The following is a 284,212-nucleotide window of genomic DNA, read 5'->3' on the forward strand; positions in this document are numbered from 1 at the left end:
TTGGAATAAGAGACGAAAATAATAATTTAGGGGGGGCGAGGAAAGGGACTGAATCAGTCTAGGCTAAGGAAGTAAGAGACCACCAGAAAATGGACTATGTTATACACGAGATTCTGAATACAAACTTTAGGGTAGCTACTCAACTGAAAAACAGAACAGAGACACAAAACATAAATAAGGAAAAATCTAAGAAACCAAGCATAAGAAATTGCAGAAGTCAATGGGTAGGCTAAAACACACAGGACGAGAAACAAAGGAAACACAGGAAAACCAGAAAACAAGGAACAGAATGACAGCATTAAGCCCTCATGCATCAATACTCACCCTCAGTGGAAACGGATTGAACTCTCCAATAAAAAGACACAGAGTGGCAAAACAGATTAAAGAACAAGATCCAACAATTTGCTGCCTCCAGGAAACACACCTCAGCTCCAAGGACAAACACAGGCTCAGAGTGAAGGGGTGGAAGACAATACTCCGAGTTAATAGCAAAGAAAAGAAAGCAGGTGTTGCAATACTTATATCAGACAAAACATACTTCAAGATAAGGCAGGTAAAGAGGGACATAGAGGGCCAATATATAATGATCAAAGGGACACTTCATCAAGTAGAAATAATGCTTATAAATATCTATGCACCCACACAGGAGCACCAAAGTTCATAAAGCAACTATTAACAAACCTAAAAGAAGATATAAAAAATAACACAATAATAGTAGGGGACCTCAACACCCCATTCACGTCAATGGACAGATCATCCAGACAGAAAATCAACAAGGAAACAGTGGAGATAAACGAAAAGTTAAAACAGTTGGACTTAATAGACACATATAGAACACTTCATCCGAAAACAGCAGAATACATATTCTTCTCAAGTGCACATGGAACATTCTCAAGGATAGGCCATATGTTGGGAAACAAGGCAAGCCTCTACAAATTAAAAAAATTGAAATAATAACAAGCATTTCTCCAATCATAATGCTATAAAGGTAGAAACTAATTACAAGAAAAAAGCTGAGAAAGGCACAAGAATGTGGAGAGTAAACAATATGCTATTGAACAAGCAATGGATGATTGAAGAAATTAAAGAAGAAATAAAAAAATACCTGGAGACAAATGAAAATGGTAACATGCCATACCAACTCATATGGGATACAGCAAAAGCTGTATTAAGAGGAAAATTCATTGCAATACAGACATATCTTAACAAACAAGAAAAATCCCAAATCAGCAGTCTTAAAATACACCTAACTGAATTAGAGAAAGAAGAACAAACAAAGCTCAAAGTCAGCAGAAGGAGAGAAATAATAAAAATCAGAGAAATAAATGCTATTGAAAGAAAAAAGGCAGTAGAAAGGATCAATGAAACAAAGATCTGGTTCTTTGAGAAGATGAATAAAATTGACAAACCCCTAGCCAGACTTACAAAGAAAAAAAGGGAGAAAGCTCAAATAAACAAAATCAGAAATGAACGAGGAGAAATAACAACAGACTCTGCAGAAAGACAACGGATTATAAGAGAATACTACGAAAAACTATATGCCAACAAAATGGATAACCTAGAGGAAATGGATAAATTCTTGGACTCCTACAATCTCCCAAAGCTCACTCAAGAAGAAGCAGACAATTTGAACAGACCAATCACAAGGAAAGAGATTGAAACAGCAATCAAAAGCATCCCAAAGAATAAAACCCCAGGACCAGATGGCTTTCCTGGGGAATTCTACCAAACTTTCAGAGAGGATTTAATACCTATCCTTTTCAAGCTATTCCAAAAATTAGGGAGGATGGAACACTTCCTAACACATTGTACGAGGCCAACATCATGCTGATACCAAAGCCTGACAAGGACAGCACGAAAAAGGAGAACTACAGGCTAACATCGTTGATAAACATAGATGCAAAAATTCTCAACAAAATTTTGGCAACCTGAATTCAGCAATTTATCAAAAGGAACATACAGCATGATCAAGTGGGATTCATACCAGGGACACAGGGATGGTTCAACATCTGCAAATCAATCAACGTGATACACCACATCAACAAACTGAGGAATGAAAACCACATGATCATCTCAATAGATGCAGGGAAAGCATTTGACAAGATCCAACATCCATTTATGATAAAAAGTCTGAACAAAATGGGGCTAGAAGGGAACTACCTCAACATAATAAAGGCCATATCTGACAAACCCACAGCCAACATCATACTCAATGGGCAAAAACTGAGCACCATCGCCCTGAAAACAGGAACGAGACGAGGATGCCCTCTATCACCACTCTTATTTAACATAGTAGTGGAGGTCCTGGCCAGAGCAATCAGGCAAGAAAAAGGAATAAAAGGAATCCAAATAGGGAGGGAAGAAGTGAAACTCTCGCTGTTTACAGACGACATGATCTTATATATAGAAAACCCCAAAGAATCCATTGGAAAACTTTTAGGAGTAATCAACAACTACAGCAAAGTTGCAGGGTAAAGTCAATTTACATAAATCAGTAGCATTTCTATACTCTAATAATGAACTAACAGAAAAAGAACTCAAGAACACAATACCATTCACAATCTGAACAAAAAGAATAAAATACCTCGGGGTGAATTTAACTAAGGAAGTGAAAGACTTATACAATGAAAATTACAAGGCTTTTCTGAAAGAAATGGATGACGACATAAAGAGATGGAAAGACATTCCATGCACGTGGATTGGAAGAATAAACATAGTTAAAATGTCCATTCTACCTAAAGCAGTCTATAGATTCAACGCCATCTCAATCAGAATCCCAATGACATTCTTTACAGAAATAGAGCAAAGAATCCTAAAATTCATATGGGGCAACAAAAGACCTCGAATTGCTAAAGCAATCCTGAGAAAAAAGAACAAAGCTGGAGGCATCACAATCCCTGACTTCAAAACATACTACAAATCTACAGTAATCAAAACAGCATGGTACTGGTACAAAAACAGGTTCACAGATCAATGAAACAGAATTGAAAGCCCAGAAATAAAACCACACATCTATGGACAGCTAATCTTCAACAAAGGAGCTGAGAGCATACAATGGAGAAAAGAAAGTCTTTTCAACAAATGGTGCTGGGAAAACTGGACAGCCACAGGTAAAAGAATGAAAATTGACCATTCTTTTTCAGCATTCACCAAAATACACTCAAAATGGAACAAAGACCTAAAGGTGAGACCTGAAACCATAAGGCTTCTAGAAGAACATGTAGGCAGTACATTCTTTGACATCAGTATTAAAAGGATCTTTTCGGACACCATGTCTTCTCAGACAAGGGAAACAATAGAAAAAATAAACAAATGGGACTTTACCAGACTAAAGAGCTTCTTCAAGGCAAAGGAAAACAGGATTGAAACAAAAAAACAACCCACTAACTGGGAAAAAATATTTGCAAGTCATACATCTGACAAAGGGTTAATCTCCATAATATATAAAGAACTCACACAACTCAACAACAAAAAAATCAAAAAACCCGATCAGAAAATGGGCAGGAGACATGAACAGACATTTCTCCAAAGAAGATATACAGATGGCCAATAGGCACATGAAAAGATGTTCATCATCGCTGATCATCAGGGAAATGCAAATCAAAACTACACTAAGATATCACTTTACACCCATTAGAATGACAAAAATAACTAAAACAAATAGTAACAAATGTTGGAGAGGTTGTGGAGAAAAAGGAACTCTCATACACTGCTGATGGGAATGCAAACTGGTGCAGCCACTATGGAAAACAGTATGGAGATTCCTCAAAAAAATTAAAAATAGAACTACCATACGATCCAGCTATCCCACTATTGGGTATCTATCCAAAGAGATTGAAGTCAGCAATTGCAAAAGTCCCATGCACCCCAATGTTCACTGCAGCATTATTGACAATAGCCAAGACATGGAAGCAACCTAAGTGCCCATCAACAGATGATTGGATAAAGAAGATGTGATGTGTATATATATATATATATATATATATATATATATATATATATATACACACAATGGAATACTACTCAGCCATAAAAAAGAACAAAATCATCCCATTTGCAACAACATGGATGGACCTTGAGGGAACTATGTTAAGTGAAATAAGCCAGATAGAGAAGGACAATCTTTGTATGACTCCACTCATATGAGGAATTTAAACATGTAGACAAAGAGAACAGATTAGTGGCTACCAGGGGAAAGGTTGAGTGGGGAGTGGGCACAAAGGGTGAAGTGGTGCACCTACAACATGACTGACAAACAATAATGTACAACTGAAATTTCACAAGATTGTAACCTATCATTATCTCAATAAAAATTAATTTAACAAAATAACTATAATCACTTCATTTTCATCACAAACTCACAACACAAAATGGAATAGATTGTGACAACAATAACTCAGATGGGGAGAGTAAAGGGATGGAAACTACTTAGACTAAGGAAATAAGAGACTATTAGAAAATGGACTATCTCATCTATGAGATCTTTTATACAAACTTCACATTTAGTGGTTTATACATACCACTAAACCAAAAAAAATCAGAACAGAGGCACAAATGATAAATAAAAAGAAAACTGAGAAAACCGTCATAGAGAAAAACCAAACTGAACTGGCAGTAGGAAATACAAGGGATGAGAAACAAGGGAAATACAGAACAACCAGAAAACAAGTGATAAAAGGGCAGTATTAAGCCCTCATATATCAATAATCACCGTAAAAGTAAATGGATTGAATTCTCCAATCAAAAGACACAGTGGCTGAATGGATTAAAAAACAAGACCCAACAACATACTGCCTCCAGGAAACACATCTCAGCTCTAAAGACAAACACAGGCTCAGAGCTAAAGGATGGGAGACGATACTCCAAGCAAATGGCAAGCAAAAGAACGCAGGTGCTGCCATACTTATATCAGACAAAGCGGACGTCAAGATTAAAAAAGACAATGAGAGACAACGAGGGGCAGTATATAATGGTAAAAGGGATATTGCACCAAGAGAACATAACACTTATGAATATAAACACACCTAACACAGGAGCACTAAAGTATTTAAAGTGACTATTAGCAGACCTAAAGGGAGAAATTGACAGAATGCAATAATAGTAGGGGACCTCAACACTCCACTTACATCATGCAGACAGAAAGTCAACAAGGAAACAGTGGCCTGAAATGAAACACTTGGGCAGATGGACTTAATAGATATATAGAACATTCCATCCAAAACAGCAGAATACACATTCTTCTCAAATGCACATGGAACATTCTCAAAGATAGACAAGCTATTGGGAAACAAGGAAAGCCTGAAAAAATTTAAGAAGATTTAAATTATATCAAGCATTTTTCTGACCATAATGCTATGAAACTAGACATTAACTACAAGTAAAAAGCTGGGAAAGTGACAAATATGTGGAGACTAAACAACATGCTACTGAACAACTGATGGATCAATGAAGAAACTAAAGAAGAAATAAAAAAATATCTGGAGACAAATGAAAATGAAAAGACACCATATCACTCATATGGGATGCAGCAAAAGCAGTCCTAAGAGGGAAATTCATAGCAATACAGGCCCATCTTACAAGCAAAGAAAAATCTCATGTAAGTAATCTCAAACTACACCTAACAGAATTAGAAAAAGAAGAGCAAAGACCAAAGTCAGTAGAAGGAGGGAAATAATAAAAATTAGAGCAGAAATAAATGGATAGAAATAAAAAAGCAATAGAAAGGTTCAATCAAACTAAGAGCTGATCCTTTGAGAAGATAAACAAAATTGACAAACACTTAGCCAGACTCGCTAAGAAAAAAAGAGAGAAAGCTCAGATAAGTAAAATCAGAAATGAAACAGGAGAAATTGCAATGGATACCACAGAAAGACAAAGGAATATAAAAGAATACTATGAAAAGCTATATGCCAACAAATTGGACAATCTAGAAGAAATGGATAAATTCTTAGACTCATACAACCTCCCAAAACTGAATCAAGAAGAAATAGAGAATCTGAATAGACCAATCACAAGGAAAGAGATAGAAAGAGTAATCAAAACCTCCCCCAAAATAAAAGTCTAGGACCAGATGTCTTCTCAGGAGAATTCTACCAAACATTCAAAGGAGGTTTAATACCTATCCTTCTCAAAGGATTCCAAAAAATCAAAGAAGATGGAACACTTCCTAACTCATTCTATGAGGCCAACATCACCCTGATACCAAAGCCAGACAAGCACAACACAAAGAAGGAAAATTATAGGACAATATTGCTGATGATCACAAATGCAAAAATCCTCAACAAAATATTGGCAAACTGAATACAGAAGTACATTAAAAGGATCATACATCATGAGCAAGTGGGGTTTATACCAGGGACACAGGGATGGTTCAGTATCTGCAAATCAATCAACGTGATACACCACATTAACAAAATGAGGAGTAAAAACCACATGATCATCTCAATAGATGCAGAGAAAGCATTTGACAAGATCCAACATCCATTCATGATAAAAACTCTCAATAAAATGGATATAGAAGGAAAGCATCTCAATATAATAAAGGCCATATATGACAAACCCACAGCCAACATCATACTCACTGGGCAAAAACTGAGTGCCATCCCTCTGAGACAGGAACAGGACGAGGATGCCCTCTATCACCACTCTTATTTAACATAGTACTAGAGGTTTTGGTCAGAGCAATTAGGCAAGAAAAGGAAATAAAAGGTGTCCAAACTGGGAAGGAAGAAGTGAAACTTTTGCTATTTGCAGACAACATGATTCTATATAGAGAAAACCCTAAAGAATCCATCGGAAAACTATTGGAAATAATCAATAGCTACAGCAAAGTTGCAGGGTACAAAATCAACCTACAAAAATCAGTTGCATTTCTATACTCTAATAACGAACTAACAGAGAAAGAACTCAAGAATACAATCCCACTTACAATCGCAACAAAAAGAATAAAATATCTAGGAATAAATTTAACCAAGGATGTGAAAGACCTATACAAGGAAAACTATAACATTATTGAAAGAAATCGATGATGACGTAAAGAGATGGAAAGATATCCCATGCACGTGGATTGGAAGAATAAGCATAGTTAAAATGTCCATACTTCCTAAAGCAATCTACAGATTCAATGCAATTCCAATCAGAATCCCAATGACATTCCTTATGGAAATATAACAAAGAATCCTAAAATTCATATGGGGCAACAGAAGATTCCAAATAGCTAAATCAATCCTGAGAAAAAAGAACACAGCTGGAGGCATCACAATCCCTGACTTCAAAACATACTACAAAGCTATAGCAATCAAAACAGCATGGTACTGGCACAAAAACAGACACACAGATCAATGGAACAGAATTCAAAGCCCAGAAATAAAATGACACATCTATGGACAGCTGATCTTCAACAAAGGAGCCAAGAGCATACAATGGAGAAAGGAAAGTCTCTTCAATAAATGGCATCGGGAAAACTGACAGCCACATGCAAAAGAATGAAAGTAGGCCGTTATCTTACACCACACACAAAAGTGAACTCAAAATGGATTAAAGACTTGACGGTAAGACCTGAAACCGTAAAACTCCTAGAAGAAAATATAGGCAGTACACTCCTCGACATCGATCTTAGCAGCGTCTTTTCAAATACCATGTCTACTCAGACAAGGGAAACAAAAGGAAAACTAAACAAATGGGACTACATCGGACTAAAGAGCTTCTGCAAGGCAAACAAAACCATGAACAAAACAAAAAGACAACCCACCAACTGGGAGAAAATATTTGCAAATCATATATCTGACAAGGGGTTAATCTCCAAAATATATAAAGAACCCACACAATTCAACAACAACAACAGAAAACAACCCAATCAAAAATGGGCAGAGGATATGAACAGACATTTCTCCAAAGAAGATATACAGATGGCCAATAGGCTTATGAAAAGATGTCCAACATCACTAATTATCAGGGAAATGCAAATCAAAATTACAATGAGATATCACCTTACACCCGTTAGAATGACTATAATTAACAAGACGAAAAATAACAAATGTTGGAGAGGATGTGGAGAAAAGGGAACGCTCATACACTGCTGGTGGGAATGCAAACTGGTGCAGCCACTATGGAAAGCAGTATGGAGACTCCTCAAAAAACTAAAAATAGAAATACCATACGACCCAGCTATCCCGCTACTGGATATTTATCCAAAGAACATGAAATCAACAATTCAAAAAGACTTATGCACCCCTATGTTCATTGCAGCATTATTCACAATAGTCAAGACATGAAAGCAACCCAAGTGCCCATCGACCAATGACTGGATAAAGATGTGGTGTATATACAACGGAATACTACTCAGTCAGAAAAAAAGACAAAATCATCCCATTTGCAACAACATGGATGGACCTGGAGAGTATTGTGTTAAGCGAAATAAGCCAGACAGAGAAAGACAAACACCCCATGATTTCTCTCATATGTGGAAGATAAGCAAAGACATGCACAGAGAGAACAGGTTAGTGGTTACCAGAGGGGAAGGGTTGGGAGGTGGGCATAAAGGGTAAAGGGGCTCATACATATGGTGACAGATAAAAACTAGACTATTGGTGGTGAGCACAATATGGTCTGTACAGAAACTGATAAATAATACTGTACACCTGAAATCACACAATGTTGTAAACCATTATGACCTCAATAAAATAATTTTAAGAAATGAGAGAGTTGGTCACCAGCACCTCTGCTCTAAAAGAAATAATAAAGAGTGTCTTATAGACAGAAGGGAAATGACCCAAGTAGAAGCTTGGAACTAAATGAAGAACACTGAACATGGCAACTAGCCGGATAAACTTAATAAATATTGGCTGTATAATATAATAATAATAGTAATTCTTACTGGGTTTAAAAATACATATTATATTTAGATTTATGTTTAATTCTGTCATTATATTATATAATGTATGTATTGTGTATAAGCTATAAAACAGACTCTATATACTATAGTACAGAAGCTGGGAAAATGGAGTGAGTCAGTGCCCTCTTGTTCCTTTATGATTTGTAGCTATATCTAGTTATCTTGACTGAGGCAGTCACAGTAATCTTGAAGATCAGCTTAATTAACATCACTTAGCCCCCATTTTCAAAATGCGCCTTGGAAGATTATATGCTTGCATCCTTAGTTTGGGTTCTGGAGGAGGAGGGTGCATTATCAGTTGATCACAGTGAAGATGGAGTGGAAATAATCTGGATGGAAGGGGTTTGTACTTTGTGTGGGAATAAATTTGACTGGAATGACAAAACCCTCTCACAGTGAGAACAAGACGGTGTGGAGGCTGAGAGTCCAGAGATGGAAAGTCTAGGCTCAAAAATGGCCTCAGTCACCAGGTTCTCTCACCACATTTGTCTGCTGTCCTTAGGTTTAGTTGTTGTCCTCATGCTTGTTACCTCATAGTCACAGAGTAGCTGCTGTGCCTCCAGACATCATGCCTGCAATTAAGGAAAGAAGAGGGAAGAACAAATGCTTTTCCCATTGAGTCTGTTCTCTTTTTTTAAAAAAAATTTTCTTTTCTTTTCTTTTCTTTTTTTTTTTGAGGAAGATTAGCCCTGAGCTGACATCTGCTGCCAATCCTCATCTTTTTTGCGAATGAGGACTGGCCCTGAGCTAACATCCGTGCCCGCTTTCCTCTACTTTATATGTGGGACGCCTGCTACAGCATGGCTTGACAGGCAGTGAGTAGGTCCGCACCTGGGATCTGAACCGGCAAACCCTGGGCCACCAAAGAGGAGCGTGCAAACTTAACCGCTGCGCTACCAGGCTGGCCCCGAGTCTGTCCTTTTTAAAAAAATCAATATTATTTAGTTATAATTTACATATAGTAAAGTGTACCCATTTTAAGTGTTCTTTGAGTTTCAAAAAATGTTTAGACTCATAACTACTGTCTTACTCAAGATACAGAATATTTCCATCACTCAAAATTCCCTCACGCGCCTTTGCAGTCAACTCCCTCCCACCCTTGGCCCCAGGCAACCTCCGTCGTACTTCTTATCACCATAAATTAGTTTTGCCTGTTCTAGAATTTCGTATAAATGGAACCACGCAATATTTACTCTTTCATGTCTGTCTTCTGTCACTGAAGATAATATTCTCGATCTTCATCCACGTTGTGTGTATTGATAGTTCATTCCTTTCTATCGCTGAGTAGTATTCCATGTATGAATACACCATAACTTGTTTATCCATTCACCTGTTGATGGACATTTGGGTTGGTCTGTTTCCAGTTTGGGGCTACTGCAAGCATAGCTGCTCTAAATAAAGCTTTGTGTGGACAGATGCTTACGTTTTCATTGGGTAAATAGTTAGGAGTGGGATTTCTGGGTCATGTGATCGTCTCTCTCTCTTACACACACATACACACTCACTGTCCTGGTGCCTGGTTTCCTATTTTATTCACTCGGTTATAATCTGTTACCATTATTGTTTATTTTGATGCTCAATTCGCCCTTGATTTGGCCATTAGGAGCCCCAGGTTGCTTTCTGTGTCCTTTTGAAATCTCCCTCTCCTTCCGTGAGCATTGCCTTACTTTTTGGCCACATTACTGTTCCCAGGTGGCTATTTTATTAGTATAGCCTCATAACCATCAAATATCATCCACATTTTTGCACCCATTAAAACAATTAAAAGTTTTAAAATTCTAAGGAACTTCAAAAAAGTTGTTTCTTTTCACACCTGGAAAAGTGCAGGGGACTTTTCTCTCCCCCCTCATTCTGGCGTGAGACATACTTAGACCTCCGGCCGGAGCTTTGTGAGGACCGCTGCCAGATGCTCCGGCAGGCGCTGGGTTCTGGGCAAGGATTTGCCCCGTCCCTGCCCCCAGGGAGCTCCTCGTCTAGATGGGGAGACCAACCTGTACGGCACTTTGCCCCTTGTCAAATGCTTTCCCATATAGGATCTCATTTTAATTCAAGACTAAAAGGCAAGGGAGTCCATACCTGAAGTGGGTGTCAGGGACGAGGCAGGAACCATAAGGCTATGTAGTAGCTCCACTTCTCCTTTCTCTGTGAAAAGACGTGTGCGCAGAAACGGCTTTGCCTCTCTTAGCCTGCCCCGCTGTGTCAGGTCCAGAGCTGGCGCGTCCTCGGCCCTGGCATTTACTGCGTCACCCTGGGAACTGCTGACTCTCTTAACAGCCCGTGACCTCTATGAAGAGTCGCACTCGTGTTCGGGTCCACTGGTCCTAGTTCAAAGCCGGGTACACAGTAGGTCCTCGATAAATGTCAGTTTCTTCCCCCCTCTCCTGGTACATGCACACGCAGACAGACAGCCACATTGATTTACTCTGTAAATATTTAAGTTAATGAATGTTCCCTTCCATTTGCCTCGGGGCTTTAGTTTTTGTTTCCAGGTGAGAGAAATAAAAAATGTGAACTGCTTTACATTTCTCGGATATATGTGCTATATACATTTGGGATTATTACTGTAGATTATTGAAATACTTTGCTTTATGACTTTCATTTTAATTAGAAGAAGTTGACTTCAGACAACTTAATACCCGGCCTTTGGTTCTGAAGGGAGCAATACGACATTGGCAGTGACCAGGACTGCATGACCTCAGAGAAATTTTTCTCCTGATTCTGTGACTTGATGCCATAAAATCTCTCACTTGAAAAAAACCTAAAGAAATATGTTTGACATATTTCAAATCCTTTCTATAAATTGTTGAAAAGATTTAATATACCCGCCAGTCGTAAAATCTTTAATTTGAGTTGACCTTCCGTGGTCCCAATTCTTACACACGCAGTTTTTATTACCGAAGAATAAATGATGGATTTCCTGTTATTTGAGGGAATAAGAATGCCCTTCAATCACCTCTTCCTACAACAGAGATTTGAACGTGTTCAGTTCAGCTCTCATAGAAGGAACGATCTCAAAATGGTTTGTAGCGTGGAAATAGTTTGTCCTCTGTTAGTACAGGCATCCTCCCACTTTTTTCCTTTTTTTTTTTAGAAAAAAAGAGCTCTAGCCAGGGATGAGGTTCAGCAAGTTTGGTTTGGTTTAGGGCAAATCAATAAAGTAAAAATTATTTTTCATCAATTCCCATTAGAAAGTCTGAGCTATGCGCTCAATATATATAAAAAAAAAAAATTCCCAGCGGATTGAAGATAAAACTTTTGGCCAAAATATTGAGCCCGGGATGAGGCTCAAGCAGGACCTTTTGTCTCCATTTGGCAGTGTCCTGTTCGCAGGCTTTGGCGAGGCCACTGTGCAGAGCAAAGAGTGCTGGGTTTGGAGGAAGGCAGGATTTGAAATTAGCTGAGTGATCTTAAGAAAATTACTTAAATTCTTGGGTTCACTGGAAGACAGACTGCTGGTGTTCACGTTCTTGTGTAGTGCCCTCTCACACTGAATAGGGCGGACCTGTGTGACCATTAGGATATTAAGGGATGCATGATTCCTGAGGCTGGGTCATAAAAAGACATCGCAACTTCTGCCTTCCACTCTCTTCGATCGATCACTCTAGGACAAGCCAGCTGCCATGTCTCGAGGACACAAGCAGCCCTGTGCAGAGCTCCATGTGGTGAGAAACTGGGGTCTCCTGCCTACCACCTGGCACCAGCCAGCTGGCATGTGATCGAGCCATCCCTTGACTGGAAGTGGGTCCTCTGGTTCCGGTCGAGCCTTCAGATGACCACAGCCCCGGCCAACACCTTGACTTCAGCCTCGAGAGATCCTGAGCAGAACCACCCAGCTATGCCCAAATTCTTGACCTGTAGAAACTGCGTGAGATAATAAATGTTAATGTTGCTTTAGGTTGCTAAGTTTTGGGGGCATTTATCACTGACACAGAGCCTCAGCTTCCCACCCACTGAAATGGGGCTTCTAAGCCAATCCCATAGGGGTGTCAGGAGGATGAATGAGAGCAGACACACCAGCAGTCTAGCCCAATCCTGGTGCAGGAGGAGGGGGACCTGAGAGCATTGTCACTGTAGTGCTCTCAGGCCTTTATAATACTTCTGTGGTGCTGTGACCCATCACCTCTGCGCCCCTGATCATAGGAGTTTTCCCAATACAGCAAGTGTGCCTTTTGAGCACTAAAATTTTATAGTTTTTCTTTGCCTTTTTTTTTTTTTAAGGAAGGAGCACATAGACGTTTAACCAGTGACAAATAAGTTAAGGCCTCTGACTAACACATGGTGTTGACATCTCTTTATATATCATTACTTCATGATTGCCAAAGTTAGCTAATTTCCTGCTTTTGCGACTTAGTTTGCTCTGAATTCTGTATATTATATTTGCTTAAAATGAAGGCTACCGTACATGCCATGGGCAGCTGCAAATTCCAAGTGCACGCATTCCCTAAAGAAGTCTTCAGTTAGAGGCCTCGCATGCTGTGTTTATGTTCAAGAGTCAATTAGATCACGGAGGATGTGAAACCAGCGGACAACGCCTGGGAATGACCGTGATGCACCTGTGGGTTGCTTAGAAGACCTGCCCGGGGCACGTGCAGACTTGACTCATTCACGAACAGGCTCACGTTCCTAATGCAGTTGGTGCGTTGTCTCTTCTTGGGCCAGGCTTCAATCTGAAACTTAACCGAGATGATTCTAGAGCTTTCTTTTCTGAGTAAATGCCACCTTCACATAAAACTGCTTTAAAACGTAGGCTTTATGATTATTTAGGTATGGTGAGGCCACCAGATCAGGAGATGACTGCCTTTGAAAAGATAGCTCATTACTCTCCATTCCCAAGAGGAGGGGTGCACGTTGCCCCAGAGGGGGCCACATGGGGAAGCACCAGGTGGGTCACAGGCAGAGGTCACGGGAACATTGTGGGCAAGAGCCTTTATTGTGGTTTCTGCAGGAAGGAATGGGTAAAGCAGGGTGAGTAGGATTAGGATGGGCTAGTTTGAGTAATTTCAGCAGGCTCTGGGGCAGGGGGCTGTCCCTAGTTGTCTGATACCTGGCCCTGTAGGATGAGGATAGTGGGATAGTGGGAGAGCAGGGGGAAGTGGTCCCACATCCTGATAAAGGTACCAGTGCGAGAGCCCGATGAAGGAGGTGGTTGGATGTGGGCTCTGCATCCGTTGGTTTGCAAATGAAAGGCATGTTCAGCAGGAAAGAGGTTTACCACCTCTAGGAATTAGCCAGCCCTGGGAGGGGCAGGCTCTCCAGGGTCAGCGAGGCCCAGATGTCAAAGCATCAGAAATACATGATTAATACAAAAGCCCATCACTTAATATTAGTTAACTTATTATCAGATGTGCCTTTTGACTTTCAAGAAAGGTCACTATTTTTATAGACCTCCTTTTCACCACCAGGTATGGATTGGCGGTTTTGTTGTTTTAATACCACATATTCAAACCTTCTGCTAATAGGCTGGATCTGGAGATGTGATTATTGGGGGATGGAGCACAGGAAGGCCCTTCCGGCCCCTCTTTTGCACGTGGGAGAGCTAGGAGCAGGAAGGCCCTGGTCGGAGGGGTGCTGCCTGGGACCCTGCCCGGGGAAGAGGAGCTGTGAACAGTCGGTTCCTCGTGGGGGCACCTCCACCACAGGCCAGGCTCACGGAAGCATCAAAGGGGGGCCTAGCAGAGGGATGCGGGGTCCTCACTTCCCGAGAGACAGGAGGAACACCTTTTCCTCCTCTGAGCCTAGATCGCATCGTCTCCTAAAACCATTGCTCTTTGACGTGGGGAGATGTGCTTGCTTTGTACCTAATTAGGGAGGAAGTCAGGGGGAACGCCGGCTGGTGGAGAAACTGGAGCGGGCCCCCGTTGCCTTCCTTAGCCCGGGGACCAGAGCCCAGCCCTGCCCTCAGACTTGGCAGTGCTTCAGCAGCCTGAGGACAAGGCCTGGGGCTCTGGAGACTGCAAGACCCAAGAAGGGAGAGAAGGGCAAGGTCTCCCATCCCTGGGGGGAGCGGGGCATGGATGGAGGATTCCATAGCAGGGGTAGATGCTGGGCTGGAAGGCTGGATGATGGAGTGGGATTGAGCAGAGAAAGCTCAGGAGACCTGGGATTAAGTGGAATGAATACACTGACATCTGCTCACTAACTTTCTTCCGTAAAACTCAAGACTCAGTTTTGCTTTGTTTGTGTTTATTTGCGTGTGTGGGTTTAAACAGACAACAAATTCATCTGTCCGAAATAAGAATGTTGGAAAAAGATAAACCCTGAGGAAGTTTCTCTCCTACCTTGTTTCTGTCCACCACACTCGCCACCTCCTCCCCCAGATAGATAGCCACTTTCATTAGTTTCTTGTGTCTCCTTGTGTTGTTTTCCTTATAAAAGCAAACATTAATATATGGTCTTATTTCTTTATTGAACAAAAGGTATCATGTTTTAAATATCCCATTCAACACCTTCCTCTTCTTCACTTAGCAGTGTAGCCTGGAGGTCTTTCCATATCAGTACAGGGAGAGCTCGCGTCTCCTTTTTCACTGCTGCATAGTACTCCACTCTGTGGATGTACCACACTTGAATTAGCCAGATATGTTTTGATTTACACTTGGTGGTTTCTAGCCTGATTCTATGGCAAACCATGCTGCAGTGAATAACACTACATGCACCTCATTTCTGATGTGTGCTGGTGTATATGTAGGATAAATTCCCAGAAGTGGGATTGCTGGTGAAAGGATATATGTACTTTTGCCTTGAATAAATAGAGCCAATTTGCCCTCTATCTAGGCTGTGACATTTTGTCCTTCCCCCGGCAATGGATGACAGGCCCTGTTTCCCTACAGTGTCGTCAACAGAGTATATTATAAAATTAACTTTCAAAGTTTCCAAATGAATGAGGCCCATGGCTCGGGAATGGGATATTTATGTTGGAAACATCGGCTAACTTCTATGATGCGTTTCTTCTCTTACTTATCAGCTAGTAATTCACATACAACCTGCCTGGAGGGCACAGGTGTTCACACACAGGCTGGGGACCACTCGGCCTCAGCAGGAAGTAGTCTGGGAGGAGAGAAATAGACTTGACCATGGATAGGCTTGGGTTAAATGTCCTGGGATGTTCCTTCCATCCTGATTGTCTGATTTGATGATATGCCTCATCTATTCATCTCGGTTTTTCCTTCCTTCCTGATAAAACTTACCTGTGGGAGTCATGTTCTGAAACGTTTGGTGACTGTCTTTCACCGAAGGCAACCTTCGATGGCTAAGTGCACGTCAGCAGTTCCTGGGGCCATCTGTGGTTGAACTGACTGGGTAAGTGTCCTTTTCCTTGTGTGACAGCCAAGCTGAAGGAAGACGCACTCAGCTGTGGAGCAAAGCCAGGGGATTTCCGCAGCCCCTCAAGGAGCCATGTATGGGAAACAATTCCTTTCTCACACACAGCAGCCCAGCCACCTGAGCAGACCCATTCACTGGCCTTAATCTCATCCGACGTCCCCTGAGAATCAACCCAAACCCAAACACGGGGGGTTTCCTCCACTACTTCTCTTCAAAACACTTTGCCGCCATTATCTAATCAATCTTCAGAGCAGGTTTTGGAAGGGAAGATGGTTTTCCTTGTGTCATGGTGCCTGCAAGTGATGACGCACGTGGCAATGCGACAAGGAGCAGAAAGCAGATTTCCTGTGACTTTCCTCCCCTCGGCTGCCTCTGGGAGAGCCTGCTCTGCTGTGGCCCCCACCTTCTCTCCTGCAATCTCTTGGTGGACGTTTGGGGCCATAGTCATGTTTCCTGGTCTACAAGCAGAAGGTCCTTGACCATAGCCCTTGGCCACTCGGGCTTTCTGGATGATGTGTAAACACTAGCAGTCTGACTTTGGGTAAGAGTAAGCCTTGCCTGAGCCTCTGTAAAGTAGGAATAGTAACCTGTATGTTATGGGATTATTGGGAAGACAAAAAGAGATAATGGAGATGAAGATGCTTGACACATAACAGCCAGACAGTAATTCCTTTGAGCAAAACAATAACCAACCAACCAACCAACCAGAGCAGCAGCATCGTTATCATCATCATCAACGACAACGACAAAATGGTTTGATCCAATCAGTTCAGTGACTATCAGAAAACATCACAACAAATCAGACTGGAGCAGGCTGGCCCTGGCTGTCATTGGTGGGTGTCCGTGTGAGGCAGCGACACGCGTGTAAGGAGTATGGGCTCTGCAGCTGGACGGCCTGAGGTCAGCGCTTGGCTCCACCACTTCCCAGATGGGTGGCCTTGGGCCAGTTATTTAACTGCTTCGTGCTTTGCTTTTCTTACCTGTAAAATGGCCATAATAATCGAATTTGCTTTGTAGAACTGTTGTGAGGACAAATGGGCTGACTCGCCCAAGGAACTCAGCTTAGTTGCTGTCAGCTGGGCAGGGCTCCTTCACCGTCAGATTTTATAACTGTGCAAACCTGGCCCAACTCCAGGGTGGCGCTGTTTCACGGACCAGTCTTCCTCCACAGGCACGAGAAATGGCAAAGGCAGGCACTCCAGATCACTACAAATTAGAACAAGGGGAGGAGCCAGGAAGCGTCTTGATTGTGTTGTGTAGTGCCATCAAATGGAAACGAGGAGCTAAGTACCTGCCCTGCAGAGAGTGAGTGTGTTTGTAGGAGGATTAATATGCCAGGAAAAGATGCCTTTGAACGTCCCTCACAAGCTTTGGTCCATGGCGCAGAGGCTGGACAGGATGCTGGGCTGCAGCATGACAGAACAGATCATAAATCAGAGGCGTGCTCCCTCTCCACGGATGGCGGGAGAGCCCACCCAGCGCCGCAGGATGAGCAGACATGAGGCCCCGGGGAAATGAGGCATCGAGGATCCACATCCCATCGCTTCTGTCATCAGCTAGTTCTGAGGAAAGGCCAGAGAGGTGTGGCAACTGCTTATTTGAGAAGAGATCTCTTTGACCCAACCGAAGTCTCTCGAAATGGTGACGGGGATTAATCAAATTGTTTCTGACAAAGACCATGAAAACAAGAGAATTTAATTTGAAAATTAGGAGCATGTGAAAACAAAAAGGCACAGTTCTGGCCAAATGACTTGAGGCAATTCTTAGCATCCATATGGGATACGTTAGGAAGCCAAGGAGAGGCTGGGAAGCGGCGCACAGGAAGACCTTGGCCCCCACGATGTAGGGTTTGCGGGACGTGAGGCATCTCGCAGGAGAACACGGTCTGTATTAATGGAAGGAAACCAGCTAACATTTGTAGAGTCCTTCCTCTGTGCCACACTCAACTTTAAGCACTTTGCGCACATCAACTCATTTAAAATTCTCAACAACTAATAGGTAGGAACAATTATTAGTTTCATTCCGATTTTCTAGAAGGTAGAACCAAGGCACGGAGACTAACCTATTCGAGGTCATCCAGGATGTGAGTGAAGGCTGTCGGATGCACGATCCAACTCTCCGCCACATCCTGGACCACTACCTCGGCCATGGTGGTGGTGGGAAGTATATCACTTGGTGGCTTGGCAGTGAGTCTTGATCAGGGAAACAAAGAAGCTGGAGGCCAGACTGTCCCACCTCAGAAGGCAGCCTCTAAACCTGGTAACGGGGAAGGGAGTCCACAGGCTTCCTTCTCCTCTATCTTTTTTTTTTTTTTGAGGAAGATTAGCCCTGCGATAACATCTGCCAATCCTCCTCTTTTTGCTGAGGAAGACTGGCCCTGAGCTCACATCGTGCCCATCTTCCTCTACTTTATATGTGGGACGCCTGCCACAGCATGGCTTGACAAGCAGTGCCATGTCCGCACCCGGGATCCGACCCGGCGAACCCTGGGCCTCCAAAGTAGAATGTGCACACTTAACTGCTGTGCCACCGGGCCGGCCCCTCCTCTCTCTTCTCTTTCTCCTTCTTCTTCTTCCTCCTCCTTTTTGTCCCCCTCCTCCACCTCTCTTCCTTCTTCTTCTTAACTTGACAATTTAAAATACAAACCCATCACCTGCTTCAACAATTATCAACCATTTTCAATCTCATTTTACCTACCATCGTCACTTTTTTTCCTCTGGAGTATTTTAAGGCAAATCCTAGACATCGTGTCAATTCACCAGCACATACATGTGTTTAACAGACTGAGGCTTTTAAAAAACCATAACCACTAAGTCATCAACACACCTAATAAAACTAACAATGATTCCGTAATATCCTCCAATATCCAGTCCATATTCAAATTTCTCTGATTGTGTGAAAGATGTTTTTACAATAGGTTTGTTCAAACCAGGATTCAAACAAGCACCACCCATTGTATGTGGCTGTTATACTTTTTACGTCTCCCTCTCTTTAAAAAAAATAACCTTTTTATTGTGGAATAATTTTAGATTAAAAGAAAAGTTAGAATGCTAGCACAGAGTTCCTGTACACTCTTCATCCAGTTTTCCCTGATGTTAATGTCTTACACACGGTGATACATTTGTCAAGAGTAAGAAATTAACATTGATACATAACTACTAAGTTTGGATTTCATCAGTTTTTCTACTAATGTCCCTTTTCTGTTTCAGAATCCAAGCCCGACTACCACATTGCATTTGATGGGTCCCTTTTAATCTCTAACAGTCTACCTCCTTTTTTCCTTCATGCCATTGATGTTTGGAGAAACCAGATCAACTGCCCCAGGGAATGTCCTGCCTTTGCACTTGGCCGATTGCTTCCTTCTGGTGTTGGTTAACTTGTTCCTCTGTCTCTCGTATTTCCTATAAATTCCTGCTTAGATGGACAGGCCTCATCAGATTGAGGTTCCCTTTCCTTCTTAGACAGGAATTCCTCGTGGATGGTGCTGAGTACTTCCTATCGCATCACATTATGAGGCACATAATGTCTGGAGGGCCCACTTTCAATGAGTTTTGGAGGATCTTTCTGAACCCACATTACATATTTGTTCTATCTACTATTGCACTTTTTCAAAAATAAGGTCTCTCTCATTGGATTAGTATTTTTTTGGATTAGACAAATTTTTTTTGAGACATCTGGTTAAAATGTTTTTCTAATCAACTCTTACCGGGACAAAGTGTGGATGCTAGTCATTCTACCCTTAAAATAAACACACTCAGAGGTTCTCATCATTATCAATGGTAAGAAATTTGCAAACTTTGTCTTCCTCTTCAGAGAGACCCTGCAAATGGGGAAATGCCAGGAGTTGAGCTGTGCCTGGACTACGGGAGGAGAAATGGACTTCGCAGCTTCACTCAACTCATCTGGTGGGAGATATGGCAGAGTGGAGAGCCGGCCTGGGGTGGTGCAATAGCCGTGGAGCACGGATCAGGATCCTGCCTTGAGTTCCAGGATTTGGTCGACCTTGGGCATTCAAAGCTGTCGGGTTCAGCTATGCAGAATGTGTGCTGCATAACCCAGGACGAATCATTCCCACAGATTGCAAAGTGAATGGCAGCCCCTGTAAGTTGTGCAGTCTACAACCTATACAAACGTTATGTGGCCACCCTGGGAAGTTGCATAGCACTCTGTGGATCCCAGGTTTATCTTCTGTGAACTGGCTGCCCCAGACAGGTACCTGGCAGGCAACAGAATGGACCCCAGATGGTTCAAATGAAGAGGCTTCAGAGAGGGAGCCTGTTAGAGGTGTGGGCAGGGTTAAGGGAGCAAACAAGGGATAGTGTGGCACTTTGGGACTAATGCTCCCTCCGAGAGCTGGAGCGTGGAGGGGAGGCAGTTACTGCCAGATACTTGGGTGCTGATGCTGGAGGGAGCAGAAAGAAACACCCTAATCTTGCTCCCACTCCCCTCCTGGCCTCCTCTTTTGCCGATTCCTTCCATCAGCTGGGACCCAAGGCAGTCAGGTGATGTGGTCCATGGAGTTCAGCCTCCCAGGCTCAGAGTGGGGCAGAGAACGGCAGGTGGTGGATCTGGAGGGTGGGTGCCAGACAGAAAAGCCAGCACTTCAGGGACCTGGGACTGGATATTAGATCCAAGACCCCTTACAACTCACTATTCTTTCATTCTTTCATTCTTTTTAAATATCGGGCCTTCTTTTCCCCTAAACCATGTTGGACCCTGACAGAGGTAAATAAGGACAAGGATGCTGTGTGAAGGGCATGGAGGTAGCCAACAGTCATGGGACACGGGTCAGGACCCTGGGAAGAGACCCCTGAGTCCCCAGACCCCAATCAGAATGGGTCACCTGTCTTGGCCCTGTGGACCCAGAGAGAGACACTGTAGTCCAAGCCGCCGGCCCCCCTCCTAGTCTATAGCAGTACTCCCCTCACCCCCTACGCAGCTCCAGTTTCTACTCGTCCCTCCTCTGGCCTCCCATGACACTTAGAACCATCTGGGCCCCCCACTCCTCCCCCTCGCTTGCTCCATTCCAGCCACGCCAGCCTTCTTGTTCTTCCTTGAACGGGTCACATTCTAGAGTTTGCTCTTCCCTCCGCTTGGAGCGTCTGATGCTCACTCTTTCATAACACTAAAGTCTCTGCTCCAAGGTCACCTCTTCCTAGAGGCCTGCCCCCACCCCTCCATCGAAAGCAGCATCCTCCATCCCTCATAACACCTGCAATTTGAAAAGGGAATTCCGAGGTTGTTTTCTTGTTTATTACCGAACCCCCATGCAAAATGGAGGTGGGTAGCACCGAGAGCTGTGTGCTGGACTATGGGGCTGCCTCCCCATGGCAGGGTCCCTCCGGGCGGCTCTGGATGGGCACACAGACCAGACTGAATGTGACTTCAAGTGGAATCAGACAGTTTCACGGGGCAAAATGGGTTCCTTCCTTCGTCTCCCTCTTCTCCGTAAGATTTTGATTAAATTGACAGGGTCTTCAGGTCACCACCAACACCTTAGCTTCAACAGTGCCTCAGTTTTAAAATCCTTGAAATAATTTTTGGCTCCCCTTAAGCATGCAAAGATTTTCCCTCAAAGCCTTTAATTCTGCAGTCATCTATTTTTCCAATCAGAGGAAACGCCACGGGACCTTCACAGTCTGGATTAACGGCTCTATAATCAGAGTTCCGCTCTGACTGCTCTATCTCCCTCCTCCCCTTTTTTCTGGTCTCTCAGTGAAGGGCTTATCTAGAACTTGTTTCGACTTCAAACAGACACTTCATAATGGTGAACTGTGGTAAGGTTTTATCAAGTGGAACAACCTTTTCCTTCTCTTTCTTCTGGGTCTTAGTATCAATGCAAAGCCACCCTTAGGGAACATGTCTGCATTCCTCTCTGGTTTTCAGGAAAACATGCCTTCCGAGAAGCACAGCGAGGGTATTTGGATTGTGGACAACAGAGACCTCCACGGTCAATCCTTATGAGATGATGGTGGCCTGATATTTACAAGGCTATTGGGGCAGTTTTGGTTTGAAGATTGCACCTGACGATCCTTTCTTTTGCTAAAATTTTTAAATTTTATTGAGGTCATGTTGGTTTATAACATTGTGTTAATTTCAGGTGTACATGATTATGTATCAGTTTCTGTAGAGGCTGCATCGTGCTCACCACCAATAGTCTAGTTTTTGTCCGTCACCATGCATGGGAGCACCTCTACCCCTTTCACCCACTGCTCCCTCACCTCCTTCTCTGGTAACCACTAATCCATTCTTCTTATCCACGTGTTTGTTTATCTTTCACATATGAGTGAAATCATATGGTGTTTGTCTTTCTCTGTCTGGCTTATTTCGCTTAACATAATACCCTCAAGGTCCATCCATGTTGTTGCAAATGGGATGATTTTGTCTTTTTTATGGCTGAGTAGTATTCCATTATATATATATACCACATCTTTTCTATCATCAGTTGACGGGCACTTGGGTTGCTTCCATGTCTTGGCTATTGTGAATAATGCTGCAATGAACATAGGGGTACATAAGTCTCTTTGAATTGTTGATTTCAAGTTCTTTGGATAGATACCCAGTAGTGGGATAGCTGGGTTGTATGGCATTTCTATTTTCATTTATTTATTTGTTTTGAAGATTGGCACCTGAGCTAACATCTGTTGCCAATATTCTTCTTCTTTTTTTTTGCTTCTTCTTCTCCCCAAAGCCCCCCAGTACATAGTTGTACATTCTAGTTGTGAGTGCCTCTGGTTGTGCTGTGTGGGATGCCACCTCAGCACGGCCTGATAAGCAGTGCCATGTCCGTGCCCAGGATCCAAACCAGCGAAACCCTGGGCCGCAGAAGCAGAGTGTGGGAACTTAACGACCCCTCAGCTGTGGGGCCAGCCCCCTATTTTTAACTTTTTGAGGAATCTCCAAACTGTTTTCCATAGTGGCTGCACCAGTTTGCATTCCCACCAGCAGTGTACGAGGGTTCCCTTTTCTCCACATCCTCTCCAACACTTTTTATTTCTCTTCTTGTCAATGATAGCCATTCTGACAGGTGTCAGATGATGTCTCATTGTAGCTTTGATTTGCATTTCCCTAATAATTAGTGATATCGAACATCTTTTCATGTATCTATTGGCCATCTGTATATCTTCTTTGGAAAAATGTCTTTTCATATCCTCTGCCCGTTTTTTTGATTGGGTTGTTTGCCTTTTTCTTGTTCAGTTGTGTGAGTTCTTTATATATTTTGGAAATTAACTTCTTGTTGGATATATGATTTTAAAATATTTTCTCCCAGTTGGTGGTTGCCTTTTTATTTGGTTCCTGCTTTCCTTTGCCTTACAGAATATTTTTAGTCTGATAAAGTCCCTTTTATTTATTTTTTCTTTTGTTTCCTTTGCCTGAGTGGACATGGTATTCAAAAAGATGCGGCTAAGACTGATGTCAAAGAGTGTACTGCCTACATTTTCTTGTAGGAGTTTTACGGTTTCAGGTCTTACCTTCAAGCCTTTAACCATTTTGAGTTAATTTTTGTGTGTGGTGTGGCTGTCCAGTTTTCCCAACGACATTTATTGAAGAGACTTTCCTTTCTCCATTGTATGTTCTTGGCTCCTCAGTCGAAGATCAGCTGTCTGTAGATGTGTGGTTTTATTTCTGGGCTTTCAGTTCTGTTCCATTGATCTGTGGGTCCGTTTTTATACCAGTCCCGTGCTGTTTTGATTACTGTAGCTTTGTAGTACGTTTTGAAGTCAGGGATTGTGATGCCTCCAGCTTCTTCTTTTTTCTCAGGATTGCTTTGGCTATTCAGGGTCTTTTGTCATTCCATATATATTTTTATGATTCTTTGTTCTGTTTCCGTGAAGAATGTCATTAGGGTTCTGATTGGGATTGCATTCAATCTGTAGATTGCTTTGGGTAGTATGGACATTTTAACTAGGTTTAGTCTTCCAATCCATGAGCATAGAATATCTTTCCATTTCTTCATGTCTTCTTCTATTTCTTTCAATAATGTCCTATAGTTTTCAGTGTATAGGTCTTTCACCTCTTTGGTTAAGTTTATTCCTAGGTATTTTATTCTTCTTGTTGTGGTTGCAAATGGGATTGTATTCTTAACTTCTCTTTCTGCTGGTTCGTTATTAGAGTATAGAAATGCAACTGATTTTTGTAAGCTGATTTTGTACCCTGCAACTTTGCTGTAGTTGATTATTTCTAACGGCTTTCTGGTGGGTTCTTTAGGGGTTTCCTATATATAGAATCACGTCCTCCACAAACAGTGAGAGTTTCACTTCTTCCTTTCCAATTTGGTGACAATCCTTTCTTACGTACTAAACTCAATAATTTTGGACCGACATGTGAGTGGGGCAGGCATCAGTGCCTCTTGGCATGAATGGCAAGTTCCTTCTCTGGTCTAGTCATCTGCAGGACCAACCTGGTGTTTTCATTTGTGGTTCTCTCTTTTTTTTGGTCACATACAAAGAAACAAGAAGACAGAGTAAACAACTTTGTTGCTCAGGGCCCAAACTTTAATGAACGTCCTCCAGAAGCCACGTCCTGGAAGGCAGCTTCGCCCTGAGCATGAACTGAATGCTTCATTGATTTACTCAGATATCCAGCTAATAGTTATTAAGCTCTGACCGAGTGTGATGCTGGTAGGCCCAGGGAGACAGAGATGAATGGGAAATTATTCTTGGTCTTAGAATGTGCAATGTGTTGTAGGAAAGATGACAAACGTGTTAAGAAGGAAGCATGGGGCCACCCTGGTGCCATAGTGGTTACATTCCCACACTCTGCTTTGGTGGCCTGGGGTTTGTGGGTTTGGATCCCAGGCGCAGACCTAGACATCATTTGTCAAGCCATGCTGTGGTGTCGTCCCACATACAAAATAGAGGAAGATTGGCAAAGATGTTAGCTCAGGGCCAATCTTCTTCACACACACACAAAAAGGAAGAAGAAGTAAACATGGCAAGGGGAAGTAGATGTGGACATAGAAAGCTGTGGAAACATCTCTGGGAGGACAGAGTGGGCATCAATGCTAGCTGGAGGGGCTGAGGAGCTGCATCCTGAGGAAGGCTCACCAGGAGGAGGCAGAGCAGGGTGGAAGAGTGTCTTGGTTCAGGCTGCTACAAAATACCATAGACGGGGGGCTTATAAACAACAGACATTTATTTCTCACAGTTCTGGAGGCTGGAAGTCCAGGATCAAGGTGCTGACAGATTTGGTGTGTGGCGAGAGCCCGTTTCCTGGTTCGCAGACATCCATCTCCTTGTGTCGTCACGTGGCCGAAGGGAGGGGGGAGCTCTCTGGGGTGTCTTTTATAAGGGCATTAATCCCATTCATGAGGGTTCCACCCTCACCACTTAATCACCTCCCAAAGGCCCCACCTCCTAATACTATCACACTAGGGGTTAGGATGTCAACATAGGAATTTGGCGGGGGGCGGGGGGGGGGGGCTGCATAAACATTCAGTCTACAGCAAAGAGCATTCCAGACGGAGGGAGCAGTCTGTGCGAAGTCACGGCAAAGGGAGCGATCTCGGCCCATTGAGGGGGCGCAAGTGTTGCTCTGTGGCTGGAGCCTGGGGAGGGGGTGTGTTGGGGGCTGATGGAGGAGTGGGGGGAGGGGAGGCAGGGGAGGAACAAGTAGCAGAAGACTTGAGTGCCCAGTCAAGGAGGATACAATGGAGAGCCGGCAGAGGTCTGTTTCAACAGGAGTCGAGGGATCCCACCATGTTTTGGAAGGAGCTTTCTGAAAGCCATGCAGAAGAAAGGGCAGAGGGAGGGAAGACAGGAGGCCAGGGGACCTCTTGGGGACTTATTCCAGAAGCCCACAGAGGACCTGACAAAGGCTGGGCAGAAGAAGGGCTCTGGCAGCAGCTGTGAGCTGTGAGCGTTGGCAGTGCGGGAGCGTGCAGGGAGGGGAGTGAAGAGTTAAATGTGGAGACCCCTTCAGATACGGGGCAGGGGGACCGGATTCCAGTCTGGGCGGGGGGCGGGGGTGCACGGTGGAAGAAACCAGCTGGAAGAAACCCACAGGGCTGTAGGTGTCTCTGCAAATGGGCGAGTCGGGGCTGGCATCCAGCCTGGCTCTTGGGGCCCAGCCTGACGGGGGCTGTGTCCACCTGGAAAGAAAGGAGGCATCTTTCTCTGATTTGCACAAGTGTGGCTGGCAGTGGCCCTAGAGAGCTGAGGTGAGCTCAGCTTTTAACCTGCTGAGTTTGAGGGCCTCTGGGAGGATGCAGATGTCTGAGAGGCAGTGGGTGGCAGCAGCCTCAGGGTGCTTAGAGGACTTGGGGACGCTCAGAATGACAGGATGGCGTGGCGGCAGCACCACCACCCTTCCTGCTTTTGCACACCTTTGGTTTCTCTCCCCGTATCTGCAATGCCCACCCCATGCAGCACTCTGACTTTAGATCTGCTCGTAAGAAGAACCTGGTCCCTACTGCCACCTCCAGCCTGAGCCTGGTCCCCAACGTCCCACAAACAACTCCTCCTGGGGGCTTTTCTCATGAGCCCTGGGCTTCCAAGGTGGCGCTGGAGGTGAGGATGACATCTTAGAGCTGGGGGTGGAGGGAGAAGGAAGGTGCATCGCAGTGCAGAGCCCTCGCTCACCTGGACGGCTGCCTCGGGGAGACGGCCAATCTCCAGCCCTCGGAGGGGTTTGTGCCTGCACACACATGCGTGCAGCTGGTGTGCACATGGGTGTGCTGAGCTGGGCGTGCACCTTCCACTCCATCCCGGTGCCCCAATCCTCAGCCCCTCCATCACAGCACACAGTCCTGCCTTTGACCCTCGGCCACGCTCCTGTCACAGTGCCAGCAGACCCCCAGCTTCCACTCTCTCCTCCGAGCTGCTAACTTTGGGTCGTACAGCACCAGGGATAATGTCTCTTAAGTGCATTCTTCCTAAGGAGCCTTAGGGCCAACCGAGGGTGAAGATGATGTCTAACCTGGCGGGGCACCGCCGGGGCCGAGCACGGAGCCTCACCCGTGCTTTGTCTCGGATGAAGGCTTGCTCAGTGAGCACGGACACAGCTGGGAAAGTGAAAGAGAGGGAGGTGGCCTTGGTCCTGCAAAAACGCAGGTGGACAGACATCAGAAGGTCCACCCTGGCTCGCATGAGGTCATTTTCTAACAGCTTCTGCAGGACAAAAGGCCCCTTTGCCCTGGCCACCAAACCACACGTCTGTCCTTAGTGTATCAGTCAGGAAGAGCCAGATGATGCCACAACAATAACTTAGCTCTGACATCTCAGTGGCCGAAAAAAACAAAGGACGACCAAAGCTACTGAGGAGGTGGAGGGGTGGAGGCATGCCTTCTGCACTCAGGGATCCAGGCTGACGAAGGCCCAGCCCAGGGAGCATTTGCTATGGCCAGAACAGAGACGGCTTGGAGAACTCAAACCCTCTCTTCTCTCTGGCCAAGAAATGGCACAGGTCCCTCCTCCTCATAGCCCCTTGGCCAGAACTAGTCACAGGGCCCTGCCTCGCTGCAAGGGAGGCTGCTGAGGGAGGTCCTTCTGTGCCCAGAGAGGACAGGAGAGCCAGACGTTGGTGAACACTGGTAAAGTCTACCATACTTACTCACGCCTGTTTCGGGAAAATTCTATGGTTGAGTGGATGCCTTTCTTGCCTCTACGTAGTGCTTTCCACTTAATTACAACACTTCTACCAGGTGTTACCCCACTCTCTGCTTGGATTCCTCTAGTGATGGGGAACTCACCCCTCATTTTCCACACAGATAAATCCAACTGTGGACAGCCTGACTCCTACAAAGTTCTTCCTGCTATTCAGCTGGCATCATCCACCTGTTGGCCCCCAGTTCATCCTTGGGGCTCAGAGAACAAACTGACTTCTTTTTCCTGCATTGCTTGGGTGCTCTGGATCGCTTCCTTCTAGACTTTCCTTCTCTAAGTCCAACAGCCCTGTAGCGGCCCAGCCCCCACCTGCCTGGTGGGTCTCCTCTTCACTCACCATCCTCTGTCACCCTAGGAGCCCCAAGTCCTGAACTGCAGACCTGGGCAGTGGAAGGGGTGTGGACAGCTGGGGTGGGGAGCCTTGGGCAGACCCCCTACTGCAGACCCTCAGCTTGGGGCACTTCTGGGAGGGGCAGGGTGACGTTGATTCATTGTGTCTAAACCCCCTACCACCTTCATGCCTGTGCTGGCGTAAAACTTATAACGCTGCCCTGGGTGTTATCTCTTCTTTCTTTTGTCATTTTAGCCCCCTGCAATGCATGGAATGTTTGCGTCCCCCCAAATTCATCTGTTGGGATCCTAACCCCCAATGTGATGGTACTGGGAGGTGGGGCCTTTGGGAGGTACTCAGGTTAAGAGGGTGGTGCCCTCCTGAATGAGATTAGTGCCTTACAAAAGCGGCCCCGAGAGTTCCCTGGCTCCTTCCGACATGTGAGGACACAGGGGAACACAGCCGCCTATGAACCAGGAAGGGGGCCCTCACCTGACACCACATCTGCCCGCACCTTCACCTTGGACTTCCAGCCTCCAGAACTGTGAGAAATAAATGTCTGTTGTTTACAAGGACCCCGGGCTGTGATACTCTGTTACAGCAGCCGAACAGACTAAGACAGCCTTTTTCTTCATTGATCACCAAGCAATGTCATTAAGCTCCTGGGAAGCATTATTTCTGGGGCTATGTTAGTGAACAAACTTCTTATCACCACCTTTGAGGTGGGCTTCAGCATTGGTGATTGGGCAGACTCCCTATTTTTGAGAGTTTTTAAGGTTTTTTCTTTCTTTTTTCTTTTTCTTTCTCTTTTGTTTTGTGAGGAAGATTGGCCTTGAGCTAACATCTGTTGCCAATCTTCCTCTATTAGTATGTGGGACGCCTCCACAGTGTGGCTTGATGAGCAGTGTGTAGGTCCTGACCAGGATCCAAACCCATGAACCCCAGGCTGCTGAAGCAGAGCTGGGGAACTTAACCACTACACCATCTGCCTGCCCCTAGGTTTTGTTTTCAACACTTTTTTTCCCTGCCAAACTTCTATTTGAGATCATGGGCTATTGTGGTCGCCATCTAATTTGCTGTCATCTGAACGTCCTTTTCACTGCCAATGTATGGGGAAATAGGTGGGTTTACATTGTAGGTAGGCTGAGCAAAGAAGTGTTCCTTTTTATGGGGCCTGGGTGGAATTTTGGGGGTGTCCAGGTCAAGAAGAAAATTCCGGTCGGCATCTTCCATAACGTCCCCGTTCTGCTTGCATTTTGCCCTGGCCGAGAGCAGAAAGCTTGCAGCAAAACAAAGAGGCCCTTTTGTGGCGACGTCCGCTACCTGGAGTCGACTGCACCCCGTTGCTGTGCGGTCCTGGATCCGGCGCAGCTGGGAGCCTGGTCTGCTAGAGAAATCAGGATGGAAAGGGCTCCGCCGCGCCTTCGCTCCCTGAACTTCGGGAGAACCGCAGAATCCGTGTCCTCCAGGCTGGTGGGGGAGGGGAGATCTCTGGTTTAGATTAACGGGAGGATCCATCATGCCAGAAGGTCAATATTTACCTTGGCTTCGGCTTGATGTGTATTTACTTCTCCGTTCGGTGGCTCTCTGCTGACTTCAGCAGAAGCGAAGCTCTGCTTTTTGTCTGCCGAAGAGGATGCTGACCGATATTTTCTTATCAGAAAGGTCTGGAAACAAAGTTGCGGAGGAGCCCGCTTCTCTGATGTAGCCTGGAGGGTGGGGGGAGCCCGGGTTGGGGGGGGCTGTCTTCTTCCACCAGGAAATCTAATCCCTCTTTGTACAAACCACCCCGTTTCTCAGGCGCTTTTGAACTTACAGAAGGGGGGGAGGGGCACGGGATCCCGGACACGTGGCTTCATCTCTCATCTCTGAAAAATGGGGCGATGACAGCTCTTGCGTATCCGTGTCAGAGTTGCGCTGGGCGGTGGAGGAGGGGGGCTCGGTGAAGCCCCCCGACCCTTATTTGTCCAGTTTCCGTTTTAGCCAGGTTCCAGGGGTGGTGAGATCGCCGAGGGTCCCCAAGGAAGCGAGGAGGAAGGAGCCGATGCCACAACCTGGGTCCCACCCCAAGCCTTTACCGCTCCATTTCTCAGGCCCCCGGGGACAGTGGCTTCTGCCTCAACTGAAGCCGAACACGTCCTGGGACAGCGGCAGGCGCAGTTTTCAAATACAGAGACGAGCGCTTGTGTGGAAAGCGGGTCAGAGGCCACGGGGCGCACCAGACCCCCCCCCAGGGCCCCGCCCGTCCTTTATTCCTGGGCTGCTCGAACTTTGCCACTTTCACCACCACAAGTATGTCTTGTCTTGAAAAATACCACCACGGCACATTCAACTCAATAATATTCCCAGGTTTGTTTTAAAATAAAGTTTTAATTGTTGACTGTGGAGTAAGATGTACCCCGTTTATCCTGGGGCTCCAAGTGTCATCTGAGAAAGCTCCCGGCACCCCCAGGTAGGAGCCTCCTGGCCGGGCCCACCCTGGGGGTTTGAGAAGGGCTATGTTCTTCAATTTTATCCCTCACCAAAGCCTTGCAAAGAGTAATAACGAAGCTTTGCTGAGCGTTATGTGTCAGGGGCACCATTCCAAACACTTTAGATGAGTGTGTCATTGAGTTCTTTAGCAAACCCGGACGTTAGGGGCCGTTATTATTCTTCTGATTTTACAGATGAGGATGCTCAGAGAGGTTAGGTAGTGTGTACCAGGTCACACAGCTATTATGCATTTGGAGGTGGACTATACTAACTGGTGCTCCCGTGGGGACTTTAGGTTGGGATGCTACAGAATCCTTCTCCCTTCTTCTTGGCTCCCACGACCCCACTGGTGTGTGCTGCAGCTGAAAATCTTGCCTACAAGAGTGATGGCTCCATAAGGTTGGGAACATCCTCAGCCACCTTGGAGACGGGAGTGGAGGATGAAGCGAAAAGTGAAGGGAAAGGCCAGAACTGGCAAGGGCTTCAGAGACAAGCCAATCCACTCTTCACTTTACAAATGAAGACACTGGGGAGGACCAGAGAGGGAAGAGGCTTTACTCCAGGTCACCCAGCAAGTCAGTGGGGCAGCTGGGAGCAGACCTGGGCTTCTGGGTCTGGGTGGTGTGAGTGAGATCATATTTCTCTTCCTGATTTTATGCATCTTGCTCTTTTTATCCCTCGCCGTCTAAATGGAACCTCTTGTTTGCAGAACGTTTATCCAGACTGCTTGCTTTCTTTTGAAGGCAAAAAGGCCATCATAACGCTTCCTAAAGAACAGCGTAAGGACCTTGAGGGTGACAACCATGTTATCTGCTTCTCTAACAGCCTTTGCAGCACCCAACATGGGGCTGGACACACAGAGGTTTCCCGGCGAACATTCAGGGGGCCAGAGGGACTTTATTGTCCCAGATGTGAAGAGGGGGACGCAACTCAAGACGGCTGCCTCAGTCCTGAAGTTTCTGGGATGGATTAATTGTCTTCCTAAAGCTTTTCATGCTAAAGAATCCTGCAGTCTCTGGGGCAGTGTTACCCCTTCCTCTCTTCCGCCCCTCTAGCTTGGGTGCAGCCCTTGGCACCAGAAACATGCATTTAAGATAAAAACTAAATTCTTGTTCCCTTACTGTAATGCCTGCCAGCAAAAAGCCAATTTCAAGCGACAAGGAATTTCTCTGGTCTTTAAGATCTCATTATGCAAGTAAAGGAGGGAGGGAGAAAGACAGAATGCTTACAGATTCCTGGGGGGGGGGGGGGTATGACCTCATCTTTTATTGGGTTTTGGCCGACTGCCCAAGGAGCACAGTTCAGATTCCTTTTGGGGGAGGCACTGAAAATCCCCTGATAACCCAAATTCTCCAAATCTTTTAGGCCTTGAGAAAGGGATGGAGGACGAGATGAAGGAAGTGGTCCTAGGTTGAAGTTACAGCGGACAGGGGGCTGTCTGTTGGAGATGAACTCTATCCATCCCGGTTCCTGGTGACCCAAGACTTTGGAAGTGTGCAAGTTCTGTTCAAAAGGCCCGTCAGGATCTGAGGGGTTTGATGGGTAAGGAAGGGTAGTTTGGGAAGAGGGTGAAGCAGGTTGGATGTGATATCTTGGGATATGATACATACTCAAAAGGGTCCAGATGGGAGATGTACACATGGGGACATGTTGAGATATATAAACAAGATGGCAAATGCCACAGGAGTGGGCCTTTCCCTCCACATTTTCAACAGCCTTCCACATTTCAACTGCCTTCCTCTAACAACAGTCCCGCAACTCTTTCACAAAATGTGTTGAAGCCCATTAACCACTTCCATATTCGATGGCTTCTCTCCAGTCCTATGGGCATTTTACAGACCGGGAGCGCCCCACTGTTAGCAGGGGCACAGACGGCCCCAGGGCGTCCGCCAGTCCCTAGGATGCTTTTGGGAGAATCAGAAAAAGACTCCCAACTTGGGGAGTAGAGCCCAGGCTGGAAGCAGGTCCCACCTGTCCCCTGTGCGGGGTACAGCCCTGTGGGGATCCCGCAGCCCAGAGAAGATCAATCTGGGGCCAGGCTGGCCGTCTGGCCGTGGGCCCAGTGTGTGATCTGGGACTCAGCTTTTCCATCCTAAGAGGTGGGTTCTTCCCCCAGCTCTTTTCCACATCCGATGCCTCACGAATCGGTGGGGACAACTTCTCACCCCACATCAGTGCTTCCCTCATCACAGGAGGCGAAGGGGAGAGGATTCTGGGGCAGGCTGACCATGCAATGGTTCGGTCCAAAGAGCCCTGGACAACGAGTGGGTATTTTTCTGGCTTAAATTTTTTGAGCCTCAGTTTCCACTTCTGAAAAATGGGAGTGGTACCTCCTAACACGCAGGGCCATGTTGCGGAGATTAAACAACTTGGCCCCGGCGAAACTGCCAGGCACAGGGCGGGGGCTCCACAAGCGTTTGTGGGCTCGAATCGCCTTTGCTTGCGAAAGTTCTAGAAAGCGTGCGTGCGGGATCCCAGGCGCAAGGTCTGCCTCTCCGGGCACGAGGGACCCCCTGCGGAGCTGGAACCCGGGCTCAGCGGCCACGGCGCCTCCTGGGCCCCGGACCGCCGAGGGTTAATGAGAAAGCCCCACGCCCCCTTTGACGGCGCAGAGCCCACCTCGCCGAATTTGAAAAGGCGGCCCCGGCGCGGCGTGGGCGCCCCCCGACTCCTCGGCTCGGCCCCGGCTCGCTCGCTCGCTCTGCGCCGGCGGGGGCGCGGGTTCGGGCCGGCCGCGCTGCGCTCTCGCCCGTCCTGCGCCCGGGCCTCCGGGGCCCCGCGGCGGCCGCGCAAGATGAAGCTGGCCCTGCTCCTGCCCTGGGCGTGCTGCTGCCTCTGCGGCTCGGCGCTGGCCACCGGCTTCCTCTACCCCTTCCCGGCCGCAGCCCTGCCGCAGCACGGCTACCCCGAGCCGGCCGCCGGCTCCCCGGGCAGCGGCTACGCGGGCCGCCGGTGAGCGCGAGGGGCGGTGGGGCCCGGGGGCGCGCGGGAGGGGGGCTTGGGGCAGTGGGACTGGGGGCCGGGGACGCGGGACGGCCGAGGACTGGGGGGCTGTGGACTCGGGGCGACGGGGCTGGGGGTCGGGGGCTGGGGATCGGGGTGGTCCGGGGCTGGGGGCGCCGGGCGGAGGGACTGAAGGTGCGGGGCTGGGACTGCGGTGGGCTTCGGCCGCGCCCGCCCTCTCTCTTCCTTTCCGTGCTCTCCCACCCTTCGCCCCTTCGGCTCCCGGCTCCGAGCGGAGGTGGCTCCAACCTGCGGCGGGGGCGCGCGGAGGGGGCGCGCGGCGGGGCGACCGCGGCTCGCCGGTGCTCGGTGGCTGCGTCCCGGGACGTTGCCCGGCTCACGTGGCTCCGCCAAGCTCACCTGCGCGGCCCGGCTTTGTGTTGGGAAGCAGGTCCCGGGGCTGCCAAGGCCGGGTGCCCCGTCGCTCCTGTCGGCCGCCCGGGGACACTGGAGGGGCGATTCCGTTCGGTCTTTGGGGCTGGGGCCACAGGGGCCTCGGCTGCGGCTCGCTAGCCACCTGGGGGCATGGAAGCCGCCGCGATCGATGCATCCGCGGTGGGGTCGGAGGAGCAGCGGGGTCACCGCGGGACCCACGACGGCCTCCGCCGCCGCCGGCAGGTGGCGCCCTGGCCACCCCGGGACGGTTAGGGGAGCGTGTCCTCGCCCCGCCGTTGCCTTCCCCCAGAAAACGCGAAAGCATGCGAATGAGAGCTGCCGAGCGCCTCGTTTGCCGCGATAGCCTTCTAGAACACACACCTGCGTTCGTACCCTCCGTCTCTTTGGATCCTGGAACCACTCCGGGGTTTGCTGTTGAGTATTATCTTTCCGCTAACCGAGGAGAGGTCCCCAAGTCGGTGGCAGCTCAGGACCCACCTCCTGTCTTGTTTCTCCAAATCCTGTGCTTTCCAGGGCACCCACTGCCATCTTTACGGAGGAAGGCCAGAGACAGGTCCCGGTTTTTTCTCCTCCTGGGTGTTTACCAAACGCGAGAGGGCTACGCCGATGAACACGGGCGATGTCTTGTGGCCGGGAGACGGGCATGCGTCGTGCTGGGAAGAACGAACACTTCATGGCCGGATAAGGCGAGACTCAGAAAAGCATAAAAGTGCTTCTGGAAGCTTTGCATGCAACTTTATGTCCCTCATTTTGTTTGGAAATACTCACCCAAGACTTCTGTTGGTGTTAATTCTCCCAACACCGACAGTAGTGTGGCCTCTGCTCGCTTCCATGTGAGAGTAGTCTATAAAATAGGGTTCTCAAGTTACAGAATGATATGGCTAACATCATCTCATTTATGGAAAAAAGTCTTATGTATACTTAGGTATATGAATGCCCAGGAAAACGTTTGTAGGACACCCTTTCCGACAGTTACCTATAGAGAGACCTGGAGCTGGACCAGGGGAGAGAGTAAAGAGGGCTCCTGTGTTTTTCCTGTCTCTGCTTGTGTCTGGTTTGCATGTTTGGCAAGGAGCATATGTTCCTGTATTACTTTTGTAATTAGAAAGTGTAGGAAGGGAAAAAAGGCTCCCGCAGCCTGGAATGTGCATGCCGCGGGGAGCCAGCCGTGAAGTCTGTGAAGGGAGGGAGTGACTGGGGACCAGGCTGCTGGCGTCCGGTGGACTGGAACTCAGGGACGTCCACAGAAACCTTGAAGGGATGGGTTTATCATAAATAGAAAGTGGCCCAAACAAATGTGGTTGTCTTCCAGAACTCTTCCCACCAGGATGGGAGCAGGGAGAAGGTGTAATTAGGTTCAGGAAGGATCCGGCTGAATCTGTGGGAAATGGATTCCCGAATAGGATACGAGAAGGTGTTAAGGGGGCTCGGAGAAGGTTCCAGATGCTTGAGACGGATGCTCCAGAGGGTAACTGAGCCCTTCCACGGAAAGCCCAGCGTGGGCAATGCAGGCTTGAGCTGGCCCGGGTGTCACATGTTCGTGTGTCTCATGAGCCATCAGTCACAGGTGGCCCATGTCCTTGAAATTCAAGAGCCCTGGGAGCAGAGGGCTTGGGGACAGCCCATGACACAGCGCTCTTCACAGCTTTAGCTGCATACATGTGTTTGCAGTGGCTTGGTCTCCGTTGATGGGCAAAGCAACAGAGCTGTTTCTTGATAAATAACCTTTGTTTATTCCGTGGTTGTTGTGCCCGTTGGCGTCTGAATTTTGGATGTGCTCTGTGTTCTCCTTTCTGTGTGTGTGTGTGTGTGTATGTTTGCATGTGTGCCTGCCTGCGCACACCCTCCTGGGCCGGGCGTCTGGGTGTGACGTGCTGGGGGCCTCTTGCCTTACCCTGGTCACCTGTGTCAGAAGCCCAGGGTGGACCCCTCTGTTTAAGCTATTTTTGCAAAGAAGAAGAGGACCCATATTCCTTAGAGGCCTGTTTCCAGTAGAATCTTGCAGCCCCACGTGTGGACCGCTAATGGTTTTTGTGAGCCACAGAGTTCAGATGCCAAATAAAAGTTGAAGGGAAATGCACTGGTGATTGCCTGGAGGGCTGCGCGAGGATGGAGCGCCCAGCTCCCCGCCCCAGTTCTTCCGTTCCACCCTAGTAAGGATAATGGGATAATGCGTTTGGGAAACTCTTCAAAGTATGCAAATCTCACTCATTTCCCTCCCGTCCTCCCTCCTTCCTGTCTCTTTCCCTCCCTGCCCCCCTCCCCTCCCCCCTCCCTTCCACAGATGTTTATTAGGGGTCTTGTCTGTTGTCTCCTCCTTTATACCTCTATGTCCCACCCTGAAGAGGCCAAAACGGCAGTGAGTGACAGGGCGCAAGGGGTGGGCCTGCCCCCATCCCATGTTGCACAGCCCCCAGCTCGAGGAGGAAGAAGTTTTAATTTGGATAAAAGAGAAATTTATAATATTAATTCTTGGACGGGAGTATTCTTCTGACTAAGAGAAACCACAAGGGGCCGGCCTGGTGGTGTAGTGGTTAAGTTCACATGCTTCAGGTTCACAGGTTCAGAACCCTGGGCGTGGACCTACCACTTCTCGTCAAGCCACACAATTCTAGAGGAGGATTGGCACAGATGTTAGCTCAGGGCCAATCTTCCTCACAAAAAAATAAAAAAGAGAGAGAGAGAGAAACCAGAAGAACTGTGGGACCTACCTGGATTTCAGCAGAGGAGGGAATGAATACACCCAGTGTGGGCAGGAGACACGGACAAAATTGGTTTTGCTTCCTTCCCCCTGAAGAACGGTGCTCATTCCATAAACCGCTCACTCCAGCCACGTGTCTGCAGGTTACGAATCAAGCTAGCCAACAGTTCAATAAGTAGGTTCTATCCTTCAAGTGTGACAAGTCCCCTTTCACAATGACCTGGAAAGCCAAAGCCAGGTGAGGAAGGCTTAGAATTCTGGTCTGGAAAGTGGTGGCCGGGGAGGGCCGGCCTGGGCCCTGGCCCACCCTGTACCCCGGATTATTCCCACACTGTGAGGGGCTTCATGCACAGGCTTCTGGACCCCTCAACCTGCACATGCGAGTTCAGTCCACACCCCTTGGCCTCAGAGTGGGCACACTGGCTCAGGGTCTGCCCTGGAAGAGGCACGTGTTCCAGGCGCTGAGAGCAGAAGGGGAGGCACGGATGCTGGGTCTGCAAAACGCAGATCTGCCCTCGTTCCTCCCAGCCTGCATCCTTCGGCCGTGCCCACTGTGGTCAGGAGACAGTTTGAGCTGCTTAACCCCGGATGCTGGTCCTTGTCCAGCTGACATGGACCCCTGTGCTGCAGGCCGTCCCTCAGGCTCCTGTGGGTCATCCAGGTGCCCTGGGTGCTCTGCTCCAGGCCGCACCTTTAATGATGCTGGTACTAATGAATGAGTGACAGTTTCTCTGGACCTCTCACCAGGGGAGGGCCTGTTCCATCCTTGTGCTTTACCTGCAGCAATGGGTCATCCTCACTTCCCCCCTCGAGGCCACCTGCTCACTCTCTACCCGGCCCCCATTTTGCCATTATCCTGGCACCTGGACGTCCAGTTATGTGGCTCCCCCATGGCCGGTGTCACTCTTCTCGGCCTCTCCGTCCACGTCAGCCACTCTCCTTGGCCATACCCCGCTCTCACTCCCCCGCAGGAATCTCATACAGGATCTCAATATCTTCAACTCAGGACTCGGGCCCTGCGCCCCCATCACTCACGCTGTCCCTCGCTGATCCCAGGCCTCTACCCACTCCATCTTCTCTCAGCCCGCGAGCCTGTCCGGTCTTCACGGCCTTCCAGTCCAGCCCGGATCTCACTAGCATCCTCAGCTTCCGGTCCCCTGGACCTTTCTCCCAGCTGCCTAGAAAGGCACCCCCCCCCCCCCACTACAAGGGGACCCTCCAGCTTTCTGTGGAGGGTCAGGAGGGCTGTTTCTGCAAAGCCGCTGCTCCCTGGCAGTGGAGATGGGGTCTGGCACTGGGGCTTCCTGCCTCTCTGCCCAGGATGTGGAGGTGCCTGGCCACAGGGTGCTGTAAGTGCCAGCCCTGTGATGGGAGGCCTTGTGGCACAGTCTGTGACCAGCCTAGCTGCTGTCTGGTGGGGCCCCGTTTATTTCCATAGCAGTGTGTCTTTCTGCTCTGTACTGCTGCCCAATGGACCCTTCTCAGCTGCAATGGAGACCCTCTCTCGCCAGCTTAAAACCCTGTGGTGTCCTATCGTCTCCTATGTCCTCTTGGCAGAGAGGTCAACGTTTAGGTCAACTTTCACCGACTGGCAGGAGCTGCCCAGGCCGGTGTGTTAAGAAGGATTCTGAGGTGGGGCCTAGGCTCTGAGAAGGAGTGCCGGGACAATCTACTGATCACCGTGAGTGGAGGACAGGAAAGTGGAGGCAAGTGTGATGTATTTGCAGCCCTGGCCTTCGTGATAAAATCCAGCCCCTCCGGCATTACGTATGAAGGCTGGCTTTTGAAAGCCCATCTTCCGTCTCTCTATACCAGCTACGTTGTATTCGTTATTTCTGTCGCGCCTCTGTTTCTTGGCGTGTGCTGCATCTTTTGTTTGGAATGCTTTCCCTGCTGCATTAGATGCCCTCCTTTGAGCACCTAGAACATTCTGCTTACATCTATCTCAAGATTTCTCAACCTTGGCACTCTTGACGTGTGGGGCTGGATGATCCTTTGCTATGGGGCCGTCCTGTGCATCGTAGGATATTTAGCAGCATCCCTGGCCTCTACACAGTAAATGCCAGCAGCACCCCCTATCCCCAACTGTGACAACCAAGAACGTCTGCAGGGCCTGCCCAGTGTCCCCTAGGGGACAAAACCGCACCCAGTGATAAGTCACTGTTGTTTCTGAAGATGAACATTTTGATCTGGGGGATATTTAAAAATATTGTATTTAAGGGGAGGGCCACCTGGTGGCATAGTGGTTCACACACTCCACTTCGGGGTCCATGGGTTGGTGGGTTTGGATCCTGGGTGTGGACCTACACACCGCTCATCAAGCCATGCTGTGGCGGGGTCCCACATACAAAATGGAGGAAGATGGGCGTGGATATTAGCTCAGGGCCAATCTTCCTCAGCAAAAAAAAAAAAAAAAAAGTAAAAATTTTTCAGTGGAAGTTTGCAAGTCTATGCACAAGTAGAGATTAAGATGAACCCTCAGGTACCCTCACTTGGCTTTGCCAACCATTCCATCACACTTATTTCAGCCCCCCTCATATTCTTTTTGTGTGTGTAGGGTATTTTAAAGCAAATCCCAGACTCATGCTCATTTCACTTGTAGCATTCAGTACGTGCCTGATTCCTCCCCACCATGCCATCCTCACGTCTAACAAACTTAAAATCAGTCCTTATTATTATTATTAGTAATGCTTATTGCTTATAATTGGATCTAAAATCCGATCCACATTCAGACTTCTCCAATTTTCCAAAGAGCCTTTCTTCATTTTCAGTTTGTTCAAATCTGGGTCTAGATAAAGTCCGTGTGTTGGTGGTTGAGCGTCTGTAGTCTCTCCCCTCGTAGGAGAGTCCTCTCTCCTTTCAGAGAGTGCCCTCAGCTTGTTGGAGGCCCGTCGTCCTGTAGGATGCCCACGTTCCAGGTTCAGCTGGTTGCTTCTCAGTGGAGTCATTAATTTCATCCTCTCCCCCCTGTATCTCTTCTCTGTTGGAGATCGGCTGTAATGTTTTGCTTAGATTTAGGATCTTTTTTTTAGGGGAGGCAAGGGTGCTTCCTGGTTGGCCCCGTTTACCATATCATCTCAGGAGGTCTTATGGGCTGAATGTTTGTGTCCCCCAAAATCCATACGTTGGAGCCCTAACCCCCACTGTGATGTGCTTGGGAGTGGGGCCTTTGTGAGGTCACTGGGTTTAGATGAGGTCATGAGGGTGGGGCCCCCATGGTGAGATTAGTGTCCTTTTAAGAAGAGACAGAGACCAGAGCTCTCTTTCCCTCTGGCCTGGGAAGACACAGAGGGAACGTGGCCGTCTGCAAGCCAGGATGAGGGTCCCCCCCAGGAACCGAATCTGCCAGCACCCTGATCTTGGGCTTCCAGCCTCTATGTCTGAGAAATAAATGTCTGTTGTGTCAGCCACCCAGTCTGTGGCATTTTGTGAGGGCAGCCCGAGCAGGCTGATAGAAGAGGATGTGATTTTTTTCTGGAGAGCTGGGAGTTGGAATTCTCGAGAACACCGTCTGTAGGTTTCTTCTCTCTCTTTTCCTTGCAATTTGTTTGTTGAAGCAGCTAGGGCTCTGCTGATGGACAGCAGATGTTGTTCTAACCTTTTGTGTCACATATGATGCCACACTCTATGTTGTCGTGCCTTATTCGTCTTATCTTTTTGTGAATGAATCTTTAGGATACATTTTTGAATGTGAGTTTTCTGAGTTAAAGCGTTAACACGTGCATCATTCTGCCAGATATGTCAAATTTCCCGCCACAGGCGTTATCCCATTTGCATTCAGCAGTTTTTTCGTGGGGTACATTTTAGAGCCCCGTTTGAATGATGCTGGGTCAAGTGGCCTTGCCGGGGTGACAGTGGACTTCCCTGGCCCACACCGCCTGTGAGCCTGGGCCACCCTAACATTTGCAGGGCCTGGGGCAAGGGGACGGATGGAGGCCCACCCACCATGTGTGTAAATATTTAACAGTTATAAATCAACCTTGCAAACTGTTAAATAAAATATTTTCTGTCATCGACCTTGACAGACACACCATCCTCATGACCTGGCGCCAGGCTCACGTTTAGAACTCTTGACTGCCTTGCATTTTGTGCTGGAACTCGGCGGTGCAGGGAGAGCCACACTCCACTTCCCTTCTCATCCCACCTGACGCCTCGTCCCTAGTGGGGTGTCATGAACACATTTGCAGACACTCTAGCCCAAGTCCTGGCCCCACTCCTCATCCTGGCAATGGCCACTTGGCCGTACCTTGTCCCCAGCTGTTTGGGGAGGAAATTCCAGGCCCCTGGGTACCTGTGCTTGGCCTCCAGTGGGGGCTGTGGGCTCTGGGGGTCATGTCCCCTGGGCCCCACAGTCTCCTCATCCTGTGGGTATGGCCAGAGGGGGCCAGAGTGGGCTCCTCAAAAGCACAACGCCAAGCTGGGGCTCCTCTTGCCCAGCTTTCAGGTCAGTTCTGTGTAAATGTCACCTCTGGGGGGATGTGGAGTGAGTCTCAGGGGTGGAACCAGGACACGTGTACCCCAGATCCTCAAAACTTAGATGGCTCTTCCCCAAACGACCCCACTCAAAAAGGCTGCATTACAGTGACTGAGTTAAACGGTCAGTGTCCCAGCGTCGCGTTCCCGTCTAGTACCCTTCTAGCAGGTCATCTCCCACTGGGCTGTGAGCACCAAGCGGGATGTCCCCTGCCTGTCGGGGACCCAGCCCGGGGCTCAGAATAGAGCTGGACTCCGCCGGTGGTGTTGAGTGAACTGGAGCGCCTCCATCAGGGACCCACCGAGGCTGTGAATCTCCAGAGGATGTGGGTCCTTCCCAGTTTCCTCTGCAGTGCCAGCAGCACCGGTCACACAGTCGCCCTGCGCCTGGACGCCTTTCAGAAATGACGAGGAGCGGCAGGGGGGGCAGGCTCCAGGGCTGCTTGTGGGGACTTGTTTCAGCTCTTTTAGGAACACAGCTGTATTCTGGCCGGATGCTCGGGGTTTTTACCCATTTTCACGCTATTCTACGAAGTGATGGAATGGAATTCAGAACTTGCGACTGCTTTTTGTTTTCCATTTAGAAACTCTGGCAGTCAGTTTTGGAAAGGGTCTGATCCTGATATGACAACGCTGCTGGATCTGGACTCTTCCTTCCCCCACCCTCCCCCTCATGTGTCCCCAGGCAGGGCCAGCGTCAGGGCCATGTGACCTGTGCAGATACCAGGGCCCGATGCTCAGAAGGGTCCCATGTTTGGGGTTTAATTCTTTGCATGCACCATCTCAAAATTCTCAATACTCTCATCTTTAAGTTTGTGCTTTAGGGGCTGGCCTGGTGGCTTAGTGGTTAAGTTCACACATTCCGCTTGGCGGCCTGGGGTTCACGGGTTCAGAGCCCGGGCGTGGACCTACACACCACTCATCAAGCCACGCTGTGGCAGCGTCCGACATACAAAATAGAGGAAGATGGGTGCAGATGTTAGCTCAGGGCCAATCTTCCTCACCAAAAACATAAATAAAGTAAAAATATGTGTTTTGTACGTGAAGTCTGATGGGACAATGGAGCATACCCTGGGGACTTGAGCCTCTTAGCTCATGCCATGTCCCACCTCTCACCTCCTACCGCCTCCCTGGGGTGGAGTCTCTGCTGCTCGCTCCCTACCCTCTGGCACCCCCTCTCCATCCCTGTCCAGTAGCCACTGTCACCTTCTGCCTCTGGCTCTGGCCTGGTGTGGGCTCAGGGAGGGGTGGGGCATGGTGGCTGCCGTCCCTGCCCTGGGCTGGCAGTGCCTGGTGTGGTCCGCAGGTGACTCAGCAGGGGAGAGCCTCTCACCACCCCGATCCTAGTGCATCCATGGCAGAGTCTGCACTGCCCTTGAAGGTTGCCTGTCCGCCTTAGGATGGTCGCCCTTGGGAAGGGGAGGTGCCTGCCTTGACTTCCCTGCTCCAGACCTGGAGATAGGTGTTTTAATGGCCTCCCCGGTCGTTTTCCTGGGCAGCCGGGTTTACAGAGCACAGCACAGAGAAAAGCTTTTTTTGAGATTCTTTCGCCATGACCCATAATAAGAAATACCTTTTATATGGTGACTGAGTGCACGTACATGTGCACACACGCACACACACATCTGAAACAAGTTTCACAAAATAATACTTACTGTTACCATATGTGGTACTCTCTTTTTTATGGTATTCTATCTAGTTCATAAAAAAGTACTTGCCAGACTAAGAAAATTGATTCCACAGCCCCTCTGGGTTCAGACCTGCCGTGGGAGACCCCTTGCCCTGGGCAAATGCAGGGGTCCCTTCGCCTCCTGTCTCTGTGATTGCTTGTGGTTTCGTCCTGAGAACTCACTTGTCACTCCCCCTCCCTGTTGATGGATTAATTTCTCCCGTTTACTCCCCAGCCTGGCCCTGAGCGGCCCGCCTGTGACAGGAGCATGTGCGCCCACGCTGCCCACCGCCCTCCCCGCCCCTTGGGAATGTGTCCTTGTCCGGGCCAGTCATTTAACCACCTGACCTTCACCCAGCCCACAGTAGGCAGGCAGGAGCTGGGGACTCAACCGTGAGGGTGGGGCACTCTCCCCGGAGGCCTGCTCGTGGATGGCTCTCTGCAAACTCGGGGAGCGAATGACCACGTCCAGGGGAGGCCTTGTCCCTGTGACTGGATTGTGGGTTCTCTGGTGCCTTACCTTCAAGAAGCTATAATTGAGCGCCTGCTGTGCGATTGGAGCTGGGGGAAGTGAGACCACTGAAGATGCAGAGCCAGCCTCTGCCCTTGAGGAGCTCAGAGACGGTTGGGGAAGACCCACGAGCAAGTGTGGAACTTCCCATGACGTGAATGTGTGTGGCGTGGGGTGGGCAGGCCAGGGCGTGTGCGCACTTACTCGTCCAGGGGAGTGTGGCTGTGTGGGAGCTGGGGCGTCTTTGTGTTTAGTTTTCGCCTCTGTAAAACGGCGGTGATCACGGAGCTAGCCTGGTGGCCCACTGGTTAAGTTCACACGTTCTGCTTTGGCTGCCTGGGATTCGCTGGTTCAGATCCTGGGTGTGGACCTACCCACTGCTTATCAAGCCGTGCTGTGGCAGGCTTCCCACATATAAAGTAGAGGAAGATGGGCACACGTGTTAGCTCAGGGCCAGTCTTACTCAAAAAAAAAAAAAAAAAAAGGCAATGATCATAGTATTTCCTTCACAAGGTGGTTCTAGGGCTTAAATGAACTAATATTAATAAAGTGCTTAGAAAAACAAGCAGTAAACACTCTGTTTGGGCTTGTAACCAAATGTGTTAACATGCCTTGCAAAGGTGATGAGGAGAGGGGGTCTCACAAACACGTGAGGCCGCAGAATCCTGCTCTGAGAATGGGGTCCCAGCTTCCATACTTCGGGAAATGCTGGCCTGGTGGACCAAGGCTACATGCCGAGGACGTCCTGGAGGAGTCAGTGTCTGCCGTGGGTCCTGCGAGATGAGCAGGCGTGTTCTCGGAAGTGACTGGGAGGGCGTTCAGGCCGACCAAGGGCTTGGACGCGGGGTGGGGCCTGACGTCCGTTGGTGCGGCTGACATCAGAATGGCTGGACGTGGCTGCGGGCAGGTGGGGGGCAGGCAGGGCCTTTGAGGCCTGGGCGCAAAGCCCCTTTTCTGCCACCCTAAGGAGCTTGGGCTTTATGTGGAGGCACGGTCACAGTGGGTCCCGTGGGGCTTTGCTGGTGCAGAGGAGACCAGCAGAGGCAGGAGAGCGGAGAAGGGGGGCCGGCTGGCAGAGAGGCTCAGGGGACCTGGAGTTGGGCGGAGGCCGTGGGGATGGTGCCGAGGGAGGAGGGACCTCTGAGGCTGTATAGCTGGCAGCACCTGGCCACCTGGTGGGCCGCGCACAGGCGAGGACAGGTTGTGGACTGGGCCTCCTGGCTGTCCCCACTGCTCTGGGGGATGCCGGGAGCCGGCTGCTTTGAGCCTGGGAGCATTGCAAAGACTCTGCCGTGTTTTCTCAGTGTTGAAAAGGCAGCAAAACGCAGAGCTCAAGCCCTCGCGTTTCTGTAAAATACTCATCTTTTTCCTCCATGGGGTTTTTGTAGCCGAATTTAAGCATCTAGCCCCGGACTTGCACACATGAGGTATTCAAGGGCTGTTTGTTGAGTGAATGAATGAACGAATGCCTTGACCTCTCTCCTCTAGGAAACTGAGGCAGGGGCCTCTGCCTCTGTGCAGGTCTGCTGTTCTGAGGGGGCCTGGAGTGAGGTCCTTGCCTGTGCTTTATCCCCACTGGGCCGGCTCTGGAAGCCACTTTCAGAGGAACCACCGCTTCAGGGGATCCTGCCTCTTCCTCTGAAGCAGGAGAGGGTGGAAAAGGGGGACCTTTCCTAAAAATCATGCGGAATGACCTCGATATAAATATCTGGTGGGGCCTTTCTCAAAGGCTCCAGGGCTTTCTGAGTCTCCTCTCCCCCATCCCAGCTTGTCTGTTATTTTAAAATCCTTTCCCAGAGACACAATTCCTAAGGCAGCGAGAACCCCGCTCCAGGCTTCCCTTGGCTTGAGCTGGGCCGACACTTCATTGCCGCTTCGACCGTGTATGAGCTGGACCCTGACCAACTCCGCCTGCGCCAGGGACCAGAGGAACAATAACGAACTGTGAGAGGATTTTCTGGAATCCCGCAGCCGATCCTGGGGATGTAGACACATGGCACACTGTTCTCCTCTCCCAGGAGTCCGGGGTCCTCAGCCTTTCCTGCCTCCCAGAAACCGGGGTCTCGGTGTTTCTTTGGTGGCCTGTACGAGACCACCTTGCGAGGAGCTGGGCCTGGGCCAGGTTGATGCTGTCACACTCGAGGAGGGAAGCAGGGCGCCCACCTTGTGCGCCTCTCTGTCTGCCCCACCCACAGCCGCCTCCAGAGGGATCTGCAAGAAGGTGGGAGCGGCCGTGCTGCCCCTGACCTTCGCCAGCTTCCCCTGCCCGGATATTTCCGGAACTTGTTGCGTCAGGTGTTAACAGAAGCTGCGAGGAGAAGCTTGGGAAGTGCTTAGAACCAAGCTCAAGTTTCCTGAATAAAGAGGGAGGGCCTAAAGAGCAGACTCTGGAGCCAGGTTGCCTGGGGCTGGATCCCAGCTCTGGGTGGCCCCGACTGAGTCAACTGACCTCTCTGTGCCTCAGGCTCCTCATCTGTAAAGTGGGGGTGATCTTAGTTTTCACTTCATCAGGTCGTTCTGGGGCTGCATGAGCTAATATTAATAAAATGCTTAGGACCATTTCAGGTGAACACTCTGTGCAGCCGTGGAAAAGGATAAAGGCTTTCACAGACAGGGTAGCGTGCCGACCGGCCTTGCCAAGCTTGGGAAATGGGGAGTTGCACAGACATCTGAGGCCTGGAATCCTTTTCTGGGGAGCGTTTCCTTAGGATGGTGTTCCAGACTCCAGACTTTGGGAAACGCTGGCCTACGGGTCAAGGTTAAAAGTCTCAGCACTTTGCCCTCACCCTCCGGGAGCTGGTCCTAAGCTCTCTCGCCGGCTGGGGTCGTTTCTAACCTCACCCTGCCGTCGCCCACCGTGGTGCTGCAGAGGAGCCAAGAAATACAGAATCAAGGGTCCTTTCAGTTTTTCTGAATCCCTGAGGACCCTACTCAGGTTTTGAAGGCCGCAGGTGAGGGCTGGGGACCTGTCTGTGCTCCCAGCCGAACCTCAGCCACTGGAGGGGGAAGCGTGAGCACAGAGGGCCGCCCCCAGAACGCAAGTGGGGAGGAGGTTGGAGAATCTGGGGGCCTGAGATGCCCACGGCAAGGTCGGTGGCCAAGGAGTTCAGATGAGCTTCGTGTCCCAGGGAACCCCGTGTGGCCCCGGAGTGAGGGAAGGGCTTCTCCGGCAGGTGTCTCCTGCAGCCGGCCTGTCGTGACCCTTCAGGAGCCACAGTCCAGCCAGCGCTTCCCTTCGTAGACTCACAAGTAACATGAAACTAATAGGATTGGGCCGAGATCAAGTGAGGAAATGTGTTTGTGAAATATGCAGACTAATTATTCCTGAGCGTGCTCCTGCTCCCTGGATGGGGCCCCGGGAGAGGGGGCGGGAGGCACCCACACGTGCATGAGGATGGTCGTTTGCTCTGTGTGTGTGTAAGTGGTTTGCATCTGGGACTGGCTGTGATTTGCAGCCCAAATATTTTATGTCTTTCTTTGAAAGTCCCCCACGCCCTTCCTCGTTCTGAAAGGACAGGGCCTGGGTGGCAGTGGCTGAGAAGCCCCCCAGGTCCTGGCACTCGGGGGGCCCGGCTGAGGGTCTGCCCTGCTGGGAGCTATTGTGGGAGCCTCGGGCTTCCCTCTTCCAGGGAGCAGCCTGTGGAATCAGGCCCCGCTGCGGGCTGCCTGCGGTCCCTGCCGGCCCCCGGAGGCGCCAGGGCCTGCCGGACACCGGTCTCACGTGGGCAGCCTTTGCCGAGAAGGTGGCGGTTTCCTTCTGGTTTGGCTCCGGCCGTCTGCGCCCCGGCCAGTTGCCTCTGGCATCTGACATTTTTGTCATTCCTGCTCCCCTGGAAGGGCTTCTCTGGGGAATCAGCACTTCTCTCTTCCTGTCCCTCTGTGATTGACTTGGCCACACGGCTGAGTCTCCGGATCTGAGAGGGCTCAGCCTGCTGGACACCCGCTGTTTCTGGGTGATGGGATCCTGGGCTTCTACAGGGTCTGCCAGGCTCTTCCTGTCTTTTGTCCTGTGGTTGATGCTGACAATTAGCTCAGACACTGAAACTCTTCGCACAAGAGCTCTGAATATCTGCCTTCCTGCAGAGGCAGCTGAGCAGGCGGGAGAGACCCCTACATCAGGGGCCCGGAGGGAGCTCATCCAGACCCCCCCCCCAACCTGTTCCTTGTCTCTCTGGGTGCTCTGCTCCCCACCAGCTGCCTTTTAATCTCAAACTGCTTCCTGCCTCAGGGCCTTTGCACTGCCTCGATCAGTCTTTGCTTTCTCTTGGCTTAGCTAACTCCTGCTCAAAGCTCAAAGATCAGCTTAAACATCAGGTCTTCAGGGAACCTTTAGCTATCCCCCAAGGTGAGGTCAGTCCCCTTGGTTAAATGCCCCCGAGCTTGCTCTTGGACGTAGAGGCTCATGATAACTATAAGTCAATCCTATAACTGATTGATAATTGGTCAATAGTTGTCTACCCTGAGACTGTAAGTTCTGTGAGGCCAGGGATCCCATCCATCTTGTTTGGTGCCATACCTCTAGGTTCTTGCAGAGTGCCTGGTCACAGAGGGGACTCAGGAAAGGACTAACCGCTTTGCCAGCTGTGTTAGTTTCCTCTTGACGCTGAAACAAATGATCATAAACTTCATGGCTTAAAAATCACAGATTTATTATCTTACAGTTCTCGAGGTCGGAAGTCCAGAATAAATCTCACTGGGCTGAAAGCTGTTCAAAGGGCTGGTCCTTCTGGAGGCTCCAGGGGAGAAGTCATTTGCTTGTTTTTTTCTGGCTTCTAGAGGCTGCCAGCATCCCTGGACTTAAAGCTCCTTCCTCCATCTCCAGAGACCATCCTCTAACCTCTCTTTCCAACCTTTCCTCTCTCTCTGACTCTCATCCTCCTGGCCCCCACCCCCATCTTATAAGGACCGGTGTGGTTAGGTTGGGTCCAGCCGGACAATCCAGGGTCACCTCCTCCCCTCAAGGTCCTTAATTTAATCACACCTGCAAAGTCCCTTTTACCGTGTGAGATAGCACAATTCCAGGGATGGGGTGAGGCCATCACTGGGGCGCCATTATTTAACCTACCACACAAACAGAAGCGAAAAGGGAAAGACACACCAGACTTTCGGGGCCCTGCAGGGTCGGATTGATCCTAGGTTTCCAACAGTATTAAGACCGACAGTGGCTTTGAGCATCAGAAGCCTGTTAAGACTCAGCCTTGTGTGAAGAGTCATGATAAGAGCATCATGGCCTTCCCACCCAAATTTTTTACGTCGGCTGTGAGGTAGGGATATAACTTTAGGGGTTTTTTTTTTCCCCAAAGACCTTTCCCTCTCTGATTTCTATTGAATAATCCATCCTTTTCCAATAATTTGAAGAGCCACTTGTATCCTATAGTAAACTGGTCCTTTTTCTCAAGCCTTAATCTGACCTGGGGCCAAAACCACACTTTTAATCATTCTTGTATGTTTTGTTAGCTGATGGAGCAGTTCCTGCTTGGCTGTTCATCTTTATCCAAATGTTCCTAGCTGTGCTACATTTTTTCTTTTGGGTGAATTTTAGAATCATCTCTTCCAGTTCTATAAAGCCTGCCGCTGAGATTTTGATCTAGGCTGTGTTGACTTAGTGGATTAATGGAATCACTGTTTATAATCTCGTGTGTTTTTCAGGCACGAGGTGTGCTGCTCCATTTATCCAGATCTTGTTGGATTTATTCATGGGCATTTTGTAGTCTTTATTGCTATTGTGAACGAGTTCTTTTTGTTCCTTGATGTTTCTAAGGGTTTCTGTCTGGCAAATAGACATGTTGGTCTTATATCCAGCTACGTGCATTTAAAAAAATTGTTTTAGAGACCCAGGCCCTGATGGCCTGGTGGTCAAAGTTCCATGCTCTCGCTGCTTCGGCGGCCTGGGTTTGACTTGCGGTGGCAGGATCACACAACCCGCCTGTCAGCTGCCGTGCTGTGTGGCAGGTCTCACAGAAGAACCAGAAGAACTTACAACTAGGATGTACAACCATGCACTGGGGCTGGGGGAGGAAAAAATAAATAAATAATAAAAAATAAAAATTATTTTAATGGTTTTTAGGTTGTTCTCTAAGATTTTTGAGGTAGAGGATCCTATTGGCTCCCAATGTGTGTGTGTGTGTGCGTGTGTGTGTGTGTGTGTTGATCATTGTGTAAGTCAAAATCTTGGTTGAGCTAGAAGGATGGAGCTTCGTTTTTCCTACAATGGTGACCCGGCAGAGGCATTTTAAGAGAGAGAAAGGGCGTCTGGAGAACAGATGATGGTTTGGTCTCACCCGGAGTCGTCCTCTCTGCTCCCTCTTTCCTTCTCCTTGTTCGCTCTGAAGAGAGGCAGAGGTATGTAGGACATGGTTAAAAGACGAAGATATCTTTGCCCCAATTCTTGGTTTATAGAAAGGATATTTTTTGGAATCAGAGGACCCAGGATTCATTCACCTTTCCCTCCCCTGCCTCCTGCCATGTATTACAGAAGGAACCTAATAATGGACTGTGGATTCTAGACTCCTTGTCATTCTGGGCCAGTCATTCTGAATTAAGGCTTCATTGTTTCTTCCATCATCACCCATGTGTCCCCACTCCTCCCAGCAGCAGCCACCTGCTCTTCCTGCAAACAGCGCTGGACGTAGACCGCGAGCTGTCAGCTTCTCTCTGGTCTTTCTCTTTCTCCCCAACAGAGGCCAGCATCTGTCTGAGGGGGTCCAAATGCTGGGGGTCGGGATGGGGAGCATGTGAGTTTCCTCCCTCACCCTGCCAGGTTTGTCCAGTTAAAATGAAAACCAAGGGCCATCTTGATTAGCAGAGCTAAGAACACAAGCTACATCCTTCCACACAGATGTCCTAGGCGGATGGCATCCCCTGAAAACCGCAGGTGGCCCAAAGCGTTCGTAAGGGTGAGAGAGCAGTGTTTCAGAGTGGCCTGACACGCTTTTAGAGACTGATGCGAGCTGTGTTTTAGTCCACGGGTTAGCTATCCAGTTGCCCCATACGGGCTGGGGCTGGCCGTGTGCACTGATTCTGGTCCTCCTGTGCCTGTCAGTGTGCCCGTGGGGGAATCATAGAGACGGCCAGGACTGAGTCACAGCTGTGTCCCAGAGAATGCAGAGGCCAAAATCGTGCATGCCTGGGATCTTGGGATGCCTTAGCAGGGAAGGTTTGGGGGTTCTGGGGTTGTCTGTCTGGGTTATCACTCTATCCCCGCCATCAATACAGAGCCAGAAAGAGGTGACAAAGCCAAGCAGGTTCATGCTGGGTGGGCACCTGCCAGCTGGGAGCAGGTGGGCGGGTCACTTTATAAAGGCGCAGCCAAGTTGGGCTGGTGGGCGGGCCCGAAAGCACAGAACTTTGGAGTCAGGCAAATTTCTGTCGGAATTTGGCTCCCCCTCCAGCTGTGGGCAAGTTACTGGTAACGTGCATCAGTTTACCCATCTGTGAGATGGGACTAATTGCAGCCAGTTCCTGTGGGAGCAGCAAAAGAGCCGTTTGAACGAGGGCTGTGTGTTGCACTTGGAGTCCGGCGAGAACAGTGGCCCCTGGAGTTGGTCGTGCCGCCATCTGGATTGTGTAGCATCTGGCCAAGTGGCCGCCATGAGCAGCTTCCCCCTGGGTCCTGTCCTGGCTTGCTTCATTCTTGTTTCATGTGCGTCTTCTGCAGCTGGGCTGCAAGCCCCTTGGGGTCAGGAGCCCAGCTGACCCCACGATGGCTTTGTCTGCCACAGCAGGTGACCCAAGACTGAGTGCAGAATGTGGGCTGAAACAATCCCTTATTGGTTCGACCACAGCAGGACCCACCGGGACCCCGCTGTGTGTGCCCTGCAGGCTGGGAAGTCCAGGTCGGTCCGGAGCTCATGGGTCTGGGTTGCCTTCTCACCTGGAGTGACCCGGGAGTGAACAGAGAGCCTGGTGGACCCTGATGCTGTGTGAGGGGCCAGGCAGTTGCATGAGCAAGAGATTTGGCAGGACAGCCCAGCTTTCTGCTTGACCGTTGGCAGGGAGGCGGCAGTGCTGGAAATCGTCTGCCTGCTGGCCTGGGGCAGCTGCACGTGGGGACAGCTGTCTCAGTTTTGGACACAGGATCTGCCCCAAGATTAATAACAGAGCCTGGCCGTGCCCGGGGGGAGCGGGGAGCGGTTTGGGTTACAGCGCACCAGGAAGTTCGCCTGCCCTGCTGACAGTGGGTGGGTAGCCTGCAGGATGGATGGGCTCTGGGGGCTGGGGGCGTCTGGGCAAAGCGGCTCACCACTGGCCGAGCCAAATCCACCCCCACGGGATGCAAGCTGACCCTCCCAAGGGCCGCTTTCTTTCCGCTGGACCCAAAACCGGCAGGCGCTGATCTCCAAGAATTATGTGAAGAGTTGGGAATGGAAACCAAATGTTGGTGTCAGGTAGAGAAGGCTGATGGGAACCGGTGGCCCAGCAGGCCTGTGAGCAGGGGATGGGGGCTTGGAGGTCGGTGGCCAGCACAGATGTTTAGGTGAAAGGGGCCTGACACGTTTTCTTTTAAAAAAAAAAAAGGTTTATTTTTTTCCTGATGATATTTATTATAGATCATTTGGAAACTATGCATAAGTGGAAAGAAAGCAATTATTTATAATTCTATGTTTTTCAGTTTTAGATTTTTTATTCTTTTTATTGTGGTAAAATACACATTACATAAAATTTACCATCTTAACCAGTTTTAAGTGTATAGTTCAGTGGCGTTAAATACATTCACGTTGTCGTGCAACCATCACCACCATCCTCTCCAGACCCTTTTCATCTTGCAAAACAGAAACTCTACACCTTTAGACGCTAACTTCCCCTCCCTCCTCCCCCGGTCCCCCGGTAACCGCCATTCTACTTTCTGTCTCTGTGAATCTGACTACTCTAGGGGCCTCATGTAAGTGAAATCATACAGTATTTGTCCTTTTGTGACTAGCTTATTTCACTCAGCATAATGTCCTCAAGTTTCATCTAGGTTGTACCATGTGTCAAAATTTCTTCCATTTGTAAGGCTGAATAATATTCCATTGTATACATACGTCGTTTTGTTTATTCATTCGTCGATGGACACTTGGATTTCTTCCACCTTCTGGCTGTTGTAAATAATGCTGCTATCACGTGGCTGCCTAATATCTCTCTGAGCCCTCGCTTTCAGTTCTTTTGGGTATATACCCAGAAGCTGAATTGCTGGAGCATATGGTAATTCTATTTTTAACTTTTTGACGAACCGCCATACTGTTTTCCACAGCGGCTGCACCTTTCTACATTCCTACCAACGGTGCAAAATGTTGCAGTTTCTCCACATCCTTGCCAACACATGTTTGGTTTTTTTTTGGATAGGAGCCATCCTAATGGGTGTAAAGGGGTGTCTCATTATGGTTTTGATTTGCATTTCCTTAATGATTAGTGATGTTGAGCATCTTTTCTGAGCTTATTGGCCATCTGTATGTCATCTTTGGACAAATGTCTGTTCAAGTCCCCTGTCTATTTTTATTTTAATTAAGTACTTTATTTATTTATTTCTCCCCAAAGCTCCAGTACATAGTTGTATATCCTAGTTGTAAGTCATTCCAGTTCTTCTACGTGGGACGCCGCCACAGCGTGGCTTGATGAGCAGTGCCATGTCTGCACCCGGGATCTGAACTGGCGAACCCTGGGCTGCTGAGGCGGAGCACACGAACTTAACCACTCGGCCACGCGGCCAGCCCTCCAGTTTTAAAATTAGATTGTTGTTGTTGCTGTTGTTGTGTTGTAAGTGTTCTTTGTATATTCTGGGTGTTAATTCCTCATCAGATATACGATTTGCAGTTTTTTCCCGCATTGCACGAGTTGCCTTTTCACTCTGTTGATTGTGTCCTTTGATGCGCAAAAGCTTTAAATTTTGATGCAGTCTAATTTATCTATATTTTCTTTTGTTGACAGTGCTTTTGGTGTCATATCCAAGAAATCATCGCCAAATCCAATTGCCCTATGTTTTCTTCCAAGAGTTTTATTCTTTTAGGTCTTACGTTTAGGTCTTTGATCCATTTTGAGTTAATATTTGTATGTGGTGTAAGATGAGAGTTTAACTTCATGCTTTTCCCAATGCCATTTGTTGGACTTTCCTTTCCCTGTAATTCCATTTTTTTCAGTTGTATTGAGAAAGAATTGGCATCCATCACTGGCTAAGTTGAAGGTGTACGGCATGGTGGTTTGGTTTACATATATTGTGAAACGGTGACCACAATAGGCTAGTTAGCACCCATCATCTTGTATCAATACAATAAAAAGGAAAGCGTTTTCTCCTTGTGTTGAGAACTCTTAGGATCTATTCTCTAAACAGCTTTCCTATATATCAATCAGCAGGGTCAGCTATAGTCATCATACTGTATGTGACATCCCTGGTACTTATTTATCTTATGACTGGGAGTTTACACCTTTTGATCACCTTCCTCCAATACCCCCTCCCCGCCCCCCATCTCTGGTAACCACAAATCTGACCGCTTTTTCTATGAGTTTGGTGGGTTTTTTTTTTTTTTTTAGATTCCACATATAAGTGCGATCATAGAGTATTTGTCCTTCTCTGTCTGACTTATTTCACTTAGCATAACGCCTTCAACGTCCATCTATGTTATTGCAAATGGTAGGATTTCCTTGTTTTTATTATGGCTGAATAATACTCCGTTGTATATGTATATACCCCATCTTCTTTATCCATCCATCTGTCGATGGACACTTAGGTTATTTCCACATCTTGGCTATTGTAGATAATGCTGCAGTGAACATGAGGTAGGATTTCCTTGTTTTTGTTATGGCTGAATAATACTCCGTTGTATATGTATATACCCCATCTTCTTTATCTATCCATCCGTCGATGGACACTTAGGTTATTTCCACATCTTGGCTATTGTAGATAATGTTGCAGTGAACATGAGGGTACATATATCTTTTCTAGCTAGTGTTTTCATTTCCTTTGGATATATTCCGAGAAGTGGAATTGTTGGCTCTTACGGTCATTCTATATAATTCCATTTTCAAGAGGCGTATTTCTTCTTGATCTTTGCCCTGAATGTGCTTGCTTATTTATTTCTTTACGTATTTATTATCCATACTTTGCAGAGTTGCGGTCACACAGGCTGTATTAAGGAAGAAGGTCAGTATATTTGGTTTTGGGTCCTGCCTTTTCTTTTAACGCATGTGCCCAGGAGCCTCAAAGAAGCCATCTTCATTCATTCCATAGATATTACAGATGCCCTGGTTTACCAGGGACTGTGTCAGTTGCCGAGTGTGCAGAAATGATCCAGAAAGGGTCACTGCCTTCAACGTCCCGATTAGGATAATAAATGAACAATGATCACAGCAGGGCCGGAGCCACACAGTTCTGGACAAAGGGACGCGAGGAGGCAGAGGTACCCCAGAGCACTCTGGAGGAAGAAGAGGCTGAGAGCGGGGAGTGAGCAAAGGCCCAGAGAGGGTGTGGGAGGGGGCCTAGCATGGCAAGGCCAGGGTTCTGAGAACAAGAGTGGGAAGCAAGGATGGAGAGCCTGCCTTGCCAGGCGTAGGAGCTGTGGATCATCCTGGGGGCCGCGCGGAGCCTCTGGAGGCCTGGAAGGAGGGGAGTGACATGGGCCACCAGATATGCTGCCCAGTCACAGGTGCAAAGAACTGGGTACAAAAACAAGGAATGAGAAACTGAGGCCCTCGCTCCTCCTCCATAGCAGGTCTGCGATTCCTGGAGTGAGGTCCTCATCTGTGCCTTGTTCCCGCCAGGCCAGCTTTCCAAAAGCCACTTTAAAGAAGCCAAGGAGGCCACCAGCTTTGGGGTCTTGCCTCTCCCTTTGAAGTGGGAGTGGGTGGAGAAGGGGGAGTTTTCCAGAAAATTCCTTGAGACAGCCTCAATGTAAATATCCGGTGAGGTCTCAGGGATTGGGAACCACTTCTCTGAGGCTGGGAAGCTGAGGGCCTGTTGCAGGGGGCTGTGTGTGTGTGTGGGCGGCTCCCACAGAACCCCCAGCTCTGTGCCCCTCTGTCCCCCGGCGTGGCTCAGGGCTCCCCCAGGAGAGCATTCCCCTCCTCAGGTCTCCTGCTTGGCCTATGGCCTTTGCCCCCGCCCTGCCCCTCTGGCCTGACCTGCTAACGAAAGCCTTCTGTGTGAGGCCAGCGCGGCCTGGCTGTGGGGGCAGAAGCCTCGTGGGGGACAAGGCCTCGGAAGGAAAGGGGGATGGGGAGGCCCAGCCCTCCGAGGTGGAGCAGATGGTGAAGGCAAACACGGGCCTCTGTGGGGTCTGGTTCTAGCACAAAATGGAGGTTTCTCTGGCCTTGGGGGCAGTTTGCTGACTCACAAGCGAATGTGGGAGTGTGTGGGGACGTGGGTCCCCCCCCTTTTTGCTGGAAGCACGGGGACCTGATGGGGTTTCCTGTTGTTGTTTACCTCCCTGAGGGCCTGACTTTGTCTGGGCTGCGAAGTCATCCCGGGCAACGGCCGAGACACACGCCCAGGCCCTGTGTGTCCTGCGGGGGGCGCCGTGTGTGTCAGCCAGGTCCCGTGGAGTGGTGGCTGGACCAGGAGATTTCGGGAGGAGAGGACAGTCTCCATGTTCCTCGTAGGTCTTCCCCGTGACTCTGCGGGCGGGAGCCACCTCTGCATTTGGACCCAATGTTTGAGGGCTTCCAAATTCTGAGGCTTTGGTTTGGGAATAAATGTTCACCTTTGTAGTTTTAGGCTGACCACGCGCGCCTGCATTTGTTCCTTATTTCACGGGCGGGTCTTGTTCCCCCTGAGCCCCCACCACCGGGAAACGGGGCGGGTAGACCAAGAGGGACTTGTCCAAAGACGCGACGCTGGGGAGTGGCCGGGCCGGGGCCCGAATCTGTGTGTTTTCTGGCTTTACATCCTGCGTATGCAGCTTAGGGTCTGTGTGTGGATTGATGGGGTGGTAGGTGTTCTAAAATAGAGTGTGCTCTTAGACTACGTGAGGTCTAGATGGCTGTTACTCTCAGTTCCCAAGAGGAGGGGGCACGCCGAGCCACACAGGGCTACTCAGGGGAGCACCAGCGTTGGTCAGGAGGCAGAGTGGGAGGAGTGGAGCAAGAGCCTTCTTGTGATTTTCGCTGCAAGGAACAGGTGAGGGAGGGTAAGCAGGCTTAGGATGGGCTCGTTTGGATAATGTCAACAGGCTCTGGGTGCAGGGGCTGCCCCTAGCCGGCTAGTGCCTGGCCCTGGGGAATTGAGACAGGCGGGCAGTGCCCCTGCGAGGGAGACACCCACAGAGGAGGTAGTTGGGGTGTGGACTCTGGATGGAGTATTTGAAATGCATGCCCGGGGGGCAGGACTTCAGGCAGGGCGGGCAATGAGGGAGCAGGAGGCCAAGGCGAGGTGCCTCAGGTGTGTCGTGGCATTGTCCAGAACAAGGCGTGTCTGGTGTGTGCCCAGAGGCAGATGTGAAAGCATGAAGTTCATAGAAGCTAGAAACACGGCTGATGCGCAGGGTCCTGTGGCAGCCCGTGTTGACTGTTGCTGACTCGGAAGCAAGTGTAGGTACGGCTGGTGCACGGCTGGGCAGGGGGCGGCCACTGTTTTAGCTGATGTGGATCCATGGGGGCCCCAGACAGGCAGGGGCGTGCAATCCCGCTGCCTGCTATTTTAACTCTGTAACTAAGTATTTGTTTAATATCCGTGTTCCTCTGTTGGACTATAAACTTCCTGAGCCTGGACACTACAGTGGCTGGAACATCCTAAATACCTAATTACAACGGCAGACACTTAATTAGTGCTTCTTATGTGCGGGGAGGTGTTCTACGCACGTTGGTACACTTGCTCACTTATCCCTCCCAGCAACCCCCACCAATGAGGAGCCATCATTAGACCTATTTTATGGGTAAGGAAACTGAGGCACAGGGAGGTTAAACGGCTTGCCCTGGGTCACACGTCTAATAAGGGGTAGCGAGGATTTGAACCCAGGCTGTCCTTAGTTCATGCCCTTAGCCGCTGTGCCACCTGCCCATTTGGTGCTTGAGAGTGGAGGGTGAGTGGAGAAGGATGCACAGACGAGGGTGACGCGGTCTGCTCAGTGCGGGGAGGGCCATGTGTACGTGTGTCTGCACCCATCATGGGCTGTGGGGTGCACTCCTGGAGTAACGCAGAGCAGGATGGGCGCAGGGAGGCGGGGGTGGGGAGGGCTGCGGGCCTGAGAGGCAGGAGGATGTAAGCGGCCGGGGAAAGAGGTCATTCTAGGCCGGGGGAGGGAGAAGTTGCTGTGGGTGTCACAGCAGAGCTGGGATGTGGGAGGTGGGTGCAGAGGCGGAGGGGCCCTCCAAGCTGGCGGGGACAGTGGGAGCAGAGGTGCCCTGAGGGCAGCGGGTCTGGCGCTTCTGAGCCATGTGCACCTCCCTCCTGCTTCCCATCTGTAGGTACCTTTGCACAGCTCCTTTTTGCATCAGTTATGTTGAACCACACGTTGTCTGTATTAACTAGGAAGCAAGTTTCCAAAAACCAGGCCTATGGTGACATCTAGGAACGCCAAAAGGGGGACAGGCGCTCCTGATCCAGTGCCCACTTGTCTGAACTGCACCTCCCTCCACAGGCCCAGTGTGGCCACCTCTTGCCCATGTGGTCTGGGGCCAACCATGCGTGGGAGGCAGAATAATGGCCCCCAAAGATGTCCATGTCCTGATCCCCAGAGCCTGTGCGTATGTTACCCTCTGTGATAAAAGGGACCTTGCAGATGTGATGAAATGAAGACTCTGACTTTAGAGATGATCCTGGTTTATCCTGGTGGACCCAACCTAATCCCGAGGGCCCTTATAGGAGGGAGGCAGGAGGGTCAGAGGGAATGGGAGATGTGATGACGGAAGCAAGAGTTCTGAGTGATGCGAGGAGGGGGCCTCGAGCCGAGGGATGCAGGAGGCCTCCAGAAGCTGGAAAAGACACGGAACAGATTCTCTCCTAGAGCCTCTGGAGGGAACCAGCTCTGCACAAACCTTGACTCGAGCTCAGGGAGACTGATTCTGGACTTCCGACCTCCAGTCCTGTAAGATATCAGTAGGCACCATTTTGCATCACTAAGTTGGTGGTAATTTGTTACAGGAGCAACAGGCAACAAGTACACTGTGTCCCCGATCTGAACCACAGCCTTTTCATCCATATCATGGTCACGACACCCGTGTCCTGACTCTGACTCTCCGGGGATCAGAAAGCAGGAGAACTTCCGGTCATCTGGGCTCTTGCCGGAACTTTCTGTCACCATTAAGCAGGTTTCCCTCCATCGAGGGACCAATAGATGATAAAGAAAATTTGGTATTTACATACAATGGAGTATTATTCCGGCTTAAAAACGCAGGAAATCCCTCCATTTGTGACAAGATGGATGAACCTGGAGGACAGTGTTCTAAGCCAGACACAGTAGGACAAATGCTACAAGATCCCCTTTATATGAGGAAACTAAAAGAGCCAAACTTATAGAAGCAGAGAGTGGAATGGTGGGTGCCAGAGGCTGGGGGCCGCTGGGGGAGACGGAGGAGGTCATCAAGGGTACAAAGGTTCAGTTATCCGAGATCAAATAAGCCCTAGAGATCTCCTGTGCAGCCAAGTGCCAACGGTTGACAACTCTATGCTGTGTACTTAAACATTGCTAAGAGGGTGGGTCTTGTGTTAAGTGTTCTTATCACAAAATAATAATAATAACAACAACAAGAGGGCAGGAGGAAACTTGTGGAGGTGACGGGTATATTTCCCGCGTAGATTCTGGTGATGGTTTCAGGAGAGTATGCCGGTCTCTGAATTCATCGAGTTGTACCCGTTAAATATGTATTGCTTTTTGTATGTCAACCGGACCTCAAGAAAGTGACTTAGAAAAACAAAGGTAGGTTTCCAGGCCTCCCTGTCGTATGGATGCAAATGTCCCATTGTGAGGTCTCCTCTGGAGGAGAGAAAACCTTTTCCCGAGGAATTCTAACCCCAAACTCCGCCATCCCACCGCAGGACTGATGAAAAGAAACCTTTCGAGCTGGAAAACTGCAAGTCATTAGTTTTCAGCTTTTCCATGTGTGACCGTGGGGTGGCCTGGTTCAGAGCATTCTGCAGCTCGGGATGGATTTAATTTTCTTTTTTGATCCCACGGCGAAACCCACAATCAAATAGAAGCACATTAGGCGGCCCGGCCCCGGCGGTGCTCCGGGGACCCGGTGAGGTGCGGAAGCCGCCGCTCCTCCTGGCTGCTCTGTGGGAACTGCCTGTCTGCGGGGGTTCCTGGGGGGGAGCCCTTTAATCAGCAGGGCCGCGGGGCAAACCAGGAACTTGAAACAGCATCTCTCCTCCGGATGCAAATTCTCTCTTTGGTGATTTTGCGCCTTTCTTGTGGCCAGCCCCGTAGTGCCTGGAGGACTTGGGGGAAGCAGCCAGATGAGAGGGGAAAGGTGAGGGGAAGGTGGGCTGCCCGACCAGAGGGCCATCTGCCTTCAATCACAGCTGAGAACAAAGCAGGCCGAGGGATTGCATTCGACCAGGCAGCTCAGGGCTCTCTGGAGGCTGCAGCCTCCTGGTTGGGGCTCAGCCCTGGGGTCGTGCCTGCAGGGGCTGCTGGAGAAAGCTTTCTGGAGCTGGGCTCTGTTCACATCCCGCCCTTGCTTGAAAACTGCTCTGATGGCTCCCCTGGCCTCAGCGTAGGTCTCTACCCCATGGGTGGCATGGAGGCCTTTAGTGGTCTGGCTCTTCCCAGCCCACTCTCCATTCTCAGCCTCCCTTCCAGCCCCGAGAGCTGTTCCTCTGGCAGTTTCAGAGCTTAGGCCCCTGTGAATGGCCATCCTCTTCACGAACGTTCCTCAGCCTTGACTCAGAGTCAGGCTGATGCTGGATGCTGGGGATACCACGTCGTGGAGCACGATCTGGTCTGATCTGTCCCTGCCCCCACCAGCGTGGGGGACCTGGAGAAAGTAGGATTTCGTGTGTCCTGGGAGGCACCTGTGAGGCCTGGACCAGGGGCGGCAGGAATGAGGGGGGAAGGCAGTGGCCAAGTGAGTGCTAAGGCAGCATGAAGCCACAGTGCAGGCAAGGGGGCCGAGAGGAGATGCCTGGAGAGTGGAGCTGCTCCCCAGAGAAGGGCCTCAGGAGGGAAGCCCTCTCGGTGTGTGGGATGCTGAGTTTGCGTTTGAGCTGGGACGTCCTGGTGAAGATGCCCCAGGCCTTCCCGGTAGAAGTCTGGAGTGGACGAGCTCCCTCAAGGAAGGCACAGACGGGAGGAGGAAGAGTTCATGGACCTGGGGTCCCAGGGAAAGCAGGAGCTGGTGGAGCTCAGAGAATCGGGATGGAGACACGGGAGGCAGGGCTTGAGAAGTCTATGTCACCAAGAGGCTGAGGAAGAGGAGGACAGAGAAGAGGCTCTGGCTGGACCGCGCAGGTGTGGCTGGTGGAAGGGAGGGGACGGGGGCCAGTAGGTGGGCAGTGAGTCTGTCTGGGGGTGTGGACTCCTCTTTTGAGGACAATGGTCCCCAAGAAGATGAGGAGAGAGAAGGACGTAATCCTGGGCTGTGGGGACCAGGGTTTGACGGGCGAGCCTGGAGCAGGCAGATGGATGGAGTAAGACCCCGTGGAGAATAGACGTGAAAGCATGGAAAACTGGGAGTTTGGACGTGGGGGGATTCCTGGCTTGGTCTCCTGCTCCAGGTGAGAGGCGGCGAGGGCACCTGCTTCCCTGAGGCTGGGGAGTGGGATGGGGAGGGCGAAGCCCCTTGGAGGGGCTGGGGAGGAGGTCGGGGGGTGCTGCCCTGTGGGCTCAGGCTTCCCAGTGGATTGGGGGGCGACACCGCCTGCACCTGGGAGGAAAGAAGGAGAGGGGTCGGGGAAGACAGAACTGCCATTGGCATGGAGGGCTCCGCCCAGGGGGTCATGGGTCTCTGGGGGGCTCCACAGTGTGGCTGAGGGATGTTCCATCAGCAGCCCAGGCTAGGGCCTTGCTGGGTAGGCAGAGCTGCAAGACCAGGAGGAGGGGGAGCAAGGAGTGAAGACAGACGGGAGCCCGTGGATGCCTGGGCTGGGCTTTGTGGGTCAGAGTCCCTGGGCCGTGAGTGGGGTTGACCTTCCTGTCCTTCCCGAGTGGAGCCAGGCGCCTCCTCCTCAGGGCTCCCAGCACTCCAGGTCTTTGCATTTTCTCATCACCTGCCTCATATCTCTGGAGTTCTTTGCATCGTCTGTGTCCTCTCCCCAAATCCAGCTCTGTTAGCCAGTGACCCCATTAGGGTCTGGCTGAGCCCACAAAGGGCTCAATGTTAATTGACCAAAAGGCTTAGAATTGCCCTTGCCTGTTATTTGTTTGTTTTTTTAACTTTTTTTTTCAAAGCATCCCTTAAATACAGTAACGTGCTTACAGCTTGACGAGTTTCTACGTACGTGCACAGTCACGTAATCACCGTTCAGGACCAGAGAGACAGCATCTCCAGCACCCCAAGGCCCCTGCCCAGGGAGCACCCCCAGGGGGGACCTCTGTTCTTATTTCTTCACCATAGATCAGCTCTGCCTGTTCTCGAACTCTGTGTAAACAGAACCACATGGTGTAGACTGTGTTGTCTTGTCTTCTTTCATCGACACTGTACGTGAGACTCACGCTGAGGCGGGTATTGGTTTTGTTCCCTTTCTGCTGTATTCCACTGTGTGGATTCGATACTTTATTCACTGTCCTCTTGCTGGCCATTTGGGAAGTTCGCTGCTGTCTCCGTTTTACAGCCTGTTGGTGACTGAGAGCTGGACAGCTTCAGCTTGAGCCTGTCATTTTCAAATGAAGAGATTGAGGCCTGGAGATTAGGGGTCACGCACCCAAGGTCACTCAAAGCATGAGACCCCTGTTTCCTGATTCACAGGCCAGTGATTTTCCCCCAAAGAGGCCAGATATATAGACTCCTGAGCTTCCGCAGCGGCCCAGCTCAGCTGGTGCCTCTTACTGGGTTCAGGGTGGCCATATTCCCACGTCACCTGATGCTCGACTGTCCGGGGCCCCGTGAAAGTCAGCGGGTCACAGAGGCCTGAGCCGTCTCCAGGGTGTCTGAGTTCTTGCCTCCTGACCCGAAACAGCAGTAGAATCAGCAGGAGCAGCAGCCTCTCTTCCTGCCTTTACTGTGAGCCAGACCCTGTAGGGGCTTCTGTGCATTATTTATCCTCTCGTCCCCTTCCTTGTTGGTGCCTTGGGAAGCGCATTCCCAATTCCCTGCCTAATTTTTGTCTCTCCCCAAAGCCTCGTGCAGAGTTCTCAGAGGGACTCCACGGGGGCGGGGGGTGTGGACTTCACTGATCTGAGGCCCTTCGTGGTCAGATCATAATTGGGTGACCACATCCTCATTGATCTGATGCGATCAGTTGCCTGGCTGGGGTGGACGGGCGAGGACAGGCCACTTCAGCAGTGGGGAAGGTGGTGAGGCTGCCTGCTGGGGGTGGGGGGGGGGCATGCCCCCAGGGTGTGGGCAGGGCTCTGAAATACTCATCGTGGGTTGGAACCTTCTGGATTAGAGATGACGATGTGTGTGTAGAGCTATCAGAATACGACGGACATCCAGGTGCGTCATCCATCGACACCGGATTATAATCCTGGGAGGCAAATAGCAAGTGTGAATAAAACGAGCCACTATTTCCTGAGAATTTAGCAAGTGCCGGCCGCTCCAGTACCCGCAGGACTGAATCAGCCGCTCCTCACAACGACCCTTTGTGGTATTGGTCTTATTCTAATTGTGTACCCAGGGTTAGGTCACCTTCCCAGATGCCTCGGGTTATACCTGGTTTACAGGTGAGGAGAGTGGGGCAAGGGAGAGGTAGGGACCCCTGGTGCATGTCCCCTTCGTGTTCGTTTGCAGTACCCCGGCTGCGGAGGGTGCCCTCAGGGCGGGGGCGCGGTCACATGGCAGTCAAAAAATGGGTGGGCCCTCCTGGTGCACCTGGCCGGTCAGAGCTGCAGTTTTTCTCGAACACATCTGTGCATTGCACTTTGTGGCTTTCCTCCCCTCGTATATTATGTAGAGTCTCTCAGTGTGGGCAAAGCACATATTTGTGTAAGGAATCCTGTTTCTAATGAGCGTTCATTCTAATTTCCAAAATGCTTTCCCATGGGAAGTAATCGGATCGGATGGTAAAGGATGTTGAAATTTGAATGTACGAAGCTTAAAGTTGTTTCTTCCAATACATTATTGATGTACATTTAATCCTCCCACTAGCTCGTTCATTCACAAGCGCCTTGCTCATCACCCACTCCATGCCAGACACCGCCGTGCAGAGACAAGTTGAGTGGCTTTCTGCTCTCAGGGACCAGAGAGAGAAAGGGACGGCGGTGTGAACCCACAGGTGCCTGGCGGGGTACAGTGGCTGTGAGTGGTGGGCAGAGTTGAGGGGACCAAGAAATTTGAGAGAAGAGGGGCCGGGTGAGGACGGAGGGGCATTCCTGGGAGAGGCTACTGGGGGCTGAAGGCCCAGAGAGGGCACCGGCACAGTTTAGCCTGGGTAGGGGGTGTCAGGGGCCCTGTGTTCCAGAGGGAGCCGGGAGAGGGCCACCGGAGGGCCAGACAGGGCTCAGTCAGGAGACCTCAGGAGATGGTGGCAGATGTGGGCTTTGTCCCTTCCAGACCTCCTCCACACCATCTCTGCACCTCCTTCTTCATTCCTTTGCTCATTCGGCACACATTTACTGCCATGCACCCCGTGCTAAACACGGGCCGGGGGAGGGGGAGATAGGAGCTCGGGGCGTCTGCCCTCCGGGAGCCGTGGTTACACGGGGCAGGTGGACATGCCCCATACAAGTGGCTCTGTTCTGCAGGGAATTCTCCCCGAGCCCCTGGCTTGGGGACGATTTTGCAGACCCAGGTGTTTGCAGAACTGCCTGCCTGGAGGGGCTGGCGCACAGGCTTGCCCTGACCTCCAGCCCCATGGGTAGCGGAAGCTTGGCCCTGCCTGGCTGGAGGACAGGAAGAGGCCGCTGGCTCGGCCAGTCTTCTTTCCCAACCATGTGTGACTTCTCGACCAGCGAGGGGCAGTGTTGCTGGGGCCCTGCTGCCCAGGCCAGCATGGTGGCCTCTGAAAGTACCCCAGTCCTACTGCTGCCTTGCCTGCTCCATCTGCTGACGAGGAGGAGCTGGGGGCCTAGAGAGGGTCGGGCCCGGTGCAAGGTCACACAGCCATTCCCGCAGCGGGACCCCCAACCCAGGGTTCTGGGAGCTCTTCTGAGGAAGACCTTTGCATGTCGGACGGAAAGTGCAGGATCCAGCGGTGTCTAACCAGTGTTTCCCCTACCTGCTGGGGGGTTTAATGAGCTGCCAACGATTAGTGCTGGTAGAGGAGAAGGCAGGTTTAAGAGAAGTGGCGATCCAAAAGAAAAGGCGGACTTCCTCACCAGCAGGACTTAATTCGGAATGCAGTGTTCATACCCCGGATTCCGAGTCGCCTTGAGTTCCCAGGGGCCTGCCCTTTGCAGGGGAACTGAGGAACTCCTTAGAGCCCCACAGACAGCTGCGGGCGGCAGGGGTGCCGCGGGCCACCCAGCAGGGCCCGGCGCCTAGACCCAGAGCTCGGTTCTTTTGGAAATGGACACAAGTCCAGAAGGTGTGCTGCTCCCCAGAGACTCGCTCGCCCGTAATTGTGTGTGATCCTCCAGCGGGTATCGAATGCCAAATTCCACAGTCCCTTTCAGCAGTCACATTCCTCAGATTCTTATCAGTTTTTTTTTTCTCAAGTGAACACTGGGAACCAGTCTCCCCGCTGATTGCAGGAGGATGGGAGAAAATTAAAAACAGGAGTCCTGGCTTTCCTCCCGACCCTGCCACCAGCCTGCCCTGCCGCCTTGGGTCCGTCGCTTTCCAGGCCTTGTTTTCTCACCTCTGAAGAGGGGATTGGAATGAGAGCATCTATGCAAGGCCCCTCGCAGTGCAAGACTCTCATAATTCTCCATGCAAGTCCCTAGCGGGTTGCTTTCTGGAAAATACACCTAAACAAAAGTGTGTCTGCTTCCCAGAGCGGACGCTGTTCCAGCACACTTGAGCAGTGGGAGCCTAGGAGGGGCAGCCTCTCTGTGTGTCCCCTCCCTCCCAGGGAAGCACTCCTCCCCCTGAGATGCTGCAGCTGAGACTGTCAGAGACTGGCATTCCACGTTCCAAGGGGCCGGGCCCTCAGGGGAATGCTCCAGTGAGTTTGGACCTCCCCGCCCAGCGGTACGGCCTTGGCTGTACCTATTTGCAGTAATACCCCCGAGAGTAATTGCCGCTGATGTTCTTGTCCAAGTTTCAGACTGCTTGCACATCCATTAATTTTTGTGGGTCCCAGGCTGCATCTCATTATTCCCATTTTACACATGAGGCAACTGAGGCTCGGGTGACATAAAGCCTGTTCAACTGGGCAGAACTGGAGCCTGGTTCACCTTAACCCCCCCGGTCCTGCCCCTTTTCCACCGTCCCAGAGCGTGGGAGGGCACGCAGTGGCCACACAGCTGGTCTGGGCCTTGCGTGAAGCAGGGGCTCCATGAACGTTTGTGGGAATCAGTGAGGGAGGTCGCCTTTGGCCCATAGCATCCAGAGCCAGCACCTCGGCTGGCAGTTGGCGGTGGGGGTCACAAGGCACATGCTACGCTGAAGTTTATGGAAGTGAAATGTTTACACCCCGAGGAGCCTAAACTCCCAAACCAAGGGGCTGGTCAAGCCAGAGCAGTCTGGCCCTCACTGACCCAGAAACGGCCTACGAGACTGGCCGTAGTCTAGTGGAGAAGAAAATGCAGAGACCATCTAGGTAAAGACTACAGTCTCCTTTTGTTCCAGAACAGTTTGAATGAGTTCAGGATCGTGGTTGCATTTCCATCATGAAATACAATCATTTACCACCTGCGTAGCTTTGGGCAAATCTCAACTTCAGAGCCTCAATTTCCTCATCTGTGAAATGGACACCGTCCTTCCAAAGGCTGCCAAAAGTCTCAAGATGTCAGGGGGAGATGTGTCGGGGGCTGGCCGCAGTGCCTGGCACCTCGTAAGTGCTCAGTAAATGCTGATTACTCTTCTTTCTGCTTTAGTTTCTGATTCCCTCAAGTTCCTAACTTTGGTGGGCATCGGTGGGCATCAGTGTCACCTGGGAAGCCTGTCATATGTGCCTATTCCTGGGCCTGAAGCCACAGAATCCGAGTCAGTAGGAGGTTTTGAGAGACGCTGCATTTGAGAAAGACCACCAAGGACCACCACTGCTGGGTCCTGTCCAGATCTTGGACACCCAGAAAGCTCTGGTTTCTGCGGAGGTCACTCGCTGGCCAAATGCATCATGGTCCATGCTGGACACGGAAGATCATAGGTGGGTCTGAACAAATGCCTAGCGCCCTCCCGGAGCCTGGTGGGCTCTCGGTGAGTGCCGGTTGGTCCCAGTAGTGGTGGTGGGTCCTGTGTAGCCAGGGCGTTTCTCAGCGCGTGGCCTCCCGAAGCGTGTGCGGGAACAATGGTTCCATGGAAGGCATCTCACCATCTTCCCACAGCTTGTCGACCCTGGCGCTCCTCTCACGGGAGTAGCTGTGGATTGCTGTCGAAAAGCTCAAACCGCACAGTCTGATCGGCCAAATCATATACTCCCTTAGCTGCCTGCATGTGAATGGGAAATTCAATCCATACGTGGCCGATGTTCCATGTGAGGCTCTTTCCAGCCTTCTCTCAGGTGGGGGAGGCCTCAGGAATCCCCTGCCGCTGTGGAAGGTGCTAGAGAGTGAGTGCAGATGATAATGAAGTGGGAGGAAGCCGAGAGGCTGCCTGCGGCACAGCTGTGCTCTCTGGGGGCGCGCCGGCTCCCCGTCTCCCACGGACACGAACCCACACGCCTCCTTCTCCCATCAGGCCTCAGTGCTGGGCCCCGGAGCCCCTGTCCTCGCTCTCCTGTTTTTACAGAAAGATTGGGTCAGCTGCCCCCGGGCATTCAGCTCAGCATCCTTCCCCTCCAAAAGTCAGCGGCCTGACATTTCCGTCAGTTCCTCCCCAGTATTGCCTCGAAATGGACACTTCCAATAAAAACTATCGTGAGAAAATGCAGGCAAATTTATCTGCTTATGCAAACACTCCTACTGGTTTGTGTGCCCTAAAAACTGATCAGGACTTAGCGTAACACACACTCAGTCATCCTTATATAAACAAACCGTGGCTCCGGATGGTGCTTCGGGTGGATGAGAGGGAGAGCAATATCGGCCACAGAGACACTCACTTTGTTGGGAGATTGTGTGGCCGTCCGTGTGCTGGCCCAGTTCAGCCCCAGTTTGCCTGAATAGGGGGCGGATGATGAAGAAGACCATCTTGGGGGGGCTGCCATGGAGCTACGGTCATGAGCACCTTCATGGATTGGGTCCATTTATGCTGACTGGGTCCCCCTCCAGCCTCTGCCGCTCCCCACCACTCGCCACCAGAAGGTCCTCCTGGATCTCACTGACCCAGTTCCCCACTCCTTGAAAAGCCTTCTGTGTTCTCACTGCCTCTTTTCCAATGGGGTGGGTCGTGGGCTGATCGTGGATCTTCATCCTCCCCCCACTGAGTGGGTATCCCGCCTCTGCTCACCCCTTTCCCGGATGGGCACCCTCTACAAGTGCCGTGGGCAGCTCTTGCACCCGTGGCCGGCTCTCCCGGGAGCAGGCACGTCCTGAGCCTGAGTGCAAGTCTGTCTCCTAGGAGCCTTCCTGTTCTGACCCGACCCGGGGCCCTCTGGGGCCACGTGGGCAAGTCCCGGCTGGCCCCCCTGCAGGTATCCCGGTGTGGACAGCTGGGCTCCCAGAGCTGCCTTCTCCTGCCACAGCGCTCAGCTTGTTTCTGCTCCACTTATCTGAGGGACCCGCTGCTGGCAGTCCTCACCTGCTGGAGGGGGCAGATGTGAATCCGAGGGGCCCGGGGCCTCCCTTCCTCCTGGCCAGATCTTGGGCTTCTGACCTGTCTTCTTCCACAGACGTTCACCACCCTGCCGGTCGGCCTCCCCTTCCCCGAGCCCTGTCATCTCCTGCGGGTGGCACGGTGGCCGCAGCCCTGTCCTCCCAACACACCAGATGTCAGTTTGTCTATTTCCCTGTTGGGGCTCAGTGCAGACACCGGGTTGAGTGCCCACGAAGCAGACTCTGCATGGGGTCCATCACGGAGGATGCGTATTGGGGATGGCTCTTAGGACTAATATCCGTGGAAGGGAGGGGACAGAAGCAGGTGTGTGCAGAAGGAGGAGCTGGGCTGTGATGCGGGCCCCATGACAGCTACTGTCGACCTCCCGGGGCCTCTGTGGCTGGACTAGCGCTTCACAGTCCTGATGACCTGGCACTGGATGGGGCCCACCTCGGGAAGAGCTGGGCCTTGGCAAGGTGACTCTGCGCAGCTGGGACAGTACCGGGAGGGGCTGACCACTGAACAATGCCTGCTGACAGGGTTTCTGCTGCTGGGGCTGAAGGCCCTTCATTGAGGGGGCTCTGGGTGGCACAGCCCAGTGTCCATGACACGTGGGACGGCGTGGAGGGGAGTAGGGGTGTTCGTGACATCACTTTGCTAGTAAGACAGCCTGAGATCCCCTTTGTGCCCTGGAGGCCGCAGCTCACCATTGCCTCACTGAACCTACTGTTGGCGAGAAGCGCTCCACCCCTCCTGGGGCTCGTCCGCTGGGTTTGGGGCTGCAGTGCTGGACTCCACAGTCGCCCGCTCATGTTTCATCTCGTTAGACTTGGCTCCTGGCTCCGGGCTGGGGAGATCTAGCTTGGATCCCGACTCTCTCCTAAGACCCAGGCCCCCGTGTTTGTGAGCTCCCGGTCTTCCGCACTTGCCATCAGCAGCCCGCTGCCTCCATCACGGTCTGCAAAGCAGCCTTCTCCTGGCCGTGTGGCCCCAAGGGAAGAGACCACAGCTGGTGAAGACCCAGATCCTCTGGGGTGAGCTTCAAGTCACCAGTGGTGTAGCCAAGTGGCTTAGGGCTGGGCTTCAATCTTGGTTGCCTGTTGACTTGTTGGGTGGCCTTGGATGTGTTATGTACCCTCTCCCAGTGCCTCACTTTCCTTACCTGTAAAGTGGAATAATCCAGTCCTTACTGCCCAGGGTCATGTGGGGATGAATGGGAGGTAGGCACAGTGAGGAGGAGGCCGGGCACAGCCCACCCCATCAGCCCCACTGTGGCCTCATCTGCCCTCCACTGTTGTCTCGATGGTTTCACACATGGGGTGGAGGCGGTGCCTCCTGCTTGCTGTTTTGCGTGTGGATGGCCCCCTGAGGGACATAGCTAATAAGGGCCTGCCAGGGGCCATTGTACATCTCAGTGGCAAGGTGGATGTGGCATGGGGTTTGGAATTCAAGACCTAAACTGACCACGTGCTCGTTGTACGCCCTTGAGTCTCCTCCGGAGTGTCAGGTCCCCTCTCTGCCAAGTCCCTACATGAGAATCGTTGAGAAGATTAAATGAGGTCACGTGTGTGCTGGTTTGCTAGGGATGTCATAACAAAGCTCCACAGACAGGGGGCCCTCCACAGCAGAAATGAACTTCCCCGCAGTTCCAGAGGCTGGAAGTCCAAGATCAAGGTGTCAGCAGACTCGCTTTCTCCTGGGGCCTCTCTCCTTGGCTTGCAGACAGATGCGCTCTCCCTGTGTATTCACATTGTCTGCCCTCTGTACAGACTTGCATCCAAATTTCCTCTTGTTATAAGGACGCTGGTCATAGTGGATTAGAACCCACCCTGATGACCTCATTTTAACTTTAGGGTCTCTTTAAAGACCCTGTCTCCAAATACAGTCGCGTTTTGAGGTCCTTGGGGCCAGGGCTTCCACATATGAGTTTCTGGGGGGGCACAGTTCAGCTCGTAATGCTATGTGGAACTGCTTTGCGAACTGAAAAATGGGTCTTGGGATGTTGGACCCTACCCTGCCTGTGGGAGAGAGTCTCTGTGTGGTCAGGGGCCAGGCTGGCTGACGCTGTTTGTGGCAGAGTTGGCCTTCCTCTCGCTGGTAGGGGCTGGAGGCTGGCTCCTCTGCCTGCATCTCTCTGGGGACCAGCCAAGGCCCGCGGGCGCTGCTTCATGGGTGTGACCTCAGAGTCATCCAGTTTCCATCTGTTTGGCCATCGTCTTCAGGCTGCAACCTCCTTTCTCACGGAGCTTCTTGAGCCCAGCTGGCAGGCACCTCCTGGAACTGGCCTCTCTGGGGATCAGGCAGGGTGTGGCCAGGCAATGAGAACAGTGAGGGGCAGGTGGAGAGGGACCAGAAACGGGATACCCCCGACCTCGAGCAGCCATGGAGCAGACCCCACTGGGGCTCAGGGCCTGGCACATAGGAGAACCCAAGAAGCAGTGTTTGGTGAGTGAGTGTGGACTGGAAAAGGTCCTTCTGGGATGTAGGGTTTGGGGTCGGAGCAGCACACTTTACGAGGCCTGCCCGGAGCCTGCTGTCCTCAGGAGCCTGTCTGTACCCGGATGATGAGGGTTAAGATAGAGGTGCAGGGGCCGCGTGAAGCAGGAGGCAGGAGTCCGTTCTTGGCCAGGGGCTGGGGGTGGGAGTGGGGGTGGGCCTTGCGGGAGGGGACGGAGCCCGAATGAAGAGGGGTAGAGTAAGAGTTGGCCGAATGACAGAAGGTGACATGGCATGCCAGGGAGGACAACGTAGCAGTGTAGATGGCAAGATGGAGGATGGTGGGAGGTGGCACCAGGGAGGTGAGCGGGAGCCTGGGGGGATGGGCAGCTAAGAAGGCGTTTCAGGGAAGGCCACAGGGCCAGATTTGTGTTTTAGGGAGCGCCCTCTGGTGGCATGTAGAGAAGACTGCAGGGAGATGCGGCGGGAGGCTGGGAGCCCGCGGGGCGGAGGCTGCCCTGATGAAAGATGAGCATGCCCAGAATGAGGATTGAGGGGAGGGGCGCCTAAGGTAGACTTTCCCGGCCTGTTGGCTAATTTGGACATGGAAGTGAGGGAGGGAGAAGGTGGAGTCAGGGGCGATTAGCTCCAGGAGGTTTCTGGGTAAGGGGACCTGGAGCTTAGTGGTGCCCGTCGCCAAGATGGAGCAAGTTGGGGTTAGCATAGTGATGGGTTCGGTATTGAACAGATGGAAATGGTGGGTTTTGGGGTGTCCCACGGGCTGTGATGATATGATGCTGTCCAGGCAAGTGGGGCCCAAATGTTGGGGTTGAGAGGAAGCACTGAGGTGACTCCACATGGGGGCGGAGCAGGACAAGAATTGGGGGCAGAGTAGGTGGTCCTCATGGAAGGATGGTCTCCTTGTGAGGGGGAGGGCACAGCAAAGCCCTGGGCCTCCGTTCAGAGCTCAGGGTCCTGGGGAAGGAGGGGTCGCAGTGGCATCTCCCCGGGTGGCAGGTGACATGGGAGATGGGGTCAGTTAGTAACGTTCAGGGTTGGGCCAGGCTTGTCCTGAAGGCCCCTCCGTTCCGTCTGACATGATTTCCTTAGCGCTTGTTTTCTCAAAGGATTTCACGGCTTGGCCAAGCCACGGACCCAAATGCTTAGCCAAGTCCGTCGCTGTTCCCCATCAGGGAGTGGGCCTCTTCTCATAAGGAAAGGGACCTGGAGGGGAGCAGATCCGTCCCCAAGGCTGGGAGAGTTTCCCCTCCTGGACTCCATGGGAGCTCAGCTGGGGAGGGGGAGGGAGGATGACGAAGAGCTGTTGCCGAGATGATGTTCAGAGATGATGCCGGTCCCTTCCCATCCTGATGAAGGCTGCTGAGGGCACCTTCACGTCCCAGGCCCTTTGAGGAGCACTCCCAAAGTCTGTGCTCCTGGGCCAGTCCTTCCAGGGTCGTAAAAGGGACGTACGTCTCCTGCCAGGCCAGCCTCTGGGTGGAGGGCTTCTGTGGCCCATACAGCCCTGTTCACCCACCACTACGCACCCACCAGGGATGGTCAGCGGTGGGGGGGGGGGGGGGAGGGTAGAAGACATGTACATAGTGCTCAGGACGTGGGGATCCTGACTCTCTGGGGAGCAAGATTCCCCCAGAACCTCAGGTGCCTGGAGACGAACGCGGTCTTGAATTCCATCTGGAAAGGCCTGGAGCCCTCTTTCCTCATCTCCGCCTGCCTTCTTTGTTGTTTTTGGCCAGGTTTTGATTTTGGGAAGCCATTTACAGCCCATTAAAAGATCAAATGTCTGGGGATGATAAATCGAGGCATTTGAAACTGTTTTCCAATTCAAAGCTCGCTCCCTATGGAAAGTGCTGAGCCAGTGTAGTTCTGAGACGGCCGCACAGTCTGTCTGCTCCGGACCCGCAGGGGCAGCTCTCAGGGTGGAGCATTGTCCTCAGATTGACGGTAGTTCATCCTGAAAAGAATCACACAGAACGCCTGAGATGGCGCGACGCTCCTGGTAGGGATGAAGGAGGGGCTGGGGGCTGCTGATGTCTCGCGCAGTTTCCAGTTTCCCTGAGTAACTGGCGGAGGCAGGAGCAGTGGTTGGTATTGGGTAGGTGCGACCCTGCTGGTCCCGTGGGCAGGAAGCCTGGATTGCTTTCCCATCTCTGCTTTGGACTTTGGGCCATGAAGTCGAAGCTCCCAGTGCTTCTTTTCCATCTGCAAAATAGGCAGGACCATCCTTAGCTCTTAGGAATATCGTGGGCTTTCAGTAGCCAGCCAAGCAGTAATACCTTGGATTATGGAGTGCCGCATGGTTTACACACCATTAACCTGGATGTGCTCACTGAGTCCTCACAATAACCTTCAGACGTAGAATTTTTTATTTAACTGAGGCTCAGAGAGGGGACATCACTTTGCTCAAGTCACACAGCAGGTTGGTGGCAGAACCGTGTTTTGAACTAGGTCTCCTGGTGCCTTTGGAGAGAGGGATCGACTTTTGACCACTTTTTCATTTTTTTCTATGGCATTTTTGACTGTGTCAATAGTGGTAATGTATATTTTCCTAGAAAATTGTCAAGATCTTGAAAAACTTTGCCTGGGTATAGAATTCTTGGTTCTAAATATTTCCCCTCAGAACTTGAAGCAATTGTTTCACTATATTCTTGAATCTGCTGCTGCCAGTAAGAAATCTGATTTCAGTTTATGATTGGGAATCTCTTACTCTTCTCTTTCTGGAGCATTTGGTAGTTTCTCTTCATCCAGAGTGTTCTGAAGTTTCACCACAATCTATCTGTTTGTTTTTCTTTATCTCCTTAGCACTCAGGGGGCCCTTTCAAATTAAGAACTCAGGTCTATCTTCAGCTCTCGGAAATTTTCTTTATTATTTCTTCAAGTATATACTTCCATTTGCTCTCTCCGATCTCCCCTTCCAGAGCTACTAACAGATCTATGTTGGAACTTGGTCTGTCTTCTAGGTCCCTCACGTTTTCTCCCTCATTTTCTATCTCTCTGTCCCTTTGCAGTGCACCCCTGGAAAGTTCATGGCTCAGAATTCCAGCTCATCCAAGGCTCACTCTTTAGCCATGTCCCTTCTGCTTTTCAACCCATCTGGTGAGCTTTTTATTTTCACAGTCATACATTTCATTTCTGAGATAACTAGTTTTTTCATTTCTTTCCTTTTTTTTTTTTTTTTGGGGGGGGGAGGCAGATTGGCCCTGAGCTAATATCTGTTGCCAATCTTCCTTTTTTTGCTGGAGGAAGATTGTCACTGAGCTAAGATCTGTACCAATCTTCCTCTATTTTATGTGGGACTCTGCCACAGCATGGCTTGACGAGCAGTGCTAGGTCCACACCTGGGATCCAAACCCACAAACCCCGGGCCACCAAAGCAGAGTGCACGAACTTAACCACTATGCCACTGGGCTGGCCCCTATTTCATACTTTTTTTTTTTTTAAGATTTTATTTTTTCCTTTTTCTCCCCAAAGCCCCCCGGTACATAGTTGTGTATTCTTCGTTGTGGGTTCTTCTAGTTGTGGCATGTGGGATGCTGCCTCAGCGTGGTCTGATGAGCAGTGCCATGTCCGCGCCCAGGATTCGAACTAATGAAACACTGGGCCGCCTACAGCGGAGCGCACGAACTTAACCACTCGGCCACGGGGCCAGCCCCTCATAATATTTTTTGAGTGGAAAATTCTCTTATCTCTTTGAGGACATTAATTATGCTTTAAGAATTGTCTCCATCTATTTGCTTTATTAATTGTTTTCTCTTGTCTGTTGAGTTGGTGCCTTGCTTTCATAGTCTTGGCCTTTTTTCTCAAATGAGCTGAAATTCTTGATATTTGGGGTTTTCCACGAGCTTGTCCCTCTTTCTCTGTTTCCTGCTGCGTTTCCTCTTTGAGGTGGGTGGAGGTGAAGGGCAGAGAAAGAGTGTGCGAGAATTCAGTTGTCTGAACTTGAGAGGGTCCCCTTTTCTTCTGGAGGTCATCAGCTTTGGAGGCACCCACTCTGACCCCACCCGCCTCAGAGCAGGCGGATCCCGTGCCTGATTCTTGACCCCAGCAGGAGGGGTCACTGGGTCCTTCCTGGCTGGCTCTCCCTGTGGTCTTCTGACAGTCACCCCCAACTCCCTCCCCGATCCCACCAGCCACATCTGCTGCTTCTAACTTGCTCCCACCCTTAGCTCTGGTCTCCTTCCCTGTGTGTTTTGGGCTGCGCCCTCCTCCTTCAATTGAGTCCCACCTACTTTCAGTCTCTCCAGGATTCCTCAAAATTTCCGGCCCAATTCCTTCCTGTTTTCCAATGCCATTAGGGACTTATTTTTATCTATTTATATTTTCTGCTTTATTGAGTTATGAATGACACATAAAAATGTATATATTTACGGCCCAGCCCAGTGGCACAGCGGTTAAGTACACACATTCTGCTTCGGCGGCCCGGGGTTCATCAGTTCGGATCCTGGGTGCAGACATGGTACCGCTTGGCAAGCCATTCTGTGGTAGGCATCCCACATATAAAGTAGAGGAAGATGGGCACGGATGTTAGCTCAGGGCCAGTCTTCCTCAGCAAAAAGAGAAGGATTGGGAGCAGATGTTAGCTCAGAGCTAATCTTCCTCAAAAAAGAAAAAGTATCTATTTAGGTTGTACAATGTGATTTTTTTAAAAGGTGTACAACATGATGATTTAATATATGTATATATTGTGAAGTGATTATCACAAATGGTTGACACATCCATCGCCTTGCATAGTTGGCGTCTTTTTTGTGTGTGTGCTAAGAACACCGAAGATCGACTCTTAGCAAATTTCAAGTCTACAATACAGTATTATTAACTGTAGTCACCATGCTGTCCGTTAGCGCCCCAGAACTTGTTCATCGTATAACCGGGAGTTCGTGCCCTTTGACCAATGTCCCCCCATCTCTCCCACCCTCAGCCCTTATCTGATATCTGGTTTGCAAAAATCCCACAGCTCTCACAAAGGCATTTTTGTCTGTGGCTGGCTGCCAAATTATTGTTACTGTGGGGAGATATGAGTGGGGAACCTTCCACCCCCCCATTTTGCTGATGTCACAGTAGGGACTTATTTTTAGATTTTAAATATCTGAGATCTGCGGCTGGGAGGGCCAGATAGGAGTGTGTGCTTATCTGCCATCTTGATCCAGTCACATATTGTCTGCATGTGTCCCCTCCTCCCCACTGCAGCGCCCCAGCTCAGGCCACCTCACCTCTTACATGTTGCACCAGTGAGGCATTTTCTAAAATCAGGCCCATCTGAGTCATCCCCCTGCTCAGGATCCCTCAGTGACTTCACGATAAGACCTCCATCGAGCCTGATGGGTGCCATGCCTCTTTCTCTCCCCGGGCTGTCCCCTTCCTCCAGCCATCTGGCCACGTCTCATTGCACACAGGTCCCCGGACCAGCCATGGCCTCTCTCGCCTCCGTGCCTTTGCTCACACTGCTCCCTCCTCCGCTAATGCCATCCCCTCTCATTGCCCCACTTTTGGTCGCTGACTCTGATCTTTCAGTACTCCACTGGTTGGCCTTTCTTAGGACCCGGGTTGGGTGCCCTGCTCCGTTCCCATAGCTCCCTGAGCTCATCGTGTGGTTGTACTCTTGACCCCGAGTTCCTGTGGGTCGTAATCCTCTCCTCGTCCGTCTTCTCCAGCAGAGTGGGATTCCCCGGGGCAGCGGTTCAGTCTTTTTCATTGACTCCATACAGCGTTCAATGACTGAAATGATGCCAGGGCTTGGTGGCCAAGGGATGTGGGTACTCGCGCTCCCTCTTAGGCCCCGACAGAGGGTCTCAGCGCCCCCCTTACCCAAGAGGACGAGCCCCCCGGCTTGTGGAGAGGCCCTTCTCTGCCAGCACGGCCTTTTGACCCGCAGTCCGTGTTTCAGCGTCAGATAGGGCTGATGAGATTGTTGCTCTCCCACAGGCACTGGTGCCATCACACGGTGACGCGGACGGTGTCCTGCCAGGTGCAGAACGGCTCGGAGACAGTGGTCCAGCGCGTCTACCAGAGCTGCCGGTGGCCCGGGCCCTGCGCCAACCTCGTGAGGTAACGGCCGCGGGGCTGGCCTGCTCTGCCCTTCCTTTCTGTTCCCTTGGGTGAATCCAGCCCCAGCACAGCTGTCCGGGGAGGCGGGTGGACGCTCCGAAACAAGAGCTGAGCATGCATTTATGGAGCACCTTCTGTGTATAGGGCATGGGGGTATGTGTGTGCAAAGATGAAAGGATGCGCTCCCCACGACAGAACCTCACCACCCAGCGGCTGATTGGTGGGGGAGAAGCCAGCAATGGTCAATGAGTGGAGCGAGGGGACAGAGCGGCTTGGGAAGGGCCAGAAGAGGATGAAGAAGGAACTAGCCAGCCTTGCTCCAGATGAGAATGTGGGCCTATGATGCCCTTGCAAATCCGGCGTGCCTCCAGCCTTGCCCCCGTTATAAACCCTTCCCCTCCCGCAGCCCCGTCCCTCCCGCAGCCACGCCCATCTCTCAGCCCCGCCCTCTCTCAGCCCTGCCCCTCACAGCTCTGCCCCGTCGCAGCCCCGCCCCTTCAATCCCCGCCCATCTCGTCAAACCCCACCCCCCAGCCCTCAGCAGGTCCTCAGCATTCACATGGAAAGATCTGAATATGTGGCCCAATGCAGGGTCTCTGAGACCCCGGCCTCGCCCACCTCCCCATCCTCTTCTCTTCCAGGCCCTACTCCAGCTCCAGGGCTGGCTTCCTTTACCCACTCTCGCCCCACACCCATCCAAAGACCCTTCGCCATCTTGGATTTGACTCTAGCCCATCCCCATCAGGCCCCGTTGGGACACCCTTGAGGTTTGAAGGCCCAGCTCCCTTCCTCCCGCAAATAAACATTTGTTGACCTCCTCCTGTATGCAGGAGGCGGGGGTGTTACTGAAATAAGAAAGGCTGAGGATTGTGTAGCCCCCTCCCAGTGTGCTTATTATGCTTCTTGGTGTAATTTATTTTTTAGCGTAATTTTAGCTTTTTTTGTAAAGAGTCTGGACGCTGCGGGAGTCTGTGCTGGGCTCATCTCCCTGAGCAGAGCCTCAGGGTGGGAGGAGCTTGCGGGGAGCGGGTTCCTGGGAGCACTTTGAGGCAGGGACTGTCTACGCGCCTGTTTCCTCGTGTGTCACAATGCCCCAGGCTGAAAGCGAGAGACGACAGCGCCTGTTTCCTCGTGTGTCACAATGCCCCAGGCTGAAAGCGAGAGACGACATCACCACAAGAGGCTTGGATAACGGAGCCTATTAATCTCACGATAAATCTGGGAGAGGCGCTATGTAAGAAGCTCTCTGGGGGGATGGGAGCAGAGGTGGGGCCATGGCTGAGCCGGGAAGCGGATCCCAGACAGGTATCTCCCGCGGCAGCTCCATGCTGGCGTTCAGGCCTGGGCATGCTCTGAGCTTGCCTTTCTCTCCTAGGTTAGGGTGGCAAACCCCAGCGGAACCCCCCCACCCCCGCCGTCACCTCCCGGTGGGTGCCGTATTCTGTTGCTTATAATCCTGGCTGCTCAGCGCGTCTTGCACATTGCAATCTCAGTATTTACATAGAAATTTGCAGGGTTCCGTATTTCTTGTCTGTTTCCCCTCAGCACTTTCTGAAGCTGTGTGTGGCCCTATTCTTGTTCCCTTCATCTTTTGAAACATTCTGGATGCTTTCAATTGTGTTCACACAGAACTTTTGCAGGGAAAATGAGAGGGAATATGATCATGGTGTGATTGTGAACTGCCACTTCCAGTTCTCTGCTGTTCTGAGTTTTCCCTGTTATGGGGGTTGGGGCTAGTACAGCTTTGGAATCCGAAAGACCAGCTGTGTTGCCTTGAGCAAGTTACCTACCCTCTCTGGCCCTTATCTCTAAAATGCAGACAACCCTTGTCTCATCGTGCCATTGTTAGGATTCCACGAGAGAAAGTGTTAGTTTAGTGCTGCACGTGGCGTATTTCGGGACATGGTAATGACCGTGATTAACTGCTCCTTCCCCTTGCCCAGTGAATTCCTTCTTCCCTTGAAGGTCCACCTGCAGCCTCCCCTTTTTGAAGCTGTCGCCTGCACCCTCCCAGGCAGAATCGATCAGTCCTTCAGTTACGTTCTCCCAGAGCCTTATCTGTCCTTCACAGAGCGCAGCCGGGCTGGTTTTAGTTAATTGTCTGCCTGTCCATCCCTCCCGCTGGAGTCTCTCCCTCCAGGCCAGGGGAAGTCTGACCTTCACGTTTAGATTCTCCCGCAGCTTTGCGAGTGCCTGGAGAAGATGATCATGAGCTTGGCAAAGTTTTGCCCACCTCCCCCCCCGCCCCGTTCTGCCTCCTGTCCCCACGCCCCCACTGTCCGGGTACTCACACTCTGCAAGGGAGGGACCCCCTCCGCTGGATCCCTTAGCCAGAGGTCCCCACACCTCAAGGGAAGTCATATCTAACTGAGGGCTCCTGGGCCAGGCCTCACCCGGTCATGTGTAGAATTGTGGGCAGTCCAACCAGAAGAAGAGAAACATGACAAGGCAGCTTGGAGAACCCTAAAGGGCATTTCTGTCTTCCTTCTTCTGGCTGGGTTTGGAAACGGGCTCTGTCCCAATTCCCTCATGTGGCTGTGACAGTGTGACCAGAAGGGACGTGGGGCCTTGGCCAGTGTCAGGAGAGAGTGAGTGAGTCCGGATGGAGAAGGGTTGGAGGAAGGATGAAGACTAAATGGCTGTTGAAGCAGAGTTGGAGTGGGCCCGGTAGAGGCCCCGACTCCAGGGCGGGGGTAGCTGTTGGGTGTGAGCCCCATGGGGACAGCCCCTGCAAGGAGGTGTCCCCTGGTCTGTCCCGGTTTAATCTGGCTGTGCTTAAGGGCAGAGCGCCCGCTGGTGGGGAAGGGCTGGTGGGGGGCGCGGGGCAGGAAGTGAGAGCCGAGGGGCACCGGGAGGGGCTGCTCTCTGACCAGTGTGCGTGGAGCCCTGTGGCCGAGTCAGAAGCGCTGCCCTCCTCCCTGGCTGTCTGCCGCCGTCCTCCTGCCTTCGCCCCAGCTTGGGTCTCTGAGTGGGCCCGGGACCCTAGCCCATCCCGCGCCCCCTGACTGGCTCACTCCCCATGAGCCCCAGCGAGGCAAGGGGCCTGGCGTGAAGTGGAGCTTAATGAACGGTTGTGGATGGGCCGGCCCAATCACCTGGACGCGGCTGTCCACGGGCGTCCCCTCCTTGGAGTCGTCGGGATATAGGGATATTCTCCTGGGGCACATGGGCTGTGCCATAATCCTGCCACTCGGAATGAGCAGTGCCTTCATCGTCACACCTCTTTCTCCTAGAGATGAGCTTAGCTTTGCCTAGAAATAGGTAACGTGATTTTGGGGTGCTAGGAAACCCCCAAGCCCCAGATATCCCCTCCCAGGGTGCCTGCAATGTTGTATTGGTTCACTCACTCACCATTCATTCATTCATCCATTCATTCATTCATTCATTCACATGTCCTGGAGGCTGGTTGCATGCCAGGTTCTGGCTGACAGCACTGCTGTCTGTCTGTCTGTCTGTCCTCAAGGAGGTGGCACTCCAGGGGCAAATAACTGTTTCCAAATGGTGGCTGGGGTCTAGGGTAAGCCAGGTTACTGTAGGAGGGCCACCCATCCTGACGGGGGGCCGGGGGAAGGCTCCTGATGGAGGTGGCATCTGAGCTGAGGCAGGGCCTGGCGGGCACAGGGAGGGAACAGCTGGAGCCCCGGCACAGAGGGGCTCATGGCAGGAGGGGCTCAGGAGCTCCAGACCCCTGAGTGGGGCTGGGCGATGGGGGACAGTGGGGGTGCATGAGGCAGGACGGCCACAGGGCCAGTGCACTCAGCTGAGGAGTTGGTGCTCAGCTGGTCATTCCCTTCGATTCGGCAGTGCCTTGTTCAGGAGCTTCCAGTTAAATATGATGATCTCCTCACCCCCTCCTGTAGAGGCAACTGGCTGAGGGACCCCCTACTGCCCCATGATGGGGGCACCTTGGGCAGTGAGGGCCCAAAGCAGAGGGTAGGAGGCAGAAAGGAGGGTGAGGGGGGTGAGAGCTCGTCCACCCATCACATTTGTGCCTGGGGGGGGTCTGCGTGCTCAGAGCTATGGGTTTCTGAGAGGAGCAGGACCGCCACGCTTTGCCACCTCCAGCCGTGGGAGATGGAGTCGGACTCGAGCGTGACCAGAAGCTGCCTGCCCCCTCGGGTTCCTGGGGCATATGGCCCTTCCCCCAGGCAAAGAGAACCCTTGTCCTGGACCCTGCCCATTGAGGAGGCCACTCTGGTCCTCCTCTAACCATGCCCATCTTCACAGGGTGAGGAGTCCATGAGGCCAGGTGGACGTGTCCATCCCAAGTCTGCGCCCATCTTCTAGACCATTCTCTGGATACCTGGCTAAACAGCCCTGAGTGGCTTCCAGGCCCGCCCTGGCCTCTCCCCTGAATCTGGGGGACTGTGCCTGTTGGAGGCACACTCTGAGCCTCAAGGGGTGGGTCAGGGGTGGCTATTTGTGAGAGTAGGGGGCGTGGATGGAGCTGGGATGTGTGGCCTGGGTCCACACACAGGGTGTGGGATGGAGCTGGGGGTCGGAGGAGAAGGGGTGGGGGTTGGGGTCTCACTTGTTTCATCTGCACAGATACCCATGCTGCGGTGCGTCCAGCCCAGTGTGTGGCTTTGATAAGCCCTTGGTGAGTGTTGGCTGCGGCCCTCTGAGAAGAGGTGTAAGTATCAAGTGAGCAAACAGTGGCCGGTGAGAGAACACGAGAACTGTTTGCTGGCTGAGAGCTGGGGACACCTGTCTCAGCGTCCTCCTGCCGCACACGCCTGCTCAGTGCGAGCTCTGGGCCAGGGCCATGCACGGGGAAGGGCCTTCTGCATCTCTGTGTAGCTGGATTCAGGGATCAGCCTGGCCGTCATCCTCGGTGGCGCCTCTCTCTGCAGGGCACTATGATGCCACACGTTATCGTGTTACATCCTGCATAGAAATGATGACCTTTCTACGACAAAAGTGTGCAGGTGGGGGAAGGGAGGTGTGGATGTGGAAACGTGAAGTGGGGCGCACTTAAGCCTATTTGGAATGCTCTAGGGGACTGGCATGTGCCCCCAGTCCCGCCTGTGCCCCCAGGAGCCCCATGGATGCCTCTTTCTTTCCATTTATTCATTCACTCAAGCTTTTCGACAAATACTTATTGAGGGCCCACTGTGCACCATGCGGGACTATGATGCCGAATACCGCCAAATCCTCTCTCTCATGGAGTTTATATTTATCTAAATAGGAAAACAAGAAAAAAATCTCCCCTCGTAATGATGGGGCCAGCCAGGTGGCATAGTAGTTAAGTTCATGCACTCCTCTTTGGTGGCCTGGGGTTTGGAGGTTTGGATCCCTGGCGTGGACCTACACACAGTTTGTCAAACATACTCTGGTGGTGTCCCACAGATGAAATAGAGGGTGAGTGGCACAGGTGTTAGCTCAGCAACAATCTTCCTCAAGCAATAAGAGGAAGACTGACAACGGATGTTAGCTCAGGGCCAATCTTTCTCACCAAAAAAATACCCCCAAAACCAAATCCCCTAATGAGTGTAGGAAATTAAAATAGGGTGATGTGACTGACTAATTAGGGTTACTTTAGAGGAGGTGGGAGAGAGATGCTTTGAAGAGATGACATTGATGCTGAGCAATGAGTCATGAGAAAGCCTCCATGTGAAGACTGGGTGAAGAGAGTTGGTGCAAAGACCCTGAGGCATGGAGGACCTGGATGAGGAGGTCAGTATCCAGAAGCAGACAGGAGAGGAGGAGAGTATAGGCAGAGCCTGATCTCAGTGGGTTTCAGTTTGGATTTTATTGTAAGCATATTGGGAAGCCATTGAGGGTTTTAAGTAGAGATGAGAAATGATCTGGTTTAGGGTTTTTTTAATTAAACTTTTTATTTTGAGATAATTTTAAATTCACATGTAGTTGTAAGAAACAATACAGAGAGATCCCGTGTCCTCTTTAGACTGTCCTCCCAATGGTAACATCTTGCAACACTGTAGGACGATGTCACAACCAGGGAATTGTGATATTGGCATTGATGCCATCAAGATACAGAACATTTCGGTCACCACAAGGACCCTCCCCCCCATGTTGCCACTTTATAGCTACATGCACTTTCTTCTCGCCCCCAACCTCTCCTTAACCCATGGTAACAACTAATCTGTTCTCCAGTTCTATAATTTTGTCATTTCAAAAATGACTCATACAGTATATAACCTTTTGGGAATGGATCTTTTCACTCGTCCTAATTCTGTGGAGATTCATCCAGGCTCTTGGGTGTATCAGTAGTTCATTCCTTTTTACTGCTGAGTAGTATTCCACGGCATGGACGTACCACAGTTAGTTTAACCATTTCTCTGTTGAAAAAACATCTGGGTAGTTTCCAGTTTGGGGCTATTATGAGAATAAGGCTGCTATAAACATTCACGTCCATTCAGGTTTTTGTGTGAACATAAGTTTTCGTTTCTCTGGGTGAATGCCCAGGAGTGCAATTGTTGGGTCATATGGTAATTACATGTTTAGTTTTTTTTAAGACACTGCCAAACTGTTTCCAGAGTGGCTGGACCATTTGACATTCCCACCAGCAGTGTCTGAGCGATCCACTCTCTCTGTATTCCTGCCAGCATTTGGTGTTGTCACTATATTTTATTTTAGCCTTTCTGAGCCGTCTGTTTCATTGCGGTTTTAGTTTGCATTTCTCTAATAGCTAGTAATGTTGAACATCTTTTTATGTGCTTATTTGCCAGCTGTGTATCTTCTTTGATGAAATGTTTGTTCCTGTCTTTTGCCCATTTTCTAATTGGATTATTTGTTTTCTTTTACTGTTGGGTTTGAGATTTCTGTATATGTTCTAGATACAGCCCATTGTCAGTTACGTGGTTTGCAAATATCTTCTCCCACGCTGTGGCTTGTCTTTTCATTCTTTTAACAGTCTTTTGCAGATCAAAAATTTGTAATTTCATGAAGTCCAATTTATTAGTTTTTCCTTTTATGGACTCTGCTTTTGGGGTCAAGTCTCAGAACACTGCCTAGCCTTAGATGTTGAAGATTTTCTCCTACGTTTTATTCTAAAAGTTGTATAGTTTTGTGTTTGACATTCAAGTCCATGATCCATTTTGAGTTAATTTTTGCAGAAGGTGTGATGTTTAGAGCGAGGTTCATTTTTTTGTTTATGGATGTCCCAGATGTTCCAGCACTGTTTATTGAAAAGGCCATCCTTCCGTCACTGAATTGCTTTTGCATCTTTATCAGAAGTTCTTTGGGCATACGTATTTGCATCGGTCTATTTCTAGGTTCTCTGTTCTGTTCCACTCATGTATGTGTCTAGCATTCTGCCAATACCACACAGTCTTGGAAGCTGTAGCCACATAATAAGTCTTGAAATTGGTGAGACAGATTCCTCCCACTTTATTCTTCTTTTTTGAGATTATTTTAGTTACTATAGTTCCTTTGTCTTTTCATATAAACTTTAGAGTAATCTTGTCTATATTTGCCAGAAATCTTGATGGGATCTTTATAGGAATTGCATTAAACCTGTATATCCACTTGGGGAAGAATTGACATCTGTACTTTATTGAGACTTCCAATCCAGGAACATGGGAGGTCTCTCCATTTATTTAGATCTTTTTTGATTTCCTTCATCTTTCTTCATTGATTTCTTTGATTTTCTGTAGTTTCAGCATATAAGGCTATTCATTTTTTTTTGAGTGATTGTAAATAGCTTTTTTTTTTTGGTAAAATTGTGTTTTTAATTTTGATGTCCATGTGTTTATTGCTGGTATATAGAAATTCAGTTGATTTTTGTATGTTTATCTTGTATCCTCTGACCTTGCTGAACTCATTTATTAGGTCTGGGAATTTTTTTGTAGATTTCTTGAGATTTTCTACAAAGACAATCATGTCATCTGTAAACAGAGGTAGTCTTGTTTTCTCCCTCCTGATCTGTGTGTCTGTTATTTCTTTTTCTTGCCTTTTCACTGGCTAGAACCTCCAGCACTAGTTGGAGTGGAGAGAATATTTTGTTCCCAATTGTAGGGGGAAAGCATTTCACTATCAAGTACAATGTTAATCATAAGGGTTTTGTAGCTGTTGCTGATCAAGTTGAGGAAGTTCCCTATGTTACTACTTTTCTGAGGGTGCTTATCTTGGGGGCTGAATTTTGTCAGATATATACATTTTTGCATTGATTGATGCAATCATGTGATTTTTCTTCTTTAGCCTGTTAATATGGTGATTACATTGATTGATTTTGGAATATTGAACCAGCCTTGCATTCCTGGAATAAACTCCACTTGGTCATGGTATATAATTTTTTTTCTATATTGCTGAACTCTAATTGCTAATATTTTGTTAAGGATTTTTGTGTCTATATTCAGGATGGATAATGGTCTGTAGTTTTCTTGTTTTGTACTGTCTTTGACTGACTTTGGTATCAAGGTCTCATGAAATGAGTTAAGAAGTGCTCCCTCTTCCTCCATTTTCTAGATGAGATTATATAGAATTGGTATTAATTCTTCTTAAAGAATTAATTTGTTAGAATTCTCCAGTGAAACCATTGGGATCTGGAGATTTCTTTTAAGCTACAAATTCAATTTCCTTAATAGTTATAGGGCTATTCCAATGATCAATTTCATGTTGAGTGAGTTGTACTAATTTGTGTTTTTCCATGAATTGGCTCATTTCCTCTAAGTTGTTAAATTTATGTGTATAGTGATACTCCCTATTTCACTCCTGCTATTGATAATCTGTGTCTTCTCTCCTTTTTTCTTTATCATCCTTGCTAGAGGTTTGTCATTTCATTGATCTTTTCAGAGAACCAGTTTTTGGTTTTATTGCTTTTTCTCTATTGTTTTTCTCTTTTCAACGTCATTGATTTCTGCTGTTATCTCTACTCTGTCTTTCTTTCTTCTTGCTTTGGGTTTATTTTTCTCTCCATTTTGGAAGTTCCTGAGATGGGCTGATTTAGATTTTGAAAAGATCCCTGGCTGCTGTGGGGAGAATGGACACGGGTGCAACACAATGGTGGCTCAAGCTAGGATGATAGCGGGGGAAGTGGGGAGACGTGGGCGGATTCAGGAGGTGTTCTGGAAGCTGAGGTGAGAGGAGTGTCTGATCACGTAAGGGCAGGGAGCGATCGGGGATAACCCTAGATTTTTGGTTTGGGTGGCTGGCTGGCTGGGCATGTCGTTCATTGAGTTGGGGCCACTGGCAGGAGGTCAGCCCTGGGAGGTGCAAACCAACAGCTTTGCTTTAGTCGAGAGAAGTTTGAGATGCCATCCAGCGGGAGGGGTGCAAGTCGGAGGTCGAAGACAAAGGTCTGGAGTGCCAGGAAGCCTCCGGGGCTGGGGCCATGTTGTGTTTTGTGGGTTCTAAGATGACTTTGGCAGGAAGAAGTACATTATCTTATCATCACTATGAACACTGCTAATTAAACTATATCACACCACCCACTGTCACACGAATGCCAACGTCAGAGATGTGAAAATGTCACAATCCGTGCCTTGCAGCCTTGAGGAAACGCGGAGTGACGGAGGATCAGGAGCGTGTAGACGGTGTTTAAAGCTGTGGGACTGGAGGTGAACTTCGGGATGAATAGATGGAGAAGGGAACAGTCGGGGCCCCCCAGCCTTAGAGGTGGGGCTATAGAGGAGGGGCGAGTGGTGGGGATGGAGGCCAAGATGGTATGGGCGGAGGAGAGAAATGAGAGGTGGTGAGAAAGTGAGAGGGGGACGACAGAAGAGTGTCTAGAGGTTCTGCTGGGAAGGGAGCGTGGAGCGGGGCTCAGAAGCGGGGGCAGCGTGGGGCCAAGGAGGTGCTCTGTTTGTTTTTAAGCTGGTTTCTAAACTCTAAACGGCCAGCAATGATCCGGGCGACAGGGGAGAAGATGGCGCAGGTGGCAAAGGGCAGCTGTTGGGGTGAGATGCTGAGAAGCCCAGAGGGGTGGGCTCGGAGCAGGGGGCAGTGGCCTCATCAGAGCAGCAATAGGAGGAAGGCCAAGAGTGGGAGCACCCGTCACCTGTGGGGGTCCATCCATGTGACACTCAGACCATCTGCCCTTGGGGCTCTTTCCACCAACCCATGAGCACCTGGAAGGCAGGACCATGATGTGCTCACCCCGCTGTTCCCAGGGCTCCGGCACATTAAGGTGCTTGACGATGGTCATTAAAGAAACACATCCATCCTCTTGTTAAGTGAACAAAAAATTGTAATACCACTGCGTCCCCTGTAGATTTGCCAATCCCATGATTTTTTTATATTGGATTCTTATGGTGTGTGTGTTGGAGGTGGGGGTGAGGGCGGCACCCACAACCAACACTCAGAGACATACATGAGCCCCAGAGGACTGGGCCAGGCGCCCAGGCAGTGACAGCTGGTGTGGAGAGATGCCAGTGGGGCCTGCGGGCCTGCTCCGGCCTGGGGAACTGCAGCCTCGCCCCCAGTTTCTCAGATCCTGCGTTTGGGCTGACGGAGCACCTGGATGCCAGGCACTAGTGCGCCCCTCCCTCCCTCCCTCATAGGGCTGCATGGAGAGAGGAGCGGCACGGGCCAGTCAGTGCTGGGAGCTGGTCCTGGGGTTTCCCTGGGGGAGGGACATTTGAGCTGAGACCTGGGGGATGGGGGACTGTCACTCGGGGAGGGCGTTTGAATGGGGGAGGGGGAACAGCCTGTGAGGGCGACGCGGGCGCCTCCCTGCTGGCTTCTGGGCAGCTCCATAGGGAGGGGGCTGGACCTGGAGACTTGCCTGTGAGGGACCCTCAGAACCAGCTCGCGACCCGGAGGAAGGCAGAGAGGACAAGCCACGCTTCCCCTGCCTGTGCCTTAGTTCCCCTTTCTGGGAAATGGGGACATCCCCCCCACCCACCCTCGTCTTGCTCCGGGGTGGAAATCACACCCCTGGCTCTGCCTTGTTCCTGGTGGCGGGATGTCAGGCGTTTCTGACGCTGTCCCCTGCCCTCCGGAGCCCCTCAGTCTGCTGCTGGAGGGGGTGGGCTGGGCCGCAGGGGGGACGAGCCCCAGGGACGAGGAGGAGGGGGGTTAAGTTTTCCTCGGCCTGGCTTCCCTGCCCTCGGCTGTCTCCTGGCTCCTCAGAGCTCTTTGATGGCATTAGAGCCAACCTTTTCCAGATGTGCCGAGTGGAGGGGTTTTCCGGAACTCTCCGGGGCTCCATCTGCCTCCTCCACGCCCCTCTGCCAGACGGCCCCCCGCCAGCCCGCCTCCCCGCTCTGGTTGTCTTGCCTGCTGGCGAGGCCACATGGAGTCCTGGACCTAGTGCTTTCTTAACACGTGGCTTTTCTTTCCTGCCCCTCCTCCTCAGCTGGCCTGGGTGGGTCGGGAAGCTCACCCAGGCTGCCCCCGCCAGCAGTTGGGCTTGTCTGGGCTGCGAGCATCTCCCGCGCTGTGGCCCCCCACGCAGACTGTGGGCCTGGGCTCGAGTGAGGGGGAGGGCTGGGAGGAACACAAACCTGCTGGGCCCGCTGTCCCTTCCGTCTGGCACTTAAGAAGGACTAGCTTGGATTCTTGGAGGCCAGAGGCTAGAGGCTCCCGCTCCTGCCCCGGATCTGCAGTGGGACGGCCCCCTCCCTGTGCGCTGGCCCACTGCTATTAATCAGGAGATTAATAATCTACTGCTGCCCTTGCTGAAACCCCCACTCCCGTTTCCTGTTGAGTCTCCAGCCTGTCTCGGTACCTCCCAGTCTGGTCCTCCTTGCCAGGGTCCCTGGTGAGGAAGTGGGGCCAGGGCAGGAGCGGAGGCTGCAGGCTGGAGTGCCCAGAGATGGACGGGGTACCTGCTCCCTCAGATGAGGTCTCTGGGCTGGCACAGTCATTCTGAGCGGGCGATGCCTGGATGATGGCCCTGTCCTGGCATCCACCAAGGGACCTCATGATGCTTTGGGGACATTACCTTTGGAGGCCAGAGAGCCATGGCCTCTGCTTGCTTACCTCTGGTGATGGGCACCTCACTCCTCCTGGGATCCCTTTTTTCAAATGCCCTTTCACGTGATCATGTGCACCCAGGGCCACCTTTGGGGATGCATGGGACACATCTGCACCCTTTCCAGGACAGTCATTGGGCTGTAGGACTTCAGTGGGGTCCCTTGGAGGATCTCATGACCTCAGCTCTCAGTGTTTCCCACCCACCCCGCTTTGTCAACCAGCAGCTGCCTGACTCTCTTCCCCACCTCCCACCTCTCCCTTCCTATCCAGCTGCCACACCGCCACAGGTGGGACACTCCCACAGCTTGGGTCTTTCTTGAAAGCAGATCTGATCAGAATGTTCCTCTGCGCCACAGTCCCTGGGTGGTCTCCCCATGGCCAGAAGGGGTGGTCTCCCAATGGGTACACAAGGCTGTCTGTTGACGGGTGGAAAAACCACATCAAGTCTTCTGTTTATTTTTTAATCTGTGAAATTAAGCTCTACTGATTTTTAATATATGCAAAGACAGTAAGTAATACACATATATATACATGGAAAAATTAATATGCATATATCGCAGACTCAGAAATATTTTGCTGATCAGGAGCATGTTCAGGAAAGCTGAGAGGGCGCTGGCCGGTCTCCACAGGCCCAGGCCAGACTCCCTGCCTGCGTTTGAAGCTTCACTGCTGTCCTGGCTGTGCCCCATCTGCCCGTCAAAGCATTCTGCTCCCCAAATTTCACCCCAAACGACCTCCCCACTCTTCTGCTGTCAGCTGCCTCCCTGCCCTCTCGGCTCAGCAGAGCTCCCTCAGGGGTCCCCACAAGTGAAGGCCTTTTCTGGCCCCTCCTGGTGGCAGTGGCCACGCCCTGCTCCCCCATCCCTGCAGCCATCGGTTTCCACGGATGCTCCAGGGAGCCCCCGTGTCTTGGTCAGCGTGGCTGTTCCCAGCCTGGGACGCCATCTGGCACGTGAGTCACTGATGGTTTCATTCATTCCACCGGTCTTTATTGAGTGCCTACGACGTCCCCCGCCCGCATGAGCTAGGCCTGGGGTGTGGCCCGCAGCTTAGCTGAGGAGACAAACGACATCAGGCAAGTGGTGGCCCAGGTAGATGTATAACGGTGAGGAGACTAAGTGTTTGGGAGGGAAGTCAGGGTTCTATGACAGTGGAAATAGAGGGGACCCAGCCTGCAGTGGGGCGCGTGGATCTGAGGATGGGCTGGCCAGGAAGGGCCTCTCAGAGGGGATGGCACTTTCACCAAGCCCGGGGGCTGCGTTGGAGTTAGGGGGCATCTCAAGCAGAGTTCCTAAACTCGAAGGCTGATGCTGGAGTTCTGAGCCGGCTCGAGGAGGAGAGAGCGGCAGGCAGCCAAGGTGGACAGTGGCCGGATCTTAGAAGTCCACGTGGTCATACTAAGGGTTTGGGTTTTGTCCTAAGATTGAACAGAGGAGTTGGGGAGGGTTCATGGAGGAAATCTGTGCGTTGATAACATCTCTGGAGCTTCTATGTGGAGGCTGGCAGTGGGGGTGGAAGCTGGGGCACCACTTAGGGGCCATTGCCACCATCTGGGAGGGCAGTGATGGAGGCCGGACAAGGGTGGGGTGGGCAGCGAGCAGAGGACAGGTGGATCCACGCGGTGGAGGTGGAATTCCCTGGACTCAGTGATGAGAGGGGGCAGGGAGGGGAGGGTCAAGGTGTCTGTGGATATTTGTTGAGTGAATGACAACCCCCAGGAGAATTTACGTCCTTGAATTGGCCAAGTGACAGTGAGGGAAGCCCCGGATCTGCCCATCTGAGGGAACAAATGCAGAGAGGTCAGAAGTCCCCAGACTTGGGCAGTCTTGGGAAAAAAACCATGGCTGGTGAGGTGGGAGACCCCAGATGGAGACTCCCAATTGCATTTGGGGAGTTTCAGGGAAGGAGGGGAACTTCGAGGTTGTCACGGCTCAGCCCAGACTTTCCGGGGGCTCAGAGAGGCAGGGCTCGCTCCACGGCTCACAGACGGGCAGAGACGCGCTGGAATCAACTAGAAGCAAGGCAGTCGGCCTGGGCTGTCCTTGCAGGGGTCGCCTGGGACATGTTCCCCAGTGTCGCCCTCGCTGGATCCCCATCTCGGCTGGGCCTCATCTCATCTCGGATGCATCTACTGTGGGGACGGGTGGCAGCTGATGAAAAGACAGGCCCTGGGGGTGTGCAGTCGCGGATGGGGAGCGGGTCACGCCTGGATCCTCCACTTCCTGACGGTGGAGGCCCAGCCGGGGCTCCGCTGCCCACCAGCAGCACAGTGCAGGCAGGACTCAGTGTCCTTGTCCATAAAATGGGAAGAGACACTCACAGTGTGAGCAGGCCGAGCACCCAGGTGTTAGTGGCTGCAAGTCCCTTGCATTCTCCTTCCTTTTCAGAGCTGACTTTGCCATCTGTAAAATGGGCATAGATAGCACTTTCCGTGGACCAGCGGGGGCTCCCCCACCTTCAGCCCATTCACACAGTTGCACATCCTCTTGGCCAGCAGGCTCCAGGAGAACCGCCACGCCACGGGAGTCAGTAAATGGTCCGTCGGTGGATCCGTAGTGTTGCCCACCCACGGCGTGCCAGGCACAAAAAAGGTCCCTGCCCTCCTGGAGCTCACGGTGTGGCAGAGACACGGGCATCAATTAATAGCCACACGTGGGAGCACAGTTTGCAACCTGGAGTGAGTGCTATGGAGGCAGGGCACCAGGAGCCACTGGGAATGCTGATCTGGTTGGAGGCCTCAGGAAGGCTTCCTGGAGGAGAGGGCCTTCGAGGTGAGAGTGGAGGTGATTGGGCCTTAAGTGGATAATAGAGAGAGAGAGAGGGGTGCAGCCTCTCGGGGGAGCCTTGGCAAGCTGGGTTCTTCCCGGAGTCCAGCGTCCTCAACGGAGACCCGCCTCAGGGCTGTCAAAAGTCCCACGAAGTCGGGAACCCCTGGGATTGTTGCCGTCTGTCATATTGTGGGGGTGGTCTGGGGGGCTGTTCTGATTTGAAAGGAATTGCTCCCTGGGGTGAGGGGTGGGAGTGGGGCGGGAGGCCTCTCTGCCCCTTGGGAACAGTCTTGAAGCAGCAACAGATGGTCCAATCACCTTCGTATCTCATGTGGGCGCTCAAGGTTGTGTGTGTGTTTGTGTGTGTGCACGCACGTACACGTGCGTCTGTTTGTAGTTTTGTTCATTGATCCATTTATTTATTTTTGACAAAAATGGTATATATTTAAGGTGTACAAGGTGACATTTTGATAGATGCATATACACATCGTGAAATGATGGCCTCCATCAAACTAATTAACATATCCGTCGCCTCCCATAGTTACCATTTGTGTGTGTGTGGTGAGAGCATTTGGAATCTATCCTCTTAGCAAATTTCAAGTATATGATCCCTTGTTATTGACTACAGCCGCCATGCTGTGCATTAGGTTTCCAGAATTTATTCATCTGGTAACTGAAAGTTTGTACCCTTGGATCAACATCTCTCCTTCCCCCACCTCCTCGCCTCTGGTAACCACTAATTTCTCTGTTACTACGAGTTCTGCCTTTTTATTTGGTTCAGTATTTGAGGTCTTGAAATATTGTCTTCTGTGTCTAGCTTATTTCACTTTGCAAAATGTCCCCCAGGTTCATCCACATTGTTGCAAATGGCAAGATTTCCTTTTTTTAATGGCTGAATAATCTTCCATTGTGTATGTGTGTGCATATATGTCACCTTTTCTTTGTCTGTTCGTCTGGTGATGGGCAGGAAGGCTGTTTCCGTGTCCTGGCTATTGTGAATGATGCTGCAGTGAACATACGGTGCCGATCTTTTCGAGATACTGATTTGGGTGCCATTGGATATATACCCAGAAATGGGATTGCTGCATCGTACGAGAATTCTATGTTTAATTTTTTGAGGAACCTCCATACTGTTTTCCATAGTGGCTGCACCAATTTGCATCCCCACCAGCAGTGCTGGAGTGTTCCGTTTTCTCCGCATCCTCGCCTGCATTTGTCATCTCTTGTCTTTTTGATGACGGCCGTCCTAACAGGGGTGAGGTGCTGTCCCTTTGTGGCTTTGATTTGCACTCCCCTTCATTGGTTGTTTCTTGACACGACTACACTCTGCCCAGTAGATGAGGCAGACGAGGTCACGCTTGGGGAGGACTTCCCAGTCTGGAGGTGGCAATTACTAAGTAACAAATAAATAGTTTCATTATCAATTATAATTGGCAATAATAGCTGTATTAGCCAGAGGTCTCCAGAGAAACAGAGCCAATAGGATATATATAGACATATAGAAAGAGGTTTATGATACGGGATTGGCTCGTGTGATTATGGAGGCTGAGAAGGCCCACGGTCTGCTGTCTGCCAGCTGGAGGCCCAGGAGACCCGGTGGTGTAGCTCCAGTCCACACCCGCAGGTCCAAGAACCAGGAACTCTGATGGCCAAGGGCAGGAGAAGTTGGAAGTTGTTGGAAAGAACAAATTTACCTTCCCTCCATCTTTGTGCTTTATTCAGGCCCTCAGCGGACTGGATGATGCCCACCCATGCTGGTGAGAGCGATTCTCTTCACTGAGTCTACCAATTGGAACGCTATTTTTCTTCCAGAAACACCCTCACAGACACACTCAGAAATAATGTCTTACCATATATCCGGGCATCCCTTAGCCCAGGCAAGTTGACACAAAACTAACCATCAGGATAGCTCACTTTCATTATCGTTTGCATCTCCTGCCTGGACGCTGTGTTAACCACTTCGTCGGCTTGGGCTGCGATGGCAAAACGCCACACCCTGGGTGGCCTAAGCCACAGACATTTATTTCTCGAGGTTCTGTAGGCTGAAAAGCACAAGAGCCAGGGGCAGCGCATTTGGGTCCCGGTGAAGGCCCTCTTTCTGGCTTGTAGATAGCTGCCTCCTGTGTCCTCACGTGGAAGGGAGACAGAGAGAGCTCTGGTCTTCCTCTTCTTCCGACGGCACTAACCCCATCATGGGGCCCCACCCTCCCGACCTCATCTAACCCTAATGACCTCCCAGAGGCCCCGCCTCTGAATACCGTCACCCTGGGGGGTAGGGCTTCAGCATACGGATTTCGGGGGGACACAGACATTTGGTCCATCAGAGAATCATCTAAGTTTTTAATTTCGCATTTACATTTTTATTCCTTTTTGAGTGATTCGAAAGCCACGAAATTCAAAATCCAAAAAATATAGACGAATATCCAGTGAACACAAAGGTCCCCCCACCTTGGGGGCAATCCGCATGATCGGTTTCTTGTGTTTTTTTCAGGAGATAAAGGATCCCAACTGTATCCCTTATGGATATCGATGCAAAAACTCAAAACAATATATGAGAAAATAGAATCCAGTGAGATGGGGGAAGGGTGGTACGGCACGGCCGTCTGGGACTTAACCCAGGAATCCTAGGTCGGTTTCACATTTGCACACTGATTAATGTGATTTCATCAAAATCATGGAAGAAAGGAGAAAAACCATGTGATCATCTCAATAGATGCAGAAAAATCATTTGATAAAATTCAGCACCCGCTGAGTGAATGAGAAAAAAAACAACTCTGAGCAAGCTAGGAACAGGAGGGAACCTCCCCCCAGCTGACAAAGAGTATCTGTTACGAAACCTGCAATCAACGTCCTGCTTAATTGATGAAATATTGCACCTTCCCCCCTTAGTTTGAGAGTAAGAAAGCAATGTCTGTGGTTGCCACTTCTATTCCGCATTGTTCTGTCGGCAATAACGCGAGGAGAGGAAATAAAAGGCGTTTAGCTCAGAAACAAGGAGGGAGAACTCTGTTCACAGACGACATAATCGGGTACACAGAAAATCCAAAGGAAGAGACAAATATGGTGCTAGAACTCCGCAGGTTCACTGGATACGAGGCGCCATAGACCAAATGTCTGTGTCCCCCCACAGTCCATCAGTTGACATCCTAACCCCAACATGAGGAATTAGGATGTGGGGCCTTTGGGAGGTGATTAAGTCATGAGGGTGGAGCCCTCCTGAATGGGATTAGTGCCCTTAAAAAAGAGACCCCAGAGAGCTACCTCACCTCTTGTGCCGCCTGAGGACACAGCGAGAAGACAGCTGTTCCGAACCAGGAAGCCGCCCCTCGCTAGACCCCGACTCTGCTGATGCCTCCATCTCGGACTTCCCAGAACTGTGAGAAATACACTTCTGTTGTTTGTAAGACACCCAGCCTGTGGTGTGCCGTTACAGCAGCCCGAATGGGCCAAAATACAAGGTTAATAAAGAAAAAATGAATAACGATATACTAGCGGAACCAAAGCGGAAAAAGAAAGGTAAAAAACCTCCCCAGGTACAGCAAAGTATTAGAGCGTCAGATACTGGTGTGAGCTGAATGTCTGTGTCCCCCACGTTCATAGGTTGAAGCCCGGACCCCCAGTGCGGCTGTATTTGGAGATGGGGCCTCTAAGGAAGGAAGTAAGGTTAAATGAGGTCATAAGTGGGGGGAGCTTGGTCTGACAAGATTAGTGTCCTTATAGGAAGAGACCCCAGAGAGTTCCCTCTCTCTCTCTCCCTCCACACGCACACGCACACCGAGGAAAGGCCGTGTGAGGACACACACACTGGCCACTGCAAGCCAGAAAGAGTCCTCACCAGAAACCGACGTGGCTGTGAACTTGATCTCAGCCTTCCCAACCTCCAGAGCTGTGAGAAGATAAATTTCTGTTGTTCAAGCCCCCCAGCCTATGGTATTTTGTTACGACAGCCTGAACAGACTAATACAGAGATCTAGCAGTAAATTTAACGAAAAATGTGCAGACTGCTGAGAAAAAATCAAGACCTAAATAAATGGAAACTTATGCCATTTTCATGGATAGGAAGACAATATTATTAGGATGTCAGTTTTCTACAAATGAGTCTATAGATTCCATGTAATCTTTATCAAAATGATAATGAGCTTTTTTGCAAAGATTGATAAGCCAATTAAAAAGATCTTTGGGAAGGCAAAAGACCTAGAATAGCCTGAAAGAGAATAAAATCATAAAACTTACATTACCAGATTTCGACACGTACTATGAAGCTACGTTAATAAGGCAGCGTGGTTTTGGTGCAAGGACAGACAAACAGATCAGTGGAACAGAACAGAGAGTCCAGAAATAAACACACATTTAAACAATCACTTGGTCGTCAACAAGGCACTCAAATAATTCAATGGAGGGAAAAAAGGTCTTTTTAGCACTGGTGCAATTGGATATCCAAATGAAAAACAATGAACCTTGACTCCTACCCAACCAATAGTAAAATTTTTAAAGTGGTAAATTGGACTTCTTCAAAATTAAAAACTGATTATGATAAATACTCCTTTAAGAAAATAAGAAGGCATGTCACAGATTGGGAGAAAACATTTGCAATGCATAAATCTGACAGAGGTCTCCCACAAAAAATATATATCTTACAAATTAATAAGAAAAAGCACAAAACCCAATTTAAAAGTGGGCACAAGTCTTAAACAGGAGCTTCACAAAAGGAGATGTCCATGTGACAAACATGAAAAGGGGCTCAACTTTATTTAGTCAACAGAAATTGCAAATTAAACAGTAAAGAAAAGTACTACGCACACCCTTGAAGGAGTAAAGTGAAAATGGCGGACAGTGTAAACGTCGGCGAGGTGATGGGGCAACTGGAACTCATTCGCTGCTGCTAAGATGCGAGCGGCTTCCTCCGCGTGGGTTCGGCACATCTGTTTGTTGCATCTACTAAAGTCTGACATATATCCATCCCTGGGTATATGCTCCAGAGAAATGAAAACCTGTGTTCACATGAGTTCTACGAGAACGCTCACAGCATCCTCTTTCATCATAGCTCAGAGCTGGAGACAACCCAGATGTCCATCAACAGGGGAATGGACAAACTGTGGTATATTTATCTAATGGAATATTATTTAGCAATAAACGGGAACAACATACAGCTACACTTAGCGACATGGATGAGCCTCACAGACATAATGGATGGAAGAGGACAGACACAAATGAGTGCCTCTTGTAAGATTCCGTTATAGGAAATTCTAGAACAGGCAAAACCAACCTCTGCTGAGAGAAGTCAGAAGAATGGTTAGCTCTAGGGGCTGGGTAATCGACTTGGAGGGGACGCAAGGGGACTTTGGAGTGATGGAAACGTTGGTGTACACATAGGTAAAAATGCATTGAGCTAGACATTAGATTGACCTATTTTACTGCATGTAAATTACATTTTAATAAAACAAGAAAAAAATCCATTATAATGTGGCCGTGAACTCAGTGCTTCCATCATAGCACTGACCCAAGTGTGAGGTCATCCATCCACACGTGTGGTCATATGTTAGTGCCACAGCTCTGGCAGAGCGGAGCCCACACTGCCGTATTCAATCTGTATTCCCAGTGCCTGGCACGCAGCGGGCTCTCGGTATATATCTGCTTAGTACGCGAATGAGCACTGGGTCAAAACCGAGCTCTGTGCAAGGTGTCATGGGGGCGCTGAGGAGGGAGCCTGTGAACTCTGGCCAGGGCGTAGGGGAGCTTCTCAGAGGAGAAGGGGACATTTGAGTCACACCGTGAAGTCCTTTGGAGACTTTTCTCAGGCCGGGTAAATGAGGAAGTGCAGGTAGGCAGAGGAAGCTGCTCGTGCAAAGGCCCGGAGGCAGGGAGAGCAGCTTGTTGTACTGTGGTGGTAGGAGCTTCGGCTGCTGGTGGTAGACGGAGGGGAGGGTAGAAAGGTAGGCAGGGCCTTATTTGCCGACCTGAAGAGTTTGGTCTTTAGTCTGTGGGAGTCATGGGAGGTTTTGAGAGAAGCCAGTCGCAAAACTGGATCTGCGTTTTAGAAAGATCCCTGGGTTTGCAGACTGGACCCCGGCAGAAGGGCTAGGAGTTCTTCGCGAACGTAGGAAAGCGAAGCTCCCTCAGGCTCTTGCCCAGACCGGGGACAGGCCACCAACCCTGAGCCTGCCTTGGGCACTCAGGTGAAACCGCGGGGGTCTGCCCTGCCAAGCCCTGGCCTGCTGGGCTGGTGGAGCAGCGCCACCTACTGGCACCCCCTGCTCCTGGACTTGGCAGACCACCTGGTTCCTCTCGGTCCCAAAGTGGGACAGGCCAGCCCCATGGCCCACAGATGAGGGGCAGAAAGAGACCTTCTCTGGGGGTCGAGCTCTCCCTCCGGTTCGGAGGCCTCAGATCAGTACTTTGTGCAGACGTAGGAAGGAAAAAATATTCCCTCGTCCTTAACAGACACAAACTAGCATTTTTAGGCTGTGCCGCTTCTGCCTGGGTTTGGATCCTAGTTCCACTATTTTCTAGCAGTGTGACCTTGAGAAAGTTACTGAACCTCTCTGTGCTTCGGTTTCCTCATCTGTAAATTAGGAATAGTCATAGTACCCACCTGTTAGGGTGGTTGTGCGTCAGCAAATATAAAACACTCAGAATGTGACTGGCGCGTGGTGAGCGCTCGGGCCAAGCTCCTAATCTATCTATTATTGTTTTTATCATCGTCGTCATTCAAGGTATGGACTGCAGAATGACCGGTGCATTTGAGGGCTCACGGGCTGGAGGCTGAGGGGTGGCCTGCGACACAGGGGGCCATGTCAGCTGAAGAAGGGCCAGTGCTCGTGACCAAGCAGCTCGGACTGTCTCCTGACCCCAGTGGGCACAGCCGAAGGGCGGGGGCTGGCAGGAAGGAGGGCACATCTGCGTTGTGCCGACCCAGCATCTGTGCCTCCACTTCTGCTCTCAGCGCCTTGAACATGCGCCCTCCCAGGGAGCCTCGCCCCTCCGCCCCGCCCCCACATCCTGTCTCCAGGGGGTCCTCAGCAGGCAGACCAGGAAACAGGCTCAGGGAGGTTGAATAATGTGCACAAGTCGTCCAACACCATGAGTTCGGGGTGAAGCCCCCGCATCCCGGGAGTCCGTCTGCCCCAGGGTGCTGAGGTGACAGGAGGGACCCCTTGGGATGCACAGATTCAAGCAACAAACGCTTTCCTGCCGGCATGTGGCCCCGGCTAGATTCCAGAGCTTTCCTGCTTTCTCTCCACTGGAGCAACGATCTCATTTCAGAAATTAGTTTTAAACCGGGCATCTTTTACGCAAATTAAAACTTCTCTCCTCTCCCAGCCTGACCTGCTTCAGTTGAGTGTGTGAGTGTGAAAGTGTGTGAGTGTGTGTTTATTCTGCAGTCTCTTTGTACTCCTTGCACCCAGGTTCATCAATCCACTTATGTCCCACCGAGCCCCTTGCTGTAAGGAGTGGCGATGGTGACACTGTTCCTCTGTCACCTCCCCACCCCCCGTTGGCCTACATCACTGGCTCCCTTGGGGCATCTGATGTCCAAAGGCCTGGGCTCGCCCTCCAGCTCCCAGCTGTGGGCACCTCTCCGTACAGACTCTCACTCCTCTCTCAAAGGTGCCAGCCGCTGGCAGCGCACACAGTGCTGTCATACCCCCTTTAGATTCCAGGGGCAAGCTGGTTTGCTGGAATGCTTATGAAACACGAGTGAGAAGATTTTTTTAAGAGAAAAAATTAGTGTAACAGGGTTTTTCACATTTAGTGCTGTATTTCTGAAATTCGAGACGTGACTTGTGTGTTTTCCTGTCCACGATGCATCTCAGAACGTCACGCCCACTGCTACCAATTAATTCATGATTTTTCCGTTCACCGGTTAAATTGCTTGGTGTCAGCAGATTCAAATTTTGTGAAGTCATACAGTTTTGTTTTCAACAGGAAGTCGTGCCAACTCCATCAAGCGGCAGGGTTGTAATGATGCCTGTAAAGCGAATAGTAAAAGCCCAATTTATCCCCCTTGTGAAATTGGGCCATGTATTTTATATTCACTATTTTTGCAGTTTCACAAAATAGTAAAAAGTTATTTGTAAGAAAAATTTCGAAACCGTAGGAGCGTGAGATTTGACCACGGAACCCACAGCAGTGTGCAAGAGCTTTCGATGGCCGCGAGGGCCCCACTGCTGGGCTTCGAGTTCTCCTTGCAGCGTCTCTCTCGGCCGCCGGGCTGCGAGTGTCTCGAGGATGGGCACTCAGTGTTGTCAATCTGTGACCACCGTGCAGGAGAGCATGTAGTCGGCGCTCAATAAATATTCATTAGATGAATCAACAAAAAGTAATAACGATTGGGAAGGAAGTTGGAGTCCAGTGACTTGCGAGTGGCTGGAGTTTGTACAGGTTCTAACGATGTTTTTCTTTTCCTTGTTCGTTATCTTGGTCAACGTCTCAGTCGGCTCGGGCTGCTGTAACAAAATATCCCACACTGGGTGGCTTCAACAGTAGAAATTTATTTTCTCAGATGGCCGCCTTCTCGCTGTGTCCTCCAGTGGCCCTTCCTCAGTGCGTGCGTGTGAGCGACGTCTCTCTCTTCCTCTTCTTATAAGGCCACCAGTCCCATTGGATTAGGGCCCCACCCTGACGACCTCAGTTAACCTTAACTCCCTCCTAAAGACCCATGTCTAGATAGTCACACTGTGGCAGGGGTAGGGCATCAACACATGGATTCTGGGGGACACGATTCAGTCCATAACAGTCGGTGTGGAGGACATTTACCCCTTAGGTGGCCACGTTTGGACGCTTGCAGGAAGGCAGAGCTGGAAGGAACTTAAGAATTCACCTGGCACAGAGATGAGTGGTCACTTGCCCGGGACCACACAGCTGCCCGCCACAGAGTCAAGGCGATGGGTGGCTCCCGGAGCCCTGGGCTGGGCTGTCCTGCAGGGCTGGAGTCTGGGGCGGCCGGGCGGGCGCTCACACTGTCCTGTCCTGACGCTGCCCTTGTGTTAGTTACAGGACTCTGATCAGACCCACATACAGAGTGTCCTACCGCACCGTGACGGCGCTGGAGTGGAGGTGCTGCCCTGGCTTCACCGGGAGCAACTGTGACGAGGGTGAGTCTGCAGGGGTGTGGGGGGCAGGGGACAGGGCGTGGCCCAGCCGGGCTGTGGAGTTCTGGGTGCTCCTCCCTCCTCTGCCCTCCTCCTGGGAGCGGGTCTCCATTCCTCCACATTCCTTCCTTCCTGTTCCCAAGCGCCTCTGAACCAGACGCTCTGGACCCTCCAAACTGGGGTGAGGCTGCCACCTGCACCAGGGCGTCGAGGTGGGGTCCCTGTGTGCACCGCTTGGGTGGGGGGTGGAGGAGAATCACGAGCCCTGGCTTGGGGGGGAGCGTTCGACCTACAGTCTGTTTCTTCTGCCCTGGCTCCCACTCACGCAGGGCCTGGGGCAGAGAGAGCTGGGTGTCCGGGCTCTGAGCAGATGCATACGAGGGCCCACCAGCCTTGAAGGCTGTTGTAGCTTGAGGCAGACAGACCTGGTGGCAGGCCACGGCAGGAAGGCCTGGCCCACTGCCCCTGCCCTCTGCCCAGCTGGTGCCCAGAGGGAGGATGAGAGGTCGGGGTCGGGCTCAGCCTGGCTGCGGAGCCCGATGGGGCCGGACAGCAGCGCTCACGTGGAAGTCAGGGCTGGCCCACAGCAAATCCCTGCCACCGTCACTGCCAGGGAAGGCGGGTCCTGCCCACCCAAGAGGCTTGCAGCCCGCCTCAATCCGCGGAACAGCTGGTCAGTCCCGAGGCTCAGGGGTCACTGTCGTATTTGGAAACAGTAGCTCTCCTCAACCTGACTTTCTGACAAAATCGTTCTCTCTTATCTTTTTTTTATTACCCAGCATGTATTTTTGTCATATATATATATATATATATATATGCATATACATAGACCTATATATATGTTAGGTTATAATAAAGTTATAATAAGTTATAACATAAGTATATGCTTTGATTGTGAACTGCCTAAAATGCTTTGGGTTACAAATAATAGCATAACAACAGAAATAGCAGTAATAATAATGATGGTGGTGATGTTTTGACCAGCCGGCGGCCCAAAGCTGAGCTGCAGGACGGGGTTGGGATGTGAAAGTGTCGGAGGTGGCGTCCTTCCTCCTGATCCTGGGAGGGCCGCTGGGCAGCCTCCGCAGCTGGGCCACACCTGGGGGCACAGACTGCCCTGGGCCTTTGCTCGGGGAGGAGCAGGAGGGAGCTCAGGGGCGGGGGGTGAGGAGAGGCCGTGCTACCCTGGGTGGAGGCGTGGGTGGCAGGACCCTGCACTCTGTGCTGAATGACCACAGCTCGCGCCAGGTCCCTCAGTGAGGTCAGAGGCCCTCGAAGCCAGGACGTGGGCCTGCCTTTCGGGTCAGTGCCATGGCCGCGGGGAGAGACACCTGGTCCCCCTGACAGACAGGAGTGGCCCTGCTGGCTAGACTCTGCGGGGCTTCTCGCAAATCGATTGATGACCCTTGAGTAACCGACTGAGCGCTTTTCAATGATCAATAAAATGAGTAACGTTGGCTCCACCCAACGAGGTGCCGGTTTACCATCGAGCCCTCATCGTTAGAAGCCTTCCCTCGGCATTAAGAAGGCTTCTGGGCCCTTCTCTCAGCCCGCAGAGCCTCTGAGCACCCCCACACCCCATCGTCGCCTCAGCTGACTATAACCTGTGTCTCCTGTCTACCTCCCAGCCGCCCCTCCCCACCCAGCGGGACTGTCTGGTTCTTCCCAGGTGACTGGGTCAGGCCTGAGTGGGGCCCCTTCCTCCTTCTCCTGGAAACCACTGAGGTGCTTGAGCTTGTCTAGTTTGTATCTCTCTTCACGTTCTCTTTATTGAAGAAAGGCGTGAACTCCTAGATGAAGTCTAGGTCTCAGAATGTCTAAGTCCTCATTCTCCCACGAGGAGCTGGTGAGCGTGTTTTACAGAACACGTTTCACAAGGGAAGCAGCAGACTGGCAACGCTGTTCAAAGGAGGGTTAGAGCAACTGACAGAGATGCAGACCAGGGGCCCCAAGACCACCCCTGGGTTTGGTAATTCACCAGAACTCACAGAACCCGAAAGCTGCTGTGCCCACGCTGATGGTTTATTACGGTGAAAGGATGCAGATTAAAATCAGCCAAGGGCAACGAGGCATGGGCAGAGTCCAGGAGGGCGCCACACGCACAGCATCCGGTGGTCCCCGTCCAGTGGAGGGGTGCACATGCTTAATTTCTCCCAGCTACAACACGCGACCATCTGCACGGAGTATTGCCCACCAGGGAAGGCCCCCAGAGTTCTTGGTGGGATTGGTGGTGTGTACATGATGGATGCGTGTGGCTGAGCTGTTCCTGGTGCTCTGGTGGTGGAGCTGGCATCACCTGGTCCAGGGATGTCCTTATAAATGACATTGTCGGTGCAGACCGTCTGGGTGGCCCAGGGCTCCCCGGTCAACAAAGACCCTCATTCCAAGGGCTCAGGAGCCAAGTGCAAACAGCAAACCTCTCTGAGGCGGAGGGTGATCCTTTACTGATATATATACATATACAATGTGAGTATATACATATATCATGTGAGATAGATTTCATATATGCGAACTATACGAAATATATGTGAAATAAGAAATATATTTTGTATATATATGAAATAAGAACCTGAAGTAAGATCATTCAATTAGATCCCACAGGACAGTAAAACAAAGCCTTTGGGGTTCTCCTCTCCCCCGAGCAGAAGGCATTTGCATCTTCCCAGTTTTCCAGAACCTGCGCTGTCATCCGTGGTCCACGGTAACTAAACAAAGCGACCTTCTCCCCGGGGGTCGGAGGCACTGAGGCAGCCTCATTCCAGAGTGCTCTAGCATGATGTTACCAGGCCGGGCCATCGCCTTGTTGCCATTTTTCCAGGGTTTGGATAATTCTTCTTGTGGGCCCAGTGAACCAAGCACAGGAGGCTGGCGGACCATTGGGAGCGATTCCTGCCATCCAGGAGGTTCTGCCCATTGGGGCAGGTGAGGGTTCGGCAGGGCTGTGGGCCCACCCTTCTTGGGTGAAAAGACGGGGTGACTATGAACTGGTCAGATGCCCCCCAAAGGTGCCCACCCTTGAGAGCTTGGCCCCTCACCTCCAAAAGGAAGCTCTTATCTGATAAACCACGTACCTGGCGATGACCAATACACTCACCAGAAGCATCTGAGCCTCCTGGGCTGGTTATTAAGAGTTGCTGGCACCTCTTGAGACACTCTCAGCCTCAGAGCGTCTGCCAGCCCCTCCCTGGTGGAGGAACCTTCTGCACTTGCCCATCTGGACCAGCCGTGTATCCATCTCAGGGCGAGGGCAAGGCTAGCCTCTTTCAGAGAGCCTCAGGGTCGAGTGGCCCCTTCCCGCTGGGAGCACGAGGGTCCTGAAAACCCTGAGGGGCTGAGGATTCCTGGGAGCCTGAGGGCCTGGGCTGAGTTTGGGGCCGGCTCCTGAAAGCCCTTGTAAAGATTTTACATCCCCAAATACGCAACAGTAAAGACAGAAGGCGAAATCAGAGCCATGTCTGTGACTTTAGGCACATTCCTAAGCTGGTTCCCCCTCAGTCCCCGTGGTGGCCCCTCTGCAAAGGATGCAGGTCCGAGGCCCCCTCCTCGGTGGGTTTGCTGTGGTTCGGATCTTGTTCCCCGGGGAAGCGTCTTTTTCTTTGGCTGTGACTGGTCTTCCTTCCAAGTGTTCAGATCCCTCCGGTCTTGCGACTTGGGACTGTGACTACCTAGGGGCAGGTGGCCTCTCTCAGGTCCTCCTTCCCATCACCCCCCTCCTTCCTCCCTCCCTGGATGCCCAGGAGGGCAGGGCCAAGACTGCGGGAGGGACCTTCCTTCCTAGACATGTCTACAGACAGTCAAGGCTAATTAGTTGAGAATTCTGTGTTTGTGAATCTGCCTATTTGCCAAAATTTATTTGTAACCCCCAAATCAATGCTCGTGGCACTTGCGTGATCATTCAAGATGCGTGCAGAACAGCACAAACTTTGAGTCACCCGCCGTGCGTGCTCCCAGCTGAGGTCAAACAGGGCGACGCTCTGCCTCGTTTCACCTCTCAGACTGCAAACAAGTGTCCTCTTCATGGTCTGTTTGGTGCCATGCTTTTTGCATTATCGTGCTTTTTTGTGATCTCATTGTTTAAAATGTCTCCAAGCGTAGTGCTGTGTAGTGTTCTGAAGCGTCAGAAGGCTATGATGTGCGTTATGGAGAGAATACGTGTGTGAAATGAGCTTCGTTCAGACGTTGGTTACAGTGCTGTTGGCTGTGAGTTCAACGTCACGGAATCAACAAGGTGCCTTTAAGCAGAAGCACACGTGAAACAAAGCTACGCATTGATCAGTTGATGAAAACATCGTGACCAGACGCTCGGGGGAACCTAGTCCTGTCTTTCTCCCAGGAGCAACGGCTTGGTATTCGCTATTTCAGGGTTTCCTGTGACTTCATAGAACAGAACTGCTGTGAATCATGAGAATTAACTGTGTCTGTGTATCTATGTCTATAACTATTATGTATGTATCTAGGAATAATTTTTTCTTATTACAAAAACAAGTACGTGTTCAGTGTAGAAACAGTGACAGTACGCAGAATTCCACCGCTCAAGGTGACCTTGACTCTCACTTCGGTGGAGGGCTTCCAGCCCTTCTGTGCTTACACCTCAGTGGTACTGTACGTGCTGTTGGATAACTTCATTGTCACCGACATCTCTCCTTGTGAACAGATAGTGTTCTGTAGTATCATTTTTAGTGGCTGTGGAATTTGGGTGCACACTTTATAAACTAAACCCCTACTACAAGATATTTCAGTTGCTTCCAATTTGTAAATCATTAATAACATTGCTGTACGTGTCTTTTTTTCTCACTCAGGTAAAATTTACATACACCAAAATGCGCTGATCTTAAGCGTACAATTTAATGAGTTTTGATAAATGCATACACGTGTTATCACCTCCTAGCAAGTTCCCACCCCTTAGCAACCACTGCCTGCTCTCTCGCATCATGGATCAGTTTTACCTATTCTGGAGCTTCGTATAAATGGAGCCGTATAGTGTATACTCTTTTGAGTATGGTTTCTTTCACTTTACATAATGTTTTTGAGATTTACTCATGTCGTTACATGAGCATCAGTAGTTTATTTGTTTTGTTACTGGGGATCGTCCCATTGGGTGAATAACCACAATTTTACTCATCCATTCTCCTGAGGATAGATATTTGAGTAGTTTCTAGTTTTTGGCTTTACCAATAAAGCTTTTGTAAACTTTCTTGTATATGTCTTTCTGTGGACATATGATTTTACGTCCCTTGGCATTTGAGTGGAATTGCTAGGTCGTGGTGTGTGTTTATGTTGTCCAATGTGGTTTTACCAGGTTACACCAGCAAAGTATGTTCCAGTTGCTCCACGTCCCTGCCAACATTTGGTGTTGTCAAGTCTCTTTAATTTTTGGCTGTTCTAATGAGAATGAAAGGGAATGTCATTTCTTCTTCCTTTTAAAATGTCTTCTTTTTTAATACTGTTTTGACCACTCTAGTTCATTTGCATTTCCGTCAAAAATTTACAATCAATGTATCAATGTCTACCAAAAATATGCCTCTTGGGATTAGAATTAGGATTGTCATGAGTTTCTAGACCAATTTGGGGAGAATGGATGTCTAATAATGAGTCTTCTGGTTCATGAACATAGTATAACTCTCCATTTATTTAGATCTTTCATGTTTGTCAGCAATGTTCTGCATTTTTCAGGCTAGAAGTCTTGCTTGTCTTTTATTAAATTTATTAATAAGTATTTTGTATTTTCAGTGCTTTTTAAAAAATGGGATTGCTTTTTAAAATTTCATTTTATTATTTTGCTGCTAGTGTATAGAAATATATTTGATTTTTAAATATTGACTTTGTATGTGAAAATGTGCTAAATTCATTTGTTAGTTTCAGTAGCTTATTTATTGATTCCTTTGGGTTTTCTACATAAACTATCATGTCCTCTGTAAGTAAAGATATTTTTGCTTCTTCTTTTCAAATATTTATGCCTTTTATTTCTTTTTCTTGCCCTATTGGACTAGCTGGAACTTCTAGTAAGATGTTTAATAGACTCGATGACAATAAATGTACTTGCCTTGTTTCTGATCACAGGGTGGAAGTTCTCTATATTTCACTAAGTATGTTGTTAGCAGTAGATTTTCATCTATGCCGTTTATCCCATGAAGATAGTCACTTTTATTCTTAGTTTGTTGAGAGTATTCATCAAGAATAGGGGCTGAATCTTGTCGAATGCTTTCTCTGCATCTATATTGAGGTGATTTTTAATCCTTTATTTTGTTAATGTGGCAAATCACATTGATTTGGAATATTAAACCAACCTTTTGTTCTTGGGAATAACCTTATTATTACTGAGATAAAAACCTCATTTGGATGTGTTATTCTTTTTTATATTTCTATATTTGATATTTGTCTGTAATTTTCTTTCCTTATCATGCCTGTCAGTTTAGTTATGAGGGTTATGCTGTCCTCATAAAATGAATTGGGAAAATCTCCTCCTCTGTTTTCCTCCTCCTCTATTTTCTGAAAGCATTTTTGTTTTTGTAAAGTTGATATTACTTTTCCCTTAAATATTTAATAGAATTCACAGTGAAACCATCTGGACCTGGAATTTTCTTTGCAGGGAAGTTCTTGATAACAAATTCACTTTCTTTAATCTACATAGGGCTGTACATGTTTTCTATTTCTTAATTTAATAATCACTTATGCATTTAAAAAATTAACTTTACCAAGGTGTAATTTACATACCACTTATTGCATACATATAATTTACACACGTCACAAGTGTACAGTTCAATAAGTTTTGACCCTATACATAATTTTCTATTTAATTTGCTTTTCTCTGGTGTTCTGTCCACCGAATTTACCTCAGCCTCCCTGAACTCTGATTTCTCTTTCTTTAATTCAGAGAGATTGCCACGTTCTTCTTACTTCCTCCTCTATGTGCTCCGGGCCAGAAGGTGCCTCCAGGAATCACCTTGTGTGTTTCTCTTCCCTTAGGAATCACTTTTCCTAATTGCCTCCTGTCCGGTGTCTGTAAACATTTGTTTCATAAATTTTGTCCAGTTTTCTAGTTGTTTATGATGGGGGGGCAAGTTCAGTATGAGTTAGTCTATCATGACTGGAAACAAATTGCATGTTTTCCTTTATTGGATTTTTAGTTATACTTCTCCGTATTATTTCTCAGTTCTAGAAACAGTATGATTCCGTTTATCTACCCCCACTGGCCTTTGTGCTATTGTTATCATATGTTTAAAATCTAAATATGTTAAAAGCTTCACAGTTCATTATTATAATTTTTGTATTAACCAGATCACCTTTTAAAAAGGGAGGAAAAAAATAGTCTTTTATTTACCCAGTAGTTATCATTTCCATGATCTTTATTTCTCCTGGAATCTGAGCCTCCATCTGGTGTCCTTTCTTCTCAGCCCCAAGAAGTTCTTTCAGCATTTCTTGTAGCGTGGGTCTGCTGGCAGTGAATTCTCTCAACTGAAAAACATTTTTTAGTATCTATTTTGCCTTAATTTTATTTATGGTAAAATACACATAACATAACATTTACCTTTTTAACCATTTTAAAGTGTATAATTCACAATGCTTTGCAACCATCACTGCTATCTAGTTCCAGAAATTTTGTATCACCCCAAAGGGAGACCCCAGACTCTTTAGGCAGTCATCCCTCATTCCCCTCTTCCCCTAGCCCTTGGCAGCCACAAATCTGCCTTCTGTCTCTATTGATTTGCCTGTTCTGGCTATCTCATATAAATGCAATCATACAATATGTGGCCTTTTGTGTCTGGCTTATTTACTTAGCGAAATGTTTTGAAGCTTCATCCAAGTTGTGAGATATATCTGAATAATGACTATCATCTTGTTACATAGATATACCACATTTTGTTTATTTGTTCATCAGTTGATGGACATTTGGGTTGTTTCCACCCTTTTGGCTATTTTCAGTGGTGCCGCTGTGAACATTCACGTACAAGTTTTTGTTTGAGTACTGTTTTTGATTCTTTTTGAAATATACTCAGGGTTGGGATTTCTGAGCCATACGTGGTAATTCTATGTTTAACTTGCTGAGGAGCTGCCAAACTGTTTTCATAGTGGCTGCACCGTTTTACATTCCCACCAGCAATGTATAAGGTTCCGGTTTCTCCACATCATCTCCAATACTCCAGTTTTTGGATAATATTTGCATTGAGTTTCATTATTCAGAATTCTGGGTTGATGATTTTTCTTTCCGTGCTTTCAACAGATTGGTCGTTCCATTGTCTGTTGGCATCCATCGTTTCTGGTGAGAGGTCTGCCATGTTCATATTGTAGTTTCCTCTCTAGAACCTGTCTTTTTTTTCCTCTGGTTGATTTCAAGATTTTTTTTTATCCTTACCTTTCCACAGTTTGACTACAGTGTTACCAGGTGGGATTTTCTGAATCCTGCTTGGAGTTCTTTGAGCACTTTGGATCTCTTAAGTCATTTTTTTTTTTTTTTACCAAATTAGAAAAATTTCGTCCATCATTTTTTCAAACATTTTTTCTGCCCCATTCTCTCCTCTCCTCTTAAGCCTCCACTAGCATGCATGTTAGATTGCTTGATATTATCATTGAGGGTCTGTTTTTTCTCCTCTGTTCTTCAGACTGGATAATTTCTGTTGATCTGTCCTCAAGTTTGTTGACTCTTTCTTCAGACGTCTACAATCTTTTGTTAAGCCCATCCAGTGAAGTTTTCATTTCAGATATTATACTTTTCAGTTCTAGAATTTCCATTTGTGTGTGTGTTTTTGGTTAATATTTCCCTGATAAGATTTCTCCATCTATTCATTTATTATGACCATAATTTATTTTATATCCTAGAACTTATATATAATAGCTGCTTTTAAGTCCTTGTCTTCTATTTCCAACTTCTGAGTGATCTTATGGTTTGTTTGTATTGGCACTTTTTTCTTGGTTTGGGTTGCAATTGTTTCTGTCTCCCTACCTTTCTTCCTTCCTTCCTTTCTTTTCTCTCTCTTTCTTTCTTCCCATGTTAATGCCTTTTGCTTATATGCTGAACACTTTGGAGGATATGTTATAGAGATTCTGGTTTCTTTGAAGAGTGTGGATTTTCACTCTAGCAAGCACTTAATTGCTGTAAATGTGTGAAGGTTTGGTTTGTATCCTTTATGGGGTGGGTATGTAAATCCCTTAGACCTGGGTTATACTTTTTACTCGTAAGGCCTAGCTTTTCTGTGGTTTCAAAGGCAAGCCCTAGCTGTTAACTCTGCCCCAACTTGGAGAGACTCCGGTTCTAAAATGTCTCCCTTCTGTTGAGCAGCGGCGGCGGTCTCTGCTCAGCTTTCATCGCCTCCCACGATGGTCCTCTGCTGAACTCATTGGCATCCCCTCTACACTCACACAGTTCAGGGGTCAGCCAAGGACGTCAGGGGAGTTTGTACACCGAGTTTGGGGCTCTTTGTTCTATGTGGCTCCTCCCTTATTAGATTTCTTCCCTCAGTTTCCAGGTCCTCTGGCAGCCTTTATCCAGAACAACTGAAGTTTTTGACTTGAGTTCTGGCCACCCTGCACTGCCTGAACTGAGATGTGCCCTCAGGGACAAAGCCATGTCATGTGGAACTCACTTAGTTCTAGTCCAGTCTGCAAGAGTTGAATCCCCTCCAGTTTCTGCTGGCTCTTTGTTGCTCTCTAGTGCCTTCAAGTAGTTGTTTAAAAGACATTTATCTGGAGTTTATAATTTTTATCTAAAGTAGGCTTAGTCTGATATGAGCTACGCCATCATTCCTGGAACTGGAACTTTGTGAAGATCTTTTTGGCTAAATCTTTGTCAACACTTTTAATAATTTCATTAGGATAAATCCTATGCAGAATTATTGGGTCAAGGGGCATGGAGCCACATCAAGGGTTTTGAATCATATTTGCCAAATTAGACTTTACACTGCCGTTGGACAGGCTGAGAGGCTCTGGAGGGCAGAGGCTGTTGTCATTATCTCTTTGCTTTGCGGTGCCCAACACAGTGCCTGGAGCTTAGTTAGGGTTCTGTCAGGATTGTTGACTGACTCTGCACCTGGAGCGTGATTTTTGCCACGCTGATCAAAGGAGTAGCATCGTGCATGGGACACAGTGCGACTGCTTCACCACTAGATTTAAGTTTCAAAGTAGTTCCTTAAGCCACATTCTACCAGTAGATGTCCGTTCAGTTAGTTCGGTTGGCTGGAGCAGAGGTGACATCATCACCCTTATCAACGTCATATCATCATGTCATTACTGTTTATCTTTGAAATGGTGCTTCACACTTTGGGAAGAGCTTTAGGTCATGTTACTCTACATTTCCACGGTGTGGATGCTGCTTTAGATCGAATGTTTGTGTTCCCCCCAAATTCATATGTTGAAACCTCTTTCCCCACGTGATAGTGTTAGCAGGTGGGGCCTGTGGGAGGTGATTGGGTCCTGAGGGTGGAGCCCTTATGAATGGGATTTGTGTCCTTATAAAGAGGGCCCAGAGTGCTTCCTTTCCCGTCTGCCACATGAAGAGACAATGAAAAGACGGCCATCTGTGAACCAGAAAGTGGGCCCTCACCAAACACTGAATCTGCCAATACCTTGATCTTGGACTTCCAGCCTCCAGAGCTGTGAGAATAAGTGCTTGTTGTTTGTAAGCGCCCCATCTGTGGTGTTTTGTTATAGCAGCCCAAATGGACTAAGACAGACGCAGAAACTGAGCTCAGAGGTGAGAAGAGATTTGGCCAAGATCATCCAGCTGAGGAATGGCCACTGCAGAACTGGAACCTGGGTCGTTTGCTCCTGATTAAGTGATTTTTACTCTAAGCCAACTGGGACCTTTGAGGTCTTGGGAAATCCCTCCCAAAGTTGTCCCAGCACAAGGGACAGGTCCACTGGATTCTGGGCTGGCTCCTTCCTGAAATACCTAAGGCGGCCTGGTCCCTTGTGTTTTAGAGGCCAGATCTCACGTTGCCTTGGTGTCGTGGAGGAGATTTGCCATAAAGTTGATGGACTCTATCATCAGGAGATGATAAATTTAACTCAAGTAGGAGATTTTTCCTCTTTTTTTTTTCTTTCAGCTGGAGTCCTGGCCAGAATGGGAAATGAATCCCTGGGCCCCCATATGGGCGAGGGCAGGCTCGGGGCGAGGGGGCTTAGTCGGTGCATCCAAGCGTTGAGCTGATTGATTTGAGTCCAAGGCGATGCTGACCTTTCACCCCTGGCTCGAGCTCTGTGTGTGAGTGTGTTTGTGTTTGGAATGGCTGAGGGTTCAAAGCCAGAAGGAGTTCTCTTGGGAGGAGGCTGCAACCTCCTGGCCAGTCTGCTGAGCTCAGCATTTTAGGGAAATGATTCTGGGGGGATCTGATGATGTCTCTGAGACTTGCCTACCATGGCTGTCATCAAGGGAGGGACAAGCAAGTAGGGCCATTTATTCAACTTACCCGAGTGCCTGGGAGGTTCCAGGCACTGTGCTAGGTGCTTGGGTCACATTCATGAAAAGGGAGCTCCCAGGTGGGGTGGGGTGGGGGCGGTGTAGGGGTCAGAGGAGTGAGCAGATAATCCTCAGGCTGTGAGTAAGGGCTTGGCCAAAGGTATGTTTGTGGTGCTGTGGGACCCGCAGAGTAGGGAGTTGGGGGGCTCCTCCAGTCCAAGGCCTGGTCCTCTGGACCCAACGTGGCTGACTTTCTCAAGGCTCCACTCCATGGGGCATCCCCTACTCCTGTAGGTTCCATCTTTCTTCTCCACTGGTTCCTTCCCGTCAGCCCGTGAGTGCATCAAGCATCTCCCATCTTGAAGGAAACAATCTTACCGACTCTGCATTACCCTTTGGCCACCACCCCATCTTGGGCTTCCTTTCTCGGCCAAGCTTCTTGGAAGAGCTATCCACCTTCCCTGACTCAGCTTCTGTGCTTCCAGGGTCTTCTCCAAGCAGCGAGGTCAGAGCCCTGCCCTACTTACCACTTAGAGAGTCTTCTCGCTGAGTGACCGCCATGCAGGGTATGTCCTTGTCATATTTATCTCTACTTCCCAACCCACTGGCAAAGAGTTGGAACTTGATGACATTTCTCGAATGAATGAATGAATGAATGAAAGCAAAGGCGATTTTCATGTGTGTGAGATATGAGGTTCGGATGGCGGATGGACGATTACCCCGACTGCGTAGATGAGGATCTGGGACTTACAGAAGTGTTGATAGTTTATGTGAGGCCCTGCTGGAGCCGATGGGGGAAAGTAGGGGTCGAGTGACCAGAAGAGGAAGGTGCCATCGCTGCTGCCAGCTCTCTGGCTGGTTGAGCTGGAGAGGACATTTCATAGGGCCTGCCCACTCGGTCACTTCTGACACCTGCCTCTTTCCTGGCATCTTCGGTGAACTTTGGGCCCTGGCCTGGTGGGGAGGACGAGCTGAGGGCCTGCTCCAGTCGGCATCTGCTCTTGCTCTCAGCTTCAGCAGACAGCATGGCCCTGCTGATGAGATCCGGGCCCTTTGATACTCCCTCCTTAGCCTGGACTGGTTCCAGCCATCGGCACGGGTTTTGTTGTCAGGCAAGCATCTTTCGGCACCTCCCGTCATGCTTTGTGGGGCTGTAAATATCCACAGATGTCACCTGCCTTTTCCTTTTCTGGGAAGCGCTTGCACGGGGGCTGGCCCAGGACGCAGGCGCATTGCTCGGCTGCTGGGCTGTCTGCACGTCCAGAGCGCTCTCAGCACTCCGCGCGGGGGCTTCTTCTTCACCCAGGGGCATTTCACAGGGGGAGGCTGGGGCCAGAGCAATGCCGTGGGAGATGATTGCTACACTCATGAATTTTCTGAGACTCCTCTGGGCCAGGGTTAGACCGCCTCAGGGGGAACCTGGGCATTTCCCTGTTGGCCACAGGGCTCCCCATCTCTCTGGGAGAGGCTCCAGGTGCAAGGCAAGGCTCTCCTGTTAGTCTGATGTGCTGACCGCAGGGAGGGAGATGGGGGCCTCTGCTGAGGTCTGGGAAGGGCGGGCAGAGCCTGGCGAGGGGAGTCTCTCCTTTTCTTTGAGAGGTGAAGTACAGGCTAGCCCGGAGACAAGGAGCTGGACCACATGAATGGTGCAGGCGCTCTGGGGGTAAGATGTGGGGGAGCTGTGGATGGGAGAGAAGCGGGGCCAGGCAAAGGGCAGCAGATGTGCGCTGCGCTTGGCTGAGCCACTGGGCCAAGGCGGCCTTTGGGAGGGCGGGGTCCCTCAATTAGCTTCTGAGGCTCTAAGGCGAACATGTCAGCCCCCCAAGTGGCCTGTTCAATGCCAGTGGGCTTCTCTCCAGAGCACTCAGCAGGCGAGTGGAGAGCCTTATGGAGCGCGGCCTGCGTGTTGGCGGGGAGAAGCGGGAGCTGTGTTAGAAAACCAGGAGAAAACATAAAGAAAGGGGTAGTTATGCTAATTCAGCAGATCAAGGAGCTGGTTTTCTTCTTCCCCTTCCTTCTCCTTCTAATTATGATCCTCTCTAGGGCCAAGGCCACACGCTGGGGCTCAAAGTCACATACTCTGGTTTCGAGAGGCTGTGATAGTTGCCAGGCCCAATGCACTGAAGAGGACTGGGTTGGCCAGAATGCTCAACCTGACCCACGACTGCAGGGAAGCATTTCCAGAACCTTCTGGCTGAGGCTAGGGTCCCAGGCAGTGAGCACATCACAACCACACTGTGGCCGAGAGAGGGGAAGGGCCTTGGCCAAGTCATCAGCCATGAACTCAGGGTCCAAGCTGTGCTGGCCCAGGCTGGGCAGAGCCAGTGACTGGCAGGGGCCATCTGTCCATCCCAGTCCCACCCTCAGGGACTCTGGGGTTGACTGTTTGGGGCCTGCCCATGCTTAGCAGGACGCTTGGCCTATTATGGTGGACGGCGATGGATGGGCTCCACCCAGACAGCACTTGTAATTTGAAGCTCCGTCTTCTAGGTGTTTCTGCTTCTCCTCCTGGGGCCTCCTAGACTACAGTGTCATCAGCAGCTCCCCGTAGTGCTTATCCGGGACCTCCATGCCTCTGGCCCCCGGTGACACATGGGAGGGTGGGGGGCTGGCAGGCCGGACCCATCATGACAGTCGTAGAAGCAGACAACAGAAGCATCCACACTGAGTCTGAGAGGAGCAAACCAGGACCCGCCGCCTGAGCTGGGGAGGGCATTCCCCCCGGTGACCCCCGATCTTAAGGGGTGATGCAGCTGGGAATTACCCTCTCTTTTCCCAGAAGAAGGGTCCAGACCTCTTAGAGGGTGAGGACGAGCCACGGCCCACAAGCCAGAAGTGGCTATCCATCTCTCCATCCCTCAATCCGTCTTATTTTTTGGTGCATTTCAAAGTAAACTGCAGACATGAGCCCATTTCTCTCTTAGGCCTCGCGTGCATTTGTATCCAGCAGGCGTTCAATGCTGGGGGCCGTGGGCTTTCATGGACGTGAGCCGTATAGCCCTCTGGACCACCTTGTGAGGAAGACATGGGCCGTCCTTTTCGTCCCCGCATCCCCTCTGTCCAGCCAGGACTCAAACAATGGGTGTGAGATGAATGAGGATGAAGTGACCCAGCTGGGAGGGTGGTGACAGAGCTGCGATGTGAGCCCCTCTGGTTCACCAAACCCCAACCCTTGCGCACGCCACTGCACCACAATGCCTCTCTGCTTTTCCTGCAATAGTTTACCCACCCGCGGCACACCCGAATGCGAAATCCACCCTGCCCGCCCCTCTATTTGGAGGTTTCCCGACTCTGCGCCGCCCTGCCCAAATGTAGTCCCCAACTCAGAGCCGCGGGCTTTTCTTTCCTCGAGGGAATGGCCTGTGCGCCTGGCTCGGTCTGCACCCGGGAGGAGTTATACATCCTCACACAGCCAGGGAGTGAAGGAGCTGGGCTGCGGGGCCGTGAGGAGCAGGGGGGCACCTTTCTGGTCCCGTCCTGAGAGCCCACTGAGGGCCCTGGCCTTCGGGGCTTCCAGGTTCTCCCCCCGGAGGGAAGAACAGCCGGAAGGGAGAGGAGAATCGTTTGCACATCCTTGAGTCTGCTTCCCGGCTGTCCTCAGCTGGGCCACTGGCGACTTAGGCATGGCCAACAGCACATGGCCTCCCAGCATGGGGGCCGGGGCGGGAAGGGCCCTTCAGCTTCGTCCGCAGTGAGAAAGGCACGCCTGCCAGTCAAATGCACGTTTTCACCTGATTTTCGTTTTCCAGGCAGGCACAGAGGTGTGGATGAAGGACCGGGGATCACCTGGGTTGAGCGATGTAAGATCGAATCCACGTCTCGCTCTCCTCATCCCTTCACTGCAGGTTGTGCCTGCCCAACCTCACCTTTGGGGTCGTTTAGCAGATGAAACGAGGGAGTATATAAGGAAGGACTTTGGGGAGCGAAACTGGGGGCAAGTGTTCTTTACTATTATCAGTGACTCTGATTCTATTAAAAGAAATAAATAGCATAGAGTCTTCTAAGAGTGGCATGTAATTAGACAGTGTTAGGTTGTAATAGCTCTGTTTTGGACATTTGAGGTCATTTGGGTTTCGTGGGACACCTGTTTGCAGGTAAATTGCTCACAGCATCCACCTGAAGCTTAGATAATATAATTTTCATTTCCTCCCTGTGGGGCTGTGGCCTCAGCTGCTGATGAGGAGGCTGGAGGGCGCCTCATGCTCCTTGCTCACTGGCCGACCTCAGAATCACCCAGAGAACAGATTAGACATGGAGACCTCCAGAACAGGAAACCCTGGGGCAGCTCCAGGTATCTGTGTGTTTAACAGCTATCCAGGTAAGGTCTCTGGTGCCAGTGGTCCAGGTCAGGGGTGTGACAAACGCTCCTGGAGCCCTGCCCTGGGGCGAAGCTGGCCTTTCCTGGGGCCACTGAGAGCAGCCCTGAAGAGAAAGCCAGAGAAACAGAGCCAATAGGATGTATGTAGATACATTGAAAGAGCTTCGTTATAAGGAATTGGCTCACGAGATTTGGGGGTGGAGAAGTCCCGCGATCTGCTGTCTGCAAGCTGGAGACTGGGAAAGCCAATGGTATAGTTCCGGTCCAAACCCGGAGGCCTAGGAACCAGGAGGGCAGGAGAAGATGGAGGGCCCAGCTCGAGTGGAGAGCAAATTTGCCCTTTCTCTGCCTTTTTGTTCTATTCAGGCCCTGGAAGAATTGGATGGTGCCCACCCGCATGGTGAGGGCAATCTTTACTCAGGCTGCCCATTCAAATGCTCATCTCTTTTGGAAATACCCTCATAGACACACCCAGAAATAACATCTTACCAGCTATGTGGGCATGCCTTAGGCCAGCCAAGCCTACCTATAACATTAACCATCAGTGTGTGAGACAAGGCCCCCACCCCTACTCACGGTGGCCCAAGTCCGACCACAGGGCCAAACACACATGGATTGAGAAAGTGGGGAGGCCGGAGAGCTGTGGCCGGCTGGGTTCCCCAAGATGCAGACCCTGGGAGGGAGGTTTGTGCAAGAGGTTTATTGGGGGTGCTCTGAGGATCAACACCTCTCAGGGGAAGGGAAGCAGGATGGATGGAACAAGCTGAGAGGCTGGGCTGCAATGCAGCCTCCGGGAAGGCCTCCGCCCACCCCACAGGAGCTCCGAGATGGACGGCCCTTCAGAACCGCCCCGAGTGGGGGTCCTGAGAGGAGACTTCGAGTTCCTGTGCCCTCCTGCAGCGCCGCCCAGCGGCCCGTGTCTGCCTCCCACTTGGAGGCTGAGGCGCGGCTGGCGGCTGCTGAGATGGAGAGGCAGGGCCGGGTGGCCTGGAAGGTGGTCTACACGGAGGGGCGTTTCCGCCTGCGAGAGCCTGGGCCTGCAAGGCCGATGCGGTTCTGATTCTGGGTCTTCCCGAGGGGGTTCAGCCCAAGGAGCACTGGCTCTGTGGCTTCTGGTGCTTTTCCAGCCACAAACTCCCTGGCAGGTGGCGGAGGGATAGCCGAGTCCCTGCCCCCAGCCCAAGACCACCGAGGGGACAGCTCAAGGCTGACAGGGGCATTTAGGCAGGGACTGGAGACCTGGGGAGTCTGCCCAGGCCCCTTCTGCCTCCAGAGAGGCTGCAGTCCCAGCCCCAGACAGAGGTCCCCGGGTCCTCACGTCCTGGGTGGGGGCGCTTGCCTTCAGAGAGGCTGCCTCTTTTCTGTCTCACCTGAATCCCAGCCCTGTGCCCCCTGTCTGCGCGTAAGCCATGCTGTGTATTTGCAGTCCCCCATCCTAGGCATCTTTGCCTCTCTCTTGCTGGACAGACTCAGTTTCCCCAATCCTTTTCCAGACCAGACAGGCCCCCGTGGCCTCCATCCTTGCTGCCTCGCCTGGTTCTCTCGCCCCTGGGGTGCGCGGTGCATGAACTACACCAAGACTGGTGGGCAGGTCTGGTTTGCCTTCCGCTCCATTTAAACATTTTCTTTCCGACACCACATGACTCACCAAGGCCAGTTTGAGGTCCAGTGGAAGCCCGGAAGCTCCTCTCTGCACCATTTTAACAGAGTCACAGCCCTGGATCCTGGGCTGCTGGGTGGGGAACTCCAGCTTGGCTGTCCAGCCAGTCCCCTGACCCTCCGACACCCCCATGCAGGACATCAGGGTGGCGGTGGTATAAGGCATCGGACCCCTTCCTGTGTAACCAGACACCCACGGACAGAGCATGGTGGCTTTCCAAACAGGACAAGCAGAATGGAGAACAGAGTCTCACCTCCCGGGGCCCGCATACAACCCCCCGGAGTGCGAGGATGAGCTGGGCCAGCTTGCTGAGGGCAGGAGCGCCCTGCAGCAGCCCTTGGCTGGGACTCTCCACCCTGCCCAGAGGAGAGAAAGGGCTCCACCCGCCTCCTTCCTCTTGTCACGTGACTGGCTAACTGTTTTGCCCGTGGTGACTCAGTTTCCCAGCTAGAGCTCCCAGGAGGGGATCTGGGCTTGGCTGGTGTATCATTCATGCTCCCAGCACGGTGGAGCCATCGGTCTGTCCATGCCGAGGGATTCTGTGTCCCTCACCCGCTTGGACAGTGGAAGGACCACAGGCTTCAACCCAGACCGAGGGTTGAAATCCTGGCTCCACACACTCGCTCTGTGGGCAAGTCAGCTCCTCTTTCTGAGCCTCCGTTTCCTCATCTGTCAAGTGGGTACAATGATAGCTGCCTCACAGAGCTGCTGTTTGTCCTATTGTGTGTCAAATGAGGGGAATACAAAGTACCTGATGTGGCACAGACCGTGGCACATAGTAGGTCCTTAGTAAATGGTTCTTGCTGCTATTATTATCCTCCCAACCTGCCCAGGGCTAGGCGCAACGTGTTGCAGAGACACACTGACTGATTTTGGTGTCTTCCTCTTCAGAAAACAGGTGCTTAGAACTGAAATGGACCTTAAAATCTTTGTTGTGTCTGTGTGTGTGTGTAAGAGAGATTGATTCAGGCTCTGCTTTTTGTGAACGAGACTTGGGTCTGAGTGAGCATGGGGTTTAGGCCCACATATTGCCTGGGCACCAGGGGACCCCAGAAGTGGGGATCACTCAGCTGCCAGTGACCCTGAGCGCCCCGGCAGGTGGAGAGCATCAGGAGGTGGTGGCTCTGCTGCGAGTGCTGGAGCCCCGCCCTGAGGGCCGGGGGAGTGCCCTCACCTGCAAAGGTGAGCTCTCCTCTGGGGGCAGCTGGGGTCTGGGCTCCAACCACGTCCCCCTCGAGGCGGCTGATCAGCAGCAGGGATGCTGTGAATGGAGCTCGGGAGGCGGCAGGTGGTGGGCACTGAGCTTGGGCTTTGAGGCCAGATGCTGTGACTGTTCCTGGCCACAGGACCTTTGTAAGTCACCTGCGGTCGGTTTCTCATCTGGAAATGGGGTCCTCGTAGTCATTCTGCTGGGGGTCAGGGGGCGCCTTTGAGGTCTGTGAGCCCGTGGCTCTGCGCTCCCCCCACGGGGCTCCCCGCTGCTGCGGAGCGAGGCTGTCGTAAGGACGATGCTGAGCTCTGGTTATTGTAAACTTCCCGCAGAACGAGGCATACCTTACCATGATGTCATGTCTAGACGCCCAGGTCAGGTATAAATTATGGAGACAAAGTAGCATGTTCAGCGGTTAAACTGTAAAACTTTAACGAGAGATTTCTGGGACTTGAACGTGCTGGGAAGACTGTCCTGGGGGGGGAAGGCGAGGTGCCCACTTCCCTCTGTGCTTCCTCTCCAGCCATCCATGGGCGCCAGGCACCGCCTCGAACACTCTGGTCTCACGTGGCCGCTTCCTCCAAAGCGGGACGTGCCCGGCGCTGGTTTCTGGAGCCCTGGTGGCTGGAGCTCTGCTCTCCTGAGCTGGGTGGACGTGGAGCGAGTTGCAGCCTCACGGGGCCTCAGTTTCCTGACCTGTAAAGCGGGGCGGGAGAGAGAATCTCCCGGCACGAAGGGTTCCACCTCCTGATCCTCGGAGACCTGGCGGGGCGGATCAGTAGACACGCCTGTCGAGCGGAAGGAATGCCTTTTCGAGTTTAAGACCCACCTCCTGGGGCCACGGTGAGGAGAAATTTGGCAAGACAGGGACGACTTTGTAGGCTGTAAAGTGCCGTGCAGACACGAGGGGCCCTGTCCTGGAAGTCCTGGGGTCTGCTTCTCTGAAAACTGTGTCGGTAGCAACTTCAGGAATGTTTTTGTAGAAAAGATAGATGCTGTCGTGTTTTTTTTTTCCTAACTCCAAATTCTTCATTCCAACACCGACTCGCCGACACCGAAGGGTGTTCAACACTTCAATTCAGTTCTGACACCAACGACCCGGAGGTTCTGGAGACGCCACAAGTGAAGGGCTCAGTCCCACAGGACTGCCCCCACTTCAGACGCCAGCTGCAAATGAGGTCCCCGGGGGCCACCCACACATCCGCCTCCCTGCTGACTACCAATTCGTGGTTCCCACAACTCCCACCTCAAATTCCACGATTCGCTAGAATGACTCCCAGAACTCAAGCAAGCACCGTGCTTATGATACCGTTTTATTGTAAAGGATACAACTCGGGAACAGCCAAGTGGAAGAATTCCACAGGGCAAGGAGTGGGGGAAGGGGCATGGAGCTTCCATGTCCTCTCCAGAGGTACTGTCCCCCAGCACCTTGATGTGTTCAGCAGCCTGGAATCTCTCGCAGCCCCGTCGTTTAGGATTTTTATATGGGGTTCCACAATGTAGGCACGATTGAGTTAATCATTGGCCATTGGTGACAGAGCCCAATCTCCGACTCCTCTTCCCTCCTTGGAGAGGGAAGTCACGGGGTGGGATGAGAGTTTCAGCCCTCCAACCACACAGTCCGTTCCTCTGGCGACCAGCCCCCATCCTGGAGCATCCAGGGGCCACCAAGTGTCCCCTCCTTAGCACGAACTCAGGTGTGGTCAAAAGGGGCTGATTTTGAATAACAGAAGATGCTCCTCTTGCTGACGAAATTCCAAGGGGTTTAGGAGCTCTGTGCCAGGACCTGGGAATAAAATCCAAATAGGTATATTTTATTATGCCACAGAGATGAAGGCTTTCCGAGCTGCGACTGGAGCTGCTGAGGGGCCTGAAAACGCCCACTTGGGGCCTTAGGTTTGAGGTGGGGGGGCCCTGGTGTCTGCAGTGTCGTTCCATGGTACCGAAAGCCACGGGGCGTGATGCAGGGGTCTGCTCCCATGGATCACATGCATCACAGCACGAGGGCTCTGCTCCAGCCAGGCGCGTGGCTGAGGATGGCAGTGCCTTTGACAGAGTGTAGAGTTGCCTGATGCTCGTGCCTTTACTGTGTCGGTGGACCCATTAATCACGGACACATGGGTGCCACACGACGGTAAGCGATCCCAGTGCGTGTGGACTGCAATCGTGTTCATCACGCCACAGGAAAATGACTTCCAGGAGACCTCGGAGCAGCTGGGATGAGAACAGTTCTCGCCTCAGCCAAGTGTTCCATCACCAAGTCGTATTATGAAATGCCCACGTGCCCTCAGGAGCCCGTAAACACAGGAATCTATGGTGCAAACCGTGACTCCTTCCAGCCGAAGTGTCCCGGGGTCCCACGGGACCCCCAGGTTCTGTGGAGGTGGTGCATTTGGCCCTGGGTCCCCTGTTCCCACAAGAACCTCCTAAATCTTCTTTATGGCCAGGCACTGCCTCGAGTTCCCCTCAGGAGGGGCTGCGTTTCCCGACGTGGAGTTGGAATGTTCCAGAATCACTGTGCCTCACTCTGCTGTGAATATTTATTTATTGCCTGGGCCTCTCATTCAACGCTCCTCTCACCAGCTTGAGGTTTTCCTCTTTGTCTTCTTCCTTTTCTCTCAATCACCTACGTGTTTATCGTCCCAACTAGTCTGGGGCTGCCTGAGAGTTAAATCTTTCTCTTCAAGGACGCACCACCCCGAGGAGAAAAATAGGGCTTTGGAGCCTCCAGACCTCCAGTCAAGTCTGGCCCCGCCACCTCCTAGCTATGAAATTCCGGACAAGCAAACGATTTCTCCGAGCCTGGCTTTCCCCATCAATGAGATGGGTTAGGGCATCCCCTGCAGGTGTGTTAGGAGGTCTAGAGGCTTCTGGAAAGTGCCCAGTTCAGCGCCCAGCAGCCAATGAGCACTCAGGGCATTAGATGATTAGATGAAACCCTCGTGGGTGTAAGTGATGGATCCTGGACCAGAAACCAGGTCTCGTGTTTCTATGGCCCCACACTCACTGAGGAGGAAATGGATGAATATGTGATTGACATACGGGGCTGTGCTGTTGCCGAGCTGACGCTGGGCTTCGGGGCTGTGAGGAGAAGCCTGGCCGTGGTGAAGAGAAGCAGGCGGCCAGCTGGCTGGTTCGGCAACAGAATAGGTCTCCAGAGGCCTCGTCCAGAGACCAAGGGCGACGGTGGATTTCAGGGCCATTGGTCACCGGGTCCACTCATGGAGTGGGGCTGTGTCTGCGTGCAACGTGTGTGTACTGTATGCATTGTGCGTATCTGTGTTGTGTTTATGATGTGTGCGTGTACCTAGTGTGTATAGGATGTGTGTGGTGGCTATGCATGTTGTCCACATATGCAGAACATTAGTGTATGTGCACACGTGTGTGGGGGCGTGTACTGTCTGTGCGTGGTGGGTGTGTGTGCCCATGGGGGTGTGTGTCAGTGTGTGGATTGTAGGGTACTGTGTGTCTGTGGGGTATCCACGTGCTCTGTGTGTAGTCAGTGTGAATTATGCATGTAACATTTGTGCGTACGTGTTCACGTGTGTGCATTCGTGGGCAGGGTGTGAGGTTTATGCGTGTGTGTGGCATGTGCAGATGTGCTGTGAGTGTGTAATACGTCCTCAGTGACGTTCTCTTGGACTGGGAGATTCTCCTGAGAAAATGTGTCTAAATTTGTACTTGGAAGGTGTTCATCTGGCCATCTGCCTTCTGGAAGCTGCGCAGGAGAGGGGGGCTGGGTGGGGAGCGTCTCGACATTCACATATGAACTCGCACTTAACCCTGTTTTTCAGTACGGCTCCCTCACCCTCCATCGTACCTGGTATCCTTCCATCATGAGAGCCTCGTTTTTTCCTCTCCAGAGAATAAGTCTCCAATTTTCTGCCTGAGCAAGTCTGAGGACTCAGAGACTCACCTTATGGTCTTAGAAACTGGCCTATTTTTAGCACCTCTGCGTATCTTCACTTAGAGGTCACTCCGGACGTCTAGGTACCTGACAGGCCACCGTCTTGGGGAGGGGCTTCTGCAGTGTGACAGCTTTCCTCAGCTCTCCTTGTGCTGACTGAGGAGCATCCTTGTGCAGCATCCTTGGGTGAGCAAAGTCGCCCAAAGCCGGTGGAATTTGTCCATTCATTTTGCAGATCCCACATTTCTGCTGCTCTTGACTCCTCTCCTGTTGTCTTATCCTTGTCAATTTATACATTTTACAGAACCAACTCTTCCTATCACTTCAGTGGGGAGGTTTCAGGAGAGTGTAGTGGTCAATGTGGATCTGCCATCTGTGCCGCAAACGGGTGCCGAGGAAAATGTCATGCCCCCTTGTGGAGGTAGGTCACAGCACGGGGCACTTTGGCTCAGCAACCCTTAGTCTCTCTCACCATCTTGATGTTCCAATTAAACTCTTAATTTTTAAAAATTTACATGGGAAATATCTCAGACTAACTAAGAAGTACATAAAACACCCAATAAGATACGTCTGTACCCACCACTGAGATTCAACAGTTAGCATTATGTCATATTTTCTGCAGAACAGTTTTTTCTTTTTAACTGCTTATTCAAAAATAATTCAGCACAGTGTATTTTAAAGACGTAAAACGTTACAGATATGGCTAAAGTCAGGCACAGTTGAAGCCCCACCCTCTGTGCCTTTTCTCCTTTCCCATCCCACATGGAGCTAGTACAAATCTCAGACTGGTGTGTGTCATTCTTGGGCAAACTTCTGTACTACTGTTATTTATGTATGTTTATATCTATAAATAATATATATGACTATGTGCTGTAAGATTTGAATACATGTTCTGCTGAATTCATCCTTCTGCCTTCTGCTTTTTCACTTAACGTATTTGTGAGATCTATTCATGTTGACTTTTTTTTTTTACCTCTAGTTCATTTACTTTAACTGCTTTATAGTATTCCACTGTGTGAACATCCTACAGTTTATCATTCTCCTACTGAAAGATAGATTGCTTCCACTTTTTCACCATTACAAGCGGGACTGAGAGAATACCCTTGGATCTTTGTGCATATGAGCAAAGCCTTGCCCAGAATGAAAATGCGTATCTGAACCCTTCTAGATCTTGTGAAATTGCTTTCCAAACTCATTGTTCCAATTGCCACCTCACCAGCAGTATGTGAAAGTTCCCCACTGCTCCATACCATAGGCAACATATCGTGTTACCAGACGTGATTTTCTGTACTCTGATGGAAGAGAAATTGTAAAGTGTTTTAAAGATTTGCATTCCCCTGGTGCATCTGAGTTTCAGCTTCTTTCAGTTTTTGTCTGTCCAAAAATTATTGTGCTTAGGCATGACTCTCGAATAATAGTTTGGTTGGGTATAAAATTCTAGGTTGATGGTTATTTTCCCTCTGCCCTTTGGAGATTTCATACCTTTATCTTCTGGCCGCTGTTGTTACTGTTAGAGATCTACTGTAGATGTCTTTGGAGATAATTCAACTTTTTCCTTTGGTTGGTTGTAAGATTTTGTCTGTCTTTGGTGTTCTGCAAATTCACTCTAACTTCTCTAGAGATGGATTGGTTTACTCATCTGTTTGGGATTCATTGCAATCCTTGATTTATGAGGATCTGTGTATTTTTAAATCAATTCCAGAAAACCTCAAGCTGTTATCTCTCCCAATTTTGCCTCTTTGCCATTTTCTCTATTCTTTGCTTCTGGAATTCCTTGTAGACAGGTGGAATCCTCATTTGATCCTCCATGTCTCTTAACCACTCGGTCTTTCTATTTCTTTGTTTCAATTTTGCATTTTGGGCAATTTCCTCAGATCTAGCCTTGATTTTATTAATCTTATCCTCAGCAGTGTCCAATATGCCTTTTTACCTGTCCATTTAATTTTTATCTTTATTATATTTTTAATTTCTACAAGTTATATTTAGTTCTGTTTCATTTCTGTCCTATTTCCAACTCCTTCTTTCAGTTCTTTAATGTTTTAAAACATGCTTATTTTATATATTGCATATTGGAATTCTATTTTCTCGTGTTGTTGGGGTTTCATGTTCCTGATTGTCTTATTCACCCTCTCACTCATGGTAGCTTATTTCCTTGTTTGTTTTGCAATTTCTGTTGGTGAGCTCATCTTTGTTGCAGCCTGTTTTCCTGTGGGAACCCCTCAGCGCCTGGATTGTAGAACTGTTCTCCCACAACATTTTACAAGGCACTTCAGAGTATCACTGGACAGGAGTAGACTTTTATGTTGATTTCCTGGCTTGTGGGTTTCTGGATAAATTCTCGTGGGTTTCTAAGATTAATTCAAACCCCATTAATTCAGATCCACGTAAGGCACAGGCCTGAGGTTTGGATGCATCAGAGGAGATTTTCTGTTTAAACTCAGGCAAAAAGGAGAAGCTTCATTATTGCCCCCTTGTGCTGATAGACTTCCAGCAAAGCTTTCACAGGGCTTGCTGCCCTCACTCAAGTTGTGGATGCTCAGAGCTCACAGATGTGAATCCCCACACTGAAGCAGCCGGATTCCTGTGATGATAACCAACCCCCCACCCAAGGTCCCGTACAGCAGCCGCTCATGTCTTACCTACTCTGTCTTCAGTTTCCTCTTTATTTTTGTAAGCACCTCCTTTCTTTCTTGGGAAACCAGCTATGCATTTAAAGTAATTTTTGTTACATTTTACCCAGCATTTCTAAGTGTTTGTAGAAAGTTTTTCTGTTTTCTTATATACCATCTTGTTAGAACCAGAGGTCTCCACTTAATCCCCTTGAGCCTCAATTGCTCCATTTATGAAGTAGGAATAATGTTGCCTTCTACAATGCATTATCAGGATTAGGTAAGGATTTGTGTAAACCATTTAGCCACATGGTAAGCACTCAATAAATGCTGGGAATAATGATTACTATTACATTGACATCATATGTGGTTTTTCCCTTTATTGGTATTTTTGTGGGGCCCTGCTGGCAACTTTTGAAAATAAAATAGCTAATTTTCTCCCAATGTAAGCTGTGACCTTTAATAGTGCCAAATTTATCCTGAGAAGGAGGTAGGGAAAAAGCAATGAAATTGAAAGTTGCTGTTCACGTTATGCTAGTTACATTAATATATCTTCTCTCACATCATCCCTATAATAACCCCGTGATGGGGGATGTTGTAACAGTCAGGATGGACCAGGTTACACTTTGGTAACAAACAGCCCCAAGATTTCAGGGAGTTGACCCAACAAAGGTTTCTTTCTTGCTCAAGCTACGTGTCCGGTGCAGGTCAGCGGAGGGCCCTGCATCACAGAGCATCTTAGGGCTCCAGTTGACAGACATTCCGCCATCTTGCAGGTGTACCATCTGCATCAGATGGGAGGCTGGGAAGTTGCCCATGGACTTTTCAGCAGCACTTCAACCTCTCGGAACTTACTGGCCAAAAGCAGTCATGTGGCCCTGGTCAACCCTAAGGGGTCAAGGAAACGTAAGGAAGAAAATGGGAGATTGGTGACTACGTCTATCTCTGGAAGAGACAGGAATGGAGAGAAATGAACGTTTCTCAAACCCCTTCTAAGTGTCCAGCCCTGTGCTGGCCACAGTCCCTCTCTGCTCCCAGCAGTGCTGCAAGGCAGCTTTGCGTATGAAGAAACCAGAGTCAGAGAGGTTAAGGAGCTCATGCAAGATGCCCCAGCTACTTAGTGGCAGAGCCAGAGTCTGGATTCTACCTTCTGATTCCTGATCGTATATTTCTACCACTGGAGAAAAAGACCAGAGACACGCAGGGAGGTGAGAGGAATCCAGAGGTCAGCTCTGGATGTTTGCTGCCAAGAGGCGATCTGTCTCTCCAGGTGAGCTCCAGGAGCAGGGGTGCCTATCAGCTCACCTGTGGGAGGGGTTGCCCCTCGGCTTCAGAGGCTGGTCATGCTTTGCCTGACACACACCTACCTGGAGACACATTCCAAAACAACAAGTGTGAGTTTGGGCCCTTTGTGCCATAGGCTGTTGTGCTGCAGGGGCCCCTAAGGCTCCCTTGGGACATACACTTGGGAGCTTATGGACCAGAAAGGAGGTGGTCCTCACGGTCCCTTCCTTCCCTGTGCTGCTGTGGAGCTTGTCCCGGCCTCTGTCCCCTGACTTGTGGCTGCCTTTGTTTGCTCGGCTGCTTTGGCCAGGATGCTGGGGACTCATTTGACTCACCTCTGTGTCCCCAGTGTCCAGGACAGGGCCTGGCCCTGGAGAGGCCTCAGGAAGGGCTCTTTGTTGGGACAGAACTGACTGTTCTGGCATCCCCGAGAGCAGGTCGCCACAAACGTGCAGGTGCCTGGGCTGTGGGGGAGTGGACGGAGGAGGCTTGGCGTTGCATCCGTGTGACTTTGGGAAGCTTCATCCTCTCCCTCAGCCTCCGACTCTCATCCTAGATGGTGGTGTTGGGGGCAGAGTGATCTCAGCGGGTCTGAGATTCTCTGGGATTCTGGGATCTGGCTTCACCCTCTGGGCGTGGCTGAACCTTGGGGAAGGGATGTTCGGGGAGCGTCAGCCCCGTGGAGGGACCAACTGAATACTTGGTGGCGCCTACCCCCAGAGCCCAAGGCTGCCTGTGTCCTACCCCACGAGGACTCCTCAGGCTTGGTCTTGGGGTTCACAGGCCAGGCTCAGAGGAGACCCTGGGGAAGGCAGGGGCTGGGGCCCTGACCCCGAGCTGGGGGTCCCCACCATGCGGTGCCGCAGGGGAGGGTTGGAGACAGCCCCCAGCCCCGCCACTGCCTTTGCCACCGGCAGCTGCTCCGGGAACAGGACCCGGCTGCATTTATAGAATTCCTGTCTGCAGAGGCCCCACAGTTGTTTTCGATTAGCATACAAATCGCCATTAGTGTCGTACATCTGTTGTTAATCCGCATCCCGGTGGAGGGGGATGCCAACACGCCGTCTATTAGGCACGTCGATCCTGGAATGTCCTTCCCGCTGCCTTTGTCTTCTGTCGGAGTCCGTAATGGGTTCCAGGATGTCTTTTATTTCGCTACAGACCACGTTTCCTCCTGCCTCGCAGATCAGAATGTAATGGATTCCAGGATGTAATTTATGCTCTTTTGGAATCAGACTCTGTACTATTAATTCTGAAGTCTCTGGACCATCTCCAGGGAGGCCGGAGCCCCGCATTTGCCCCCGTGGCCATCAGACAGGCACCGGGAACCCAAGCACAGTCCCGGGGCTGGAGGGGGAGGAAGGGAGCCTGGGCCGACAGCTCCCAATTAAGGGGATTCCAGGCGGGCGTGGGAGGGGAGGCTGGGGAGATGGACGAAGGAAGCTGAGAGGATGCGGGCTGGGAGGAGGCACAGCTGTTCTCAAAACCCGGCGACGAGGAGCAGACCCTCCGGGGCTGGTTGCGGGCACTGGACCACGATTTTCTAGACTCTGGAGAAGAGAACCTGGAGCCTGGGCATCCAGGGAGGATGAAGCCCCAGGGAGGTGCCTCCCGGAGGAGCGCGAGGCCATGTGAGCAGAGCACTGCCCTTGGGGCCACCAGGCCTGGCCCCAAGGCTGAGCTTGGTGACCCGAGTCCTCATTCATGGCTAACCCCGGGATGGTCACTCCCCCTGGCTGAGGCTGGCATTGTCTGTCGAGAGCCATCCCGGAGCCCGAGAGAGGCCTGGGAAGTGTCAGAGACACATGTAAGTTGTGGAGGAGTCTGCAGGGTTTGTTCCTGAGGGCGGAGCGGTGGCCGAAGCACTGTCCACAGGCCCTCCGCCCGCGTGGTCCCCTCACTCCTGTTTGTTGAGCAGGGGGCAGGGCTGCAGCCAGCCCACAGGGTGCCTGTGTGTGACTTAGAGAAAGGTGTCCAGGCTCTGGGAGCATGGGGCCCTGGGGGTCCTCTCCCATCGGGCCCTCAGGGCGAGAAGACACTAGGGTCTCTTCTGTGCCTTGGGCCACAGACCTCTGGGGAGTGGGGCGGCAGGAGGAGGCACGAGCTTCTGGGCGGCCTCCACTCTGCTGTGGCCGCTCACTGCTGTCCTGCCAGGAGCTCAGTGCTCTCTCCTCACTGGCCTGGACACCTTCCCACTTAAGCGGGGTTCGTCCCTCTTGGGGGAGGGGCTCAGGACCAGTCTCCTGCTTGGGGGTGTGTTTTGGGACGTAGGGAGTGGATGGAGTCCAGACCTCCCCTTCCTCCTCTGAGACGTCATGCTCACGCACAGACTCGCGGCCTTCAGTCACTTCGGCCACCGCTCTGTCCCCAGGGCCTCAGGCCCGCATGCTGGCTTTTGGTGGGCTGTCCTCCGTGGGAGGGAAGCCCACCCCCTGAGGCTGGATTTGGGGGGCTTCTAGGCAGAAAAGACCAGCCGTGGGGTGGCGAGACCTTCACAACTCTGGTGTTTGAGACCCCGAAGCGAACCCACAGTGTCACTTGGGTTGGGGCTATTGCGGTAGCTTTTAGGCTATAGAAATTGTTTTTTTAATTGTAATAAAACATACGTAAGATAAAATTCGCCACTTTAACCAGTTTTAAGTACACAGTGCCGTGGTAGTACGTACATTCACATTGCTGTGCGAGCATCAGCATCCTCATCCAGCACTTTTTCATCATCCCAATTAAGTTGCAGACTTTCAAAGGGAGAGAAAAGTGTACTGCACGTCCTGTCCAGCGTGCCCTCCCGGGCGAGCTCTCCCTCTCATTGTCTTTGAAATATTTTACACAACCCGGTAACGTTGCACAGCGCGAGGGAGAATGGGAAGATCCTTGTCCCTATTAACGTCCCTTAATTGAGGCCCGCGGATCGCAGCTGGTCACGCCGAGGGCTGGGCCTGGTCTGCATTTATTTGTAAATTCCCGGAGCGATCCTCGTTTGCCTCCGCGTTCTTGTGGTTCTCTGAGTTTTTCTTTGAACCGTTCGTAGCATCTTACTGCTTTGTCCCCGCTTTCATGAATGCGTTAAATAAAATCCTTGACACGTGTTCATTTTATATTTGTAAGGGAGCCATGGTTTCCCCTCTTGTTAGACTTGGTCCTTTCACAAGATTTCAGTCTGCAGAGTTGGGGGAGCTGTGGTTTAAGTCCTGAAATTCCTCAGCCGGTGTCCCCGTTCCCAAGGGGGTCGGAATGTGTCACGCCCAGCAGGTCTGCAGCCGCCCTGCATGCCTTTCACAGATTCGCCCTCGCTCATCGTGGGCCCCTGTGAGGGGCTCGCTGCTGACAGATGAGAGGGTCACATGGAGGCCCCCCAGGAAGCCTGGGCCTGAGTGGGGGCTGCGGGCTGGCCTTTCCCCGGCTGTAGGAAGGGCAAGGCCTAGGGTCTTCTGGGTTGTTACAGCCCAGCTGGGAAAGAGGTGCCAGATGTATTCCATCCTTTGTCACCCCAGGAGCAAACGACCGAAATGCCACCATCAGCCAGCCAGAGCCGGAGGGGGCCCTGAGGCCATCTCACCACCCCGCTCACGTTTTAGCCGAGGCCTGGCAGCCAGGTTCAGACCGGTGGGCTGTGAGCACCCGCTCTGTGCTCGGCACGTCCACTCCTGTCGACCCTTGGACACCCCTGGGAGGCACGGGTGTGGGCACTGGCTCCTGTTCAGAGATGATCCAGCCCAAGGTCACAGTGCGGCCGGGTGGGCAGTGGCGACAGGTACCTGGCCTCCAGCACTGTCCCCCAATGACACAGGGAGTCAAGGGGCAGAGGGACCCAAGGGGTCCCCAGTGGAACACAGCATTCCAGGGTGCCTGGAACTGCTCCAACAATGAGCTTTTGTTTGGTTCAGAAGAAAGGGAGCCGTTAAAGAAAAAACCGAAACAATAGAAAGGACTTGCAGGGGAACCATAAAGACCGCCTGCTGGGTGGCTGTTCATTTTGTTGGAAAAATGCATCTGTCACTGGGGGGACCTGTAGGCTCTGATTCCTTCCACAGCTGTCCCCGAGCAGGCAGGTCACCTTGGGCCCCGGGCTGCACCGGGGCTGGGCCCCTTCCGAGCATCTGTGGATAGCGCAGTGCCCCTTGCAGCTGGCCCCCACAACCGGAGCATCTCCCACTGTCCCTCCCTGTCCTTCTGTCCTTCTGCCGGCTCTCCAGGGCCATTCTGAAGCCAGGGCAGTTTCCTGGGAGGACTCGTGGTAAAGCAGAGCGACACAGATTCAGAGTCTCTAGGTGTGTGGACTTAACTCCTCTGAGCCTCATTTCCTCACCTGTGACACGGGGACCATCATGCTCTTCCGTCTAGTGTGTCATTAGCTATGCACTGAAGCTGTCCCCTGCTCTCTCATGAGGGCCAATTTTATGCATCACCTTAGACATTTTCCTCTGCGTTCTAGATTCTTCTGGCTGGTCTAAGAATGAAATTGACAAGAGACAGCTTAATAGGAGAAAATCAAATTTAATTGTGTGTGTGCAGGAGCCTCACATACACAAGAGGCTCAGAGAGCCCAGACACATGAGAGGTTCACAGACTGAAAGGAAGAACGAGGAATATCTGCCATCTTGAGCTGAGGAACAGGACAGGGGCCTGCGGCTGCAGGGGGGAGAAGGGTAATTCCTGGGACGACAGGAAGAGCAGAGGTTCAGTGATTAGAGGTTTGCTGGGCCCTACGGATAGGTCATAAAAAGTTATTTCTGGTAATAACTCTTATTATGGGCAAGGGACCCCCATTTAAATTCCTTAAGGGAGAAATAAAAGTTTCTCTTGAGTCTGCAGAATATTCCACATGCCAAAGTGGCGCATCTCGGGGAGACCCTGAACCCCTTCAACCTCCGACCTTTGTGTTCGGTGATGTCACATCGGTACCTTGAAATTGGCCACGGTGGGAGCATCTCCACCACGGGCATCAGCGAGCTCTACAGGCATGGGCTTGTTCCCACAGACAGCTGGTGGCTCACCTTTGCCAGCACACCACTGGTGGCTGTGCCAATGTGTAGCCGCTGTTTGGTGCCCGGCACTGGGGACGCTTGTTCCCTTTGGGGTGTGAGGACTATGGTGTAACAGGATGCAAGACCACTGGGTTTGGGTGGGCTGACAAGGGTGGGGTTCTTGCCTGGAGACACTAGGTGCCTGGGGGCAGCTCCCCGGGTCAGTGCAGATGGTGAATTTCGGAGGGTCAGAATGAAAGGGACACTGCCTGCTCTTCCTCTTGCCCAGGCAGTGGGATCTTCTGGGAAGAGGCTTCTTTGTTTTTTCTTAAGAAAAAACCCAGTAGATAGAAGCAGTGGTAGAAATAATACAGATAATGAGGATGATGATTTGTCATCATTTCTTGGGCAGCCTCCGGGTACCAGCTGTGGTTGGCAAACTACAGCCCTTGTTGCATTTCATCCTCAAACAAGGCGGGCATGGTCATCCCCCTTCACGGAGGGGAAAACTAAGCCTTGAGAGGAGCAGGCACTTTGCTCATGGGCGTGCGGTGGGTAAACGACTGAGCAGGGGTCAACCCTGGATCCGTCTGAGCCTGAAGCACGTCCTTTTGCCTCCTTACTGCAATAGGGAGCCAGAAGCAGGGAGAGAGCAGGCTGCCGAAGTGCTCCCACCTCATCCCCTCCCCATTCGCCCAGGGCTCCTACTTGCCTGTAGAGGCCCAGCTTAGAAGTCACCTCCTCCGTGAAGCCCCCCTGACTCCCTGGGGGTCCTGTGGTGGTGGCTTCGCTCCATCAGTCAGAGTCCTCGCCACACTGAGTGCAAACAGCAGACTTGACAAATCATATAGAGAATAACGCATATGCTTCTCTGCTAACACCCAGACAGCAAGATCTAACAGTGGGTCCAATGACTTCTAGAATTTCAAAGTAGCAATGAACGTGAATGATGTCTCTAGATAGTTGCAACAATTGTGATGTGAATTCTATAGGGAACGAAGATCCAGGTACTCCTACTTCTGCCTCGGTGATGTTGTTAGTACATTCGTAATGGAAAGAAATGCTAAACGTCAGTTAGAAGTTGGTGAAAATAAAGACGTAATTCTGTTTCCAATCACAGTTCATAAACTCCTGATTTCTACCCTCTAAGAACCTGTGCTCCAGACTCAGGCATCCTTGAGGTCCAGGATGAGGTTTTGTCTGCATCTCCAGTACTTCGAGTCACACCTGGTTTGGACCATGCAGACAAGCTGAATATAGCGAACCGCAGGTTTGTTGAATGAGTGAGTGAGTGACTGAGTGATTTAAGTGAAGGAAGTCGTGGCAGGGGGCCAGGCCTTGCTCGTCCCCAGGCTCTAGTCCTCCAGCTGTGCCGGTTTAATGGCATGATCGTGACTTGGCTTGGCCCGGCACGAGACCCCCTCTCAGAATCAGTTTGTCAGGTGCTGCCCTGAGCTGGCTGTGATTTTCTCGTCTCCGGGGGAAGGGGCTGTGCTCATCCCGCCGGGCGTCCCTCGCTGCTTCCAAAACTTCCTCCTGGCAAAGGCAGCCTGAAGGAGCTGCTGCGGTTTTAGAAATTAATTGACCTGACGCTATTCTGGCCTGGAGAAAAAAACCCAGCGAGGGTTGTCTTAAAGAGCCATTACACTAACCCACTGAGAATGTCAGCCTATCAGGGAGCCATCCGCTCTAGCCGTCACCAGCATGCAGCGATGGGACATTATCTGCCCAGCACAGCCCGACGTCACTCAGACCCGGCGATGGAAGCTCTGCGGACAGAACTTTCCAGAGCACGTGGCCCCGATTCCTTTTCTTCCCAAGGGCAGCTGCTAGCTCCCTGAGTTTCCAGGGGACCTCGGGCAGTGGCATTTGGTGCAAGAGCAGAGGCAGGCACTCTGGGCAGCCTGGGGTGCTGTGCCACCTCATCCGGCCCCAGGGAATGGCTCCAAGTCACTCAGCGTGTCCTGTTTCCCAGCAGTCCCACATCTCCTGGCAAACTGGACATTACACTTCCAAGATCATTTGTCACCATCCAGAAGGGACCATTCCTCCCAGGCAGGGTTTCAAACCAGCTGACTCCTGGGCCAGTGGGCTGTGGCCAGGGCCGCAGGGCTGATGCCAGGCCACACCCAGCAAGAGCCATCAGGACTAAGGAGCAAAGAGTGGCTTGGACTACTGGCCTCCAACATGGGTGGGGAGAATGGTGCACCTGCCGGGCGCCAGAGGCCCCATGGGCTCATCAGAGTGAGACCCAGCAAAACGGCCCCCTTGGGTGCTTCTGTCCCCAAAAGGTGGACGCTTGTGGCTCACCAGCAGGCTCCGTCTGGCAGGCTGGAAACCTTGCATCATCCTGTGCCTTTGTTTCTTTCTTCCTCTGCGTTGTCGCTGGCAGGAGAGGCGGGCCATGGCTCTGCACTCCCCATGGTCAGAGCCATGACCCGGGGCTCGGGGAGCAGGAGGTTCGTCCTGTTTTGTGTTCGTCTTATTTTGGGTAACCTGCGCTGAGCACGTCCCATGACAGGCACCGGGCTGAGCCCTTTAAAGGCATTTAATCCTCATTGAATGCCTGCAACAGTGAGGAGAGACTGCAATGATTTTGTGGACGAGGAAACATCTCTCAAGGCCGAGAGAAGCTGAGTGGTTTGCCCAAACTCACCTAGCCTGTAAGCGCCGGGGCCGGGACTTGAACCTATAACCTGTAGCGATCTGTGCCTGGAACCACTGAGCTGTGTAGCCAGAATCTCTTCGTCAGAGCCTGTGCTCAGTGCTGGAGATTCTAAGGGGAGTAAGACCCAGGCTTTGTCCCTGAGGAGCTCGTGCCAGTCAGCGAGGAGGCAGCCACAGAGGCAGATAAACTGGACACGGCCTGATACATGCCGTAATAGAGGAGAACATGGGGTGGGGCGGCCAGCTCCCCAGGGGCCTGGGGGCGCTTCCCAGAGGAGGTGGACCTGGAAAGATGAGGAGGAATTGGCCCAGTGAAATGAGTTGGAAAGATCCTCTTGGGGGGGGAATAGCAAATGCAGAGGCTTGGATGCTGGTTCCGGAAGAAGCTAGTGGTTCTTTGCATGCCCTGGAGCGCCGGTGCTGGGGATGGACAGAGGGGACTTGTGGCTGGACGCAGTGATGCCGTCTGCCCAGGCTGACTCGAACTTGGTCCTGTCGACAATAGGGAGCCATTGAAGGTTAGTGAGTGAAGAAGTGAGCAGAGCTCAGACCCATGTTTCAGAAGGACCTCCTTGGTGTTCCAGGAGGAAGATTCCAGGCAGGGGAAGGGATTCAGGGACAGTGGGGGTCATTGCTCTGCTGTTTCCCCCTCTCCCTGTCCATCTGAGAAGAGCCATTGGACTGGTGAAAAGGGGGCACCCAGGACTTCTGGTCCAGGAATTTCCCCAAACTCAGGCCCTCAGTTTGCCTCATAGAAAAACTAAACCTGGGGCTGCCTCCTGTGCTGGGTTCATCAGTGCTTCCCCGGCATCCTGCCCCTGGGCTGTCAGAGTCACATTAGAGTGATTGACAGAGGAGATGCAGATGTGGCTAAAGTGGCCCTGTCGTTGCGGTGTGCGCACTGGGCATGGGGTAGGAGCCCTGGGTTCTCCTGTCGGCTCTGAGAGACCTGGATCCTCCGGCAGCATCCCAGGCCTCCAAGCCGCTTCCTCATCTGCACCGTGCGTGGCGCGCTGGAGCCGCTGCACCCTGGAGAGTTGCTCCCTGATGCTGGTTTGAGTTCAGAGATGGCTCTTGACAACCAGCGAGCAAGTGGTGTGTTTCCCTTGACGTGTTTGTGCCCAGCTTTGGTGAAATCCCAGTGGACGTTTTCCCAACACAAAGGCTATTGTCTTTTGGAGACAGCGGCTGGAGGCGGATTCTCTGGGGTGTGCAGACTCCATCCAGGGAGGCAGCGAGCGAGCGGGGCGGGAATCCGGTCTCCACCGAGGGCTCGCGGGCTCGGTGTAAGCTGATCCACGCGCGCCGTCGCCGCCGTAATGAAAGTTTTGACAGAGAGATTTCATCTTGGAGCTCGCGTCCCCTGAAGGGTTTGTAATAATTGCGCTTGAAATGGAGCCATCCGGCCTCAATGCTTTCCAGATTGGGCCAGCGGAGGCGCGCTCCTTCCCGGGAAGGCTGGGCGGGGGAGGGGAGGCTGCGGGAGGGGCCGCGCGGCGGGAGCTCCAGCCCCGCTCTGCGTGGATGCAGGGCCACTGCCGACCCCCGGGCCTTGTGTCCACCGCTGTGATACCCGTGTCCTCCCAGCCACCCCGGGACGGGGCGTCAGGACGCTCAGTTGAGAGCTGACCAATGGCAGTGACGGGACTTGCCGTGGTCTGTCACAGTGAGTGGGGGCAGATTTGGGGCTCCTGGTCCCTCCCCAGGCCTCTTCTTCCTTGCCCCAGAAATGCAATGGGGAATGCCTGCCTCCCAGAGCCCAACCCTTGTGTGCTCTGTTCTCAGGTACATGGGGGCATTTTCCAACTGGGCTTCTGCCCACCTTGGGGGGCAGCCACCAAACGGGGCAACCCTAGCACACACACCCCCCGCCTCTGTGGCTCCCTCTGCCTCAGCCCCACTGGCCCCTGCTTGTTCCTCAACACTGCAAGTCCACGCCCACCTCAGGGCCTTTGCACTTACCATGTCCTCCAGCTGGGACACTCACTCTCTTGTCTCTCCACCTAACTGGCGTGGCTGCTGCCCCATGGCCCCCACTCTACCTATCTCTTTACTCTGCTTTCTTCTCCCCCCAACACCCTAGCACTACATCACTGACTTAGTCGTTACGCTAATTATCCTTCTCTTCAGGAATGTCCAGCCCTCTAAGGCTTTGTCCACTCTTTTCCCTGCTGGATCCTGTTGCTCCATAAATACTTGGGGAATGAATGAATGAGTGAATAAATGAGTGAATGAACAAACCAGGCATCGGGAAAGGTGACCGTCCACCACATGTGGCTAAGGGGTTGGTGGAGGGGATGGAGGGGCTATTTAAGGAGGTTTGTTCAAGGTCAGTTTGGGCCACTTTTGCTTGCATTTGTTCTGCGTCGGAGCTGACACACTCAGGCTTCGCTGTGTCTCCATCCTCCTGCCCCCAACGCTGTGGGGAGTGAGGTCGGGCTCCGCAGCTCCCTGCATGCCTGCCTGTGCTCCCCTCGGCCTGGAGGTGACAAGGCCCATGATCGCCCCACTTTGCAGATGGGGAAACTGAGGTTCAGAGATAAAGGGAGATCTGACCCCTCAGGGATTAGTGTTGGGGACCACAGAGAGCACTGAGTCTAGCGCCCTCCCTTAGAGCCCCTGACGTGACCCCAGGATTGGGGAGGGGGTGCCACCAAGGGACCTCTGGTGGACCTGGAGGGATGCTGGCCAGGGATGCAGGCAATCCTGGGTTCAAGTCCCGGTGACGACAATTCCCAGCCGTAAGACACGGCAAGTCACTTCACCTGCTCCTTTGTAAGATGCAGATAATCACACTTTGCTCACGGGGTTGCTGGAACGTTGTATTTGCGCGACAGCTGTGTGAGCTGAGGAGTGCCACGCCAAACAGAGTTTGATGAGGGTCATGGGCACTAGCGTGATCATCCTGGCGGGGAGGTGACCTGGGCTCCCACAGCACGGCGGGCTCTGCAGACAGCCCGGCCCGTCAGGGGGAGGCTCCCTCCCTGCTTCTCTGGGAAGGGCTGGGTTCACCTGCAGGCCTTCAGCTACAGAGACAGGAGCCTGTCGCACATGGGGGAGTCCCACGACCATGCCGATAAAGGGGTGGCGGGAGCCAGGGAGCCGCCTTCCGGCCCCCCCGCTCTCCTGCCACATCTCTTCCTCTGTCTCTTGTCTTGGGGTCTTTCCCTGCAGTGCGTCCCCTTCATTTTCTCAGAGGAGTCTCTTCCTTCAGGAGGGGGCACAGCCATGAGGTTGCAAACTCAGCCTTAACTGCTCGAGGTCTGAGAGGAAAGGGAGCTCTTCCAGAGGCTGGAGAAGGAAAAACTCCCAGGGAAGGATTCCGATTGGCCCAGCCGGGTCACATGACCACCAGCCTCGGGGAGGGGCAGGGGTATTTAAGGGGATGGCAGTTCACACTTCCCAAGGCAGGAGGATGAAGGACCATCCCTGAGGTAAGGGGGGAACCTTCCCTGGGGCAGATGTCTTTATTCTAGAACTGGAATTGAGAAGCGGGACCGGCGGCTGTGGTGGGGAAGCACCTTTGTTATTGCCACCTATGCTCCCTTTCCAGTTTGCTCAAGGGGGCAGTTTCACCCCTGCTCTGGAGCAGGAACTGGGTATTCCCACGATTTTTCTGGTCCCTCGGTAGGGAACAGAACGTTTGACAGTCAGCTGACGTCACAAACTCAGTCTCAATCGTCAACCAGAAAAAACTGGAACCAGGTAATCCTCAAAAGTCTAAACTTGATTTATAATGCAATCTGCCCCCTTCCCCAGTTGGGCCTGCCGCGGGCTGGCTGCTCGGAGCCCAGTGGCCCAGGCGTCCTCGCCTTCTCTGCCTCATCCAACTCCCGTCTGCCGGATGGAGGCGGGTGGGGGGGGGGGAGTGGGGAGGAGGGGAGGCCGGAACAGCAGGCATGTGGCTTCCTGTGCGACACTCATCAACCATTAACGGCTCCTCCTTGGGGCTGGCAGGCTTGGAACTGCCTTTCTCCTTGAAGGGGCGCCTCCCCCCTCCAATCACCTGGGCAAATGCCATCCTGCTGGCAGTTGCTGGGGCTTTTTTCAACTTCCAGGAATCCAGAGGCTGCCTCGGCCTCCTGCTGTGGGCTGTTCGTCCGCCGTGGCCAGGAGCTGAGCTGATGCGCTGGCCAGCTCGCTGTGTGCATGGCCCCCCTCTGGTCCAGGGAAACAGCCACACCTCACCCCATCCTGCAAACAGAGCTTGGAAACTCCTCTCCACCCCTTTATATGCTAATGGGGGCGAGTTTCCTAACAGGTTCTCCATCACATGCTCTGAACTGTCTGCGCGCTGGTTTGCTTCTGAATTCTCTTGGTATTCGACAGCGTGGCGCTCGGTGGAAACTTCCAGTCGAACATCCTGATGCATAGCGGAGACAATACCACAGTTAGTGAACACTTTCTGCCAGGCACTGTGCGAAGCACCCTGAGTGTTCTCCCCGGGGGTCCTCCCAACACCACCACGGATCAGGCCTTATTATTATATCATATCACATCATACCATATTAATATATCATATGCAATTATAGAATGTATAACACAATAGTATATAACACTGTTACTACTGTTGTTCCCAATTATAGATGACAAAACTGAGGCTCAGAGAGACTGAGTAACTTGCCAAAGGCTACACAGCTGGCCGGTGACCACTTGCAACCAGGCCTTTGTTTACCACCAAACTTGTCTGCCTTGATCCAAGTGTAAGGGCGAGAACAAGACCTGCCTCTTTGCAAAGGTCGTTTCTCAGGAGATGTTGCTGCCCAAGGGGCAGAGGCAGCCTGGGGACTCCGGCACAGCCTCAACGGCCGATCTGCTCATTCCTGGAAGGAGCTGGGTTATTCTTGCCAAATGCTCCCTTCCCTCCTGAGTCCCCGTGGACCTCAGGCTCCACTGGGAGTTGGCATGTTTGAGGAGGGGGGTGGAAAAATGTCCAGTGGGGTCTCCCTTTCCAGTGGCTGGTATGCCCAGGGCTTGGGTACGAGGGGCCAGGGAGCCATGTAGAACGGTGCCCTGGTGGGCATGGAACCAGGCCTGGTGGGCTGGTAGCAGCTTCTGCAGGTCATGGTGAGGCCCAAGGAGCCTGGCCTTATGTAGAGACCCCTGACCTGGGGAGGAAGGGGGTGTTTTGAAAGCAAAGCCTACAATCGCAGCCTTCTCGGGTGCTCCTTTTGCGCGTTAGTTAGTCTTTGGTCCCTGTTTGAGTCACATTCGTGTTTAATGTCCCCTGTGAAAGCAGCCCACCTGCGCATGTTGGTCCAGCAGCTTCAGCTCCAGGGTGGAGGCAGGCCTCCAGGTGGGGCCCTTAGCTTCATCAGACCCAGGTTCTTAGTGCCCAGCCCAGAAGAGGGGCCTCAGATCCGGAGGTGTTTTATTTTTATTCTTATTAAAAAGAAAATTGTCCTGATTGTCTTAAAGAGGCTGTTAAGTATTGCTTAAGAATCTGCCAACTAAAATAAGCCCGAGGATTAGGGAGGAAATGAGTTGGTGGCCGTGAGAGCTGTTGGCTGAGACCCATACACATTGCCACGCCCGGCCCGTTCTCGCCCCCACTTGCCCCCACTGCTCCCTGCCTCTGCGGCGGTGGCGGGGCGAGGCCGGGAGGGGCTGTGCGCTCAGAGGTGACGCCCCTCAGAGATGGCCCATGTCTTCAAGTCCAAAATGTTCCACCCTTCTTCCAGATTCACCAGGCACCTCCTCCAAGATGCCAGCCCCATCGGTCTGGAGGGAGCCAGGCTCTCTTTACGAGCTGTCCCTTTTTTTGGTCCTTGTCACTCTCTGCCTGCTGTTTCTGCCCCAGATCGGCCGCATGCTCCGTTTTGGCAAGACGGCCGTTGGGTTTATCCCCACCGTGCCCAGTGGGGCTTAGACTGCTGGTGGTGTTTGTTCACGTGTGCATGTGCGTGTGTGAGTCTGAGTGTGTGCCATGAGTCTTCTCTGCAAGCATGGGCTGTGTGTGTATATAGTACATGTGTATGCACTTGGGATGTGTGTGCATGCACTGTGTGTGCACGGGCCATGTGTGTACATGAGCTGTGCAGACCTGGGCTGTGTGTGCAAACATGGGCCATGGGTGTGCGTGGGTCATGTGTATACATAGGGTGGGGGGGGCTGTGTGTGTACGTAGGATGCATGCGCATGGGCTGTGTGTACACACATGGGCCGTGTGTATAGGGCTGTGTGTGTGCATGGGCTGTGTGTACACGGTTCTGTAGTCTTAGTTCAAAGCAGCTCTCTAGAGAAACACACGTGGGATAGATCACCCCTGCCAAAGCCTGGAACGTCATTTGGCCTACCCCTCTCTTTGTTCAAATGGAGAAACTGAGGCTCAGAGAGGGGACTGGGCATTCCATACCCACTGGCTCCTGACTCAGAAGTGGCTTCAAAGCTGGCGGCTGGGCGTGCTAAGGGACGGGGGCTGCCGGAGAGGAGCGCCGGGCTAGGGTGGGAGTGGGGCTGGAGCCCCACCATCCCCAGGGACGCACGAATGGGGCTGTGCAGCTGAAGCCTGGAAGGGCAGCTTGACCAGGAGCCCCCTTCCCCCACCCGACGTGGGTGGGCAGCTCAGCATGTGGGGGCCCTTGGGGGACAAGCCCTCTCCTTGGCATGCCCACCCAGCAGCTGTCCGCCCTCTTCTGGGCACTTCTAGAGATGGGCACGCCCTCCCTCCCTCCGTTTCCCCCTCCCCGGGGCAGCCCCGCCTCTCTGCAGGGAGCCCCTCCTCTGAGGGAGCTGGGACCTTGTGTGGAGTCTGCGCACTGACTCTGGTTGACCCAAGTGGGGCCCACCTGCTCGTTCTGCCCCATGACAGATACAGCCTGTGTCGCCTCCTCCTGCCCACGGTGAACGGCCCAGTGCCTTCTGTGGCTCCCCAGGGCCCTGCCTACCTGCTTCTCCCAGATCCGCCCCAGTTCGCCCGCCACCCCACCAGGCTAGGGCCCCGCCCCTACATGGTCCCCCCCATTACCCTCCTTTTTCATTGTCTCTTTTCTCATCAGTGATGGGCCTTCACCCCAGGCCTGAGAACTGGGTCTTGGGCATCAAGGCTCTGTGAGGCTCCCCCTCTCCTCTGCTCCTGCGACGCTTTCTTTCCTGTGTCCCCAATGACACCTGCTGGTGACAGCACCAGTCACTGCTCCGTTTGCTTGTCTTGCTGTTCCCAGTTTTGTGTGTCTCAGAAACGATGGCTGGAAAACGACCCAGCACTTCTCAGATGCCCGGTGTGCACGGATCCCCTGGGCTCCTGTTACGGTGCAGACTGGGACTGGGGGGACCTGGGGCGGGCCCAGGAGTCTGCATTTCTAACGAGCTCTCAGGAGACACTGCTGCTGGTCGGGGACCCCACCCAGAGGAGCAAAGGTACTAATGAAACACAGAGCCAAAGAAAGGGAGCCTCGAGGCCAGGTGTGGGGCCTCTCGTCCTTCAGTCCGAAATCGAAACCTACGTGAGCGTGCCCCCTATTCAAGGAGCTGGGCAGGGGGGCGTGGTTGGGCGGGGCTTGTTCTTTTCCTAAGAGAGTCGGTTGCTGGAACCCTCTTTCGGCTTATTGAATACAGCTCCGAGCTGTTGTCGCAACCTGTTTGGGCGACTATGGGTCTGCAGTTCCTTTTCACAGTGGATCGGAATTTACGGTGATTTCCAAGAAGGGGACCGCGTGTAAGGCGTCACCAGACCCTTTCTCTGCAGCGGGCCCACGACGTGGGGAGGCGGCCCTGAACCAAGTTGTGTCTGTCCATCTCCTGCGGACTCCAGCTTCCCAGTCCCCCTGGGTTGGAAACTCATCCGGCACCTGCTCTTGGCCTCAAGCTGACCCCTCCTCACACTTTGGATTTAGGGATCCAGGCTCTGCTCCGTCCCCCATCTTTGCCGTTCCTGATTCCAGGGGTTTCCATCACGCTACTCTCCACGCAAGAGCCTCTGGCATCTCTGTCTGTTGGGGTGACGCTGATGCTGCTGAGAGTGACACGTGGGCACTGTGAGTCACCAGCCATCTTCCTTTTGCCGCCTCATTGCTCCTTCTCCAGGGTCCTGCGCAGCCGGCCCGGCAGAGGGGTTTTTATGATCTTTTCACTTGCTCATTACACACGTGAGGCCCCTGAGCTCAGAATTCAGTGACTTGCCTGTGGTCCCCAGCCACCAAGCGCAGAGCCTGGTTCTTGACTGTTGTCCAGATTCTCCGACTCCAGTGGAGTCAGAGGGCCACGGTCAGCTCTGCCCGCGGTGGGTGTGCATGCACATGCGTGTGCGTCCGTGCAGGCCTGTGTGTCCATTCATGTGGGTGGAGGGGCCTGAGTGGGTCTGGATGTGCCCATGTGTGAACACTGTGTGCGTGCATGAGTATGTATGTGTGTGCATGAGTGTACACAACATATCCAGAGAGGGCCTGGAGCCTGGATGACTATGGGAAACTGCAAACTGCAATATTTGCTTTTCATTTTATTTGTGCCCCACCCTGAAGCCTTTTTGGCATCCATGGCAAATGGAACTCCCTTGGAAGCAGGCCCCAGAAGGTTCTGGTAAGCAGGGGCAGGCCATCCCATAGAACAAAAGGAAGAGGGGCAGGAAGGAAGGGCGGGAGCTGACTTGGGGCTCCCCCTCCTGGTCCGCCCTCAGCGGGGTGTGGGGCCTGGCTGACAGCTCCCAGGAGCCTCTGGTCCTCGGTCAAGCCCATGGGGTTTCGTCATCTCTCAAAGAAGCAGATGCCACTTATCTCTCCTCCTGAAAGAGGTCCTTTGTGCGGTGGCTGCCGGTGCCCCAGCACTCTGGTGGAGTCTGATGGAGCCGGGTCACACGGTGCCCAGCGCGGCGCTGTGACACTCTGTGTCCCACACTGTGCCAGGCACTTTACGGAAACCAGATCCCACCACAGCCCACGGAAGTGGGTACTAATATTATCCCCATTTTTCATATGATCAGTGAGGCCTGGAGAAGTTAAACAACTTGCCTGGGGTCGCACCGCTGAATAGGGGTGAGGACAGACAGGGACTCAGCACTGGGCTCTCTGCCTCTGGGCCCTTCTGAGTGCTATGTGTGAGCTGCGCAACTTTGGGCAAGTTACACGACTATAAAACAGAGGCACCCAGGAGGAGAGACGACAGATGAGAGAATCGTGTCTTGTGCATCTTAGGTGCTCAGGAAGCGTCTCCCGCCTCTGCCTTCTCTCCTCTGGACGTCCCTGTCGGGTGGGGGTTGGCAGGATGGCTCTTGTTCACATGAGCTGCCTGACATGGCCAGGCCTGGACACCGGGCCCTGCAGGTGGTAGTGTGGGGATGTCGGACCAAGGACACGGAGATCCAAGGCAGACCTGTCCGTGCTCCCCAGACATCCACAGGGCTGTCATGGGTGGGGAAGGGGGCCAGGGTCTCCCTGGGAGCACCAGCGGGCACACCCAGGACCAAGGGATGAAGACGGAGGGATGAGCTGGGGGCACATTCCCAGAGAGGCAGTGGTCTTCTTGTCAGTGGGGGGAGGTTGAGTCAAATAACACATTCGGGTGAGTTTGATAATATTTAAGGCACCCTCTGACCCTACATAACTGCAGGGACCCCACAAGATCCTGTCGGGGCTCGGGCCAGCCACCATCCCTGCTCCACTGTCTCCACCCAGAGAAACCAGAGAATGTCACATATAGAAGTCACCTTTTGACATCTAGGCCAAACACCTTCTCTTATAGATGGGGAAACCGAGGCCCAGCTGCCCTGAGATGAGCAGGCACTTACCCAAGAGAGCACAGTGTCGTTACAGGCTCCATCTCCCCATCGCCTGCCAGGGAGATCTTCCTGCTCCCTCATCCCACTGCGAGGACCCGAAGACAGGAGAAGGCATACCCCAGGCTGCCCCGTCCCCACGCCACACCCCAGCCCTGGAATTCTCCCACCCTGTCCTTCCTCCTCCCCCTGCCAGGCTCAAGAAAGCCTTGGGATTATAAAGGGAAAAGATGCAGGGTGGAAGCAGACCCATTCAGAGCCTTTAGGACAAATATTTGAGGCACCAATTACCTGACCCTCACCGACACGCCTTTAACTTCCTTCCTGTTGCTCTTGATTGCGCGGCCGGCCGGCGGCGGCCCCCTGGAATCCCGACGGTGACAGGCCATATTGCACGCACATGTTCTCTGTGAGCAGGGCTGCTCGCAATAAACCGACACTGAAAACCACATTAAAATGAGCTGGAGGAGAGGGAATCACTTTGTAACATGCTTTATTTTATTTTATTTTTGACTTGGAAAGAAGCACGTCTTGGCTGCTAATCAAAGACTTGGTGGGGGCCTCTCAGCAGAGACCAAACCGGTCCCAGCCAGACCTGCCGGCCCGGCCCCCTCGGACAGCGGCTCCGGCTCGAGGGAGCTGAGAGGGGGCCCCCAGATCATGGGTGGGCCGCGGGGCTGGTTCAGAAGCTGGAGGTGGGTCCTGGGCGCGAGCCCTGAGACCACTGCATCCAGCTGTGGGATCCCGGATCGCTTTCTTCCTTTCGCCCAGCTGCAGGTTGGTCACTACAGAAGAGATCCCTGTGGTGTCCAGACTCCATTTGTTTCCAGAAACATGACCTCCTTCTTATTAGTAAGCGGGCTCTGCAGCCCCCGTGGAGAGTATATTAAAGATCTTCTTGGTGCAGGAGGGGGACAGTGACTCGGGGTCCCAGTGTGGTGGGATGGAAGAGCATCCTGGCTTCACCTGGACTTGCTCCGGGACCACAGGTAGACCTGCTCCGTCCCAGGTCTCTCAGGGAGCTCTGCTAGACGGTTTGGACCACTATGGGATTCCTGTGGAATGTTAGTGTCTTGTGTGGATGGGTCATGTGCTGAGAGCCATTCCTTTCCATCCAGCCCCCTCCAGACGTCCCTCTTGGATTGCTGCCCTCTCCTCACTCCCTGCGTGTCCGAAAGCCACTCATCGCTGCCCCCGGAACCATTGCTGACTCCCCCTGCTCAGCAACGAGTGAGCGACGCCACTGCATCTGTCAGCTGTTGAGTCCAGGAACCTCAAAGCCCTAACGCTCTCCTTTCCTTGTGCCCCAGTTCCAGGGATCCCCATGTCCTGCGAATTCTTCTGTCTACGCAGCCCTTGAACCCATCCTCTCTTCTCTGACCCCTGCCCAATCTTAGGTTAGCCCTCGCCCACCTATCACCTGGAGCGCCCAGCTGTCTGCAGTCCCAGATGGCAATTAAACAGCCCCTCCCCGTTTGAGAGGCTTTGGGTACCAGCCAAGCGGCACCTCCGCCAGTGCCGGTTAGAAGGCGTCCTGCCTCAAGGCCCTTGACTGCCATCTGCTGGAGGACAGTTGTAATGAGCATACAAATCGATGACTGTGCAAGGGGTGTGCATGCACAGTGTCCTGAATCCAGGTGTCCCGGGGCATCCGAGACCCTGGGTGCCCTCACACCTCCCGCCCCTTGACCCACTCACATCTCACCCTCCACAGACATGGAGCTGTTTGAGGCTCCACACGCGCCCCAGCGGGGTGGCTAAGAATGTGGACTTGGGAGACAGAATCCCAGCTGGACCAGCGCCTGCTGTCCAGTTCCCTAACCTCTGCATCCGACCGGTTTCCTTATCCGGGAAACGGGGCTCAGAGGAAGACCCTCCTCCTTGGGTTTTTGTGGGGATTAAATGGTTAATATTTGTAAAATGTGAAATAGGGCTTGGCACGCAGAAGCGCTATGTTAGTCTTTTTCCTTTCTTACTCTTCTCCTCACCTCTGCCCTTTCACGGGCATTCTTTCTGCATGGCGTGCCTCCCTCCCACCCCGCTCTGCTCGGCTCTGCTTGGTCAGCTTCTTGTCACACCTCAAGGCTCAGAAAGCCGTTCCTCACCAGGGCCAGGAGGGTGTTCCCGCTTCCTCCTCCAAGCTCCCTCAGTCCCTGGGCGACCCTCAGGCACCACTCTAACAAAAGCTGTCCTTGTCCCTTAGGTGTCCCTGCCCTGTGAGCTCCTCACCAGCAGGAAGCAGGTCTTATTAGGGTCTGAATGCTCAGGCCCCAGCCTAAGGGTGGCTTCAGAGTAGGAATTCCCGAAGTTTGTACTGAAAATCACCTCAAATAGTTTTAAGTATTTTGCTATTGAATACTGATTTTTTTTTTTTTTTTAGTAAGATTAGCCCTGAGCTAACATCTGCTGCCAATCCTCCTCTTTTTGCTGAGGAAGACTGGCCCTGAGCTAACATCTGTGCCCATCTTCCTCTACTTTATATGTGGGACGCCTACCACAGCATGGCGTGCCAAGCCGTGTGTAGATCTGCACCCGGGATCCGAACCCACAAACCTCTGGCCAGCAAAGGGGAACGTGGGAACTTAACCACTGTGCCACCAGGCCGGCCCTATTGAATACTGATTTTAAGCAACGTACCATTGTATGGGATCACAGTTCAAAATGGTAACATAAATTCAGTATCCCTCAGTAAATGTCATTTATTTAGTAGGTAAGCCCTTTAACAAAAGGGAGCTAGAGGGCAAAAGTGATTAATAACAACTAAGGGATTGACACTGTGGTGAGCTCACCATCCTATTCGGAGTCCCATTTTACAGAAGAGGACATTGAGGCCCTCGGGATTAGGGAATTTGCTCAAGGCCCCAGGGCAGTAAGGGGTGGACCCAGGATTGGAGCCTGGGTCTGACTCTGGGCAGAAGAGATGGGGAAGCTTGCAGGTCTGCAGGCTGCTGGCTCCTGCCCTGGAGTCTAGGGAACGTGGTGGGGAGAGAGCAGGGCCTGGAGCCCCAGGGCAGAGGAAGGCAGGTGCAGTGGGAAGGCCCGTGCCCAGGACTTTGCCGTGAGTCCTTGTCTTGGCGTCACGGCCATTCCCGTGGGAGCTGTGGGATTGTACACTGGGAGGCAGGAGGTGAAATGGGCATCAGGCACCACACCAGCCTGGGGGTCAGAAGCCTGGGCTCACGTCCCAGCTCTGCCGCCCTGCTGTGTGGCCCTGGGAGAGTGGCTAACCTCTCTGAGCCTCAGCTTCATTGTGCTAATACCATGTCCTCCTGGGGCTGGCCGATGAGAAAGGCCCTAAAGAGAAGCAGTGCCTGTGGGGCAGGAATTCTGTAGTGAGGTTGGCAGGTGCCTTTTTGAAAGGAGATAGAAGCCTGGGGCTGAGGGATTGACGTTTCAAACTGGAAGTGGCGCCATTTTAGACCAGCCCCTCTCCTACTGGGGCATGCCATGGTTTCTCATGGCTGAGGCGGCAGCCATGCGGCGGAGCAAAGCCCAAGAGGCCGGGCTGGACGCGTGGTGCGTGGCTCAGCTTGGGGAGAAGCTGGCGTGAGCTCTCCATGGGGTGGTTGGAGAGACCGTATTGGTTCCGGGGTCTGAGAAAGGATGAGGGTGGGGTGGGAAGCACCCAGCCTAGGGAAACATAGCCTGTGGTTTATAGTAAATTTTCTGGTTTATTTTTTAGCAATTTATTCAGGTAAAATTTACATAACAAAATTGACCATTTTACACTGAACAATTCAGTGGCGTTTGGTATATTTTTACAGTATTATGCAACCACCACCTCTCTCTGGTTTTAGAATGTGACCACTTCTCCGAAGTAAAACCCCTTAACCCGTTAAGACGTCACTCCCTGTTCTCCCCTCCCCCCAGCCTCTGGCAGCCACCAATCTACATTCTGTCCCCGTGGATTTATCTATGCCAATATGTCATATAAACAGAATCACACAATATGTGACCTTTGGGTCTGACTTCTTTCACTGAGCATAATGTTTTGGAGGGTCACCTACGTCGTAGCCCAGATCAGTGCTTCCTTCCTTTTTATGGCTGACTAATATTCCACCATTTGTTTATTCATTCATCCATGGGTTGGCATTTGGGCTGTTTCCACCTTTTGGCTGTTGTGCAAAGAGCTGCTATGAAGGGTGAGCGTGTTTGTACGTGCAGTTGTGTGAGTGTCTGTTTTCAGTTCTGGGTGTATGTCGAAGAGGAGAATTGCTGGGTCATACGGTAATTCTGTGTTTAACTCTTTGAAACTGTTCTCCGTGGGAACGGAACCATTTTTTATTCTCATGAGCAAGGTACAGGGGTTCCAGTTTCTCCACGTCCTCATCAATGCTTGTTATTTTCTGGGTTTTTTTTTAAATATGTTAAATTATTAAGCGTCCTGGCAGATGGGAAGTGGTATCTCACTGTGGTTTTGATTTGCGCTTCCCCAGTAACTAAGGATGCTGAGCATCTTTCCATGTGCTCGTTGGCCATTTGTGTATCTTCTTAGGAAAACTGTCTATTCAAGTCCTTTGTTTTTTAAATTGGATTGTTTGTCTTTTTTGTTGAGTTGTAAGATATATTCTGAAAACTAGACCCTTTTCAGAGATACGATTTGCAGCTATTTTCTCCTGTTCTGTAGGTTGTCTTTCACTTTCTTGGTAACGTCCTCTGATGCACAAACATTTTTAATTTGGATGAAGTCCAATTGATCGATTTTTTCTTTCGCTTGTGCTTTTGGTGTCATATCTGAGAATCCGTCGCCAAGTGCAGGGCATTCCCTTGTGTTTTCTTCTCAGAGTTTTATGGTTTCAGCTCTTGGATTTAGGTTGTTGATCCATTTCAAGTTAATTTCTGTGTACGGGGTGAGGTAGGGTCTCACTCCGTTCTTTGCATCTGGACATCCAGGGTTCCCAGCACTACTTGTTGAAGAGACTATTCCTTCCCCATCGAATGATCTTGGCACCCTTGTTGAAAATCAGCTGGCCATGGAAATATGGCTCTGGCCTATTTTGAAGGCCTGGGTTCTTTCCGGGCATGTGCTGTGGGGAGGGCCTCACTCCCTCTCAGGCTCCATTTCCTTGTTTGTGAAATGGAGACCTTGGGGTTACTGGCCGCCGAGGCTGTGAGGCACCTGCAAAGGCCACGTTCTGAGTTGCAGTTGCTGTGGGAGGGCCGGTTCTGAGTGGGCCTGGCAGCCTGGCGTGAGGCTTGCCCCTCGTTGCCCTGCTTCTTGCTAATCCCTCTCTGGCTTCTGCAGGGTTCACCTCTCCCTTTCCCTTTGGCGTGGTGACTGGAAATCTGCGGGGCCACCCAGCCGCCTGCAGCTCCCCTTTCCTCAGCCCTCGTGTTGGAGCTGGACTTTGCACCTACTGTTCCCGGGGATGCTGGTCTTCCCATCCACCTGCCTGTTAATTTATTCTGCAACACTGAGAGAATTTGCCCAATAAGTTGGAAGCGAAATCCCAGAATCAGGCCCAAGCCTCTGCTGTGTTGTCAGGATTACATTTCTGTTTGGGGTGCTCTGGGATTACTGCAGTCCTGAAGATGCCAGAAAATTCGAGATACCCACCCCGCATCTCCTTCCCTCTCGACAGTGCCTGGTGGTGATCTGTCCTGTTTTTTTCTCATCCAGGGAGAAAACTCACATCTGTATAGAGCGCCGGCTAACCGGGCCAAGCTCGGGGTCGGGGTGGGGGGGTCGAGGTGGGGGGGCGGGGTGGGGGGGGCCCGGGATTCAGGCCAGCTCATGCCTGTAATTCTCCCCGCAGCCACATGAGGGCAGTAGAATGCCCCGCTTGTATCTGATGATTGACAATCATGGCGGTCCCCCCAGTTCCGTTTTCCGTACCCCCACTTACCCCGGCTTCATCTGACTTTTCTGCCTGATGTCTCCTCCCCTCCATCTTTCCACCTGGTTTCGACCTGTTGCACTCCACACCTGTGTCAGCATCTGCAGCCGGCCCCTCCTCAGCTCCTCATCTATAAAAGGAGAGGTTGAACTGGACAGTCGAGGCAATGGTCTTAACACATAGAGGGTCATGGATCCCCCTCTCTGAGAACTGGACAAGGCTTTGGACAGTTTCTCCTGAAACGGGCCCAGGCACAGTTTATCTTGCTTACACTTTCCACGTTTCAGAGACTGTGAGAACCTTGGGGTTCCCTAATCTCTCATTGAGAAGCTTCTACCAAAGGTCTTTCAGCTCAAGTGGTAGAATGAGGAAAGACTGCTGATCCTTGCTGGGCCCCATGGCACGTGGGGTAGCGGGCACTTTTCAAGTTCTCAGGCACTGGCCTGCCCACCTGCGTGGCCCGGACGTTCCCAGCTGGTCCTTGGGGATAAACACTTAGTTCTGATGGAGCAGCAGGCCCTTCAAGACCCCTCACCCCTCCTAAGTGGGGCAGAGCCAAACGCTCTTGGGAGCAGAGCAGTGTCCTAAGGAGGTGGCTGCGGATGGAACTCCACCGGCTTCCAGCTGCCCTTGGACGAGGCCCGGCATCTCTCCACTCCATCCGCGAAATGGGGCTGCACCGGGACAGCCCCAGTGGGAGCGGGCTCACCCGGAGCTTGGCTCTCCCTTTCCGCTGAAGGGCTGGGAGATCCTCTGCCTCTTCCCATAAGTGGAGCCCGTGTCTGTTTTCCTAGCTGCGACTGAGTCACAAAAATCCTTTGATGATCCGTTTTTCTGGCCTCCCCTCCTGTTTTCTTTGGAAACCTGAAGCAGCATCCCAAATTTCCTCTGCCTAATTTTAGTCTCTGGGAACATCAGCCAGATGATGTCAGACTGAATATTAGATGCCATTGGTCTTCCCAGGCCCGGCTCTGTCACCCGCTCGCTGCAGCTGCCCCGTCCCACAGGGTCAGGTGTGAGCCGGGAGATGTCACGGTCGTCGGCCACAAGCAACGCCGAGGCTGGGAGTATGGGAACCGCTCTTCTCTTTAGGACGTCCCTCAGCCTTCGGCAGCCGCCTCAGTGCAGGGCTGGGAAAGGGTTTTTCCAAAGGGAAGGGGCAGTTCCCACGCGATCAGCAAGCTTTTCCAGAACACCCAGTGTAGGCCGAGAACCTGCTGTTTGTCCAGAGGTGTGCAAGACCTTGCTCTGTGAAAGGGGACCCCATCCGCCTCTCACACTGAGCCTGGAGCACTTTCCCACTGTTCTTTCTTTTTTTTTTTTTTTTGCTGAGGAAGACTGGCCCTGAGCTAACATCCATACCTATCTTCCTCTACTTTATACGTGGGATGCCTACCACAGCATGGCTTGCTGAGTGGTGCCATGTCTGCACCCGGGATCCGAACTGGCGGACCCTGGGCTGCCAAAGCAGAATGTGCACACTTAACCGCTGCACCACCGGGCTGGCCCCCGCAGTTCTTTTTGTAAGACTTCATTTTTGTGGAGCTGTTTTAGGTTCACAGCAAAATTAAGCAGGAGGTACAGAGATTTCCCGCCCCCGCCCCGTGCATAGCCTCCCCCGTTATCAGTGTCCACCCCCCGACTGGCACATTTGTTACAACTGATGGACCTACAGTGACATACCACAATCACCTGAAGTCCATAGTTGACGCGAGAGCTCCTTCTGTGCCAGGAGCACCTCCCAGCAACCGGAGCTGATTCCCCATCCAGAGGCAGATCCGGGCCCGTGGATCGGATGCTTATCCAACTGGAGGGGCTTTTAAATAAAAGGAACACATAGAAAACTCCTAGGTTGGCAAATTTTATACAGACATGTGAACACATTGCCAGAGTCTCTTTCGGGGCCTTGAAGGGACCCTTGCCAGTGAAGGTTCCAGAAGTGTAAGCTTCATGGTGAAGGTCCCTCTGCTTCTCACTCCCTGTTTAACGTTGTTCCTCAGCTTTTGCCACCTTGAGGATAGATACCAGGCACCTTAGTGGGCTCGCAGGGCCTGGCACGATGCAACTGAGGTTTGTGTTCTAGCCGCCCTGACCTGGAACGTGCTGAGCTCTCTCCCTGCTCAGGGCCTTTTCACAGACTGGCCCCTCCACCTGACCAACTGCTCACTCCTGCTCTGGGAGCCTCCGCTGATAAATCATGTCTGGATTTGAGGCCCCTCTCCCTTTTCCCCCAGTGGCCCGTCCCTACGGCCACCACAGCACGTGGGACACTGCAGGACCTGTTTGGTGACCCTGTGTCTCCTCCAGCAGACTCGAAGCTCTCAAAGGGCAAAGAGCGTGTTGCACCCACGCCACTGTGTGTTGTAGCCCCTGACACTCAGCAGGGCGCAGGGAGCATCTGCTGAATAAGTGGCCCAATGGGAGGCTGGACATCGAGAGGAGGAGGGAGAAGCGTGCTGACCTCTGTTCTCCTGAGCGCTCCTCCGTTCTGGCCTCAGTGTGTGATCCTTTCCTCCCTCAGCCTCCAGTCGCTTTAGTGACCCAGCACCCTCGCCCTGGCCAGAGGGAGGGGTGTGGGACATGGACTCCCCAGACCTGCCTTTCCCGCCTCCCCTCCCCCCTTCAGCCCCAGACACTCCAGGTTCAGGTTGATGGAGGCCGTGATGCTGGCCTGTTGCCCGGCCTCATGCACTTCCCTGGATGGAGCAGACCAACGTCCCCTCCCTTTGCACACCCCAAGGGCCCCAGCTGCCAAGCTTCTGAGTCTCTTGGAGGTGCTGGGAGCCCCAGCTGGGCTCTGGCTGCCGGGCCTCCAAGAACTCACGGAGCTGGAGGGCGGATGCTGGAGATGGAAGCCTCTGGCTTGGAGATGCTGCTTGAGGTTCCCCATCGTCAGGTCGTAAAGCTTAGGGGTGCCGTCCCCTTGCAGGCTCAGAGCCACTGGGCTCCCTACACTCTGCCTGGTTCAGTGCGAAGCTTTCGGGATTTCTGCATCCTGCGCTGAAATGCTGGTCCAGGGCGGCACTGCCGACTCGCCATCTGAGGAGCCCGGCCCAAGCCCCCTGGCCTGGGGAGGCAGTGTGGATGGAGGAAGGAGCCCTGGGCTGGAACTCAGGCAGACCGGGCTCAAGGCCAGGCTTCCATGGCTAGTCTTGGCCAACTCCATCTCCTCTCTAGTCTCTACTGCTTTATCTTCAACGGAGGTAAGCGGCTCCCCCTCCTTTTTCAGAAAGTGAAGGATGCCTTGGTCCCTCCTTGAGTTTGCACTTGGCTGGCTTCTGCATCCGTTGATCAAGCCCGCAGCCCCCACATCCTGGCCCAGGGGTGGGGCTGCAGTCTCTGTATAAACAGTGGTGCAAAATATGGGCAGTGCCCAGCCCTGCCCGGAGCAGCAAGGGGTGGTGGCTTCCTCGCAGCCGCCGGGACCCCCAACCTCCCAACATGGGCCCCAGTGCTTCCATGTCCCTTGCTCGGCCGTGACTGAGGTGTGTGGGAGGACGGCACACAAACGCAGCCTCTTCCCTTCCCCTCACACATGAACGCGCTCACACACGGCACGCAGCGCACAGTCCACACCCCTGCGTAGGAGACAGACACGGACAAGACCCACGAGCATACAAGCACCGGTATGCACAGCTGGTGTACACACGTGCCCATGGGCATCTGCACAGTTGGGCCAACAGGAATGTACCCATTTACACACTCACGTGCAGACACATTCACACATACGCACGCATGCCATGGGCTTCTGTATCTTCCTTCTTGAGGCTTCTGGCGGCTGCTTCTGCTCCTGGACGGGGCCGGCCTGGAGCAGAAAGAGCGCTGGAGCCGGAGCGAGAGCTCCTTGTCCTCCCTTTCTTTTGGGTGCACTTAACCCTCTGCCCGCTCGAATTCCCCACCTGTAAGGTAAGGATGCTCCGAGTACTGTGCGCACCGCCCTGGGTCGGAGGAAATAACGCCGTGTGTGCTGCCAGCTGTCCTCCGAGGGCGTGTTCTGGAGGACAAGCTGGGCCCATCGTGTGCCCGGTTCCCCGGGGCCGGAATGGCAGGGCCCCAAGTGTGTGGATTCCCTCCCTGGACTGAGAGCGAGGACGGCTCATCGCAGCAGGTGGACGTGCTGAGGAGCCCACCCTGCCAGGGGCGGCGGGGATTGCTGCCAGCTGAAGGCCGGGACTGCTGAGGTCCGGGCAGGGCCCCGGCCCAGAATAGTCCGGGCGGGCCCAGCAGTGGGCGGGATGGAGCTGAGAGCTGAGGCCCCAGCAGTATGGGGTGTGGCTTCTGGGCCTCTCAACACGGGGAGCTCTTCTCGGCTGTCCACACGGGGTGATTCGAAAGCACTTGAGCATCTCGCTTCTTTTCACGAGCGCTCCTGCCTGAGTCCAGGTCGATGCCGGGCGGCCGCACACGGGCGGGGGGCCTCTCTGTGCCTCCAGTGGCCCGGCTACGTGGAACCCTTTGGAAGGCTTCAACTGAGAAAGACAGAGGCCCTTGGGGGAGCTGACGGGGGTCCCTGGGAAGGCGAGTAGCAGGCCTGGACCCCATCTCAGGGCTGGGACTCCTGGGTGCTCAGTGGGAGGACCACAAACTGAACACCCAGAGCAAATCCTGGATGGCTGACCTGGTGCCCTGGGGATGCTGGTGTCCTGAAGGTGCTTGATCTGGGGTCAAGTCAGAGTTTATCAGGCACGTTTTGGACGGTAGCCATCGAACTAGCTGCGTGACAAGCTGTGTGATGTCTTACCAGCCTGTTCTCTGTGCCTCAGTTTCCCTATGTGTAAAATGGGTGCAGCTTCATAGGGTTGTTGTGAGGATTAAATGGGTTAATATATGCAGTGTGCTTAGAACAGGGCCTGGCACCTGGGAAGCCCTGTGAGTGCCGACTGCTGTTATTGCTATTATTAATATTATCCCAGCAGGATGAAATCATGACAGAGGAACTGACCACTGGGTTGAGCCCTCTTCTGCAGAGGCCACACCTCTAGGGCCCGCAGCCCAGGCAGTGCCAGGAGCCGGCTGAGTCCTCCTGGGCTTGTACAGTGGCACTGCCATGCACTCCAGAGTGGGGGGCTCTTGGGGAACCTCGGTTTCCCCATCTGTCAGAGGGGACAAGAAGGCCCACACCACAGGGGTGTTATGTGGAGGCCAGGAGCCAGGGAAGAGCGAGGTCTGTTTGGGGACTGCAGGCGACTGATCCGGTGCAGAGGGAGAACGTGGGGAGGGTGGGAGAGGGGGAGACAGCCTGGGAGGCGCAGAGGCCACACTGCGAGTGCCTTGAAGGGCGAGCTGAGGAGTTTGCAGTTTACACTGCAGGGACGGGGAGCCCATTGTCCAGAGAAGTTGAGACTTTCTTTAAGGGAGCTGGTGACGGCCTGGGGAACCCCGATAGGGCTGAGAACAGTTTTGGGACCGAGAACTTGCAGAAGTCTGAGCCTGCAAAACTGGCATGTGGGCCCCGGCTCAAGCCCAGCTTTGCCCTGACTGGCTGGGTGTTCTTGGGTAGTTCCCTACCCTCTCTGGGCCATTGTTTCCATCTGCATAAGATGGAGTTTGGCTTCAGTGTTTGCTGAGGGACCACCTGTGGTTACAGCCCTCATGGACCTCCTGGGAATGCTGACCAGCCCCTTGTTGGGAAATGGGTCTGATGGCCGGGGGCAGATCCTGCTGCTTCAGACCACTGGACAACTGGCAGAGCCCTGGGCAGACCTGAGCTGGGGCCTCGGGCCCCCAGCATCGTCTTGGGAACTATTAACCAAATTAGGTTTGGAAACTACCTAAGTACTACTTTCCCTTTCCAGTAATTCCAACTTGTTCTTATATTCTGGTGCCACCACCCTCAGGAAGGCCTCCTTGTGTACCCACCCTACCCTCTTGGCTTCCTCAGCTTGCTGTTACAATGGTCTCGTGGGTTGTCTCTCCCAGGGCCACGGAGCTCTCAAGGGTTGAGTCGTGTTCTCACTCCCTGAATCCTGAATGCCCAGGATAGTGCTTCCTGGCCAGGGTGCTTGGCAGTGTTTGTTGAATGAATATCTGTAAGGTCATTCACCATGTGTTTCTCCAAATGTTGGGTAGTGGTAAGTGCCTTACTTTCCTTAGAAAGGATTCTGTGCTGCAGAATTTTCCAAAATCATTTCTATCTAGAGAATGTTCCAGAAGCTGACGCTGAAAGCCTGTCTTCCCCTTTACATGCAGCCTCTAACCGGCCTCCCAGAGCTGGCCACTATTCCTGCCCAGCTCCCCCAGACCCTCCCATTCCATGGGCCTTGGGGGCTGAGGGAGGGGTGGCCCACCTCTCAGCTTATGAGTCAAGTCTCAGCCTGGAATGTTCTAGAAGGAAGGCTTAAGAGACTGCCATGGTACGTGTGTGTTTGCGTGTACATGTGCACGTGCATGTGTGTGACCCCAGCATCAGAGTCTTCATGCCCATACAGAGCTTGGATGTCAGAGCTTGGACGTCATATTTTGTGAATATATGTGTCTATTTATACATGTATGTGCTTGTATGTACATGTAAGCTGTGTAAAGAAGCCTGGGCCCATGGTATGGGACGATGGCCCAGGAGCAGGAGCCCTCGTCCAAGCTCCGGAACGGTGGGACCCCAGAACCCGGCTTCACACTCTGGGAATCTCTTTGTCATCTGGGCACAGATGTCTCTTAGCACCAAACCACTGAGAAATTCTACCAGCACTGGAGTCCTGCGTGTTAGCCTGTACCGGAGCGGCTGGCTGACTCGTAGCCAGCGTTTTCATCAAATTTCACTTATTCATCAGTGTTTTCCAGAACCATTTCTTTTACATTTTAAATACAACCTCAGCTTGGGTAAAATAAGCAGGGACAAGGCTGCTGGCCCCTTCTCGGCCTCCCCTCTGGGACAGGGAGCAAGGGCTCCAGGCGTCCAGGTACCCTAGGAGACCGAGTGCTCGCTGCTGGTGCTGGGGGCACCAGTGGTAGGTGGTGGTGGGGTGGGGGCGTGGGTCTCAGGAACCCGGGACTGGAGTCTACGCCTGAGCCGGAACGGGGGAGACTCAGTGAAAGAGGAGACAGGAAGGGTCCCTTCAAAGTCGCGAATGGGGTTCGGAGGCGGCTATCGCGACTTCACGAAATGCCTGGAGTTAAAGGAATAAATGGTGAATCAATTGGAAAACGTCTGCACGACAAGAGACAGTGTTACCGGGGCAAAAACACAAGCCACAGACCGGGAGGCTGTATTGCAACGTGTGAAATCGCCAGCGGGTTGGTATCGGAAATACGGAGAGAACTCCTATGAATCAATATGAAAAAGACAGAACAGTCCAGTAGAAAAATGGGTCAAGAGCGCAAACGGGCATTTCATAGAGGGGTCGGGGAGAGAAGCGGCTTGCAAACCTATGAAAAGATGCCCAGCCTCATTAGCAATGTGGAAAATGCAAACTCAAACCACGGCGAGATCGCATTTCATGCCCACCAGATTGGCAGACTTTGCAGTCTTGGACGGCTGCATCTCGGGGCTCCGGGGGCTCTGGGGTACAGAGCTGGGGTGGGGGTCGTTGGAGGAGGCAGGGGACTGGATGCTCCCCCATAGGGAGGCTCGTTCCTGACTCCTATCTTCCTTCGGGGCTTGGCTCTGGCTGGGACAGCGAGCAGCCCCAAGGCGGTGCTGTTTGGGTCCCCCCAGGCCCTCCCCACCCACCCCGTACCCCCGGCCCAGACCTGAGACTGCTTGCCTGGAATCTACTGGTGTCAGGGCCCCTTCCCGGGCGGCCAGGTGTGCCTCTGGCTAGTGCCTGGGTCTGGTCTGCAGGGCAGGGGGCAGGAGAGAGGGAGAAGGGGACCGGGGGTAAGTGGATCAGACCAGCCCCCCTTGCACATGGACAGACCCCTTCCCCGGGAGAATCTGCAACCCAAGCCCCAGCCCTCCCCTAATCCCTGAAGCTCAGAGAGGCTGAAGGGGGGAGATCGGGGCTCTCTGCGCCCCCCATGCACCAGCCCAGCTCTGAACAGGGCACAAGTGTCAGCCGCTGAGGCCAGCCTCTGGCTGTCCTCCCACCTCCCCTGTAGCGGCTTTGCTTCTGGCCTGAGCTTTCTTTCCTCTGCCGCTTGGTGAGTCCAGCTGGGCTCCCAGAAGGCTGGGGTAGGACCAAGTTTAGGCGTCAGCCCCAGTCGTGGAGCAGAAGCTTCTGCCGCTGCTCCAGACCAGCGTCTGGGTGCTGGAACACGCGGCCAACAGGAGCCCCCTCCATAACTGTACTCTGTGCCTGAGCAGAGGGCTTCCTGTCCCCTTCCTTGAACCTGCACACAGACGGAGCCACTGACTCAGAGGGATTGGCATTTCCAGATCCCGGACCACCCTTCACCTTTCTGGGCTGGACCATCTCCCACCCCTCCTTAGTTCTGGGGATAATATTAATTTCTTGGGCTCTCCTAGTGGGAGAGAGGGATGGGAGAGTGATTTGTAAAGCATTGTGACCTGTGGTACTGTATGGACTCATTCTTACTATGGTGTAAATGACTGAGGGGAAGTAATGTGGCGCCTACCCCAGGAGGGGGAAAAGGCCACTGGACGTATGCCCAGAACCAGATTTCAGACCTGGGTTGGCCACCATCTCAAATGTGTGACTGTGGCCGTTAACCATTTACCATTCCAGATCCGTTTTCTAATCTGTAAAATGAAAGGCCAGGGTGAGGTAGCGTGAGATCCTTCTGGACTGTATAACGGCGTGGGCGGTGTGCTTTCCAATGAGAGTCCAGCTAACAGCCGCCCTTCCTGGGACGTGCGGTCCGTGTGTATCCTGTTCCTCTCTAACTGGTCCGGGCCCTAGGAGGCGGCCTCGATTATTCTCCTCTTCCCAGCAAAGCAACTCGAGTTCAGAGAAGTAACTTCGCCAAGGTCACTCAGCTTGTCGGGGGGCAGGGCCCGGAGAGGTGACTAAGCCTTAAGCTATGAGACAACAACTGTAAATCCTGCACAAAGGCCTTCACGTTGTGTCGTTCAAATGTGTTTTCAACTATTGGGGGCGGGGGGTGGGGAGGAAGTGTCCCTAAGAAAGAGCCAGGTTGTGTCTGAGTGATCCTCCAGGCTGGAAAACACAGGCAATCAGCAGGGAGATCCATCGTCAGGGAGGGTCTGTGCCTGGTGAGGGGAGGGGCCCCATCAAGTGGTCCTTTAGTTGCCATGGCAACCTCTTCCGGGGGGGGGGGGGGGGGGGGGGGGGGGGGGTGGGGGGGGGAGGGGAAGGCCTGGTCCAGGTTTGACCCTGAGAGTCAGGAGTCTTGTCTACAGCCCCAGTGGGCGTGTGACGGGCCTCCTCACATGCTGCTCCCTTGGGGGTCTGAGGCCCCGGGGCCGGGGCACCAGGACCTGTCCACCCCGTGCCCACCTTGAGCCCAGGAGGCAGGAGGTAGCTGATTCGGGGGCTCTGGGCTCCCTCCCCCTGCATGGGAGCAGCTTCTCTTTGATTTGTTATCTATGAGGGTCCCTTCAGCTGCCTTTGGAGGAATAGGACCCCAGAGGGGAAGGGACCCGCCCAGGTGCCTGTGGAGATACGTGCAGACCTGCTCCCCAGGCCTCCCTCCCCTCTGCTGTGGGCTCCTCCGCCACCACGCTGCCCTCCTGGGACGGGCCAGGGACTTTGACTTGAGTTCTTAAAACTCTGCTACTGTTTCCCTCTGAAGCCCCGGGCACCAGGGAGCCCGCCCCCTCCTTTCTGTCTGTCTGGGCACCTCCTGTTTCCCCAGGAGAGCTCCCTGCGCCTCTGGAGCCTGGACGGGCACAGCAGGGGGAGGCTGCACCAGGGCCGAGGCTGGGCTGCTCCTCCGGCCCCCTGGGGAGCGGAAGCCCCGGCGGCGTCAGGCCGCCCCTCCCGGGGTCTGGAGGCCCCCGTCAGCCAGCTTTGCTTGATGGCCCCTGAACCTTGACCTTCGGCTTGGAGCCCTGTTAAACGGGATTCTTTCCCAGTGACACACAGCCGTGGTAGCCCCGACTCCGCGTGTCCAAGGGGGTCTAGGATCGCAGCTTATCTCCCTTGGCCGTGCCTGGTGTCATCTTTCAGGCCCGGGCAAGGCCGCCTGCCAGCTTCCTGGGACCTTGGAGATATTTATGATTTCTTTCTGGATGAGGAAAAAAGCATAGAGGGCTTCCAGCAATAACTTCAGATTAACCGCACGAACCTCAGGACTCCACCGAGAGAAGCGGCCGAATACAGAGAGAGAAAACATATGCAGGGAGGGTCCCCCGGCCCCCACCAGCTTCTCGCTTCCCCAAAAGGCCATAGAGACTGGACCACTTATTTTTGTTGTATGAAATCCCCTTCAAGACCTGAGGGACATTGCTGGAAAGCTGGAAACCCCTCTGTTGTCGCACAGCTGCCTTGGTCCAAGCACCCCAGCCACAGGGACGGAAGGCCACGCACTAACCGAAGGCCAGCGGCAAAGGTCTGGGCCCGGCCTCCCAGCCACACAGGGCAGGCGCTATTGCCCCATTTTTTTTTTTTTTTAAAGATTTTATTTTTTCCTTTTTCTCCCCAAAGCCCCCCAGTACATAGTTGTATATTCTTCGTTGTGGATCCTTCTAGTTGTGGCATGTGGGACGCTGCCTCAGCGTGGTCTGATGAGCAGTGCCATGTCAGTGCCCAGGATTCGAACTAACGAAACACTGGGCCGCCTGCAGCGGAGCGCACGAACTTAACCACTCGGCCACGGGGCCAGCCCCTACTATTGCCCCATTTTGTCGTGGAGGAAAGCTGAGGCCCACTGAGAGGCAGCGGGTGAGCCAAGATGGGACTAGAGCCTCTGCGCCTCACCTGGGCTGCACACTGCCTGCCCCCTGCCAGGTGGGCAAATGGCCCCTTCAGCCCACGGAGGCCCCGGGCTGCTTCACAGGGGATCACATGTCACCCTAGAAGCCTGAGAATGAGCCGCCATGTTGTGATCCATCTGCTCACAGGAAGCAAGGCTGGGCTCCTTTGCCCACAGGAGAGAGAAGGGAAAAGGCGGATGCCCAGCTGATGCACCTTCTGGCTCCCGTTTGGGTTACTGACTCAGAGAACGATGGGCGACAGGGCCCTGAGAGAGCATTGAGTCCGTCCCTGTATCTGACCTTTGGGAAGCTGAGGCCCAGAGAGGGCTGCACCCTGCCTGAGGGCACACAGCGCCATTCCTGATGCCTGACCCCACTCCTGGTCCATCAGGGGGTGCATGCTCACAGAGCAGGGGGCTGGTTCCCTGGCCTCGGCCGCCACTCCTCCTGGAGCCTCTTGTGGGTTCCTTTTGCTGGAGCGGCCGTGGGAATGGGGGGCGTGGTGGGGTGGGAGGGCCCCTGGCCTTCTCCAGAGGACACTGGCATTTGGTCACAGCACTGTATGACCTAGGAAAGACCCCTCCCCTCTCTGAGCTGCCCTTGACATGGCTATAAATTGGGACCGTGGATTCTGGGGCCTCACTAGCCACACGGGGACCAAGTGAGGTTGAAGGTGAAAGGGCTTTGTGAACCCGGGGCCCCGGGGGAGGGGAGAATGCTTCCTATTCCCTCCCAGAAATAGGACCAGACGTGCACACTCACACACACACACGTGCACGCACACACACACATGTTCTCGAGTGCCTGCACCGTGGTGCGTGGCCATGTGCATTGGTCTCCCTCCTGTGCCCCCTCCCCCTCAGCAGTGCCCTGACCCTCTGGGAGCCCTGAGGTCCCTCCTCAGGTGGCCGCCCCTCGCCCCTGCAGCCCCCACCCCCCACCACCGCCAGCTTGAGTGTCTTCTTGGTTGGGCCCAGCTGCCCTCTGGGGGAGAGGGCAAAGGGAACGTGTCAGCCCCGTCGAGCAGAGGGACACAGCTCACTTTGGGTCAGGGCTCATTTCCCAAAGAAATGCATTAATTTAATTCCTGCTGTTTCCCCACAGAAGTCAAGGGCCCTAATGTTTTCAAAAGGAAATGCTGTGGTGCCCTCAGCTGGGGCAAGGGGAGGAGATGGCATCTGGGGAGAGGCTGTGGAGCCCTCGGCGCGGGGGTAGGCATTCCAGAGGACAGCTGGTGGGGCTGGGGCCAGGAGGAAGCCTGGAGGCAGGCTCCCCAGAACCCCTGGGTCTCAGGTGTTTTCACCAGGCAGGTCCCCGAGGCCGGCCAGGGTGCCACCCCCTGACTGCCTGGGTTTGGATCCAGGCTCTGCCACTTCCTAGCTGTGTGACTTGGGGCTATCTCCCTAACCTCTCTGTGCCTGTTTCCTCATTTGTAAAGTGGAGGTAACAATGGTCCCTACCTCATGGGGTTAGTGTAGACATTAGACGAGTTTACACGAAAAGGGGGTGTCAGCACAGGTCTAGCCCTTTGAGCAGCGTCCGGCACACGGTAAGTGCTCCCTGGACCTGAGGGGCCATCTCTCCTTTGGATCGTTTTTGTGACCTGCCTCACGCCACGTGGGCCAGACCTGCTGCTCCTGTGAAATTGGAGGAGAGCGTTTCCCCCCTTCCTCCCGTCCCGTGGTGACACAGCCAGAGTATAATGAGCTTCAGCATCAAAACGTCCTCCTTATCTCTCCCTCAGCCGCTTCCGCTCCGTCTGGCCTTGGTGGAAATGGGAAACAGCTGTTCTCTGCTCGGGGCTGTGGCCCTTCCTGTGCAGGGAGGGAGCTCGGCACGGAGCTGCAGGGGGCACTGGGCAGACACCCAACCGTGCTCGCCTCCCCCACTGACGAGAGCGGCCCCCTCCCTCGCTGTCCCCCGAGGTCCTCCCCAGGGCAGGCTGCCCGGACTGTGAGCTGGGGGTCCCCTTCCAGTTCTGCTCATCCCCCAAGGGCAGCGCTGCCACCTCCCATGAGGACACATGAGCATCTTTGCAGCCCCATGTGACAGGGGAATATGCCTCCCCCATTTTTCTAGAATATGAGAATGGATGAGACATGGGCCCTGCCCTCAAGGGGTTCACAGCCCACAGGAAAGAGGGGTACACAAGAGGCCAGCCCCATCCAGGGTGCCCAGTGCTGTCAGCAAGGTGTGCACTGGGCGCGTGGCAATTGATGGGAAGGCAGGTGCCGATGTCCAGCTGGAGTGGTCCAGGAAGGATTCCTGGAGGAGGTGATGCTTAAGCAGGAGTTAGCTGATCAACGGGGTGGGCTGGGAGCCATTTCTTGATGAGACAACAAGGCCTGGGAGAGTGAGAGGTGCTCAGAGCATGGCAAGTAGCCCACACTGTTGGGGTTTGTCCTCAGAGTGACAGGGAGCCCTGGGGGCAACATGTCAGATTGGTGGTTTCGGATGAGCAGGGGAATAGTTCCACGTGTTTTTCGAACTGACGGCACCTGTGTCCCAGCACCCACGTCAAGAAAAGGAACATTGTCGTCATCTTAGAGGCCTCCTCCCGCCCTTTCCAATAGCCGCCCTCCCCAAGGTCATCTACCCCGAGGGTCCAGCACCTTAGTCGGTGCTGGAGCTTGAGAGAATGGGGCCCGCCCGGCGCACGCTCCCCCGGGGTCTGCCACCCTTCGCCCAGCCTTATCTTCCTGCGGTCCATCCACACAGCTGCACACGGTTCGTGCAAGCTCGTTACTGTGAGGAACTCCATCTCGTGAATATTCAGTTTATCTGGTCGGCCGTCGATGGGAATTTGGGTTATTTCTGGTTTTTGGTGATTGTCAGCAGTGAACATTCTTGCACACGGCTTTTGGTGAACGTGTTCATTCATTTTTGTTGGGTTTATACAGTGGCTCTCAGCCTCCCTAACACCGGTGTTGTTCATCTTTTTACTTGCACCCATTCTGATGGGGTGTGGGAGTGTGGCGCTGGGGGTCATTTGCATTTCCTGACAGGGCGAATGAGGTGACCCCTCTGTGTGTGATTATTGGCCATTTGGACATCTTGTGGACACGGGAATTCCAACCTTCCTCTTCCACCCAGTGGCAGCCTCTGCATTCTCTTAGTGGTGTCTTCTGAAGAAAAGAAATTCTTAATTTTAAGGCAGTCCACTTTATCACCGTTTTCTATGATGTTACTACTTTTTATGTCCTGTTTAAAAACATCTTCATCTATCCTGAGGTCATGAAGGTAGTTGCCCATGTTTTCTTTTAAAAGCCGTGTTGTTTGACCTTTTCTATTTAGATCTATGAGCCGTCTGGAATCGACTTGTGTGCGTGGGGTGGGTTAGAGGTCCGATTCTTTTATTTTTCTTTTCTATTTGGATATTCAATAGACCCAGCACCATTTATTGAGAGTCTGTCCTTTCTCTACTGTAATGCGTTTGTGCCTTTTTCCTAAACCGGGTGACTGTATAAATGTGGGTCTGTTTGTCTGTCTTTGCACCCAAAATACAGTCTTAATTACTATACTTGTATCATAGGTCTCAATTCTGCTAGCATGTCCTCCACTTTTGTTCAATTTCTTGCAGATTGCGTTGGCTATTCTTGGATCTTTGTATTTCCATATACGTTTTAGAATCAACCTGCCAACTTGCACACACACACGCCCTCTGAGATCTTGAGTGCAATTGCACTGACTCTAAAGAACAACCGAGGAGAATTAACATCTTTACAGTGTTGGGTCTTCCAATCCATGAACATAGTATTTCTTTCCATTTATTTAGATCTTGTTTAATTTCTCTCAATGATGTTCTATAGTTTTTGGTAGATTTATTCCTACATAATGATGCTTTATGATGCTTTTGTGAATGGTATTTTAAAATTTCATTTTCTATTTGTTTATCACCGGTATATAGGAATACCATTGATTTTTGTAAACTGTCTTTGTATTCCAACGACCTTGGTAAAGTAACTCAATAATTCTAATAATCCCTCTGTAGATTCTGTTGGGGAAAAGATGCTTTGGGATGTGGTGCAGCCGTGGTGCAAGACCCATCAACCTTGAACTCTGGGCTGGATGTGGAGGTAGAGAAGGAGGAAGACAGACTTGGCCAGCCAGAACAGCAGATCCCTAGGGCCATGTGGGGTGCAGAATTCACAGACTTTGCCCATGCCCAGCCAAGATCCAGGCACTGTCTTGACTTCGCATTGAGAGTTGCTGCCCCAGCCAGGGCACCTAGCCAAGCCCACCATGGCCTTATGGGAAGGGAAGACCTGGGTTCTGATTCTGGCCTTTAATTGACAAGCTGTGTGACCTTGAGTACATTGCCAAACCTCTCTGAATCTCATCCTCCTCACTTGCAAAGGGAGGGCAGTATGCCAGGGTATTTCTGCTTTTTACCCAGTGGGTGCCTGATAAACACCAGTGAACCAACTTCACTCACCAGTGTTGTCCCTCTCCCGGTGGGGTGTTTCTGAACATCGCCAGAAAGTGTCGCAGTCCAGGGGCTGCTGATGTGGGTGCCAGCAGTCGGGGTGGAGGTGGCCAGCTACCATCATGTTCTGAGAAGTTTCGGGGCATCCAGTCCTTCGCGCATTTGTGTTTCCAGTGAGGACACCCCTGCGAGGCTGCCCCTCTTGAGAAGGAACTCAAGTTACTCTTCAATAAAAGTCTTGGCAGAAGTTCCTAAAAAATCTTGCCTCCTCTGTGATCCCTGATATAGAAAAGGATGGAATTTAATTATTCTGTCCTGTCCGTGAACCCCACGGCTGGGCCTGGCATGCAGCCATGGCTCTATCGCACCAGCAGGCTCCCCAGCCCCCGATGAGGTTCATTGCTCTGGTGTATATTGGGGAGCACAGAGGATGCACAGGGCAAGGCTCCCCCCCCTTTGGCCTGACCTTGCCCCTTCCGCCTTTCCTTTTGGGGCATGTGGCTTCGAGAAATCCAGCCTGGATAAGTGGTGCTCTAGAAGCTGGCTGGAAAGGGAGCTTCCCAGGCATAGGTCTTCCCAGGGCCTCTCTGCTACCCATGGCGCTGGTTCAGAGCCCCTGAGGGCCCCGCAGAGCTGCAGGCTGAACTAGACACACATTGTTTCACCCCTGACCCATGCTCCAGGCCTTCTCTTCCTCCCCTCCTCCCAGAGAATTGTATCACAATTTGGGTTAGAGCGATAGACAATGAACAGAGGATTCTGACAAAGCAAACCACAGCTGATTTGGGCAGTAGACCAGGGTACTTCTCCTCGCTTTAGATTTTTCATTTTCCGGAAAGTTAATAGTTCGTGTTTTAAGTGCTCAGTTTTCTATGCCATGTTGTGGGTGTGCGTTCCTTGGCATATCACTAATTCACCCCAGATTTCCCCCAAAGATATTTGATTCTCCCTTCCTGACATTCCCACCCTCAGAGGCTCTCTCTTTTCTAGAACGCTCTGTCTCCTGGTCTAACGTGGTCAGGTTGTCCTCCAGGCCTCCTGTCCTCGCGTGGCATTCCTTTAGTTCCCTACTCAGGATACCCCTTTGTCTCTCTCCCATGTGGAACTTCTTGCCTCTGTGTGTCCCTGTTTCCTGTCCTCCTTTCTCTAGTTTACTCCTTTGTTTTGGTGGAGTACATCCTTTAACATCTTCCTGAGGGGGGGCACATGAGTATAAGTGTTTTGAGGCCATGCCTGTCTAAGATGCCTTCATTCTACCCTCAGACCTTGGTGGATAGTTGAGCTGGGTACAGAGTCTTAGCCAGGAAATCCTCTTTCCTCAGAAGAATACCTCTGTCTTAGAGACTGGAGGGAGCCTCTGGGCACTGGGGAAAGCTCAGGTAGTGTGTCCTGGCTGTAGGGGTGTGTCCTGGCTGTAGGGGTGTGTCCTGGCTGGGGGTGTGTCCTGGCTCGGGGTGTGTCCTGGCTGGAGGGATGTGTCCTGGCTGAGGGGAGTGTGTACTGGCTGGAGGGGTGTGTCCTGGCTGGAGGGGTGTGTCCTGGCTGGGGGTGTGTCCTGGCTGGGGGTGTGTCCTGGCTGGAGGGGTGTGTCGTGGCTGGAGGGGTGTGTCCTGGCTGGGGGTGTGTCCTGGCTGAGGGGTGTGTCCTGGCTGGAGGGGTGTGTCCTGGCTGGGGGTGTGTCCTGGCTGGAGGGGTGTGTCCTGGCTGAGGGGAGTGTGTACTGGCTGGAGGGGTGTGTCCTGTCTGGAGGAGGTGTGTCCTAGTTGGAGGGTGTGTCCTAGCTGGAGAAGTGTGTCCTGGCTGGGGGCGTGGTATTGAGAGAGAAGAGAAAAGAGAGCCCCCATCTGGGGCAGTGTGCCCAGCCAAGACAAGGACTCTCTCCTGAGCACGTGGGAGCTGCTCAGGGTTCTGACAGAGGGGGAGATGACCAATCTCTCCAGTGGGGTGAGGTGCTGAGTGACCCCCAGGGTCCCAGTGGGTGAGGGAGGCACTGAAAGAATGTGTGGCCCAAGGCTGACCTGTGTCAAGGACAGAAAGGTGCCAGATGTATTTGTGCAGGGCCCAGCCCCACTCTTGTCATATTGGGGAAACCGAGTCCACTCAGGATCTCCTTGTTCCTGTGGTCCCCTGTGAGTACTCACGTCCATTCCAGTGGAGCTGTGTCCTCCTAACAGGGCCGAGGAGTCTTGGCTAGGGTCAGAGGTCTCCAGGAGGATCAAGGGATCTCCTCCAGCCGGGCCCCACTGGTGACACTGCCCCGCGCATGTCCCTGCCTGCACGGCCGTCTCTGAGACCTCTCATGGAGGGAGCTGGGCCTCTGGGGACAGGACCACCTTTGTGCCCTGGCTCCCCCTGTCGGGGTCTCGTGGCCCAAGCCTACAGTGGACTCACTCTGCCCTTTTAGTTTAGGTTTCGCTGCAATAGCCTTATGGGTGAAGCCAATCTCAGGGCCCAGGCCTCAGGAGTCTGGCCCCATTCAGGTGGCGGGTCCTGAATTCTGGGTGCCGAGCCATCACCAGCACAGTGCTGGCCAAAGGTGAATGGCAGGCGGACTGGCAACGACTGTCCTGCAGTGGACAGAGCCCGGCAGCAAGGCCCGAGGGTGAGGGCACAGGTGGCAGGAGCAGGGTCCAGGAGCCGGAGGCCCTGGGAGCTGATTTGGCGTGAACCCCTTTTACAGAGGGTCAAACCAAGGCACAGAGAAGAGGGGCTCATAGGCCGCACAGGGAGTTAGTGGCCTCCAGAGTTCTTTCCACTGAGTGCACCAAGCAGTCTGGTTCTGTTTCTCTCTTACACACACGCGCGCACACACACATGCTGGTTTGCCTGGCACATCCACACTTCCGAGACGCACATGCTGTTCTGGCAAAGATTTGCCGACAGGGGTTTCTGCACCTGTGTCCTAGCCACCGGGACGTGTCCTGTGGCCCGGGGCTCACGGGCCTGTGTGCGCTGGGAACATGGGGACCCTCAGAATCCCAGGAAGTGAGAGCACTGCCTTCAGGGGAAACCAAGGCCCGGAGCTCGTCCGCCCCAGAGCCAGGCCCAGTGCCACCTGTGCCGTTTCCGTGCATCCACTGCGCCGATGGGTAATTCGAGAAAGTGAAACAAACAGGCTTCAGTGATGACAGGATGCCAGGGGAGCCGCGGGGCCAGCCAGTGTCAACGCCTGCGGCCAGGTGCCCGCTGGCTGGGCCTCTCCGCAGCCAGGGAGCTGGACCCCCTGTGCCTGCCGACGGCCAAGCCGCCGCTCAACTGCCAAGCAGGGAGCCCAGTGCCAGGGCAAACTGGAAGCAGGCCCAGCACACTTTCCAGAAATAGGTCCCGCCCCTCCCTCTGCTGACCTTCTCCCCTGCAGAGAGTCCTATTTGTGGCCTGAGAGCCTGGAAACGCTCTGGTCATGGCCCCTAAACGCTTCTAGAATGTTCTCTGGGCAGGGCTGGGGCTCTGATTCACAGTCACCCGCGTCCATCCTGTTCCTCCGGCTCCTGCTCTTCCTGCCGGCCCCGGGGTGCGGGGGATGCCCTCTCCCATGCAGAGTGCGGACCAGGCAGCTGGGGCTCCAGCAGGAATGTAGCTCTTTCAAAGTCCTCCGGCCCGTCCTCCTCCGGAGTCGGCGCCTGTTCCCCCTCAGACACGGCTGCGGGGGACGGTCCATGGGCCTTTGCTCCGAGGCAGGCCCCCCGTGCATACTGCCCTGCCGCCCACCCCATCAGTGTTGGCACAGGGTCACCAAGGGGCACAGGGAAGCCGCCGAGCTCCAGGGGGGTGAGGGGATGGGCGGGGGTGGGTATGGTGGGTGGGTGAGTGGGGTGCAGAGCTGGTAGATAGGTGGAGGGCAGGGTGGGTGGATGGACACACGGAACCCTGTTTTGGTCTCCGTCTTTCTCATTACAGGCTTCTTTCAAAGGCTGGGGAGTCCTGGGCTGTCTGTTTCAGAGGGCCCGTGGAGCCCCTGGGGCTCTTTCCATGTGGTGTGGCCTTGTCGGCACGGGGCCTCCCCAGCTGTCAGTGCCTGTGGGCCTTTCCCTTGGGCAGGTCCCTTTGCTCAGAGAGGACCCCTCGCCCCACCCGCCTGGGCTGTCCCAGCCTCAGGGGAGCCTGGAGGCTCTGGTGGCCTCCGTGGGTGTTGGCGAGGCCGGGACTGGCCTGGCTGCCTGTCACTTCCTGGCAGCGCTGGTCCCCTGAGAAGCCCCCCAGTCCGTCTCTGCTTTGTGGTGGTACCTCTTTCTTCCTCTACCCTCCCTCTCCTGGAGCGACCAGAAGGAGACATGTGTGTTCAATCTCCCCGTGTTTAACCAGAACACCACCCCCGCCTCGCGGGTCCCCTGTGAAGTCGTCAGAGAGTCAGACGACTGTGTACATTCTTCTGTTCTTTAAAACTTTAGTGTTTATACCTTAGGCTTTAATCTGTTTTATGTGTCGGGGTTACTGAGAAGCTTTTACGAGAGGGGAGGAAGAGGAGGAAGAGTTCTGGTCCTAAAAAAATGCTAATAAACCACTGACTGAGCCCAGCCCAGGGAAGCAGAGGAGGGAGACGGGGAGCGGGGCGTCTGCCGGCCCCGCAGTAGGCCCTGCAAAGCCCCCTGGGGCTGCTGAGCAGAAAGCCGCGGGGGTCAGCCCCCCTGGCCCCGAGGCCGGTGGGCAGCCCTGGGGAGGACACGGCAGGAACCATCTAGCGCCGTGGTCCTGAAACCCCGGCACTCCCCCTCTCTCACAGAGCAATCGCCATTTCAGGATAGGGACGTTGGCGAGGTGACTCGCATCCAGTGATGGAGATGGGGGACCTTGCCAAGGACGGGGGCATGCGGGCCTCGCTGCCATGGTCAGCCCAGCACACGCAGGGGGACCTGATCTCTGTCGGGTGTCTGTGTGTCTGTTTAACCAGAATGAGGTTCCTGTGGGGTCAGCCTTTGAACTGACAGAGGCATTTCGGCGTCCCTTGACTTCCAGAGCAATAAAAGCTCTTTGGAACAGCTTTGAACCATCTATTTCCTCATTAAAGAGCTCCGGGTCTCCGGGGCAGACAGACAGAAAGAGATAATTACAGCCCAGGGAGAGGCGTGCCCGGGGGGTCGACGATTACCGCGCTCCTAATTGGCCCTCCGGCTGCCAGTCCCTCCCACTCCCGCCCTCCGTACACTTTGCTGCCAGAATGAGCTTTAAAAAACCCAAATGCAACCTTGACTTCCACCCCTGCCAACAGCTGCCCCCTGGCCTCAGGACCCTGCCCAGCTCCTTCCTCCGGGCCTCCTGTGTTAGGGGCCCCCTGTTCAACCTCGGGGGGCCTGCAGGGGCCCTCTGATTCAGCCAGGCTGCTGGTGGACCCCTGTTCTGTTCCCCTCTGCTGAACCTGACCATTCACTGTGCCTCTCCCGGGCCTCACCCTAGATGCCGCTGCCTCCAGGCTGTCCTCCCTGACCAGCCCCTCCCCCACTGCAGACTGGCCTGGGCGTCCCCGTGATGCTCACCTGCAGGTCCTGTTCTTACAGCCCCAGCACAGCCCTTCCCGGCCTGAGTCTATTCACCCGGCTCCTTTCCCAGACCACAGTTCCCAAAGGCAGGGAGCGCAGCTCATTGACCATCCATTCCTCAACTCTCAGAACTTTTTTGAGCCTCTACTTTGGGCCACACACTGAGATTCGTGGGCAAACAAAATAGACAAGACCCTGCCCTCGGGACGCTCATAGACTGACGAGACAGCCCAGGCAGCGGCCCGGCACCAGCTCAGAACTTTGCTGGAAAAAAGATGGTGCAATGTGCTGTGGGTACTCAGAAAGGAGACTCGGAGGTCCGGCGGGCTGCGCTGAGGATAAGGCCCTGAAGGATGGGTAGGAGTTTTCCAGGCACATCCGCAGAGATTTCCCTGCGTGTCTACCCAGAGGCCGTCCTGGTGGCTGAGCTGCTCTCTCCCCAGGGTCTACACCCCACCCTCACTGGGCGCCTCTTCTCTTTCAGAATGCATGAACTGTACCCGGCTCAGCGACATGAGTGAGCGGCTGACCACGCTGGAGGCCAAGGTCAGACGGCCTGGGGAGCTGGCCGGGGAGGCTGCAGCGGGCGCCCACAGGGTGTGGCTGGGGAAGCGCCAACCCCAGGGAGCCCAGCAGGCCTGAGCAGCCTGGGCCCGGGGCTGGGTGCTGCCGGGGGCCTCGGGGGCTGAGTGGCCTTCTCTGGGCTGGGCCAGCCTCCTGGGTGGGGGAGGGGAGAGGGGAGAAGTCTGGAGGCTCCAGGAAGCAGGCTGGTCTGGGTGCAGGACTCGGGGACGGGGAGGCTGGACGCCCAGAAGTCAACCCCTTGGAGGAAAGAGCGCGGAGTCACTGCCCCCCAGGGCCGCCACCCCCAGCTCCGGCTTCTCCTCCCTCTGTCTGGTGCGGAGCTGCGCACTGAGTTGCTGGTGGAGTAGGAGCCTTGGGCGCCAGGCAGCTCTTGGCCCCTGGACATCGGTGGGAGGGACGGGTCACCCCAGAGGGAAAAGGACTGGGATAAAGGACAAGTCATTTATTTGGCAGTGGTCCCAGGCAGCATTGGGCCAGGAGACAGGAAGCAAGCCAGGGAAGGGAGGGCTGGGCCAGGCGCAGGGTGTTAGCAGGCAGCCTGCCTAGGGGAGCCGGGCAGGCAGGTGTCCTCTGCAGACACACTCACACCACATAGACACACACACACAGACACACACTGCACAGAGACACAAACACACACACAGACACACACAGCACAGAGACACATACACAGACATACACGCAGCCCTTGCCAACCCTACCTCGCCCCTTGGCCCTGCCTCCTGCCCTGAAAGCTGGACTCTGAGGGCACTCACCTGGTCAGATGGAGGCTGCAGGTGCCTGTCGCTTGGGGTCAGATGCACACGGGACCACCCTCTACCAGCTGGTGGCTCTCGCCAAGCTCCCAGCTCCTCCCCCGTGGAGTTGACAAGAGGACCAGCCTCGCAGGGCAGCTGGGGGCCGCAGGAGACATGGTGGTGGGACCCGGCTTTGGAAGAGGTCCAGTGCCCGACAAGTGTGAGGGTCCGTGTTACCATCTACGCCATGTCGCTGTCCCCATCTTACAGCTGAAGACACAAGTGTGTGGGAGGCGTCCGTGTGGAGCGCATGGCACGAGGAGCCCCAGGGTGTGAATGGCCTCCCCGTCCTGGACCCCTGCTGCTGGCTGGGGGTCCTGGGCACGGGCCGGGGGTGGAGGACCTGGGCCCTCCTTGGGGTAGTGGCTCCCTGGGGGTGGGGGCGGAAGGGAGCAGATGCTGCCACGTGGGCCAAGCCAGGGCTGGGGCAGCCCTGGGACGGGAGTGGGTGCGGGGAGGGTGCTGGGGTGAGCTTCTGGCACCTAAGAGTTTAGGAAAGGGGGATCCCCGGGCCAGCCAGCCAGACATTTCCTAGGCCCCCAAAGCGGCTGTGTGGTTTGGCAGAGCAGCCCCGACAGCCAGCCCTGGCCCCACCCAGCGCCTCGGGGTGTCAAGTCACAGCTCCCCCACTGTTAACGCCAGCTGTCCCCGCCCACCTGGCCTGTGCCTGTGCCCTCCTGCCATGAGCCATCCCAGCCCCTGGTCCTCTCGGCCCTGACACTCCCGCCGGCTCAGCCCCGGCATCGCAGCTGGGCGCAGGGCTGGCTCGGTGGCACCTTGGTGGCTGAGGGTGAGGGTTGTGACCCCTCTGTGGACATCAGGGGAGGGAGGGAGGGACAGCAGGATGTGCTGGAGGAAGCAGAACGAGGATGCCCGGCCTGGCAATAAATAGCCCTGGCTTGGCAGCTCCCTTCTCAGCTCGGCCTCATTCTGCTGCCCTGTAAAATGGACACGGAAGACGTCACTTCCCTGCCCCTTGCTGGGTCCTTCCGAGGCTCGTGCACAAGGGCCAGCTCAGGGCGCTCTTGGGTGGGGAGTAGCGGGCGCAGCTTGAGTCTGGGGAGGTGGCTGCCTGCCCCTCCTGTGGGGAGCCCCTCTCAGCAGCCTACCCTCCTTCTGGATTCCAGGGAGGGCTGGCAGGCTCCTGGCTCAGCTCCCGTGTCTTGCCTGGGCCACCTTCCAGCTGCCTGCTCCATGTCCTTGTCCCCCGAGGATACAGGGCCACTGGGAGTTTTGCTGGCCTGGGTCAGAGGGCACTGAGAGGCAGCGGCCTGGAGAGGGAGGGGACACAAGCCAGGCTGGTGGTCAGGACAGCCCAGCAGCCCTGGGGCTGCGCCAAGGCCAGGCGAGCCTGCAGGGGTCAGAGAGAAGGTGGAGCTGGGGTCAGCCAGGCCAGAGGCTGGATCAGGAGGGTGACAGCAGAGCCAGGCAGGGAGAACCCAGACGGGGAGCCAGAAACGAGGCAGCTGGCATGAGAGAGCAGCAACACAGAGGCCTGGAAACAGCCTTCTGCTCCCTCAGACAAGAAGCCTGTTTTGGTTTGTCAGGAAGGAGGCATTCAGCTGCAAGTAACAGAAACCTAGCTAATGACAGTGTATTCCTTAAGGACACTTATTGTTTGTTTAACAAAGAGTCCAGGAGTAGGTGGTCTTTGGATTGGTTTGGTGACTCAAGAACCCAAGTTATTCAGGAGCCTTCCCCTCCAGCTCCTTAGTGAATTGGCTTTTGTCCTCATGGTCAGTGCCTCATGGTTACAAAGTGGCTGCTGCAGCTCAAGGCATCACATCCTCACACTTCCTCAAAGGCAGGAACTAGAGTGAGGGAAAACACCCCAGCAGACTCATTGGCCAGCACTGGGCTATATGCCCACCTCGTAGTTGCAAGGGAGCTGGGAAAATGAGTACCTGGCCAATCAGGATTCCTCCTCTGGGGTACACCCACAGACATACAAGAGGGGGTTCTGGAGCCAGGGGAGAGGGGCAGTTGGTGACCAGGCAACCATCAGGGTCTGCTCCATCTTCACTCCCCACGGGTGCCCGAGTTGCCATAGGACCCAGACTTAGGAGCTGATGTAGCGTTCCTGCCCCCCTCTTTCCCTAGGACAGGCGGGCCCGGCTGCTGGGGGCAGTGGGGTGGGAGGCCAGCTGGGGAAAGCATCCTGCCTTCCTTCCTCTCTCCCCCCTCAGTTTACACGCTGCCTTCAGGGACCACACGCAGGCAGTTCCCCCACGTGAGGGTCACAGGAGCCACTGAGTTCGGCTGGTCTCTGGTGCAGGGGGGCAGCATTCCGGCCAATCAGCCAGGCCACGATGACATCACTGGGGCCACTGCCCTCGAAGGCCGGCCATGTCTGGTTTTCTTGGGCTGAGTCCTCACGCCCACTGCTGCCCGGCCTGGTGAGCTCATGCCGCCAGGGTGGGGCCTGTCGCTCCAGGACCTTGGCCACGGCCTGGCCAGGGGGCTTGGACTCCGGCGGGGCCTGAGGCTAACTTAGCCGTGGCCAGCGCCCCTCTGCCTGGGGCCGTGGGCTCTGTGGACCTTGGTGTCTGCATGGGAGGTGGTCCAGGAAGGAGTGAGCCAGGCCTTTGGTGCAGGGGCCGGGCTGCAGGTGGTAGGTCCCCTATGAGGGTTCTTGAGCCCTGCCAGGAACGAACACTGGGGGTCAACCCCGGGAGCCCCGGCGGGGGCCCCTCCCCCTCCAAACTGCCCCACCCCTGCTACTCCCTGTTAGGTATGTCCATCTGGAGGTCCCCCAAGACACTGCAACTCAACGCGACCCCACACTGGTCACTGTCACCCCACACCTGCCCTCTCTTGTGCCCCAGTTTGACTGGCAGCAATCCCACCGTCCCCAGAGCCAGGCCAGAAACGGGGGAGCCGCTCCTGCCTTCACCCGCCCTCCTGTCCCCCAGCCCCGGGCACCAGTCCCGACGGTTCTCACCCCGTCCCCACGCCCACTGCCTGGCGTCCCCCATCACCTGCAGCCGAGTCTCCTTGCCCCCCTCGCCAACTCCTCCGCTGCCCGGAAGCCCCCAACCTTGGCGAGGCTGGTCAGCTTCCAGTGGACACTGGGTGGTTGGGGCAGGAAGGGACACCCTCTCCTCTTTGTGGGGGTTCCCGGGATCAGGAGACAGGGTTCCACCCCAAGCTGCTGTGTGATCTGAGCCAGCTGCTCCCCTTCTCTGTGCCTCCGAGAAGCTCTGCTGAGGACAAAGCGGTGGCCAAGCTGTGACGAGGTGGACGAGGCATCTCATGGGGCCCATGCCCCACCACCTACTTGCTGGGTGACCTTGGAAAAGTCACTTACAGTCTCTGAGCCTCTATTTTGGCCTCACCTGTGATGTGGCCACAGGGACCCTTCCTGCCTCATGGGCCTTTGTGAGGACCAGAGGGGAGGGGCCCAGAGACGTGGCTTGGGCGTCACCAGAGCCTCACGGCACAGGAGCCCCCTCAGCCAACACAGATGGAGGCCCTGAGACCTGGTGCAGGGGTGGCACGTGTTCCCAAGGATCCTGGGAGACTCTGTCACGCAGGCCCAGGGACACTGCAGAGTGGGGGACGGGGGTGCCCAGAGGGACCCGCGAATCCTCAGCGCAGCCCAGACCCGGGGGCTGTGCGGGCAGCCGTCTGTCCCCGTGACCCCCCGGCAGCGGCGGACTAACCAGGGTGCGCGTGGGCTGCACGCTCCTCCCATTTTGCTGAGGGGGAAACTGAGGCCCACAGAGGTCATGACGCTCGCACAGGTCCCGCAGGGACCACCTTGGGGGAGAACCAGGGTCCAGACTGGCCTGTGTCGTACCAGGGCCCTAGCCTCCCCACCACGTGGCACTTAACGCCAGCCGGGCTCTGGGGACCAGCAGCAAGGAGGGCGCACGCCCCGACGTGGTCTCGTCTCCCCAGGGCAGGGCTGGTGGCACAAAGTGGTGGTGCAGGGGCTGAGGGACACACAGAAGGGGGTGGCCCCCTTCTGCAGAGGGCCAGGCGGAGGGGGCACTCAGAGCCTCAGCCGCTTCCAGGGGCTCAGGAGGGGGCGGGGCGGGCTGACGCCCCCTGCTGCAGGCGGGGGAGGGGCAGGCGGGGGTTGGGGGGCTGCCGCAGGCCTGGGCACCGGCTGTGGCCTGAGCGCGGGGGCACCGGGGGAGGCCACATGCAGGGCCCTGACCCTCCGCGAAGTGGGGGCGGATTCCAGGAATCCAGCAGGACGCAGGGGCCCGGCTCCCGAGGCGGGGGGTGTGGGGTGGGACCCGGAGACCCCGACTTCTTCCTCCCCGTCGGCAGATCGGGGGGGCTGAGACCAGGGACACAGGGGGTGGGAGCAGGAAGCCGGGCTCCACGTGACAGGGACCCGGGCACCCTCTGCCCGGGTTGGGGGCGCCCCTGGCTCTCGCACCTGCCGGCGCTCGCGCGGATCCCGGGCCTGCAGCGCCCCCTGGCGGCCTCTTCGGGGGCAGCAGGGACTCGCGGGGGCCTCCCGCCGGCTCCCAGTTCACCTGAATCGGGGAGACGGTCCCCTGGGGCCTTCCTGGTCTCTGGCCCCTGCGTCCCTCAAGGGGAGAGGACATGGCTGCCTTCCAGGCCCTGGGTGACCACGACCACCTTCCGTTTTCCTGGAGCTCCCCTAAAGATCATGCGCCAAGCTGGGCACTTTCTTCCTCCCTTTTTTTCTTTCTTTCCTTCCTTCCTTCCTCCCTCCCTCCTTCCATCTGTCCACAGACATTTCCTGACCACCTTGCTTGTGCCCTGAGCCGAGCAATGTCAGGGACAAGTGCCCCCAGCGCCGCCCTGGGAGGACCAGTGAAGTGGGGTGACCAGGGTCGTTCCGTGACGGCCACAGGTCTCCAATCCCAGTGGCGGCCACTCCGGAGAGAAGTTCAGGGACTCTGCGAGCATGTGACGGGCCTGACCCTCTGCCCTTCTCCGGCCCAGGTTCTCCTGCTGGAAGCTGCAGAACGGCCCTCAGGCCCAGACAACGACCTGCCGGTGCCCCAGAGCAGCCCACCGCCCTGGAACGAGGATTTCCTCCCAGATGCTATCCCCCTCGCCCACCCGGGGCCCCAAAGGAGAAGACCCACAGGCCCAGCCGGTGAGTGAGGCCTGCAGGGGAGGGCCCAGGCATGGCCTCCCAGGGCCTCCACCAGTAGGTCGCAGGGTAGGCCCTCTGGGTCAAATACGCCCACGTGGCATCTAGAAAAATTGAACTAACATTTAAAAACTGGAGGTTTTCACATGAATATCAGGATTTTTTAGCTTCTCTTAGGAAAATGGAAGTTCTGGCCATTGGGGCTGGCAGTCCCTCATGGAAACAATTCGCTGCAGTCTAGTTACGGCTGCCCCACAGATTCTGTCCAAGCTCTGCAGTTTGCCACAGGCCTCACCATTCCTTATTGCCTCCCAGTTCAGCTACTGTCCTCGTTGTCTGCCCTGCTGCCCCTTAGCTCTACACTTAGGCCCCCAGCCCAGCCCCAACCTTGCTCGGCTCCATCTTACGGGGAGTGACTGCCTCCCACCACCTTCTGGGGGTTCCTTGCTGACCTCTGACTACAGTCGGAGGACACCTGCCATCCTGTTTTCTCCCTTCCGGCCACATTGCAAAATCGGGGTAAATGTTTACTCTCTGCAGCTTCTATCCCCTGGGCTTTTCCCTCTAGGATGGTAGAATAGTAATAATAATTGTAATAATAGTCGTTAAGATTGTTGAAGGCCTACCTTGTGCCAGGCGCTTACCCTGGGCAGACGTTTAGCTGGCACCTGTCAGAATGACTGAACTCGGGGTTAAGGCTGATGTCCCTTTTCATTGTCAGTGTCCATGTTGTGCCAGTTATTAAATACTTTTATGTCACCCCTGGCTGTATGGATCTCATTTCTAATCATTCCACTAAAGCTGGGGGTTACAGAGGAGAAAACTGAGGTTCAGAGTGGGGGTCACCCAGGGATCCCGGGGCATTTTCTCTCCATGATTGTCAGCCCCATGAGAGCCCTTTGCAGGTGACACCTCCCTTCCCTCCTGGCTCCCAGTCGAGCCCACAGCATCTTAGCACCCCGGCCCTGTCTCAGCTCTGAGCACGTGCCCGGCCCCTCCCGGCCTCCTCTGCCTGTTTCCTATCTGTGCCTGTCCAGCCCGGCCAGCAGAGGGAACAGAGCACGAGGGAGACCCCCTGCTGTGAGGGAGCTGCCCTCCACAGGCCAGTCCTGGTACTGGGGGAGGAGCAGATATTCTGTACTCTTCCAAGGGGCTGGGGGCTGGGGGGCGTGGGGAGCATCTCTCCCTGGGCCCCCAGGCCCACTTCTCTAGCCGCTGTCCCCAAGATCTCACCCCCAGGGGCTGCCCCATGCCCATGTTCTTCAGATCCTTCCTCTGGAACTGGGGAGGAAGGAGCCTTCCCGTCCCTGAGGCCCCAGGCCCCAAACCCGCTGGTGGGACGCTGGGAGAGGCTCTGGGTTCCCGCCCCCGCCTCCCCCCGGGAGGTGCAGTTCCAAGAAGTGGCCACCAGGTGGGGCACAACCCCCACAAATGGTGACACCCCAGCGCCTGGACCTCCTGAGAGCAGAAAACAGCAGCCTGGGTCAAGGCCAAGGTCGAGCCCTTATTCCAGGACCACAGTGAGGCGGTGGGAGCAGGAGGGGCCCGCGGAGCCAGCACAGGTCCCTCCCTCGGTTCAGCGAGGCTTCCTGGGCATCCTCTCTAGGCATTCCAGGGGGAGAGGGGCCGGCCCCCGCCACTCCCGCCCACCCTGGGGGCCTGCAGACCCCGGGGCTGGGACGCTGGGCAGGCGTGTCCTCCAGGGCAGCCCGGGGCTCCGAGGAGGCCTTACTGGAGAGCTCTTCGCCACAAGCCCAGTTCCAGACCCCGAGCAGGGAGACGGTAGGTCGTGGAGGGAGGAGCCTGAGTCACCTGCAGCCTGGCTCTGCGAGCCTGAGCAACGGACCACACCTCTCTGAGCCTCAGTTTCCCCACCTGTCAAGTGGGACAAAAGTAGCTCCTGAGATCACGGAAGTTAATAGGTACAAAAGTGATTTGTAAACTGTAATGACCGAGCGAGCCGACAGGGGTCCCGGCTCCTGGAGCAGGTCTGGCCGGACAGCCCAGGTGGTCAGGCCTGGAGCCACCAGAGGCAGCTTGGCCCACAGTGTCCTCAGGCCTCCCCTCATTCTCTCCCCAGGGCCCCCGGGGCAGACGGGACCACCAGGGCCTGCAGGCCCCCCAGGCTCCAAAGGTGACCGGGGCCAGGCGGGAGAGAAGGGCCCAGCGGGGCCTCCAGGTAAGGACCCCCTACCTGACTTTGTCCCGTCGGGGGGGGTGTTTCTCCCCTATCTGAGCAGGCATCCTGTGTACCCCGGATCTTGCTGGGGTTAATGGCCGCCATCTTGGGGGGCTCCAGCCTCACTTCCTCCCTCCAGCATCCCCATGGCTGCCCCATCCCAAGCGCCTTAGGGCCGGGGCTCACTGTGGGCTGCAGGGAGAAGAGAAGGCTCTGGGACCGTGGGTGCTGGCATGGGGTGAGGCCGTGGGGGGCTGGCGGTTGTTCCCAGCCATTTTAACGACACCTCCAGAGAGCAGGGGAGGTACGGGTCCTGTCAGGGCAGGCACAGGGCTGGCCCGGGCTGACCGCCACCCTCGGGACCCCTGCCCCAGAGCTGAGGCCCCTGGAGGGGCAGACGGCGTCTGAGCAGAGCCTCGCTGGTTCCTGGCCCCCCCTCACTCCCACCAGCGCCCCGCTGTGCCCTCTGCCCTGGCCGGGGAGGGGAAGCCGTGTCACTCACATCCCAGGACAGCCCTCCGGGGAGACAGTGATCTAGACGCCCCCACTGACTCTGGCCCCCCAACCCGTCCTTTGGATGGGCCTGCTCCCATCTGCGATGTCAGCGGCCAGGCCCGGGCCTCATGTGACTCCTCTTCTCCCCCACAGGCCTCTTGGGGCCGCCAGGGCCCCGCGGGCTTCCTGGAGAGATGGGGCGCCCTGGCCCCCCTGGCCCCCCTGGCCCGGCAGGCAGCCCTGGCCTCCCTCCAGGTGGCCCCCAAGGCGTCCTCTACTCCCTGCAGCCGCCCACCGACAAGGACAGTGAGTGTCATGCCTGGGGGGTCAGCCTCCCCTAGGGACCCGGGAAGCGGACGTCAGGGAGCAGGGCGTCGGCTGGGGAGCCAGGCGGGCAGGGGTCCCCTGGGGGCTGATGCTGGCCCCCAACCCTGCTCTCGGCCCCAGTGCGGCCTGTCCATGCCTGGAGCTCCTGCCCCTGGGTCCTGACCCCCAAAGGTCACTCTGTTCTCTGGCCCAGCCTCGGTTTCCCCGCCTGGTGACGGCAGCGCCCCCAGGTCATCCATTATGGCATCTGCTCCTTACAAGTCCCCTCGCTGTAGGTCACTCCACAAGTGTTGGTTGGGCACCTACTATGTGTCGCACACACTGGGGACTCATCGAGGAGCAAGAGACAGACGCCTGCCCTGGGGGCCACAGCCTGTGCAGGAGGGGCCTTGGCACATGGGACCATCCGCCACACTCAGGGCACAGGGACAGGAAGGTGGCAGGGTGCGGGTGGGCAGAGGGGCACTGTTTTTGTTAAATGCCCTGGGAAATCAGGGGAGGGTTTTAAGAAGCAAGTGACAGGGTTGACTTTAAATTCTGAGAAGAGAGGCTGGGTGGATGACGTCCCAGCTGCTGTGGGGACAGGTGGGTGACATCCCAGGCACCATGGGGGGATGGGTGGGTGACGTCCCAGTTGCCGTGGGGGCAGGTGGGTGACGTCCGGGCACCATGGGGGTGGGGGGTGACGTCCTGGGTGCTTCGGGGGTGTGTGGGTGACATCCCAGATGCCGTCAGGATGGGTGGGTGATGTCCCAGGCTCCGTGAGGGGTGGGGACCTCCTTGTCAGCTGTCAGAGAAACCCAGCCCCCTTTCTGCGGCTGCTTCTGTCCCCCCAGGCAGCACAGGCCTCAGCTGAGCGTTAAACCCTGGACCTGAATTGCACTGTCCTCCGAGCCTCAGTTTCCCTATCTGTAAAGTTGGGGTGGTACTACTCCCTGATGGAGTTGCTCTGGAGCTGAAAACCAGCCCCCAGCCAGTGCCTGCCCCGGAAGGGAGCAACTCATTCCTGGGCACGTGGGCGTCCTGGGCTGCGCCGGTGGGTGCGGCAGGGCCTGGGGAGAGGCTCAGCTCTCAGGGGCCTTCTGGAGCGAGTGTTAGCCCTGAAGACCCAGCTTCCTCAGCGATGCACCTGGGCAGGGAGAGAGCAGAGGGTGTTTGTGAGGCCCGCGTGGGTCTCCGAGTCCCCCAGCCGCACCCCGGACCACGAGGGGCCGCAGGAAGGTTCTAGCCTGCCCTGGCCTGGGCACCACGCCCTGCCTCTGCCACCTCCAGTGCCCGGAGCCCTCCTCAGACGGGACCCTCCTTCCCCCAGCCCTGGGGTTCCTGACACAGGGCGGCCATCCTGCAGGGCTGCGGTGTGAGTGTTTGGAAAGAGTGGGGAGGCCCCAAGCAGTGGAGGCAGCCAGTGGGGACTGAGCGCCCACAGGAGGACCACCTGCTGTGTGGCCCGTGGAAGGAGAGTCCGGGTGTGTGAGGGAGGGGCGGAGGTGCCACCCGCATCCCAGACATTCCCTGAGCCTGGCCGCTCTGGGCCTGGCTGTGGGATGGGGCAAGGCGAAGTCACATGGGGCTGCTCTGGATGAGAGGAGCCGTTAGCCAGGCCTCACCACTGCCCAGGCGTGAGGGAGGCAGGCCAGGGCCCTGTGGCTGAGAGGAGTGGGCAGGCAGGCTTCCTGGAGGTGGAGGCCCCGAAGGAATGAGCCAGCAGGGTGCATCAGAACGAGCATGTGGGGTGGAGCCTGGAAGAGAGTGCCAGCCTTTCCAGCAGTGAGCGGGGTGGGGCCAGAGCCCAAGGGCCTGGAATGTTCAGGAGGGAATTTGTCTTGATAGGAAGACCATCAGGCTCCCCTGCCCTTTGACCCGGGCTCCCTTGCTCTTCTGAGCAGTGAGAGCATCCGTGTCCGCGTGCCGGGGCTGCTGTGAAGCCCAGCGGGGTGGGTCGGGGCCGCCCTGGCCCAGCCCCCAGCCCTGGGCTCTGCCTGCCAGTCACAGGCGGCTCTGCTCTTACCACAGATGGGGACGCGCAGCTGGCCTCTGCTGCTGTGGACACCGTGCTGGCGGGCGTCCCGGGGCCCCGGGGACCCCCAGGTCCTCCAGGTAAGCACACAGGCCGGCCTGGACGGGGTGCCCCTCCTGGGGTGGCCTGGGCCGAGGGGCGCGAGGGCTGGGTGGGGCCCATGGCCTCCGCAGGGTGCCTTCCGCGTGTTCCTGAGCACGTCCCCGTCCCCGCTGCCCGGCGGTGTTCCAGGCTCCTGGCCTTGTTTCGACGGTGGCAGTGGAGCGAAGGCTGGAGGAGGCGAGGGCGTGAGCTTGGAGGGGACCTGGGGACCGTGAGGTCATCTGCTCCGACTGGAGGGAGGGCGTTTGTTTTTAACCAGACCACGTTCAGATCTGTGCCCCTCCCTGTGGGTCCTTGCCAGGCGTGGGGGCACGCGGGCACAGCAGGGGGCTCCCTGCAGCCCGGGAGGCACAGGCCTATGCTGGCGCCTGGGGACAAGGCCTCACGCTTCCAGACGTGTGGGAAGTTCAGTCACCAGCCTGACCCCCTGGGCGCTCCCTGGGCCGTGCCCCAGTTTCCAGACAGGGAATCTGACAGAGGCCGTGCGCAGCGGCTGGTCCACGTCAGGGATGTGTCTAGAGGGAGGAGGGAGTAGGAGGGCTTCCTGGAGGAGGTGATGCTCAGCCTGAGACTAGTAGGAAAGAGTTTGCCGGGATCTGGAGGGAATGGAGAAGCTCCAGGAGGAAGGAACAGTGCTGGCACAGGCACAGAAGCAGAGGAAACTTCTGGAAGGGCATCTAGGGAATGAGGGTGGAGTGGGCTGGGCTGAGAGGGACCTAACTGGAAGGTGGCTCTGGGTGGCCACAAGGAGGGTGGATGGTCAGGACGCGGTTGTAGTACCCCGGGTGAGGATGGCCTCGGAGGGCTCAGGTCTGAGGTCCCGATGAGGGGCAGACGCGATTGATCTGCCAGGGGTTGGGCTGGCTCGGGGTGGGGGTGGTGCAGCGCGGCCCCGTGGATGAGACCCTGGGAGGGGGAGCAGTATGGGGTGTGGGGGCTGCAGGGAGAGAAGAGGTGAAGGAGGGGGGTCTCAGCTCGGGGTGGGGCAGGGGAGGCCAGGGGAGCACGTGCCCCCCGCCCCTGACCATTCCTTCATCAAACCCCCCCGTTTGCACCAGTGGAGACAGACCCAGGCAGGCTGGGTTGGGAGCGGGGAGGGGCCTCTCCTGAGCTGACCCAGCTTCTCTGGGCTCTGAGACCACCTGTGACTCTGCCAACAGGTCCCCCTGGACCACTCGGTCCCCCAGGACCCCCAGGTGTGCCTGGATCCCAGGTAAGGACTTTCCCCTTTGAGGGGGACGGGGGGCGTTGTCTCCCGGGAAAGGAGGAGCCAGCTTCTTAGCAGCACGAGTTGCTCAGGAAGGAACCAGCCGCTGGGCCAGTCCCCTGTGGGGCCAGGGGCGCCCAGAGGAAGGTCGGCAGGGATCCTGGCTGTATTAGTGGCAGTGTCCCTTTGCTGCCCGCTCCCTCGTGCCAGGGAGGTGTTAGCGTCACTCCCATTTCTTAGATGAGCTGAGACCCGGGGAGGCCCAACGTCGCACAGAGGGTGTGGTGGGGCCAGGCCAGGATCACAGGACAGCCACCCCAGCCTGTCACCCCTCCCTCCAAGAATTCCCTGTGTGGGAGGGGGCACCCCAAAGCCTGCCTGGGTGGCCTCGAACCCCAGCTTGCTCTGCCTCTCTGGCTGTGTGACTTTGGGTGGAAAGGCAGCCTCTCTGGGCTCTGGCTTCCTCAGCTGCTAAGACGGGGGGCACAGGGCCTCCCTCGTGGGTTGTTAGAGGGAGCGAAAGAGAACTAAGGTGCCAGATGGAACAGCCTGTGCGGCAGGCGCCTGGGGCCTGGGAGCAAAATCGCCCCCGAGGGGCAGGACGGCCCAGGACGTCCTGCGGAGGCCAAAAGGGAGGGGTTTGGGGATGTCCTACCAAAGGGAGCTTCCTGCAGCCCCCACCCTGGGCCTTGTCCAGACCCGGGACTCCGCTGTACTGGGGCTCCGGCTTGGCTGGGGTGGGTGCTGAGAGGTGACCCCACACGGTGAGGGGCGTGGATCCGGGCCTTGACCTGTGGGCGCTGGGACCTGGGCAGTCCCCCACATTCATTGATCCCTTTAGTCGCCTGACAAGTGTTCCCTGAGCACCGCCAGCCTGGGACACAGCCAGCCCCGGGGCCACAGCCCAGCCCTCGAGAGCGGATGTTCTGGTCGTCAGAGGACCAGTGTCCCCACCCTGACCTGCTCCCCGTTGTCCCCCGTGTGTCACACCTGGAGGAGGCAGCGTGGAGAAGGGCTGGCGGGATGCACAGGCGTGGGAAGGGGCACACGGCACAGGTAGAGCGACGCTGGCTGTGCCACCAACCAGGCTGGTGGCAGGGCCTTGGGTGGGGCGGGGGCTGCAGGGGCAGGGGGCCCTCAGGTCTGCTCTGCTCCTGAGTCAGGGGGCTGGCCAGGGAAGCTGGGAGGCCAGGCCCGCATGGTCCCCTCCTAGCCCCTTGAGCCGCCAGCCACAGGCCCCGGCGGGGGGGGGGGGGGGGGGGGCAAGGGGAAGAGAATGACAATGACAGAGACAGGAATGTGGGGAGGGATGGAGGGGCCCAGGGAAGCTGGGGGCAGCCTGGGGAGAGAGGTGTGGCAGAGATCTGTCAGCCACAGGAGCCCTGTGCGGTCAGGCCCTCCAGATGTCCCAGCCCACGGCAACAGGGAAGGCCAGGGACGTGGGTGTTCCCGGCCCTTCCCCCACCTCCTTGTGCCCACTGATTTTGGGCATCCCATCATTTAATCCCAGCAGCCACGGGGAAGTGGAAGCTCAGAGAGGTTCCATCACCTGCCGGAGTCACACAGCAGGGGAACAGAGTGGGGGTCCCGCAGGGCCTGGGCAGCTCCAGGCCCCTCTCAGGTTCTCTCCAGCTGCTTCTGGCCCTTGCCGAGGATGCAGGGGCCGATCTGGGGTGGCCTCATCCCGCCAGGTGGTCTGTTGTCAGGGTCTCCCAGGCCCTGCAGGCAGGGCTGCCTTGGGGGCTGTGCAGACCCTCAGGGCTTCAGGGGTTTGCTTTGTGGGGGCCCAGGCCTGCGAGATTCCAAGGAGGTTCAGGGGTCACGAATCCGAGCTGCTCGTCCAGCCCCCTCTAGAGAGTGGGACCGGGCATCAACATGAGGGGTCTTTGGGCTGCTGGCATCCTGACCCCTCCCCTCCTAGCTGTGGTCTCTCCCTACAGCCGGGGGCCTGTGGGCAGGGCTGGGATGCCAGAGGGACCCAGGCGGTGCCTGGCCTGTCCCTGGCTCCCCAGAGCCCACAGTCTAGGGACAGAGAGAGATTCCAAGGTTAGGAAAGAGAGAGATTCCGAGGTTAGCCCACAAACTGACGATGTCGGAGTGGCCAGCAGCCTCCACTGCTCCCATGGGAGGACTGGAATGTGGCTTCACTGTGGACGGTGGGGCCAGTCTGGTGCCCCAGCCACTGTCTCCTTCCGTAGCCGAGGGGTCGAGGCCTCTGAGCACTGGGGACGGGGTCCCCTAGACAGGGATCAAATAGGAGTGAGATGGGACAGTGACGGAGGACCAGGTGGCCCCTACTTTCTCCTCTGAGTGGGACAGACAGACCAGGGTTTGAAGCCCATTTCTGCCAGTTTCCAACTGGGTGACCCTGAGCAGGCCACTGCCCCCCGGGCCTCAGTTTCCCCATCTGTGAAATGAGGATAAAGATCCCTCCTGGGTGGGCTTGCTTTGAGGAGTAAAGGAGATGCCAGGTGGGAAACGCCAGGCCCTTAGGAGAACCTCCATAAACGCTGTTCACCCAGCAGATGTCTCCTGGGACCTCGGCTGCGTCAGACACTGTACTGGGCACAAGAGCAGGGCCGCAGGGAGCCCTGCCCTCCGGGGGCTGAGAGTCTAAGGGGGGAGGCCGACATTGAACAGTAAGGAGGTGTCATGAGAGAACCAAAGGAGGCCACGTGAGAGAGTGACTGGGAAGGGGCCTCCTGCGACACGAGGGAGTGACACATGTGAGGAGGGAGGTGACGCTTCAGCTGGACCCCAGGAACCAGAAAGAGCAGCCCTGCAAAGATGCCAAGAAAGAGCGATCCGGGTAGAGGGCGGAGTGAGTGCAAAGGCCCTGGGGCAGGGAAGTGACTGGAACACGCTGAGTAGAGGGAGTGTGGGGAGAGATGAGGTGAGGTGGGCAGGGCCCAACCTGCAGGGCGGAAGCGTGGATTTTTGTCCCAGTGGGAAGGGGGCTGACTCATGGAGTGTCAGGGAGGTTAGTCCTTGATCTGATTCTCAGGGGTCATGAAAGACCCCTCTGGCTTTTGTGGGGAGAGTGGACGTTGGGGGCAGACGTGGAGCAGGGAGCCCCAGCTGCATTAAGGAGGTGGCAGAGTGAGTGACACGTTGAGAAAGTGGAGCTGATGGTTAGCTGCTGGAGTCGATTTGGCGAGTGAGGGGAAGGGGAGGCGAGCTCCTAGGTGGGCGCTGGAGCGGCCGGAGGACCTGGGGCTGGTCCGAGAAGGGCGACTGGGGAATGGGGGCGAGTGTAGCGTGGGGAGCAGGAGTTCCCCCTTTGGTCCGCTGGGTGGGGATGCTGGAGGACGGCTGGACGTCCAGGTCTGGGGGCGGGGGCCTTCCGGCTGGGCCCCAGCACTGACGGGCGTCCAGGGGTGGGACCGTCTCGATGGCCTTTGCTGTCACTCGATTCCGGGGGCCACTCTCCGCGGGGGTGCGCAGGCCATCGTTCCTTCCCCCAGCAATCGGCCTCCCTGGCGCGGCCCCATCTTGCAGATGAGAGGCGCCTCTTCCCAGGGCCCGGCCGAGGCTCCTGGAGGGGACGTGGGACGGGCCATCCTCCTCGGTCCTCCTTTCGGACGCGGAGCCCAGGGTCGGGGGGGCGGGGCGGCTTGGCGCTGGGCCCGGGCTAAGCTCTGTCTGCTGTCCGCAGGGTCCGGCTGGAGAGCGGCCCGGGCCGGTGCCCGCGGTGGCGGTGAGTGTGGGCCCTGGGGGTGGGCCGCTCCCAGGCACCGGGGGCTGGGGGTCTGTCCCGGCCACCTTGCCAGACCTCAGCCCCCAGGCTCCCCGAGCACGGCCTTGTCCCCCCGACGCTGGGCTGGGCCAAACGAGAGAAAGGGGCCCCCGGACTGCGGTCCCAGATGCCCAGGTTGGGGAGGGGAGACCTCAGAGCCCAGACCCCCCGGCTAAGGCGCGGTGTGACCTGCAGATCTCTCCCTTCTCTGAACCTCCCAGAAGCAAGCGTCTTAGACAGCTCACTTCTAAATTCCCAAGAATCTGAGTCTCAACTCCTGTCTCCAGGGCCAAGGAGGCCGCGCCTCCTACTACGTGCCCAAGCCTTACGTGGAGGGCACAGGGCGGGGGAGGAAGGATGGGTCTTTGCTGAGCACCTACTGTGTGCTGGCCTCCGAGGAGGTGCTCCTCATCCATAGTGTCTGTAAGCTTCACAGTGACCCAGCGAGACCAGGCTTTATTTTCCCCATTTGCCAGAACTGGCAGCTAAGGCTCAGAGAGGTTAAGTAACTTGCCCAAGGTCACACAGCTAGGCAACGGTAGAGCGAAGATTTAAACCCAGGAGTGTCAGCCTGCAAAGCCACGGGCTTTGTTTAGTAGCAAATAACAATAACGGTAAACACCTTCACAACACTTTTAGGCTCCAGTCTAAGCTCACTATTGGTATTGATTTATTTAATCCTCCTCATAGCTCTGTGAGATAGGCACTATTGTTACCCACTTTTTAGAGATGAGAAAACCAAGGCACAGAGAGGTAAAGTAACGGCTCAAGGTCACACAGCAGTAAGTAGCCACGTAGGTGTCACTGTGAGGCTGATATTCCTGGCCCCATTTTAGAAACAGGGCAGCAGAGTCCCGAGAGAGGCAGGGGACTTGCTCCTGGAAGAGCCAAGACATGAGCTGACTCCCTCGCAGCCCCAGGCTGTGCAGGGACACCCAGGCCTTGCCCTCCACTGCTCCCTGTCCCCAGGGCACTTCCCATCCAGCTCTGGGCCCCGGGCTGCTGCCCCCCGACTTCCTGGAGGCCCCCACGGTCTGCCCTCGAGGCTGGGGAGGGTCCCCCACACCCGCCGCCCCCCTGGTTGTTGACAGCCTGCCTTTCTTCCCAGGGCGAGCCTGGTGGGAAGGCTGAGGAAGAGGAGAAAGCCGCCGCCGAGGTAACTGCCGTGGCCCCTCTGCCTCCCTCCCAGCAGATCTGAGCCGACGCCCCTCAGCCGGAGCCGGAGCCGGCGCGGCTACGGGGTGACAGGGACCGGTCCATCGGGGGAGGCAGACGCGAGAAGCAGTGCTGGCGGCACTGTGCGAGGGTGCTGCAGTGGGGGGAGCACGGAGGGGTGACTGGCTCGGGCGGAGGGTGGAGGAGACCCTCGTGGAGAGGACAGGAGGGGCCACCGGCTGCAGAAAAGACCCCTCCTTGAAGGAGGCTTCACGCTGTGGGGTCCCTCTCCAGGGACAGGATGCTCTCCCATGACAGGATGCGCCCACTGGGTTACGGCTCTGGTGGACTGAAGGGCACATGGGTGCGTGGACACGTGGCTGGTGGAAGTGGGACAGGGCGGACGAAGGAGTGAGGATGGGAGCAGGAAGGTGGCAGGGCAAGATGGGGCGGGCAGGGGACACAGATGGGGCAAGGGCATGGCTGTGGGGCCCCCTGCCCTCTGGGATGGGGAGGGGTGCTGGGGACCAGGGTGATGCATAAAGGGGGCAAGGGCAGTGGGGCCAGCTGGGAGGCCTTGCAAGCTGGGAATAAGAGTCCCCTGGTTGTGTCAGTGCTGGCCAGGCCTGCCAGCATGGTGGGCACCCAGAGCCCCTTAAGTGAGCGAGCTTGGGGAGGTTCCAAGCAGGGGAGAGTCTGGCAAGGTGGGAGGTGGGCGTTGGAGGCAGACAGCTGCAGGAGGCGGGCTGGGCTGGAGGGACGAGCTGGGGCGGACCTTTGGAAGGTACGTGCAGGAATGGAGAAATGGAAAGAGGCTGGAACCACAGCAGCCGTGGTGGGTGCAGGAGGCAGTGGGAGGAAGATGTGCATGCAGGAGCGTGAGCACAGATGGAGACTAAGAGGTCACCGTGACTTCCCCCTCCCCATTTCTTAAGAGTGCAGCCTGTGGTCCAGGGACTTGGGGCTTAGCTGGCTCCCTGAGAGAGGAGGCTGGACCCCTGCTGCTCGCTGGGGACACTCCCATCCCAGACACTGTCCACAGTGTGTGCGGCTTCTCATGGCCTTTGGCTTCCCCGTAGGAAGACTTCTCGCCTGTAACCCAGTAGCACGCTTTTTGGTTTCCTTTTGTTTTTTAAGCTAAATTAATCTGAATGTCATGACAGAGCTGTCATGTTATTCCAGCAAAAGGCACCCATTTTGCTGCTGACCCAGCGCAGGGCCTTGACCCTTCACCGTCACTTTTCTTTTCAAAGTGGCCTTGACACCCGTCTTCTCAGTAAATCAGCTCATTCAGGAGTCTTGATGCACAAGGTCTGTTGCCCATGTGTCGGCCGGGTCCCAGAATGTGGCCTGGCCATCATCGCGCCCTGCCGCTGGCACCGGGAAGTGGCGGCTCCCCCTTCTCTTGTTCTTGCCGGGGTGGCCGCCCCGGCCTGCTCTGCACGTTTGGTTGGCAGAGAGCTCACAGGTGGGCAGCTCCAGGAAGGACACCAGCAGAGCACCCACACTGGGGGCCCGTGCCAGGTGCTCTGCCCGCAGCAGGGCATTTTCTGGAAGGAAGGGCACGGAGGGGGAGCAGCCGGGCAGCTTTCGGAGCAGGAGCCCGACAGGAGGCAGGCAGGTCTGGGTGTGAAGCCCCGTCAGCCACTTCCAGGCTGTGTGGCCACAGGGACGCTGGTTACCTTCTCTGTGCTTCAGGTTCCTTGTCTGTGAACAAGAATTCGAACCCCACCCCTGGCACATTTTGGATGATGGTTATTTGTGTTGACGGTGACAGGAGGGAAGGGGGGGTGGGGAGGGCTCCGATGACAGGTGCGCTGGGGTGGGACGGCCCTGACCCTGGTGGCTTCCTCCCCGGCAGGGCGAGGGGGTCCAGCAGCTGCGGGAGGCCCTGAAGATCCTGGCGGAGAGAGTCCTCATCCTGGAGCACATGATTGGGATCCACGGTGAGTGGCGACCACCTGGGGACTGGTGGACGGGCGGGCCCCTTGCTGGCCACCGAGCTGGACTCTCCCTCTGCTCGCGCCTCCCCACTCCCTTCTGCCCTCCTGGAAGCTGCCGCTGGTCTCTGGTCTCCCTGCCTCCAGGACCCTCCACTTGGCTGCCGGACGGTCCTTCCCAGACCCCAGTCTGACCCTGTCCCTCCCCAGCTCAAGGACCCTCGGTGGCTCCCTGCTGCCCGTGACCGACATTCAGACGCATCAAGTCCCAAGTTCCTCCTCAGCATAGGCTGGTGCCCAGGGACACAGGCACCACCCAGTCACCCGGGTCCCCTCCCACCTCCATCCGTGCCTTTGCTCAGGCCGGTCCCTCCACCTGCTGGACACCAGCTCCCACTTCAGGACCTGCTCGAAGATCCCTTCCTCGGTGGAGGTGCCCTCTGCTCTCGCCAGGGCGCTCTGTGAATCCTTCTGTTCCCGCAGGGGCGGGCTGTCCAGGTCTCCCCCTGGCACATTAGGAGGCTCTTGTGGCAGGGTGGGGACTGGCACCTCTGCAGCTGGAGCCCAGCCTTGGTCAGCATTTGTTAAAGAATGAATGATAGATGAATGAATGAGTGAGTGAATGAATGGATGCATAGATGAATGAATGGGTAAGTGAGCAAGGGAATGATGGATGAATGAATGAATGGCTGGCTGAGTGAGTGACGGAATGGATGGATGAATGGATAGTGAACTAATGAATGAATGAATGGGTAAGTGAATGAGTTGATGGATGAATGAATGACTGAGCCCATGCCTGAGGCATAGGAAGCCGGCTGCTGCCTTGCCCTCTCCTCTCCTGGCACAGTGCTTCCCTCGCCGGGGACCAAGAGCCAGGGTGCCCTGGAGTGCCCCCAGGCCTGTGTTAGCCCACTCTCCCACTCTCCTTCCAGATCCCCTGGCGTCCCCCGAGGGGGGCTCCGGCCAGGACGCCGCCCTGAGGGCCAGCCTCAAGATGAAGCGGGGTGGCCCACCCCCCGACGGCTCACTGGCCGCCCTGCTCGGCCCCGACCCTGGGCAGAAGAGCGCGGGCCGGGCCAGCAGCAGGCAGTAGGGCCAGCTCTCCAGGACAAGCCCGGCCCCGAGAGCCCCAACCCGAGAGCCCCAGCCCAAGGCCTGTGCCACTGCCGGCTCCTGAGGGCACCCCCAGTGGGCCAGGGCTCCAGGTGGACGACGATGAGGGACACTGGCTCCTGAGGCCTGGAGACCTTGGGGACAGATGGCGTCTCCAGGGGCAGGGTCCAGAGGGTCCCAGCATGCTTGGCAGAGCCTTGCCCCAGTCCCTGCCCCCTACGCCCCCTCCCTGCAGGAGCTGGGGTCCGGGTGGGCGGAGAGCGTGGGAATAATCGTAATCCCCGTCATTTCCTGAGTCCCTGCTAGACAGGCGCCTGTCCAGGGGCTGGCCCCACATTCTCATTTAGCCCTTAGATAGGCTTGTTGTCCCTGCCTGCTGGGGGAACGGAGGCTTGGAGAGGATGAGTGACCCGCCCCAGACCACCGGACCGTGGGCGGCTGGGGCAGGATTTGAACCCAGGCCTCTCCCTTCCGAACTCTCCACCCAGCCAGCTTACCCTCTTCACGGGGAAACTCGGCCAGCGCGGGCGCAGGGCTGGCGAGGCTGGACCGGCCGGCGGGTGGGGAGGAGCGTGGAGAGGAGGGTGGGGAGGAGGGTGGGGAGGAGGGTGGGCCCTGCCCAGCACCCCGAGACTGCATGCGCGGCACCTGGGCCACCTTCCGTGACGGCCCTCCCCGGGCTCGGGGTCTGCTCCGAGGGCTGGCAGCGTCTGGGCCTGTATCTGCTCCTGGAGGCCAGGAAGGCCTTGAATAAAGCCACGACAGTCACATGGACTTGGGGACCGTGAGAGAGGAGCCCTGGGGTGCAGGGGCCCTCAAACCGTGTTGGCATGGCCACCACAGCATCCCAGTCTCTCTGAGCCCACCCGCCCCCAGGCCCCCGTCCCCGGAGCCGGGAGGAGGTAAGATTGAATGGAATGCGCATTCTCCAGGGGCCACCACATGCCCCCTCGCAGGCTCCTGGGAATCTGTAGGCTTGGCCATTTCTGCCACACGGCAAGTCCTGTGTCCCCTTGACACAGAGGAAGGAGGGCTGTCTATGTCCCAGGCCCTGGTGGGGAGAGACGCCCCTGCCCTCAGGGCTGCGAGCCCAGGCAGGCCCCCCGGCAGACGCCCGGAGCAGCTCAGACCCAGCCATCTGGGCCACTCAGGCCTCTCAGGCCTTGGGTCCCCTGTGACCCGGACCAGCCCTGGTGCTGCTCCCTCTCTGGGCCTCACAGGTGCTGGCGCCCCCCAGGCATGTGTCCCCTCAGGAGAAGTGATGGTCCCCAGAGCCCTGGGTGCTCCTGGGCAGCTGTGGCCTGGTCCCTGGCCCCTGGTAACCTCTCTCTGCCCTCGAGGCCCTGACTGCCCTTCATGAGGCAGGGCTGGCCCTAGGGCCGAGGTGCGGCCTCCCGCAGGCCTGCTGTTACAGAGGGGCAGTCAGAAGTGGACAGGACGTCTGTAAGACTCTGACAATAAAGGTGGTCTCCTCATGTGGCTCTGGTGTCGTGTGGGGTAGCTGGTGGGGGGCCTGGCTGTGCCCACTGACCAACCGTGTCCCTGGTCAGCCTCACCGAGGCCCGGCCCCTCAGGGGTCTGCCAGGAGCCCTCCTCCCAACAGCGTGGCATCCAGGTTGGCCTGGCCCAGCTCTGCAAGACGGAGAGTGACATGGGGAGGCCTCAGGGTCCTGGGCAGAGGGACCCCTGCCCCCCTGCTCCGGCCCAAGCCTGGGGTCGTGGACATTTTCTTTCAGGCACAAATCCGGTTTGGGGCCCAGTTGCTGGGTCCTTTCCCTGGCCCTCAGCCGAGGTGGGGGACTGAACTGAATGCCACCCAGGGCTTCCTGCAGGCTGTCCCCGGCAGGACTCAGAGCCTCGTGGGGCTACCCACCCCTCGTGAGGGGCCCCAGGGGAGTTATTCTCTGACCACAGCCCCAGCCCAGGAGGAGGCCCACGCTTCCAGGGCCCAGGGAGACCCTGTGTTCCCGGCTGGAAGCTTCGGACTGGGCTCCTGCCCCTGGCCCCCATGTTACCCCTGGTCTGGCCTCGTCCCAGGGTGACATTACTGAGATCCTGATCACCAGCTTGTCTGGTCACCTCCCCCCTTCCCAGCCTCCTGCACAGAGCCTGGCCCAGACGAAGTGTCCGTTTTTTAATAAAGGAATGCCATCCTCCCTATGGGGACACAGACCCAATCACACAAGAACACTGAGGGACGGCTACTTAGAGCCAGCGCTGAGCCCACCCTGGTGCCCCACAGGTGGCGTGGGAGGCCGGCCCTGGAACGAAGGCCCCCATCTAGTGACAGTGTGGCCGGGTTTGAGGACAGGTGAATTCCAGCCAGTGGGACATGCGTGGCTCACCATGTCGGAGAATGGCCGCGTGGTCACACCAACACAGCAGGGGGCGCAGCCAGTCTGCTGGGGGCCGGAGCAGGAGCCACAGAGGAGGAAGGGGTCTTCAGGCATCAGCAGAAGTGGGCTAAACAGGAAAGGACACTGCAGGCAGGGGAACAGCATCAGCAAAGGCTCGGGGAGTGAAGGCGGGTATCTCCTTGGTGATCCTTTGTGCAAGGGGGACACACGGTGTACACACAAGGGTGCAGGAGGGAGAGGATGGCTCAGAGGGCTGGGCAGAGGTGTGAGTGCCCCCCCCCGGAAGCCGAGCCCCTTTTTCTTCTCCAGGCCACACTCTTGGCTCCCTGGAGGCCCCCACCCCATCCCCCGCACCCCGTCCTTATTGGCTGAAGCCTCATGGAGGTCCCTGGGGCCCCCACAGGACCAAATGCCATCTGACAAGCTGAGTCCTCCACCCCTTGGTGAAGCAGGCCAGGAGCATTTCATTCTCCCAGAACCAGTGGCAGACGTGGGACCCTAAGAGGGAGCCTGTCCTGTCTCACCCAGGACACCAAATGTGCCACCCCCCTGGTCCCAGCCCAAGGTCGGCGTGTGCCTCTCCCCCCGGATGTCTGGAGGGCAGACCGCGTCCCCACCGACATCTGCATCCTTAGACCGGGGGCTGCTGCTTCCCAAGGGTGACTGAGCATGGGTGTGCAGGGTGGGTGTCCACACGTGCACACAGGCCCTAGGTGCCGGACAGAAGCAAGCAGGGGTGGCCGTGGTTCAAAGGGTTGGGAGCGGCTCTCCCCGGGCCCTCACATTCTGGGGTCACAATCTGAAGTCATCCTGGCCTTCCAGGTCCTCATAAAGGACGTTTGTCCAAGTAGGAACATTGAACATTTTATTTAACTGTCGGTTAACTCAACATCTAACTGAAATATTCAGATATATGGGACGCCTCCACGTACCCTGGCCCTGGACCCTGCGCTGTCCGGGGCAGGCCTGCCTGGGGGCTGGCAGAGTCTGGAGTGAGCCCCCAGGATGGGCGCAGGATCGAGGTCCAGGTGCTCCCGGGCCCACTCGGAGCTGCCGGGAGTGGAGGGGCACAGGGGGAGCCAGCTTCCGACGGGAGCTCCACGGCCGCAGGGAGACAGGCCAAGTCTGCCGTGTGTGTGGACAGGGCCCAGGCGCAGGTATTGTGGACCCCAAAGGAGGCCCCGGTCCCCAAGGGCCAGGGGTGTGGGTCTGCCGGGGGAAGTGGACGTGAGCTGGTCTTTAAGGATGAGGCCAGGCAGCGTGTGAAGCACGTGGCATGCATCACCTCCCTTCAACTTCACAGACGCCTTCCCCACTTTGTGGAGAGTCAGCTAAGCCCCAGAGAGGCTGAGTGGCTCACCCGAGGTCACACAGCCAGCTGATGGTGAATCTGGGTCTCAGATCAGGTCCGTGGGACTCGGGGAGGCCGTGTTCTTGACTGCTGGGATTCTGGAAGGAAGAGCGGAGCCCACGTGAACCGAGAGACGGAAGGATGGCCCCACTGGGAGGGGCGAGTATGAGCAGATGCCGAGGCGCTGCTCTGGGACAGGGTTGCTTCCCATGGAGGGGTTGGACGGCCTTGGTCAAAAACTCAGAGGGGTCCGGCCCCGGTGGCCTAGTGGTTAAGTTAGTGTCCTCCGCTTTGGTAGCCTGGGGTTTGCCGGTTCGGATCCTGGGTGTGGATCTACACACCACTCATCAAGCCACCCTGTGGCGGCGTCCCACACAGAGGAACTAGAATGACCTACAACTAGGATATACAGCTATGCACTGGGCCTTTGGGGAAGGAAAGAAGGAAAAAAAAAAACAGAGGAAGATTGGCAACAGATGTTAGCTCAGGGCCAATCTTCCTCACCAAAAATAAATAAATAAATAAAAAGCATACCTTGAAAAAAAAAACAAAAACCCGCAGAAGTGGGCCAGAAGCCCTGGTCAGCCCCAGCAGGGGCCCTCTTGGGCATCCCAATGGGACCCCACATTTCCTGCTGCACCTCCTTGGGAATGGAACTCAAGAGAATTCCATGTGACCTTGGACGGGGAGGAAATCAAGGCGTGGCTGGAAGTTGGTCAGACACTTGCCTGACCCTCAGGGTCGCTGAGCATCTCCCTTCCCAGAATGCAGCGGGCGGGGTTGGCCCACTCCATGCTGGACAGGAGGGGTATTTGGGGGGCTCATTCTTCTCATCCTGTGTGTGGTGTGTTCCAAAGACCCACAAGGGGCTCTTCTCCTGCCGAATGGGCCAGGAGCACCAGCCAGAGGCAGTCCAGGCGCCAGTGGGGTCCCCCAGTCCCAGCCCTCATCTCCCTGGAGCCAAAATGTGCCCTCTAGGGCTGGCCTCACGGCCGGGTGGTTAAGTTTGCACACTCCACTTCAGCAGCCCAGGGTTTGTGGGTTCAGATTCTGGGTGCGGACCTACACACCACTGATCAAGCCATGCTGTGGTGGCGTCCCACATACAAAATAGAGGAAGATTGACAACAGATGTTAGCTCAGGGCTAATCTTCCTCACCAAAAAAAAAAAAAAAAAGTGCCCTCACAGCTCTGTCGCCCCCAGTAGGCTGTGATGTTCCTGTGGGCAGGGTCTCATCTTCGTCCCAGTGCCCTGCAGTGATCACTGCAGTGAGCCACAGAACATCCCAATAGGAGACCCTAAGAGGCAGTGGCTGAGGTGGTGGGCAGGGGTGCAGGCCCAAGACGGGCCTAGGTCAGAACAGAAGCCCCTCCCCAGCCTGACTCTCCCACACCTGCAGCCCCAACCACCCCCAGGGTTTCTGGAACACCTCTCTGCCAGACCTGTTTTATGGATTATAAAATAGAGAATTTCACAAGATTGTCAATTATTTGAATTCCAGGGAGATTTATTTCCAATGTTATTAATAAATTCTAATGCCACCTATAACTTTCAATTGCCAGTTAATTAACTTGCAATCGGTACATCGTAAAAGGCAAATTAAATACCTTTTCAGGCAGAGGCTGGGAAATCTAAGGAGCCAGTGTGCCCCGAGGGGACAGCCCGGGCTCACACATCTCAGTCCCTCCTCCTCCCTCACGTTGATGGGGGTGTGACATGGGCAAGTGACAACATGGCCTCGGTGTTCTCCTCTGTAAAAGGGGATCACAGAACCTGCCTCGACACTTGTCGTCGGATTTCAGGCTCACCCGGTAATCCAGGACGATCTCTTCATCTCAAGATCCTTAACTTTGTCGCATCCACAAAGACCCTCTTTCCAAACCAGGTCACACGCAGAGGTTCCGGGAATGAGGACCTGGACGTGTATTTTATTGTGGGGGCTGTTCTTCAGCTTCTGACAGTGACCTTGGGCAAGTCGCTTAACGTCTCGGGGCTTCCATTCTCCACCTCGTCCAACAAGGGGCTGCCTCACTGAACCGCGCGGGCAGCTGCCGACTGAGCGTCGGGCCCTGTTCTCACCGGTCGCGTGCTGACTCGTCTAACCCAGCCCGACCCCCGACCCCTGACCCAGGAAGCAGGTGCTTTATCAGCTTCTTGTTGCAGGTGAGCAAGCTCGGGTGCAAAGAGGTTAGGCCGCCTGTCCCAGGAGCCAGCTGGTAAGTGAGGGGCAGGATTGGAACCCAGGCCGTCTGCCCTGCGGCCCAAACTCCCCTTCTTTTGTAGTTGAGCTTTTTCAGTTGAGCTATGATTCACATACCATTCGACTCCCCCATTTCAAGTGTACAACTCAGTGGGTTCTGGTATATTCAGAGCTGTGCAGCCATCGCTACAATCAATTTTAGAACATTTTCATCACCCCCCCAAAGAAGCCCGATATCATTTAGTAATATCCCCAGTCCCCCCATCCCTCCACCCCTGTCTCTATGGATTTACCTATTCTGGATGTTTCGTAGAAATGCAATCATACAATGTGGCCCTTTGTGTCTGGCTTCTTTCACTCAGCATCATGATTTCAAGGTTCATCCATGTTGTGCTGTGTATCAGGGCTTCATTTCTCTTTTTCCCTTTTTTTTTTTTTTTTTTTTGGTGAGGAAGATTGGCCCTGAGCTAACATCTGTGCCAATCTCCTTCTATTTTGTATATGGGATACTGCCACAGCATGGCTTGATGAGCGGTGTGTAAGTCCGATCTGAACCCATGAACCCTGGGCTGCCGAAGTGGAGCGCGTGAACTTAACCACTACACCACCAGGCCAGCCCCAGGGCTTCATTTCCCTTTTGGCCAAACAGGAGCCCACACTCTTAGCCACTACAATGACCTGTAAGGTCCCCGGAAGCTCTGAAAGTCTTTCTGTAGGATTGGGATATTCCAGAAACCTCAGCCAAACCTCAAGGCCTGATCTGCAAGGATTCTGTAGGACATGGGGGACACGATCTATTACCCCTCTTCCCACAGCAGTGTCCTCTCTTTGGACAAGACTCCTGGCACAGCCAGCAGCCCAGAGACGGGGGCATCAGCTGGTGAGCTTGAATGCCAGCCGCCAGGCCTGGTCCGCCCCCACCTGGGGCAGAGCTTCTGACCTTTCTCAGGTCATGGCTCAGAGAGCAGGACAGTATTTGCACAGCACTTGGGGGAAATGGCAGGCCTGCCCAGCCCGGGTCTCTGGCTGTCCCAGCACGGCCCTGGGAGCCTCCCAGAGCCCCCACCCTCACCTCGCTGGAGCCCCCACGCAGCACAGGGCTGGGAGCTCTGACCTCAGGTGTTGGGTCCACACTGCAGGACACTCCTGTCAGATGTCAGCAGTGTGCTGGCTCTTCACCCCCCAGCCCTCGGACTGTTCTGTCGTCAGCTGAGGAGGGGATGGAAGGCGAGAGAGGAAAGACACTTGGGCCGGAGCTCCAGCAGGCCTTGGCACCTGGGTCCTCAGGAAGAAGGGGGGAGGGGGAGGGGGTTAAGGCTGGAGACCCAGGGCCAACAGCGCTGCCGACAGACATGCCGCGTGGAGGGCCATAGCACCACTGCCAGGCCTCACACTGCCTAGGACACAGGCTGCTCCGATTGCAAGCAAGAGAAACCCACTCCAAGTGCCTCGAGTAATGGGGGCTTACTGCAAGGCTCCAGGGATCTCAGGGGACCCCAGGGCTGGGGGCCAGGCCCCAGGGGACAACGGCAGGAGGAGGCTGCTGATTCCCACAGCTGTCGCATGTCCCTCCCTCCTCTCACTGCCACCCGGGTTCTGTCCCTGGCCTCATAGCTTCTGCATCTTCCTGCCCCGGCTCACATGGTCTCTCGCCTGCTCTGCCCTGCAGCAGGCGGCTTTGCGATCACCCAGCATTCAAAGTGGTTGTCAAGCATCCTCACCGTCTCCCCCTCCGCGCTCAGGCTCCCTGGGACCGCCCCCAAAGCAGGGCTCCTTCTCCTCCTTCCTGAAGGATGAGCGCAGGCCCAGGTCTCATCCCCACCCAGCTGGACACAGACCCCTAATAAGGAAGAGGACTCCAGGGGCCTAAGGCCGGAAGCCCCAGAGAGCAGGAAGTGTGGGCTTTGCTGCCCATCAGTGGCAGAAGCTGCCACCCCAGGAGGGGAAGGGGTGCTTGGGACCCAAGCTGGGCTCTCGCTGGGCCAACAGCGCAGTCTCCGCTCCATTTTAAATAGAGGTTCATTCTCGAACAGCACCCTCCAGCTGTTCAGGGACCTTGACGACGTCCCTCCAGTTCCTCAGGATGCAAGAGGAGCGAACCAGCATCCACTTTCTCAGCTTGCTGCCTCCTCTTCCCGTGCTCCAGCCACCCTGGCGGGCCCAGCTCATAATACACAGGATGTGAGGAGGCCTCGGTCTCCACTTCCTTCTGCATCGTGGCTATAAAGGGAGAATGTTTTTAAAAGACAAAACCAAAAGGTGCATCTTAATTAGGGAAGACGTGCAGTGAGGCCAGACTGAGCCCTGCTGGGCACCAGCCGCCGCTCTGTGAGAACAAATGCTTTTGAGGCAGCCCTGTTACCATGGCGACTGTAGCGTCTCCGCTTCCCGAGGTGGCACTGCAGATCTGTGGGGACAGAACAGATTATTCAATAAATGATGCCGGGACATCCGCTTAGCTATTTGGAAAGAAATGAAATTAGCTCTTTCCTTCACACCATGCTCTGATATAAATTCCAGAGGATTTAAAGAATTGAATGTAAAAAAGGAAAATCATAAAAAAACGAGAGGAAACTAGAGACAAATATTTGATCCGGGAGTGAGTAAAGACTTTCTAAACATAAAAGCAGGGGAAAAAATGACAAAGAATAAGATAGATAGAATTTAATATATAAAAATTTAAATCTCTATGAACCGTTTAATTAAATTTATTGGGGAACTACAAACCAGGATAAAATAGTTACAACAAATAGACAAAAGGTTATCACCTCTAATATATAAAAAGCAATTACAAATCAATAAAAATGAACATTCCAGTAGAAAAATTTCTTGTTCTTCAACAAGAAATGTACAAAAGAAGAAATAAAAATATGTAATAAACTATTTTAAAATATTCGGCTTCACTGGTCATCAAATGCCCTTTAAAACACCAGTGAGAGTCTCCCCTATCAGATTATCAAAGATTGTTTAAAATTATAATACCTCGTCTCATTGAGTGGAGTGAAATTGAGCATCCTTAACTGTGAGGGTACAAATTGGTATAACGTTTCTGGGAAAAAATTGGCTTTACGCGACAAGAGCTTTCAAAATGTTCATGTTGTTAAGCCAGTACTCCCACTCCTGAGACATCCTAAGGAGATAAAGATTGAAACTAAGGGGCCGGACCTGTGGGCAAGTGGTTAAGTTCGCGTGCTCTGCTTCAACGGCCCAGGGTTTCGCCAGTTCGGATCCTGGGCATAGACATGGGACCGCTCATCAAGCTATGCTGAGGTGGTGTCCCACATGCCACAACTAGAAGGACCCACAACTAAAAATACACACCTATGTACTGGGGGGCTTTGGGGAAAAGAAGAGGAAGAAGAAAAAAGGAATATTGGCAACAGAGGTTAGCTCAGGTGTCAATCTTTAAAAAAGAAAAAGATTGAAACTAAATATGTGAACACAAAAATATTCATTGCAAGCATTTAACAGAAATTTATACTAGGGAATGGCTAAATAAATTTACTCAAATACTAGGCATGGCTAAATAAATTATACTACATGAGTACGGTGAAATATGCAACCATTAAAATAACATTTTGAATGATAATAGCGTGGAAATACGTCTGTGATATATGTTAAGTGGAAAATAGGATATCAATTGAGATTTTAGCTGCTGGCAATTGAAACCCACTCCAGCAGGCTGGGTAAAGCGGAAAAGGAATTCACTAGGACACATTGGAGGGTCAGAATCAGCAGGAACACAAGAGAACTGGACTGAGAAAACAGTCAGGCAGCAAGACAGCCACAAACCCAGGCAAGATGAGGAACCTTTGGGTGAGGCACGTGCTCTGCACAGAATTTGGCTTCCAGTGGCTGCCGCTGCTGCCCCTGCAGGCCTGGTTGGTCAAGCGAAGCCGTGTGCCAGGATCTAAGAGAGAGAGAGAGTCAGAGGAGATGGGGGTCAGGACTCAGGGGAGATCAGGTATCCAGTTGTTTCATCTTTGGTGGAAGGCAGGCACCGCTGCCCTCAGAACCACAGTGGGAAATTCAGCACAGTAGGAAGGGAATTGATTCAAGTGCTGGGCGGAGGAGAGAGAGAGAGAGAGAAAGGGAGAGAGGGAGAGAAGAAGGAGGGAAGCAAGCAAGAAGGAAGGAAGGGAGAGAGAAAGAGAGAGAAAAAAGACGGAGAACAAGAAAAATGGAGAAGAGAAAGATAAAGAGAAGAAAGAGGAAGGAAGGAAGAAAAAGCGAGCATCCATCACAAGGAGGATACAAAAGTAGACCCAGTGCATGACCCTAAGTCACGGAGAACAGGCGATCCAGAGACGAGAAGGCACCCTGAAACCTCAGTGATGTCGCCCATTGATGTTCATTTCTTACTCACCCAACACAGTTCTTACCACGCTGGGCAGCCGTTCTCCATCCTGTGGCCGCTCCATCTGGAGCACATGGCCTCCGAGATTGTCACCACAGGGAAGAGATGGGTGGAGGAGCTCGGTGGGAGACCCCAGTCATTTCCCTGCCTGGTGCATTGGTCAGAACCAGTCATACGGCCCCCAGTTAACTGCAGTGGAGGAAGTGAAATGGGAGGAAGTGGTCCTTGGGGTTCCAACAGGAAACAGACAGCACACTCAGATTAGCATAATCTGAGGAAGATTTAATTCCAAGGAGACTGTTTATACAGGTGTAGGCGGGATGTGGAAGAACCAGCAGGGAGAAGTGATGAGCTAGAGCCAGGAAGACCCCAAGGGTCAGGGCAAGATGGAGCTTTAAAATCCTAAGTATACGCTGTTTACAAAAGGCACAGTTTGGAGTGACGTCAGCAACATGGCAGAGTGAGCAGTTTTCTTTGTCTCTCCTCCTTCGAACTACAACTAATTGGACATTCATGGGTCAGCAAAGGTCATCCACACAGCATCTCAGGATGCCTGAGAGACCCGGGCTGCTATACATCAGAAAATGGACAGACATCCCCCCCGGAGGAGGTGGAGATAGGTGAGAACTCTCCAATCCCCAGACAGCCTTGTACCTGCAAGCGGCTTTCTATTGGCTGACACGCCCATGGCATCGCCATGGCACCAAGGGCACACATCTGCGGTGCAACTGTGGAAACAGGTGACTACAGCCCTAAGCCCCCCGTGATTGCTCCTTAGCCCAGTGGGAAAATCCACAGTCCCACAGCAGCCACAGGGAAAGCCTCCACTCGGCGGGAGAGGCCCCGCCCAGCAATCAGACTTCTGGGAGGCCCTAGGGCAAAAGGGGACTGGCTGGCTGAGCACCCTGCTGGCTGCATCTAACAAACAAAGCCTGGCTGCAACCCCGAGGGGGCAAGGGAGACCCAGAGGGACTGTGTGAGTGGGCAGTGACAAGTTGGAACCCCAGCCTGACTGCTCCCTGGTCCAGGGGGAAAATCCACAGTCCCACAACAGCGGCAGGGAAAGCCTCTGCTCAGCAGTAGTAGAGAGGCCCCACCCAGCACTCACAAGGCTGGAAGGCCCTGGGTCAGAAGTAGCACAGCTGGGTGGGCTAACCACAGACGGCAGTAGATACCCATAGCTCTGCTGCAGCCCACAGTGGACAAGTGAGACCCTGTGGGACCCGATGGTGGCAGAGCTGCGAGTCTAGGTGAACCTGCTCCAGGCTGCTGTGAAAGCCCATAACACTTTTGCAGACCCTAAGGAGGGAGTGCATCTAGGTGGTCTGCGACAGTAGGCACCAGCCACCGGAGGCCCCTTTGCAATTGTCCCCACAGCTGACAAGAGACCTCACAGGGCCACTGTGATCACAAGGAGGGGCCCAGGCTCGGTCAGGAACAGCTGACAGGGATCCTGGTTGGTGCAGATTACACAGCTCCTGCCCCACCACCACCACCAGTAGAAGCAAAAGGAAGCAGTAACCAAACTCTGTCTCTATGTGGAGGCACAAATCCATGCCATCAAGCAGTATGAAAAAATATATTAAATCTCCAGAGCAGAAGGAAAATGACAAGTACCCAGAAAATCCTGAAGACACTGAAATCTGTAACCTAAATGACAATGAATTCAAAATAGCCATCATTTAAAAACTCAATGAATTAAAAGAGAATACAGACAGACAACTCAAGGAGTTCAGGAGCTATGTCACAAAGGAGCTTGATATTATAAGGAAGAACCAATCAGAAATGTTGGAGACGAAGAACACAATGGAGGAGATTATGAAAAATCTGGACTCTCTGAACAGTAGGGTCAATAATATAGAAGGCAGAATTAGCAATTTGGAGGATAGGAATATAGAAATTCTGCAGATAGAGGAGGAGAGAGAACTAAGACTGAAAAGAAATGAAGAAACTCTCCAAGAAATATCTGACTCAATTAGGAAAAGCAACATAAGGATTATAGGTGTCCAAGAGGGAGAAGAGAAGGAGAAGGGGGCAGAAAGCCTGTTCAAATAAATAAGGGCTGAGAAATTCCCAAACCTGGGGAGAGAGATGGAACTCCATGTCACAGACGCTAATAGATCTCCAAACTTTATCAGTGTGAAAAGACCAACCCCAAGGCATATAGTAGTGAAGCTCGCAAAAGTCAATGACAAAGAGAAAATACTAAGGACAGCAAGGCAGAAGAAAATAACCTACAAAGTGACCCCCAACAGGCTGTCAGCAGATTTCTCAGCAGATACCTTACAGGCTAGAAGAGAGTGGAATGATACATTCAAAACTCAAAGGACAAAAACTTGCAGCCAAGAATATTCTATCCAGCGAAAATATCCTTCAAATATGATGGAGAAATAAAACCTTTCCCAGATAAACAAAAGTTAAGGGAGCTCATCACCACAAGACTCCCCCTACAAGAAATGCTCAAGAAGACCCTCATACCTGAAAAAACAAAAAACGGAAAGGCATTATAAAACCCAGAGCAAAGGAGATAAGTAGAAAGACAAAATCAGAAAGTTGCAGCTCTCCATCAGAACAGGTTAGCAAAGGCTAAGTATAACTTTAAAGATAAAAGGAAGGGAAACACCAAGAATAAATATAATCTTGTCATTTTAACCACAAACCCACAACACAAGAAGGAAGAAAAAAAAATCTGACAATAACAACCTAGAAGGCAAAGAGGAAAGGGATGGAATGGCTTAATCTATGGAAATAAGAGGCTATCGGAAAATGGACTATCTCATCTATGAGACGTTTCATACAAACCACTTGGTAACCACTAAACAAATAACAAGAATAAAGACAGAAATTACAAATAAGAAGAAAGCCGATATAGAAAACTACCTCCCTGAATTGGTAGTCCAAAAATCATGGGACGAGAAACAAAAGAAATGCAAAAGAACCCGAAAACAAGCAATAAAATGGCAGCGTTAGGCCCCCACATTTCAATAATCACTCTAAATGTAAATGGATTGAACTCTCCAATCAAAAGACACAGAGTGGTAGGATAGATTAAAGAACAAGACCCAACAATATGCCGCCTCCAGGAAACACACCTCAGCCCCAAAGACAAACACAGACTCAGAGTGAAGGGATGGAAGATGATACTCCAAGCTATTAATGAACATAAGAAATCAGATGTTCCCATACTAATATCAGACAAAGTAGACTTCAAAGCAAAACAGATAAAGAGAGACAAAGGGGGGCAGTTTATAATGATAAAAGGGACACTCCACCAAGATGACATAACACATAAATATAAATGCACTCAAGACAGGAGCACCAAAGTATGTAAAGTGACTATTAACAAAACTAAAAGGAGATATCAACAACACAATAATAGTAGGGAAACTCAACACCCCACTAACACCAATGGGTAGATCATCCAGACTGAAAGTCACCAAGGAAATTGCAGAATTAAATGAAAAACTAGACCAGATGGACTTAATATATATATATAGAACACTCCATCCAAAAACAGCAGGTTACATGTTCTTCTCAAGTGTGCATGGAACATTCTCAAGGATAGACCAAATCTTGGGAAACAAAGCAAGTCTCAACAAATTCAGGAGGGTTGAAATAATACCAAGCATCTTTTCTGACCATAATGCTATGAAAGTAGAAATCAACTACAAGAATGAAGCTAGGAAAGGGGCAAAAATGTGGAGATTAAACAACATGCTACTGAACAACCAATGGATCACTGAAGAAATGAAAGAAGAAATAAAATATTATCTGGAGACAAATGAAAATGAAAACACATCATACCAACTCATTTGGGATGCAGCAAAAGTGGTCTTAAGATGGAAATTCATTGCAATACAGGCTCACCTCAATAAACAAGAAAAATCTCAGATAAGCAATCTCAAATGACACCTAACAGAATTGGAAAAAGAAGAACAAACAAACCCCAAAGTCAGTAGAAGGAGGGAAATACATAAAAATTAGAGCAGAAATAAATGAAATTGAAACAAGAAAGACAGTAGAAAGGATCAATGAAATAAAGAGTTGGTTCTTTGAGAAAATAAAACTGACAAACCCTTAGCCAGGCTCACTAAGAAAAAAAGAGAGAAAACTCAAATAAATAAAATTAGAAATGAAAGAGGAGAAATCACAACAGATACCACAGAAATACAAAAGATTATAAGAGAATACTATGAAAAACTATATGCCAACAAATTGGACAACCTAGAAGAAATGGATAAATTCTTAAACTCTTACAACCTCCCAAAACTGAAGCAGGAAGAAATAGAGAATCTGAGTAGACCAATCACAAGTAAAGAAATTGAAACAGTAATCAAAAACCTCCCCAAATATAAAATTCCAGGACCAGATGGCCTCTCTGGAGAATTCTACTAAACATTCAAAGAAGAATTTAATACCCATCCTTCTCAAACTATTCCAGAAAATTGAGGAAGATGGAGCACTCCCTAACACATTCTATGAAGCTAACATCACCCTGATCCCAAAACCAGGCAAGGACAACACAAAGAAGGAAAACTACGGGCCAGTATCACTGCTGAACATAGATGCAAAAATCCTCAACAAAATTCTGGAAAACCAAATACAGCAATACATTAAAAAGATCATACACCATGATCAAGTGGGATTTATACCAGGGACACAAGGATGGTTCAACATCCGCAAGTCAATCAACGTGATACACTACATTAACAAAATGAGAAACAAAAACCACACAATCATCTCAATAGATGCAGAGAAAGCTTTTGACAAGATCCAACATCCATTTATGATAAAAACTCTCAATAAAATGGGTATAGAAGGAAAGTACCTCAACATAATAAAGGCCATATATGATAAACCCACAGCCAACATCATACTCAATGGGCAAGAACAGGAACAAGACAAGGGTGTCCACTCTCACCACTCTTATTCAACATAGTACTGGAGGTTTTGGCCAGAGCAATTAGGCAGGAAAAAGAAATAAAAGGAATCCAAATAGGCAATGAAGAAGTGAAACTCTCGCTGTTTTCAGATGACATGATCTTATATATAGAAAACCCCAAAGAATCCATTGGAAAACTATTAGAAATAATCAACAGCTACAACAAAGTTGCAGGGTATAAAATCAACTTACATAAATCAGTAGCATTTCTATACTCTAACAATGAACTAACAGAAAAATAACTCAAGAACACAATCCCATTCACAATCACAACAAAAAGAATAAAATACCTTGGGGTAAATTTAACCAAGGAAGTGAAATACCTGTACAACGAAAACTAAAAGACTTTCCTGAAAGAAATTGATGACGACATAAAGAGATGGAAAGACATTCCATGCACATGGATTGGAAGAATAAACATAGTTAAAACGTGCATACTACCTAAAGCAATCTACAGATTCAATGCCATCCCAATCAGAATCCCAATGACATTCTTTACAGACATTGAACAAAGAATCCTAAAATTCGTATGGGGCAACAAAAGACCCCAAATCACTAAAGCAATCCTGAGAAAAAAGAACACAGCTGGAGGCATCACAATCCCTGACTTCAAAACATACTACAAAGTTACAGTAATCAAAACAGCATGGTACTGGTACAAAAACAGGTGCACAGATCAATGGAACAGAATTGAAAGCCCAGAAATAAAACCACACATCTATGGACAGCTTATCTTCAACAAAGGAGCTGAGGGCATACAATGGAGAAAAGAAAGTCTCTTCAAAAAATGGTGCTGGGAAAACTGGACAGCCACATGTAAAAGAATGAAAATTGACCATTCTTTTTCACCATTCACCAAAATAACTCAAAATGGATCAAAGACCTAAAGATAAGACCTGAAACCATAAGGCTTCTAGAAGAAAATATAGGCAGCACACTCTTTGACATCAGTATCAAAAGGATCTTTTCGGACACCATGTCTTCTCAGACAAGGGAAACAATAGAAAGAATAAACAAATGGGACTTCTTCAGACTAAAGAGCTTCTGCAAGGCAAGGGAAAACAGGATTGAAACAAAAAAACAACCCACCAATTGGGAGAAAATATTTGCAAGTCATATATCTGAGAAATGGTTAATCTCTATACTATATAAAGAACTCACACAACTCAACAACAAAAAATCAAACAAGCCAATCAAAAAATGGGCAAGGGACATGAACAGACATTTCTCCAAAGAAGATACACGGATGTCCAATAGACACATGAAAAGATGCTCATCATCACTAATCATCAGGGAAATGCAGATCAAAACTATACTAAGATATTACCTTACACCCGTTCGAATGGCAAAAATAACCAAGACAAAAAGTGACAAATGTTGGAGAGGTTGTGGAGAGAAAGGAACCCTCATACACTGCTGGTGGGAATGCATAATGGTGCAGCCACTATGGAAAACAGTATGGAGATTTCTCAAAAAATTAAAAATAGAAATACCGTATGATCCAGCCATCCCACTACTGGGTATCTATCCAAAGAACTTGAAATCAGCAATTCCAAAAGTCCCATGCACCCCTATGTTCATTGCAGCATTGTTTACAATAGCGAAGATGTGGAAGCAACCTAAGTGCCCATCAACTGATGATTGGATAAAGAAGATATGGTATATATATATACAATGAAATACTACTCAACCATAAAAAAAGAATAAAATCATCCCATTCACAACAATATGGATGGACCTTGAGGGAATTATGTTAAGTGAAATAAGCCAGATAGAGAAAGACAATCTCTGTATGACTCCACTCACATGTGGAAGTTAAACATGTAGACAAAGAGAACAGATTAGTGGCCACCAGGGGAAAGTGGGGGTGGAGGGTGGGTGCAAAGGGTGAAAGGGTGCACGTACAACACGACTGACAAAGAATAATGTAAAACTGAAATTTCACAAGGTTGTAAACTATCATAATCTTAATAAAAAGTAAAAAAAAAAAGGCACATTTTGAATAAAGGACACGGCAAAGAAGAAAATAACAGAAAATATACAGCATGCAAATACTAACCAAAAGAAAGCTGGTGTAGCAAAATTAAGAGACAAAATGGACTTTAAGGCAAGAAGTATGCTAGAGCTAAAGAAAAACCTTCTGTAATGATGTCAAGGTCAGTTCAACAGGAGGCTTTCTGTACACCAGTACAACAGCTCCAAAATACATAAAGAAAAAGTTTACCAAAATAGACAAATATGCAATTATAGTCTGAGATTTTAACACACCTCTCTCTCACTAACTAAGAAGACGAGGAGAAAAAAACTAGTAATAATATAGAATATTTGAAGTATATAATTATCCAACTTGACCTAATGGACATATACAGAACGTGCCTACCGATTGCAGAATACGTGTTCTTTTAAGGGGCACGTAGAACATTTTCCAAAATAGACCATGTGTTAACCAAATTAAGAAATCTCAGCAAATTTCAAATGATTAAAATCATACAGAGTATGTTTTCTGCCTGAATTGAAATTAAACTAGAAATCAATAACGATGAAAGAATAGAAAATACCCCAATACTTGGAAATTAAGCCACACTTTTAGGTAATCGATAGGTCAAAGAAGAAATCGCCATTGACATTAGAAAGTATTTTGAATTAATGAAAATAAGCGCATGACGTACAAAAATTGTGAGATGCTGCTCGTTCAGCTCTCAGAAGGAAGTTTATAACTCTAAATGAATAGATTAGAAAAAAGGTGGAAGACAAATGTTCTAGGCTTCTATCTCAGCTTGCCAAGGCTGCCATAAGAAAGTACCACAGACGGGGCGGCTCACACAACAGAAATTTCTTTTCTCACAGTTCTCGAGGCTGGAAGACCAAAAATCAAGGTGTGGGCAGGGTTGGTTTCTCCTGAGGCCTCGCCCCTTGGCTTGCAGATGGCCGTCTTCTCGCTGTGCCCTCACGTGGTCTTCTCTGTGTGTGTGTCTGTGTCCTATCTCCTCTTCTTATAATGACACCAGTCATAGTGGATTAGGGTCCACCCCAATGACCTCATGTTAACTTCTTAAAGGCCCTGTCACCAATACAGTCACATTCTAAGGCCCTAGGGGTTAGAACTTCAACATATGAATTTGGGGGCAACATAATTCAGCCCATAACACTCAAGAAACTAGATAAAGAGCAGCAAATTAAAAGAAAGAAGAGGAAAAAATAAAACAAAAATGAGAGCAGAAACCAATAAAATAGAAAACATATGTATAGAGAAAATTTTAAAGGCCACATTAACAAAACTGATAGATCCTTAGATTGGTTGATCAAAGAAATGAAAAGAAAAACACAAATTATCAGTATCAGTAAATATCACGAGACCCTAAAGACTTTAAAAAGATAGTAAGAGGATATTATGAACACCTTTATGCCAATAATTTGAAATTTTAGATGAAATGGATAAATTCATTGGAAAACACAATTTATCAAAATTGTCATAAGAAACAGAAAACCTATAGTCTTATATCTGTTAAAGAAATTAAATCCATAATTAGACACATTCCCTTAAAGAAAACACCAGCCTCAGATGGTTTAACTGGTGAATTCTACCCAACAGTTAAGGAAGAAATGTTACATATCCCGGGCTGGCCTGGAGGTGTCGTGGTTAAGTTTGTGCACTCAGCCTCAGCAGCCAGGGTTTGTGGGTTCAGATCCTGGGCATGGACCGAAGCACCTCTCATCAGCCACACTGAGACGGTGTCCCACATACAAAATAGAGGAAGATTGGAACAGATGTAAGCCCAGGGACAATCTTCCTCAGGAAAAAAAAAATAAAATCAACATTTATTTAAGGTGTTGGATAAGGAATATAAGGAATCTTCCTTACCTCATGAAGAGTATATTAAAAAAATTACAGCTGACACCAAACTTACTGGCGATCTAGTGAATGCCTTTCCCTTATGGTTGGGACAAAAGACAAGGGTATGAACTCACCCACCTCCATTCAACCTTGTGCTGGAGGTCCGGGACGACACAATGATGTGGGGGTTAGGAAGCTACTGCCCGTGGCCTGAATCTGGCACCTGCCTGTTTTTCTTTTTCAATAACAACTTTATGGAGATGTAATTCACATGCCGTAAAGTCCATCCCTTTAAAGTTCCAATTCAGTGGTTTTTCGAATCTTTAGAGTCGTGCAACCACCTACCTCACCATCTAATTTTAAAACATTTTCATCACCCTTCCCCAAAACCTGTATCCATTAGCAATTATTCCCCCGTCCTCCTCTCCCTCAGCCCCCGGCAACCACTTATCTGTTTTCTGTCTCTATGGATTTGTCCATTCTGGACATTTGGTACAAATGGAATCACACAACATGTGTCCTTCTGTGTCTGGCTTCTTTCATTTAGCACGTTTTGAAAACCATCCATGTTGCAGGATGTATCAGTTCTTAATTCATTTTGATAGCTGAAGGAATATTCCACTATATGGTTACACCAGATTTTTTAATCCATTCGTCAATTGATGGGCATTTGAGTTGTTTCCACTTTTTGGATATTATGAATAATGCTACTATGTGCATTTTTGTACAAGTGCCCTTTTTGCACAAATACGTTTTCGTGTTGACATATGTTTTTCTTTCTTTTGGACATAGATCTGGGAAAGGAGCTGTGGGGTGTAACTGTTTAACTTTTTGAGAAACAAATTATCTTCCAAAATGGCTGCCCCATTTTATAATCCCACCAGTGTATGAGGATCCGAATTTCTCTGTATCCTCATCAACACTTGTTTTTGTCTGTCTTTCTTGTTTAGCCATCCTGGTGGATGTGAAGTGGTAGCCCACTGTGGTTTTGATTTGCAGTTTTTTGATGACTAACAACGTTGAGCATCTTTTCATTGCTTATTGGCCATTGTGTATCTATGAAGAAATGTCTATTAGAATCCTTCACCCATTTTTAATTGGGATGTTTGCATTTTTATTGTTGAGTTATAAGAGTTCTTTGTATATTCTGGATACTAGTCACCTATCAGATATATGATCTGCAAATTTTTCTCCCATTCTGTGGGCTGTCTTTTCACTCTTTGATAGTATCTTTTGATGCACAAAGTTTTTAATTTTGAGGAAGTCAAATTTACCGATTTTTTCTTTTGTTGCTTGTGATTTTGATGTCATAGCAAAGAAACCATTGCTTAATCTAAGGCCACAAAGATTTATACCTATGCTTTCTTCTAACAGTTTTATAGTTTTAGCTCTTACATTTAGGTCTATAATCCATTTTGAGTTCACTTTTTATATGGTGAGAGGTAGGGGTCTGTTGTGGGTTGAATTGTGTTCCCCCAAAAGATATGTTGAATTCTTAACTTCTAATACCTGTAAATGTGACTTTATTTGGAAATAGAATTTTTACAGATGCAACCAAGATAAGATGAGGTCACATTGGATTAGGGTGGGACCTAAATCCAATGACTGATGTCTTCATGAGAACACCATGTGAAGACACAGGGGCACAGAGACACACAAGGAGAACACTCATTGAACACCTGTGACGATGACAGAGGCAGAGATTGGAGCGATACACCTACAAGCCAAGGATTGCTAGCAACCACCAGAGGCTAGAAAGAAGCAAGGAAGCGTCCTTCTTGACTCTTCAGAAAGAACATGGCGCTGACATGTCACTGATTTTGGACTTCTAGCCTCCAGAACTATGTGACAACAAATTTCTTTTGTTTTAAGCCACGCAGTTTATGGTAATTTCTTATGGAAGCCATAAAAACTAATACAGGGGATCCTTCAGTTTTTGCACGTGGCTATTCAATTGTCCCAGCACCTTTTCTTGACAAGACTATTGTGTCCCTGTTGAATGGACTTGACAGACATTGAAAATAAATTGACCATAAGTTTATATCTGGACTTTCAGTTCTCTTTCATTGATCTATATGCCTGGACTTACACCAGTTTCACACTTTTAAATATGACACCTCAGTAGTAAGTTTTGAAATTGGAAAGTATGAGTCCTCTAACTTTGCTCTTCTTTTCCAAGGTTGTTTTGACTATTTTGAATTCCTTATTTTCCACATTAAATTCAGGGTCAGCTTGTCAATTTCTGCAAAATAAAAGCCAAGTGGAATTTTGACAGAGATTGATCAATTTGTAGAGGATTGTTATCTTGACAACATTAACTCTTTCAATCCATGAGCGTGCGATGTCTTTCCATTTATTTCTTCTTTCATCAATGTTCTGCAGTTTTCAGTGCACAAGTCTCACACTTCTTTTGTCATTTCCAAATATTTTCTAAGTATTCTCTCTTTTTTATGGTATTGTAAATGCAGCTGTTTTCAACTTCATTTTCAAATTGTTCATTGCTAGTGTATAGAAGTAAAATTGATTTTTTATGCTGATCTTATATTCTGAAATCTTGCTGAACTTGTTATTAGTCTAATTTGTGTGTGTGTGTGTGTGTGTGTCTGTGGATTCCTTAGGATTTTGTCATATCACCTATGAATAGGAATAGTTTTACTTCTTTCTTTCCATTCTGGGTGGCTTTATTTATTTATTTTTTTGTCTAATTACTCTGGGTAGAACCTCCAGTACGATGTTGAATAGAAGTGGTGAGAGAGGACATCCCGGTTTTCTTCCTGATTTTAGGCAGAAAGCATTCAGTCTTTCTCCATTAAGCATGATGTTAGCTGTGGGTTTTTGTAGGTGTCCTTTATCAGATTAAAGAAGTTCCCTTGTATTCCTAGTTTTTTGAGTGTTTTTATTATAATAGAGTGTTGGATTTTGTCAAATGGCTTTTATGCACCTATCAAGATGGTCATATGTGCTTTGTCCTTTATTCTATTAATATGTTGTATTACATTGATTGATTTTCAGATGTTAAACCAACCTTGCATTCTCAGGATAAATCTCCAAGGGTGACAGTATATAATCCTTTTATATGTTGCTGGATTTGATTTTCCAGTATTTTGCCAAGGATTTTTGGCCACGTTCATAAATGATATTGGTCTTTTCTGGTGATGTCTTTGTCTAGTTTTGTTATCAGAGTCATACCGGTCTCATAGAATAAGTTGGGAAGCGTCCATTCTACTATATTTTCTATATTGCTAGATTTTTTGAAGAATTGGAGCTAATTTTTCTTTCTGAATTTTTGGTAGAATTCACCAGAGAGTCCATGTTGGCCTGGACTTTTCTTCATGGGAAGTTTTTTCATTACTAATTCAATCTCTTTACTTGTTACAGGTTTATTCAGATGCTCTATTTCTTCTTGAGTTAGTTTCAATAGTTCGTGTCTTGCGAGGAATTTGTCCATTTCATCCTAATTTTTTGGCATACAATTTTTCCTGGTATTCTCTTATAATCTTTTTTATTTCTGTAAAGTCAGTAATAATGTCCCACTTTAATTCCTGATTTTAGTAATTTGAGTCTTCTCTCTTTTTTTCTTAGTCAGTCTACCTGAACGTTTGTCAAATTTTATCTTTTCAAAAAACCAACTTTTGTGTTTTGTTTTTTCTCTATTGTGTTTCTATTCTCTGTTTCATTTATTCCATTTTAATCTTCATTATTTCTTTTCTTCAGCTCATGTTTAGTTTACTCTCCTTTTGTGATTTCCTTAAGGTAGAAATTTAGGTTATTGATTTAAGACCTTTATTCTTTTTTAATAAAGGCAATTACAGCTACAAAATGCCCACTAAGCACTGCTTTAGCTGCATCCCACAAGTTTGGGTATGTTGTGATTTTATTTTTATTTATCTCAAAGTGTTTTCTAATTTCCTTGTGATTTCCTCTTTGATCTATTGGTTATTTAGGGGGGTGTTGTTTAACTTTAACATATTTGTGAATATCCCAAGTTTCCTTTTGTTATTGATTTCTAACTTCGTGCTGCTGAGACCAGAGAACATACGTTGTATGATTTCAATCCTATTAAAGTTACTGAGTCTTGTTTTATTGCCTAACATGGGGTATAGACTGCAGAATGCTCCATGTGCACTTGAGAAGAGCATGTATTCTGACGCTGGGTGGGGTGCTCCATAGACGTCTGTTTAGGTTCAGTTGGTTGCTAGTGTTAACTCTTTAGACATGGTTTCCTTTAGTTCTTTGCACAAATTTATAATAGTGCATTTAAAGTCCTCATCTAGTAAGCCCAGTGTTTACACTTCCTCAGGAACAGTTTCCTGTAAATGGGCCATACTTCTTTGTTTCTTTGCATGTTTCATAAAATTTCACTGGAAACTGGGTGTTTGAAATAACAGAATGTGGCAAGTTGGGAAATCAGATTCCCCACCCCTTCACCTGCTTCCCAAAGGTTTGTTGTTACTGCTATTTATTGCTGCTGTTGGTTTCTTTCGTGGCTCTCCTGGACTAATTCTGCAAAGTCTGTGTTCTTCGTTGTTTTTAGCCACTGAAGTTTCTGCTCAGTTAGCTCAAAAAATGACAGAAATAGCTGTGAGTTCCCTGGTTTTTTGTTTTTCTCCACATCTCCTGGGTTAAACTCTAGCATGGACCAAATCCTGGGACCGTGAAATGGATGGAAACAGAATGAGCTTTAAGAAAAACCATCTTTCTGGCCAGAGAACCAGGAATGAGACATTTTTTAGGACAGAGGACACGGTGGGAAATCCCAGTTTTATTCTTTCACTTTTAACTGTCCCTCTCCTGAGGCAAGCCCCAGTTATGAATCTGTGGTCCTGGGGTGGCGGCAGCCCCACATGCACCTAAAACTCTGAGAAAAATTTCTCTCTGCTCAGAGAAACTGGGCAAGTGCCTCTGTGATTTGAAGAGGGTGGGGAATCCCATATGTTTCTCTTGCCACGTCTCCCTGAGTGGACCCAGTCAGAGGACATGCATGATAGAGAGATTAGACCCTCGGCTTTCTCACCAGAAAAAGAGGAGTGGAGAGACGGAGATTGTGGGGGAAGTCCTGGGGAGGAGGGAGCTGGCAGAACTTGTGAAGAAAAGGCATAAGCCTTGAGTCGTGCATGCAAGGAATAGCATAGGAAAGGCTTTGAGAACTGAGGTCGAAAAGTTCTCCATAAAAGGCCAGACAGCAACTATTTTAGATTTTGTGGGTAACATATGTTCTCTGTCACATATTTTCTCTTTTTTTTTCTTTTTCACAACTGTTACAAATATAACGACCAATTTTATCACTTAGGCCATCACAAAAACAATCCACAGGCTGGATTGGGCTTGTGGACCAGTTTGCCAACCCCTAGTATAGACCACTATCAAGGTCCCAAACTGGCCTCTGGGTAGTGTGCCATGGGACGGGCCAGGATAGCATTGCAAAGGCTTTAAAAACATAACTTGCATTGGAATCACAGCTCAAAGAAGGAGGACCATGACTTGAGGTCTGAACCTAGTCACAACGACTTTCTCCTTTTAGAAAAATCAGCATTTAACAGAATATTTTCACAGGACCCAGAATTTCAAAATTCTGGGATAAAATCCAAAGTTACTCAGGAGTGGGTGGAGCAAAATGGCGGGGTGAGCTGACCCGGGATTCTCTCCCCTCCAAAATACAACAAAAGATTGGAAGAACTGAATTTCAGAGAATAAACATAATGCCAGCTCGTTAGAGACCTACGATACCAAGAAGGCGGAGATCATAAACCTTGCTTACACCCTCGGAGGCGCTGGAAGGTAGGAGAGAACATCACTCCCTCCCCTTGAGTCTGCGATCGCTGCGGCGCGGGTCGGGAGGGAGCGGGGGAGGGGCCGCGCGACCAGGGGTTCATCCAGGACTCCTGCCACTGATTCAGTGGAGACCCGCTGACGGGGGAAAGCTTCCGTCCGCGGGGACCCTATAAATCAAGGGCCTTGGGAGACCAGAGAACAGAACTGATCTGAACCCAGACCGGCGCGTGTGAGTAACAGCCCCTCCCCCCCAGCAAAGCCAGTGGGCGCAGCCATCTTGCCCCAAGGCGGAGAGCTAACACGCCGCTCTTGACCCACATCTAGTGGCGACAGGCTGTAACTGCAACTGAATTCTACCACCATGAGAAAAAACCGCTCCTCTACCATCCAGCAATTTATAAAAGCCCCAGACGAGAAGGAAAACAATAAAAACACAGAATTAAGTCCTGAGGACTTGGAATTAGGTAAACTAAGTGATAATGAATTCAGAGCAGCTATAATCAAAAAACTCAATGAGGTAGAGAGGAAGATAGAGAAACAAGCCGAGTTCTGGAGTTACTTCACAAAAGAGATTGAAATCATAAAGAAGAATCAAACAGAATTACTTGAGATGAAAAACACAATGGACCAGATAAAACAGAATACGGATTCCCTGAATGCCCGTGTAGACAACATAGAGGAGCAAATCAGCATAATCGAGGACAGACAGGCTGAATGACGCCAGACAGAGGAAGAAAGAGAACTAAGAATTTTAAAAAAATGAGGAAAATCTCCGAGAGATAATGGATTCAATGAGGAGTAAGAACATAAGGATCATAGGAATTCCCGAGAATATGGAAAAGGAAAATGGAGCAGAAAGTGTGCTTAACGAAATTATTGAAGAGAACTTCCCAAATCTAGGGATCAATGGAGAAATGTGTGTAGAGGAGGGTTTTAGATCTCCTAGATTTGTCAGTGTAAAAAGACCCACTGCAAGGCACATAGTAGTAAAGTTGGCAAATAGGAATGATAAGGAGAGAATACTCAGGGAAGTAAGGAAAAAAAAGAGAATAACCTATAAAGGAGCCCCTATCAGACTGTCAGCGGATTTCTCTACAGAAACGCTACAAGCTAGGAGAGAATGGAGTGATATATTCAAAGCTTTAAAGGATAAAAACCTTCAGCCAAGAATACTATATCCAGCAAGAATTTCCTTCAGATATGAGGGAGAAATTAAATCTTTTCCAGACAAACAAAAGTTAAGGGAATTTGTAACTAAAAGCCCTCCATTACAAGAAATCCTCAAGAAGGCTCTCATACTTGAAAAAAGAAAAAAGGGAAAAAGGGGACACAATCCACAGACTAGGGAGACCAATGGATAGAACCAGAACAGGATAGCAAATATTCAACTATAGCATTAGGGTAAAAATAAGGAAACTACCAAAACAAGGACGATCTTAGCACTCTAACTACAAATTAATAAGACGAGTTGGAATAAAAAATGAAAATAATTATTTAGGAGGGGAAGAGCAAAGGGTCTAAATCAGTATTGGTCGAGTAAGTAAGAGACCACCAGAGAATAGACTATATTATACACGAGATTCTAAATACAAACTTCAAGGTAGACACTAAAATAAAGTACAAAACAGAGTCACAAATCATAGATAAGGAAAAATCTAAGAAAACCAGCATAAGAAATTGCAGTATTAAATGGGTAGGCTAAAGCACACAGGAAAAGAAACACAGGAAAACAAGATAATGAGCGACAGATTGACAGCATTAAGTCCACATGCATCAATAATCACTCTCAATGTGAACGGATTGAACTCTCCAATAAAAAGACACAGAGTGGCAAAATGGATTAAAGAACCAGATCCAACAATTTGTTGCCTCCAGGAAACACACCTCAGCCCCAAGGACAAACACAGACTCAAGGTGAAGGGGTGGAGGACAATACTTCAAGCAAATAGCAAGGAAAAAAAGGCAGGTGTTGCAATTCTCATATCAGACCAAGTGAATTTCAAAATAAGACAGGTAAAGAGAGACACAGAGGGACAATATATAATGATCAAAGGGACACTTCATCAAGAAGAAATAACGCTTATAAATATCTATGCGCCCAACACAGGAGCACCAAGATTCATAAAGCAACTATTAACAGACCTGAAGGAAGATGTTAAAAACAACACAGTAATAGTAGGGGACCTCAACAACTGACTCACATCAATGGACAGATCATCCAGACAGAAAATCAACAAGGAAATAGTGGAGCTGAATGAAAAACTAAAACAATTGGACTTAATAGACATATATAGATCACTCCACCCTGAAGGAGCTGAATACACATTCTTCTCAAGTGCACATGGAACATTCTCTAGGACAGACCATATGTTGGGAAACAAGGCAAGCCTCTACAAATTTAAAAAAATTGAAATAACAAGCATCTTCTAGATCATAGTGCTATAAGGCTAGAAGTTAATTACAAGAAAAAAGCTGAGAAAGGCACAAAGATGTGGAGACTAAACAACACACTACTGAACAAGCAATGGATCATTGAAGAAATTAAAGAAGAAATAAAAAAATACCTGGAAACAAATGAAAATGATAGCATGCCATACCAACTCATATGGGATACAGCAAAAGCTGTATTAAGAGGAAAATTCATCGCAATACAGGCACATCTTAACAAACAAGAAAAATTCCAAATAAGCAACCTTAAAGCACACCTAACTGAACTAGAGAAAAAAGAACAAATGAAGCCCAAAGTCAGCAGAAGGAGAGAAACAATAAAAATCAGAGCAGAAATAAATACTATTAAAACGAAAAAGGCAATAGAAAGGATCAATGAGACAAAGAGCTGGTTTTTTGAGAAGATAAATAAAATTGACAAACCACTAGCCAGACTTACAAAGAAAAAAAGGGAGAAAGCTCAAATAAACAAAATCAGAAATGAGCGAGGAGAAATAACAACAGGCTCTGCAGAAATACAACAGATTATAAGAGAATACTACAAAAACTATATGCCAACAGAATGGATAACCTAGAAGAAATGGATAAATTCTTGGACTCCTACAATCTCCCAAAGCTCACTCAAGAAGAGGCAGACAATTTAAACAGACCAATCACAAGGAAAGAGATTGAAACAGCAATCAAAAACATCCCAAAGAATAAAACCCCAGGACCAGATGGCTTTCCTGGGGAATTCTACCAAACTTTCAGAGAGGATTTAATACCTATCCTTTTCAAGCTATTCCAAAAAATTAGGGAAGATGGAACACTTCCTAACACATTCTATGAGGCCAACATCACGCTGATACCAAAACCTGACAAGGACACCATGAAAAAAGAGAACTACAGGCCAATATCACTGATGAACATAGATGCAAAAATTCTAAACAAAATTTTGGCAACCAGAATTCAGCAATTCATCAAAAGAATCATACATCAAGATCAGGTGGGATTCATACCAGGGACACAGGGATGGTTCAACATCCGCAAATCAATCAACGTGATACACCACATCAACAAACTGAGGAATAAAAACCACATGATCATCTCAATAGATGCAGAGAAGGCATTTGACAAGATCCAACAGCCATTTATGATAAAAACTATGAACAAAATGGGCATAGAAGGAAACTACCTCAACATAATAAAGGCCATATACGACAAACCCATAGCCAACATCATACTCAATGGGCAAAAACTGAACCCCATCCCCTGAAAACAGGAACGAGACAAGGATGCCCTCTATCACCACTCTTATTTAACATAGTACTGGAGGTCCTGGCCAGAGCAATCGGGCAAGAAAAAGGAATAAAAGGAATCCAAATAGGGAGGGAAGAAGTAAAACTCTCGCTGTTTGCAGACGACATGATCTTATATATAGAAAACCCCAAAGAATCCATTGGAAAACTCTTAGAAGTAATCAACAACTACAGCAAAGTTGCAGGGTATAAAATCAATTTGCATAAATCAGTAGCATTTCTATACTCCAGTAATGAACCAACAGAAAAAGAACTCAGGAATACAATACCATTCACAATCGCAACAAAAAGAATAAAATACCTTGGGGTAAATTTAACTAAGGAAGTGAAGGACCTATATAATGAAAATTACAAGGCCTTTCTGAGAGAATTGGATGACGACATAAGAAGATGGAAAGACATTCCATGTACATGGATTGGAAGAATAAACATAGTTAAAATGTCCATTCTACCTAAAGCAATCTACAGATTCAATGCCATCCCAATCAGAATCCCAATGACATTCTTTACAGAATTAGAACAAAGAATCCTAAAATTCATATGGGGCAACCAAAGACCCCGAATTTCTAAAGCAATCCTGAGAAAAAAGAACACAACGGGAGGCATCACAATCCCTGACTTCAAAACATACTACAAAGCTACAGTAATCAAAATAGCATGGTACTGGTACAAAAACAGGTGCACAGATCAATGGAACAGAATTGAAAGCCCAGAAATAAAACCACACATCTATGGACAGCTTATCTTCGACAAAGGAGCTGAGGGCATACAATGGAGAAAAGAAAGTCTTTTCAACAAATGGTGCTGGGAAAACTGGACAGCCACATGTAAAAGAATGAAAATTGACCATTCTTTTTCACCATTCACCAAAATAAACTCAAAATGGATTAAATACCTAAAGGTGAGACCTGAAACCATAAGCCTTCTGGAAGAAAACGTAGGCAGTACACTCTTTGACATTAGTATTAAAAGGATCTTTTCGGACACCATGCCTTCTCAGAGAAGGGAAACAATAGAAAGAATAAACAAATGGGACTTCATCAGATTAAAGAGCTTCTTCAAGGCAAATGAAAACAGGATTGAAACAAAAAAACAACCCACTAACTGGGAAAAAATATTTGCAAGTCATATATCTGACAAAGGCTTAATATCCTTAATATATAAAGAACTCTCGCAACTCAACCACAAAACATCAAACAACCCAATCAAAAAATGGGCTGGAGACATGAACAGACATTTCTCCAAAGAAGATATACTGATGGCCAATAGGCACATGAAAAGATGCTCATCATCGCTGATCATCAGGGAAATGCAAATCAAAACTACACTAAGATATCACCCTACACCCGTTAGAATGACAAAAATATCTAAAATTAATAGCAACAAATGTTGGAGAGGTTGCGGAGAAAAAGGAACCCTCCTACACTGCTGGTGGGAATGCAAACTGGTGCAGCCACTATGGAAAACAGTATGGAGATTCCTCAAAAAACTAAAAATAGAACTACCATACGATCCAGCCATCCCACTACTGGGTATTTATCCAAAGAGCCTGAAGTCAGCAATCCCAAAAGTCCTGTGCACCCCAGTGTTTATTGCAGCACTGTTTACAATAGCCAAGACGTGGAAGCAACCTAAGTGCCCATCAACAGACGAATGGATAAAGAAGATGTGGTACATATATACAATGGAATACTACTCAGCTGCAAAACAGAACAAAATCATTCCATTTGCAATAACATGGATGGACCTTGAGAGAATTGTGTTAAGTGAAATAAGCCAGCGAGAGAAAGATAATCTGTGTATGACTCCACTCATATGAGGAATTTAAAACTATGGACCAAGAACAGTTTAGTGGGTACCAGGGGAAAGGTGGGGTGGGGGGTGGGCACAAAGGGTGAAGTGGTGCACCTACAACATGACTGACAAACATTAATGTACAATTGAAATTTCACAAGATTGTAACCTATCAATAACTCAATAAAAAAAAAAAAGAAAAAAAATCCAAAGTTACTCAACATACAAAGAACCAGGAAAATTTCCATAATTCTCAAGGGAAAGGATAATCAACAGATGCTGTATGCATCAGGGTTCTCCAGGGAAACAGGGTAATATGAGATTAGATATAGATGTAGATAAGAGGAGCTTTATTATAGAAATTTGTTCATGCAGCAATGGAGGCCAAGAAGTCCTACAATCTGTGGTCCACAAGCTGGAGACCCAGGAAAGCCAGTGGTATAATTCAGTATAAGTCCAAGGCCTGACAACCCGGAGCTCCAATGTCTAAGGGGAAGAAAAGATGGACGTCCATCTGCTGCAGATATGCGTAGGCCATCTCTGCTTGCATTCCAGCACCACACACAGGCTTATAAAGTGACTGATCTCCCAGTCTGGAATCCTGTACAGCCGTGCTTTGGACCAAGAGGCCTATTTTACAGCAGAGGAAAGACAATAAATGCATGACAATGGGATCCATTGTTCCTACCAACTACCACATCACGGGGAAGCAGCCAGCCCGGTTGACCATTGGAATTCCTGTTTAAGGCTCAGGTAAAGTGCCATTTGGAGGAAAATGCCCTGTGGGATTGGGAGCTTGTGTTCAAATTTTTCAAGATTTGTTTTAATCAGGTATGGTGAGGCCAACAGATCAGGAGAAGACTGCCATGAAGGAAGTTTTTATTCACAGTTCCCTAGAAACAGGAGGCATGGTGCACCATGCAGGGCCACATGGAGAAGCACCTTGGTTGGTCAGAAGGCAGAAAGAACAAGGGGAAAAGTGGGCAAAAGGCTTTATTGTGGTTTCCAAGAGAAGGAAAGGGTGAGGCGGGGGGAATGGGCTGAGTAGGTTTGGGATTGTCTAGTTTGAATGATTTTAGTGGGCTCTAGGGTGTCAAGGCTGTCCCTATGTGCCTGATGCCTGGCCCTGGCATGATTAGGGCAGAAGAATACTGCCTCCTGGAGTGTAAAATCCAGATAGAGGAGGTGGTCCAGAGGCTTCTGGATTGGTTGGTTCGCATAGCAAATGTGTGCTTGGAGGCAAACTATTTACTCTCTCTAGGAATTAACTAGTCCTGGGGTTGACAGCCCCTAGGATTATCAAGGTCCCAATACATCAAACCATCATAAAATACAGAAAATAAAAAATATGATTGACACAGAGCTGTCCTACACAATGTGGTACAGTCGTGCAGGGCTTAACAACTAGCATACATCCTGAGAAGTGCATCGTTAGGCCATTTCATCATTTTGCCAACATCATAGAGTGCACTTACACAAACCTGGATGGCATAGCCTACTACACACCTAGGCTATGTGGTACTAATCTTTTGGGACCACCGTTGTATATGCAGTCCATTGTTGACAAAAACATCACTATGCAGCACATGGCTGTATATGCATTGAACCAACAACTGATATGCTATACCCCTGTAGCTAGAACATCTTAGCTAGAACTCAGATGTTCAGGAACCAAGGATTGGTCCCTCTCACGTTACTCCCAGAGACCCTAGTGGAATCTGTGCTGCACCAGACCTGGAGCCCTGTTTCCAGGGTCTGGGGAGATATTTCCACTAGAAAACCCACTAAAAGTTCCACTGAGCCTGCACCTATAAATGTTATCTGTCTCTTTGGGTTTCTTAGGCTAGTAGAATAGAAGGCAAAGGAAGGAGTCGTCATACCGATGGGGGCGACTATCAATTACTGTGAGGAAGCTGGGTTGCGATATAGAGTAGGGCAGGGGCAGTGTGTCTGGAACTGGAGGTTCCACTGGAGCGTCTCTTGGTGCATCGATGCCTAGTGATATGGTGAACAGGCGGCAACAAGGGTCTGACAATGGCAAGGCAACCAAGGGCTCAGATCCCTCGGGGATGAGGGCCAGGGTCCCCACAGCGGCAAGCAACTTGGACCAGCTGAAGTGCTGACTGACATGAAGGAAATCTTGCATGGGTGCTGGAGAGGACAGAAGATGAATATTGATCATGGACTTGTGACCAGCTGTAGCTGCAAGGAATGTAGCTTGTTCCAATATACCTCTGTATTAAGGTGGGTTTTTTTCCAATTTTTTTTATTGTGATAAAATACATATAACATAAAATTTACCATCTTAACTATTTGTGAGTGTACAACTCAGTGGTGTTAAATACATTTATAATATTGTGCAACCATTACCACCACCCAACTCCATAACTCTTTTCATCACTTAAAATTGAATTCTGTGCCGTTAAACACTAACTCCCATTCCCCACTCCCCGCAGTCCCTGGAAACCTCCATTCTACTTTCTGTCTCTATAATTTTGACTACTCCAGGGACCTCATGTAAGAATCATACAGTATTTGTCTTTTTGTGACTGTCTTCTTTCACTCAACATAAGGTCCTCGAGGTTCATCCAAGTTGTAGCGTAACAGACGTCCCTTCTGTAAGGCTGAGGAATATTCCATAGTATGTATATGCCACATTTTGTTTATCCATTCATTGGTCGATGGGCACTTGGGTTTCTTCCACGTTTTAGCTGTTGTGAATGATGCTACTGCGAACATGGGTGTACAAATATCTCATCAAGACCCAGCTTTCATTTTGTTGGGGTCTATATCCAGAAGCGGAATTGCTGAATCATATGGTAATTCTATTTTTAATTTTTTGAGGAACCACCATACTGTTTTCCAAAGCAGCTGTACCATTTTACACTCCCACCATCAGCACACAAGGGTTCCAATTTCTCCACATCCTCGTCAACACTTACTGTTTTCTGTGTTATTGCATTTTTTCAATAGTAGAAACAGTAGTTTCTGGGGACTTTTTAAAATAGTTTTTTTAATAGCAGTTTTTTTATAGCCATCCTAATGGGTGTGAAGTGGTTTTGACTTGCATTTCCCTAGTGATTACTGATGGTGAGGATCTTTTCATGAACGTATTGGTCATTCACATATCTTTGGAGAAATGTCTATTCAAGCCCTTTGCTCATTTTTTGATCAGGTTGTTGTTTTTCTGTGATTGAGTTTTAGGAGCTCTCTATATACTCTGGATTTTAATGCCTTATCAGATATATGATTTGCAAATATTTTCTCCCATTCTATGGGTTGCCTTATTACTCTGTTAATAGTGTCTTTTGATACACAAAGTTTTAAAATTTTTCTAAAGTTCAAGTTGTCTTTTTCTTTGTTTCCTGTGCCTTTCGTGTCATATCCAAGAAATCATTGCCCAATCCAACACAGTAAAACTTTCATCCTATGTTTTCTTCTAAAAGTTTTATTCTTTTAGGTCTTACACTTAGGCCTTTGATGCATTCTGAGTTAATTTTTGTATATGGTGTTGGGCAAATGCCCAACTTCATTTTTTTCCATGTGGATGTCCAATCTTCCCAGCACCATTTGTGGAAAAGACAGTCCTTTCCCGCACTGAATGGTGATAACACTCTTGTCAAAAATCACTTGGCCATATTTGCAAGGGTTTGTTTCTGGGCTCCCTATTCTATGCCATTGGTCTATATGTCTGTCTTTATGCCAGAACCACACCGTTTTGATTCCTGTGTCTTTGTAGCAAATTTTGAAATCAGAAAGTGTGAGGCTTCCAGTTTTGTTCTTCTTTTTCAAGACTCTTTTGGCTATTCGGGGGCCCTTGAGATTCCATATGAATTTTAGGATGGGTTTTTCCATTTCTGCAAAAAAAAAAAAAAGTCATTGGGATTTTGATAGGGATTGCGTTGAATTATAGATCACTTTGGATAGCATTGCCATTTTAACAATATTAAGTCCTCAAATTTGTGAATGTCGGATCTGTTTCCATTATTCTTCTTTAATTTTCCTAAGCAATATTATGAAGTTTTCATTGTACAAGTATTTCATCTCCTTGGTTAATTCCTACATATTTTATTCTTTTCAATGTCATTGTAAATGGAACTGTATTTGTAATTTCCTTTTCAGATTGTTCATTGTTAGCTTAAAGAAACACAACTCATTTTTCTGTGTTGACTTTGCATTCTACTACTTTTCTGAATTCATTTATTTGTTCTAACAGTTTGTGGGGATTTTTTTTGTGTGGAATCTTTAGGGTTTTCTCCATGTAAGACTATAGCTGCAAACAGCATTTTACTTCTCCCTTTCCTGATTAGGTACCTTTTATTTATTTTTCTTGCCTAATTGCTCTGGCTGGAATTTCTAGTACTATGTTGAATACAAGTGATGAAAACGAGCATCCTTGCCTTGTTCTTGATCTTAGAGAGAACACTTGCAGTCTTTCAATGTTGAGTATGATGTTTGCTGCGGATTTTTCTTATATGGCTTTCATTATATTGGGGTAATTTCTTCTGTTCCTAGTTACTTGAGTATTTTTATCATGAAAAGGTGTTGAATTTTGTTAAATACTTTTCCTTCATCAACTGAGATGATCACGTGGGGTTTTTTGGCCTTCATTCTCTTACTGTGGTGTATTATACTAATCAATTTTGGTGTGTCAAACCATCTTTGCATTCCAGGAATAAATGCCACTTGGTCATGGAGTATAATTCTTTTAATATGCTGCTAAATTTGGTTGGCTAGTATTTTGTTAAGGATTTTTGCATCAATGTTCACAAGAGATATTGATGTGTAGTTTTCTTGTAGTGTCTTTGTCTGATTTTTACATCAGGGTAATACTCGCCTCATAGAATGAGTTAGGAAGTGTTTTTTCCGCTTTTTGGAAAAGTTTGAGAAGGATTGTATTAGTTCTTCTTTAAATGTTTAGTGGAATTCATCAGTGAAGCCATCAGGTCCAGGGCTTTTCTTTGTTGAGAGTTTGTTGATTAGTGATTCAATCTACTTGCTAGTTATAGGTCTATTCAGATTTTCTATTTCTTTGTAATTTAACCTTAGTAGATTTTGTTTCTAGGAGTTTTTCCATTTTTATCTAGGTTATCTAATTTGTTGGCATATAGTTGTTCATTGTATTCTCTTATAATCGTTTTTATTTCTGTAGAATCAGTAGTAATGTCCCAACTTTCATTTCTGATTTTAGTAATTTGAGTCTTCCCTCTTTTTTCGTTAGTCCATCTAGCTGAAGGTTTGTCAATTTAGTTGATCTTACCAAAGGACCAACTTTCAGTTTCATTGATTTTGTTTATTGTTTTTCTATCCTCTATTGCATTGATCTCCGCTCTAACATTTTTATTACTTCCTTCCCTTTGCTGAGTTTAGTTTATTCTTCTTTTTCCAATTCCTTAAGTTGTAAAGTTAGGTTGTTGATTTGAGATCTTTTCTGTTTTTTAATGTGTTTATAACTATAAGTTTTCCCTTAGCACCACTTTATTTTCATCCTCTAAGTTTTGGTATGTTGTATTTTTATTTTCATTTGTCTTTGAGTATTTTCTAATTTCCCTTGTGATCCCTTCTTTGATCCATTGATTGTTTTAAAATTATGTGGTATGATTTCCACAATCTTGTGAATTTCCCAGTTTTCCTTCTGTTACTGATTTCTAACTTCATTCTGTCATGGCTAGAGAAGATACTCTGGATAACATCTGTCTTTTAAAATCTATTGAGACTTTATTTGTGGCCTAAGATATAGTCTATCCTGAAAAAAGTCTCCTGTGAACTTGAGAAGAATGTGTATGCTATTGTTTTTGGGTAGATATAAATCTGTTAGAATCAGTTGGTTTACTGTGTTAAATCCTCTATGTCTTTACTTAACTTCTGTCTGGTTGTTCTATCCATTATTGTGATGGATTATAGAAGTCTCCAACTATTATTGTACAACTGTCTATTTCTCCCTTCAATTGTGTCAGTTTTGCGTCATACATTTTGAGGGTCTGCCCTTAGGTGCGTAAATGTTTATAATTGTTATATTTTCTTGCTGCACTGAGTCTTTTATTAATATATAATGTCCTTCATTGTCTCTTGCAAACTTTTTTGATTTAAAGTCTATTTTGTCTGATATGAGCACAGCCGCTCCTCTCTTTTGGTTACTATTTGCACGGAATATCTTTTCCATCCTTTCACTTTCAGTCAATTTGTGTCTTTGGATCTAAAGTGAGTCTCTTGTAGACAGCACACAGTTGGACCATGTATTTTTATGCATTCTGCCAGTCTCTGGCTTTTAATTGGAAAGTTTAATCCATTTACATTTAAAGTAATTCTGATAAGGAGGAACTTACTCCTGCCATTTTGCTATTTGCTTTCTAGATGCATTATAGCTTTTTAGTCCCTCATTTCCTGCATTACTGTTTTCTTTTGTGTTTAGTTAATTTTTGTGTGTGAAATGTTTAAATTCCTTTTTCATTACCTTTTGTGTATATCCTATAGCTATTTTCTTTGTGCTTACCATGGGGATTACACTTAAGATTCTGAAGTTATAACCCTCTAATTTGGATTTATATCAGTTTAACTTCAATAGCGTACAAAAATTCTTCTTTACAGCTCTGTCCCCATCCCTTTCAGTTCCTGATGTCAGAAAATTACATCTTTAGACTTTGTGTTGCCAAAAACATAAACTCATAATTCTTTTAAATGGATCCGTGTCCTGAATTATGTAGAAAACAAGATTTAAAACCCAAAGTTACAGCAGTACTAACCTTTACACTAGTAGGTGGGTTTTTTTCCTTAAATATATTAGTCTCTTAAATCATGAGAAAACAAACAAAAAGTAGAATTACAAACTATAGTTACCATAATACTAGCTTTTATAATTGCCCATGTGTTTACCTTTACTGAGATCTTTATTTCTCCACACATCTTCAAGTTTCTGTCTGGGATCCTTTCATTTCACCTGCAGGACTCCCTTGAGCGCCTCTTGTGGGGTAGGTCTTGAAGTCACAGACTCTCTCAGCTTTTGTTTATCTGGGAATGTCTTCATTTCCCCCTCATTTTTGAAGGACAGTTTTGCCAAACATAGGATTCTTGGTTGACAGTTTTATTCTTTTGGCTCTTTGAAGATATTGACCCGCTGCCTTCTGGCCTCCAAAGTTTCTGATGAGAAATCTGCTGATATTCTTACTGGAATCCCCTAGACATGATGATTCCTTTCTCTCTTGCTGCTTTCCAGATTCTTTTTCTGTCTTTGTCTTTTGAAAGTTTGATCATAACGTGTCTCGGTGTGGATCTCTTTGAGTTCATCTTATCAGGAATTTGTTGGGCTTCTTGGATGTTTATATTCATGTCTTTCATCAAATTTGGGAAGCTTTTAACCACTATTTCTTCAAATATTCTCTCTGACCCTTTCTCTCTCTCTTCTCCTTCTGGGATTCTCACGATGTGTACATTGGTCCTTTTGATGGTGTCCCACAGGTCTCCTAGCTTCTGTTCACTTTTCTTCAATCTTTTTTCTTTCTGTTCCTCAGCCTTGACAATTTCCATTTTTCTACCTTCCAGTTCACTGACTCTTCCTTCTGCCTGCTCTAATCGGCCTTTAAATCCCTGTAGTGAATTTTTACTTCAGTTATTTGTACTTTCCAGCTCCAGAATTTCTTTTTGGTTTCTTTTTAGGTTTTATATCAGTTTATCATTTCCATTTTATTCACACAGCGTTTTTCCTGACTTTCTCCACATCTTCCTTTAATTCTTTGGGCATCTTTAGGACAGTTGTTTTAAAGTCTTTGTCTAGTACATCTGTCATCAGAACTTTTTCAGGGACAGTTTCTTTTGAATTATTTCTTTTCCTTTGAACAAGCCATACTTTCTTGTTTGTTTCTATGTTTTGTGATTTTGTTGTTGTTGAAAATTGGACCCTAGAATTTAATTATGTGGTAACTCTGAAAATCAGATTCTTTCCTTTCCCAGGGTTTGTTCTTTTCTGTTATTGTTTCTTTGCCTTTCTTTCTTTCTTTCTTTTTGATTGTTGTAGGCTGTCTCTGTGCTGAGGATCAGCCTGAGGTATAAGCTTAAGGTCTTCTATAGTCATTTCTAAGCCTTTCCCTGGGCTTGCTTTCTAATTTTCCCTGTATATGTGGTTGTTTTTTTAATGTCTTACTATTTAATGTCTGTCTCCCCAAAGGGGAAAAAAAAAAAAATGAAGAAGGAGTAGAGGGATGCTAGCCCTTTAAATTCCCCAGATGTCACTTCAGCTGGAGGAGGAGGGGTTTGCAAGAAAAAGGGGAGATGCAACAATAATGGCTGCTCACCTGTTTGTCTGCACCTCTGTGATCAGAAGCAGCAGTCAGCAATCAGAGCACAAATCCTCAATATTTGGCCCATCTGGCTCTCACCAGTTATGTGCAAGCTGCTCCAGGAACATATGCACATCTGCCTGCCATGTGGCTGGGGGCGAGGGATGGGTAGCTGCTACTGTGCTAAGAGCTGAAATCAACAGCAATTTATTGTCTAAGCTTCTCCCTGGAAGTTGCAAGTCTTCAATAGACCCCAGAGTTCCCAAATAGTTGTATCAGACAGATTTTGCCAATGCAGTTGTTGTCTACATGGAGAGAGAGATTCCTGATGCTTCGTACTCCACCACCTTCCCAGAATCCTGCATTAAGTTCTTTATAGATTATGGCTGTACACCACTTGAAGACTCAGTACACAGTGGAGTTAATGTGGACACAAAGAGATCCAAGTGCTGCAAGGGGTGGACCGTAGCAGATGCTTTTCGGTGCCCTGCATCACATTCCCTCAGCTTCCCTCTGATTTCATCAGCAGCTAGGACGGACAGTTATAGGTGAACTCAGGCACACTGATAGTGTTCCATGTCAGGCATGTGACATGCGTCCTTCCCCTTTCTGGCTCAGGCTCCTCTCCGACAACAAGGGTCTGCTCAGTCTATGAGCAAGTACTGCCCAGAAGTGTGGGAGGGTCAATCCTCCCAAAGGAAACTCTCAGCCACTGGGGCACAGGAGACAATGGACACATGCTCCATCCTCCTCCTTCCAGGAGGACAATTCTGGAAGACACTCTGTACTCTTCTCAAGGGCCCCTACAGAACCACGTCCCCGTCTCTGACAGCAGTGCCCACGATAACACATCAGGACTCTGGCTTTTCATCTTTCTCCTTAACACTCCCCTTGCTTCTACTTACATCCTAAAACACCTCCCAAATGAATTCCCAACTCCTAAGACTTTGTCCTAGGTTCTCCTTTGGGGGCAATCCAAATTAAGACACCCCTTAATCAAGGGGTCCTGGTGGAGGGGCTAGGATGGCCGAGGCAGCAGGACAGGCACTTCCAGTGTCGAGAGTGGTTGTTATTTACTGGCACGTCTGGAAGAGACAGTCATATGAGCGCCTACTGGCATAATGTCAGCTCTTGTTTCCAACTGTGCCAAAGTTCAGGGCTTAGTTAGAGATCTACAGGTCTGAGACCGGGGCAGGTTAAGTCATTCCCAATCAGTTCTTTCATTTATTCATTAAGTTCCAAGATAAAAGCCGCTTGTAGGTGGTTATTTGACTGGCTGGACCTACCTCCCTGGTATCCAGTGTGTGCAAAGCAGCTAAGTGGGCCTTCTTTTACCAAATGGGCTTCAGCCAGATATTTGCCTTGTTTGGTTTGGTTTGATGGTCAGGTTGTGCCAAACATTACATATGATGCTTAGAGTAATAATCACGATGACAACAGACAAAAAAACATTTATGGGCACTTACCGAATGCCAGGAACTGTGCTCGGCACTTTACATGCTGTGTCTCGCACACCTCCTAACTACTCTTTGGGGCAGCCATCCTTGTTAATTCCACTTTCTTGACGAGGAAACTGAGGCTCAGAGAAGTTAGGTAGCTCACCCAGGGTTACTCAGCAGTCACGTGACAGAGTTAGCATTCTCACCCTACCTCTGGGCTACCTCCTCAGCGTGCCTGTGCGACCCAGCACCTGGCTCCGTGCCTGGCACAGTGGGGTGCAGGCAGGGCCCTGTGAGGCGGGTGAGTCTCTGCACGCTGGCTCCAGTGCAGGGCCCGGCTCGGAGCGCCCGCTGGCCTGTGTCCGCCTTTCGAACCTGTGCACACACCAATGAGATCAGCTCCAGGCCTCCCCGGACAACTGGGAGAGCTGTCTTGAACTCCACTCTGGACCAGCGCTTCTTGATGCAGACAAACTACTGTTCGCGTCCTTTGGACATAATTTGCAGCGAGACGGGATCATTTGGAGAGCCATAAATACACATTCAGATGCACGTGATGGGTAATAAACTTGGCTCCAACGAGTCACTTGAGCCCCCATAAATCTTGGCTGCGTTTCCTTCCCCAGTGCCTGTAAATCAGGCCCTATCTCCGCCACCCTGGTGGCCCCTACCTGCCATCCATCACGCTGCAGGTGGAGCATCTGACAGCCGGCCCCACACGCTGCCCTCATGCCCCGCACACATCCTGCCACCGTCCTTGGGGCGCCCAGGCGTCTGCCCCGTTTTAGTCCTCCTTTGTGCTCTTCTGCACCCAGCCGCCCTGCATGGCATAGTTTGCATGAGCCTTATGGGGTTTTAACAACACGCAGTTTTTTACCAGTGGGCTGTAGCCGCTCCTTCCTCTCCCCTCTCCGGGGCCTCTGTCCTTGCACTGTTTTCAGCAGGCCAGCAATGCAAGGGGAGGGGAAAACCTCATGGGGGCTGGATCAGGCACCGCAGGCTGACGTGGTTCTGGAACTAAAGATTCCAGCCTTCTCCAGACCCAGGTGTGCTCACCTGCAGGATGGAGACCATAATCCCTATTTCCCAGGATGGCATGACTCAGAGTACTAATACTCAGGTAATCAACATTGGAGAAAGCCTCAAAGCTCAGTGACTTAACCCAGCACCTAGTTTAATTTTTGCCTCCTACAAAATCGGACGTGGAGGCCTTCCTCCGTCTTCTAGCCTTATTATCTGGAACGTATGTTCCTCCAAGATTGCTCCTGCAGGAGCGAGGGATGCTGAGAGCTCCTTGGCTCCTAACTGCTTCAGCCCAGAAGGGACGTGGGTCTCCTCTGCTCACATCCTATTGGCCAGAACTAGTCACATGACCCAGACTAATCAAAGGATGCTGGGAGGCATAACCGGTGAGCATTTACATTCCCGCCAGGGCGGTGCTGAGTGTTTACTCAAATGCAATTCACAAGAGAGGCTAAGGAAGGGCTCCAGCAGAGCCTCGCGGTGTCAGAGATGAACCCAGATCAGGACTGGCTGACTTACACTCAACTCCCTTCTGAAATGGTGGTCCCCCCTCACGGGGAGAGCGTTTGTCATCATGCCTCCCTTGGGGCCTGGCTGGGGCGGCACAGGGCCACACACCTGGGACACCTCTTTGGGCCAAATCAGCAACCTCTCCTCCAACATCGGCCAATGGGGAGGGCCCCGGGGTGCTCCCACCACTCTAAGTAGCCATCAGCGCAGGCTCTGAGGTCAGATAGATGTGGGTTCAAATCCCACATCTGCAATCGACTCCCTCTGTGCCCCCAGGTGGGCCACGGATCCTTCCCAGCCTTCTGAGTTTTCTTCTGTGTAAAATGGGGCCAATGAGGTCACTACAAGAATTCCATGATGGTCGTAAAGGACCCAGAGCTGGGTTTCCAATCGGTGCTCAGGAAGTGGGGTCATCCAAGGCCGTGCTGTTTTCCGTGACACAACGCAGGCTCCCTGAGGGTCCGGCTCTCTCCCACCACCCACCCCTCCCTTGGGCTAGCAGCTAGCAGCACCCATGGCCTTTCCAGCCCCCGGCTCCTCCCAGCTTCTGTTGTGGCTTCAGGCCCCCATTACTCAAGAAGACAACAGGAAGGCTCCCGCCCGCAGCTGGGCCCTGCCTGCAGGAAGCCCTCTGGGATTTCCCCAGCTCTTGTGAGTGTGGGGACAGAGTAGGCTGCTGGCAATCCTCCGGACTGGGGCTGGATCAGGAGGAGGAAATCTGGCATATGAGGGTCTCCCTTGTCTCCGGGGCCAGCCTGCTCGCTGGACAGCCTCCTACAGCTGGGCCGTGTGGTTTCAGGGCTGGAACTCCGCACACACACTCTGCCCCCTTCTTCAACTAGAGACGCAACAGCTCATGGTAAGGCAGGCAAGCAGGAAGTCCAGGAGGCCAGGGCCTGGTGTGGCTGGAGGAAATGGACGGGTAGGGTGCCCTCTGCTGTCAGGACAGGAGGCTGGAGATGCCTGGGACCCCTCTCCCATGGCTGGAGACAGCTGGGTAGAAAGAGCCAGGCTGGACTGTAGGGGCAGACGCCCTGAGTTCTAGTCCTTGCCTGGCTGCTAAGTCAGCATGAGGCCTTAAGCTAGCTCTCTCCTGCCTGGGCCTCAGCTTGCTTACCTGTAAAATGGGCATTGTGTTCAGCCCGCCCGCCTTACAAGGTGAGCTGCAAAGCATGTGAGAAGGGGTTCAGTGTGGGGGTGGGAGAGGAGGGTGTGAGAGCCAGAGGGACCCTCTGCTGGGATCCAAAATCCTGCCCGTGACCAGCTCTGGCAGCACCTCCGGCTCCCCAGGAGTCCAGGTGAGGCCCAGAGATCAGCGATGGACCAGAGGGGCTTCTGCGCCTGTCTCCGCCCTCCCAGCCCAAGGATGAAATGTGCTTCTTGTCGCTGGTGGAACTCTCCTCCGTCTCCCAGGCCCAAAAGCACCTCATAAAATACCAAAAATAAACACTGGGCATGGCTTTCATTTGCGGAGGGTTTGTCTTGCCTTTTTTATTACTTCTTACCACAACATACCAGCCTTTCATCTTTGCACGCCTGGGTCAGTGACCCCGGGAGGCAGGCCAGAGGTGGCGTGTCCAGGCCTCTTTGGTCAAATGAGGACTCGCTTCTTGGAATGCGGGGTAAGCACAGGGGCTGCCTGGGCAAGGCAGCAAAGGCTGAACAGACAAGGAGACACTGGGCCTGGGTTTTGAAGGATGAGTAGAAGTTTGTCAGGTGGAAAAACGGAAGGGAGAGCATTCCTAGCAAAGGGAATGTGCAAACGGATAGAGAGAGGAACAGACTGGCATCTTCTGGGAGCAACTAGAAGTTCAGCGAGTCTGGCTATTAGGGAGGAGAGGAGGGCGCTGAGAGACTGACCGAGAGGGCTGGGTTGTAGAGCCTTGAATGACAGGCTCAGGAGCCCAGACTTTATCCTGAAGGCCAAGGGGAGCCAAGGAGGAATGTAAGTGAGGTGGGGACACCTGCCCTCCAGGGCCAGCCTTTGTGACAGTGCCGATTCTCCTTGTGTTGATGGGAGGTGAGAGGCGGCCGAGTGATTCTTCTCCCCAAACTCAACTTTCCCAGCAAAGGAAGACTTCAAAGAATATAAAAGGAGCATCCACATAAAACAACTCTATAAAAAAGTCAACATTTCTGTGATTTTGTAGAAATTAATCAGGAACACATGCGTTCCATTTTTCATAAATTGCAAAGGATCAAAAGAGAAGGAAAAACCTCTTAGGGGAGAAGACAGCTTGGGCCCCATCCCCAGCTGACACGCCCACGCGGCTGCCTTGGGGTGTGGGCCTTCCTTCCACTCCGTGTCCCCTGTGCACCCCGACACATGTGGCCCCGGGCTGAGCGTGGGACACACCCCAGGGTCCCTGCAGACAGGAGGGAGCAGCAGCCAGCCAGCCGTGGCAGTCGCCGTGACCAGTGCAGAGAGAGAAAGCCGGGGGGCTGGCGAACCCAGAGGAGGCCTCTAGCCCAGCCGATGGAGGGAACAGGACAAGGGACAATGAAAGAAGAGAGCAGATGAGGGAGCTGGGGACAGATCAGGGCTGGCTGGGAGGCACTGCTGAAGAATCCAGATTTTCCCCTGCACTCTTCCCCACGGCCATCTGAAGACCAGGGCTTGGGGACAGAACTTTCATTCATCCTCCCTCTTGCAGTGGGACCATCCCTGAACCTCAAGCCCTCAAGGGGATAATCATGAGGAGCGGGGAGGAGCTTGGACAGGGGGCCCCCCGGCTCGGCCTCTCTCACCTGGCCTCACCTGGCTCTGTCCACTGTGGGGGCCAAGGTCAAGGGCAGGAGAGGTGAGGAAGCAGTGCCTTAAGCCGTGGCCCAGCCAATGCCCTGCGTGTCCCAAGGCCCAGCAGTTCCACAGCACGGGAGAGGGGCCAGGCATCGGGGTCCCCAGTTCCTGTGTCCCTCCCAGGGTGGCGGGAAGTCAGGAGGCGCGCCAGGACGCAGAGAGGCAAGGCCCCCTGTGCTTCATCCTCAGCGCGCCAGGTCAGGGGCTCCCCGCCTCCCCCGACCGGGCAGCACCCAGCCCGCCCCCGTGGGCGCCCTGCCAGCCCCGCGGGCGCGCGGGGAGACAATCCGGCCAGACGGGCTGCCATGTTGGCACGGCCCGAGGCGCCCGGGGCCGCGGGGAGCTTCAAAAGGAAAATGAGTGTCTCTCACCAGCAATTAGAGGAAATTATTCAGATAGAAATCTTGTTTTCTATCTCCTCATCCTTGTTTTCCAATCCCCGGGCTTTGATTGCTTTCTTCTTCGGGGGATTCTCAGAAAGACACCAAGAGCCGGGCGCGCACGGCGGCCTAATGAGCAGCGGCGCGCACCTGGCGTCGCGGCCTTGCCCCTGGAGGCGGCTTCTGGGGGCTGTGTCCGCGCACCCCAGCCCCGGGCTCCCGGAGCGCTGGCGGCCCCCTGGCGCTGCCGGGTGGGCAGCCGTGGGTGGGCCCCTGCCCTGCTGGCTGGCTTTCCCACTGCCTGAGGGGGTGGCACTGGGGCCCAGGCCTGGCTGAGGTCACAGTGGAGGCGGGGGGGAGGGGGGGGCGGCGGGGGGGGCGGGGGGGGGCGGGCTCTGAAGCCGGCCAAGGAGGCCAAGAGGGGCCTGAGTGAGGGCCAACACCGCTGGTCTCTCAGTGGGGAGATCCCTCTCACATCCCTCCCTTCAGCATCTCCCCGCCGCCTCAAAGGAGGTCCCAACTCTGCAGCCTGGCCCTCAGAGCCCCTGATCCATCCCCGCCAGCTTCCCTGGCCTTATCCCTGCCCCTTCCCCCACCCCCCTTCAGATGCCCAAGATGCCTGGCTTGCCCCAGAGGGAGCCGAGCTGCTGTGACTGGGGGTTCTGTACAATGTCGGCCATAAATCACCGGCCTTGTCCTTCTTGACCTGGCCAACTCCTGCATCTCCTTCCAGGTCCAGCCCTGCCTCACTTCCTCAGAAACACCGACTCTGATACCACCTTCCAGAACGGGTGGTGCCCTGCCACTTAGCCCAGGTTCTCCCCAGAGCCTGCCGAACTGTGCATGCCTTGCTCCCTAAGAGCGTCTCAAAGCCAGGAAGCAGGCGTGCTTGATTTCCGGGTCCCCAGCCCTGAGTGGCCCAAAATGGGCTTCAGCAAGCTTCTGCTTGAATGCATGATGCCCAGTGATAATGACTGCTTGAATAAATGAATGAATGAGGGACTGCACAGAGCTTTTGGAAGAGGCACCGGGAACAAAGTGTGAAGAGGCTAATCTTGACACATGGAGCAAGGCGCTTTACCAGTTTTTTACTCAGTGTTCATTCTGTGGATGTGATTGGTAGCTCCAGCCCAGCCTTCAAAACAGTTGTGAGGATAAAACAAAATAAAGGAGTTGAGAATGCTTTGCAATCGTATTAAAGGGCCTGTACTACCTCTCCCTCCCTTCCTTCCTCCACCCATCCATCCATCCACTCACCATCCATTCACCCTTGCAATTATCCATCCATCCATCCACCCTTCCATCCATCCATCCATCCACCTATCCATCCACCCATCCATCCACCCATCCATCGCTCCACCCATCCAACCACCCTTCTATCCATCCATGGATCCACCCATCCATTCACCCTTCCATCCACCTATCTATCCATCCATCCATCCATCCATCCATCCACCTATCCATCCATCCATCCATCCATCCATGCATCCATCCATCCATCCATCCATCTATCCTCTCCTGCATTCATTTAACAAGCACTCACTGAGGTCTCCTATGTGCCAGGTCTGCACTGGGATCTGGGGGACAGAGAGGAATCAGAAGCAGGACCTGCCTCCAGGACCCCCTCCCAGGGAGAGGCCACCAGTGTAGCAGAGAGGCGCAAGCGGGAGCTGAGGGGGATGCTGAGCCCCAGTCTTAGAGTGCAGCCCGAGAGCGTGGCCGCTTCTGACTGCCGCTGATGCACTGCCCCTCTCGAGCTCGGCTTGCCTGGGAGCCTGGGAGACCAGAAGCGTTTCCACCAAGAGTCCAGATAGGATGGGGCCTGGAGGGCGTGGACGTGGAAGTAGAGGTGAGATGGGGAAACCTGGGCACAGAGAGGTTAAGAAACTTGACTACCTGATCAGGAAGCTACTGAACGGGGCCGTGGGCCCAGAGCCACACTCTTAACCTCTGCCTTACACTGACTGGTAACAGCCTGCACTACGGGCCCTCAAGCCAAGTGCTCAGAAAGCCTCCAATCAGTGGCTGTCCAGCATCTGCTTACACACCTCCGCTGATAAGAAGCTCACTACCTTTCCAGGCTGCGAGTCTCATCTATGAACAACTGTGACTGTGCACTGCTCTTTCTTGGACAGAGGTCCATGTTGACCCTAGTTTTGTCCTCTGGACCCAGTATATTCCTGCTGTCCCAGAATGTCCCTGTAGAAACTTGAAGATGGCAGTGGTGTCCCTCAGCCTTCTCTTCCCCAGCCCGGGTCCCCTCCAGGCTGCCCCCAGACCCTCTCACCTCCCAGCTGTTGGTCTGGCACAGAAGGCCAAGTGTGTCATCAAGCCACAGGAAAGGGAGGCAGCCCAGGAGACCAGAGGAAGGAGAGTACCTTGTGACATTAACTTGGGGTCTTAACCTCACCCCTGGCCTTGCCCTACTGCTTCCAAATATTACCTTTTATCAGACTCTAAATACTGTTTGTCACTCCACCTTGTTGCAGTGTTTTCATTGCTGTAAACTGCCTGGATTCTGTTTGGGGGAGAGGAGAGAGAGATGAGTAAAGCAGCCAGCCAACCCTCCTAAGCTTCAGGGGATGGCCACATCTGGATCCCACCTCCCTCATGGTCACTAGCCCAGTCCTCCCATTATACCCACCATGGACGTCCCCGGGCACCCACCTCGCTCCACCCTGCTCTGTGGAGTAGGAGGGTGGGGGTAGAGCTCCCCTAGTGGTCCCGGAACCTGCCGGTGCCAGCTCTGAGAACCAGTTGTTAATTTCTCAGTATGTTGCAAGCTGGTTGATGTCATGATGAGAGCTTGAAATTAGCCACAGTGAGAGCATTTAAACCATGGGAACTGGCAGGTGCTACAAATTGCAGCTTTTCCCCACATTTTCCAGCACACAACTAAATCTGCCCCTCGTCTTTCCTCTTCCTGGCGTCTTCCAGCCACCACGTGGGGAGGGTCCTGGGTCTGCCTGACCCCAGAGACCCCAATCCTCCCAAGAGGCAGCCAGGGGTCCTCAGGGGACTTTCCCACTGCCAGCCTCTCCTCTGTGTGCACGCTCTCCTCCTCTGTTTCCTCCTAGGAGCTCAGGATGTGTTCATGATATGCGCATTCAGCTATGTTGAGCGCTGCTCTCCATCAGGCACTGGGCTGGGGACCCAGGGGTGGGATAGAGCTGCTGTCCTCCACCAGCTCAGGGTTGGGAGGAGGGTGCCCTGTACTCCGTGTGTCATACACATTATCTCACTTACTCCTCGCAAGACCTGGGCCCATTTTATAGATGAGAAAACTACAGGGGCTGGAATGCTAAGTGAGTAGTCCCCATGTGCCCAGATCCACAGACCCTCAGCACTTCAAAATGGCAGCGGTGGTGACTTTTTTCGGGTCTGACCTTCCCCGCAGCTCTGAGAGGAAGCCATTATCTGCTCTGTTTGCCGGGGAGCAGCCTGAAGCTCAGAGTTGACTGGTTCACCTTGCAAGTGTGGATGAAAATGCAGCGCTCGCTCCCGAGTCCCGGGGGTGATGCCACACCCCCCCCCCCCCCCCCCGCCCCCGCCGCCGGCCTGGGTTCTTGTCTCAGCTCCACTCAGGATGCTGGCGGTGTGGCCTTGGACAAGTCGCTTCCCATCATCTAAACCTGGCTGCCTCCCCCAGCCCTGATCTCCTTCTGAGCCCCAGCCCCTGCACCCCTACCACCCGGGCTTCATCCCCAGGTGTCCCTCGGCCCCTACAACTTAGCAGGTCTTGGGTGGAAGTCTCTAAGCCTCTATTTTCTCATCTGTGCAACCGGAATAACAATAGTTTCTGCATCACAGGGTATTATAAGATACTACAATATCACACTTTCATTGCGCCCATGGTAGGTACTCAATAAATGTTAGCTATTAACTGGCTGGGAACGTGTCCCCATGGTCCGGCCGGCTGTGTGTAGTCCCTGAACATTCAAGCATCCAGCAATCACTTGAAATCCACACCAGGTCATCCACCCACCTGGTGGCCTCAACAGGTGGGAGGGTAGACTAAAGATGGCCACAGAGTATTTGTCACTCCCTTCAAGGGGTCTGTTCCCTCTCCCCTCGAGTCTAGGCTGGCCTTGTGGCTGCTTAACCCACAGGATGTCATGGAAGGGACTCGGTGCCAGTTCTAGTCCTTGCCTCAAAGAAGACTGGCGGCTTCCGCTTCTTCCCTCTGGGACGCTCCTTCTCGGGGTCCGGCTATCCTGCTCCGGAACACATCAAGCCCTCAGAAGGCTGCAGCCCCAACGACCATCACGTGGAGCAGAGGAACCTCCCAGCCGAGCACAGTCGCCTCACAGAACCGTGAGACTCAGTGAGATGGTTATTGCTTTAAGCCAAAAATTTTGGGGGCAGTTTATTAAGCAACAATGGGTAACCAACACAGATGGTAGCCCCATCCATGAGATGTATATGCATTTCTAAGTGTTTATTTACTAGTTTTTAAAAGGCCTTTCTACACTATCAGACAACAGCCAAAAAACTACAGAAAACTGCCTGCTGCCTGTTTTTGTACAGCCTGGAAGGTAAGAATGATTTTTACATTTTTAAATGGCTGGGCAAAAAAAATCAGAGGGATATTATTTGGTGATCCGTGTGTGAAAATTATCTGAAATTCAAATTTCGGTCCCATAAATAAAGTGTGATTGGGACGCAGGCACGCTCCTTCACGACATATGGTCCACGGCTGCTTTCGCACGACAAGGGCCGACTTGTGTGGTTGCGGCAAAGACCGAAAGGCTGCAGAGACTAAAAGATTTACTGTCTGGCCCTTTGCACGGACTTCCCACCCCTGCAGCAGAGCATTAAATATGTGTCACCATTTTGGTCTTAAATCACTGCATAGAAAACGCTGCATGTGTTTCTGAGCTTCTATTTACTTACTCTACCAAGTAAAAAAAAACGAACATTGTGGACTTTTTTGCTTACTTGTTTGTTTGTTTATCTAAAAGCTTGGAAGCTTTAAGAAATCTAAAAAATGGCCAAACTGTGCAAAATTTAGCAAATTGTGGGAGGAGTGCCAAGAAAGCGTTCAAGGAGACATCAAATTAAAACTTTCTCATGGTGGGGAGAGACTGAGGATTTTGAATAAGGAGAACAGGGTTTGGAAAAGAGGCCCAGCTGGACCAGGACGCTCCCTAAGGCCCGCACTGCGGCCCTGCAGCCTCCTCCCCCGACCCCCACCCCTGCCCCATGCTCCAGGCCCCTGGCGCCTCAGTCCTGCACAGATTCCTTCACCCCTCCGGGGCCCCTTTCTCCACCTGGAAGTCCGTCATCATCCATCTCACCCATTCCCACATCCATCACAGGCTTCTCCAGGCACGTTCCTCTAAGTTCCCACCTGCCATATCGTATCGTCCAGACCCACCTCCTAGTCGTCCTGCTCCTGGGCTGGAAGCACTGCGAGGGCAGTGGTGGGGCCCCAGGGAGGCATCAGGGCCCAGGTGCTGAGTGAAGGAGCCCCCACAGCCCTTCCTGAGCATTTGGGTACCAGAAAATTCAAGGATGCTGAGTGGGCCCGACAGTGCAGGCCTCTGTGATCCGGCACCCCTCCCACCCACCGCCTGCCAGGACCAGCAGTGCAGACAGACTGGGGCCCCCCAACGGGTGGGCACGTTTGGGGCCGAGCCTGAGCTGCCTCCACCCTCACCTGGCCTCTGGCAGGGCCCCTGGCCTGGCAGGAAAAAGCCGGGTGCTGACAACCGGGTTCCGGAGAACAAAAAGCCCATTCAAGGCACAGGGAGGGTGGGCCCCCCTTTCAGGTGCATGACCTCACCTCACAGAAACCCAGTGGGCCTGCCAGAGGGCCTCGTAAACCCTTTGATGACCCCATGTGAGGGACACAAACCACAGGCCCCGAGGCTCCCAGGTCTGACTGACACCCCACTCCATGGACAAACGGTTGAGTTCTGAAAGGGGCTCAGATGGGTGGCACCGCAGGGCACACAGGCAGACAGCAGGGTGTCCACCCCAGACAGCAAGCCCAGGCCCAACTGGGGCACAGACCCCATGGGGCAGCCCAGCCCCCACCTGGCCCCCGCTCCCCCAGGACATGGCATCCCCTTTGTTCTGGTCAGTCCATTTTGGCACAGCTGACTGGTGACATCAGGCAGACACACACCACACCAGAGCGATGACATCGTCACATTGGGACCAGCTGGAGGCTGGAGCTAAGAGATGTTGGGTCTGTCCTTTGGTCCCCGATGGCTGCCAGCTCCCTTCGGGGAAGGGACACACCAGGGGAGCAGCTGGCTCGTCTGGGATGGAATCAGCCCGAACTCCTCGGCCTGCAGAAGCTACTGCCCTCTGCCCTCCTGGTCGCCTTCTTGGTTCCACCACAGAGATGGGGCCGCAGCCTTGGGCTTCTCCAAGGACCCCCGGGGCAGGAGTCCAGGACCATGCACACCTCTGTCACTGTGCCCGGCCTCGTGTCAGCAGTGGCCTCTGTCACCCCCTCTGGGGACGGCAGCACAGACTTCCATTCAGTCCCGGCCATGCCACAGTGCCTGTGTGGGCCCCACGCCCTCGAGGGCGGCTCCCTGTACCCTCAGCATCACCACCCAGCTCTGACTGGAGCCAAGGCCCTGCCCCTCCCCCAGAGGGCACGCTGGGCCTCCGGCCGCCTCCAGACCACCCGCCGAGCTTGGCTGTTGGCTGCCTCCCGCAGCAACTCCTGCCCTGGCAAGGCCGGCTCATCAGTGCCCGGCCTATCCCTCCGCCCCTGGCAGCGAGGGCCTCTCCATCCTCCGGGCCCCCAGGACTCTGCCCAGCCCAGGCCACGGGCTGTTATGGACCCACCCCCTGCTCTCTGGCCACACTGCTCAAGAGCAGAGGCTGGGGGTGAGCAGGCCCGACTCCCAGTGCCCAGGACCGGCCTGGCCAAAGGAGGAGCCCATTGGTGGTTTGCAAAGTGACCAATGCATTCAGAAAGTTTCTGGTCAGCGGAAGGCATTCCAACCACCCCCTGGGAGGAGAAGGATAGCAGGCTGGGAGAGCAGACAGCCCTGGGCATCCTCGGCCGTTAGACAGGTATCTTAGCCTCTCCGAGCCTCAGTTTCCTCCTCTGCAGAATGGGCATAATTAGGGTCCATCTTTTTCATTTTAGCCAGTCTGCTGGGTGGCTACCTTATTGAAGTTTTAATTTGCATTTTCCTTGTGGAGAATGGGGTTGAGCATCTTTCCAGGCCTTTATTGGTCATTTGGGTATCCTTTTTAGCCACCTACCTGGTTTACGTTTTTTGGTTTGGGGTTTTTTATTGTTCTCTTTTCCTTATTGGCACGTAGGATTTTTAACAAGTATATTCAGGGTATGAGCTCGTTGTCAAGATCTATCACTTCCAACTTCACAGGGCTGAAGAGCGGTTTCAGAGAGACCGACCGCATGAAGCCCAAGGACAGGGCATGGCCAGCAGGTGTGCGGGAGACGGCAGCTCCCCCTCCAGCCCCAGGCGTCCGCCATCCCCCGTCCTCAGGGTCCACCTCTTTGCTCCATCCCCAGATCATCCAACACGCCCCTTCCTCCTAGGCCTGCCCCCTGCCCCGGTGTCTGCCTCAGGGCCCAGGACCAGCCCCATTCCCAAGCTGCAGCGCCCCAACCTTGAACACTCTCTGGGGACCCATGTCCTCCTTGTCCAGCCCCCAGGAAACAGACCTGAGCCAGGGGCTGGACCCCCAGAGCTGGTGATGGGGAGAGCCCTGGGCCCGGAGTCCTCATCCTTGGCTTCTGAGGTCCACTCTGCCACTTCCTGCCAGTGTGTCTAAAGGCAAGCTGCTTTTCCTCCCTGGGCCTCAGCTTCCCCATCTGTAAAATGGGTCCTCCTGCCTGCCTGGCCCACCCCCCAGGTGGCGGCAGGCCTGATCCTCAGAGTGGGGGTCCAAGGGCCATGGAGATTGTCAAGGGCTGTGGAGCAGGTGGCCCAGGCCACCCAGCACTCGGTGATGGGGAGCTCACCCCCTCACTGGCAGGTGTTCATGGAGAGACCCTGGACAGTGGTCCACTGAGGGTCCTGAGCCCCGAGCCAGGGCCACTCTGGGCCCAGCTTGATCCGCGGTCCCATCTCCCAAAGTCTCCCAGGCTGGACAGTGGGATTCGGGGGCCGCTTCCCTTTCCGTTGTATTTGGATGTGCCCAAGCCATCCTAGGCCTCCGGCTTTCACAGCACAGCCCTGTCGGTGAGCAAACACTTGACGAAGCTTGGAGGTGGGGCAGGAAGAAGAACCAGAATTAGAGAGCCAAGGAGGGCATTTCCGGGTAGGGGCAGTGACTCAGGGGTCAAACTGCTCTGACAAGTCCCTCCCAGTGGAGGTGTTGGGGGCCTACGTCCCTGGGGAATCTGACCCCTAAGGGGCATGTGAGGGAGGAAGGCAGAGGCTGGGGAGGTGTTAGAGCTGGAAGTGGCTGGAGGTATAAGGTCACCCCATGCGAGGGCAGAAGACGAGGCCTCGCAGGGTGGGTCACACGACAGATGGCGGCGGCCGTCTCCTCCCACCCGCGTTGTTCCCAGTGGGCGGCAGGGTTGGGCGATGCAGGGGACCCACAAGGAGAGGAAGCCTTCTCCCCACAAATTTGGAGGAAGGCGTGAATCAGGCTCTGACAGGTGAGGCCCCGCCATGGCTGCTTCTCTTCCACCCGAGGCCCCAGGGCTCAGGCCGCCTCAGTCCGGTCCCCTGGACACAGGAGCCAGGATGAAGGTCCCTTCTCTCTGAGCACCCAGCCCCCTCCCCAACTGTGGGCCTTCTCGTGCCCGGGGCTGCAGGACTGTGGCAGTGTGAGGACTGCTTCCTGGACCGTCTCTGGTGCACGGGCACCAGGAGGGGCCACCGGCCCAGAGGGGGACATCGCGGATACGTGAGAACAAGCAGGAGTTCACTGCCACCAGGTGCTGGGTGTCCCCTCCGTGCTTCATCTCTGACTGTTGCGCCAAGCAGCCACAAAGACACGGAGGCACCAAGCTTTGGGTGACTTGCCCGGGTCCCACAGCTAATAAGGAGAAGTGCGAGGACATGAACCCAGAGCAACGCAAACCCCGTGCTGGAGTCACTGGAACACACCACCTTGAGCCAAGAGCTGTCAGCCGAATTACCAGGAGGCGCTCTTACCTGCAACCCGGCTGGGCAGCTACACCAGCTGCGTTGTACTCGGTCTAGGGGTGACAACAAGCAAGGGCTGAGGAGGCAGACTTCCTGGATTCAAATCCCAGCTTTGCCACTCACTGGCTGTGCAGCCTAGGGCCAGTGTCTTTCCCTCTCTGGCCTCAATGTCCCGTCTGTAAAATAGGGGTAGTAGTCAGCTCCACTCCGAGTGGTTGTTAGGAGAGGTATCTGAGTGGAGGCACATAAAGTACCGTCCCCGGGGCACCGTGGACGCTCTCTAAGTGCTCGCTGCTGACTTTTACAGGAGTTTTCCCTGTCGTCCAGCCAGGAATTGAGGCTGCCGGGACTCACATTCAGTCTTGTCTGCCCCTAAATTGGGCTTTTAACCCTGTGCCCCTGGCTGCGCAGCAGACACCCAGGCTCGCGGGCCTTGGAGAAGCCGAGCCGGGTGCAGCTGCTCAGCTGTCAGTAGATGGCGCTGTGGGGCCACAGGGCCACCCTCGCAGCAAGCCGGTGCTCACACGCTAGGTCAGGCACAGACTGGGGTCCCCCCACCCCCGGGCCAGATCTACACCAGGTGCTGCCCCGAGAGGGAGGTACCACTCGCCCTTTTTCTCTGAGGGGGAATACAAGGGCCCAGAGAGATTAAGCCACCGCCCGAGGTCACACAGCTCTAAGGGGCTGGGGTGGGACCCAGATGCCCCCGCTGAGATCCCCAGCCCTGCCCTCCTGCCATCCACCCCACCCTCATGGCCCCCAAGAGGCCACAGTTGCTCTCTGGAGCTTGATGGGAACCAGGCATCCCCCTCCGCCCCCGCCATGGCTGGACATTCCAGCGAAGCTGAAGCCGCCAGCTTTGAAGTCAGAGCTAAGCCCCAGATTAGGGCGGCTCCAGGCTGGCCTGTGCCTCCCAGCCCCGTCGCCAGGCCCACGCCCACGGGCCCCTCTCCAGTCCAGCGTGCTCATGGCACAGAGAGGTCTGGGGCCCGGAGAGGGAAAGACCCGCTCAGCAGCCCATCTTCAGGACGCCCTCCCCCTGCACTGAGGAGCCCCAAGTCCCCCAGCGTGCCCAGGGCCTGAAGCCCCACCTCACAGCCCCCCAACCTCACCCAGGAGGCCGCAGGTTAACATGCTGTTCCCTGTCCCAGCCACCGACACACGTGCTCAGCACCCATCACCAGCAACAGGTCTGGGACAGGAATGTGGTCCTGAGCATGTTTCCGGGGCAACAGGAAAGAGGGAGGGCACGTGGATGGTCTGGAGCTGAGGAGGGCGAGTTCCCTCGTCTGTTCACAGAGCTCTTGGCACCCGGTGACCCAGAGGGTCCCGGCTCAGCCTGCCATGGGCCCTGCGATTCTGGTTGGGCCACACCGAGGCCAGGCAGGCAAGTGTGGGACGGGAGGGATACCCACTGTGTGCCAGGCCGGGTGCTTTATGCGCCCCATCTTTCTGCCCCGAGAGGCAACTCGGGTCCTAAAAGCCAGCCTGCCCCGTCCCTGCCACATGATCACCAGTACCTGCTTGCATACCTCCAGTCACGGGCAGTTCACTCCCACTCGAGATGCCCATCCCCATGATGTCTCAGGCTTGCAGAAAGTCCTTCTGCAGAGCAGTCTGAAGACTGAGTCCCTGTCACCCCCAGCTACCTCCTCGGCTCTGCCTTCTGGGGCACCTGAGCCAGTCCCGCCTTCTGCCCCAGGACAGCGGTTGAAGATCGGGTATCCCCCACCCAGCCTGCATGGGCTCACAGGACACTGTCCCCAGCTCCCTCCCCCTGCCCCGTCCTGGCCTCTCCCCCTCGGGCTTGCCTCTGTCTTTGTCCCCCAGAGAGCGGGGGGGAGCCTGTGGGGGGTGCCAGCCCTCCTGGGTGAGCAGGCCCATCCCCTCTGCATCCTGGCTGAGGCTGCTCCGGGAGTGCAGCCTCTGACACTGCGGGCTCCTCTGGTGGCCACATGCCCCTGCTGAGTGACCTCGGCTTCTGGTCAGTGAGGCCTGCTGACCCCAAGGAGAGGCTGGGCGGTCTTAACCAAACCAAGAACAAAGGTTTGACTCCCCCTCTGCTCCATCCTCGCCAAGCTGGGAGAGGCTGGGCAGAGGGGCCTGTGGCGCGGGGCGGCAGGCACAGGGCAGGCCCCAGGATGCCACATCCGCCAGACTGAGCTGCCCCTGAATCACCCAGGGAGACTGGCTTCAAGGCAACCAACTCTAAGCTCGTGTACGTGCCCCGCAACCAAGTCTCACCTGGCTGGGAGCCTGTCTGTCTGTCTGTCAGCAAGCAACGACACTCCCACCGCACCAGTGACCCCACCCGTGGCCCCACCCCACTGGTTTGGGCTCTAGGATGGAGCTTCTTTGTTCAAGGGGACTCAAGACTGAAAGCTGATGATTTCAGCATAGGCATTTTGGAACCTGTGTTCCAGAGAGTTCTGGAACATTCCCCTTCAGTGTCATCTCTCACAGCCTCTTCCCGAGACTTCAGCTCTTCCCAAACCTCAGTGATTTCCCATCCCCGCTTCATGATTTTTGCCCCTAAATATTGCTTACATTGTTTTCTTTAAATCAACTCAGGCACCTATTTTGCAGAAAGCTTTTATAAAAAACTTCACTGCCAAAAATGAAAAGCTGGTCCCACACGCCACCAACAGAAGATGACCATAGCATTTTATATGGTGAAAACAATATTGTTCAAGTCCAGCTGGCTGCTGTGGCCAAAGGAAGGCTCTTGGCCTGTGGCCGGCTCCCGGTGGCTAAAAAGGGCAGTGGACTGGCAGAGATCCACTAGTGCCAAACTGAGCCTCCCGCTTGGTGTAATCAGGAACGGACTCTTCTGGAAGAAGGCTCCCTTTCTCCATCTTCCACCTGGAGGCCCGTCATCATCCCCTCTCTGTCTGCCTTTCTCCCACCCATTCTTCAGGTGATCACCTCCTCCAGGAAGCCTTCCAGCCTGGAAGGGGCATCTCCTCTGTGCTTCCTCAGTTCCATAGGCCTTTCCTGATTTTGTACTTGCTACCCGGGGTTATTAAACCACATTTCTGATCATGTCACTCCCAATGGAATGGAAGTGTCCCGACTCCTGGGATGAACTTTACCACGGCCTACACGGGTGGTCCACTCCCTCCCCTCTCCCCACCGGCCGTCCACCTCTCCACCAACTGGAGTCCTTCTTGCATCTTGATGTCATCATTGCTCGTGGTGTCTGCCTCCCCCGAGATGTAGGCTCAGTGGGGGCCCAGATGATGTCTGTCTGTCCACCATCGGATTCCCCGGCCTGGCCTGTGGTTTGTGACTTGCCCAGGGTCACCCGCCTAGTAGTGGAGCCCGATGAAAATTCAGGCCCCAGGCTCGAGAGCCGGCACAGGTCACCTTTGACCGTCTCCCTTGCAGGATTTTTCTCTGCTTTTGTCAACTGTGAACTTTATGCACGAGACAGACAGAAAGAAACAGATACTTGGGGGCTGCTTGGAGGCCCAGACTGACCCTCAGCCGGACTGAAACCTTGGCCCAGCCCAGGGCTCAGCTCACAGCAGCGATGGAGTGGAGTTTCCCGTCAGACTCTGCGGGGGCTGGGGCCTCCACCACCCTGAAGCCTGAAATTCCACCAGCACGGTTCATGGCCTGAGGTCTGCTGTCCCTTCACCATCGGCTCCCCCACCCCCACCACAGCCACTTGCCCCCAGGCTTGCCACCGAGACGCAGAGGAGCTACGGTGGAGCAGCGTCAGGCGGGGTCTCCTGCGGTCAGCAGAGGCTCTGGGGAGACTCCCTGCCCAGCCGGCTGCCGGCCCCTGGGGTCCATCCTGGAAGGCCCTTCAAAGGACTTGGCCATTCTTGAGTGAGCGCCAGGAGGGAATCTGCTCTCCGAGTCAATTTAGTCTGCCACACGGGTGGAAGGAATTTGCTGTTTCTCTTAACAGGGACCCCCTCGTGATTTATACGGGGGGCCACGGTCCGAAGGCCCGGCTGACGGATCGCAGTGGAAAATGAGATGCCAAGACCCAGGCGTCCCGCTGGGCCAATTACCCTCAATGAGACCCAGCTGGCTGGGGGGCTGGCGGGGCCAAGGCGGGTCGGATCCCTGCACACGGGGAGCCAGGGAAAGGAAGGCCTGCCATGGCCATGCCTGGGCTCCCTGCCCATCGCCTGCCAGGCCCTGGTTGGGGCCACCAAGAATTCCAGGGGAGCCGGTCTGGCCAGCTCCCGAGACAGGTCACCTCTGGGGAGGCACAGCCAGGAAAGCCCAGGGATGGCCATGGCCTCGGGGTTTGCTGCTGCCCGGGGATCCCAAGAGCCTCGAGGGCCCGTTGCTTGTGGGGAAACTAAGGCCCAGATAGACAGGCCAGGCCCCGTGGAGTCCCAGGGACGGCTCTGGACCGGCCTCAGCCTCTGGCCCACGGTGTCCTCTCGGAGGCCCAGAGCCTGCAGCGCTGGCCCCGGGAGCTGCCGCCACAGGCCTTGTGCAATTCGGGGGTGGGTCTCTGGGCCCCCCGGAGTCGGTTCAATGTTTCTCAAGAGTCCTGATGCGCCGGGCCCGGGGCGGGGTGCTGGGGGTGCAGCGAGGGACAGTCTAAGCTGCTCCCGGGCTTACAGATGAACACCGCTTAGTCTCTCTAGCAAAAGCACTTGATGCCATGAAAGCGCATGCAGGTGCCTGGGGAGGTGACCCAGAGCCGAGGGCGGAAAGCTGAGAGTTGGGGACTGGGCAAGAAGGGGGCGGTGCCGGGCGGGAGAGCGTTCCAGGCAGAAGGAACAGCATATTCAGAGACCCTCTGGCAGAAGGAAAGGCAGGGCACTCAAGTCGCCAAAGGAAACCGTGCAGCTGGAGCCCAGCAGCAAGAGGATAGGGGAACAGGGGAGGGGAGGGAGCCACGAGGAGTTCCTGTGCCTTTAAGAAGGTGGCTCCAGATATGACACAGGAGAGAGGATATGTCCACCAGTGTGTGTGCTCCTCCCAGTTTCTCTCTAGCTCTCAGGAGCCTCGGCCCCTACTCCTGGAAGGGGCAGCTCTGTAGACCAGCCCTGCTGCCTGGACCAGAGGGGGGCCCAGGGGAACACATATGGGGGTAGTGCAGAGCCAACCCAGGTGGCCCTTGAGAACTGGATGGAGAGTCACGGAGACTGAAGGTGGCTGATGGTGGGCCCAGGTCAGGCGCAGCCAAGAGCATCAATGACACACAGCTGGAGGGAAAGGGTCCTGAGCGAGCAGTGCTGTGGGGCTGCCGAGAGAGGCAGAGGCCAGGGCCTCGGAGCCACCAGCAGCCTCACAACTGGCCATCGCTCACCTCCCACCTTCTTTTCCCGGAGCCGGGTCACTCCCGGGCCTGTGGCTCTCCACTCCACCCCCACCACCCTCCCTCAGGGCCCCTTGAGAGCAGGTAGTGGGTGTTATTGGTGTAATCGATTGTCTCCGGGTCCTGGAGCAGAGGAGGTGTAAGTAGATGGATGTCTGAAGGATGGAGGGATGAATGAGCAAAGAAATGGCCCCCAGTCTCCTCTCCTGAGCTGCGTGGAGCCCCTCTGGCCTTCCCCACTGGCTGCCCCTGTGACCTTGTGGAGCCAGGCCGCTGCAGGGCAGGGAGACCTGGGTGTCATGAAGCAGGGCAGCCGGGAGCTGCCAAGCAGGCAGGCAGGTGCCCGCGGTGCCCACTCCCTCCAGCTTGGCTCCGGCCTGCTTCCTCGGGACACAAACAGGTCTGACGAGTTCGTCCGAGGCAGAGCCCTTGATTTCCAGGAAAGCCACCCTTTTAGAGAGCAGAGGGAGCCAGGCCGGTGGAGGGAGGGCTTTTTCGGAAAACTCCCCCTCTCTGCCTCAGCCTCCCCGGCCCCTGCTCACTGATCTTCCCCTCATGTCCCGAGCCAGGGCTCCAGGCAGAGGGGACACCTCCCTCCCCACCTCCCCCTGAGGGAGCAAGGAACAAGGAAAGGGGCCCCATTGTTAAGACCCCAAACTCAGTCCCCGCCCCCATGTGCCACTGCACCGGGTGGCAGTGTGGGGTAGGGCTTATGGGTGCAGGCTTGGAGCCGGGCTGCCTGGATTCCACTCCCAGCTCTGCCTTGACCTTGGGCAAGCTCTGTGCCTCAGTTTCCTCCTTGTACTCACAGGGATGAGATGATGAAGAGCACACGCAGTCCAGAGCCTGCGGCCTGGCCCTTGGGATGCAGCGTTGTGGACATTCCTGCACCTGATCCTGACCTCCTCAACCCCTCCAGCCCTCAGTTCCCACCTCCCAGCCTAGCTGACCACCGACTCTGCCCGGCGCACCTCCTGCTCCAAGTGCTCAGAGTTGGCCCACGGCCTCTTCTCGTCCCACTAGCTGCTCTTCCTGCACAGGCTCGCCCAGGCCCCGCTCTCCATCCCATTCTAGCCGCTGCCTGCCAGAGCTGTAGGCACAGCATCCGGCTGCCTCCAGGACTGCGCCACCTCACGCTCAACAGGCCCCCAGCCGAACTCGGCCTCTCTCCCCAGAGCCTCTTCTCCTCCAAGTTCTCCTCCTCGGGGCACAGTGCCATCAGGCACCAAAGCCGAGTCCCCACGACTCTCCTCCGCGTTGGTCAGTCTCTACCCTACCTCTTGACCACGCCATCTTTTCTCTCTTTCTTTCCTTCTTTCTTTCCCTTTCCTTCTTTCTTTTCTTCCTTCTTTCCCTTCTATTGGGATATAACATAAATATAGTAAAGTGCATGAAGTTCATGAGTCCTAAGGGTGCAGCTCTATCATCTTTCATATATGCTTACGCCTGGGTACCACCACCCAGATCCAGACATGGAGCATTTCCAGCTCCCATGTTTCTCTTATGGCCCTCCCCTACCGCAGAAGTAACTATTATTCTGCCTTCTTCATAAATTAGTTTTGCCTGGTTTTGAACTCCACATAACTGGAATCACTTACACCCTTAGACACAGAGACCAGCGGACTAGAAATGAAAGTCTAGAAATAAACCCATACATCTACAATCAACTGACTTTCAAAAAGGATGCCAAGACCATTCAGTGGAGGAAGATAGTCTTATCAACACATGATGCTGGAAGCACTGGATATTTACAGGCAAAGAATGACATTGGATCCCTACCCCACACAGTATACAAAAAACTAACTCAAGATGGCTCCAAGTCCTAAATGTGAAAGCTAAAACTACGAAACTCTTAGAAGAAAACACAGGCTTAAAAAAACACTATCAAGAAAGTGAACAGACAACCTACAGAATGGGGGAAAATATTTGCAAATCGTATATCTAAAAAGAGTCCAGTATCTAGATCATATAAAGAACTTACAACTCGACAACAAAAAGACAAATAACCCAATTTAAAAGTGGGCAAAAGACCTGAATAAACATTTCTCCAAAGAAGACATACAAATAGCCAATAAGGACATGACAGGGTGCTCAATGTCATAATCACTAGGGAAATGCAAAACAAACCCAACATGAGATCCCACTTCACATGTCTTGGAAGGCCATAATAAAGAAAAATAAAACAGAAAATAGCAAGTGTTGGTGAGGAGCCGAAGACATTGGAACCCTTGAACGTTGCTGGGGGGCATGTAAAATGGTGTAGTCACTTTGAAAAGATGCTTTGAAAAGTAGTTTACTAATTCCTCAAAAAGTTAAGCATAGAGTTACTGTGTGACCCAGTCGTTCCACTGCCAGGTATGTGCCCAAGAGAATCGAAAACATGTTCTCGCAAAATTGCACGTGAATGTTCATAGCAGTGTCATTCATAATAGCCAAAAATAGGAGCATCCCCAATGACCATCGAGAGATGAATGGATAAATGAAATGTGGTGTAGCCACACAATGGAATATTATTCAGCTATTTAAAAGAAATAAGAACTATGACACAGACGAACGGTGAAATATTATGCTAAGAAGCCAGACACGAAAGGCCATATGTTATATGATTCCATGTCTATGAAATGTCTGGAACACGCAAATCCATAGAGACGGAAAGTAGATTAGTGGTTGCTTAGGGCTGGGGAGGAGAGAGCTGGGGAGAGCCTGCTAATGGATTTCTTTTGGGGTTGATAAAAATGTTCCGGATATAGATAGTGGTGATGGTTGCACAACCCTGTGAATGTACTAAAAGCCACTGCATTGGATTCTTTAAAATGGTGAATTTTATGGGATGTGAATTATATCTCAATAAGGAGGTTTTCTAGAAGTATGCTCTCTTATGCGTCTCTTCTTCTGTGCGATGTCGTGTGTGCGAGCAACACCATGTATGGGTGTGTCCAGGTTTCTTCTTATTGCTGTGTAGTGTCCCAACGCACGAACGTACTGTTCTTTCTTTATCAGCTCTCCTCTTGATGGGCAGTTGTCTTGTTTCCAGTTTGGACTCATAAATCGGTCCGTTCTTACACAAGTCTTTGGAAGGGTAGATGACGGACATTTCTGGTGGAACAGACCTATCAGTGGAACAGATGGGTCAAGTCAGGCATGTATTTTAACTTTAGTAGGCACTGTCAAAGATTTTTCCAAAGTGGATGACCACGTTTACACTCCTGCCACCAAAATCTAAGAGTGCTGTTTGTTCCACATCCTCACCAACACTTGGTATTGTCAGCCTTTTTCGTCTTAGCCATTCTGCCGGGTGTGCACCTTCTGGAAGTTTCCATTTGCATTTTCCTTGTGAGGAATGAGGTTGGGCATCTTTTCAGGTCTTTATTGGCCATGTGAATATCCTCTTTGTGTTTACCTGATCTTTCTTTTGGTTGTCTTTCCTTTATTGAGGTGTAGGGTTTTAAAAACCATATCTGGATGTAAAATCTCCGTCAAGACCTATCGTTGCCAATATCTTCTCCAGCCCTACCCGTTTTCTTGTCACGTTCTTACTGGTGTCTTGCTAAGCGGCAGGTCTTAATTTTGATGAAGTTCAATTCACTCCCTTTTTATTTTACGGCTGGAGCTCCATGTGTCCTCTTTGAGAAACCTTTGCCCACTCCTCAAACATCCCTGGAAGCCCCCCCCTCCTCGCCACCTGCTTTGCCTCTGCCAGGTCTCTCCTGGGCCGCTCCCTCCTCCCCCCACTGCACCTCCCTCCTCCCTGACTCTTGCCCTCCTCCCGTCTCCATCTTCCCTCCCAGGGCCAGGGCTGGCTCATCCCCGCGTCCCCGGGCCTGGCACCAGGTCTGGCCCGCATTAGATGCTCAATAAAAGCTTCATAAATGAAGGCAGTGTCCTGGGGCCCAGCTGGGGATCATTAAAACTGTCAATTGGTTCTAAACACCAGCTCATCAGGAACCTTTGAGCAAAGCCAGGGAAGTAAAAAGTTTTGGAAAAACCAACGACATAGGAATGTTTCGCTTTCTCCCCAACCGGAGCATTCATCACGAAAACCCAGACCTCGTTAGCATTATTTATTCTTGCTTCGCCCCGACCCCCGGGGCGCGGGGAGCGGGGGCCCCACCCCCATGTCTGCTGCCTCTGAATGTGGCAGGGGTCCCCGGTCGCCTCCTAGTCCTTCTCTTCGCCGTGCGTGATGACGTAGCACAGGTTCCTGTAGTCCAGGTTGCCGCTCACATCTGGTGGGAAAGCCGCAAACATCTGCTTGACCTGGGGAAGGAGCAGGGAGTCAGCCTGGACCAGGTCGGAGTGGGCAGCAGGACAGGGGGTCCCCCAAGGGTGTCAGGAAGGACATTTTTCCCCTCTGTGCAGATGAAGGCATTAGGTTGGAGGGCGCAGAGGCCAGGCCGGCAGGCCGGGGTCCCACAGCCACCCCCACCCATCCGTGTTCTCATCCAAGTTGTCGAGGGGGACGTCACCTCAGCATCTAAAGAAGAGTGACGGGGGTTGGGGGGACGAGAAGGGCAGGGCTGCGCCTCCCAGGAAGACCCTCCACAGCGCTGGGCTGCGCCCCCAGAAGCCAGCCCTCACCTCCTCCTCGCTGAACCGGTCTGCCTGCGTCATGAGCTTCTCTTTGATGCTGCTCAAAGGAGAGAAACGGTCATGCTCAGGGAAAGAGCACCTACGTGGACACGTGGCTGCCAGGGGTGAGGAGGGCAGGCAGGGGTGGGGGACCTGGCCCAGGAGGACAGCAACCTGAGCCTGGCCCTCCGGCCCCCAGATGGCCGTGTGGCCTCAGGCGGACACTTCTGCTCTCAGCCTCAGTTTCCTCCTTTGTGGCATGGACTCTTCTCCCAGCATCAGGTGCAGACCAAATGAAATGACCTCAGGACTCCAACACGACCTTGGGGCCACTCTGATTTCCCATCATACACTAATGATCAGCCTCCCGGTCCCCGAGGGGAGGTCTTTGCTTCAGTTCTGGAAGCACCGCTTTCTTAGCCTGTGATTTTCTCTGACGTCTGTGCGTGTTTTACGGTCAGCAAGATGCTCACTCAGCCGAGGGGTGGGAAGGTGCACTCAGGTCGGTGTCCTCCTGGGCCTGCTCTCACTTGCTCCCCACAGCCCTGGGAAGTGAGTACTAGTACCCTCTTTTACAGAGAGGGAAACTGAGGCTGGGGAAGCGTAATGATCTGCAGTGGCGGGGGGCGGCCTGTCCTCTGGGCGGTCCAGAAGAGCAGCTGCCCTCAGGGGCCAGAGCTGCCTGGTCCTGGAGGAGCTGCCGGAGGCGGGGAGGATGCTGCATTCGAGGCTGCGTGGGAGAGACTGATGCCCCCAGGAGCTCGGCTGGCCCTGCAGGGTTCCCAAGGGATTGCAGTGGGCGGCGATGGGATCCGAGGGCTGAGCCGGGCCCTGTGTACCCAGAGTGTCCCGTGGCGCCGGCGGTGGCGGGCCCGCTAAGGATGGATGCTCATTTTCCATTATTTATGTTACTGCAGCACAGTCACAGTTTCCAACTCTCCAAGCTGGAGACTTTTCACAAGACTCTGTTTCAACCAGAGCCTCCTCTGTGGCCTGCCTGGCCGGCAGCCACGTCTCTCAGGTCCCGTATCCCGGGGGCAGTGCCTTCGCTTCCCAAATTGGGTCCCCACAGGGTTCCTCCCAGCCCTGGCCTTGTGCTAGTGGGAGAGAAGGTGGGTGGCAGGAGAGGGGCTGGTCCAGGCCACTCCAGGGGGTGCCCCCCTTGCCTCCCACCCCGGGTCCCCAAGATGGGAGTGGGAGCCATGGCCCCCGAGGGAGGGGTGAAGTAGAGGGCTGCAGCCGGGAGAAACCCTGAGACTCCCTCCCTACCCCTGGGGAGAGTGTGACTCACAACTTTGGGGTCAGGAGATGGTGAGAACGAACGTCCGAGAGACAAGACAGACACTCCGTGTGTCCCCCCACCGCGCCTGCCCCTCATAACCCACCTCCAGTGCGTGATGGTTCTAAGAGTCAGCGAGGCCAGCCCCGAAGCCGAGGCCTGAGGCATCAGAACGACTGGTCAGGAAGCCTGTGATGGCGAGGAAATCCTGCCTGCCCGGGGCCACCGACAGGCCCAGCGAGACCTTAGAGGCTCTGAGTGGACTGCCTGGAGACAGCTCAGAGGTCAGCCCAGAGTCCGGGCACCTGGGGAGGCTGCCACTGCCCTGCCTGCCCCTGCCTGCCACCTGTGGCTCTCTGCCTTGAGCTCCCACTGGCGTGAGATTCTCAGGCATGGCGGGCATCAGGGGCCCCACCCCAATAACGCCAGCCCAGTGGCCTGCCGGACAGCTGGCTGCAGCCACCTCACTCTCTGTGCATCCCTGGCTGAGCTGGTGCCTCCATCCGGGCATCCACTCAGACTCCAGCTAACATCTGGCCCAACTTTCTCCCCAGAACCCTGGATCCCATGGGTGCTGGCCCCTGGGGCTCCACTTATCTGACCACTCCCCTCCATCGCTATGGACACGGCCCTTGTGGAGGCTGCAAACTTCTCTCCTCCTCCAGGCTGGCCTCCATGTTGCCCCTGCCTAACTCTTTCTTGGGTTCTCCATGTCCCCAGGGCAGACCCTGAGTCTAGAGCCACTCCACACAGGCCCTGTCTGCCCTCTGTGCTCAGTGTCCCCCACCCATGTCCGTCCACGCCCTCCAGCCACAGCCCAACCCTGCTCCCCAACCCCACACATGCCAAGCCCTGGCCCTTCACTCACTAAGTTCCCGCATCTAGAATGTTCTCTGCCCCAGCCCAGGCAACCCTTAGTCGTCCTTCAAGGCCCACCTCTGCCCCCACCCCCACTCTCGCCCCTGGGAAGCCCGGCCCTGGTGACCCCACTCTCCCTGTCCGCTTCCACACAGAGATGGAGATACTGAGGCCCAGAGAGGGGAAGGGATGTCAAGTGATGGCTGAGCTGGGCGGGGCAGCAGCCTCCTGGCTCCTGGCCCAATGCTGCCCGAGCCCACTGAGTTCTGGGCGGGAGAGGAGGCTGGGCTGCCACCCACCCTGACCCCACCCGGGCTCATTATCACCTGAGACTTTGGGGAAAGAAAAACCAAAACAGAGGGCAGGGGGAACTTACAAATCAGCCTTGACAAAACCTTTCCCCTCAGTGTCGAACACCTTGAAGGCGTGGAGAATGGTCTCCTCTGGGTCCGTGCCTGGAAGCAGCACACACAAGGCAGGGAGAGCGCCAGGATGAAAAGGACAGACAGGGGCGGGTCCCATGGCCCCTGCAGAGGGCAATGGGTCCGGGAGCTTCCTCCCCAACTTCCACTCCACAGTGAGGGCCAAGTCCACTTGAAGGTTTCAGAGAAACAAGGAATAGCAGTAATAGCCAAGGGCGCTGCGTATAGTTATGAACAACCTGCACAGCTGTCCATGGCGACCCTGACTGAGCACTCACTACGTGCTTAAGCCTCCTGATGACAGGTCTAATTTTACAGAAACTGAGGCTCAGAGAGGTTAAGTGACTTGTCCAAGTTCTCACAGCCGATGCTGCTGTGTGATTAGTGGGGCGGGAGGGTGGCCACTCTGGGGCTCTCTCATTACCCAAGATGTGCACGAGAGGCTGTGGGTGGAGGAGAAAGAGTGTCACAGTTAGGGGCCAAAGACTGGGGCTCGGGCAGGGCATTGGAGGGGTCTGCAAGGTTGTCTGGGCCAGAGGTGGGGCGGGTGGGCCAGCAGGCTGCGGGGTCGGGGCCATGGGTAGGGGCCCCGCAGCCAGAGCAATTCTGGTTTCATCACCTTCACAGCGTGAGCTTCAGGAAAGATGTCGTTAGAAGAAATGGTTCTACTTCCACAAGGGGACTGAATACCCAGCGCCCTGGTTGTAGAGATGGGGAAACTGAGGCCCAGAGAGAGGAAGGGTCTCACCCAAGGCCTCACAGACTGTGTGAATGACAGCAAGTGACCTGGTGCTCTTTCCCCTCTGTCACACGGCCCCCCTGCTCACTGTGGACCAGGGGATGCCCCCTTCCTTCTTCAAGGTCCAGCTGCGTCACTGGTGAAGTGGAGACAACAGCAGTGTTGGCTGTCCACCCCCCAGGTAAGAAAAGACAACGGATCGTGGACGGTAAAGGTCCTGATGAACAGTGGTCGGTCATGGCCGCAAACACAGCTGAGGACTCTGAGCCAAGCTCCAGCCTGCAACTTCGCCGTTTTCTCCCACGGAACCCCCAGAAGCGCCCATGTGGTGGGTATTGATGTCCCCAGTTTATCAAAGAGGAAACTGAGGCTCAGAGGGGCTGTGTGACTCGCCTGAGGTCCCCACTAATAAGGAGAGGAAGGATTTGAAGCCCCCTGCTTGTTCTTCCGCTATATGTGCCTGCCCATCAGACTGGGTCAGGGCCAGCTGAGCCTCCCCAACCAGGCAGGATTGGGGCCAGCTGTGTCTCCCCCATCAGACTGGGAGCTCATCCAGGACAGGATGGTGTCTGAATCACTCTGCATCTCCGAGGCTGGCCCAGAGTGATGGAGCCTGGCACTGACCTGGGAGCCGGAGGGCAGAGCTGTGGGCATGATCTGGGCAGAGCATTGGGGAGCCAGTATGCCCGGCCTACAGGCTCAGCCAAGGGGCCAGCAGGGGCAGAGCTCCAGGCCCGGGGGGGGGGGGAAGGGGGGTGGGGGGCTGGCCAAGGGATTATTGGTGGGGGGTGCTGGTAGGGGTTTTGGCCTCCCGGGGTCTTTGAAGGGGCCTCACTGCTGGGGCAGGCTGGCTCCAGCCTGCCTTCCTGAGGACCAGCTCCACGTGGACCAGCTGTCCCACGCCCAGGCCTGGTGGTCCTGGTCCCCGTCCCCCCTCCCAGAGAGGGCCTCTGCTCTGCAGCCTTCGAAGCCCATCAGACAGGCTACAGAGCGGCTGCTCCCAGCTCCCTGTTGGGAATCTCATGACAAAGTGTCCTCGTCCCAATTAGAGGGATGAGGCGGCGCCTGCCCCAGCCCCCGGCTCCTGTCCCCACCGCCGGCAGAGCATGCAGGCTCAGCCGAGTTCGCGTGACAGGCTCAGCTGGAGCCTCAGTCCCTGCAAAAATGAGAAAAAGCTGCAGGCCTGCAGGCCCCGCCTGGCCCAGGGTCACATCTCCTCGCTCAGCCACAGACTCCGGCCCCCCTTTAAAGTCACCGGCTGGAGCACGCATGTCTGTCCCCGGGAGTGTACCCCTGGGCTTCTGAGCTCTTCGAGGAGGTAGCCATGGTCCTGGGAATAACCCCTAACAGCTGCCCGGGCGGGGGGCCCAGTGGCACTCCTGGTCAGGCGGAGAGCACCCGGCTCCCAGCCCGCCCCTCTCGGGCCCTCAGTTTCCTCATCTCTGACACGGACGGTGGGCTGCTTGATCATAGGTCCGTTGCTGGCCTCCCTCTGCCTCTAGGATCGGCCAGGACGGGGTGTGTGAGGCTGTTGCACTGTCCAGCAGGTCACGACCCTGAGAAGCTTGTGATTTTTCACCAAATAAAATCTGATATTAGGCAGGACACCACTTGACATAGGTCAAATGGTGGCCCCCAAAAGATACGTCCACGTCCTCATCCCCGGAACCTGTGCATCCCCCTTACTTGGAGACAGGGCCTTTGCACATGTAAGGAAAGGATCTGGAGATGGGGGGATCCCCCTGACTATGCAGGTGGCCCCTAAATCCAATGACAAGCATCCTTATTAGAGTGTGGCAGAGGGAGACAGACAGAAAGGGGGTGTGGACCACGATGATGGGAGTGATGCAGCGGCCAGTAGCTGGAAGAGGCGAAGAACAGATTATGCCCTGGAGCCTCTGGCAGATTTGGGACTTCTGGACTCCAGAAGTGGGAAAATACATTGCGGGTTTTTTGAGCCATCAAATCTGTAGTCATTTGTCACAGCGGCCTTGGGAAATGAACACAACCCCCATCTTACAGACAGAAAAACTGGGGTGCAAAGGGAAAACAAGCCTTGCCCAAGGTCACCCGGGGGTCGGTGGGATGCCAGGTCTGGAACCCACATCTAGCTGAGGCCGAGGGAGGGCATCAGGCAGGGGCAGCCTGAGGGCAGAGTGGCGACAAGGCCCACCTCCCAGGGCAGCCGCAGCCCAGGCTGGCCCCTCACTCTGACCGTGGAACCCTCGAGCCCAGGGGGAGGGGAGAGCTCCCCAGGGCCCGGAGAGAAAGGGACAGAGCTGTCCTGACCCCGCCCCCATCCTGCATCCCCAGCCTGATGCTGTGTCTCAGGAGGTACAGTGGTTAGAGCCAGGAATCGGGGTTTGGGGGCCATCCCTGTCACTCTGTTGCTGGAGCACCTGGGGCAGGTGTGGCAACCCCTCTGAGCCCGAGGCTCCTCGCTTGTGAATGAGGCCCCCCAGTCCTTTCCCTGGAGGCTGTGTGTATAACCCGTCCTGCACTGGAGTCAGCCATGGTAACTTCTAGAACCTCCTTCCAGGTACCCCTCCTCCCATCGGCAGTGGGTGGTGAGGCAGATCATGGAAGACGAACCCGGGGCCAGGGAGGTGGGGCTGGGGCATCGTCCTGATGGTGGGCAAAGGGCTTCCACACAAATCTTCCCGCTGGGCCCCTCACAGCCCCAGAAGGTGGAAGTTCCTATAGTTACTCCCCTCTCTGGGGTAGAGGGAAACTGAGGCAGGGCCCAGGGAGGTGTGTGCACCTGGGGGCTGGTGTCTGGGGGAGACACCACGCTCCCAGCTGTGATGGGCATCTCTGGGGGACTCGTCTGCACACGGGGCCCCACTGGCCCCTCCCGCTTGCCCAGCCCCTCCCCAGGGCCTCCTGGGGCCTCACTCACCCTTCAGTTTCTCCCCAAACATGGTCAGGAAGACAGTGAAGTTGATGGGCCCGGGGGCTTCCTTCACCATGGCATCCAGCTCCTCGTTCTTCACATTGATGCGGCCTGGGGGAGGAGAGAGGCGGGGACATCCAGGAGCACAACAAGGGTCAGCAGGGTCCTGCCTGCAGGCAGCCCGAGAGAGGGGAGCTCGGACCACAGAGCATCCAGGAGAGTCTCCCAGCTCCACGGCCACCCCTACTCCCACTCCCACTGGGCCGGGGTCCTGCCCACCTGCTGGGGACTTTGGAAGGTGGCTGCTCAGTCTCCCCACAAAGGAGAGCAAGGTGGTTGTTATCGCTATTTTACAGATGGGGAAACTGAGGCCCAAAGAAGCAGCAGCTGAGGTGCACAGAGGCTGGAAGGCCCGGGCCGCAGGGGCTCCTGTGCCCCAGGAGGGGGTCAGCTGGCTGCCTGGAGGTGGGGACTGTGGGATTCGTCATGGTCCCAGCGGACAGCAGACTTCCAGGGGCCCACAGGTCAGTCCAGACGTGACTTGGTTGTGCCCCCTTACCCCCGCCTCACTCCCACCGCCACCCCATCCACGCCATAAGGCCCCTCCCTGGCCTTCATGCCAGAGCCCGCCAGGCAGCTGAAGCCACTACCCTGGAGCTCTGTGGACACCTCCAGGCTCCTCCCTCCCCCGCCCCCAGCGTCTCCCCCTGCTCTCTTGACCCCTCATCCCACCCAGCCCTCCCACGCCGCAGGCCTTTGCACAGGCCATTCCTGCCCCTGCAACGCCCTCCCCTTTCCCTGAGTCATCCTCTGACACCCAGCAGCCCTCCCAGGCAGCGGCCGTCCCTTTCCTGCGCCCCCATGGCTCATGAGCCCCTCACCACCCCCCATGTCTACTGCCCTGGCCTGCCCCCAGCCTCCCACTCTTGCTGGAAGGCCTGGGCTCAGCTCCACCCCAAGCCCCAAGCCTCCCCAGCTGCTGGTCACCCACCCAGGGCAGCAAAGGTGTCCCTCAGGTCCTCTTTGTCGATGAAGCCATCCCGGTTCTGGTCCATGATGGTGAAGGCCTGGCCGAGACACGGGCACTGAGCGGCCGCCCACCCAAGCCTGGCCCCAGGCCCCAGAAACCGCGCCCACCCAAGGGGCCGTTCTCCTGTGACCTGCCACCTGGGTTAACAGTGCAGCCCCCTGGGGCCACCCGGGTACCCCGCCTGGTGTGATAGCAGCGTGAGAGCCCTGGCCGACCTGCCCTGAGCTCCTACTGGGCACTGGAATGCAGCTCGGGCTTCATGCCCATCCCTCATGTCCGGCTCCCAGCAGCCCCGTTTTACAGAGCGGGAAACTGAGGCGCAGAGAAAGGAAGGACTTGCTCGAGGTCACACAGCAAGCAAAGGCTCTGTAGAAAGGGTCAGGGCTGCCAGAGGGCAGCAGCCACCCTACTCCAGCAGGTCCAGAGGTGCAGCGTGGCGCCCCTCAGAACAGTGACAGCATCGCCCCCAGGGACTGAGGGCTGACCCCACGCCTCGTGGGCTCCTGGGTGTTTTCCATGCAAGACATTAATCCCCCCGAGGGCCCCGGGGGCACTGACCTCTTTAAACTCCTGGATCTGGGATTGGTCGAACATGGAGAAGACATTGGAGCTGGCTGCGCCTTCTGCTCTCTTCCGGGCTCTTCTGGGTGCCTGTGAGGTGCCAGGGGAGGCCTTGCAGAAGCCCCCTCCATGGGAGGGCAGCCATCCACCCCCCAGGCCTCACCTCCCCCAGTGTCACCATCCTGAGTGACGCTGCCCTCCCTCAGGGCCCGAGACAGACAGACAAGGCTCCTCAGGAAGCCTCGCAGATAAGCGGGAGGGTTTCCCAGCCCCCCCACGGGGCCGGACAGCTGCTTCCTGACCTGGGCCCCGGGGCTCCGGAAGGCGGGTGGTCTGCGCCCAGGCTGTGGAGCAGAGAGGGGCATCTTTTCTACCATCGGACCCTCCATGGGGCCCCCTCCTCTCCTGCCACCCTCCCAGTGTTCTCAGCATAGCACCTGGGCCCTCAGGCCCATGAGCTCTGTCCTTTGTCCTTCTCCCAGAGTGCCCACCCCCACCCACCTAGGTGCCCACCTCTGCCCCAAACCCACTTGGAGCCTCCTTCTCTCCCAAGGTCTGCCTCCCTGGAATGCCTTCCCTGCCTTCCATCTGGAAGAATCCACATCCTGCAGGCTCAGCTCCTCTGCCACCTCCTCTGAGAAGCCTTCCCTGACTCCCAGGCCAGCTTAGAGCTCCTCCCCACCCCACGCCCCTTCCAACCGGTCTGGGGCAGCCGTGCCATACTGCCCTCTATGTCTCCCTGTGTCTGTCCCATCTCTGGGCTCTCCTGCCTGCTGCCCCTACCCCGGGGCCTGGCTCAGAGTGGGGCTGGGTTTGGAAACAGCCGTCCAGAGCTCAGCAGGTAAAACAGGTGACCACCCGCGTGGACTGATTCCAGGCTCTCTGGCCAGCCTCCCACCAAATGTTTCTTTCAGGATGTCACCGTGCCGAGGAGTCCACTGTTGGGCATTTACTGAAAGCTCTCGGTCCCCAAGACCCCCGAGGGACCTTCCACTCAGCAGCCATCACTAGGGCCGCTGTGCAAGGAGCCCCAGAATTGGCTCAGAGGGGTGGAAAAGACAGGGTCCCCACTCCCGGACCCCCACCCCCAGCTCCTGCCTCCATCTCAGCCTGCACCAGCCTCTCTGCCAAGCCCCTGTCTACCGCACCCCAGAGCACGGGCCTCCCCTGTCCCCCCAGTGCCTGTGTGGTCTCCCCTCCCCACAGTTCATCCTTGTCCCCCAACCCCAGCTTCCCCCACCCCCACACTCGCCCCCACTTCCCTCCGGCTCCCGGGCTCATTTCAAGAGCGACAGCGCCCGGCTGACTTATAATTAGCTTTTACTGGGTCCTTTGTCTCCACTAATCCTTTGAAAGGGGCTGGCAGGGCAGCCGGGACGTTATGATGCTGCAAAACCTCTGTAATATTTATAAATCCCTTCAGACATCATAAAGAAAGGAACCTCCCCGCGGAGTTCATCTCGCATAATTACATATACATTTCCCTCTGATTAATAAAAACAATCGCTTCCCTTCTGCCCTTTCTCTCCGCAGACCTGCCCTCAGCCTCCATGTCCCCACCCCTGCCTCGACCCAGCCTTTCATGTCCATCTCGTGAACCGTCACCCTACTGTGTGCCAGGCCCTGTTCCAGAAAACTGCAAGGGAGGAAAGTGTTTTCTCTGACTGCGCAGAGGGAATCTGGGGCTCAAGGCCCCGGCCGGGCGTCGGATCTCCCAGACGGGACCCTTTCCAGCCCAGCTGGCTTGAAAATTCCCTTTTATAAAGTGTCCCTAAGAAATAAAACTCCCCCAAAAGGAGCACCTCAGGGCAGAGGGGGTCACCCCGACCCGAGAGCTAATCCTTGCTTTCCTGCTCACAGCCTCTGTGACGTTAAGAAACTCAGTTGCCTGGTCTGAGCCTCAGTTTACCCATTTATAAACCAAGACAATGCCTACCTCAAAGCATCAGGACATTTATTAGGGACCTGCCACCTCCAGCCAGGCCCTATGCCCAGTCTCGGGGACCCAGGGCTGAATCAGGCCCCATCTTTGTCCCCAAGGAGCTCACGGTCCAGCTGGGAGTCACACGGTCAGTAGAGGAAGATAGAGGGAGGGGCAAGGGCTGAGAACACAAAGAAACCCCTCTGCCACTGGGGCACTCCGGGCAGACTTCCTGGAGGAGGTGGCTTCTGAGCTGAGGCTTGACACTGAGTCAGAGTTCTCAGGCCAAGTGGCACTGATGAGGGCGAGGGCGTGTGAGACAGAGGCAGGACAGAGCAGGCTGTTAAGAGCCTGCAGGAAGACCCACACGTCTGGAGCCCAGGGGCGAGGGGAGGAAGCAGGGCGGGCCCCAGGCCGGGCTCAGTGGGAACCATGCTGTCATGAACACCAACCCCAATCCCCACAGGAACCAGGGGATGACACCAAGAGGGTAGAAAAGGTCAGGATATCAGGTCAAGGTCAAGGATGCCAGTGAGAGGAGCGAGGTCAAGGTCAGAGTGAGTTCAGGCAATGAGGTGAAGGTCGGAATCACAAACCAAGTAAGTCCACGGGGTGAGGTCAGAGTTGAGGAGTGAGGTCAGGGGCAGGAGGCAGGGTGGCCCCAGCCTACCATGGTCTGGAGGGCTCCCTCGCGACGCAGCAGGGCTGGCGGAGCTCGGGGACAGCCCTTTAAATAGTGCTCCAGTCCGGACAAGAGTTTGGAAGGTGACAAAGCACAGGATGGGGGCTTCCCTGCCAGGCACCTGTCTGGGGCCGTTCTGAGTGGGTGGGGCTGTGGGATCCAGAGAGACGCTCCAAGCCACCAGGATCTCCACCAGGCCCAGGCCAACCGGATCCCGGTAGCCAGGGACAGAGGCCCAGGACGGGGCTCCCAGCCGAGGCCTCAGGGTAAGTTGAGGCCTGAAACCATCTGGGAAGACTTGGCTATGAGCCGTGCAGGTCAGGAGAGTTCCCACGGCAGGGCCACCCATGCCAGCTGGGAAACTCAAGCTGCGACATGTGACGGGGCGGGGCGCCATCCTCCAGAAGGCTCAGTCCTCTCCTATGAAAAGTGGGGGGCACATGACCCCTCTGGTCAGCTCATGGAGAGGGGTTCAACACCAACCTGGTCCTCAGGGGCCCCTCAACCATAGGACTACTGCTCTGTGGTCATCAGTGCCATCCTTACCCACCAGCCCGGGCCCCCTGGGGACGTTGGCAATGCCAGGGAGTTGAAAAAGCAAAGAGACAAAAGAACAATGGAGGTGACCCTGATGAGGGACCAGATCCCCATTCCACTCTGGCCACACACACATATCCGGACATGGCCTGTCCCCACCAGGCCTGGCCCAGCCCAAGAATTCTCCAGGCCACGTGCCAGGCCGAGCCCACACCTGCCCCTGGCAGGCCCCGAGTGTGGCCGACGCAACCCAGCTGCCCCGTCCGTCCAGCCAAGTCGCCCCCGCCCGGGGCCCACCACGTCTGATGGGCTGCCAGGGCCGGCAGTGCTGGGCTCAGGCGGCGAGTCCACCCGTCCCCAGACGCAGGACAGCTTAACTGTCCCCGGAGCTGGCCCCAGGCCTCCGGGCCCCGGTACGGCTGATCCCTGCCTGGGGGCGGGAATGCGATGATGAGAAGAGCAGCAAACGTTTATAAGACACAGGAAGTCAGGCCGTGTACTAAAACGTGTCCTCACTTTCAATCCTTACCCCGTTTTATGGGGAGGGAAACTGAGGCACACACTGGTTAAGTCACTCACCCAAGTCTGATATGTGGTGGTGCCAGGGTGAAAGCCCCTCTTGCTAGTGGCTCCAGAACAAAGCTTCTAGAAGGTTCTGCCCATCCAAATGCCCCCCTTCCATAGTAGCCATCCCTGACTAGCTGACTCTGACCTCCTGAACCTGTGATAGAGCCCTCTGCCCTGAGCTGGGCCAGCCCCTGCCGTGTTGTCCCCCACAGGGACCAACCACGTACTCCAGAGGTGCACAGCAGGCCTGGGTGAAGGGGACTAGACAGGTGGGCAGGGGCCCTGGGTTCCAGCCCTGGCCCCTCCTCCACCTGCTGTGGGAGACGGGCCACGTGGGTGAGGCAGGTGCCTGCCCCTTCCTGGGCCTGGCTTCTGGCCCGGTCCGTGAGCCTGGCCTTGGGGCCTCCTGCTCTGGGCTTGCTGAGCAGGGAGACACGCCACCCAGGACAATAACACCTCCTTCCTGCTGGCCACAGGCCTCTCCATGTGGTACTGGATGCCCCGAGGCTCCTGTCTCCAGGGATCACCGCCCAGGACCACGGAGGGCTCCTGAGGGCCAGGACAGTCCTGAGCGAGCAGTGAGCCGGCCAGCCCGCCCGGGGAGGGACATGCCAGAGGGGTTCATGGTGAGACTTGAGTTAGTCACCACCGAGCTTACAAGCGCTTAGCAAATTAGTCCCCCGCTTTCCTTCCCTGGCCGCCTTCTCCTCGGGATTACGAAAGCAGGAAGAGCGAGTCAGAAGTCTGGCGGGGACCATGGAACCCCCGGGAGAGATGGTTGGGAAACATTTGTCCCCGGGGCTTGGGCTGTGCGGGGCGTGGGGAGGATGCGATGGCCCTGGGGGCAGCGGGGGGCTCGGAGCTCTACCCTCGCCGTGGGACCCTCGCTCAGCAGCGTACAGACCCTCAGTTTTCTCCCTCTGAGAAAGAGTGCCATCAGTCCAGCCCCTCTGAAGCTGCCGTCGGGCAGCCCAGCACCGTGGCAGGAGCCCCAGGTGGTCAACAGCCCGAGTTGGGAGGGCAGACCCCCAGCAAGGAGGGCGTCCTCGGCAAAACTCACAGCCTCTCCAAGCTGCCCTCCCTTGTCAGCCGGAAGGGGCACGGGGAGGCCGGGTCACAATTTTGACTCGAGTGACCACAGGCGATGACCAGTTCTTGGGGTCAGAGAGAGCCCCAGGGTCTGTGCTCCCAGCCAGGGGGCCCCTGGGAGCAAGGAGCCTCAGAACTGGAATTCCGAGTCAGCCGGGGTGAGTCAGAGGAGTACTTAGCCCCTTGTGACGAGCACCCACTTCCTAGAGGGCGACCTGAGGTCTTGGGGGTGACCAAGCCTGGAAGGCAGCTTGAAAGAGACCTTAGGACAGACCACACGGGAGCAAGCCAGGGAAGGTGACTTCACCCCTAGCCTCTAACTCCTCACGGGCAGCAGGCAGTCACCTGCCTCCCCGACGGCAGCCCGCCAGCCGCCCCCTTGACCTCCACTGCTTTCCAATCTCCATCCTCCACGGGCCTTTGCCAGAGTGGCGTCTCCCTCCCTCATCACGTCCCCATCCTCCTGCCTCCGTCACCTCTCACCTCCTCCCAGGAGCCTTCGCTGGTCTGCCTCTCCCCCTGGAACCGCTGCCTCCCTCCAACCTCCGCTCTGCAGAGCAAGGACCGCCAGCCTTTCCCTTGGCCATGGGGCCCTGTCACCTTTGCTCCTCAGCCTCCACCTGCCTGGCCTCCAGGATCACAGGGGGCCCTCAGCAACTCAGGCTCCTCGGGACTTGTTCATACACGGCACTCCACGTGGAGAATCCTTGTTACAGACTTTCTGGCCAAAGGGATCTCGGAGGCCCAGTGGAATCCATCAGCCTTCTGAGTGCAGCCCTGCTAGATGCTGAGTGTCCTTTGCAGCCTCCCCATCAAGTGGTCTTTGTGTGCATACCACCTGTGACGGGGAGCTCACCACTTCCCAAGCAAAGGCAGCTCACATTGGCAAATGTTCATCGATTGTCTACTGTGGCCCCACACTGGGTGTGCTGGGGACTAAGCACTCATCTTTGACGATGCCTGCGTTTGGACCACTTTAGTAACCCAGTTAGACAAGGTGTGCGGAGTTCGTTCATTCATCAGATGCTTATGGAGTACTTACTGAGTGCTGGGCACTGCAGACACAGTGGTGCACAAAACAAGTGTGGCTGTCAGGGTGAGGGGATCCAGAGGAAAAGTGCCACCAACGTTCAGAGGGGGCCTTATGGGCTGGGGTCCAACAAACTGGGCCTTGAAGGACGAGGAACACGACAGGAGCTGTCACTGTGCTGGGAGAAGAGCAGGTGACTGTCCCAGGCACCCGCAAAGTGGCTCAGATGTGAAGCTGCACCGTGTGAGGGGCCAGGCTTGGGCTGGAGAGGAGAGCTGAGGGGACAGGACACGGCATCTGAACCATCGAGACGTGACCTCAGAGGACCTCGGAGGTAACGGAGGAGAGCTCAGCAAGGAGTTCCCAGACCCGGCTTGGGGATTCCCTCTTCTGGGTTTAGGGTGACCCTTGGCCCTCTGGGCAGATGAATCGTGCCCTCTCTCTTCCTCCAGCCATCCAGCCCACAGCTATTTTTACAGCAGGATGCTGCAGCCACAGGCCCCTTGAACGGGCTGCCTCTCTCATGCTTCTGCAAGACGAGCGCATCCGCCAGCTCCCAGCGCAGCTATAAAGCGGGCGGGAGGCATTCTTCTTAGCTTTAAAGGTTTCCCCGTCCATCCTGAGCGGCCCCAAATTAGAGGAAGGCTCCAGACAGGGCGGGCCTGGGAGGAGGGGACACCAGGGAGTTTGGGAAAAGACAGACCTCCCTAATTGTCCTCAAAGTCGCAGTCGTTCCATCTGGCGATTAGAGAGTTGGACGCAAAAGGCAATTTCCTTTGGGGTGAAAGGGAGGAAAAGGCTAATTGGTCCTAAGTCTGGGCTCTGCCGGGAACATTAACTGCAGGGTCGGGGCTCCTCTGGCTGAGCCGGACTCTGGACCCTGGTCCCGGGGGAGTGGGGGACGCCTCGACCACGAACATGGGCGCTCCTGTGCCAGCGGCACGTGTTGGTGTCCCTCGGCTTAATGCCAGATCTATTGGTCTAGATTCTGAGTGGGGAGGGTGGTCCTCGGGGAGCACGTACCCCCCTGGTCTAGGGCCCTGCTCCCAGGCGGCCGGGACAATCTCTGATCTCATGACTGAGGAAGCAATGGGGAGCTGGAGGATGGTGAGAAGCAGGTATCAGGACCCTGACCTCCTCCTCAGAGCTGAGTGGCTGCAGAGGTGGACAGGGCTGGCCTGGTGACTAAGCCACGGCCAGGAGGATTCAGGGGTCCAGGGTTGGAAAGGAGACCTCTCAGTGCTTCGTTGCTCCCTGGAGAGTGATGGTGACTTGTCTACCCAGCTATAGCAGCCACAAGGCAGGTCGAACCTAGCACTAACTTATGCTGAGAAGTTGCAAGGATTTAGCAGCACAGAAGCGGCCATGGATTGTAGTCACAGTCAGCTCAACTCAGACGTGGTTGTAAAAGTGAAGATATTCTTGGGCTGCGTTAATAGAGGTCTAGCTCCTCAATCCAGGGAGGTGACAGGGCTACCTTTGGTTGACCTACATAAACAGCAGAAGACTTATGCTTGGTCCTAGTACTGGGCTTTGTGAGGAGGGCTTTTTGGAGGATAGCAGTGTTCAGTCACACGAATTGTGGCTAAGGGGTTGGGGGCTCTGAGCCAGAGCGGAGCTGTCTTGGTGGGGAGCATAATTGTGGCGGCTGCGTCAGTTTGGCAGCTGGGCCAGGGCCTGTATACACACCCAACTGGGACCCACGCCGAGCTCTGTGGCTGCCATCTTCCTTCCTCCTGGTGTTTGCAGCTAGGCTCATAGCCCATCTCCAAGCTCAGCCCCTTGGGAAAAGCTTTCCCCCACTTACCCCATTTAAACCCCACTGTTTGGGTTATTAGCTATTGCCAGCTGAAGAATCACCCCAAAACATTGTGGTGTGCTCGCAGGTTCTGTGGGGCAGCCATTCCGGAAGGGCGTACCAAGGGCGGCCTGTCTCTGCTTCATGACATCTGGGACCTCAGCTGGGAAGACTGGACGGCTAGTGCTGGAGCCCTCTGAAGGGTCCACCAGCCACATGTTTGGTGTCTGGGCTGGGAGGACCCCAGGTCAAGGTCTGCTGCCCAGGGCACTGACACACGGCCTCTCTGTGTGACCCAGGCTTCCTCCCGACATGGCGGCCCCACAGCAGCCGGCCCTCCAACACGGTGGCTCGGGGCCCCGGCACAAAGGTCCCGGTGATAAGGCGGAAGCCCACGGCTTCTCATGCCCCAAGCTCTGGAGTCACGTGGGAACCCTTCTGGCCTACTCTCTTGGTCCAAGCCGTCACCAAACCCTGTCCGGCAGCAAGGAGAGACGACACGGACCCTGCCTCTCCAGGGCATGTGGCAAAGAACTTGCTGGAGCGTCTTACAGCTGCCGCTCCCACCGAGCCTGGGCTCTGGGGCCTCAGAAAGTGGCCTCAGGCTGCAGACCTGGGGGTAGAGGAGCCAGAACTCAGATCCAGGCCTGAGGGACTCTGTCCACAGGAAAGGACGTGAGCCCAGGAAGGCGGGAGCTCCCCTGGGGCGGGCAGCGTGGCGGCGGTCGCTCTCGCCCCACAGCCAGGACGGCCTGCGTTTGGAAAGCAGCAGAGCCGGGACGGGGGCGAGGGCCCTTTCTCCTGCTGAGAACAACCTTCGGGGTGGCCCCAGCCTTCGTCCTGTGCCAGCCCCTCCCACTCGGCCTGGACCTGGCCTCGCCCTCTGCGTCTCAGCGTCGCATCTGCCTATCCCGGGCCCCTGGATGCCGCCTCCTCTCACCCCACCCTCCTCGACAGTTGTGGAAACTGAGGCTCAGAGGCTAAGGGGCATTGGGCCTCCAGCTGGCTCCAGTCCCTTGCTCTTTCTGTTGTGTCAGAACCCTGCCCTCCACAAGTAGGCAACGGGAGGGGCATGTGGGGTCAGGTGCGTGCATCCCCCAGGCCCCAGTGGGCATTTCTGTGGGGGCTTGGAGCAGACGAGAGCCCCGCGGTGGGAAGAGTCCAGGAGGTCACCCTGGTGGAGGAGAGAGGGGACGAGCAGGGCCACAGTGGATGGTGGAGGCCACGCCCCTTGTTCACAAAGCACATCCTTTTCCTTCCCCCAAGAGGCTGGCAGGCCTCATCCTCCTGGACAGATGAGGCAACTGAGGCCCAGAGTGGGGAGGGCTGGCTCAGGGTGCCACTGTAAGACTTACACCCCATCCCCAAAGGGACGCCTGGGAGCCGAGCAGCCGGGAGGCTGGCACAGGCCCTCCCCTGAGACTGGGGGTAGCCCTGCCGCGGGCGGCGGCAAAGGCACCCTGTGCACTTGGGCCTCCCGGGGGCCTGGACGGTGCCAACAAGCCCAATTTGCTGTGCTAATGTGCGCTTTCTGCTGCTCAGAGCCGCCTCCCCGCTCTCCTGGGAGCCGGGCCGGCAGCCATGGGACAAACTGTAATTATGTCAAGCCGCACCCCGCCGCCCCGGCTTAGCAATTAGCCAGGTTACCCAGCATCCAGCAGCTTCCACCCCAGCCTGGCCTGGGGTGGGGGCATCAGAAGCTGGGAGGAGGGGGGTTCGCTTTTTAAACCCCCCACAAATCTCCCATTCTAGAGATGAGCCTGCAGAGGGGGCTTCCTCCCCAGCTGGGCACCCAGCACCCCAGCCAAACCTCAATGACCCTCAGAGGGAGAACTTGGAGCTGGAGCCCCTCCCGCCCCACAGGCTGGGCCACCCTCACTGGAGGGGACGACGGAGGGCCCTCCCTGGAAGGCGTCCCCTCCCCAGCGCCCAGATCCGTGGGCTCATCTGTAGGGGCACCCCATTCTGCTCCCCAGGGCTCTGGGGCTGCAGAAAGACTGGAATGAAATCTTGGAATCCGACAGACCTGGGTTCGAGTCCTGCCGGGCCTGCCTGCTCGGTGACCTCACGCACATCCCTGGTTTTTGTCAGGGTCTCCGACGCTTCACCAGCGACACGGAGCAGGTCGCATTCGCTGTGAAGGTTTGGTACGAGGACTCGAGCCTGTGCCTGGGAAGCGATGTGGGCTTATAAGCTGTGACTCGTCATTGGCAGAGGACACGGTTGTCAGCGCCAGGGTCCCCTCCAGTTTCAAGACCACACAGCCCCACGCTCCCTGGGCCCAGTGTCTATACGGGCCCTTATGTCACTGCCCTTCCAGAAGGTGGCTTCCAGGGGAACGCCGACGGGGTTCCCCCTCCCAGAACGGGCCTGCACGCCGGCCCCGGCCCGGCAGAGCCTCCATCGCCGACACTGGACGGCGTTTGCAGTTGATTCCTTCCGTCCCTGGCTCACCAGCTTGCGCAGGCCCTGCACCGGCCTCTCTTCAAGAATCCGACTGACTTTGAACTCGTCCCAGTTGTGTGAAAACTGTTCGTTGCTGCCTCCTGGTGAGATCCAGGAAGAGCCGGCCTCCTAGACTGAATGGGGTGTGGGTGCACCGGGGGACGGTGGGCTGGGAAATGTGGATCGGGGCGTGTGCGTGTGTGTGAGGAGCTGAATGCTCACCTCCCGTCGTGGGAAGTCCACAGAAAACGTTGACGCTGAGGAGCCAGCTGGCAGCCAGGCCAGCGCGTCACTGAGTGCTGTGGAGGGAACCACGCAAAGAATCGGCTGGAAGGGAGAGCCGTGGCCTCCGAGGTGGGAGAAACGGGCGGGAGGAGGGGCCAGCCCTGGTAACCATGCGACGCTTCCTACACACCCTGAAAGCGGGCACCCCGGGGGAAGCTCCGCCTCTCCTTGGAGTCCCCAGGAAGAGCCGGGCGGCCCTACCTCACCCCCCAACTCGGCCGGCCTGGGGTGAAGCTGAAGGAGCTGGGCCACCCAGGCCCCCATGGTGGGGCCTCCGGCCCGACAAGGAGTGTATCATTTACGCCTCACTCTCTCCCTCTCTGTCCCGCCACTGTCAAGGGGTGAGGGCTGTCCTGTTTGCGCAGAGCTCCGGCCTCAGGAGGACAGGAAGACGGGAGGAGAGGAGGCCGAGGGGCTTGTCCGATCTTGTTTCTGCCTGGCTCTGGCCCTTTGTCGCTCGCCTCCCTCTGGTCTGCGCCTGAGCCCTGGGTTCCCCTCTGAGCCTCCGTCTGGCTCCACGCCTCCATCAGCCCAGTCCCTCTGGATCTAGAATCCCAGGTGTCCAGTGACTCTGAACGCTGCCTCTGCCACAGGAGACTGGGGCTCCTTGGACATGGCCCATAGTGACCCTCGTGTTTCAGTCTTTAATCCCACACCTCCAGAGCCGGTCACTGAGGCAGGGCCACCAGGCACAGCTCCGGGGGGGCCACTCACACACACAGCAATGACCTAGAACTTGGCCAAAATGGAAATGGTAGCTGCTGCGCTGCAGTTGAGCAGTGCACAACCTGAGTGGCCGTCCCCGGCAACCCTTCTCCAAGGCACAGATTCTCAATTTCTTCCCTCAACCAAATATGACACACATCCTGGAGGCAGGGGACCAGCCACCCAACTGAACCCTCCTGCGAGACTATAACTCCGGAAGGACTGCCCTCTCTTCTCCTCTCTCTTCTGGGTGGGTGCTATCTTTGAGTTCTGAGTACAGCTCTGGGCCTACTTTGGGAGAGAAACAGATACACCGAAGGAGAGATTCCAGGAACTTGGGAGAGGGTGAGGGCGCAGACCCACATTGTCCAGGCCTAGCAGACGGCCCAGCAGAACTTCTTGGACCTCAAGTTTACAGAATTGGATTAATCGTGAACTTTGGTCAATGGGATACCCTCATCACCGGCCCAAGCCTGGCCTTTTCCTCTTCTCCATTTAATTGATTGACTGGTTGACATAATGAACACCCACGAACCCACCACACAGCCGATAACTAGAACATCACCAGTAACTTGCATCACTTCTTCCTTCCTATCCCCCATCCTTCTCCAAGCCGAGAAACAACCAGCCTGAGTCTGGTGTTTATCATTCCCTTGTTTATTTTCATTATATCACATATTCACATGTGGTTAGATAGGATGCTGTTTGGCTTTGCTTATTTTTAAACTTGAATATAAAGGGGCAGCCAAGGTCTCTGAGCCTTGCTTTTTTCACTTGACATTATATTACTAAGTATGGGAAATTGAATGACGGGCTCCGACCTTTTCCGCCTCCCAGGTCAGCCCCCTCGCCACGGCCGGATCATGGGCAGACCATTCCCATGCCCAGACTTCGAGCTCGGCCGTGTTGTGTTGTAAGACCTAAAATATCGAGGCTTGCCTTGACACCTTGGAGCAGAGCAGCCGAGGCAGGGCCGCCAGCACAGCTCAGTCGAGATCAGGAGAGATCAACCAAGCACCGGCCGGGCTAAAGACCCGCGAGAACTGAGATTGTAGCTTTCCCCATCGGAGACTTGGGGTAAGTGGTGACGCAGCATCTTTGTGGCAATAACTACTGGTTACCCCAAAGTTCGTCTTTGCTGACATACAAAGCTTTCCCTGGTTTATTCTCAGCTGTGTGACTATAGCATCACTAATGTGTCTGGTTTTCTATTAATGGACCCCCCTTTGCTGTCACGAACAGCCCTGCCTCGGACATCCTTGTAAATGTCTCTCGGTACATGTGTGCAAGAGGATCTCTTGGGAACATAACTAGAAGTAGAAACGCACAAATTCAACTTTACAAGATAGTGTCAGATCGTTTTTCTAAGTGGCTCTATTAATTTTCGCTCTCGTCAGCTGTTGAGCCCGTCCTCTCCAACCCCTGCTGTCAGACCCGTTCCTTCCGGCCAATTCAAGGGTTCTAATCGGTATCTCATGGTGTGTGGGTGGAACTGTGTCCCCTCCAGAAAGGTATGTTGGAGTCCTAACCCCCAGGACGTCAGATGGTGACCTTGGGTGGAGGTAGGCTCTTTACAGAGGCGATCGAGTTAAAATGAGGTCGTTGGGGTGGGCTCTAACCTGATATGACTGTATCCCGACGAAAAGCAGGAGTTGGCACAGAGACATGCGCAGAGGGAAGGCAAGGTGAAGACACAGGGAGAGTGCCATCTACAAGCCAAGGGACATCTGAGGCCACCAGAAGCCGGAGGGAGGCCCAGAACAGACCCCCTCACAGCCTCAGAAGGCAGCAACCCTGCCCACATCTTGATCTCGGACTTCCAGCCTCCAGAACCGTGAGGCTGCAAATGTCAGCTGTTGAGGCCCTTTATCACAGCAGCCCCCGAAACTAACACACGAGGACGCGCACGCGCACCTACCTGATCGCGTGGTGAGGTTGAACGTGTCCTCGCATATTCATGGGTCTCATTTTTTCTTCTAGTATGAAATGTGTGTTCTGGTCTTTTGGCTATTTTTCTACTGGATTTTTTTCTCATTGACTTACAGGAATTTGTCATTTATTCTTGATTCCAAGCCTTAGCTGGCATTTTCTCCCAGTTTGTGGCTTGTCTTTTTATTTTCTTTGGTATGTCTTTTCCTGAGTAAAAGGTCTCAATTTTCACATAGCCAAATTTCTCCATCTTTTCTTTGGGGTCTGCAGTTTCTTGAGCCTTGTTCACTAGCAGCAAAAGACACCAATAACAGCTGGATCCTAAATGTTCTATAACAGGGAGATGTTAAATTCCATCAAATTCCCACGATGAATCTACTGCAGTTAAAAATCATAGTTCAGGTGAATATGATGGTATAAAAAGATTTTCACATTCTAATGAGAAAAACAGCAAGTGGCAAAATATTATGTATGCATGGTTCTGTTTTTGTATGTGTCGGGCAAACCGAAACCTCCTACCTTCCACGAGACCTGGACTTGGAAGAAAAATTAAATAATCAAGCAGGGTCCATTCCCTGAAGGGCGAAGAAGCCAGTCGTTTGCTGCTCGAGCCGGTTCTGTCGTGACCCAGCCGGGCTCTCGCCACCAGCAGGTGCACCATGCAGGAGGGAGCAAGGCCAAAGTCACCTGACCAAGGGAAGGACTTTACCTTGGCTTGAAACTGGCCTGGGTTGCTTCTGAGGCAGAAATCGTGAACTCAGTGCTCACTCTGGGGAGACGTTCGTAGCTCTCGTCCTACAAGAATGGCCCCCCAGCTCTCTCTGGGAGGGTCTTGAGCTGGGCCTGGGCGCCCATCTGCAGACGGGAGGGTCGGGATTTCTCTCTCAGAGAAGCCCAGGAGAACAATCGATGGGAGGGGCGGACTCGCAGATCCTCGTTGCAGTTACGTTCGTCCAACGCCACCCTGATTTGTTTACATTGTCTTCTTCAGGCGGCTGGGGTGGCGGCAGGGAGAGAAGGCACCTGCAGAGGTTGGTGGGGGGAGCCGAAGACCCTCTAAGCCATCTCTTGTGCCATGTCAGCTCTAGAGACAAGCAACAGGGTTTCTTTCCCCAGAGGGAACGGGAGGAGTATCCGAGATGAGGAGGCCGGCCGGGGATGCATCGGACGCCCTGACGAGGGGCTGGGGGTGCAGGGGGAGGGGACAGGAGGAGAGAGGCAGGAGCCCGCCCTTCCCCACGGAGGACACTTCTCTCCTAAGGATGAAATGCACGGGGTGCTGGTGTTTTCTGTTTCCTTCCTCCATGCAGTCCTGCATCCGGAGTCCCTGGACTCGGCAGTGGGGTGAGTGTCTCTGGCCTGCATGTCCCCATCTCACCATCCACCTGCCTGGGGACTGCAATAGTTCATTTTATGTGTCAACTTGGCTAGACCTGCCCAGATATTTGGTGAAACATTATCCTGGCTGTTTCTGTGAGTGTGTGCTTTGGGTGAAATTAACCTTTAAGTCAGTGGACTTTGAGGAAAACAGACTGCCCTCCATAATGTGGGTGGGCCTCATCTGATCAGTTGAAGGCCTTCATAGAACAAACACTGAGCTCCCTCAGGCAAGAGGGGATTCTGCTAGCAGACGGCCTCTGGGCCTGGACTGCGACCCTTCCTGGGGTCTCCAGCTGCTGGCCTGCCCTGCAGATTTTGGACTTGCATCGCCACAATCTCATGAGACTTAAAATACATCTCTCTCTTGCTCTGGAGAACCCTGACCAATACAGGGACTGGCAGGGAGCAGGCCAGGCCTTGCAGGAGGAATGGTTACAGGAGTCAAGTGCTCCTGGGCTGGGGCGGAGGGAGAAGTCAGATTTCCACCACACCTAGGAAGGAATGCAAGAGAGTGAGCTCCCCGTCGCTTCCACAAGCAGCCGCGGGAGGAAATGTAGAACCCGGCACACAGTCAGTGCTCAATAAACATCGTCAGATGAACGGTGAGTGAATGAGGTTGTAGGGGGACCCCAACTCTGGGGGAGGAGCAAGGGCTGGACTCTCCAAAGACAGAGGCGAGAAGAGGGTCTCCCTCCCCCTGCCCCGCCTCAGAGCCCATGCTGGGCTGGGCGCAGCGGGATTCTCGGTGAGGCCCCCGAGGTCACGCTCCTGCTCCCACCCGATGCCGGGGCAGAGGTGCAGCAGACGCCCTGAGCTGACCCTGGGTGCTCGCGCCGTGGGGAGCCCGCGAGGCGCCTCAGTGAACCGGGCTGCTGTTTGAAGTCCAGGCACCTTCTAAGGATTCCCTTTAACGAGCTGGGCGCTGCGGGCACCTGGATGGAAGACGTGATATAGACATGAGATAATTACCAATTAAAGCCATTTTCTTAGAAATAGGAAGGTCCCATCTGCCAAGAATAAACAGCGGGGGCAGGCCTTGCCCGCACAGGGCCAGGCGGTCGGGAAAGTCGTTCTGGGTGGGCTCAGAAGCTAGTGTGAGTCAGAGTGCAGGGTCAGGTGGGGCCAGAGCTTCTCCCATCCCAAACCCCAAGGGTGAGACGTGGGCTGAGATCCAGCCGCCGGCCCCCCGGGTGGCAGGAGGGCACCGCCCCACTGCCCTCCACCCTGCCTGGCAAGAATGGAGGGATTACTGGGCTGGCCCAGACAGTGGGGCGGCTCCATCTGATGCAGGGGCACCCCAACATCCTCTGCAGGATGCAACCTTGCTAAAGAGACAGGGGAAGCTGGCCTGTGGTTCCTGGCCGTTAATTTCACAAACACCTACTGAGCACCTTCCGCGTGGCGCTGGCGCTTGGGGTACAGCAGCAGGCAAGGCCTTAGCTTCTCACGGCTGAGCCTTGAAGGGGCTTAGAATGGACCAGACACTGTGTCGAGAACTATCCCTGGGCTGGGTCCCTTTCCCTTCACCCTGACACTAGAAAGTGGTCTGTTAGGGTCCCGATTTAAGAGGCGGCTGAGTGACTTCCTGAAGGGAGAAACTCTAGGTCCTGAGCTAATGACCACTGCACCGCCCTGCCCCTCCCCGAGTTCCTTGGCATCTGCCTGCCTGCAGCTTGGAAGCCCTCTGAGGCCTCTCCAGCATCCATCCCTCCATGGGCAGCCTCACCTTGGGGATTCTCAACCTCCAAACGGACCCCAGACTGCTCCCCAGCCCTCGCCTCTCCCCTGGAAGCCCCTCAAAGCCAGGTCGGGGAGTCAGGCGCCCCCTCCACACACCCACGCCGAGTCACCTTCGTCACTGAGAACCGTCCGTCCAACAAGCCGGGACCAGCTGCGGCGCGTCCCGCTCCTGCTCCCACATTCCGTCAGCACGTGGAGCGTGGAGGCTCCTTGTCTCCAGGGGGCCAGTCGGAACCTGGAGCCAGGAGCCAGCTGCCCAGAGCAGATCCAAGAAGAGACTCAGCTCCATTCGCCACCTGCCCTGCTTACCTGGCTCCGGCTTGTCACTGGTTCATTCCCGCTCCCCTGCCCAGCGGGAAAGCTCCCCCGTAAACCATAAGGTCACCCGTGATGGAAGCAAGCCTTATAACAGCCAAATCAAACGCGGAGGCGTAGCCCGGTTTCCCAAAGTCCCCTGGCGCTGGGAGACCACTGTATTCAACATTTCACAGAGGAAGTGACCTACTGTGGTCTGGCACCTACTGTGTGCCAGCTGCCATGCTGAGCGGACCCGGGACCTCGGCTGACCCAGGGTGGCTCCAACAACCCCCTCCTTACAGACAAGGAACTTGACCTTCAAGGAGTGGAGGCACCACCCCAGGTGAGGGGCAGCTACGTCGGGGACCCGCTCCCTCCCCGATGCCTCCTGGATTAGCTTTCTGTTGCGGCGTAAAACATGACCGTAGGTCCAGTGACTTGAAACAACGCACACGTCTCTCACTTGACAGCTTCCGCGGGACGGGGGCCTGGGCACAGCTGCGGAGTCACGTGCTCAGAGTCTCACAATCAGGCTGTTGGCTGGGCTGCACTCTCCTCCGGAGCCTTGACTGGGGAGGACTCTGCTCCCAGGCTTATTCGGGGGCTGCGGAATCTGCCCCGCTTCTTTGCGCCTGGATGACGGAGAGCTTCCTGTGGCTGTCCACTGGAGGCTGCTGAAGGCCCTGGAGTTCTCTGCAGTCCCTTCCACGTGGCCATCTCCAACGTAACTCTTTACTTCACCAAGCCACCCCTGAGGGTTTCTCTTCAGCCGGCTAAGTCGGCGTCTCCTATAAGGTAATGGAGTCCCGGGAGTGACGTTCCTTCACTTTTGCCACATTTTTGGGGGTTAGAAGCAAGTCACAGGTCCCACCCTCACTCAGGGGGAAGGGATTACAGCAAAGCATGAACAACAGGAGGTGGAAATCATTGGGGGTCACCTTAGGGAGTGAGTCCTACATGCCCCAGGATGGGTGGGGGGCATTCCTGAGCCCAGTGGGGTTGTCACAGGTCAGGCTTCCAGAAGCGAGTGTGCACACACACACACACACACACACACACACACACACGCCAAGCATCCCCCTGCTGGGAATTTCACATCAAAGGCCGAATGACAAGCTCTCACTTTCTTGGATTCTCATCTCAGGAGCTTCCTCTGACTCAAGGGGCCAAGTTTTAAGCTGGATCCCGTCCACAGGGAGAGCTTGAAGGACCTCTGTGACCCTCTGATCCACCCCCAGTTCTGTGAGGAGGGAAGGACTTGAACTGCTCTCCAGGAAGGCCACGCACCCCCTCCTGGCCACTCCAGTCTGAGCTTTTGGCGACATCTGCTCCATCCTCTCCCTCACCTTCATCTGATCCACACCACACACCTCTGGCCCCTGCTTGTCATCCCAGGGCCCCTGCCCAGGCCCAGTACATGCCCAGACACCCCCTGGGCTGCAGGCACTGCAGGAACCCCAGTCGACCGCATCCATCCCCACCCCCAGACACACAGGTCCTGCTCGCCAAGCCTTCCGCATCTTCCGGGACCCAAACACGGCCCCAGGAAGCCCTCCGTGACTGTGGGGGCCCACGCTGACGTAATCAGATTGGCCACTTGGAACTGAGGACACAGAAAGTGAAGGATCCAGTGTGAGGACTCAGGTCTGTCCTAACCTGGAATGAATGAGAGAATGAATGAATGAATGAATGAATGGGAAGAGACAAGTCTGTGCAGAGGAATTCCGAATAGTTTCTCTAGCTCCTCCACCCTCAGGGAACTCCTTAAGTGTGGGCTGCGCATTGTGACTTCTTCCCAGAGAGGACAGAGGGATAAAGGGTAAGTTTACAGCGGAGGAATTAGACAGACACCACCTTGGCCAGGAGGTACAGTGAAGAGTTATGTCGACAGAATGTGCCCTTGTCCTGATGTAAGGAGGGCACGTCCTCCCCAAACCCATTACCCCGTCTGATGGTGAGAATATCAGACAAACCCCAATGGCGGGACAGCCTACACTGCCCTTGGCCCCAGTTCCTCCAAACTGTCACTGTCACCCAAAACAGGGAAGGTCTGAGAAACTGTCACAGCCAGGAGTTGCCTAGGAGACAAGGAGACTGACTGTGCCGCGGTTCCTGGATCCCGGAACAGACGAGGATGTTGGGTGGAAACTAAGGAAATCTGAATAAAGCACGGACTTTCGTTAATAAACATGTATCAGTACTGGTTCACGAATTGTGACAAGTTTACCATATTAAAGTAAGATGTTAATAATGGGGGAACGAGGTGTGGGGCGTACGGGGACCCTCTGTACTATCTTTGCACCTTTTCTGGAAATTTAAAAGTATTCTAAAATTGAGTTAATTTTTGCAAACCATACATATTGTATAATTGCATTTGTATAAAATTCTATAAACTGCAGACTAATCTTTGTAGCGACAGAAAGCACATCGGAGGTGGCCTGGGGCTGGCGGGAAGGGGCAGGGCAGGAGGGAGGGGCCCCCAAGGGTCAAGAGGAAAATCTGGGGGCGATGGATGTGTGCGTGATCTAGGATCTTCATCCCAGATTGGGGTGACGCTTTTAACGGCTATACACATCTGTCAAACTTATCAAATTCTGTGCTTTAAACATACGTTCTTATTGTGTCTTACTAAAGCTGTTTAAACATCTCCTGGGGGAGGGGTGTTGTCCCCCCCGGGATCCGCCCCGGGGCTGAGCCTGGGAGCCTCTCCCCGGTAGGTATTGGGATTCCCTCTTCCACCGCCTTGGGGCGTTTCTGCGTCAGGCGGACTGCCCGTGGCTCCCCAGAGCGGCAGGGAAGCCAGCAGGAGAAAGTGCGTGGGGGGGACCAACCCCGCCCCCAGCCCCCCCAGACCGAGGGGTTTCCAAGATGTGGGAGGCAAGGAGCTGCTCGCCTACGTGGCCACGTGGGCTGGGGTCCGCCAGCAGCCGCAGCTCCAAGAGGAGAGGGTTCAGGATGTGGCCTTCCCACGGGGAGGGCAGAGTCCCCACCGAGGTTGTCCCCTAAGCCCCTGTCCCAGGTCACCCTTGGGAGAGCTCTCTCTCCTGCCTTTCTGGAACCTTCTCCCTCCCAACGGGGCCAGAGCCCTGGAAAGCTGGCTGATAAATAGCGGGGCTGGGATTCAAACCCAGACAGCCTGGCTCTGCGTCCACTGCTGAGCCCTGCGCCCTCACCTCTCTGTCCTTCTGTGATGGAGTCCAGGACACGGGCAGCTCCCTCGCTCCCACATCACGTGCTCCTCCTTTGGGGACCAGGTTTCGCCTTCAGAGCTGGACACTCCGGAGGAATCAGACTCCACTCCTGCCGCAGGAGCCCACTCCAGTGCACAAGGACCCAGCCCGCCCAGCGGCCAGTCTTGGGGACCCCAGGGATCAGGAGGCTTAGGGAGGGTGGGCTGGACACTGCTGGCAGGCCGCCAAATATCCATCCCCCTCTCCTTCCTTCCTAACAGAACCCTGACTCTGTCAGGGGCATCAACATGCCCAGAGGAGAGACGACATTGCTCAGTCTCCCTTGAAGACAGACTAAATTCTTGTGAAGACATGACTAAATTCTTGCCCAGAACACGTGAAAGGCATTGAGTGCTGTTTCTAGCAAAGTACCTTCAGAGGAAGGCACAGACTCAGAGGGCTTGCACCCTTTTGCACGTCCCCTTCCCTCTTTGTGCCACTGAGGACGTGGATGTGATGGCTGGATCTGGAGCAGCTATCTCATGGCCAGGAGGTCTCTCTGAAGATGAAAAGCACACCCTAAGGAGGGTGAAGAGGAGAAGAGGAACCAGGGACATTGAGAACATCGTGGTGTTCCAGCACCAGCCAAGAGCCTCCTGTTTGTCACATGCTAACCCCTAGTTTGTTTGAGCCATATCTTGGAGAAAGGGCCTCTTACTTGCAGCCAAACACAGTCCCTAAGTGATACAAAATATTTTTCAGAAGAGGAGAGGCCTGAGCTTTAGACAAGGATAAGGAATTCAGTGGCAGACTGAGCAGCAAGGAACAAGCACCCTGCCCGCCGCAAGGCAGCTTTTCCCCCAGTGCCTCTGGAAATCCTCACGGGGTCCCCTGAGTCTGCAGGGGGTACTGTCCCTTCATGAGCATGAGGCACCAAGGCTCCCAGGGGCCCTGTGACCCCGCCATCCCCAGGCCTCCTGCCCCCACCCAGCTCTCCTGCCATGCCCTGAACTCCAGGTCCAGCGTGTGGCTGTCGGCCCAGGCACTGGGGCCGGGCCACCTCTCCCTGACCCAGAGACACCAGGCCCCAGCGTCAAGGCAGTCCGAGCCGCCGCCCTCTCTGAGCCCGGGAGGAGCCGGCGCCGCTCCCCGAGAGCATTTCTGCGGCCCGGTTTACTGTTGTTGAACTATTTTTGTCAAATTAATTAAATACATGCTAAATCCTCTCCAATTTGTTGTGCGATAAATGAAAGATGCAAAGATTGTGCAACGCACAACAAAACCTGTTTATTCTGATAGCAGCCCGCACAACAGTCAGGCGTCAGACGACCCAGAATCTGCCTCCCCCGTCGCTTTATCAGAGCGACTGGGGTCCCAGGGAGCCCTCTGGCTACCCCAAATGGTGACTTGAGGCTCAAAGGGAGGGGACAGGCCCCAAGTCACCGGAGAAGCTGATGCACAGAGGCCAGGGCTGCAGAAGGCAGGTGCTGCCGCACAATCTCCTGGTGGGCTTCCTGCTGCGCCCGGGGCACAGGCCCCCCCCCCGGGGAACAGTAGCAGCCGGCACAGATCTGGCGTCGCGGTACATAAATGCAAGCCATCCTCATGCAACCCGGAGGGAGGTGCTGCTTTGCCCCGCGGAGCAGGGGAGACAGTGGAGGCACAGAGAGTCACCCGCCAGGTGTGGGACGCGGGGGAGCCTGGGTGGGGCTGAGCCGTCCAGCTGCAGAGTCTCTGCTGGTGAC

At 53.0% G+C, this 284,212-nt stretch overlaps 2 protein-coding genes and 1 long non-coding RNA gene across 5 annotated transcripts; 1 reads left to right on the forward strand and 2 right to left on the reverse strand.

The window, feature by feature from the left end:
• Positions 1 to 8,876: 8,876 nt before the first annotated feature.
• On the reverse strand, positions 8,877 to 12,754 carry LOC138917100 (uncharacterized). The gene is made up of 3 exons (XR_011424600.1): positions 10,970 to 12,754; positions 10,087 to 10,223; positions 8,877 to 9,465 (listed from the first exon to the last, which is right to left on the reverse strand). It is a non-coding gene; the product is annotated as an uncharacterized lncRNA (long non-coding RNA).
• A 20,370-nt stretch (positions 12,755 to 33,124) lies between these two features.
• COL26A1 (collagen type XXVI alpha 1 chain) lies at positions 33,125 to 192,852 on the forward strand. 2 transcript variants are annotated; one of them, XM_023655385.2, is made up of 13 exons: positions 33,125 to 33,571; positions 76,550 to 76,672; positions 100,312 to 100,415; positions 171,125 to 171,186; positions 176,949 to 177,105; positions 179,183 to 179,281; positions 179,930 to 180,082; positions 182,117 to 182,200; positions 183,383 to 183,435; positions 187,085 to 187,126; positions 188,274 to 188,321; positions 190,182 to 190,266; positions 191,193 to 192,852. In XM_023655385.2, exons 1-13 carry the CDS (start codon positions 33,198 to 33,200, stop codon positions 191,351 to 191,353), a joined length of 1,545 nt encoding a protein of 514 aa, XP_023511153.2. In that variant the 5' UTR covers positions 33,125 to 33,197; the 3' UTR covers positions 191,354 to 192,852. The 2 variants fall into 2 exon arrangements, with proteins under 2 accessions (XP_023511153.2, XP_023511154.2); XM_023655386.2 differs by having other exon boundaries at positions 33,126 to 33,571; positions 100,318 to 100,415.
• Positions 192,853 to 254,587: 61,735 nt separating this feature from the next.
• On the reverse strand, positions 254,588 to 276,499 carry MYL10 (myosin light chain 10). Of its 2 annotated transcripts, none has more exons than XM_070232560.1 (7): positions 275,870 to 276,499; positions 262,890 to 262,982; positions 262,293 to 262,368; positions 261,308 to 261,412; positions 257,624 to 257,702; positions 255,008 to 255,168; positions 254,588 to 254,798 (listed from the first exon to the last, which is right to left on the reverse strand). In XM_070232560.1, the coding sequence occupies exons 1-6, from the start codon at positions 276,005 to 276,007 to the stop codon at positions 255,009 to 255,011; spliced, it is 651 nt and encodes a 216-aa protein (XP_070088661.1). In that variant the 5' UTR covers positions 276,008 to 276,499; the 3' UTR covers positions 254,588 to 254,798; position 255,008. The 2 variants fall into 2 exon arrangements, with proteins under 2 accessions (XP_070088661.1, XP_070088660.1); XM_070232559.1 differs by having other exon boundaries at positions 254,594 to 254,798; positions 255,120 to 255,168; positions 275,870 to 276,055.
• Between the last annotated feature and the right edge of the window lie 7,713 nt (positions 276,500 to 284,212).

This window comes from Equus caballus, chromosome 13 (genome assembly GCF_041296265.1).
Source record: "Equus caballus isolate H_3958 breed thoroughbred chromosome 13, TB-T2T, whole genome shotgun sequence".
NCBI lineage: Eukaryota > Metazoa > Chordata > Mammalia > Perissodactyla > Equidae > Equus > Equus caballus.

Coding starts and splice junctions, on each gene's coding strand:
- COL26A1 (XM_023655385.2), top strand. CDS start 33,198: ATGAGAAAGCCCCACGCCCCCTTTGACGGCGCAGAGCCCACCTCGCCG. Junction 182,201..183,382: donor GGGACCCCCAGGTCCTCCAG/GTAAGCACACAG, acceptor CTCTGCCAACAG/GTCCCCCTGGACCACTCGGT. Junction 187,127..188,273: donor GGCCGGTGCCCGCGGTGGCG/GTGAGTGTGGGC, acceptor CTTTCTTCCCAG/GGCGAGCCTGGTGGGAAGGC.
- MYL10 (XM_070232560.1), bottom strand. CDS start 276,007: ATGACAAATTCCTGTAAGTCAATGAGAAAAAAATCCAGTAGAAAAATA. Junction 262,983..275,869: donor CAACCTCACCACGCGATCAG/GTAGGTGCGCGT, acceptor GGCACCTCACAG/GCACCCAGAAGAGCCCGGAA. Junction 255,169..257,623: donor GGTTTTGTCAAGGCTGATTT/GTAAGTTCCCCC, acceptor TCCTTTGAGCAG/CATCAAAGAGAAGCTCATGA.